The 288,358-nt window shown below is 45.5% G+C and overlaps 2 pseudogenes; both read right to left on the reverse strand.

Annotated features, from left to right (window-relative positions):
- Window positions 1-20,526: 20,526 nt before the first annotated feature.
- Window positions 20,527-212,667, reverse strand: LOC115330168 (annotated as a pseudogene).
- A 67,450-nt stretch (window positions 212,668-280,117) lies between these two features.
- On the reverse strand, window positions 280,118-280,843 carry LOC115321575 (annotated as a pseudogene).
- Window positions 280,844-288,358: the final 7,515 nt, after the last annotated feature.

Here is a 288,358-nt window from a genome sequence, read left to right on the forward strand (position 1 = left end):
AGTCCCGCTTTAAAGGTGCATTTCTCCCGTCCCCGTAATTGTGTATCAACGAAGCCTCACGTCCGGGTGTCGTGGGAAAGTGCGTGCAAAGTTGCAAAATGGGAGCTAAGCGAGTGGAAGGAATGTGAAAGAACGCGTACTGTATTTTATAAAAACAAACTGACTAAGAAATGCTACCTCTCATAGAGTAAACTTAGAGCTCGCTTTGTGGTACCATTGGTCAATGCTTTCAGTTCGCACAGATGTTTGTTCTGTACACCTTTATATATTACTATATTTGGAGCAAAGTAGAAATTTGGGCTAGTTGGTTCATGATCAGTAAATACAGCGCCAAAAAACGACAGGACAAAGACGAGAGTAAACAGGACAGTGCCTCGTCCTGTTTACTCTCGTCTTTGTCCTGTCGTTTTTTGGCGCTGTATTTACTGACTATATTTGGAAAGCGTTGATTTGTTTAAAAATGAAGAAAGGTGCTGGTGTGTCAACTAAACGAAGTTCTTCGGAAGAATATGCATTTTCACAGGGTACTGCATAGTAGCAGAGCTTGCTTTTAGAGCGCAGCTCTTAGGCGGCCGTTTCCGGGTTGAGCGGCGTCGCTGTCGGCGTAGCCGTGAAGTCACGTGACCCCAGTGACGTCAAGGGGGTCCGGTGACGCCAGGTAACTCCGGTGACGTCACGTGACCCCCGTGAGGTCACGTGACCCCAGTAAAGTCAAGTGATCCCCGTGAGGTCACGTGACCTCACGGTTACGCCGCCGGCGACGGCAACGCCGACGCCGCTCTGAGGGAGGAGTAGCAGGCAGGATCAGGAGGTGAGGAGGAGGGAAGAGGGGTATATCCCTCCCCTCAGTACCCTTCCCACCGCCTTTTCATGAGCTCCGCTCTCATTCGGCGTTACTGGGAGTTGTAAACGGCTTTCATTTTTTCTTTCGGCTCTGCTACCCACTTCGGTTCCACCCCCCCCCCCCCCCCCCCGCCCCCTCCCCGATGTCCTGTTTTTTACTCTGTAGATTGTGATCACCCTACGTGGAACTAAAGAGTAACCCGTGGATGCAGCCCCGATCGGCTGCATAATTGGCTGCCCCTGGGAGCTCCACGTTCCGGTAGAAAGTCGAGCGCGTCGGTTTTAATGGCACGTGAGAGCGCAACTTTTGTATCGTGCCTCCCCGCAGATGACGTGTTTCGTAAAAAATGAAGCCACACAGACAGGCAGGAAGGGCTGCACTTGTTGGCCCCCTGCAACCTCCGTGTTATTTTCGCAAAACTACAAAACTTCTCGAGATTTTAAGGAAGAAAAAGAAAAACTTATCTGCTTCTCTGTAAGGCAGCAAAATCCGGAAGCTCGCTCCCGGTCTTGACCAAACAAACACCGTATCGAAACGGCTGCGTTTGGAACGCGAAGCGTCAAGGCGGCCTGGAGGATTAGTGTTTTCACGCTACGACCAAGAATAGCCGTGGCTCGTTTTCTTTTCTTTCCCTGCGCGCGCTAAAGCTCTTTTTTTTTTTTTGAGTACCACAGATTGTGTAATTCCGCTCTGTACCGCAAGCATTCAAATTACCAGACAAAGAGTGGAGCAAGCTACCATGGGTCGAATACACTTCATTGTTTTTGTTTCGTTGGTTGGTTGGAAATCCTTATTGGGTTTCGTTGGTACTTGAGCTTACTCTTTGACGCCGTAATACTTTTGTAATACAAAAAAGCGCCATCTAAAACTATTTTTAATGTCTTTTTCGTATTTTATTCTCGATTCTGGATTTCGTTTCATTCTTAATGAGAGAGTGCCTCAGATTTTAGTACTCAAGTCTGCAACGAGTGTACAGTTTTGTAACGGTAAACGCTAACGATATTATCCGTCGTAAACTAGTAGATCAAAAACATCAAATGAGCATGTGAAGACTTCAGTTTCCGGAAGGACACACCGAGTGTGAGATAGAACATTTTCTCGTATTTCAAATACAGAATGGGTAGATTACAGTGCTACTGCCTGGCTACATGCCGTATCATGGCCCACTTGGAACACCAAACAACCTCTGATCAGTTCATCTGCAGCTTTTCTCATTTGGGTCCCTCATCACAATCGATGGAAATAAAGTTCTAAATGAGCAATGAGATCGATAACAATCTCCAGTAAAGACATCTTTCTAACCAGAAAAGGGGTGCGTGCTTTATTATTGTGTTGCTGTTGTAGTTATTTTTTTATTCTGAACAGAAACAACTCTTGGCCTTAGTAGCGCGCATATTCTACAAAGTTAAGCACCAAAGGAAAAAAAAAACAAGATTAGAGCAAATAAATAAAAACTATTTAAAAGTCAAATTTGGGGGTTTTATGAGTGAAACTAATGAAGGGTATTTACACGGCAAAGCGGAAAACTGTGGATTGATTTCGACCACCTGGCGATCCCTTGACGTGCAACCGAACGCTCAGTTACACGGTACCATCTCTGCAGTATGCCTCCGTCATATTGCGGGCATCTAGGCAAGTATTCGAACACTCCACCTGGGGATCCGCACGCCAGCACTCCGACTCAAAATCACCGAGGTTTTTTTTTGCTTAGTTTTGACAAGCAAAAAGAAAACGCACTGCAAAAGTGATAAAAAATCATGTCGGGCCTACAGCAACAAACATGACATGGTTGAAGGGATTTCAAATGCGCCATTTTTCCTGCACAGATTCCCAATCAGGCACACACTTTGAGCTTTCCAAACACATTTAATTTGCCGCGTGATTTCGCAAAAGTACTCATGAATCTGTCTGACGTTGGTGTTGGCATGCCTCACGGCCATACCCGACATCCGAATGCTTTTAAGCACCACAAGGAAAACGAGGTAGAATGGTACATCGTTGTTATTTTCAACGGCTAAGTACCGAATGCCGTATGGGTTCAAAGGCATAGCCTCTTCTTCAACGTACTTTGGAGAGTGTTCCAAAGATATACGCCATCTCAGCACTCTAAAACATATGCTCTTTTGTCTCTGGCGTCTTAGACAAAACAATTCACCCCCATGCTACAAATACACCCGTCTCATCCAACCATGTCTTAATCTGTAACACTCTGTTATGCAATTAAAAAAAAAACGATTTTACATTTGCAGGCACTGCCATTCTCTTCATTCGCTGAAAAACGTCTTGACCTGGACCCGCACAATACAACGATCTCTATAACAGAACAGGAAGAGTAACTTCGACAAGGTCGCTATACAATTTTCCCCTTGGCACTTCACTTAAATATTCCAAAGAAAAACGAGTGGTCCAAACCTGTGTCGCCTGAATGAATTCTCGCCAGTAGCCAACCGGTTGGGGGCCTGGGGCACACGCGGAAGAAACAACAAGCTTAGGCAAAGCTCTGTCTCAGCGCAGCTGACACACAGTGCGGAGAAAAACATCATTCGCATTTCGCACAAATATTAATCGTTTCACAACCTGACTCCGAAATAAATGAGCTAATTACAAGCCACCGGATTGGGCATTATGAAAGAGATTCGTTCGGCTAGTCAATTCACAGGTCGATCCCCCAGCAAAAACGGCTAAGACTCTATTTATTTTCTGTGCGCCAACGCGCGGTCGAGCAGTGCAACAATTGAACGTGCCTACCGATATTTTATGACAAGAAACAAATTGCGCACCGTAGCACGTGTAAACATCGACAAGTCCCTGCTCTTCCATCTCTCGGCTTCGTCGCGCAGCTCGATAGTATGTCTTTTCTAATAGGGCTCGCTACCGCGGTAATTTTATAACTGGACACCTTAGTACGGTGTAGGTGTGTTTATCCGGTTCATATTTTTAAAGACTGCGGGGGCTCTGTCCCCTTTCCCATGCCGGAGACAAAGACATTTCTGCCAGTTTACCGAGGTGCCACTATGTTTGCCAAAAAGCTTAACAAGTCTCACTGTCTCTCTTATGTTATTTTATCCACACAAAAATGACATAGTCATCCGCATATGACAATACACGCATCTCACTCAACCTGAGTCACCAAGGCGGCATAAAAAATAGTATAAAATAATAAGCCAAATACGGGTTTTGAAGGTGCCAGAAACCGCTTTCTAAAAGTTACGACAAGGGAATTAAATACAATTTGGGTTATTATGATTAAAAAGAAGCTCCAAGCACCCGTGTCGCAACATCAGCATTCTTCAATTAAAAGAAAACAATATATCTCGCACGTTTTTCGGAAGCACGATATAAAATGTCACCAAAGAGCAAATGTGAATCAATCACGGCGTTCACAGTTTTGTGCAAGAAAATTAGGACATTCTTTGGCGAAATAAGTGCGAGTTCCAAGTAACCGGTCGTAAGCAGCAAGCACAATACGACGTTGCGCTTTTTAAGGTGTAGGACAGACTCACTCCAACGAAGATCCTCGCGACTGCGTAGGGCTGCCGTTTTGATAAATCCATTGCGTAAAAAAGGTGAATCATGTATCAGCGCAGTCTCAATGCCACCCACTGTGCATGGTTTGCCACTGAGAACGTATGATCATTGGCGCGCGACATCAGCCAACTTTTTCAGTGACTGAACTAATCAAAAAGAGATTACACCTTTGTATAAAAGTTTCTTACGGAGGAGTATACATTCAGCAAGTTCTGATAGTGTTCTGATGGGCTCTGATAAGACTGACACATATGGTCGAAACACCGGGCCAAAATCACATGAAAATCAAAACATGAGGTGATAGTTTCACACCACTGGTTTTAAAAACGTACTGGGCGTGGGTACCTATATTTCGCACAAAAAGGTTCAAACGCCCTTTCAGCAAAATGCGATTTACATGGAGTTAGTATCTTCGTTTTTTAGGAAAATAGACTGGAGCTATTTTCGTGCGATATGCCTGAAGTAATTCGCACATGCGTTCCAGTCTGCCGTAGACACGTCTTGCGTTTTCAAAAAGTAGGCGCTGACACTAGCAGTAGTTTGACGAAGCATCGCGTGGGAAATCCCTCCTGTACCACAGCTCCCTCTTTTCGAAAGACGTCTAGCTTGCGTTTTTGCAGTCTGTAGCTGCTGCTGCTCCCTTAGAGCACGCGCACTGCTTCGACACGTATTCCAGACTCGCTCAATGAAGGCCTGCTGCACGAACCAGCCCGTGGGCGGTTCTCGGCGTTGTTCCGCTGCTATTGATCGGAATGCATTTCCTCCACAGTGCTCCTTGGCGGTTTTGGGCGTTGGCTGCGAGAAAGTGCTTCGTTGAGACATGTGTCCGCGTACCGTGGGTGTAATGCTTCTCGAATATATTTATTGCTTCCCGGCGCCAGTTGTGGGAAGCTCTTAAAGGACAGATCGAAATTGCATATCACATTCTTTTGATCAGCGAGGATCTAGAATCTTGTCTGGTACGGCACTTCGAGGAACTGCGAATGCATTTTGAGCAGAACCCATGACATCTGTGTGGACAGGTACTTGCTTTTCTTAAAGGAGCGATGCAACAATTTTTGTACTGTGCACAAATACCGCTTAAATCGGATCCCTAACGTTAATGACCTATGAAACACGCGTTCGTTTTTCACCCCACGCAATAGAAGACCCAGAAAAAAATTTAAGAAAAACGAGCGGCGTTCACCCCCTCAACTCGCAGCCAGAACAAGCGGCCACGTGATCTGGAGCCGATTATATGCCGCCAGTGTTGATCATAGCCACGCGCAGGGGTTGGCAAAGCGCAGGACACGCGCTGAGTTCCAGACATTGTTATGGCTCGGCTGTTGTCGTCGTTGCAGCGATTGGACACGGGTCACAACCCGAATGCTTCTCGAGCTAGCAATTGTCACGAGCCCAAGTCGAGTGCCCACGCAATGCTCGGGTCCAATCTATGAACCGCATTCAAATATCGTCACTTGGGTGTACTGGGATCCCCGAGTTACGTCATCAAATTTTGCAAAGGAGAGATTGAATGAAAATGATCGCTTTTGTCCTTGAAATTACACCACAACAAAGGAGTTTCTTGGCCAATGGTGTTGCGTGTGAGTATCCTTGAGTCCGAGGTGTGCCAGTAAGCTAGTCTAGAGAGAAAAACATTCCAATTGAATATCGTTGCACAGCTCCTTTAAGGGGGCGACGGCTGTTCTAGGTGAAAATGAATATTACTATACCAATTACAGTTGCTAATAATAGATCGTCAAAATATTAAGAAGAACGGGGTGTCCCAACTGTTACATGATTGAGGAGGAGATGAGGCACGGTGAGAGGTAGTGGTTGCGTGTACGACGAAGCTCCGCCCGCGCAGCTGCTCCTCAGTCCGGAGGGTGGTGGAAGGAAATAAAGGTGCCTGAACACGGTCAGAAAGAAGGCGAAAATTTCACTCGGGCTCCGTGCATCTCCTGGCAGGGACACTATTGGTTTAGGGCCTTCGCGGAGGCGTGGTGGCGCCCCACGCGGCCTTTAAGCACGTACGCTCGCGCCCTGCAAGGCCTTGAATCATGTGCGCAAAAAGGTACGCTTCTTCGAGCCCCTACTCACGTTAATTTATTTATATCAAAATACGACCTTCACCATTCGGAGACAGTAACACCTATTGATTTAAGGAAAGGTTCACTCGTCTGTGGGTTAATGTCCCCGAGGCGAGAGGGAAAGGATTGTGGGGATGGATAGGAAAGAGTAAGCGACCATGTGTAAATCTAGATGAAGTGATGGACATCAGAGCCCCCGATGTAGCGGATCAGGAAGTCAATGATTTATTTTTCGTGCTGCGGCTGTCCCCCGAGATGGGTCCAGCCCTCAAGAGTCGTGGACCTTTTCTCGCTGGGTAGCGAGTCCCATGCCTCTGCTCTAAAGTCGTCCAGGCTTTTGCGTTCCCAGCTGTGTATGTGTCCTTCTGCTTCTCGTCCCTCGTCGTTTGCGCTGTTTCAACCTTTTAAAAAGGTCATGCTTTGCATGAGCGCTCAGTCCCGATAGAAGCGAACAGGGCAGGCACGAAGTAGTTCGTTTTGAAGAGAGATCTGAAAGCTATTTTAGCGCAATACGGTGTTCGACGCCATGAATTCTAAACAAAAACACTCTGACAGATATTTTTGTACATTCGATTGTAAAACGTTCCAAACTTTTTATTCTGTCACAACACTAAGCAATGTTTGCTCTTATAATCGAGCGCGAAGAGGAAAACGCAATCGCGCTTTCCCATAGGAATGCATTACCGGAATTGAAATTTAGACTGCTTGCTCTCTGCTGCAAAGTGCAAGAACACACTAGCGCCACCTGAACCTCTAGCGTTTATTGTAACAATTGTATGGGCGAAAGCCCTTGTATTCTAGATGGTATTGCTTGAGTCTCCCATGGGATCCGGAGGCCATTTCTTTGATTGTTCGCACTGTCATATTCAAATTGGCACAAGAAAGGAGGGTCGACACTTTTCCGAGACGCGTTGTGAAAGTCGACGAGGCGAGTCGGGGGGCGAAACCAATAAGATTTTAATTTAACGGCCCAATACTCGGCCGCGGGCTCCGGAGGATTTTCGTCCAGAGTCTGCTGGGGGAAAGTCGTTCTGCGTTCGCCCTCCCGTAACAAATGACTGCCTCTAATGCACTAGACAAATTCTGGAAAAAAGAAGTGAATTGTTTTAATGGAACAATGGTAGGTGGTAATTGAGGATTAATGTGATCAAAATAACTACCTATCTTGCTTCCACATTTGTTGAGTTTATAATTGATTCTTATCGCTTTTCTGGAAGTTGCCCCAACAAACAGACCGACTAAAATCACTGGTGGTGCTTTTTTGTATTAAATTTGGCTCATAAAGCTCCTCCCCCCCCCCCCCCCTCCCCCAGCTTCTCAGTTGTAGCGCGGACGCATGAACGTGTTGCTCGCAATCCGCTAATGGTGCTGGTGAATTTTATTTTTTCTGAAGATTAGGAACGATAAATTTTAAATATTTCATTTTTACGGAATGACGACGAATAACGACCTTTAGCTACCTGATTCTTCATGTTCGCGTGTTGCGAAATTGCAGAAGTGAAAACCCGGAAACAAAAGAAACGGATACTGTGTTCGGCAGTTCTTTTTTTTTTTTTTTCGTTTGCATAGTCATATGGTTTTATTTTCCAAAACGGCAAACCTGTAAAAACAGTGACACCGAGTGGGTGCTGTCTTCTAGTAAGCCAAGCTGTCTCTCAAGGCAACCTACTTTTCTCGTATGTTTTAGATGTTTCCTACTAGTAGAGGAAAAAATATTACTCTCATTAGTATCTAATTAGATTAATGCGTGAATATTGTGCACACGCATGCTCCATACAAAAGATGGGTTTCAGTTCCAGACAATTGCAATAGCCTTACAAAATATGCTTCTACCAATCTCAAAAACACCGGAATATGCGACCTGCGACAGTTCTATTCCCAGAAGGACCCTATGAAACCAAATATCGCTTACCTATGCACTGATGGCCTGATGTCAACTTCAAAGAACTCCTCTTGCGAAGCTATGCATATAGCCAGACGGTGGTGCCAGTGCGAAAGACATTCTTGGAATTTATTTTCCGGAATACCTCGAAGTAACGTTGTTGTGTGGCGCTGGATGTAAGCAATGTCAGAAAATATTACTCCTTTCAGGGCACTTTTTTTTTTTTTTTGAGAAGAGCTTAAGTTACCCGAGCGCTAAGTCAGGTGAATAGAGCGGATGTTTCAGTAACGTGAAATGTTCTTTGGCTAGTTGCTCCGGAATTCGTGGAGACGCATTTTGTGCAGCCGCATTTTGTGAAGTCGTGGCCCGTGACGCCACTCCACTTCAGTTTCCCCGCTGGATTTAGCGGGAAAATGGACGTCATGTTACCTCAACACAAATTTGTTTTTCACACTACATTTAGCGGGAAATATGATATCACATGACCTTACATACGTTCAATTTCCCCCTAAACTTTAGCAGAAAATATGGCGTCACGTGAATGACCTCACGTGTCCTAAACTCAATTTCAGTTTTCCCTCTAGATTTAGAGAGAAATTTGACGTCACGTGACCTTGCATAAATTCAGTTTACCCGCTAAATTTAGCGGTATATTTGACACGTGACCGACGGGGAAAGTCAATGGGGTGGAGAGGAGTGGAGACACCTGGAGGCACAGCTCGAAAAGAAAGGCCTGGAGGTTACTAGCGCTAAACCAAGAATGTTTCACGTAGCAACACACTTGCAAGGCAATTCGCGATACAAATTGTTTTGTACTGTATTTATTACCCAGGAGCTCCCGAACCTTTAACGCATCATGCGCAGGGGCCTTATCATAATAGAAAAATCACTTCTCAGGTCAGAGTTAGGGTTTTTTCAATTCAACAGATTCCCGTAATCGTGTCAACAATTTAAAGTAATCATGTTAATCAACCACTTCATTTTCTCGAGAAAAAAAACATGTAGCGAACTATCCCATTATGATCATAGAAACACAAAAGTATGGTATTGGAGCTGCGACGACACATGCGTGCTTTTTTCTTCTGAGGTCAATGTCGTGCTTTCTACTTTATTCTCTCGCGTTTCGTTTCATGGTCAAGTGGTAAACACTTCGTTTGTTGGTATCTCCCGTGATTGCCCTGTCAAACATTCTAGCATTTTTAAATTATCAGATGAAACGTGAAGCCAAATATTTTCTGGTCGTTTATGAAGATCTGAGGCATCACCTTCGCACAAATATTTCTAATTTCCGTACCCTCAGTAAAATACCGTCGCTCTGTATTTCTTTTCTATTCAATACTTCCACTATTATGGTGAATTCCACTGGTAGATGTGGATTGGTTTCCAAAATTTGCGAGGGAGGAGAAAAATCATGAGCCATTTCACTCAGTGAAGGTGGATGACCAGCGAAGCTGCTGAGCAGACGACACAGACCTGACACTGAATTTGGAGCAAAGGGACGAACACATTTATTGTCTTGATCGGTGGACATCGTGACAAAGGGCATGTGCCGGCGTCTCATTACCTGTTCTAAAGCAAAAGCCTAAAACAAATGGCATCTTGCACGCGCGCTCGTCAACGATTTATTTTGGTTATTCTTTTATACTAGGAAGGCGTGCTGCGCGTGCTGCGCGTGCGGGTGTCCGAGCCTGGAGTTTTTGGTTGCGCACATAAGAAATCCACGGAACCCTAGCCATTAACGACTTTGCTATAGGAAGTATTCTCTGGCGGTCATAGTTGTGTTCGCGACTGCTGAGCACGTGCTGATGGCGAGCTTCCACGGTTCTTTTGCAACGTGCATTCCGCACCATCAGGATTGCCGGTTTTAGCAGCCTATTAATGTGGGCTCGTTCTGAGCGTGCGCTCTAGACAGCACCCACAAATATGGCGCCCAGTGAATACTCCTTATAGAACCGCTCCGCGGCACCCGCTCCAAATTGACGAGCGGAAGATGGAGTCGCATTTTTGGAGCGACCTGCGGAGACGGTCGTTAAAAATGGCCTCTGCTTAAACTTACCGGAGCTCGAACTTGACGAGGTGAATTAAATCTACGACAACCAGTCAATATTAAAGTTTCTAGATAACAGCTTCCTATACAAGTAGTGACATTCTTTAAAGCGGCGACTGCGTGACGGTGCATGTTTTAGGAAGTGAATGGCGGCGCACAGCAGGAGTCTGAACTATATGACGCCATTTGGTTCCAGCGGAATGTGCTTTGTCATTTGTATTGGTTGGCGTTACTTGTATAAAGAAGTAGCAAGGGACTTCAGTGACAACCAGTCATTTCTGTTGCAGTCCACCAGCAGAAGAAATACTCGACACACGTCGAGCGCCAAATTAAAGAGTGCATGTCATCCTGAGGAGGGTATCGACAGCAAACAACGAGAGGGATTGTCGAGGCGTCCACATATCCCGACGTAGAAATGACGTGTGTTTAAGTGTTCCCCCGATCGCTCGGTTCGATAAAGAACTGGCGTTCCTGGAAACACGTGTATGTCAGTCATAGTGCATAACGAGGTGATAAGAATTGCGTCCTATTTATTCACGGCAGTCCTTTATCTATTGCTTTCTAATAAAGTTCAATTGAGAGTCAGCGCTCTGTCTGCCTACGTCTCCTCTTGTCCTTCGCTTTATTCGCGCTGTTTTTAATTATTTAATATGCAAAAGCAACTCGCCCAATTCTTCACCCTGTACTGGAATACGCCTCGCAGGTGGGCTCATTTTCGTCTTGTGCGCATAAGAAAGGAAGTAGCGGTGACGTCAGAATGCCGAACTCTGATTGGCTGATCGCGACCCCCTATCTCAGCGTCGTCTGCTCCTTTGCAACGTCGTCTGCTCGCAACGTCGTCTGCGTCTGTCTTACCTTTCCTGCGACTTTCGGAGCGAACTCGACCTCGCCTTTAAAGGGGCCCTGCAATCATATTTAAGCGTCTACCTTTTTTGCGGTTTCCACGTCTCTTGGGGTCTGGGCAAGCCAGCGGGCACGGAGAGAGTAACTAAATATCATTGCGTCATATTTTAACCGGACGACGCGGAAACCACCTTCACCGACAAGGGCGACCCGCGGTACCGAAAGCGCGCAAAATGTGACGTGTTTGGTCCTAGGCTTACTACTGGTCAGAGCCGCTAAAAGCTTTTTCGTCGTCGAAATACAAAATATAAGTGGCGCGAACCGTTTCAATTATTTATGACAGAAGTTTTTGTTCAGTATTTTAGATCAGAAAAGAAACAAATGCAGTTTATAAAGTACGGAAACAAGAAAAGACCCGTCGACATACCCGCCACCTAGCGGCGGAAAAAACTGCGCATACTAGATAGAACTAGTGGGATGAGGCTACGACAAACGGCCAGCGTAGAAAAGCCCCGCATGTACGCGGCGGCGCTGCGGTCGTATGCCGGCTCAACGATCCGACCGGTTCCGAGCGTTCCGAACGCCTTCAGCGCGGGCCCTGCTGGTGATTTGGCCATTTGGCGGCATGGCAGCGCGAAGTGGCTCCCCTTCTGAACTGATCTTTACTCCGTGTTTGCTGTCGTTTGTGGCAAAATGAAGTGTCATGCCGAAATAGTCTTTAATCGCGCAGCAAATGCAATGCGAGCCGCCCCGGCCGCCCGCTTCATAGAGCCTATCCAACATATGCTTTAGTGGCGCCCTCTCGAGCCGTTGACCCGGAGTGCGGCAACCGTGAACGCTCGATGAGCTCACTACCCCTCCTCTAGTTCATGGCCACTCAAGCCAGGACCTACTACGTCATGAAGGAGGTTATTTTTTGCTTGTTTTTGTAATTCTAATTTGCCTATAACTTTTAAAATAAAGCGAAATGGACCTTTTCCGAGAAGCGTTCTGCGCACGCGCGAGCGCCCGATGCCAAGAGGTGGAAGTCGGCACGAAAAAATCGAGGAAATTCGGAATGAAGCTGTAAATCGACGAGTAGAACACGTAATTGCAGCATATATATAATTGTGTTACACAAAAAAAGAAAGTGGACGGAAAGAAAAACACGACGTTCGGGTGGACGCTACGGATTTCCTTCTTTAAAGTCGCGCTAGGCCTACCTCGTTGCGTTGGGCACGCGACGCTGCTCAGAGAGCGAAGCAACTGGTAACGTAGCTCCCATTATCGATGGTAGCGCAGGTAGGTCACTTCCTTGATTTTTAGTTCGTGCAGCCACCGCCTGGTGCCGTCGGTATTTGGAAAAGGTCCATTTGAGAAAAGAAAAGTTTGATTAAGTTACTACGTTCAGTGCGCTCAGGTTCGGTGCAAATTAAAACCAGTCAAAAAGTCATTGCAGGGCCCCTTTAAGAGAGGGCAGACGAAATAACTCGAGCGGTACGTTGTTTTTGTCTAACAACTGGCAGACGCGCATCAAGGAGGGAAGTCAAAGGCCTCCCTGGCGAGGTGTCCCGGGGCGCCGAGGTTTTTTTGCTTAGAACCGAGGCAAGTTCCCTCCCAAATACTTTTTCCCTCCATTCGTGTGCGGCGAGACCCCTCACTCTTTAACGGCGTCGGCGGGTTGGCGCAGTTAACGTCGTCTGCTTTACATCTGCTAGTCAAAGCGGTCAAACCGATGGCTGCTTTACCTTTGCTGCGTCTGTCGGAGATTCACCGCTTTTTCATCGGCGAGAGTCACCGTTGCCTCGGGAAACAAGGAGATAACAAGAGGAAGAAATTGACATTTTAATCAAAAATTGAGGTCAGCAATCAAAATATTATACGGGAAGGGTTCACAAGGGTCGCGCGGGCATATTCCACTCAGCACGCCAGCCGGTCGTGGGCAGACGGTCGCCGAGTCGCGGAGAGCCTGCTAGGCCTAACTGCCCAGCTCGTCTGGTCGCGTTCGGTGGGATCGTGGCCGTGGGAGCTTCTCCCGGGTGTTTGTGGATCCAGCGTTCTTGTTCGTCGTGGTCTGTTTCAAGTACTTTTTACTTTTTTCTTGGGCTTTGAAGTCGGGACGCGTCAGAACCGCACGTAAAAAAATAAACGTCCGTGGGTCGTCGCGACCGCGACGTTGTCGGCCATGCTGATTTGATCGTAAGAAGTGCGTAAGACAGCTTCGGAGCTGTCGTAGGATTTTGTCGTAACCTGCGCAAAACATACGAAAATTTCGTTTCGTGAATACGAATTTGTTCTTAAGTTTTGTCTTACGCACATTTTTGGCGTAAGATCGTTTCGTGAATCTGGCCTCTGCACTTCCGAAAGTCGCAGGAAAGGTAAGACAGACGCAGGCGACGTTGCGAGCAGACGACGTTGCAAAGGAGCAGACGACGCTCAGATAGGGGGGCGCGATCAGCCAATCAGGGCTCGGCGTTCTGACGTCACCGCTACCCCCTGCGCGAGAAGCAGACGAACTTGCCCTCCGCATAGGTCAGCGTTCGGCACCCATGAACGTCGGGGCACGCAGTGATTGCCAGCGGCGGAGCTCAGATCACTGGCAAGGCATTAATAACCACACAGGTAACAAACCATCACTTGCACGATCATTGCCTAGTCTGTTCTTGCATTATTGCACTAGAAGATGACCGGCGGCATGCAAAGTACACAGGTAAACAATCAGTTGCGGCAAAATGAACACGCCTAAACTTGCGTCTGCTTCCTTCGGATTTTCTTTCGTGCTCTTTCTCGTTCTTCCTCTCGGGATCTCAGATGTCAGCGCTTGCAATTTGCCACGTCCCAGTCCCGCCTCTGCACTCCCTGAGCCATGCGAGGTAACCTCGTACGAGACGCAATGCACGCACCGCACTATCTGCCCGTAGCCGCCCGCGTAAACAACCGACCGACCGGAGCAGATCGTAGATGCTCGGCCCACGACGCGCATGCGCACTAGCGAGCTGCTGTCGACTTCCGGGGAGATCTCCCGAAGCTGACGGAGCGGTTGCGGCGCGATCGGAAGCGCTCCACGGAGCTTGCGCTGCCACAAATCTGCGAGCAGAAGATGACCAACTTGAGCTGGATCTGCCAGGCGAAGATGCGCGCTCCGAAAGGGGCGCTTTTGGAGCGCGCCTAATCTGCGAGCGGAATTCACCATGTGTCGCACAAATAATCTCCTGTCTGGGAGAACCAGGACTTTGTCCACATCTGCATTTGTCCTAATAAGAACTGGGCACTATCGCGATAGTATTTTAAAAAGACTTTTGAGTATCTGTATCTCCATATCGAGATACATTTGAAAAAATAAATAAATGTATGTGTACCTCAGCTGCAGTCAACAAGCAGAGCAAATACCCGACATTGGTCGAGCGCCGGACAAAGGAGTCCATGTCATCCTGGGGGGGGGGTATAGACAACAAAAAACGAGGGAGAATGTCGAGAACTGTATCTCAAGCGATACATTTACAATGTATCGCTTGTATCGCAAAACTTTGCCAGACTTGGGTATCTTGTTAGATTTGTTGCCGTTTTTACGATAAATTTAAAAGATAAAAAAATGTGTTTGGTGCATGCTTCTTCAGAATTCATAACATGGACCCACCCTATACCATAATCCATTACAATCACGAACATAAGGAACAACCTGTGGTTTATAGAAGGCTACTTGCTAGAATAACAAAATAAGCTTCTCTCACAAAGCCCTCAACTCTTTTCATTTTAGCATAGCTAGCGCTGTAAAGGAGTTGGGTAGACGAAAAATATACGGCTCTGTTGTCGAATCTCCTCACACTATGGCTGACTCGGGGGCATAGAAGACGACAGTTTGAGATGCACCCTCACGTCAAAACAGGGTTCATTTCGTGCAAACGCCTTTTGTCAAGCATGGCACGCAGTCTTTACCGTTCAGCAACTATGTGGTTCACCAAGCGTGACATGCTTCTTTTTTTTTTTTCAGTGGCTTTAGTTTGACGTAATGGGAAGTACATAAAATGACACAAAAAGAGGAGCACAAGCATACATCTCCATTTGCATTCGCCTCGAACTATGCCCTCCCCAGGTAACACCTTTCGGGAAGAAATTTTTATTTCTATGAGTATATGTATCTGTATCCCGGCATACTCTCTCGTTCTTTTTTTTTTTTTAAGTATCTTAGGGATATCGCGTTGCTTAAAAGACAAATGTATCTTAGTATCTCTATTTTGGGGTCTCAAAATACATCTATCTCAGTATTTGTATTTCCGATTACTTTTTGGAGTACCTCTCCCAGCCCTCGTTCTTGTGTTATTCGCTGCCTACTTCTAACATTACCGTGCGCACCTGCTACGATTTACTAAACCATCTTTGTCACTCAAAAACACCAACTTTTTTATTGAATTTTTTCCATTGGCTATTGTTATTAGGGCTAAAAATTCACTACTGATTTGATCTATCTTCACACAAAGGTTTATCCGCCGCTCCAGATTTCGTTCCCTCATTTTTTGTCCAAAGTATAAAATACGAACATGTACAATCCGCAGGTCCTAGGTTCAATCCACACCCTCGCCCATTTCTGTCTGGATAAGCATCGCACCGGTGTGCGGTCCTGTATCGCTACTGCGCGGCGCACGTTAAAGAGCCCAGGCTAGCAGTCGTGCTGCACTGGCTCAGTTTCCCATCTACTCCGTAAACCAGTGCCGCCGCAGCTCAAAGGAAGACCGAACTTACGCTGTATAAACACGAACGTCAAATATGTTTTCGTTATACTGTCCTTTGCTCACCCCCGATTCACTTCTGTCATCTTTGTCTCAAAGAAGAATCCGTTAGAACATGTCCTCAACCTGCTTTGTTCAATCCCAGAAATACCGCAATCCCTGCCACTCCAGAAATTATTTTGTTTCGCCTTGTATTCTACCCAAGATGCACATGTCCGACGAGAATTATTACACATGTCCGCCGAGAATTAAAAAAAAATCGTAAGAGCCTTCTTTCTTTTTCACCTACACTTCTATGTACATATAATCTTGCCAGTAAAGATCTTACATGGTCTGTTTGGGAACCTATTAAAATGTATGAATGCATTACATTTACAGCGCCATCTTGCGTTAAATGCAAACGAAAATATACTAAGTCAAAAAGTTAAAGTTTTAATGTCTCTAATCTATCTGTACGTCTATTTTTACCTTCTTAGTTTTTTGTTTTTTTTAATATTTAAAAAAATCTTTTTAAGAGATTTTCTTCTTTTTTTAACGGTAGCAGGTTAGGATATGTTAGATCACAACAAGAAGTACAAGCGAACAGATTGTTCAGCGTGGGCCAGAAACTAAAAAAAGAATCAACAATTTGCCGGGCGGGAAAACAGAACTTTACTTCTCCTAAAATTGGCATTTGACCCAAAAAGGCACTGGGTTTACATCCTGGGGCAGATGAAGCTCGCTTCGCGGCAGAGCGTCGTCGCATGATCGCAGTAGCGGGGACACACAACACAGACGCAAAAGTGGCAGGGTCGAAGTCCTCATCAATTCTTAAAGAATAAGCGCCATCGGAAGTGCCTGACAGCACACCTCTCCGTAATGCACCCGCAGCATCTATATTTTATGTATTTTTAACCACTTCAGCCTATTACACTGTTCGCTTGCCTCGTTGGCTAAACTGGTTAAAAAATAAATAATACCGTTCTGAGTGCGTTGCGGTGTTTTATACAAGGCCCTTCCGAGAGTGTGTAGATCACCTGACATCTCATATCGCTTCACGCTCAGCTAATTACGCTGGGCTTTGGGAAATCATACACATAGTATTCGCAATATTCAAAAGAGCACACATTGTACAAGCTTAAGGTGAACACCCCTGGAAGTTCTTATGCAAACCCTAAACGCAAATTACAACGATATTTGAGCCGCCGTGTAATGTTAAAACCTCTATTGAGAGGAAATTTACTAGCCAGATACTGCGCTCTCTGCACGGATCGTCAACATGCGGTCCTGCAAAAAAAAAAAAAAAAATGTATCACGCCTCTAGGTACATATTTTTGTTGTTTTTAGAGCACAAACATAGATGTGTTCATGTTATAGAAATTACGGACACTTATTGAAAATTATTATGGAAGTGCATTTGCGCTCAAGCCGTTGCAGAATGACCTTGATCGCGCGTTTAGTTTAATGATATTTTCTAAAAAATTTCCACGGCACCGTTGCGAATAATACTAACATTTCTGACGAAACTATATAAACAAACATTTCGGGAATGTCAGAAAATCCACATCGAAAAAAGGACACAGATGAAAGTTATTACTTTTTTTGGCGTCAAATGCACGTTCTTATTAATTCAGGTTGATATTAGCATGCAGCAAATAGCATCGTCATCATTGCGTGCGTAAAGCGAGTTTCACAAGGAGAAACATAAGGAGTCACTCACAAAATTGAGACAAAAACACGTTGTGACTAGCTACGTCTAGGGTGCGCAATATGATGCTAGTGTCACGACTAACGCATTCTACCTTCAACACGATTCGTATTTACACTATCTGTACAAGCTTTGAAAGTACTCTTTCTCTTTAGTATGCCGACAGAATAAAATCATCATGTGTTATCATCTTAATTAACCTCGCCGCTAGGAAAGGCACAAAAAAAATTCGCGTCTAGTATATTATGTTTAGAAGGCGAGCACGTTGATGAAATTATACGTTGCTGAAAGAATAAACACAGGGACAAACAAGAAAACACATCTTCATGCGTCTTCGCGTTCGTCCCTGTGTTTATTCTTTCAATAAAATATACCTTGCTTCCCAAACATTTAAATGGCTCGTGTCGAGACCATGCGCAAAACAGCAGAAATCGCACGCTTCGGGGATGTTCCTTCTTAATTGTCAAACATTGTTATTGCCACGCTAGCATTGATAGCAATTTTTTTGTTTGTTTCCATCTGTACATTTTGGAGAAACTACAAAAAGTAGAATAATTTCAAGTTCCTTTTTCTTAGAACGCTACCATTGACGAGCGCGGTTCATAGGATCACCCACTACCTTAAGAAAAAATAACAATATTCAAAACTGTATTTTTTAACCGGATTATATTTGTTTGCATTCGTGTTATAAATCTCAGTTGTAACACATGAAGAGTCTGAGACAGTGACATAAGAAAGAATCACCCCAAAATGCAATGCCTTAAAGAGTTAGTTGTTAAGGTTGGACTCGGCTGCGTTCTATGTGTTTTAGATACTGTATTTATGAATGCTCTTCAGAAAACGTTCTTTTTTACAGTTAAAAGCTTTCTCCGTGAAACTTATTTCGGAGGTGTCAATAATTATTTAATGTTACCTATGCACACGACTTTATATAAAATACAAGTTTTTTTTTTTCGCACAAAAAAAAGCACGATGATTAAATCCTATTTGTGTTTAAAACTAGCCCCCCCCCCCCCCCCCCCCAAAAAAAAAAAAAATCTAGCCTTCCGCAAGATTATAAACTATCCAAGACAAATATCACTCTTTCCCTTAATCGTCAAGTAATAATCCATGCAACAAGGTATTGGGTGCACACATACCAATTCTGCTCACTGGACCCGAAAATAAAATGAGAGGCACTAATGAGAGGGTAACGATAACTACAGAGTGAAATTATTTTTAACAAAAGGCGTTTTCGAGAACAAATCATCCGAGGTTAACCGACCGATGTGACGTCCGTTTTAGCTCACGGGAACGCTTCCTGCGAGCGGTATCGTTTATGTATGTGAGGTGATCTCACCGGCCGACATCCTGCCACATTAAGAACCAACCACCGGTCATTTGCTCACGCAAATAACTTTGGCTCCAGACAGACAAAAAAAAGTCTCAAGTAGGCACGCAGCAAATCATCTCGAACCTCAATCGCTGTGGGAGTATTTCTATACATTCGAAAGTTATTGCATGTACGCTGCATCGTGATGCACAGAAAACACCAATCCTTCGGCACTCTCTATTTGTGAATTCGAAAAGGACCCTCATGGGAACGTGGAGTGGCAGCTCGCGTTTTGTTGTGATACTTATCTTCTTCGGAGCAGTCTCTGAGTGAAACGACGGTTGCTACCTAGTAACTTGATACAGAGCTCTTTTTTTTTTCACGTTCTCGCTATTGTCATTGAGAGCTTGAATAATGCTGGGCGTGGAAAATTCCAAACATCTTACTATCATTTCTCAGCCAACAAGACTGCTGCATCCTACGAGAAGGATTCCAAAGATCAAATGACGAGACAAAGAAAAGATTAAGGCCACACTCCTTCTCAGTGACTGTAGCAGCTACAAGTACGGTTCAATTCTAGTCTATTAGAAAGTTTTAGGGAAACGTTTTTGCACTCCCTATACGGTACGATGGGCCCCCCAGTACGAACTGAGCATATGCGAGCCTTGTGTGGTAGCGCATGCGCAGTTTGTATAGGAGGTCCCATTGTACCGTATCGGATGTGCAAACACGGTTCCCTAAAACTCCCTATTGACTAGCGAATGAGAAGGGCGAGCAGTACCGCGCTCCAATGATTACTCTATCTTGGAGACCTCCCATTTTTTTTTTTTTTTTTTTGAAACCGCGGTTGAGATTACGTAAAGCTAAAGTTACCGCTGCAAAATAGAGAAATTCTGACTTTAGTCCCCACCCCTACCTGCTACGGGCGTGCGGAAGAATATCACTACTACGGAAGGCAGGTTAAAAAGCCAAGCTACCAGCTTGAGCCCACGCTCTTATCTACGACAAGAACCACTGTCGCCCATGTTGTCGAAGACCGACTTCACAATGTCAAAACATCTAACGTCTAAATGTTTATTTGTATTTGTTGACCTAAATTATTTTAATATAATTTTGTTTTTTACAATTGGGACATTGTATTGATCGTCCTTTCCGTTGGATAAATTGATTAAAAGAGGTCTAGTGAATATTATTTGGACCGCCTCCCGATGCAGCATTCACCGAAAAACTTCTGATAGCTTACACTGTAGTTAATAAAAGTATAAATAATAATGAAGACTTCACCGACATTGCCGCCAGGTAAAGTGATTTTTGCAGCATCTTATCTTGACGTGTAAATTTTTATACATTTCAAAAATAAATATTCGGGATCACTTTGGTGCAATTTCGATATCATTATGTTGTTGTAAGTATACAGCACATTAAAATCAACGTAACCAAAAGCGAAAACTCCTACCCCTGTACAAGAATTTACATTGACTGAGATGTAAGAGGTTTGACTGCGTACCGGTGGTTTTTTGCACCCACTCTGCTATCTAATAGGTCTCATTATTCGTCGCGCGCATTTTTTTTAAGTGAAAAAACAGGGATAATCTTGGTTTGATGAGATCAGCTATGCCGGACCAAAAACCCTGCGGTGGTCATCCTATTCGCCACCACGGCGAAGAAAATCTGCAGCGTGATGCTCCAGCCAACCAGCGAGGCGCCGGAGTTTCCGTTGTCTTTCCGCGAGTGGCCGGCTTGCTTCTGCATCACCTTCCGCTGACTCAGCACAATGTCAATCTCGTTCTTAATTGTCTGCGTCCTTGCGGTCGCGTCGTCCTGCGCCTCCGAGGCCAGCGCCTCTTCAGACTCCTCCTCTTCGATCTGGTTCTTGTCGTCCCGGTGTTCAAGAATGTCGCCTTGGTCCGGCGAAGCGACGGTGGTCATTGTCGTGCTGTCGACCTTGGCATCGGGGCGCGAGTTCTCGAACTTGGGCTTCTCGTGGTCTTCGGGGCAGTTGAGCTCCTTGGCGCTGAGGCGGGCCACCTTGCTGCTGGGACCCGTCGCACCGTCGGCCGCCGCGAAGTCGCACTTGATGTGCCGCAGCTCGCGCCGGAAGTTGTCGTTCCTGGTGGCATTGGCCAGATGCGCGATCCAGGAGATCCTGCAGTCGCAGCTGAACTTGTTTCCTGGGAAAAAAAAGATGGTACAAACAAGGCAATCAGACACACTGCTAAAAGTAATCATTCGTCGATCCAACCGCATTCAAGCAAGTTACTCGTTCCAGAAATCGTCAGGAAACTGAATTTTCTGGGAGCCTCAGAATAATATCCGACATCTCTGTAAGAGACTTAGCTTATAAATTTTTTTTATTAAATATATCCGCTTTCACTCTGACGCTTTCAGGATGGCTCTATTTAAGTTCACAAGACAAGCTTTGGATACTTTTTTTTTGTTTTCTTAACTTACTTGTCGCAGAGTCTCAAATGTGACACTTTCCTTTCATCACTCCTGATACATAAGAATTATTCATTGAAATTAAGTCTAGGAAAGAAACAACATTAATTTGCCTGAAAAGTTGGATTGAAGACCCTACATCTACTTGCATTCTGCCTTCTTAGGTGCAACAAAAAATGCGCTAGAGCTGGCGTGTCCATCATTGAGCAAACTCATGTACTGGTAAACTTTGTGGAAATGTCTGTCATTCCTTGATGTTTTAAGGTTCAATATTATAAGGCAAAGACGGCGCAGGATAGGGTGAGAACAAAGCTGGAGTTTTTTTAGTTCTCCGGATGAAGTAGCTCAGTATTATTTCTCGAGATTTGGTCAACAAAGAAAAAGTCCACAAGTCCGCTTTTGATAGTATCATATCCCGATGACGGGTGGCCACATACAGTCAAGAGAATGATGTGCAGCGGTTGTACTACGTTAGGTTAGGTTACAGTGTTACAAGGGCCGAAAGTTTGTAGAGGCCCTTGATGCAGACGTGTTATATATACAGAGCAAGAGTAACGTCACCTTTAGCGCCTGGTTTCATTAGTATAAAGCCCTTGTTATCGATACAGCGAGTATATATCAGCACAGTGTTCCACAGAAGGGTACTTTTCACCGCTGCATATTTGATATTTCCTGAGCTTAACGAGCGTGCGTCTCATAGGCGTCGTGCGAAGACATGACATAGGAAATCTGTCCCAGAAAAATTGACACTCGAGGACGTGCCGTCAAAACACTGTGGTAGAAAACGCTACATGCAAATTGGAGACTGCAACGTTAATTTTTTTATGGGTGCAAAGGTGGCAAACTCTCATAGGAAAGCCAAATTTAATTAGTTAACCGTGTCTCTTTATCCCAACTTGGGCGTACTAAGGCTCAAATCATTTTGAATGACGCATCCTTCTTAGTCTGACGTAAACAATTTTTTACATATGTAAACACATAGATCCAGAAACAAAATAAAGGATAGCACCCACGCTCGGCGATAACGAAGGCCGGACTTACGAGAAAAAAAAAAGGTGTTTAGTAGAGTACAATTAATACGCGCAAATTCCAAGGCCGAGCACACAATGAAGATCTTGGATTAGAAGGCGCGAACAATTACTCCTATTATTTTCTTTTCCTAGCTTATCTGTTTCCTACTCTTTATTTCTGCCGAAAACCGCAGTCAGTCCGTGGTTTAAAAAAAACAAACAAATTGCTTGACTATTTCTTTTCACTTGTTACTCCTGAATGGCGAAACGTTTATTAAAGATAATGCACAACGTCGGCAAACTTAAACACAAATTCAAGGTTACAAAGGAAGTTAGCAAAAAGCTATAATTACTAGCAGCTTTCACAAAATAAACCTCTTCAACCTGCGACGCCTGGGCGCTGCCATCTTAGAATCACGTGACGCGGCCGCCATAAGGTGGCCTTAAAAGGGGGGGGGGGGGGGGGGTGCACCGATTTTAAGATTAAAAGAATTTCTCTCTCGTCATTTTTATATTGTTTATCGTGTCCCGGGGGATACAGAAAACATCTTCATTAAAAAATGTCGCGATTCCGCTGCATAATCGCAAAGCAGAAGTCGAGCTTTTTCCACCACTTGCAGCCGCGAGTGGCAGCCGAAGGAACTACGGCGAAAAGCTTACGTGACCTCGCTCGGCTCTAAGCTCCCGCATAACACCTGCTAATGTCAGCAGAGAGAGGGAAAGGAGCGTCCTCCAAGAGAGCGCACGGGAAGCTACACGGCACCCCGAATTACGTCATTAGGAGGGGGACCAGGTGTGACCCTGAAGACTGGGAGTGAGTTGAGGGGTGCTAGAAATGCCAATATTTATCTTTCTCTTTTACAGAACTAGGAGACGAAGGCGATATCGGTTTTCTGTTTCTTACCTTACAAGTGTCAGAGGGCAGCTTCCACAAATGTTTACCCGAAGTCTGGAAATCGCTGTACCCCCCCCGCCCCCCCCCCCCCCCCCCCCCCCCGCCAACCCCCCTTAGATCGTCGCTCCTCAAACCCCTCCGCGCCTTGAAGAAGGCGTTGTATTCGTTTGTTTGTTTGTCTTTTGTTGCGTTTCACCAAGATTTTTTGCCTTGCCTTGTGCAGCGTCTGATCTTACTTTTACGACCTAACTGCATGCCATCATTATGTGCATAACTTCTACACTTCATATTATAATAGTTTATGGCGATTTGAACCGTCCGTGTACCAGACAGGCGTGAGGAAAGGAGTCAGCGTTAGCCCTGGCGCACTTTGAGTATGTAGATGTTTTTCAGACAGGCGAGGGTAAAGAAGCCAATTATTTATGACAGAGCGAATTTGCTAAGTGATAGTGGCTGAATGTTAATGGCGGAATAAAAAGTGCAAGGTATATTTATGATCCGGCATTTATGATCTTAAAGAATAAGGCAAATATAGCCAACGCAAGAAATCACTATATACAAGGTGGTCCCCCCCCCCCCCTCCCAAAAAAAAAAAAAGAAGTACAAGATTTTATAGACTGTGAAAATAAACTATGCGTCGCTGAACGCTTATTCTCCGCCCAAAGGTAGCGCTAGAGGTCACTACCAGATGCCAAAGTATCAGCCCGATCCGATACCTTATTCAAAAGTTATAAGTGATTTTCTAAAAATTTCAGTGGGAAAATGGCGACCGACTGAGTTTTCGAATGCATGGGACTCTATGAGCACCAGAAACCCAAAACGGGCCAAACATAGGCTCCATTTTCCAATTAAAATTTTCAGAAAATCACTTATAACTTTTGATTAAGGTCTCGGATCGGGCTGAATCTTTGGTATCTGGTTTTGACCTCTAGCGCTACCTTTGGGCGGAGAATAGGAGTTCGTCGATGCCTAGTTTATTTTTGTGGTAAAAAAAAATGAAAATTTTTGTTTTGCGACACCCAGGGATGGGCAGTATTTCAAATACAAGTATTTGAAATACTTATTTCAAATACTTTGTGTATTTTGCATTTGTATTTAATTACAAATTGAGTAATATATTTGACGTGTGTATTTAAATACTAAAACGTGCGTATTTCAAATACAGTTGTAATTAAATACAATTTTGTGGGCGAAAATACACCCCTCAAATTTATTGTCACGACAATTCTTGTTTTTATCCATGTGATGGTGATATTAGGGAGTTTTAGAATAACGTACGCCATTTTAGCGCACGCTAGCGCTAAATTTAGCGCTTGTATTCGCACACGCGGCGCAAGAGAGTTTTAGAATAGCGTTTCTCCGCCGCGACGCAAAAGCACAAGCAGCTCGCGCTTGCAACGCCACCAAGATAGTCACAATTTTTATTTCACACACGAAACGCTGTAACTTTAGAAAAAAAAAAGTTTTTTGGTTCAGAGTACTATTTTAGAATTGTTTAAACATGAGATTGCGACGCCAGCGGTTGACAAGTCGTGTCCACTTGCGTCGCCTCGGCAAGAGAGGTCTCGCGTACTGACCTTCGCACATCGTAGCTTCGCCGAGAAATGTTCGCGCGTCGCAAGCATCAAGTTTCCGGGGGTCGTTGCCAAACCACGTACAATGTCGTCCCGTATTGAAAATCGCAGTCGCGAGGATGCCGCCGACGTCGCACTCACGACGCCGCCAAAGCAGCCGCCGGCATAATCCTGGAAGCCGCCATTTTTTTTAACTGTGCTCGTCTTGGCTTTAGCCAACTTCTCATCACGAATCCTCCTTGGAGAAGCGCAAAGACCCTTTGCGTACGCACGCTATTTCCGAGAAATAGCGCACGCTAAAATTGCGCGCGCAAAGCGCAAAACCTGGTTTGCGTTCGGAGCATGCGCCGTGGCGACGACGCTATTCTTTGCGTACGCAAAGCTTTAGCGTGCGCTATTCTAAAACTCCCTATTGTTTTTATCCATGTGATATTTTTGCCAAGATGGCTGCCGAAGCACACGCATGTGCGCGCTGCTCCCAGCCGATTCGTGGCCGGTCGCAATATTTGCCTTGTGCGTCTTGCTAAATGCGCTTTCATTGCAAGCGCATAAACGTTCAAGCTGATGAATACAATTTTTTCATGGAATCCGGGAACAGCAAGTACAAATGCAATCAGTGTATGAAGAGACGGGATCCTTCAACAGCGGAGCTTATCAGCGAGGCCGGCATCGCTATCACGCCCCCCAAGGATTCTGCGGCTTTTTTGGATTCTGCAGACGCAGTCAACGGTAATTCTTCTGCAAGTATTATCCAGTTGATTAAGTCAATGGCGAGTCGACTGGAAGAGCTTACAAGCGAAGTGCGGGAGCTTCGAGTGGAAAACATTTCGCTTCGTGACGCGGTGCGTGACCTGCGGGATTGTGTCTGTGGAGTGTAGAATTCCCAGCACTGCCCAAAGGCAGCGACTGCCCAGCTCCATCCACGGGTAGCTTCGCATCAGCTGTTATCGCAGGCACAAGTGCATTGCGTGCTGGCGTACCGCTACCGGAGTTCCGTGCTCGACAACAGTCTCCTGGTCGTCATCAACGTACGGTCGTGCACCGCTCATCCGACCCGGAGAGGCAGACGCAGAGACCTCCAACCACAGTTGGCACTGCTAAGCAGTCCGTGCTGAAGACCGCCCCGAGACCATCGGCAGTGACAGGTCTTTTTGCCTCCCGTGTGGCTGCGAGCACCGAAGCATCGGATGTGCAAGGACTTCTGGCAGGGCTTGTTGGGGACAAGACTGTCGTGTGCATTAAACTGAAAACCAGGTATCCGACGTACAGCTCTTTCTATGTCTCTTTGGACAAGGACTTGTTTGAACTCTTGAACAAGCATGAGGTGTGGCCTGTTGGTTGCGTCTTCCGTCCATTTTATGGCAAGTTGTCGCCTTCACGGCACTTCGAAGATTCTAATATTGTCCAACCTACCCCCAATGATGGAGCGGAAAATTAACTTGTACTCTCAAAATACGAGAGGTCTTAGAACCAAAAGTGACGAATTTTTCGGTAATGCCCTTTCCTGTGACCATGACATGATTTGTCTGACGGAAACATGGCTAAATGAATGTTGCACTAGCAGCTCTTATTTTCCAAGTCAATTCTCAGTGTTTAGAACAGACAGAAACTACACTGAACGTGTTAAATATGGTGGTGGTGTTCTAATAGCGTGCAAGTCAGATTTTTATTCGATTAGACGTACAGACCTTGAGACGTATAGGGAATGTGTCTGGGTGGAAATACCGGCATCGGATGGCTTAAACTACCTTATTGGTTATTATTTTCCGCCGAATTCCGACGTTTGTGTTTTCGTAGACCATTTTGCAGACCTAGACAACCGAATTGATTTTTCAAAGTACAAAGTACACGTTTACGGTGATTTTAACCTTCCAAAGGTCGACTGGTTAACCAGCTTTGCCCAGAGTGACTGCGCTATAGTACGAGACAAAGTACAGTGCCTGACCAATTTCACCTGTTTTAACGGGTTGCATCAGTACAATACGATAAAAAACTGTGCTGGAAATGTTTTAGATTTGATCATATCGAATGTACCCGTCTTCGACGTGAAAGAGACACGCGAGACTCTTGTCCCAGGCGATTGTTTTCACCCTCCGTTTACACTATGTTTCTTTTTATCATTTCAAATACTACGTGAGCAGTCACTACCCAAGTTTATCTATACGCGTGGCAATTATCTCGGCCTATACAATCGTCTTCGTGGCTATGATTGGTCTTGCCTCTTACACCTTACGGACGCTAATTCCTGTGTCGAATTGGTAACATCAACTGTCCAGCGGGCGATACAGGAATTCATACTTAAACAGTGCCCAAGGAAATCAAAATTTGCTAAGTGGTTTTCATCTGTCTTGAAATATATGTCTAAAAAGCAGCATTACCACTAACTCTATAAAAAGTCAAATCGTGAATATTGGTATCAGAGGTTTTCAGTCTGCAGAGCAATAGTTAAGAAGCTTTATTCTCGAGATGAAGCTCGTTATCACAGCGGTTTAGAAAACAATTTTAAAAAAGAACCAAGTTGCTTTTGGAATTATGCTCGGGCCCAAAGTAAGGATAATGTCAGCACTTCTGTGTTAAAAATTGACGATAAGATTTTATGCAAGCCACAAGAAGTGAGCCAAGCATTTGCTAATCATTTTTGCTTTTTGGAACGTGACAGTGTGCCTAATGATTTTGAATTTGAGGGTTTTGCTGACTCCTTAGCATACCACAGTGTAACCGAGGATGAGGTGATGTGCTCGATACGGAAGCTCAAACCAAAACTTTCAACTGGCTGTGATGACATTCCTAATTTTACTATGAAAGGATATGCTGAAATATTTATACCTGTCCTGACACATATATTTAATCTGTCCATACAGTATGGGGTTTATCCTTCTCGGTGGAAAGTTTCAGCCGTAAAACCAGTCTTCAAGTCAGGAAATCCTAGTAACGTCAATAATTTCCGCCCTGTGTCTCTTCTTTGTGGCTTCTCAAAGTTTTTTTACATGGTGATGTATGAACGCTTGTACTCGTATTTTAAACAAAAAATTTCACCTTTGCAACACGGATTTCTCAGGAACAGATCAGTGGAGACGAACTTAGCTACTTTCCTCGGTCATAGTGGTCCTGCAGTATGCAACCGTGGTCAGGTAGACAAAGTCTACTTTGACATGACCAAGGCCTTTGATAAGGTTGACCACCAGATACTCTTGTTGAAACTAAAAGAAATCGGACTATGCACTTTGTATTGCGCATGGTTTGAAAGTTACCTTTCAAATCGCCAAAATTATGTTAGATTTTTAAATTGTGTGTCGGAGACATTTGCATCTTTATCTGGCGTACCGCAAGGTACGCCAGATAAAGATAAAGACCTTGGACCACTCCTTTTTTTGATATTTGTTAACGATCTACCCTCTTCCATCACAAACTCGAAAGTGCTAATGTTCGCCGATGACTTCAAACTTTTCCATGTTGTTGACAATGTAAATGACTGTATTCAGATACAAAATGACATCCGCTCCGTTGAACATTGGTGCTTAAAAATAGGCTTCAACTGAATCGAAAAAAAGACAGTAGTAATGTCCCTTACCAGGAAGAAGGGGAGCATAGTCTTCGACTACACTATATTTGAAGAGCAAGTGCTGCGGGTTGTCTATGTACGGGATCTTGGTGTCTTTGTGGACTCGAGATTGGATTTTCACTTCCACGTCTCTCGCATTGTTGGCCAAGGACTTCGCCAACTGGGTGTAATTTCGCAGATGACAAAAAAATTTCGTCGCTTTGAGTGTCTTTTAAGTTTTATGTCTGTATTGTGGATTGGTTAGATCACGCCTCGGGTTTGCGCCTGTGGTTTGGAACTCTGTAACGATATTACATAGTAATCTTATTGAAAACGTTCAGCTTAACTTTATAAGAATCTCATACGATCGATATATCGGCCACCGCCGTTTCTACAATTACCATTCCCTGCTCACTGACCTCGGTCTAGTGCCTCTGCACGATAGACGAATTGCAAGAGACATGCATTTCCTGCGTCAAATTGTGCATGGTTCTCTTGATTGTGCCCAGCTGCTGATGTCGCTGAGGTTCCGGGTACCGTCAGGGAGGACATCAAAATGCAGAGACACGTTTTACCCTGATGTGCGGGCCACTTGCCCAATGAAACGTCTGCAACAGACTCACGATGCCTTTTTTGTGAAACAGACATTTTCGCCGGGTTGTGTTTTTATCTCATACTTTTATGTATCTGTGTACATGACAGTGCTCAGCTGCTCAGGCCACTTGGCTGTTTGCAGGCGCGCAAATAAACCCCATCTATCTATCTATCTATAGTAAGATATAATCTCCATCCTTTATTCGGCCATGCGGCTTTTTTTCCTTTTCTCCTCCGGCTTTATTTTAAAGGTGCTGTCCAGAGCAGGAAGAAAACTACGTTCTGCACCGAGTGCAGTGTCTCTCAACCAAACACAAGCGTTTAGTGACTTTGTGATTACGGCGCTAGTCCAGGGCAACAATAGTGACGAAATCGACGCTCACAGGCAGACTGGCTAAATAAGTGCCTGTGACAACTTGTGATGCTTTCCAGCTTGATTTCCATCCATATTTTTGCCTTGAACAATCTAAATGCGCGGGGCGTCCAGATTTTCGTAAAAACATCTCTAGCTAGTGCTGCGCGTCTTGGTGGTTTCGGTTCATTGTTGGTCTATACCAAAATGTAATCAACAAAAAAGCTGGTTGAAGCTCTACTTTTTTCACCTAATTCGTCCAAGTTGATTGCATTGTTTTGTGATTATATTTTTATTACGTTACTAGAGCCTCGCACACTAACCCCCGAGTGTGCGATGCAAAATTAAAATGAGATACCAAGAAACCCGTTGCAGGTGCCCTGATGTCGCTGACGCAAATTTTCAGGAATGTATTTGGAAAAGTATTTGGAGGAAACCAAATACAGTTGGTTGTATTTGTATCTTGTACTTAAATGCTTTTTTGGAAATGTAATTAGATTTGTAATTAAATACATTTTCGACGAAGTATTTTGTATTTGTATTTCGATACATATTTGCATGTATTTTGCCCATTCCTGGTGACACCCTGTATGTTTCTTGAAAGCATAGTGCTCTCACTTCATTAGAAATTCAAATCAGTTGCTTTTGATTATAGGGAGGAATCATTTTTCCGATATAAACATTCACTTCGTCTGTTTGTTTATGAATTAAAAAAAGGTTATACATTCTGCTTTGTCTCATGTCTACAGTCATTCAATTTTCTTAAGATCTTGGCGCCCCGACAGGCGACAGGAGTGCTCTTTGCGCGAAGGGCCATTTCAAGGAGTGTGCCCGCGCTGCATTACATCCGATAAATGTTTTGTGCCACCTGTCTCTAGAATGGTCCTCTAGATGAAGCCTCTTGGCTGCTCGGCGCTGAGATGCACGGCTTCCTGACACACTCTCATCGACATCACTTGCTGGAAAAGCCCAACTTGCAGGCAGCGCTGCAAGCTTCCAGTCTGTGCATCCCTCGTATTTGAAAAATGTGAGAAATTTGCTGTTGCGCTATGCTTGAAAGAACTTCTTGTCGCCATTCAAATCTACAGCAAATGTGTATGCATTTTATTTACAGTCTAAATATAGACGTCATAGCCAGGCGAAGCGGTCGTTGGTGGGTTATTTGTTCATCGTGTCACCCACGTACTTTTGGCATTGTTTGCAGCGACATAATCCTCTCCGTAGTTTTTCAGGGGGGATCGGTGGCCGAGTGGTCTAGCGCACACCAGCTCGGAGCACGTGGACCGAAAGCTCGCGCTGCAGAACTCAGGATCCTGGACTCAATCCCCACCCCTGCCCGTTTCGATCTGGATGAACACCGTACGTAGCGGCGTGCGGTCGTGTATCACTACTGCGTGGTGAACGTTAAAGATCGCAGGCTAGCGGTTGTACTGCACGGGCTAAATTGCTCATCTACAGCTGAGAGACTCGTCGCCCTTTGAGGCAGACCAAGTGCTAGGCTGTATAAACATACACACTACCCCCCGTAGCTTTTCTTATAAATTTTAACAGCGCTTCAATAAATAAAAGCTGCTTTCGCCACGTTCACAACCCAAAGGCAGCAATGCATGGTGTATTATATATGATACTTGAAGTGAAGCATGTAAATGGCTCGTTGGTCAGATTTTTTCGTGTCGGCGTTCTGATGTGAAAAAAAAAACAAAAAAACCTTCAGTGATTGAAGCGAAAGTGCATATATCACGCATACAATACAGCGTAGCATTCGTTTCAGTGAAGAACGAGCACAAGACAAGCATCCGAACAAGATAATTGATAATAAGGTGCTCATGATAAGAATGCGAAGCACGTAGCGCTCACCGCATACGTTTCCCGATAAAGATTACCGTTGCGCAAGCTGCCGTGGCGACTGCAGCTTGCGACGTGGGGTGCAAGGATATAACAGAAGAACCCTGCTAGCAACTGATTTCATAGTTGTTGCAGCACCCCCATGGGTAGGCCATAGCGATTACCTCATCAACTCAATAATACTAAAAATACAAAGCATGCATCATGTCTGTCTTTAACCGATATTTTTTGTGTATCCCTGTCGTCTGGAAACGTACCTCATAACTGGAATATTAGCCGCATAATCGCCATACATAATTCCAGACAACAAAATTCACCTTTAAACTACTGTCCTACATCACTGACCAGCATTTCTTCAAAAACATAGTAACATATCTTATGTTCCAATGTTATTAGACATATCGAATGTAATAACCTTCTAACGGTAAACAAACACGCATAGTTAGGACTCCCGAGGAGCGCAGCGCGAACACGAGGAGCCGGAAAGGGAAAAAAAAGGCAAAGCGATCAGCGGCGGCATTTGGTATAATGCAGCGGTCAATCGGTTCCAGGTGACACCACAGCTTCGCTGGCCAACCACCTTCATAGCGTGGGTTGGAGCCCCAGCATAATTTTTAGTTCTAATTTGAATTAACTTTTTCTAATCTTATCCTGAATCATGTTTGATTGTTGCACGCACTCAGAATAATTTCATATAAAAGCGCGAAATCCTGCATTTTAGGGTTAAGTGAATAGAATGGCCCACTGACTTTTGGGCAGGTCATGCATACTAGAGTCACCCACGTAGGCTTACGGAATATCACATTACTTTCCTCCTTGTTCACAAACATTATGTTCGTGTCTTCTTGGGGTTGGTAGCGCGGTCTTCTTGCTGAGCCTCGGAAATTCGAACCCGCTCTGAATAAGCCACACCTAGATCATGGTAATGCGTCATCGCACAGAAAGGCTTTAACGTTTTAACGTTTATGTCAGAGTCTTTGTATCTGTACGCGCAACCACCAGCTATACTTTTCTTATTTGTACCTATCTCCAAGAATAAAATCATCATTCATACCAATTTTTATTGTCTCAACGGTGACTTTTTAATACTGTGGCCACATCCAAAATTAAGTGTTCGCCGCCATCTAGTTGAAGCAGTGCAAGCCCTCGGGCTCAATTGGCTGGCTCTTCTTCTGTTTTAGAATGCATAATCGTGTTCAAAAACAAAAGCGGAAACATTTATTCATAAGCTCGTTAATTGAAATAAAAAACGACCTGTTCTTGGATACAGTGAACAATTGTAGGCATAATAAATTGAACTCATTTTACCGGATGAGTAGCTTATGGAAAGGGTCGTGGACATAAAAATCCGGGGAAAGTGACTTGATTGCCAATTATCGACATATTTCTTTGACCTGTACATTGTGAAATTTATGGGAGCATATTGTAAATAAGCAGCTAGTTAATTTCATGGATGAAGTCAATACACTAAGTCCCAATTATTTTATTTATCTATTTATTTATTTATTTTACAATACTGCAGGCCAGTTCTCTGGCCCAAGCAGGAGGGGCAAAAAATGCAACATATGGGTGCACATGAAAAAATGACAAAAAACAATGATACAAAAGAAGACAAGACCACTGCTGCGGAATGCATTATCGAATTAGGTACCGTTCTAATTCCTGAATGAAATTGGCTGACTGAATAATGGTTTCTGGTAGCAAGTTCCAGTCCGAAATAGTGCGCGGAAAAAAACTGTGCTTAAAGGCATTTGTTTTTGCGAAGATGGGCTGTAGTGCGTGATCCCTAGTGTGTCGTGTTTTTCTTGAAGTTAGTTGATTGAGGTATGGGAGTGTATTTAGGCTTACTGTGGATGTCAGGATGTTGTAAAGAAATAAAATACGACTCATTTTCCGACGTGTATCGAGAGGTGGTATTTGGTGTTCGTAGAGAATTGTCCACATCAACCCAATTATTTTATGTTATAACGAAATCTCTGGTTATGTGAACGATCCTCTGCAAGTAGATGCCATTTTTATGGACCCGTCAAAAGATTTTAGTCTTGCGCCCCACTGTAAGTTAGTTAATGTACTAACTTCCGTGTACCTTCATTGATCATAAGATGAATTACTGCATATATAATAAATAAATAAATAATAGTAAATATTTATTTTCAAGTGCCCAAAAACAACCAACGGGTCTCATCTTTGTTACACATAATAAATGAGGAATTAAAATAACAGAGACATGGCAAAAATACACAAACGTTACAAATTGGCAACAAGTACTTTCATTTTCATCTCGAACACCTGAAAGTCGCTAAATATATCCACTTCAGCATTGTTGATGCGGTTAAAAAGCAGTTGGCAGTGTGATAATGGCGAGAGATCACAGACAGTATTAATGTAAAAAGTACCATGATTTCTAGCGGGTCGGGAGGGAACATGTAAATTAACATTTACAGCAATTCGTTGATGCTAATGGCAGTATTCAAATATTGTTAAGAGGGCATTCCGGAGTACCACATGGCTCTGTGTTGGGTCTCCTCCTTTTCTAAACATTGGTTAACTGTTTGTTTTTTATCAGCAGTAACGGGTGAATGGAAACAATGATGTTTGCTGACGATTGTATAATTTATGCTCCTATAAGTATCTTCAATAGATGGCCATAGGAATGTAAACAATACCTTATCTCGCAACTCATCATGGTGTTGTAATAATAACATGACAATTAACATAACAAAAACAATAAATTCATTTCACAACAACGAAAAATATATCATGTTTTGATCATGAGCTTGACGGTAAAGTTTACACTTATAAGTATTTAGGTAATATTATCTCGAGCGATCTGAAATGAAATAAACACGTGGACTACAAGAAAAGACAACTTAAAACTGGTATTTACATAGAAAAATAAATAAATCAGCTTCTGTTAAACTCTTGGCTACAAAGCCCTTGTAAGACCGACACTAGATTATGTTCCCGACGCCTGGAACTCATGGCAGGTTTTTCTCTCTCTTTCTTTCTCTCAAATGAACTTGAAATGTTTCAATCACTTACAGCGCGTACACTCTTTTCTGATTTCAGAAGCACGAGATCGGTTACGGTACTGAAAGAACCCAGGTGACATGAAGCCATTAACCAATCGAGGAATCTGGCAGCGGCTGAAATTTTTTTTCACTTTCTTTTTCTAAATCGTAAGTACTAAGAATATAAAGTTAAAATGCCATCGCTCAGAGCATTTTGCATTGCCCAAACGGGGTTACTCCAATTCACGCCTGCACAAACACATCTAAAAATCTTTTTTTGTTTGTACAGGCTCTAGATTTATGAAAGAATATTTGGTTTGCTAGTTTGCTTTGTTTGTGCTTTGCCAGCATGTTCTACTTGCAGCAATGTACCCAGCTGCTAAAATCGCAGCTGAGGATTGCAGTATTAATAAATAATCTGAAAAAAAAAAAAAACTTTCCGGGGAGGTTGTTGCTCTTGAGACAGTTTTGGAATTCGACAGTGCTTTAAGTATATTGTTTAATAAGACAAACATTCGTTGTCGTTGTCAGGATGTGAGCTTCGTCATGTTTTTTTTATAGTCCTATAGGAGTTGTTCCGTAAGTTCGTAAGTGTTACCTGCATGCAGGGAAAGTTTTCCTTTGTATCATCCACTCCTACCTCGGCCCGTAATAGGGCTAGCAGTATTGTGAAATAAAATAAAGTGTGCGAAAGCTCGTTTTAATAAAACAATCTGTCACCCGGCCCCAATTGGTATTGGCTCATTCAAAGTAGAGTAGTCAAAACCGAGCTCCACTAGCGAATGGCCCGAAGAATGCAGGGCGTAAAAAAGTGAGTCTTAGTACTCATGCTGACACGAAATATCTGCTTTACATATTTGCAAAATGTATATACTACATGCAACGCGCACATTCTTGGTGGGGAAGCAGGTTTGCACGCTTAATGAAGGGCGACAAAGCGTTCATGATGCCGTGCGAAGCAGAAGGACGTCTCTGGTCCCGACAGACCTGGTAGAGGATATTAATGAGAAAAATCTGGAAAACGGACGCTTTTTAACTTTCTATCCTGCAACGCGTGTCTCTGACAGTTTTGAAATTATTATTTCACGAAATGGCTTTAAAACACTCTAGTAGCACAGGTTGTTTTTACGGTGCACTTTCATAAGATGACTATCTTTGTGCCACGATATCTCGAATTCCCTAATATCAAAGGTGATTACATTAAACGATAGATTAAGGTATGGAGAATTTATGAAGGCTACGTCTTTTCTCGTGTTCAAAGGGAAGTTAATTTGTGAACACGACTTGTAGATTTCTTCATAAGTGATATCAACATAAAGTGAAGGAAATACAGAAAATAATATATTCCTAAGCTTTGACAGCAATGTGTTCTTTACAAAAACAATTATGTACTTTATTTTAAGGGTTAATAGGCAAAAATGCACAAGAGAAGCCAAGATACTAAAGGACGCTTCCAAATGTAAACTACATAAAAAGAACAGCGAGTGTGCGTGCGAACTTGTGATAATTAATCATAATGTAACACCTGAGACTGTTGGATGAAAAAATAACAATTAGCTGCGTTTGAGATGTTTTACTGCCTTTTTGTTTCGACTTGAGAGTCTTTTAGCCACCAACGGAACCCCGACACACAGAAGATATGGAGAATCCCGCCAACCGGCTGGGACAAATGAATAATATTGTGACAATTTTTTTGCATTGTAAATATCTTTTATGTTTGTTTTCGCGGTCTGTAGTATCTATTTTTTTTTAAATAAAGTGAATTTTATTAGTTTACAATCTGTGTTGTCAATATGACCCGTTAAACTGGTTTAACTGAATGGAGTGGACCAGTATACAGAGTTGCACAGTATTACCAGTACGCACATTTTCACAGTAAGGCCGGTATGCACAGTTTCATAGTAAGACCGGGTATGCACAGCTTCATTTTGTCCAGTTTAACCAATTTAACCAGTGGCAATAATCCCGCTTTGACTGGCCCAGTTTGCAAAATGTTTCAATAGGGGCCGGTAACAGCCCTGCTAGTCCGGGTTGAATTTTTATTTTCTAGCCAAGCTTGGCTGACCACCCGGCCACTAACCTGGCCCATGCTGTATATACAATAAAGAGCCAAGCATGGGGTACCACTGAGCTTCCCGCCTGGCCCAGGCCATATTTCTAGTGGTAAGGCACTCCATGGCTATACAGAGAACTGCCGGTGGTCGCCAGACTGGTATACCACGATGGGGCTGCCTAGCGTAATGGGGCAAAACAATCTAGGCCCAATGAAACTTCCCCGGCTGCCCAGTCTGGCCCAAGCTTGAGCCGGTCATAATGTGCTGCTTGGGATAGTGCAGCTTCGCTGGTCTTCCTTCTTCACCAGTGTGGAAAGGCGGAAAGATTTTTTTTAATAGTCGTCTTTATCTATTCTCAAAATACCGTGAGAGAGGTGTGACTGGAAAAACGAGTGATACATGCATATAGTTTCAGTCACATCGATTTAAATCGTTACTTTTTGCATGGATCCAAGATATCTTGGTGGCTAGGTGTTCATAGAGTTAATGTGCGAATTACATGCGAGTTCTTTGTCAAGCCGGGCAGTAATATGATTATGTTTGTTTCCATATTTTCAGGAGGTACCTTTAGATTTAATGGTTATTACGCCCACTTATTTGTTTACTGAATTATATATTGCGTATGTAGTTAAAGGCGCATTGAGTTTTAGTCTATTTCAAAATAACCACTTAAACTGATTTAATGAAGCTGTTCATAATTTATTCAAGAAATCATATGACCATTTCACTGAAAACAAATTCTTGCCGTCTGCGTACTTACGTATGAAGAAGACGATACAAAAATTAATTTTGAATTTCAGTATAGACTAATAATACAGTCAACATTCTAAGCTAGGTTTGTCATCTAAAACGTTAAGCACAATATTAGTCTCTTTAAAGAACACAAAATAACTCATAATGCAGCTTTGTGCACCGAAATTTGCAGACATTTAAAGAAATCTTTTCGACATAAATCCACACTAACTGCAGAGTCAGTCAAGTATATAATAGAGTTAAAGCTTTGGTATCACGAGAACCCTTCTTCCGGCCCGGACCTGATTAATCTAATTTCGTATGAGGAATACCTCACAATTGGCAAAATATAATGAAATCAATTATTCCGCTTGTTTGTTGTAAACAAATTACATTGTGGGGCAACAGTATCATATTTTAGAATACCCCTCCCCCCTTTTTGGTTCCCAAGAGGATGCAACTCAAGGCGCTGGGAACGGTCCATACGAGAGGAATAAAAACATCTTTAAACATTAAAACGACGCGCACGCAACCAGAGTTATCTACACAGAAACGTACAAGCACACAACACATACTGGCACAGAAACCTAGAGACAAGGACGTACACACGTACACAGACGATTACAATGGTACAAACACAAATGCACGCCTCCGCACATATACACAAGTAACCTACATTCAGACGACCATGTCAAAGGAAAACGTAATGAAAAAGAAACACAGTGAGTTGTGTATGAGACAGCTGTCTATACGGACTCAAAAAGGAAGCGATTTCATAACAAACACTGATGCGAATCCTTCCCACGTTCATTAAAACGTTCCGCACTGCAGACTACACCGCCGTGGAGGCGAGCAGCCTTAAAAAAATACTTCGCTCACTAAAGCTGATGCCTGCATAATCAAGACGATTTAATAATTAAAAGTAATAATTAAAAAAAAAACTAACTGGGGCAAACTTTTTTGCGGAAGTAAACACTGCACTTATTAGTTGTGAATTGGGGGGGAAAAATAAATTGGAATATATGCGAAAGGGATTAAGCCGGAAAGACTAGCGAGAGAGGCAAGCCGTTTTGGTTCTCTGTTTTTGCATACCCCACTAAAAAGGTCAGAAATGTTTTTTTTGTGTGTTTTGTTTTTATTAAGGCGTTTAAAAACTTTTCCGAAAGGTTTAATCTCTTGATTCGCCAGTTTTTGGTAAAGATTCAATCTATCGAAGCTGCCATATTTTTTTTTTTTTTGCACGAAGGTACTAGTTAAAAAAAGTTTAGAAGCTCATTGAATCTGTTATAGAAAATAGATTTCAGTTACGCATTTAACGTGCAATTGGCTGAGTCGACCAACATTCCCTATTATGAACCGAAAGGTATTTCACCAACAAGGTTTAGTGAGGCACCAAATTTTCGTTTGTGTATGGTTACAAAGTTTACAGAATAACATCACAAGACTATAATAACAAATATTATAGCCAGTCAGCGTGAAGGAGACACTAATGTCGAAATATCGCTTTTCCTTTTCTCTTGGAATGGCGTTTCCCCAACCTCCCTATACTAACAACGTATTCAATAAAAAAAAACTCAGTTGATGTAGTTTTGCGATTGCTTCTTTGCATTTCACTGAGATTTAATTATATACGGGGTGTGATTGTGAACGTATAATTAACTAAGTCTTGTTTAGATACTATAACGGACAGTGTTAAAAGGCAAGTGAATAAATTAGAGGAATGCGGGTATCCACTTGCGCTCATCAAAGGAGTTGCAGAAAGATTATTACGAGAACTTCAAGGAGAAAGAAAGAGTGGTAGAAAGCCAAAAAACAATGGTTAGACCAGCCGTTATACCTTATAGAAACAAAATAAGCCATAGTTTAAAGAAAGCGAGGGAAAAACACGAAGTTCCGGTACTACATTCACTTAAAACGTTTTAAGTCAATGTAGATTACCAACACGCTCAAGCTAGTCTTTAATAATTCCGGTACTACTCTCAGCGTTTCAGAAATTGGGTAAACTGTGTGCAACAGTGGAGCGGGGGGATGTGGGGGGGATGTGGGGGGAGGTGTCTGTAAAAAGGCATGTAACTAGATTTGTAGACTGCATGAAAGGGGTGGTATATAGAATACCCTTAACTTGTGGGAGGGTTTACATAGAACAGTCCGGGCGTTGCGTAAATAATCGACTAAGAGAGCACGCATTGGTAATGAGATCGTCGCTCGCGGGTATTCTGGCGGCGCACTGCAACAGATGCGATTGTGTCCCAAAGTTTCAGGAAACAATTACCTTGAGCCGGAACCGAAACAAAGTGACAATGGCTACGTTTACATGGATGCGACTGCAGCGCATCGGATTCAGTTAACGAATCGAATCGGTCCATGTAAACTACTCGGATCGGATCGGTTCGGATCCAATCCGATCCGCTGGGACGGGGTGGGTTGAGATGGTCAATCTGAATCGAGACTCTCCATGTATACGCTAGCGAATTGAATCGAGTGCTCGAGCGAGGGATTACGGGAGCTTTGCTTTGCATGCCGCTAGGCAAACCGGACACCTCGGAAACAATCTGGAGGGGACGAGGTTTGCGTTGTGATCCTTCGACACGAGGTGCCGCTACTGGTCGATCCGAATCGATGTAAACGTAGTGGTTGAAGTGGATCCGATTCGCCCACTGGATCCGATGCGCTGCTGTCGCATGCATGGAAACGTAGCCAATGAAAATTTCACAAGCGTATTTTATAAAGAAGTGCGGTCCCGATACATCTGTTAGCGCCCATCGATTGGGTTTTATGATTCAGAAGTGGCGCATTTAGAGTCATTTGATAGGCCAAGCTATAAGAATAAAAGTAGACTAGTAGGACGATTTGCGTACATGACATAGGTGTTTTGTTGATTAGTCATTAATGTTTTTTTTTTGTTAGAGCAATTCAGAATAAACCTCAGCTGCAAGTGGGCTCTTGGTGTTTGTGTGTGTTCTTTTACGGGTCCTCGTCTTTTTAGCGCTCCGAATCGTCACAATGTATCGCCGACTAGCCCAAGTGAATACCCTTATACAGAACACATACCTATTGACGCGGTTCACATATATTTTAGTCTTGATCCAGATTGTGACCTTCACATTATTTTATACACCACTGCTGAAACAAGCAGCAATCTGTGAACTTCCGAATTGAAAAAAAAAAGCGACATAAACGTAAGTTGTTCAGGCGGCATATTCTGCGGTGGCGGATCGTTATAGAATTGGCGGTATTTACAAAAAGAAGCGGGAAAACATCAAAATTATTGCTATCCACATGTTATTGCTTTATTTAATTTTTTTTGTGCCAATGCTGTACCCGGTTCGTAGACAGAAACCATGGTTTTATTGAGCATTGCTAAACTTGCGTGTGTCAACAAACCGCCCCAAGTGGTGCATATTCAGGTGCATATTAAAGTTCGCTAAATAAAATCGAAGATTTATGTATTATTATCTACATTTATCTATACGACATGATACAGTCAGCGTGGGTACAAAATCTAATGTTTCCCCTTTTTTCAGTTTGGTAAAAGCACTTCAGATATCCCAGAAAACAATATGTTCTATCTCTACCGAATTCGGCGCTTATTTGCATTACTTCTGTGTCGTTTCATTTTAAATCAAACACACTGGTCAGGGTGGGTGTTTGAACTTTTCACAATTAAATATATATAATAGACCCATGTCAAGGAAGACCAAGCCGCTTTAAAAAAAAAAGTCTGAAAAAAATGTTTCGTTTTACGAAAGAAAATTACAGTGTTAGGTGGAGCAAGCTGAAAATAAAATTTTATGTGCTTCAGTTTTGTACGAAGTTAAGTTACTTCTTGTGCATCCTCGAAACATTAAAATATTTATACAAGTTTGCCATGTAAAATCTATTGTATGCCAAGCAGTTTTTGTTCTACACTTGACAAATAAGGGAAATTCCATTACCCAGATAAAAAAATTGCCAAACATTGTACCTTTGAGGTTCAAGTGACATAATTTGAGCCTTATATCTCCATACTGTTTTTTATTAGCGCTTACCAAATACTGTCCACGTGTAGTCCTATCCAGGGGCTGAAATCTTACAGTGTTTGATTTATATTGACGAATTATTTTATATTAATTTTTAAACTTCAAAGAAACATAATTTTGTATTACTGAAACTGTTTTAGTTAAAAAAATATGTTCTTTGTATTTTGTTATACTTTGTTTTTAAATAATTCACAGTCATATAGATTTTCTTGTGGCGTGGTTCGAATGCCCTCTTTTTGTTGTATTTCCTGTTGAAGAAGTCAAGATCAGACCCATACACAGGAATTGGCCAGACCCATGCACCGGAAACCCTCAAGTTGGCTTTCTTTCAATGTTTATATCTTTTATACTCAGGGTCAACTTTCTGAGGCAATCCGGTCAAAAGTAATAGCGCGTGTGCTCGCGCACTTTGAGCGCCTATCGAAGCTGCACAGGAGAGCGTTTCGAGGAGCGCTCGCGTGCTCAGCTTCAATCGGCGCTCAGAGTGCACGACCGTACGAGCTCCTACTTTTGACTGCATTGCCTTAGAAAGTTGACCCCGAGTATAGTTTTCAGACTAAAAGGTTAAATATTTGTGCCACATCAATGAGAAAAGTCCTGTTGGGGTAAAGATTGCTAATCGCATAAATTAAATACGTCCACCCTATGGTCCCCACTAAAAGATCCACCACCATTTTCGTGGTGAGATTATTTTTCCAACAAACGCACTTCCGCTAGTGTTTAAAGCCCTTAGTACTAGATTGAATGCACAGCTGCAAAGTAAATATTTCTTCTTTCCTTTTACGAAGGTCAGCAATACTTAGTTTTCTCTGTTTATCTGTCAGAGGCAAGCAGCATGACCTTGTGACCAGTATGGTGACAACGAGCCATAAAAGACGCATCCTCTTATCCCTAGCACCAAGGCCTAGCCTGCCATCACTTCGGAGCGGTTCCTGTAATCTTATCTTTTCTGTTTGCCACATTGTACTGCCACTACGTCGGCTTGCGTTGTCGCAATAGACGCGCTGCTCATACACATTGCATGTGGTCGGAAGTTTATAAGCCGCACCTTCTCTGCTTATTTTCTAGTCGTGTTCTTATGCTAAGGAGGAATTTTCCAACTCGATCATCACAACTGTTAAAAACCACACCAACAAGATTATTCACAAGGACCAGAGCTTTCCCGGTGTCACAGCGACGCAGCTAGCATTGACGTTCCCTGCTCCAGCCTTCTACAATCGCAGTTGATCCTGTCCACTTTGGTCAATGGCCAACTTTCATACTTCTAGTCGAGTGTCCTGCGCTGACCACGACCGTCGCCATAAAAATAAAGATTTATTGTAATTAACGTTATATTTGTGAGGGACCTGAACATGGATCTGCTGAGGTCAGCCCTGCCCCCCCCCCCCCCCCCCCCCGCCCCCCAGCATTCCAGCAGTGAGGGAGGGATACCAACATGTTGTGCCAGAATTGCTTCGCACGTCTGGGGGAGAAACTTTCTGTGTCCCGTGCTTGTGAATCAAGCTCAAGTTCATGCCCAAGCGCTGTCTCCAAGCATGAGTTACTGAAAGACATGAATAAAGAGATTTCTGCTGGCAAACAACTCGAATGAGTTGTTTGCCACCAGCATTTCGTATTTCAGCAATTAATTCCGAAATACCAAAAATCCTTCGTGAAAAGAAACCAAGGCTAAATAAAGATGGCTTTCAGTAGAAATGTCTAAACAAATTGGCTGCTGCCGATATCACAGCACCAAGCAGCTCGAGTCTCCCAACATATCGTTCTTGCTTTACTTGCGGCAACTGGTGGCTGAGTATCCACTTAGCTTTGTCAAGGCGCTGACAAACCGAAAGAGGTGCCGGCATTTGACACTTATTACTGCCATCGTTAGTTTTACTAAAGCAAGGAAATTAATTTCAGAAGCATCGACATCCCTGCTACGCAAGTCGAGACCACTGCAGACAACGATGATCTTGATAGTTTCATTAAAAGTCTGAACAAAAAGATGTTATGAATTTCACTAAGGATGGCAAGAAAGGAGTAGTAATCAAAATATTCATGACAAGGTCTATTAGGAAGACGTACCTAATGTCCATGAAAGCCAACCCAGAGACTAAATTAGGGATAACGAAATTTTACTCGCTCCGTCCGGAGTGGGTAAAGGTGAATCCGAAACAAACAGTATGCGCCTGCGTGAGCTGCAGAAATTTTCAGCTTTGTTTTATTGCTCTGAACTCTTTGCGCGAAGACGCAATCACAAAGCAGGAGCTGACATGTCTATGTGCATTTGTTCGGATCCAACTCGTGCTTGTTTGGGATGAGAATGCAAGGAATGCCCGAACACCCGTAGTCTTACGTTAGAACTTTTAGGAACTGTTGAGGAGGAGCAAGCGACACTTCACGTGTGGGACAAAGGAGATATAATCGAGAAGACAACTCAAACAGATGTCCTCCTTGAAGAATTTCAAAGTTGTACCTTTCGGTTTCTTACGCATGATTACGTTCGAAAACTTCAAAAAGATGAAAGACGACTCGTGAAAAGCGAAGTAACTAAGACAAGCGCTTTGAGTCATTTTGATCTTTACGAGAATTTGACCGTTCCACTACCAAATGAAGTTCAAGAATGCCATTGTCACAAACACCAGCTTTCGATTTTGACGTGCGTCGCATCAACAGCAAAAGGCTCCCGGAGTTTCGGCGTCGTGTCTGAAGACTTCTGCCACGAATCATCAGACGCACTACAGGCAATTCAAAGGATTAAAGAATGGCTGGAAGACAAAGTTCCGGTTTATTCAAGCGTCACCTACGTTTCTGATGGAGTTGCATCTCACTTTATAAACCGTTACCAGCTCTTCGAGTTGAATAACAGTGGCTCTGATAAAGCGAACCGGGGTTCTCGGCATCCGGCCATGGCAAGAAGTCATGCGACGGAGTCGGTGGCTTACTGAAGCACCTCGCCACAGTTTTCGTTACCGAGACGAGGTCCTTACTATGGACGTCGCAGGGCTTCGTTGAAGAAATCCAGGAAAAAAAAAAGGAAACGTCGTCCTTTTGAGCGTACAAAAAAAAGACCTCGAGACATTCAGGCAGCGGAAGAAAGAACAGTGGGCATCCCTAGGTGCTGACGAAGGGATACGCTCTTCGCATGTCTGGTCCAAAATTGAAGTTCTAAGTCAAGAAGCTCAGGTGACATTGGCTCGAAGTGTTCAGTCTCGCCCCTGAGCCCGGCGTGACAATGCGTTAAAGAAAGAATGGAAGTCAGTTAATAAGTGACTGCTATCGTTGTCCGGTAAGTAATTCATTGTTCGTGAACTGGATGAACCATTATCGCACACCTTATTGGGCTTCATGTGGACGGTGAAAACTGCGTTCTGAAATGTGTGTAACCAGTATATTTATTTATATCTATTAACTTATTTCGAATAAGCAGCTCGTGTTTCGTAAAATAGTGTGCTTGTTTTATGCAAATATGTATTGTAATAGCCATACATGACATATCTCGTTAAGAACTTTCAGTTCTTATTGAACAATTCGTGTTCATATAGTTCTTAATAAACAATTCTTGTCTACGATCATAAATTTAATATTCGGACCCAGAAGCGTACAAATGGAGTATTAGCTTCCGATATCCCTGTATGCCCGATTATGCGTTAAAATGACTTTTACTCTCTCTCCTAATGAGTAGGATTCTGCGTTTTCGGATAAATGCAGTGAACTTCGAAAAACACTCGCCGGTAAAAAAAATGTGCCGATTCCGATTTATCTTAATAACTACGAATTTCGAGACTGCAAGCTCTATGAACTCCATCTTTTTTTTTCTTCATATTTTGCGAACCATTTTGGCGCGTCCTTTCTTCTTTGTTCTAACTTTTGTGCGTAAGTTAAAAAAAAATTTAGTTTTGGCTTTCTATTGACGAAACGCGTCATCAAACCTCCACGGCAATACTCGAATATGGTCTCACGTAAAAAAAAAAATGCTGGACAAATTTTTTTCTGTTTTTTATTTGCCACAGATAAAACTCCGAATACGATTTATAAAATAAACTCCTATAAACATCCTATTAATTTGCTAAAAAAGAAACCCCGAACACGCAGAATCTTACTCATAAACCTCGGTTTTGCGTTTTGATAATGGTACATAAAACAAATTTCCAGTTCAAATATGTTTTATTACAATAATATACATCATTAATAAATTCGAATAAAAATATTCCCCCAAGACGACTTTTCTAATTAAAGCGGCCCCACGCTGCAGTCTTTCAAGGCAAAAACTACAAGCTACAAACCTTGCAACGAAGCCAACTTGCGGAAACTATCATTCTGCCGATTCGAGCGAGTTGATGTGTGTTTGACAACTCTAATGAAAGTACATATAAAGAAAAAAAAAAAAGCGGGGCGGGGGGGGGGGGGGGGGGGGGAATTCGGATTACCCCTCGAGCAAACCAATATGACTGGAAATTATAAGAACAATTACAAATAACAGAAAAAATGCAATTTTTTCAAATAAAAAAGCACTAAAATATAACAAAATTTAGATTTTGATAAAGTTTGAAAATAATATAAAATAATTCGTAAATATAAATCAAATAAACGTATTACGATAACAATATAGACCACGAATTGTTCTACACGAGGACAGTATTTGGTAAGCGCTAATTAAAAAAGGATATGGAGATAAAAGGCTCCAAATGTGTCACCCGAACATCAAAGGTGCAGTGTTTGTCAATATTTATCTTGGTAATGAAATTTGCTATATTTGTCAAGTGTATAACAAAAAGATACTCAACATAAAATAGATTTACACAAAAAAAAACATTCATAGATATTTTAGTTTTTTTCAGTATTCATAACAAGTTACCGAACTTCGTACAAAAATAAAACACACAAAATATTTTCTTGCTTCTTCTAGGCTTGGGGCTATTATATATATAATTAATGGAAAAAAATCTAAATACCCACGCCGACCAGTCTGATTGATTTGAAATAAAACAATCCTTGTATTGCTTTTTTTGTTTTTGTTTATTTAACGGCCCGCTAATGTCAATAGTCAGACAAAACTAATAGAACAGGATGACCAAAATAAGCCTCCCGGTGTTAAACTTCTTTGGCGCTTTCAATTGGCAAAATAAAATATTATATACCGTTGTGTAACTTTCTGATCCTCTGGAACACGGAAATAATCGGGGCTGACGAACATTACAAGCCAGAATAATTCCCACATAAGCCCCGCTAATCCGCCAACGCGAATAGCGCTGCCAGCCGGCCAAAAACAAGATGGCGGACACTGGCATAGTGTTCGAAGTTACAAACAGCCTGTCGTCAGGCTGCACACTGTGTCCGTGCATCATTGTTAATCGCACGAAAGATAGAGCAAAAAAAAAAAAAAAAGAAGAAAAGCCCGTAAATTACGACGCAAGCTACGCACCGCCGATTACACCGGGGATCAGTGAGGCGAAGCGAGGACAGAGGAGGCCTCCTGGAGAGGGGTTCAGGACTCGCTCGTCATATTCGGGCTGGAGTGTACTTGAAGAAGCCCATCGATTACCCCCCCCCCCCCCCCCCCCTTATTTTTTGCTTCGAGCGATGGAAGCGGCGTTGGAGGATTACCGCTCTTAGTTTCCGCTAACGAAGTCAGGCTGGGCGGCGTCGACACGGTCCCGGTAGGGTAGGTATTAAATACATCGCATCCACAGAAGCACTAACGTTTTGTGTGTTCATAAGAAGCACTGAGCTGTTTGTAAACGCTTCATAACTGAACAGAAACGTGCTATTCTACGCCACACAAAACAAACTTCGCTGTTCTTTAGCAAACGAGAGGCCGGTCGTCTGCCCTTTAGGTATGGAGTTTGACGGTGAAGAGAAGCGATTCGGCTGATGCAGTACGGCTGTTCAGATTCCTCATCGTACATCACGCACCAGTCATTGCACCAATGCACGTCCTGCTGAAGAAAAAAAATATTTGTCCAATAAACATATCAGATGCTTATATATATCAGTTAAGTTCTGCGTACATGCTTTTAATTGTTACCCTATATATCTTTGCCTTTGCACTGGACATATTCATATAATTGTTTTACTATTGATGCAACAACTTTGGATTCCATTGTATCACTACGAAACCCCACGCTCATTTTTTAGTACTTCACTGAACGACGCGCTTGATCTTGTTTATTTGGTTTACTATTTCTATCTTAACGTGCATAGTTAACCACGATATGCTGCCGTTAACCCACGCATTTATTCAATACCCTAACATTCTGAAGAAAATATAATACTTTGTTGAATAACGCGGGCCCAACAAGTCTCCGAAGCTTCCAAATTTATACTAATGAGCGAAATAAAAGGCGGCGAGACCACACTGCCATGCGATAATAACACTAACACTGATCGCCTTTCCTTTTGACTAAACCGAAGACAACCAAAGTTTAATGTTCGGAGTGCATCGCAGCGCTGGACGCTGCGTGTCAAAGACTTTTAGGAGTGAAGAAGCATGAATTATACAAAAACGTCATTGTCTTGGCGTTGCGAAACTCGCACACAACAAACATTTCATCTTCATTTCGCAGAGACGCCAAAGACGGGAGCGTCTGGAGATGTGCACAGATTCAGCCGCCCTGGATATTTTTCATGATTGTGAAGAAAACGAAAGTGCCGCGGTGCGTCGCACGACCTGTTATGTAGTAGATAGGCTGCACGGAGTAGTATTAATCAAGCATGATATGTGGAGACTTCGTGGAAAAGGATAATTTCGGGTGCGCCGCTTCGCTATGCTCACAGCATCAGAGAGCGTTCGCGCAGACCCAATGTTGAACTCGATCAAGTAAAACATTCCGAAAGAACGGGTTTCTTGTTCTTGATCCACTTTACTAAAAGAATCCTGACGTTGGTTTCGCTAAATTTTTATTTAAGACACGTACAAAGGCACGTCTCATGAAGCCCATGCAAAGCGACTCCTAAACCAACATTTTTCCCTCCAACTCAAATTATTTCTGTTTGGTTCTCCAAAAGAGCTAACAAAAACAAACTATCTGGAAAAAGCGCGGAACGAACGACGCCTTACTTTGCTGACACTCGGAGGTAAGCAGAAGGTGTTTCTTTTCAGGCTCTTCCTACCAGCTTCGACTACCAATTGGAGTTTTGATTGAAAGACGGATGCGCTTAAATAAATACAACGCGGAGAGGTGTCATGTCTCAGAATGGTGTGACAGATCACATCTCATAATTTACTGCGGGAAAAAAGTATGGTTTTCAAGACATGTAGGTGCCCTTAGAAATGCATCTGCTGTTTGCCGTTCACGAACACGAAAATTGCATAGGAACCTTCATCGAAAAAGCTATATATTCCGCGTTTCAAACAACGTGGACTACCAACAACAACCAACAGACATGTACACATATCGGCGTCTATAGAGCAGTTACATGAACGGAGTCTACGAGTAAAGGCCCCTCCACACTCTTGCAACTGAGTACGACCGAGAAAGACGAGACTTGTTAAAACCTTTAAAAATTTCTTAGGACGAGAGAACACACTGGCACACTGGCGCCATCTATGCGGTGACCCTGGAACTGCATTTCACAAGAGCCAAGGTTTTGCGGTATTTCTGAAGTCAAAGGTGCGTAATACCTAGAAGAAAGGCTCGTTTGACAAAAGTTTTTCGAGCCAAGAAAAAAAGGATAATGCGCGACAGAAATAGAAACTATGCCGGACCACCAAGTTTACACCGCTACCCAATAGATGGCGCCAGTGTGTCCTCGCGTTGTAAGAGGTTTTAAGGAACCCAGTTTTAAGATGTCGCAAGAGTGTGAACGGCTCTTAAAATCTAACAACGTGATTGACCCTGTCCCGATTGCAAAGAGGGATGGTACCGCCACCCAAATACTACTTTAACTTCAACATCGTGACTAGCGCTCAGTTTTCGGCTATTAGTAAGAACTCTGGAAATTTTTGCGGCTGAAAACTTCGGATATCTATTTTTCTTTTCTATTGATGTTATTTCTGTTTTTAATGTCATGTACTAGATAATGCAGGGGTGTAAAGAAGACGCTATTACGATCGTGAAATATCTGCATTCAATCATTTCCAGTTGAGTTTTTATGGCTGTCAAGCTCGGAACAAGCGAAGGTCTGACGAAGGCCCAAGCGTCGTCTCGTGCGGTGTAATAAATTTGTGGAACAATTCAGGGTGCGTCTTTTCATTTACGAACACGGGAGATTTCATCCCGAATTGGGCAGAGTAGAGAGGTATATATATATATATATTTTTTTTTTCATGTTGACGAAGAAATGTATGCATTGGAGCGCGAATGGCTAAGATTGTCATGCTTTTTAGCCTGACGTAAATAACGTTTCCTAATACTATCAATATCTCTGGAAAATTTATAGCTCGCTCATTTAGTCACTATAAATTCAGTACTGCATCTTAAATAAATAGGAGTGTTGCTGGTAAATTAAAAAGTAAGTGTTTAAAAGCTTTTCCAAGTTCAGTATCGATTTTCTTACGAAACCCAATTTCGGTATTGATTTCCTCATATAGCTGCTCAGAGTGGCCGTCCTCTCTTAAGTCGAGGGTCACGTACCCTTTTTTCCCATCCCTCACGTTCGGACTTAGAGGTGACGGGGGCTTACCCGTCATCCTCTCTTGTTTTCGCGTCTTTGTATTCTGTACGACGTGTTCATTTCCTCTCGCCCCTTTACGCTACACCTTTTAGAACAAATGAAAGTTTCTTGATCATTTGGAGGCTGCTGAAAAAGACATTACCAAAGTTGAAACCCTCCGCCTCTATTGGTTTTTGAAAATACGATTTAACCATTGTCCGGGCTGTAAGGAGCTTATATATATATTTATATATATATAAACTATGTCCATAGGCTGTGTAAATGGCGTTTTTAAAAGAGAAATAAAAATCATATTGAAATGTATAATATATTTATAAAATCTATTTTTGAAATGATGGACGAAGAGCGTGTTTATGCGGGTAAAGATTAAAGAAAGAATAAACATGCAGGACAAAGATAATATAACCACGTCTTTCAACTTTCAAGGGACAAATAAGAATTCCAAAAGCGAGGAAAAGTAACAAAAGTAACTGGGAAGAGAGGAAAAAGGAAAGAGGCGAAAAGAGAAAATGCAAAGTTAGGACTACAGAACTCATCCGACGTGGCCTATGTCATCTGATTTGGCCTATATTAACGACGGGCTGCAAATCTCAAATTGAGATACGACAGCTGAAAAGAAAAGTTAAAAAATTAGTCAGCCAATTTAATTTAAGTCACTAAATGTTTCTTCATACTCGTGTCCCGGCGTGCACCGTGATCGATAACGTTATTGTGCGAAATATACTTCCTGCCAGTGTCTTTTAAATGTTTACACGCTTAGGAAGAAACGCCCTGTATATGAAAGCCCCTAGTACATCAGAAAATTAAAAAAAAAATCTGGTAACAATCTGAAATAAACTCAATCAAACAAAAAAAAGCTTCCTGGAAGCGTTAAAAGAGAAGTCCACGGCTTCCACGAGGTCCAATTCAAGAAGATGATCTTTGATGGAAACGTCGACTGATATTTCGAGGCTTCAAAAGTCTTAATTTTCAGACGGTAACAATTGTATGAAACACATATCGGAACGAACCATAAATATTTACGATACCTACCTTTGTTTAGATGGGCTGTCTATATTATGTGCTTATTTTATTTTTGTACGAATGACTTGTGTATACACCAAACCAAACCGGCATCGCATAAGTGGTTAGAAAAAATTAAAACAATATTAAATGAAAAAAAATGTTAAATACAGCATTGATGACGACCGCTTTTTTTTTAGCAGCTTCTTTTTTATTTTGGATAAAACTATTGAGGGTGAGGATGTTAAACTGCGTTTCACCGCTTCACTTCAGTATCTCAGCATTGAGTTCTTGAATTAAAAAATCATCATCCGAAACACGAAAGACACGATTAAAGTCAAAGGGCTGAGCATTACACTCGCTTCCGGGTTTAAAATCGAGATACCAAATTCAGGCTCTAATGGGAAAACACATTTTTATAAATTTCATACCGCTCATTTCCCGGTGGTATCTAAAAAAATGTTCGGAAAAGCACTTCCTTTAATGAACGGAGCCCAAGTTTTGAATGCTTGTTATTTTAGGTGCTAAAATTTTAAAATCTACTCGCTAGTAGCTTTTGTTTAATGTATGCTAATGGGCTAAAGAAAGCATTATTCCGGACGTCCAGTCTTTGTCTAGAAAGGAGTGTTATGCATATTTGGATATATAGCTTCGTGCATGAAGACACTCGATGAACATCAATGACGTGCTTCATTGGGCCTAATATAATAAGAGGCTCTTTTCTGTTATTTGTTTATTTGTTTGTCCTCGTGAACAGCTTTCTTCTTTGTAACACTGCGCAATATACATATAGCAAAAATAATAGCGGTGAATTCTAGAGATTATTGAGGAAAATCTGGAACGCGACAAAAGTTGGATTAAAAACGTCAATACAGGGAAGGGAGCGTCGGTGTTATTATACAAGTTCAAAATCCGTGTCTGGGAGCAAGTTTGAAAACTTTTATTAACCTAAAATGTAAAATAAATTCGCAAAAATTGTATCGGTACATTCATATTAATCGCTGAATTTACTACATCAGAGCAATCAATCACTCCGTGAACGCATTTAAACAAAAATATAAAATTTCTGCCGCGTCGTCTTGCACTTAAGGTAGAACAACTACTTACTTCTAAAAGCATTCTATATTAAATAAACAAAAAAATGTGCGAACCACGTAGGGATTCCAGAAAATTCGAAAGAAACACTCTCAGACATTTTAATCGTCTATTGGTGCGTGAGCCCGATAGAGCTCCATACGACGGGGGGAAACTCCAACTTTGACCGAAATAATGAAATGTATGAGCGAATTATGCACGCTGACATGGAAAGCTCAAGTGTAATTCTAGAAATAAAACTCGACGCACAGAAGGAGGCATTGTCAATGCTATTGACATATGTACTGAATGACAGAGAAGAGTCTATACAAACTCCAAGATCACGGGAGCACGCTACTCTTTGCAACGGGGCATTGCCAAGTTCCAAACAGAAATTAATAGGCTTTAGTTTCCTAAGTAAAGACATAACAAATCATACTAGAATTAAGTGTCAACATGTTCAGACCGCACCAATCACGTTCTGATCTTACATCATCGATAAGTTTCACAGAGTAATTCAGCACCCTTGTAATCAATTCAAGGACATCTACGACAATTCTAAGGCAAAGACCGCCGAAATAGTGTCCGCCATGAGGATTTTTTCGGGCGAGTTCAAGTGGTCTTTCCACTTACGGTCTGTCAAAGGAAACTAGACTGCTTTCAAAAATTAGGTTAATTCCCTATCCTTGGCTCCTTTGTTCGAAAAATCAATATTACGAACAACCCTCACTGTCCGTGGTTTAAAACAAGTAAGTCTCTTTTTAACGAAAACAAAACGTTTGTACACAAGGACTATGGAAAGGAACGATAATGTGTCCTGGAATTTGTATATTCTCCATTCATCCATATACTTTTGAAATAAAAAAAGGCTAAATCAACGTTTTACTCAGGAGACTTAGAAGAGCTTTTGAAGTCTGTTCCCAAGAAATTTTGGAGTTGTATAAATCCGCCGAAGTCAAGTTAGGCTACTCCTGGCTTCACGGATTCCAAAGGAAGTTCGTGTTCCACCCTGAAACTGCTAGCAACTTTCATAAATTTTTCAGTGAAGCCTTTACTAATTAATCGTTTCCCTTACCTACTTGTGAAATCACTTATAACCTCACTTTCTTAGAAAATATAACAATGTCTTCACGTAGTTTTAGCAAAGTTATCGAAGACCTCCCTTATCGCTCATCACCTGGAATAGAGGGAATTAATTATAAATTGTTAAAATTTACACAACCCTACTCCAGTGATATTCTAGCTTCGTTGTATCTGAGTCCCTTGATGAAGGTTGTCTGCCAAGTGAGTGGAAACATTCCAAGGAAATTCCTCTCCATAAGTCAGGTGATGCGCAATGTCTAAATAACTACCGACCCATCTCATTGACGAGCATCGCGTGTGAAAGTTTCGAGCACATTATTTATAGTCATATAATCAATTTTGTCTTGGAGAATAACATTCTTTTCGATGGTTAACATGGCTTCCGCAAAGGCAAGTCTTGCGTAACCCAACTTTTTTAACTAGTAGCCAATTTTTATGGAAATGTTCATTCGCTTAAGCTGTCTGATAGAATATTTTTAGACCTTTCCAAAGCCTTTGGCTGTGTGGCCCACAAGCGGTTAATACATAAACTTTAAAATTTTAATATGGACCCCGCATCATAGTTTGGATTAGAGAATTTCTTACGAATACACTCCAATTGGTTTCAATTTCTGATCGCTTATCGAACAGCACAGAGGTTAAGTCCGGCGTACTGCAGGGCTGTGTGTTAAGGCCCCTTCTTTTTCTTTTATATATAAATGACCTTCCCGCGAACCTTTCGTCTTCTATAAGACTTTTTCGCAGACGATAGCGCGTTGTATAGAAAGGCAGCTAAAACTGACGACGCTCATACTTTGCAAGAAGATTTTAACTCTCTTGCTTCATGGTGTGACAAGTGGCAGACGCGTATCAACATAAATAAAACCACATTTATGACTGCGTCAACAAAGAAAACTGTAATCAATTACAGCTACACAATCAACGGTGTTCCTATCGAAAAAGTAAATAAATCAAAGTATCTGGGCGGTTTTATTTCCGATGTTCTCTCTTCGCAGAATCATATTAACTATGTTATGGACAACGCAAGTCGTTCCTTGGGGTTTATTAGACGCAAACTTTTTTTAGCATCTTCTGAAACTCGTCTGCTAGATCTTAAATCTTTTGTCATCTCGCAACTGGAGTATGCTAGCATCATATGGTCTCCTCATCGGGATTATTTGAGAACTAAATTAGAGAGCGTTCAAAACAGAGGGGCGCGCTTCATTTTTCATGACTAATCACCTTACACAAGTCGGCACTGAAACAAGGAGCACATTTAGCTCTATTAGAAGAAAGGCGTGGGGTCTCCCGTCTCACGTCCCTTCACGACATGTAGTACTATGCTGTTTCTCTCAAAAAAATGTTTAATACTTTGAGCCCATCGCATTTTTGAATGGCATGATCATGCTCGCAAACTTCGCTTACCTCATTGTAGAACTCACAAATTTCGCAACTCCCCGTTACAGTTTGCCATTTTAAAACGGAACTCTTTACCTCAATGTATAGTTAAACTTGCAGATAGAGCGAATTTTAAATCGTCGTGTGAAATAGTATTCCACACTATCCCGGAATAAATATTGTGCGCGAAGTATCTTTTCTTTGTTGTTCTTTGTTATCGCTACACATGCGTATACTATTGTAATAATTAATCGTGGTATAGTTTTGTTGATTTCATATGACTTATGTATCATGTGTTATTCTGTATTGTATTGTCTCCGCCTTTGTAACTCCCCCCCCCCCTCCCCAACATAATGCACGAAAGGGCGGTTTGAGGTATATTAAATAAATAAATAAATAGATATTATCTGCCTAAATAGCTTGATATCATCGGCGTGTTGCGGAATTAATGAGTTCCTAACAGATAGGCTGGGGTCGTTTATGAAAACATTAAAAATAATCGGTCTAAGTACAGACCCATGAGGAACACCGGAGAGGGTAACCTCTCTGGCGTTCCTCATCTTCCTCAACTATATGTACCCTTGAGAAACACCAAAAAGAGTAAACTCTCTGGTGTTCCTATGTCTTCCTGTAGACACAGGTTTCAAACTAATTTGAAGTAATTAGGAGACCTGATTCTCTTATCATGGCAGATCCCTTAATAATTAAGGGTGCAATGTTTTTAATCTATCAATCTGCCTGGTGAACAATTGAGACAGAAATTAAATTCTGAATAAAAAAGTAGCTTTAACCGAGCCCTAATTCTCGGGAAACCTTGATAATTTATGCGTGGTTGGAAGCACGTTTTTAATTATTTCTTTCCATCCAAGCATATATTTTTCAAATATGCACGTTGAAATTAACATCCACATTATATGTAAGTGCAAGTTGGATTTCAAATATCGCTTTGACATCCAACCCAGTGTCAATCAAGCTTAACTTCTATCCCAAACAGATATAAATACACCACAATACCTCGTTAACTGTAAACCTTGATTTATCTTAAAAAAAGAGTCATTTATTTAAAAAAAAGAAAAAAAATTCAGAACTCTTCCAGATTGCACCTTTCTACAACCCCCCCCCCCCCTCTTAAGGAGTAATAAAGTACAAAACTAACTGCCACAGTCAGGTTTATTTTTGATACACTACGTACACTTAAAGAAAAAACATATTCTAAAAGTAGTCTCGTTTTCTACGCTCATCAGGCAAAAAGTACGCCTAACACATATAAACAGGTGACCCAATTATAGTATACTTCGTATTTTAACGATGCTGTTCGCACGTCGATCCAGCCTCGCAGGAGTTGGTACACACTAAATGTATATTTGATATACTACTACCAAAAGCTTCAAATCATTTTCACTGTCTTGGAGTATTGTACATTGAGTTTTGTGATTAGCAGTACCATAATACGTAAATCAAATAAACATTTCACGGCAAAACACTTCAACCCAGTACAGTTTATCCCAGACACTGCATATTAAAATATATCTCAAACCAAGACGCTTCATCCCAAAGTACTTCATGCCAGGAGCATTCCATACTCGGATATTTATTTTTTCAATGTAAAGCGTCTCAGGATGAAGTGAGTACACCTTAGGCGTTCTAGGCACTGCGTTCTTCTGTCATGAAATGCGCGCTATTTAATGTCCCCGGTGTAACAACTCTTGTGAAAAAAAAACACATCTTGGAATGAAATATCTTTGGTATTAAGTTTCCGCGACGAACTGGCATGGCATGCAAGTTTCCTATTGGTAGCTTTTTTTCCGGTGTCCTCGGCACAAATTTCTTATTTCTTGTAATAAAGTTCAAGGTTCAAAATTCGAGTTCAAGTGCAGCTCTTTATTTGTCACTTACAAATAAACTTCGTCAAAGAGAATCCTCATATATGTTTTTTTCATGCCCAATATTTTTATAGTTGTGTGACTCAAGCCTCCACGAAACCAAAACTGGAGGGTGACCCCTTGTCGCCATGCAAAGCATGCTTAGCTGGATTTACGTTAACTTGAAACCAGCAGCTCATGAAAATACAGATCCAGTTAAAAAATTATTATAAGTAAAGTGCGACTATGTGTATCATGTCCCACTTAAAAAAAAAAACTATGATTCGACAACTGGCGAAATATGTCTATGCTATAACAAAACTTCGACAAAACATTTTTCTAAGCGAGGTTTGAAAAATCCACGATAAAGTCCGAAACGTTTCACATTTTGCAAACCTTGTTCCGGCGTCCTCTGGAGTTATTGAGTGTATACTCCATCCAATCATCATCCAATCATCGGTTTTCCTTTAATAATTCCAACGAATGAGGAAGGCGATTTCTTCCCCTCCGACGTCTATGCTCTTTCAGTAACGAAAGCCACGGTCCGCCTGTTTGTAGCTTAGGCAGCGTGCAACTTGTGGAACGGAACCACGCTCGGCCAGTCAGATGCTGGGGTAATGAAGTTAAAATCCATGGATCGGTGTTTCGAGTGCATTGGGAGAACAAAGCCTCGAAGATACCCGAAAATGTGTTGCGCAAGATTCTCCCCCGCTCTTGAATATTCATGAGTCTTAAATTCTCCGTACTCTCGATAACTCTCTACCATATAATTGCCTTTTTTTGTGACAAAAACTGAATGAGACATTGACCAAGTACTGTTGGTGCCTCGAGCGCGTCTCCGATTTCCGCGCTTACCGCGTCCTCATTTGTGATACCTCCATGTCCGCCTAATGATATTACAGAAGTCTTATGATGTTGCCTGCAACGATAGCGGTAGTGGCACAGCAGCGAAGGTGGGCACGGCGAACGCCTGTTCAGCTGAAGGTCGCCCTCCGGCTTGACGATTCACGAAAGCTGCGGCAGTCAAAAGCTGGGACTCTGCAGGCTCAATGGCTGTTGTGTTCGCTTGTCTTTTTTTTAATTTTTTTTTGTCAGAACTGTTACGACTAACTTTAGGATTGGGACATCCGACAGGCTGATAGCCGGGTCCCGTGTCGTCATTGGTTGCCACTTTGAAACCATGTTTGAGGCTTGAGCGGTATAAAACTCTAAACCCACAAGTCCAAGGCGCGTTCCAGGCAATCTAATACTATGTACGTTGCTTAGACAAGGGCTCTCACCTCGTACCCATCCGGATGCCTGTCAAGTAGGCACGTTCCCTCATCTGTCGTCTCCCCTACTGTCGACTCTCCAGCGTCCTCAACTCGTTTGTGCATACGGGTGTGTGTGCATCACTATAACGGATCTGACACTATAAACGGGAAGAAATTTACTGTGTGTGGCTTATGCGACTGCTCCCATCCTGTACCGATCTGGAGGTGCGTCCGAGCAGCGAGCAAGCGCCACTAACGCCTGTCTGGCCACATTCCACGCGCGCCGGAGATCGCGCAGGAAAAATAGCCTCCGATTATCCGCTTCATCGACCAGGACTCACGTGACCCTAGAGTTGGAGGGCCGTCTTTAGATATAGTATGGTGGCTCTGCGAAAATTCAACCGCTATGCAAAAACAAAACAAAAAGAAAGACGAAAAGAACGACAGATCAACTTTCTTTGCTATAATTTGGTAACTTTGGCCATAGGACCCTGCAGGAAGCACCAACTTCTTCCGTTCATCCGTTCTTATTTAAATAAAAAGTAAAGACAGCATTAATGGAAAAACCTAGTTCCCTGGTAAAACGTGGAGCTTTAAACTGCCAAGGTGCGGATCTCAAACTCGCGAGTGATGGAGCACCGAGTTATCGATCGCAGACTTTGATGGTTGCTATGTTTTGTTACTTGCTTCTATTATTAATATTACTGGTATTTATCCATTGGTAATCAGAAAAACCCAGGTGCATCCTGAGCATCTCTGCATCCATCGAAAAACAGACAAAGAAGAAGAGTGAAGAATAGTACAACTAACCAAACTGGCATTTTCAGAAGTACTGCATGAATGCCGTACAGGAAGGGCATGAAAGGCCATCAATCAATGTTCCTTTAGGCAGTTTGGAAAATGACTAGGGCGAGCTATATACCGCGCTCCCATTGACAATCCAGTCTCAGCAAAAGAGAAACGTCCACCTCCTTTGGCACTAAGGCTGCATTTATTGGCTCATGCGCTCTTATCACACTTCTTGTCTTTCAAGGGCATCGGGTGGCAGTATAGATATACAAGCGGCTGACATCGCGACTGAGGTGACGACAAACGTCATTCAATTTAGTGCAAATCGCACTCGCGCCACGATTGGCGCAGAAAATATCGACGTCACTTCGCTGTGGTGGCGCTGTTTCAAAGTATTACGCGCATATTATAAGCACTTGGCACGCCTGTGTAAGTGTACGTTTGAGCGTAACAAAAGACAAAAGAACTCCGCGCTCTGAATGGCTCTATCGAGCACGTGTGGTTGTGCGGAGCAAGGATCTTTCAGGGCAGATATGCTCGCGCATGTAAAGGATCGGCTTCGGTCGCACCTACGGTGAGATAGCCTTGTGCATTTGCATGGGCAGTGTCGCAGTGCTTGCAGTTTTGGCCTTACGACAAGCTTGTCTATCAACAGTGAGTAGGTCATTGGAATCTACTTTGACCAGAACCGAAGCCTTGTTGTCGAGTTACACTCTGTTTATTCAATATGGGAGGCAAATATTGATTGAACCCTGCTATCGATCGGAGCGGTGCGTGAAGGTTTGAAAAGTTCAAACGATGCGAAATTTCGCCAGCGGGCTGCAATATGCTTGAGAGGGTAATGTAATTGGTTATTGAAATGGACGACCGCCGACGTCATTTTAGCCGCTTCTGACTTTAGACGGCCGCATACATTAGTAGCTAATGAATACACTGGTCTCTTATGTGTTATTTTTTTTCCAGTTTTGCTTTGAGTGTTCCGAACTCTCTAAGGTCTTTCTGGCTGTTATTATTTTAATTTTATGCTCTCGCGTGCATTTGCAGCTCGAGCAAGAGTAAAGCCGCACTATAGTAAATTCTGTTGTTGTTTTTTTCTTTATATGAAAGATCTTTACTACACCAGCATTTTGACTATATCAGTACTTCACACCTTTGCGCACGTATATGACGAGCGTATTTCAAATGCGCTTGGCTACATTATTGTCTTCTTATCAGTCTTGATTATGGCAGCTCTTTTCCTATACAATGCTACTCTTGATCTATTCTCTGACTACTCCTATTTTCGTTGGCGCGGCTGATCTCAGGCGGCAGATCAGACTATAGTAGCACACACTAAAGCAGCATAACACGAACGAATAAGCTTCATAATCATTGGCAGGTAAAGGCGAGCGAGTTTAACATGAATACTTAAAATCGAAAGAATAAAACATGGAGGACAAGCACAGGACCGTTCTTTCAAAGAGCGTGGTTGTCCTGTGATTGTCCTCCATGCATGTTTTATTCTTTCCATTTTAAGTAGTCATAATATTCTATACGAAGAAAAAAAAAAGGACACACTTGTTGAGTTGTTACCTGTCGAAGGGTTATCTCTTTTGTCGAATACTTAGAAAAAAGTGAACTAGAGACAAAAGAAGTATATGAATTATTCCTATATCTGGTTTCATCGATAGCGAGGACTTGAAACTAGCTGTATAGTTTTAATTGGAAACGAATTTTTTAGGCCTTTCAATCCCGTGCCTATTAATACGCGTGCCTATCCCGTGCCTATTAATACGCGCGGTGACTTTCAATCCCATGTCTATTAATACGCGTTGAAGCTGTTCACTGTTGGTCAGAACAGAGTTCCCTTTTATGCATCCTTCGACACTCAACGAGCAGTGCTTTGTAGTCCATACTCTTAGGCGTCCCGGAGTGAATACGGCATCTCGCGATGCATTAAGAACACCAATTATTGTCCTTCTTTGAAGCAGTTTAGTGAATGATAACAGTGATCTGTATCGTCAGCCAATGGCAGTGAAGTTTCGCAAAGCGGTGGGCCTCATTGCTGAAACGCCATGCCCATTGGGATCGCGACACCACTCGCCCGTCTCATCGGCTAAACTAATTAAAGGAAGAGCAGTGATTATAGACCGATCGCATCACTGTGCGGTAGACAAGCAAGGCGCCTGACAGTGTATACAAACACTATTAACCTAACGCAGTCGAGTGGATTGACCCTCGGGACTTCTCTATGGCCCTCCTCAGCTGGGCACTGTCCACTCTTTCTTGCGCTTTCTCGTGATCAGCTGTTTCATCTATTATTCGACCACCCTTCCTGCGCGATCGTTCGGCTAATTCCCCATTTCTCATAGGCACGTAAATCTTCCTTAATTGTTCTTTTCTGGCCTTTGGATCGGGCCTTCCCGAAAAGCTGACGCCAGAAACGTCCACTTCTCAAATGATGTTGCCTGAATACACCCCTACTCGTTACATTCGTACGTATTCACCGAACTACGTTACTGACTTCGGAACCTCAAGGGAAGCCTTACAGTGGTATAAAACGAGAGCGTCCACTATAATCAATGAAAACCTAAGAAACAGAGGGCTTATTACGTCCAGGCTCCTTGCTTCGTCATTCTTCCTTCGGCATTCTTATGGGCCGCTTTCTTATTGGCTACGGAGCGACAGCGAGATGATCGGGACTCAACACACCCCGGGTTTCTTAAGATGCCAGTGAACGCAGCAGCTGTCGTTGCCTCCCAGGTTTCGTATGTACGATTTTTGGCAGTGAGGTTGATGTTGTTCTCGCCTGTTTTTCATCGCGCTGTTGGTGGTTAGAATGTATGTATAATCTCGCACTTCGCATAATATTTTCTTCTGTTCCTGACGAAACGACACGCTTCGTCAAGCGACACTTCTCTGCTTTATTCTTTCTGCATTGCCCTCGTTATTGGAGGGAAAGGTGTAAAGCCGAAATTTGAAAGTTAGAATTCGTTCTCGTAATCAATGAACAGACTTTTTTTTTTTTTTTTTTTTTTTTGGTACGGTGATTTCTAAATTGTTAACATCTCTGGTTTAGAAAAAAAAAATTCTAAAAGTTTTGCGTAAGGTTGAAGTGAATGATGCATTATGCCACTTAACAGGCTTCGCGTATCAGCGAAGTTAACTTTTATGTTCCTCGATGCTCTAGCAGACATTTTATTTGTCTGGATGTTTGTTCACAATACGTATAATATTTCTCCGCCTTCTCGGATTGAGGGATCTTATAGCAGCCTCGCCCCACATCACGTTAACATTTCCGCGACAATTTTTCGTGCCGCCTTTTAGTTAGATATTGCAATGATATCATAATCTTGGCATACTTCCGGCGGAAGTAACCCTTGTGTTTCCCTGTGTTTTTAATACTTTTATTGTCTTCATTGCTCTTTTTTTTCTTTTTTTTTTTGCTTTTTTGCTCAGGCGTACCATATTGAAGAGCTGTTAAGCGATAAATTTTGGACTGCAAAAAATAAAAAAAAAATACTTATATTAACAGATACCCACGTTTACACATAACTAATCATGTGCGTTTTACGCCGAGCTAGTGCAAAGAGGGGGGGGGGGGATCTCATCTTTCCTTTCTTAACGGGACACTGACACCCCCCAAAATTTTTTTTCAATTTTTTGCCAGGCGCTTTTTTATGGTGTCGGAGGACTACCCAATTAATATTTTGCAACAGGGTAGCGTATTTTTTTAATAAAGCCAAAAGACGCAACTGCTCGAAACCGAAACCGAAACCCGACGGAGGTCGGAGAAGTAGAGAGAAGAGAGTGACTGCCGGAAGTCACGTGGCTACACCCGACCGTGTGTTTTTTTTTCTCCTCTCCGTAGCAGACGACACGACATGCGGCGTGCGATGCGGCGTGCGGGAACTGCTCGCCGTGCGATTCTTTTGCAGTTATGTTTGTTCCGCTCGTTGTTCTGTACTCCAAGACGAGTTGATTTGTACATTGAGGAGTTGGAGATGAGTAGTAAGTGCCCGTGGTGAATTTCCATGATCGGCTCCGAAAAGAATACACCCAAGATGTTGCGGGAAGAGCTGGCTCACATGTCCTGCGACCGAAACAAAAGGGGCATTGTGCGGCAGAGTTTCCGGAGGATCAACGGGATCGGGACCAATGGCTGGCTGCAATTCCTGTAGAACATATACGGGCACCTCGGAAAGCGGACGCTACCTGATTTATATGCTCCTTGCATTTTGTGGAAAGTGATTACATTGAGTTCGCAGGTGTCAAAAAGGAAATCCGATACCATTGAATTGAGCGAAGTGTCGTCCACAACATTTGTTTGCTTCTTCAATGATAATTGTAAAAAAAAAAAAAAAAAGATATGTAAACATCAAAAATGTTTGAAAATAAAAAAAAAAAAAAGTTTCGCGGGGGATCGAATTCGGTTCCACCGCGCGTGAAGTGGACGTCTTTCCCACTGACCTACCGCGGAACCTTTCTGATGATGGATCTCTTTCCTTAGTAATAATTTAGCCGGTAAACTGTAAGTTGGAAAGTTTGCTGCCGATTTTCCTCTAGCAAAAGCACTCCCCGGTCGAAGTCGGGAAGCACCACGCATTGGCCACATTCGCACCTAGTAAAGAAATCGTACGCGTGCATATTCAACTCGAAGTAGACACGTCGTGCTTGACGTTTGCGCGAGCGATGTCTTCAGCCACGAGAAGGGAGCGACGGCTCGGCGACGTCTTCGTGCAAATCGGCTTGGTGGTCGAGCGTGTCGTACGGGATGAATGCCAATTCTTTTGATCAGTCCCGAATTTTTCTTTTAAAGGTATACAGAATTCGCCGGTACCGCGAACGACAGTTGTGAAATAGAGGTCTTACGCCCGTCGTCCGCTGTCATCGCCGTCCCCGCGAGTCCCACGATACGCAAAACGACGAACGCACAGAATGCTTCCGGTTGTCTGTGGAACTTTTTTTTTCAATCAACGTATTTACAGCTTTTTAGAAGCCACAAAAAATGGGTTTCATATTTTTTTCTATTTTTAACATTGAGTGCGTGCCTCCAGTGACCCACGACTTTGATTAAATTTGGTGGTCGCATCGATACCTTAGGAAACGGCCCGTGACCGCGGAAAAGAGAGTGAGCGAGACTCGAACCGGCCAGTTCTTGATCGGCGGTTTTCGGGCGGAAAGAAACCGAATTTCGAGCCGCAAATTTTGTTCTGGGTAGTTGAGCTTTCATATGTCACGTACAACTAAAAACCTCGGCGAGCATAAATACCCTGTCAGTGTCCCTTTAATATGCCGTGATCGACAAGTTAGTAAAAAAAAGTCGCCAAATGATTTCATCTTTCCATCTTTCATGCCAACACCTTGAAAAGAAACGCGATCTAAAAGCGGATCCGTGCTCGCGATTTCGCATGCGAAGACTGCTACTTCGCTTGTTCCATCGTGAGGCTCCATGACTTACCGAAAAAAAAAAAAAAAAAAAAAAAAAAAAAAACGCCGAAAGAAACTCCGTTACCAAAGCACGTATCAAAGGCGGAGGAGCCTAATAGAAGGCGAGGTCAGTTTCCTTCGCCCTTCCGCCTCCGAGGTCATGAGGAGCGTTTCACCTACCGGTGGACTGCAAACGACGCCACGAGACAACTGGGCCAATTCAATACAATGCGAATGTCACGTCACCACAGAGGGAAAGGTGGGGCCACACCTGCGGCGCGTAGTGACGTCACACGTGAGATGTGCTGGATTGGGCGGTGTGGCTCGAAACCTGCCCCCCCCCCCCCCCCCCCCCCCCCCGCGGGTCGTCTCACTGTGCCGCAGAGTACCTCTCTTCAGCCCTACGTTGATGGTGCGGCGGAAGCTCCGTGCTCGCTGGACCAGACGTACGTACGTCGGTCATCTTCGCCTCGTGTCACGTTTCTTTCCATTCCCACGTAGCTTCCAGTGCACTGTCAGCCCAGGGTGAACGGAGTCGCACGGGGGCGACGAGCTCACGAAAGGGCAGGTCTGCGTACTTCCGCTCCCATCTTAGTGCGCCCAGATTCCAAGTGTTGCCAGCTGCTCAATCGGGATCACGTGTTCCATGAGTCGCGTTTGCAATACCAGCTGCGAGGTCGTGAGGGGAGCTATGATTGTCTGCAAACGTCTCTTCCTCTCCGCCCGTTTTTCCTTTTGCCACGCGACGACGCAACGCATGCGAACTTGCAACGCAGCGGTACAGGAGGCGTCCGCCATTAATTTGCACGCACTCTCCTTGGTTCGAGTTGTTCCCCTCTGAAATCTAGGCTCTCTAGCCCATCTGGGGCATACCTGGCTCACCCTCTCGGGACTCGACGGCGCAAGAGGGATTCGAGGGGCGCCGGAAAGCGCGGCCTTTGGGGCTCGAAACGGAAAAGTAGTCCTCAGGGTGCTCGACCTCGCGGATCGCTTAATCATTCAGAGGGCGCCGGCACGCGAACGACATCGCTCGGCGTCGCGTGTTCCCGAAAGCTCAGGGCTCGCGCGATAACTGCACTTCGCCACTCGAATGGTGCGCATTACATCTCCATTCCTGCGTTTCACATTTTTGATACCAGGCCACGTACGCTTTCGCTGCGCGTTTGGACAGGTGCGAGATCCCCGTCTCTAAATGTCGCGTCTTTGCCGCTAGACGGAGTCTCCTCCTCTGGAGTTGCACATAGAGCGAGACTAATACGTGATACGTTACAAGTAACGCGTTACTTTTTGAATGGCTGCACGATGAAATGCTTTAAGAAAATACCAATAAACAGCGCGCTGTATCTTGTACAGTCCTCCTCGCCCCCGCAGCATCGACCACGTGTCAACGAAGAGTGCGAGAGAAGATTCTGTAGTTGCAAGCCTCCCCTCCCCCGCTCGCCCGTGTTTCCTCCTTCGCCTCTGTCGTTTGCTATAACTGCTTCTGTACATACCGCTTCCGGAATCCCTTTCGGCACAGGGGAAACGCTGCACGCTTTGCAGAAGGTCTATTGACCCCTGCGGAATGTGTAGATAGTGGACGTGCGGAAAAAGGTAGACCTGCTTTCGAGTAAGTGCATTGTTCTAGAAACCGAAACGATTAAAAAACGCGCAGTTTCTGCGACGAAATTCTCGAAGATGGCAAATGACTGAGTTATGAAGCACCGCGATCCGGTGTCTCTCAGCACTGTCAATGAGATAAAAACAAAACTACCATCTCGTTAGGCGCCATCTTGCGTCCATAAGCTTCGAAAACGTTAAAAACAAACTGACCGCAAACAAAATACGTCGTTTATTCTGTCAGCGTACCCGTTACGTTTCTTTAAAGCAATTAGATGGCAAACGCCGAGCCACTGCACGGAGATTGCGGCGACGGAAGGGCCATAAAACGCAGCGGTGGCCGGCAATGCTTGTCTTGGAGGCGGCGCAGCGCTGGGCGATGCCCCATCGAGGGGTACGCCCGTCACGTCTCTTTTCGGAGAGGATGCGGAAAGTGCAAACGGTTTCTCCGCGCCGGGAGGCACCAAAGTGCCCCGACAGGTGATATGAGCCGAACATTCAATGTGTTTTGGAATGCTCGAGAAATATATCGTTAATGTTCCAACCGCGCATTCGGAATCGGGGTCACTGAAGTGTCTGATAAGGCGGTCGCAGCGGTTAAAGTTTTAACGTGCCAACGTGAAATTCAGAAATATTTAGCGGCTCGCGCGCTCGTAGCTAGATGTACGCACTACATGATGACAGTAGGAACGTTCGTTTATATCATTATATAAACTGTCGTTTTACAAGACACGTACACTGCACGGCAGCGTTAGCAGAACACGACATTCTTTCCCATCTTACTTCGAGAGAGCACTCGGTGCCATCCAAATATAACACTAGGGTTACCACTCCGAATGAGCACTTTCAATCGCTAGAGTAGTTTTGATGGCAGTCCTTTCATATTGAGAAACAAAGAGCAAAGAAAACAGGCTTATTCTCAATAAACGTGTCGTGGAGTGTACATTGTAAATGTTCAGTCGTAGTATCGTACCTTCAGGCGCCCATGCTTCAGCTCACATGCCCACATTGGTCTCGAAATAGCCGATCTCTAAATACGGATCCAAGTTCTCCATCACCTCGATGTAACATGTAAACACGAGCGAATGAATAGATATACAAGTTTTCGCAAATTTACCTTTGCATTCCCAAAACATTACTTGTAATGCTGCAGACCTACAAAACTTGAAGTGATTTTAGTACACACAGAACAACAGACATCTGGTCAATTCACCTTTTCTCCTAAATGTTTTTTTTAATGTTGTTTGTAAGTAACATTGGACATTTGTATCACCAATTTAAGTCGAACGACTGAGAGCAGTTACGATTTGGGAGAAGGAACAGGTGCATTTCGAATTTCGTACGCTAGAGAAAGGTGTAACCGGATTTGCAATATTTGCGCCCGTTGTTGTTCTCCTGTAGTTCTGAGACCAGTGGTGCACATCATCATACCTCGCGTCGCCTTTGGTGTGAAAGGACGAGCGATCTGTTTTGAATCTGCATTGCGACGCTCCACTGCTAAGCGCCACTATACTCGCTCTCGCGTCAGGGGGCGGTGCACATTTATTGAGGCGCACGTGGCGCCGAAGAAAATAAATCATTCTTGAGTTGTGGCTCCTGGGCAACGCCGGACATTCGAAAGGGTTAAACACTGGATATCAAATTTCTGGAGAAAAGCCAGCAACTGACAACGGGTGGAGCGTGGCCTATCATGATCAGGCTTCGTGACTGGGCGTTCTGATCGGCTCATACCGCAACCTCGTTGATTGAAGAGCGATAATGAGGCGCTCACCACGCCCTGCGTTTCTTACGATCTCAGTGAGTATGGAGTCTCACTAGTCCATGAGTGCATATGGCGGAAAACCGATGGAGAGGAGGACGCCATGCTCTGAGCAGAATTATTAGCGAGGAGACACAAATACATTTATCTCTCCTCAGTGTTCAAACGAGAAACGGAGAGCGCCGACGTTCGGCGTTCATACGTTGAGCGCAGCGAATGCGGCATAGAGCAGAACGCGGGCGTTTCATTTTCCGGCGAGCAGGAGTTCGATATCTGCGACCAATCAGTATCTGTGTGCGCCGCGCTGCACCGCGTTTGTATACGTTCGACGTCGGAGTATAAAGGCTCATTCACGCAGTTGCGTTGACCGCGTTGCACCGCGTTGCGTCGTGCAGCACAGCGACTCGCCATTGGCTCGTCGTAAGTGTCGCCATAGCAACAGCTCGACGCAAGCAGTCTTAACGAGGCGCGAGTGGTTGCAGTCGCTCTGGAGCGCAAATGTGTGGACGAGCCTTTACGGAGCCTTAAGAGTGAGTAGAGTCATATATCCTCCTATATGCTCACAAAGCCTGGCAGGTCGCAACGAGTAGCAACCGCCAAACTGAAAAAGGTGGAGCGGCACACGACGACGAGAGAGAAGTGCCACGTGACTTGCGCCCCGCTGCGGCGAGACGCCGAAACAGACTTCTCCCGAACGAACAAGCGTGTTTTGGGTCCTCGCCGCGGCAAACGCTGTGCGCTGACGTCCAGGTTCCCCGAGAAATGGCTCTTTGACGCTCTGTGGTACCAGATCCTCGCGCTCCAAATCTGCGACCGCACGCACTCTATGGCTCCGTCTTCGAACTGCCAGGCTTTGTGAGTATAGAGCAGGCTATGGTAGAGACAAAGGCTTTGCCTCTGCGGACTAATCATTACACTTGGAGCTCGGCGTTCTGGCGTCTCCGCGCACTCCCGTCTCGTCCTCTCCCTCAATTTCTGGCCGTATTCGCGACTCCAGCGACCTATAGGGCGCGTCACCACCAAACAAACATGGCGGCTGGGTCCAGGTCGTGTCGGCTTGGCCGGGCCGCCTGAACGGGTGGCGCATTCAATTTAACAGATTTCTTTTTGTTTAATGCCCAATTTTATAGGTATTTGAACTGAGACGGTTATGTGTAGTGGGTGCACATAAACGTGCAGAGCATAGTTTTGTTTTCCCGGTGTTTTTGTTATTTTCTTGTCAAACTTTCGTTTCGGAGATTTTGTTTAAAACCGAAACTATGTGCTCCGGAGAGACGGCAATAGACTCTCATCAGTTTTGATCAGCTAAGGAAACCGGCAATGAGTACAGAATTGTTCCACCGGGAGTAATTTTCAGCTAACCCGAATGCCTCGGCCATCCGACTTATCTGTCCGCTAAATCGAGCTTTTGTGCGTATCCGCGTTTAAGAAACAGCTCGAGTCGTCCGCTCAGTCAACAATACAGGCTGCAGGAAAATTGCGAAAATTAAGCAAGCGCTTCTTGAGCCAAGGAGCATGTTAACCCGCTGGCGCCCCACTAAGCAGCTGAAACTCGTATTTCAATCCAGGGTTTATTAGCAATCGAGAAGTCATTTTGGCGAGCGGGTAATATATTATATTACGTGCTATGTCCCACTAAAGCGATATTAGTATATTCTTCGGGTTGAAATATGAGCTTAGTTGACTAGCTATTAGGCGAAGTGCTGAATTTAAGTGTATTTGGCAGTCAGAGAACTACTGCTTAAACTTAGCCAGATGGTTCTAGCCGGTAGCACGGAGACAAATGCGAACAAACTGAAGAGAGTCATCACCGGAGATTCACGCAGAACCTCTCTGCATTGAAGTTGACTTTGAATCCTGAACGAAGAAATTGAGTATTTTTGTCGCCAGACAACCTGAGCAATGTAGACGTATGTTGCTGCTGTCTTCGACGGGGCTATAATATAAATATTGGAGGCCCGATAGATCATAATGCCGTGACAGCTTCTAACTTTACGAGACGCGTCCCCCAACTTTTGAAAGCAGACAATTTCCCTCATTAATCGTATGCAGCGAGCAGGTTTTCCGGTATCAAGTAATTGCGAAATCAGCCGAACTCCTTCAGTGTGGTCCAGAGGCTTTTTCGGCGAAAAGCAGCCAAGGTGAATAGCCAACGCACCGACCGACGTGGGTGGCTCGAGCTTGAAGCTAACACAACCAAACTCAAGAAAAGCAGCTATTGAACCTTCCCATTCACTTGACTGCTACATTGGTGTTCCCTCCAGTGAAACACCTCGTCTGTCGTCCTCAGTCCATTGTTCTATATCCTCATAAAGGAACCACCTATCAGTTATCAAGTAGTCGTCACTTTGACTGCGATTCGAAACAGACAAGAAATCAAAACGTTTTACCGAGATTCCTCCCCATCCAGGAAATCGAAAGCACGCGACAGTGTGTTATGGAGTAAACGGGCTTTCAAGCACGAGGTGGAAGGAAACAATCTACTGAGGCCTCACCAGACTTATGAACACTCAGGCAAACTTAAGAAATCTTCGGACCTTCGCAAAATTACATTGTTCGCCACCGCGCCGACAACACATGTCCGCAAAAGCCACCACAGACGCGGAGAGGCGCGGAGCGACCTGGTCCGGCTGGTTCCCGGTTTTCCCGCTTGGTGGCGGCCGTTTTGCTGGAGTCGCGAATACTACGCCGGGAGTCACTCGAACCCCCGATCGCCGGTTTTTCTCTAGACGAGTCAACCAATGAGAAGAGCGGTCACTAAGTCCGTAGTCTCGGCGGAAAATTAGAATCCACCCCTTCTCAGCGTGACCGTCGAGAAGCAAGACCGATCGCCCTTCTCGTCGGTTGAGCCGATTAAAATAAGACCAACGATTCGTATTCCGAATGTATCGCTGTGCAGTATTCTGCCGCGCACTTCGAGCTTGACAGCACTTTAAGTGCGACAGCAGCCGACGCTACGACCCGATAGGGCTAATGGAGCAGCGCCGAAAGTGCAACGTCATGGCGCTCATATCGCCTTTGTGCGTCTGTTATCATCGACTAAACCAATCACGCACGCTCAATGCACCGTGATCCAACGCTTTTTTTTTTTCTGCGCGTAGTTGGTTGAGTTGACGCTGCTTCAGAACTTCGCAAAAATCGGCCTCCGGTTGCAGAAAGCGATTCTACCCTCGTCGCCTTCTGCGCTCTGCCATCTTTGTCTGCTGGACTGTGAAACGCCTTCTGAACATCCGCTGTAGCTCTCTTGTGCGGCATATCAGACGGTTCGCACCTCAGTGAAACTCGGCATTTTTTTTTGCCCGGAGGGTAAGCGGTGGAGAGGTCTCCTTTTGCGCTTTTGTAACTCACCCACACGACGACGGAGATTTCAGATCCTGATCGACTCCTCTTTCGAACTCCCTCGATTGACGCGCACCGGACTTAAGTCTGCGGAGCCGTGCGGCCGATGCGGCATTTGCGGGTCCAAGGAAGCGCAAGCGCGGGGGTCAAAGTACACAGACCCTGCTGCCGTCTTCTGGCCTCCGAGCCCGTCCTTTGTCTCGCTCTGGATTCGATTTGCTCCTCATTCGCTCGGCCCTTGCTATACGCGAAGCCCTGCTGAATCTATTCTGTCGCTCGAGCGAAGGCGCCGATTCGCGCCCTCTGTGGGCCGACAGACCGGAGCTGTGGCCACGGCCGGTCCAACACTTTATTGGAAGCGGGCGGGGCTTGCCTATTTCGGTGACTCTGCGGTACGTCGGGCGACTGGACCACGACCAAACTAAACGAGTGAACGGCAACGGAATCCATTATTCTCTCCGCCCCTGTGTGTCTGTATCTGGGTGCGTGCCTGCGTGTGTGCGTTTGTTTTTGCATGCGAGTGTGCGTGCATGCGTTTGTGCCTATATATGTGTGTGTTTGTGCGCATGTATGTGGTTGTGTATATTTCCGGCGCGTTTCTGTGGGCATGTGTGTTTGTGTGTATGTCCGTATCTGAGAAGGACGGTAAAGCCCACATTTAAAGCCGGCAATTGTTTTATTTTTTTTTTCGGGTTCATTTCTACGTTTGTGCAGCATGGAGTCTCGAGAAGTATTTCTGAAGCCAATAATGTTTATAAAATTTGAGATAAAAATGAGGCTACAAGGGCGCCATTCACTTACTTTTGTTAAGCATGCAAAGCGTGAAGGGTAAACCCATTGATTTAATATACAAATATGTGACATGGGCAAGAAATGCTCAATCAAGTAAAACAAAGAGTTTCCGAAGCAACTGAAGTTTGCAAGCTACCAAGTATGCAAGACGAGAGAAAAAAAATTAAAATACGCACAAGGCTAATCGGTCAAGAGATGACCGCTACACGCATAGAACAACGTGGCCGTACGTGCACATAAAGAAATTACATCACCCTCACAAAAACCGCATAAAAGCCCATAAGCGCAGCGATGACTGCCGAGGCTCGAACTGAATCACCGCGATACACCAGGACGAATTGAAGATATAAATCGACCAAACCTGGAAGGTTTCGCCCGGGCTTGATCAATCCATGTTTAATGTAGTCACGTATACAGTCAATCCATGCCGTTGGTTCAGGGCTCTAAGGAACAAAGAGAGACATGGACACACCGGACACATCTCGGTGAATATCGTCGATTTAAATTTCGTAATGCCGTTTATAGTATAATGCGGAGATATGCCCGAAAGGCCACAGAACTACATAGCTCAAGCCAAGTCCGATAATATTCCACCTTATTCGCCGCGTAGACCCAACTTTACCATGCACACGAGGCTATCACAATGTTCTGTTATTAAGCGCTATAACCACTCAAGGCTGAAGAAAAAGCAGAGCTTGTCCCGGGCACCTTCTGATCGCAGTCGATAAGGGTGCAGCCGATAAGAATGCAGAAGAAGGAGGTTGATCATATGGTGGTTATGTTTTTCTGGAAATCGATGATGAGCGGTTCCAAAAAACGGAGGTGTCCAGAAGAAATTGCTCATTTCAGGGACTAAGATGGCGACCCTATGGGGGGCTTGGCGCTACTTTCCCAGAATCCAGTGACTTCATTCACACTCAGATCTTTTTTGGCCGCCAAGCGCTTGTCGATCGTGTGGGCAGCGCGTGTAATTGCAAGCTTGCCAGGTAGAGACAATTGCAAGCATGGCGTCCACACTGATGCCCCATGGGTACAAGCAGGGTGCGCGAGAGCATAGCTTTGGCAAGCTTGCAGTTGCACTGGTTTGCCCGCGCGAGCAGTGACATGGCGGCGCCCACTTGCCTTGTTTGCAATCGCTTATACACCTTATCCACATGGGGGCAGCCATCTTGAATGTCGTCACTTCTGGTATGCGTTAAAACATCGTTTTGATCTCCCGACTCCACTGGAAGGTGTTTACGAAAAATGCGTGATTGCGACACATTCTTGTTTTGCCTCACCTATTGTTTCTCGCAAAGTTCAGGTTTAAATGTCTTATTATTTTTACGTCCCGCATACCAGATACGGAACCCACGAGACTGAACCCACGTGACTGAACCCACGTGACGAAAGGAAACGGAACGAAAGGAAATATTCCCCCGCACAGACACCGGTAGTGACGTCATTTTCTGTCCCTTTTTGAAAATAACGAGAGAGCGCGTGCATAACTTTGATAGGCTCTGAAGATGCGCGAGAGCGGAGATTTAGAAAGCTATAGATATGACGTCACGCTCTGGGGGAGGAGGGGCTTCAGCGGTCTTTGAAAATGATTTTATGCAGCCTCCGGCCACTCAGTCAAAAAATAATCTCAATATTCGTGAGTCCAAATGAAGACGACATAATGTGTTTATTGTTGTTGTTTTTCTCAAATACAGAACCGCTTCAGTTTCCCTCTAAGCTTTCAGTGGCCGGGCAATATCGGATCGGCAGGATTGCATCGACGGACTTTCTCGACCCCGAGTCAGCCACATGCAGACACTTTTGCCACTGACCCGCGTGCAAATCGAAACTTGGCTGTGTCGCTGCGGGCCTCTCAGCAGCTCCGTTGTTTACGAGGCCGACAAGCAGCCGGGCCCGCTTCTGTCCCCGGCCACAATACGGACACTTCCGGCGTGGCTTTATTTAAAGCCCGCGACCTCCTATCGGTTTTGTTTGGAGAAGAGACGCTGCTGCTCCTGTCCCACTTTCCCCGTCCCCCCCCCCCTCCCCCTCTTTTTCCTCTGCCGACTGGAACGCACATCTCATGGCGCCCGGCCCGCGCCGTTATTTGCAGTTATATTTTTTAATACCAGGTGCGTGGGGGCGCGGGAGAGTCCCATCATTTCATCGGGCCGTCGGTTTGCTTTTTTGCGGTATAGTTTGTTGCACCTCGCGTGGCGCAGGAGCTCGACTTCAGACGTCCTTTAAAGGGATACTACAACGAAATTTCGGCGCTCATTTTTTTGGTCTATATGTGTTCAAAAAAGCAGCATCACATCGAACATACCAATATCTTGTTAAAAAAGTCACGAAAAGGAATTTGAAAACGAATTAAACGATTAGCAAAGAGCACCTGGTGGATGTCGCTAACGCCTCGCTTGTAATGCCCGTCTAGGAACCTTGACAGCTAGTGACGGAGGTTGCCTCGCCTCCGGCCACGACGAGAGAAGAGGGGCAGGAGGAACTCCCCTCGTCCCTAGAATGCCTTTTGTGTGTCGCAGAAGTCGCTATTGTCTCCTACAAGATTACAGAAGATTAACCCGTCACTCAAAATCCGTACAAAAGCAGCCGCTTCAGTGGCTGGAACGACTAGGCCATCCTCTCGACGTCAGCCTCGCCGTAACTTTGCTCGTCTTGAGACGACCTACGTCACGATTGCGTTGGATGTCACGTGGTCTCCGCGGGGCCTTCTCCAAGCGCTTGCCAGAGTGGGCCGTTTATAACGAAAAATACAGCAACCAGGCTCAAAATACAAACGTGCGATTGTCATTTACGGATATTGTCGATCATATTCAACCTATTTTTGAACACGACGGGAATATTTCAAATTTCGTTGAAGTATCCCCTTAAAGGGCGCAGTTGACCGGCTCAAGCATGAGCCAGGTGGGAAGGCGGTGTAAAGCAGTGGTCATACTACAAATAAATCAAACAAGAAACAAGTCTGCGGACACAGTCTAAGGCAGTCCTTGTATCACATTGGTCATACTCTCTGCAGACGTGTTCGAAGCGTGTAGGAAGCGCTTCGAACATGTTCGAGGCCTGTCCGCAGCCTGCAGCGTTTATGGTGTACGAGCCTGCGGCTTAAAAGTGCCATGAAACGATTGTTAAACTTTTTCCTCCTCAGCTTTCTTCCTCAACTCACAAATCGCGCAGGTACCAAACAGTTCAAGAAGAGGGGAAGGAGGAATTCGCTCTTGCTCGAACCCTCGTTTCTGTACCCGGACATTACCGTCCTACCTCTAGAAGATTAGCCCGTCGCTCAAAATTCAAACAAAAGTTACTGTTCCCACCCCGTTCACCTCTGAGCTCACAGTACTGTGGAAGGCACGTGCTCGTTGGGACACCAACTGTTCTATCTTTTTCCACGCGATCACGTCCCTCGCGCATACCCACGCGCAGAGAACGGGGTCAGGTGATGAAAGGCAGGCGGCTGATTGGTCCGGCAAGCGAGTAGCTCCCACCGCACTGTCAGCTTAGGGGTGAAGGGAATATAATGAGGTCGGGTGTCGTGTGACGTGTGTTGGGGCCGCGTGACGTACCGCGGATGTATCACAGTGAAAAGACAGATAGCTTTGGAAGGGAAGGAGGTACGAAACAGACCGCTATGTTTTCAAATTTTCGTAACGAAAACCACGTTTGTGACTTTCTACCTTCTTTCTTCTGACCCGCTAAACAATATGCTATTCGTAAAACCCCAATCTAATCTCATTCATTGTAGTCCAAAATTCGTATCATGGCCCCTTTATAACACCTAACCGAAGTACTCCACATTTGAAATAAAATTTTGTCAACTTCGTTTTAAGATGCTTTAAAACTCCACTCTAAAAGATTTGGCAGTCCCGCGTTAATTCACAGTATAATCATAGCGATAGCTGCAACAAGTCATGGCAAAGTCGTCGGATATCGGCGTCGCTTTCACGCACCCTGGGGTGCGTGAATAAAAGCGTTCGTAACAAAATAAACGTGTGACCATTTTTTTCCGAACGATTTTTTTACTTCCAGACCGGGTGAAAGCCCCTTTGCCGGCACGGGTTTTTGCATAGCCTCCTCTATACTGAGAAAGCCTGACAGATCGCCACGAGACGCGGCCGCCGAAAGTGAGAAGGTAGAGCGGCAGACAACGGATGACAGGAGAGCCACGTGACTAGCGGCCCGCTGCGGCGAGGCGCCGAAACACACTTCTCCCGAGCGAACAAGTGTGTTTCGAGTCCTCGCCGGTGCAAATGCCGTGCGTTGAATACCAGGTTCCCCCAGAGTTCCTCGATATGCTCCCCCGCAGGAAGAGCAGAGTTGCGCATTTGTTTTCCCCGCGCCGCCACGCCGCTATTCGCCCAGATCCATCACGTGAGGAGCAAAGGATCCGGCGCCGTGCAAGAAAGCCACCTTTACGGTCGCTCCGCTGACGTTGATCGCGCCCCGGCGTATGTTCCCCTGCTTTCGCCTCCTTCGCCTCTTTTCCTGTTTTCCACGCGCGGCGGCGCGCGCCGCCCCGCTATTCGCCAAATTTAGTCACGTGAGGAGCAAAGCATCCAGGGCGTGCAGGAAAGCCGGCGCTACGGCCACCCGCCGAGGCTGAATGCTCAACTTTGCTACCGTAGGTAGCTATATACAGGAACTCTAGGTTTCCCGAGAAATGCTCTCTGCTACCAGATCCTCGCGCTCCTATTCTGCGAGCAGGCCTCCCTGGCTCCGTTGTTGGACAGAGAGGCTTTGTGAGTATAGAGGAGGCTTTGGTTTTTGGCACTGACATTGCCACAATGGCACTTTGTTGTAGGCTAGTCTCTTTCTTTTCTTTTTTTTTTTTTCTAAAGAGTGCGTAAAGTGGGGCATTGGGCGCTACAAAAACCCTAAGTATATAGCGGGTTGTTAACGCTCTGTTATAACGCCTTCTCTTTAGAAGCAGCGGACCCAGGTTCGATTCCCCCGGGCAGCGCGATCTTTTTCAAGGACTTGGCGATGGTCAGCGGTATCTTTCCAAAACAATCGGGTGATTCTCGTTTTACTCGAATCACGCGACCCCACCATGAAAGTCACCAGATTCCATAGATGGAGTCCGGCGACTCCCAAAAAGGAATCACTGGATTCCGGAGCAGCCACTGGATTCCGGCGCCTTTATTGTGCGCGATTGATTTAGTCGGTGATAGGAAACCTACAAAGACGATTATCGCAGCGACATTGCACTTTTGGTGCTGTTTGGTTGGATGCATTGAATCGTAGCGTCGGTCGCGGTCGAACTTAAAAACCGAAGACCAGTTCACGCTTTCCACTTTTCCCTTGTTTCCTTCTCTTTCCCCTTCTACCCCGTCCACCGTTGCCTGTTTCCTCCTCCCCATGCTGAGGAGGATCTTCTGCCCTGCAGAATCTCAAGCCTGGTAGTCGGCCTTTAGATTGAAACGGACAGTCCGCAGGCGACTGTCGGCGCGCGCCGCTGGATCCTGACGAAGCCTACGTCCCCACGTGTCCTCACGACATTAGGGGTTGAATCATAACGTACAAAGGCATAGCGCAGCGGACGCATGACGCCGCAACTTCAGACAAAAAAAAATCATAAACGCGAGAAACCGCCTCGATCCCCTCGCGACTAACTTCAATTATCCCGAGGGGCTCCTAAAAATCCGTGAGTACTGAGATTTCAAGGCCCGACACCCACGTACTAAGGAACCCGAACCCGTGGATAACTAAAACGTGCTCGTAACACAATCTTCCCTCGAATAAATTTAAACGTGTCTCACGGCCGGCTGCCCGTCACCGCGGCCTCTCACGGCTGCCCACAACCAAGCATAGAAAATCAGCACGCACGCATAATAGGCATATCATGCAATCTGTGTTCCTCGGATTTATCAAAATATTCCAAGCAAGTTTAATTTTTTTTAATAACTTTCCTTCGCCAACTTGAGAACGAGGAATCACATGGACGGTTTTTTCTCAGTATTTTTTTTTCGGCCTTTCGTTTTGCGTCTTGTATCTCGTCTAGATTTTCTATAGCTGATCCTCGGTGATCAGTTAGCGTACCTTGGAAAGTAACAAAAAAAAAAAAAAACACCGTATTTCTAAAGCGTTTTCTTATTCTGCTTACCAGCAACACACTTAGTTACTTTTGGAGTGAAATACGATTCACGGTACTCCTTTTACAGTCTCTTGCTCCATGCCTGATGTGAGTATACCTTCAGACGAACGAACCATCGTGCTGGTCGCGGTGGCTCGGCGGCTGCCCGCACCTCGCCCCAGGGCGAGATCTCTGGTGACCTTCTGCCCGTGACGTGTGGAGAGCATGGCATAAACGGGTCATTAGTCCCGCAAGACCGATGGACAGCCCGCGGGTCACATCGAGTGGACGGCACCAAGTGGCCGGGCGCCAGATACTCCAGCCGCCATTCCCCACAAATGGTGGGGTAGGCGCGTTAAACTCTCATCTGTTCGCATTTCATTCGTTTCAGGTTAAGTACTCGAAGAACGTGAGAAAGAAAATTTTTTCATTAGTTTTCTTCTAAGCATCACAGGACATACAGCGTTGACTCAATGACGGCATCAAAACATATAGTCATTCTACAGGGTGCCTCAAATAGCGGCGAGGCTTTTTAAATTGACCGCATAAATCGGTTTCTTAACCTACCGCGCTAAAACCCTGTGGAGCGTCGCCCACGTGCATTTTTTCTATAAAATATGCACCACCTGCGCCATTTTAGAATCGGTGAATCACCCTACCCCTTCCAAGCTGGATCCGAAGCACAACCCGATACGATGGCGCGGGGAAAAATATATAACGCATTTTTATGACGAGACCTAGTGTATACAGGGCGCAGCCATGATGGATGCAGGCTCCCTTTCGTTTCATTGAATACGGTTTTCGGCAGCGTGAGCATTACCGCGCTCGAACATGTATCACAACGTCTCGTCGTAGCTCTGTTTCTACTCGTGAACTTCCACTTTCTTTTTATACTAACGCTTTATTTTTGGGCACTGCTCGAGGGACATCCGACATTTCTCTTCTGCCCTCACAGCAGGCAAATAAAACAAAATGACGAATCGTGACGCTGGAACAACGGCATGCCATCTCATATACAAGAAACATGAAACCCAAAGCCCACTAAAAAAAAAAAAAAAGGCACAGGCAAATGGACACAACCCACGCACCTATCGAGACACATGAACACGAAGGAAGAAAAACAGAAAGGCGAAGGACTTTACTGGCGTCCTGGGCTCCTCGTCCGGAAAATCCGGCATGAGCCAAAGCGAGCCCGCGGCCGAGACAGAAGGTGTATCTCCCGTTCTTGATCCTGACAGACGGACCGAGAGGCTTCTTTCGCGTCGCTGGACGAAGCGTGCCGAACATCAATCCAACATGACTTTAGGAAAAAAACAAATACCAGGGAGTTATGGGAGACCAAATGTGTGCAGGATATATACGAACTAACGCGTAAGGAAACAAAGGAAACTCCTATTTCTTTTTTAACGCGGTGTGGTGTTCTTTACTCTATATACGTTTAATACTGTTACAAGAGATTACGTCAAGATGCGAAAGCACGTTATCAGAGCAGCCAAGCAGGACAATGCTAGGTTATTACTGTAGTCGCAGTCGCAGTCGTACTTAACGAATGCCCTCGCAACGGCACTCTAAAGGAAGGCCCCCCGCAGAACGCGAGACAACAAATTACTGTAAACAACACCAGGATGAAGTTTCACTACGATTCTCATGATTCTAACGTTTCACATTCTGATTGTACAATGCTCATGAGTATAACGTTTAACTTGCTGATTGTACAATGTTCGTGAGTATAACGTTTCACTCGCTCATTGTACAATTTTCATGATTGTGACGTTTTACTTGCTCATTGTATGATACTCATGAGTATGACGTTTCACTTGCTCATTGTACAATGTTCATGAGTATAACGTTTCACTTGCTCATTGCACAATCCTCATCAGTAAAACGTTTCACTTGCTCATTGCACAATCCTCATCAGTAAAACGTTTCACTTGCTCATTGTGCAATGTTTATGAGTATGACGTTTCACTTGCTCATATTAAAAAGCTCATAAGTATGAAGTTTCACTTGTTTATTGTACAATGTTCATGAGTATGACGTTATAGTTGCTCATGCCACAGTGCTCATGAGTATGACGTTTCACTTGCTCATTTTACGCTGCCCATGAGTAGGACGTTTCTCTTTATCATTATACAATGCTCATGATTATAACGCACCCTTTGCTCGTTTTACAGTGCTCATAAGTATGACGTTTCACTTGCTCATTGTACAATGCTCATGAGGATGACGTTTCACTTGCTCATTGTACAATGTTCATGAGTATAACGCTCCACTTGCTCATTACACAATTCTCATGAGTAAAACGTTTCACTTGCTCATTGTAGAATGATCATGTGTATAACGTTTCACTTGCTCATTGTGCAATGTTTATGAGTATGACGTTTCACTAGCTTATATAACAAGGCTCATAATTTTGAAGTTTCACTTCTTTAATGTACAATGCTTATGAGTATGACGTCATTGTTGCTCATGCCACAGTGCTCATGGGTATGACGTTTCACTTGCTCATTGTACAATTTTCTTGAGTACGGCGAAGAGTGGTACACAAACACAACGGAGCTACGACAACAGGAGTAACGAATAAATGTTGGTTCACTCATTCTCTCTCTCTCTCTCATGATTATTACACTTCACTTGCTCATGGTGCCTGTGCCACTTGTATCTTTTGGTTTAGTCTTATTCTGACCTTCATCATCCGCTGATATCCTTTTATTTTGCGCCGTGATTGCATGGCTTTGGCAGTGTTCTGCTGCAAAGTGAACTCGTACTTTTTTTAGAGTCATGGTCGTTGCCAAGCGCTTCATTGCGAATGGGTCATTATTTTTATTTTTATAATCGCGTAGTCACTACAAAAAAAGGAGGCTCCTACGTTCCATTGGTTGTTCGTGAATGATCGGTGCTCCGAGTGCATTGCCGGAGAGTCTACGTTCGGGAACCTCCAAGAGTGCTGACAACGAGAAGAGAAACGTTGCCTTCAAAATACAGGACGGATATCATACGAGTGCCCCAAAACAGAATCTTCGACGGAATACCCCGCCAATGCTCCATCACAAAAGACGTCTTGCGCGAAGAGAAAAATGTGAACGTTGTTCGAACGGTTTCTCAGCGTCGATGGAAGTAAAACACCGTTTCCGTGCCGAATTCAGTTTTGCCGAGAGGTTTCTGGAATGCATCACCACGCTTGTATTTTGTTCGAATTTGCTTCCACGTTCATCTTTGTCAACAACCTCCATTAAAATAAGCCCTGGTAGTAAGACACGGCAGGCTAATAACCAAACCCTCACCCCCCTCCCCCAATCCCCATCTTCGAGAGTAGTATTTGTTTTCGCTATGAAAATATTGTTGAAATACAGATTATGTTGAAGAGGGACAGTAAGACGATTGATGTCAATGCTGAATTTTGTTTTCTCTTTGTGCTGTTGTTTTTGTTTTATTACATTCTCGTGTATCATCATCGCGTTCCTTCTCTCGGTTCTGCTTTTAACGAAATTGTCCTTCGGTGTTAGCAGCGACTCGATCGAACCGTTTTCTTGTCGTGGAAAAACCATCGCTTCTCCGTTCTATTCGTGCAAAACATGTGAATCAACGTTACTAAACCACTGAATTGGGAAACTGCCATAGAGATTGCTCTGAAAAAGGGGCCCCGATCTGTCCTCGAGAACCGGACTAATGGCGAACACAACGCCGCCATTTTTCTTGCAGCAGCCACTCGAGGCACTGCACGTGACTTCTATTTTGGCTTTAATCGGCCATTTTTTGGCGCCGAAATAGATACAGCGGAAGAGGTTACAGGGGCGCCACCCCCGTCTCCCTAGCGGACGCACCGCGTCTTATTACGAAAGTTAAAATGAACCTAGGTCGGGACGCGCTACCTAAAAGCACTGCCGAGGCATGGTTGTATAAAAACAATATTAATTGTGCAGAAAACCTTGCAATCTAAAAATTTTAAAAACATCACGCGCTTCTTATTTTGTAGTAAACTCCAATACATTTCACACAAAAGGAGTCTTTTCCGTTTGTTTTTACGCAAAAACATGCTTTCTAAAAGCTGAAGGTGACCACAGTACAGACAAATGATAAAGAGTGGCGCTGTTGTCGTATTTAGCTGGGTCTCGGTGAACGCCAGTGGCCCACGTTTCGACGGCGAGTTTCCGAACTGAATATATTAGTATAACGTTGATGTAAATATATCTAAGAGACACGATAAGAAGAAGTAAGAAATCTTAAAGCACTGATACACTCTCAGAACTCCCTGAGTGTATATGACGCCTGGATAACAAATAAGATTGGTAACCTGCTTCAATGGTAAAGCAGTTTTAGCAAAAAAGGTCAAGGCCTTGTCGCAGTGTTCGTACTCAATCATCGAGCCGCATTAGGGGTCGTATTGAAAAATAGCTTCGGTGGGGGCGCCTAAGTGTTTTTTCTTGATAAATAACAATTGCAAAAGAGCTACAAAGCTGTCCGGATAAAAAAACATAAACATCCAATTAATCAAAAGGAGCAAACGGAAGAATCTGATAAAGCATGGATTAGAGCGAAACAATATCAACCACCGAGGCCGGGGTACTCAAGAAAGTAAAGCGTTCTGAGTCATCCAGCGATGATGCATGGAGCCAGTCGAAAAGGCGATATTTCCTCCTGAAGGATATCCAAATCAATTCGTGTATTGGGACTGAACGTGCCTCTATATGGAACCGTAGACGCGTCGCGTAGGATTCAGAAAGCTTTCCAAAGTCAGAAATAAAAAACAAATCAACAAATTGGTCGTTGTGAATGTTTACGCATCTTCATGAAGTTCCTGAGAAAACAAAATCGTATCTTTCGACCCGGGTAAATCAACTATGCACCGCAAAAAGCTCGAACTTCGTTGCAATGGGACGCTAGCGGCTGGGATAGAGAACGCGCAAGTGTCAAAACAAGACCTGGCCAAATGAAATTTGAGAAAAACGAAATTTCTTTATGAGCCGACGTCCAACTAACCCTAATATCATCAAAAAGTAAGGAAACTGTGGGCGACTGTAGTATCTATTTTAAATTAAAAAAAAAAGGAACGTGTCAGCAACAATTAAGGTATTGTTTTCTTCCTTTGTGAAAAGCTTTTTTTCACTGAAAAAGATGCTAAAGGCACCCAAGTGTTATTTATTGTTGTGACGGTATTAGGCTTAAGTGGACGTCTGCTGAGAGAAATTTTGTGTTTCTCGATTGTATTTTGATCCAGGTAACGTGATGGTCTTAAAATTATGCGTTCTATCCCAGCCGCTGGCCTCACATTCTCAGAAAGATCGAGCTTTCTGCGATGAATAGTTTAATTACCCGAGCAGAAAAACACCGTTCTCTTATATTGGGAACTCACTGTGTACATCGTAGCTTTGTCCTTGAGGTACGACAACATCGGTTAATCACTCTGAAGAAGCGATTTAGTCTGTAAAACTAGAAATCTTGGCCGGCTTGATGAAATCAGCGTCTTAGCTTAGTCTCTGAGAAAGAAAGCCCACGTTAAGCTTGGCGAGCGCGAGCGCCTAAAGGCCCGTTCACACTCTTGCGACCGAGTAAGACCGAGAAAAAAAAATTGGCTTGCTCTTTAGGTTTCTACAGCCTTGATGGAGATGCGCCTCAACGGGTAATCGGTCTCTTAGCTGTAGATGAGAAATTTAGCCAGTGCAGTACAACCGCTAACCTGGGATTTTTAACGTGCATCACGCAGTAGTCATCACACGAACGCGTGCCGGTACGAAACTCATCCAGATCGAAACGGGCGGGAGCGGCGGGGATCGAACCCAGGAGGTTCCCAGCGCAAGCTTTCGCTCCACGCTCCGAGCTGAGACGCGTTAGCCCACTCGGCCACTTCCTCCCTTAAGACCGAGAGAAACCAGACCCGTTTTTAAACCTCTTGCGATCTCTTATAGACCAGCTCCGCTGCAGCGCATCCGGTCCTAAGAAGTCGCAAAATGCTTAAAAACCGCTCTGGTCTCTCTCGGTCTAGCTCGGTCGCAAGAGTGTGAACGGCGCTTAAAGTTTGACTTCACGTGTAACTTACCTCGTGTAAGCTTTGGCAGTAGCTTTTTTATTAAGAGTTTTATTTTAGACTTTGATTCTAGAAAGCCGGCACTGGAGTATTCACGCGCGTCGCGTGCAGTCAACGGCAGCTCGAGAACGGCAGGACGCGTGTCTTTCGAACGGCCGCCCTCCAGCATGCGACCTATGCCTTCAGCCGTGCTTCGGGAGCGCGGGCGCGCTCGATGTGCACGAGGCACCGGAGTGTTGTTGATGGCAGGATGTTCGCGCTGGAGACGGACATCTGAAGCTCTTCCCTGCAGCTCTCAATATGTCAGTTACATAGACGCTTTAAACAGGCGCCAGATTGAACCGCCAATGCCGACCTTCTCCAGTCTTACAAAGATGCCGAGCTACTGAAGCGGGCGTTGACGAGCCTCCACAAAGGCCTATGATGTGAAGAAGGACACAGTAGCACCTAAAACGGCAGTAACCTGTCCTGCTGTGGTAATGATGAAGTGAAGCGAACGGAATAAGAGGAAACACAAGCTGAAGATCGGCTATGGCGGCGCCCATGCACAGCTGCCTGAGAGCGTCTATAAAACGCCTTTCGTTTCCTTTCGTTCTGAGTCCCGTGGGTTCCCTATTTGGTATACGGGACTAAAAAATAATTCACATTTCAACCTGGAATATGCGACAAAGAATACCTCAGGCAAAACAAGATTTTGTGACTATCACGCTTTTTTGGTGAAAACATTCCAGTGGCGTGGAGAGATCAAAACACCTTTACCACAAGATGGCTGCGCCTTTGTGGTAAAGGTGTAGAGTTTGAACATTAAACGTTCAAAAAAGAACGCCAGAGAAGTAAGACGGATACGTTAACCTGAACGGTTCTTCTCGGCTTTATTTTAATTGAAGAAGCTAAAGCTTGAAAGTAAGACCCCTTTTTACACGCTCCTCTCATATAAAAAAACGGGCAGGGGCGGGAATTGAGCCTAAAAATGAACGTTGCATTTTGCAGCCCGCGGTTGCCCTCCTGTTCGTTCGAGCGACGGTGCCCCAAAACAATAGGCCGCTCATATCATTTTCCCCCTCTTTTCCCCGGGAGAAAAAAAGAAAAAAACGAGGCCTTTTTTATGCTTAAAAGCTGAGCGTCTGACCCTTTGACTCACGGTCCTTCCTCGTCCAACCTGACCCTGGGTCACACTTCCCGTTATGCCGATCGCAAAAGTTAGGACTCGGAAACATTTTATAATCCTCAGGTGCAGGATCGCTGGCTGGCACCAGCAGAGCGGGTTCGTCTCCCAGACGGTATAGCCCCGCGCGTGTTCCAGAACAGCACCCTCGAATCCCCGAGCCTAATTGTTACATCTCGTACCGGATGCCTTCTTTCTGTTTTAGGTTCGTCGAGCATGACAAACAAGAAGAGGCATGGCATTAACGACATAACACGCTCCCTTTTGCTAGCTCCCTCCACCCCCCCCCCCCCCCCAATCACACACACACGAAAAAAAACAAGGAATAAAAAGTGCAGCTGGGGACATAACAAACGACGCTGAGTTAATTACCGCCGCTTGTTACTGGTTCGCGTCGAGCACAAATAAGCTTCGCTCGCTCTCCCGTGCGGGAGTACGCGGTCCGCTCGGAGGACGACGTCCATTCTGGCCTCGCTGACAAACGACATTGGCGAGACAAAAGCCAGGAGGGCACACCGCGCTCGGGGACGCTGCCGCCACCGCGCTGTCTCGCTGCAGCCGCCCCCCTTCTCCCCTCCCCCGCGGCTTCCCTCGGCAGTGCGCTGGGCCCTGCCACGCTGCCGGACATTGGATCACACATACTGTCCCGGTCCTTTCTGTTCTCTTTTCCTACGGCTCTTGCAACATGCCACTGTACCGGACCCGACCCGTATTGCGGCATCTCTCGGATGTCCGCCTCGGCGGTGGTATTTCAGTTTGTGCTCTCTCGCCGATTCGGGACTTTTGGATGTCCTCGTCCCCAGAGCAGCGTGTGTGTCGCAAAGGGCGCCCTCGAGGGTTTCAGGGAACGATAGCCGAAAAAAAAGAGAGTGAGAGAGAAGGAGAGAGAAAGAGAGGGAAGCTGAAAGTTGTCTCTGGGATGTAACCGTGAGGTATCGGCCATCCGATGGCGCATTGGGGGACGACGGAGGAGAAAGACTTGGAAAGCCCAAAAGCTGCGCCGCGAGATGTACTTGAAACACTGAGCGTTCGTCTCCCTTTAGACTAGTTCAGCCAATAGGGAGTTATGGTAGATCGTTGCGATTATTTTGATAACGATACTCGATAGTCTGCCGACGCCTGTCCGCATGCGTCGTACCGTTATCGGGCATCGTTACAGGAGCTATCGGAACGATGAACGAAAACTTCTTAATAAAAAATACAACCACCTCCCGTAAAACAGCAGAAAAAAGAAAGGTGTACTCTTTTTTGATATTGGGGAGGCATGGTCACTAAGAATGAGCCGCGATGCTGTTCGTCTTACTCATTGGCTAAGCTGAATCTCCAGGAAGCCCAATTATTATGGTGCAGCGAATAAAAGCGTAACTCCGGTGCATTTCCTCAATTTTAGGCTTATGACTGTTTTTAGTAAAGGAAGTGTGCCTGAATTAGGAGGTGTTTTTTTTTCGATGCTTCGTATATTTTTGTTGATATTTTTTCTGATGGTTTTGTTTCGAGGGTCTACGGAGACACCGAAATTACCGGCACGAGAATGATGGCAACCCTGGTGAACGGCTGCATGGCCATCGTGTGATGCAAGGTTCGTACCACGGTTCACTAAAACGTACGACTGGCCCAGTCACAGCAGAATTTCCTAGAAGTCAAGTAAGATGCTACGGCTGATTTACTGCTTTTCTTCGTAGATGTCAAACATCATACACAGCCGCCTAAAACGAAAATTCGCCAGGATGAACGCAGGCTCAGTGAAGGCTCAGAACGAACCCCCACGTACTTTTTGAGAACTACAATCTTGATGCTACGCAATACACGTTGCAGAAGCGCTGTCGTAGCTTATCGTAAGCTCGCGTTGAGCAAGCTCGTGCTGAGCGAAAGATTTCGCATCGACAGAAATAAGTGAAATGTAAGAACTTCAATTTTGACGGTGTTGGCAATGTTGGTTTCAGAGCGCTATGATTTCGAGCTTCCACCATGCTCATTACAAACACCATCAACTTGTTCGCAGGGTCATGACGTCACGAAAGGTAACCACACGAGGGCGCAACCAAAACACCTCGCCGCTAATAGATCGTGAAAGTTTCGAATTTACATACAGGGGGAACAGCGCACCCGGCAAACAGTCACTCAAGTCCACGCACATAAAAGAAGACAGAGACACTTTCGCAGCGCTAACTAACAACTCTCTGGTATATTTACACCTTTTTCTTCGTCTTCTTTTTGTATTATGAATACCACAGAGTAGTTAGTCAGCGCTTAGGTGTCTGTCTTCTTTTGTGTGCGTGAACTCGAGTGACTGTTTTCCGGGTGAGCTGTTCCCCTTGTGCATCATGGGCAACCAAGTCGCCCGAACCTCCGTATTAACAAGTTGCGAATTTAATCTCCGTAGATCGATATCAATAATTTATTTTGGCTCGCCTTTTCACCGGACTCACCCTTCAAGGGACTCTGAGCTGTTGAGTCAGTTGTTAACGCCTTCTCACGGGAAGCCTTGCAGTGTTTTAACTTTAGACATCAAAGATTGGTACAATTCCGTGGAACAGACAGATCTGCCCGGTGGCCGAGTGGGTTCGCCCACACCGGCTTGGAGCACGCGGAGTGAAGGCTTTAGCTACACAACCCAAGGATCATGGGTTCAATGAACGAATTCCAAAAATCCCGGCATGCAACACTGAGTGCGCTCCATTATGGGACTTCTTTGGCCATGGAGAGAATCATGGCATGATTCTGATTTCGATTGCCTCGCTGACGAAGTAGTCCATCTCAGCACTGCATCAAAATAAAGACAGAGTTCACTTGCATTGCACACATTCATCTTCGTCATTGCCCCCCTTTGAATTTCTGACCCCCAGCGGTCGTAAAGACTTGTCTAGACTTAGCGAGAAGAATAAGTAAGGCCAGCAGCGTCCCATACCTTTCTGGCGGCCTGGCTGCCAGAAAGGTTTGGATGAATGGCAATGGACATATGACATACGCGAAAATGTGATATGTCCATTGGTTTTAATCAATCATGATATAGTTGAAAAAGGGCACGTCCTTCATCTTTCGAAGAAGGCTTCACACTCTAAAAAACCCTGTGCGTCTTCTTTCCCGCAGAACACGCGAACAGCCAATCACTGCTGTTTGCAGAATTGGCTCAGCGAAAGACAATGCCGAAACAAATGTTACGACAAAAAAGCGAAGTCTGCGATGTAGCATTAAGCAATGCAAAACGCCACGCTTGCATTGCTTGATGCTATATCGCAGACTTCGCTTTTTTGTCTAAACATTTGTTTCGGCATTGTCTTTCGCTGAGCCAATTCTGCAAACAGCAGTGATTGGCTGTTCGCGTATTCTGCGGGAAAGAAGACGCATGGGCTTTGTTTAGAGTGCAGACTCATAAAAAATGCCGCTCGTCCCGGCCATGGCTTGGGAGCTTTGTCTTTTTTTTTCTTTTTTTTTTAGAACGCAAGATAGGAGTAGCAAGCTTCTATGAAATTTATATAAGCATGAAAATAAAATAAGAAAGCGAGCTAAAAAAACACGGCTTCATGAAGCTTTTTTTTTTTCTTTTTGTCCAGGACAAACAACCGAATCGCGTGACTCTCTTGCAATACGAAAACAACCTTGAAAACACCACCACCGTTTTTGTTTTACAGCGTGAGTCTTTCATTAACCGTTTGAAGTTCAGCAGCTGTTGCAACTTCTGTTGTGCGAACTCTCCCGTCGTTGAAGTGTTTGGACAACTCATGTATTAGCGCGAAAAAGAGCAGAGTGAATTCATAAAGTGCATCGAGTATTAGCTCGCTTCAACGTGACTGAAGGTCATGTGATACATGCGAAAGTTGGGTTCGTAAAATGGCAACGCAGCTGGCGCCGCCTATTGTGAGGTGTGCTTCCGCCAGGTTGGTGTGCGCTAGTGAATCCCTCCTACAGCAAACACAGTGGAAGTGCGGGTTCAAACGGAAACGTTTACAAATACCACCCAGACGACAAGGCCTGCGCATGACGTCATCGTTAGTGGATGCTCAACGTCGCCGTGTGCACTTGTTGCGAGACGCTGCAAGACGCTCAGGCAGCGATGCTGACGAAATCTAGAGGATGCTGCGTGGATCCACTAGTAATGACGTTCCTTGCCTTCTAGGTAGTATTGCTTTTACATGTTTTAAGGCCTCCTGCGTCCTTTGATTGAATTGCGACGCTTGTAACAACCGCCGGAATTTTTACGAAGTTTAATTCCACAGCTTTTGTGCTCTATTACTGCCTCACGTAGCGTCTGTATGTTTTCGAAAGCACGTTATTGAACCCCTCGTCGATTTGAAATGGCTAACGCTTGAACGAGTGATGATGACTCCCGCATAAAATACAAAGCGTTTGATGTGTTTTTTTTTATGTTGCGTTAAGTCGGTGTATTTATTTCTTTTAAAGGGGCGATGCAAAAATTTTTGTACTTTGCGCAAATACCGCTTAGAAGGGATCCCTGACGTTAATCACTTATGAAACACGGGTTCGTTTTTCACCCAACGCAATAGAAGTCCTAGAAAAAAATTAAAGAAAAATGAGCAGCGTTCATTCCCTCAACTCGCAGCCAGGACAAGCGTCCACGTGACCTGGAGCCAGTGTTGGAGGTAACGCGTTACTAGTAACGACGTTACTGGTAACGCGTTACATTTTTCGCTAACGCAGTAACGTACTCGTTACTATTCTGAATGACTAACGAGTAAAGTATTTCCGCTACTTTTTTACGGTAAAGAGGCAGTACTTCAAACGAAGTTGAGATATATTTAGTACGAATATTCATTTTGTATTTATTCTGTATTATTTTGGCCGCATTCGAAATACGCGCGTAATGTATTCAAAATACATTATAAATATGAATCAAAAAATATTTCAGATATACCAAAAATATTATCCCTTCACACTCAAGATGCCATTTGTGCATTAAAAACCGGTTACACAATTTTTTTTTTTATTTTCGATTTTGTCAGCAGATGGTGTCCCTGTGGTATTTGAAGGGACTACTAGATACATCTCAGAAAGCTATATTAGAAACGAACACAAACACAAACACCATGACGCACTCAACAGCTCATTCACAGTCCCGCTGCTCTAGAGCCTTATAAAGCCTACATATTGAAGGTAAACATTTTTTCGCTGACCACCTCTGCGCTTATTAAGGTTCCAAGTATTCGATCTTCTCCTCGGGAGTCTGTCAAAGGGGAAACAGTGTTTTGAAGTTCGTGGACGATATCTCTTAGTAAAAGGCATTGGTACAACTAATAACAATTCGGGGCAGTCCTTAAAACAGTATCCACACAAACGGCTCATAAAATACATGTTATTGCTTCTCTGCGTAGCACCACTCAGGACGAAGCGAATCAAGGCAGTATCTTCACTTTAAAATACTCTAAACGACTTTATTTTTGTGAGGACCTAATTCTCGCAAAGTTCGCGAATCGCCTACAATTCCGAAAAATAGGTCTCGTGAACAATTCCGGCAAAATGCAAAAATATTAAAATCTATATTGCGATCCCAGCGCGTCGCGAAAATTAGAATTTGCGAATTATTCCAAAACTCCAACTTTGACCTAAATCGCGAAATATTGAGTCCGTGAAAGATAAATATTTTACAGTAGTTGTTTTGCCTTTTCATTTTAGTAGTTGACTATTTAATATGGTAGTTAATATATCACTATATTAAAGTCATTATTTGCATCACGTACAATGATGAGTATACACGTTCAGTGAACTAACATTTTGCTAACAAAACCACTCTAACCGTATCTGTTCACAGCACCTGCTGAAGCTTTCCAGCGTCAGCAAATGTTGTAGTTGTAGTCCCCGAACCCCGTTTGTGATTGGTGTGCCTGGAACTGATCAGGTGTGTCCTTGATAGAAAAAATGAAACAATAACATAAACTGGGCTGATTTATCAGTGCGATGCTCCGCAATCCAGTTGACAAACTAATCAAATGTTGTATTTAGGCGCTTCAGTGTAATATCTGCTTGAAGTGAACTTCTAGAAGGGGAGCTTTTAAATATTTTGGTAGTTTAAGTCAAACTACCAAAGTATTGCAGTCAAAAGGTACTTAGAGTATAACACAACCGTATTTACGATTTTCAGGCATTTTAAGAGTATTCTGCACGTATTTTTGATTGCTCCATTTTTTTTAGGGTTGGAGTATATTTTGCATGAATTAAATAAATATTTCAAGAAATATACGTGAAAGGTATTTTGTGCCTATTAATTTAGTATTTACATATTTCAAAACGCATGAAGGGAACTTCAAATGTAGTTTAAGTAAAGGTATTTTGAAATGATTTTAGAAGTATATTTTAGTACTTGGTAAAAAAAAAGAAGTTTATATTTTCGGTATATTTTTCGTGTACTTAAAATTATGAACTGTATTTCAAATACACTCAAATTAGAATGTGGTATATTTCAAACGTATTAGTTTTCGCTAAGGGATATCGCCTGTCAAATTTCGTTGCTCGTTACTCGTTACTGGTGAAATCCTGCAAGAGCTTATCTCAAAATCCTGCACCAGCTTATCGCTGCACGGAACCAGCATCCGTCACAGTAAAGATAAAAAAAAAAATTACTTCTTGAAGGCGAAAAAAACTTTCGGCTACCAGCTAATTCCGTTCATCCTCCTTTTTCTTTTTTTTTATAGTGTCACCACCCACAAGGCTTGAACCAACGACTGCGTTACAGCCTCCTCCTCCCCTCCCTCCTCTTCCCCCCTGCTTTGTGCAGCTGAAGTGGACAGCGGGGGGGGGGGGGGGGGGGGGGGGGGAGCCGTGGAGAGACATCTGTTTACAACAGTTGACAACTAGTGGCGAAGCGATTTGCTCATTTCTCTAGTTTCAAAAAAAAAAAATAAAGAAACACCCTTTGTGGAATATTTTTACCCTCGCTGCCTGAAAGTTCCTGACCCACTTTTGTACACAGAAGAATCTTTCGCTTGATTAGTCTTTAATTCCCTAAGGTCATGATAAAAAAAAATTTCAAAAAAGTTTTAAACCTGGAAAGAAAACTTACAAACACGAACCTTTTTTTTTCACAGGAAAACTAAGAGCTCCTGCTGGTAAGAGGCAGCAAGTTATTATAGCCAGTGTGCTGGTAACCGGTGTCCTGTTCCAGATAGTAAAGTAAATCAGTCTCTGGTAATAGTATGAACCGGACTGTTACTGAAATCGGCGTACAGATGAGGGGTGTTGGTTGGCTGGTTGTGTTCCAGCAGTCCTCGTTTGCATGCTATAGTTTATAAAAGCCGATTGACTAACATCTCCGACTCATTCTGCGCGTGAGATGGGCATGAATAACGAAAGTCCGTCGCCATGGCCAGCAGGTCCGAATGAAATGTATCAACTAAAGGAGACAGAATCAGTTAATTTACAGTTTCAATGCCTAATCTGCTTTCCGAAAATTAAGCTGCTTCGAGCATCAAAACACTATGAAACCGTTCTGTAGATTTTTATCTTTATCCAAGCTTGTTAAGGAGGCTTATCATACATCTCTGCCAAACATATGTACTCGAACAGAAAAGTAACGTAAAAGTAACGTAAAAGTAACGTTCGTTATTTTTGAAAAGTAACGGTAACGGTATATCGTTACGTTTGTAAAAGAGTAACGTAGCTCGATAACGCGTTACTTTTTACCAAACTAACGAGTAACGCTATTTCGTTACTTTTTTTCGGTAACGGGCACAATGCCGCCAATGTTGATCATAGCCACGCAATGGGGTTGGCAAAGCACAGGGCACGCGATGAGTTCCAGACATTGTTATGGCTCGGCTATTGTCGTCGTTGCAGCGATTGGACGCGGGCCACTGCCCGAATGGCTGTTGAGCTAGTAATTATCACGTGCCCAAATTGAGTGCTCTCGCAATGCTCGGGTCCAATCTATGAGCCGCATTCAATTATCGTCATATGGGTGTACTGCGATTCCCACGTTACGTCATCAAATTTTGCAAAGAAGAGATTGAATGAAAAGGATCGTTTCTGTCCTTGAACCGTAACAAAGGAGTTTCTTGGCCAGTGGCGTTGCGTGCGAGTAACCTTGAGCCCCACTAGTGCCAGTAAGCTCGTCTAAAGTGAAAAACATTCCAGTTGAATGTCGTTGCACCGCTCCTTTAAGACGTCTCCCTGGTTTCAGACTATTTTTGCAAAACTCGATCCGACCGCACTAATAACAAACCCGAATATAAATTTACTTTTCTTCAAAACGAACGCTAGTAAACAACAACTAAATTGTTAGATGTTTCATAAGTCGATGAGTTTATTCTCAGATCTAATTGTTCACACTGAAAGAGAGATACTTCACCGGGAGTTCCAGTCCATAGAGTTATTACAATAAACGCTAGAGTTCGCGCGTGAATTATGTCTCTTCGCCGGAAAATAACATGAATAACTTTTTGTCATTTCGGTTGTACCAGATAGTATGCACCTTTATTGGTATTGTGAAAGTTTAATTGCTTTAGTTACAGCATTTTTCTCTACCATTGAACGACGTTAAACTTCGCTCTGTTTCAGGTCCAAACCTCTGTTTCAAGGAAGGTATGTGAAAACGAGCGACGATTCTAAGCAAACTAACGATCGAAAGAAATGTAGAGTGTGTTCAAGGTTTGCTATCATATGCCCGGCCTGTCATTGGATGAAAATGACTCCGTCGTGCACCTTTACGATCAGTTGAAGAAATATTCAAACGCAAAAAATAAAGCATGTGAGCTACGAAAGGTGTCTTTTTATTATTTTATATGTCGGGTAGTTTTTATCGGGCACCTGCTTTCTGGCTCCCCCTATTTGCAAAGATTTGGAGCATGCGGTGATGATTTGAACCCAGAAGAAGCATCTTCGCACATATTCATGAGCAGAAAGAATAAAGCAGTACCTATTTATTGCAAATCTGACTATATTACGTGGCTTTCAATTTATTTTGATCGTCTGCGTGCACAAGAAGTTACTTATCCAGTGTTACTGCGTAGTTCTTGCCGTCTCTCTTGGTTTCCCCATGTCCTTCGATCGTTTGACACGTATATCCCTCATGTTGGAAAGCGTCGACGCCGTGTTCGCGCTAACAGTGTCCGAAAGTGCACATAAATACACGTACGAAGCGGTTTTAACACCGTTTTTGATACCACGAATTTCAAATAAAAATACTGTAACTGACCAATTATTTCGTCTGCGTGACTGAGAAACGTTACAATGTGCCTAGTACGTACAAATTATTCGTGGTATTTTCTCTTGTAATCGAGCGCAGAGAGAAAATGTACTCGCTTTTTCCCATATAAATGCATTACTGGAAGTCAGTTTCTGACTGCTTGCTGTCTGCTTCAAAATGCAACAGCACACTAGCCCCAGCTGAGCCTCTAGCGTTTATTGTAATAACTCTATGTTCCAGTCAAAGGAGACACGGACGATAAGTCCCAGTGCCTATCTTCGTTGAAGACACGAAGACATTGTATACAGCGTACAAAGTCTAGTTTTAAACAAAGGTACCAAATGGTGCTCCAAGGTACATGGTTGAGTTCAAATTACACAGAGAAAAGAAGCAGCCAGCTAACACGTCGTATGAAAAAGGCGGTCTGCAGAAGTTGTCTGAGGCTTTTACTACGGCGGTCCCATTGGTCATACAAGCGCTGTCCGCATACATATTCGAAGAATGCATGGAGCAAACATGCTTGGAACAGGCTTGAGGCGAATCCGCAGATTATCCCGTCTGCAGCGAAGGCCGTGTCTTTTGTTTGATCATAGCCTCCTCTATACTCACAAAGCCTCGCAGACCGCCACGAGACGCGGCCGCCGAAATGGAAAAGGCAGAACGGCAGAAAACGGATGAGAGGAGAGCCACGTGACGGGCGCCCCGCTGCGGTGAGACGCCGAAACACACTTCTTCTGGGTCATGGAATTTCCGCTCGTGCTCAACGCGTTCCTCGCGCTACCGTTTCTTTTCTCGTCGGGTTTGAAAAACACGTTTCGGATCCTCGCCGCTGCAAAAGCTGTGTGCTGACGTCCATGTTCCCCGAGAAATGCCCTCTGCTATCAGATCCTCGCGCTCCAAATCTTCGACCGGGCACTCTATGGCTCCGTCGTCGAACTGCCAGGCTTTCTGAGTATAGAGGAGCCCATGGTATGATGTATAGGCAGCGTGACAGTGGCTTAAGGATTTCTCGAGAAGGTCAGCTTCTCCCCTTGAGGTCACCGGCGAGGAGGGAAGCCGATCCCTTCCCTCGTTGACGGGTGAAGCCGGGAAGCCCTAGGTCTCACTGTGTTCCTAGATGCAGGCCCCAGATATTCTTCCTCTGGGGTGCTTATGTATTTCGGGTGAGCCCCCTCCTCTTTGAACTTGCTCGCTGAGCCGTTAAACTGCGCGCGCCGTCAGCCGGCACGCGAGTGAGGTAACCACATAAAAGTTAAAGTGCGAAACCCCACCCCTCCCTCATCCCCTCCGCCCGAAGACGTCAATTCTAGTGGATGTATACGCAGCGCCGCCTAGGTAGACTCAGCATCGCCGCCAGGACGTCTTGCAGCGTATGACAACGGATGCGACGTTAATTAGCAGGCGGCGACGCCAAGACGGACGCGTCAGCCGCTTTGCTTTCGTCGGGCTTCGGCGTGTTTGCCGCTGGCGATCCACTAACAATGACGTGTGCGCAGGCCTTGTCTCCCAGTTTGTGTTAGCTGAGGCGGCACACAAGGCACTCGCCGCCCGGGTCCCCTTCTCGGCGAAGCGTCCGAAGACAGTGCTGAGACAACCGGCTGAATAATTATCGCCTATTTTTATGGCATTGCTGCAAGAACGGCTGACAGGAATAAAAAAAAATAACAAAAATACTTATTTCGTTTTATTCTTCGCGGAAAACCTAATTTGTTACTCATCTTATCTCGGACGTAATTGCTATTCATGTACGTGTTCTAAACTGTATTCGTGTGCGTAAAAAAAAGGTGTCTTATCTTCCTCTTCAGGGACATAACAATTGGTGAAGAGGCCTAGAGCGCTCTACGCATGTTGCCAGAAGCTAAAGAACAATGCAAGCTTAGCGCGAAGCCACATCGCTTGTTTATATTGTATAACAAAATGCAATGCACGCATACGCGCGCGCGCGCGTGTGAGTGTGTTTGTGTGTGTGTGGATGCTCATGCGCGCGCGTGCGTGTGTATATGCATCCCTGTGTGTTACCATAAAGATGCGGAATACCTCCGTGTAAACCCAAGACGGAGGAATACCAAACGCCCACAGATCAACGAAGTCTCAAACGCAGCTTTGAAGTATATTCAACAAATATCGCTTTATATATACGTCCACACCTCCTTGAGAGATTCAGAACACCTGCTCGGCCAAACCACACTGTGTACCGTAACCTCCAACCGATACGGAAAGATCGCACAAGAAAGCCAAAACACAAAAGAAAGACCACGAAGGAAAGACACAAAAGAATAAACCCAAACCAAAGAAATGTACCAACATGTAGCAAGGTCAAACATTGTAATCTGCAAGTTACCATTAGCAGAAAGGCACAAACTCAGAAAACATTGCGCTCCCGTAAAGCGACAAGAAAGGTTCACTGACAGAATTTCCAGAGATTATAATACGCGTTATTTTCCTTAGCACACTCCAACTGCTTTCTTTTATATGCATATAAGACATCAGTGCTTTCCCACTCTGGTTCACAGTTGTTACATTCGTCTACATGATTTTTTTTAATTTTTTTTTTATTTCGGAATTTGATGCATTACTTTTCAACGCCCTTTTATGCTCTGAGGTGCGATGCTTAGGCGCTAAGTAATATTTGTAAAATACCTTAACGCGCACCATCATTCGAGATTTAAAGTACCCCAGGAGTTCACTCTTCAACTCCAAATAGATTTGGCAAATTAAATCATTTATCTTTTATCCTTACAGGATATGATTTAGAAGCGAGTACAAAACATTGAACATGAACGACATGAATGAAGGAACCCTAGGATGTATCCTAGTATATCTACTACAGTACACATTACATTTTGCTTTACGCAGGATTTAGAGATCATAAACTAAAATAAAATTGGTGCACCCTATTATATAATCAACGACATTCGCTATATGTGTATGAGATAAAAAAATGCCTAATATTTATTGTTTGTAATTTTGTAATCAAGCCGTTACGGTCATTTTCGTGGAGTTTTGTTAGGGTGTTCCTCTGCCTCGTCCAGCTAATCTGCGCACATTAAAGGTCATCTGCAGATTATAGGATTTTACTATTGCCATTAAGAAATAGGGTGAATATAGTAGATTTGTTTGGTGGACTATCATTGTAGAATAGAGTAGAACTGCTTGGTGGATACGTATTCTCTTAGGTAGCAGTACTTTTTGTACCTGACATTCCTTTCCGGCGACACCGGTAAGAATCCCTATAAAGAGAGAAGAAAACAAAAAGTGCTCTCATGTTTTATTCCTTCGGGTGCTCGGGAAATTTGCGCCCGGTCAAATTTCCTGGAAACAAATTTACCCAATTGTGTAGCGGCACGGGAGTTACAAAACTCGGATCGATCGTGTCGGGTGGCGTCTTCAACCTCAACAGCTTCAAATCAAACCACAAAAAAAAACAAAAAAAAACTTTTTTTTTTGTTTTTGTTTTGTGCAGCGGTATGCTGCACTATAATCCACTTCTGTCAAGAATAAAAAAGCAAAAAAAAAAAAAAAAGATCGCCAGTCACTTGTCGTCTTGCTCCGGTTGGCAAATTATATAGAAACAGAAGAAATTGAAGGGATGGAGGAAGAAGAAAACTGGGGGAAGGCGGCGGCGATGCCGTGACCAAACTCAGCTGTTGCATAAGATAAAAGTAAAAATGTTTCCCTTTTTTCCACGCAATCGCTTCTCCCTGTTTTTCTTTCACACAGCAACTACCACGGTAGAAAAAAACAATGTTGCATGATTTTTTGTTCGCTTTTTTCCTCCCAGCGCTATCCGAAATTCGGCCATCTCTCCAGACTTTGCCTTCCCAAAAAAAAAAGAAACTCGTTTTCTTCTCCTGCATCTCCAACGAACTTTCAAGATTCAAGTTCGTTTCCCCCACGCATACAGAGAAAAAATACAACAGAAAAATACACGGGAAATAAAGATGGCTTCGGATAAATCGGGCTCTTACGGCAACGGAATCGATGCTCCACGATTCGTTTCCCTATAGGCTACAGGGGGGGAAACAATCGCGCTCTGGAATTGGTGTCGTCGGTCATTTATTTTCCATTTCGCCGGCCCGTCACTTGTATAGAAAATGGTTACTCCGTTTACAGGCGTCTAGGTGAACGGCACAATGTACCAACCTCTCGAAAGAGCTAGGGTCGAGTGCTCATTAGATATATTTTACAGTTTTCGTGAAGCACGTTGAGTCGTAAAAGACATATTTTATTCATAATTTACGATTTGATGACTTAACTGGACGCGCTGTGGATACGCTTAATCTTAAATTAACTTTTTCTTTTAACATCGCGAAATATTTACGTGCGACACTCTTTTGAGCAGCTCTAAAATATGCTTCTATTTACTGGTCGATGTCTCAAACTAGAAAGAGACTTCGCAATCTCTACAAAGTCGAAAATCAGTCTCCAGAGGGAAGCAACATGCAACATATAAGCAGTGACAGAGTGCAGGAGAGCTGGTGATGAATCGACATCTTGTAGACCGTGAGATGGGGAACAATGAAAAAACGGACGACGACAGCAAGGCAAGTCAGAAAGATTGTTTCTTTACATATCCAGTCGAAGCACTCAAACATTACGTTTTCGTTTATATGTCCGTTTCTTTTTCGTTATTTTTTCGTTTTTGAGGCAGGTTCTTATTTCTCGAAAGAGAAGCATGTTTCAGAACCACGAGCTTTGGCGATGTGTAGTTTATTTTCGCGTTGAGGAAAACGCGAATTTTTACTCCCGCGAACACCCTGTAATTTCTCCGTGTGCACTTCTGCCCCTTTAAGTAATGTCTGGCTACGTGCGAAACTCACTGCTTATACACGAGCGCGTTTGCTGACGGCAGCTATGACTCGAGTACTGCGCCTGTTTAGAAACCCAAAAAGCGATACCTCTGCGCATGCCCACAGTCGGGGCTCTCCGACCAAGAGCGACCACACAAGAGTCGGCATATAGTATGTAAGACCCAGGTTTGTTCGCGAATTACCCGCAGAAGTCATCTGGTTCATATTCTGCATCGCGATACTCTCAGAACAGCGAAGGTTTGCACCACTTTAATAGGCGCGGGTAATGAGAAGGGCGATCGATATTGCGATTTGTTTGCTGTGCAGTTTCAGTGTATATGGTGCCTGGAACGCGTCTCCGACTGGTGTGTTTAGAGTCCTATGCTGCCCATACATCAAAAGTTGTCCCCAAGTGGCAACAAATGACGTCACTGAAGCAGGAGTGTCATGCTGTTGACTGTTGCGATCCTGGCGGTTGGCCGTAGAAATGCTGGCGAAAAGCGCGAGCGAACGCCAGTGTCGCTGTCGTCACGGCGTCCCAAGCGTCCCAACTTTCGGCTGCTGTATCTTCCGTAGACTGCCACAGTGGAGGCGACCTACAGCAGAACAAGCGTCTGCCATATCCACCACAGCTGCTGAGACACCACCAGGGTTGCGACCGCCTACATCATGACACTTTTATGACGTCATCAGGTGGAAATCGAGGGACCACTTTTTTGAGCGCGGTAAACACACCATTCGGAGACGCATTCCAGGCACCATAGTTTCAGCAAGGGAAGGGTTCAATTTAGCAAGCAAAGGGCGTGGTTTCTTGTTTTCCTGATTTGTGATTGGTTCTCCGACGTTCCTGTCGGCTCATGCCGCCACGTGACTGGCTGAAGAGCGGTAATTAGATGCTCAGGGGCAGTGTTGGGTAGTATCGTGATACTTGCATCGCGATACTGTAGCTTGCTACTTTTTTTGGTAACATTTAACTGTAACTCGATACATATTTTTTTTAAAGGGACCATAAAGACAATTTAAATTTTTTTTAAAAAAGAAGGTGTTTTCGGAAGCATTGGGGTCCTGGCATGCCACACAATTTTTTCGATAACGTTGTGACTCTTATTTCTGTACCTGCAAATAAATTTGCGAAACCGAAACAAACATTCAGATTTCTTCCCTTTTTCGCCTCTGGAAAGAGAAGTGACGTCAGGGAGCACTGTCGGCATCGGTAGGATTTAGTGCACACTCAGTGTGATTCCCGCGGTTCGCTCTAGTGCACGGCGGTCTGTGAAGAAAACCTGGAAGAAATGGACGACAACGCCGCGCTCGCAAACGAGTTTGAGCTCCCGTTCAGCGACCCCACGCCGGCTGAACGGGAGATGCTGCTAAGGGCGCAGTACTCTAGATTGGCGACCGATGCAGCAATGCTGCGCATTGCTGCATCGGTCGGCAGTTTATGCAAACTAACGTCGCCCGATCGACCGCACGTCTTTAGCCGACCTTTCGCGCAACCTACTACTGCACATAAACGCGGCATGATTGGTGAGACACCAGTTCGCAAAACGAACACGAGACGACGCACGAAACCAAAACCAAAAGTCCGCTGCCCCCGGCGCTCGTACCTCTTTTTCTTTTTTTTGTCCATGGTTGCTCGATGCTTGTTACGCGCCCGAGGTAGCAGTGTGGGATGCGTTGAACCAGTGACAAACGGAGGGATCGCTTCAGATTATGCTTTTATACACGGTATGAAACCTATTAATTCCCAACTACAACTTCAAAATATTATCCAACGTTCAAATAAACTTTTTTCATCACATCTCACCACCGAAATCAAAACCAAGATAGCGTCTATCGTTTGAACCAATCGCCAGACGAGGAGCCCGTTGTCGTCACGCTTCGACGGCGCACTTTAGTTCACCTTTCTGCCGCCGCCTCGGTGGGGTCTCAGGAATCGTTCCCGGCGCTATTATTACCGCGCCTGTTTGCTCAATTGGTGCGGCACCGAAACTTCCGTTCGGACTAGAACTTGGTCAAGAGTATCTCAGACGTGCCCGACATCCATTTCAATCGTCGAATAAAACTTCGAAACTGCCTTCATGGTCCCTTTAAGTAAATGCGACGATAACTAAAATACGTTTTTGAAAAAGTAACTAAAAAAATGGAAGCCGTTTACAAATCTCGGTAATGCGAAATTAGAGCGCAGCTCTTGAGGAGGAGGAGGGAAGGCTATGCCCCTCCTTCTCCTCTGTACCCTCTCCTCCTCCCCTCCTCCTCCTTCTCCATTTCTTCTCCTCTCCCCTCCTCCTCCTCCTCTAGCTAATTTTAACTGAAATATTGACGCCACATGACCTCAAACACCAATTCAACTTCTCCGCTAAGTTTAGCGGGGAAAATGACGTCACCAATGAACAAATTGCTTCTGCACTAGATTTAGCGGGAAAATTGACGTTACGTGACGTCCACAGCAATTCAATTCCCCGCAAAATTCAGCGGGGAATTGAGTTTGTGTTGAGGTCACATGATGTCACTTTTACCGCAAAATTTAACGCGGTTACGCCGACGCCAACGGCGACTCCGCGAAACACGGAAACAGGCACCTAGGAGCTGCGCTCTAAAAGTATCTGCTAATATACAGATACCTTTCGCGAAAAAATTATCCTATGATGCGAACACTCCAGAGGGTTCGACCATATGCGGAGGTTGGGCCCAAGATTAGACGCGACAAAATGAAACAAGAACTCTAAACGTTTTTCGTTGGAGCAAAGTACCGGCGCAGATGGCAGACGTTTTTCTACTCGTGTTTTTTTCCTTTTTCATCACGCGGAAAAGCGCAGTTATCATTTGCTTTATTTCAACCTTTCTGTAATTGGCTCTCTCGCCCTGTCTTTCATCGAACACCCTTGCCTCTTCAACCAAGCGACAGAACCACCTCGAGGGAACATGCGACCAGTAGACACCCAAACGTTCCACGACGTTGAGCGCAGCGAAAGAGGATGAGCGCAGAATGCACACGTTTCATTGTGTGGCGAGCAGGTTCCGATATCTGCGACCAATCAGTATCTTCGCGCCGCGCTACGCCGCGTTTGCTGCGCTCTACGTTCATGTATAGCGGAGCCTTAAAGACCGATATAAAACCTTGATTTTCTGCAGGGAAGATAATCAGATAATCCTCCTAGCGCTCCCCTCTTCTAAGCTGTGAGGGGAGCCGAATTGGGGCAAGGCAGAAAGTGGAGAGGATATAGGAAAGGAGGAGGCGGGCAAAAGTGGAAAGCGAGATTGTACGCCGGTCTTTAGGGAAGCTGAAGAGGTTTTCGAAGAAAACGAGGTAGAGGTGAAATCTAAAGTATTTTTAATCCGTGAATTTGGATATCATGTTTGTTTTCCTCAAAGATGTATCTAAACGCGAGAAAACACAAAAACCTCTGATCAGTCTTTACGTCATAAAAGGATGTTTCGGCCTCCAAGCGCGTGTCGCTCGTATGGTCAGCGCGTGCGATAGCAAGCTTGCCAGGTGTATTTCCCCGCACTGACACCAGTCGTGACGTCGCTTTCTGATCTTCTTGAAAATAGCAAGAGTGCGCGTCATTGCTTTGATAAGCGGTGAAGTTGAGCGAGAACGGAGATTCTCAAAATTCCTTTTGTGACATCACGTTCCAAGAAAGAGGGGCTTCAGCGGTACTTTGAAAATGATTTTCTGTAGCCTCGGTGCACCAAATTGAAAAATAACCTCGATATTCGTGATCCTGGTGGTCAAATGAAAGCGGTTTAAGAGTTTTTACTCAAATACAGAACCGCTTCTGCTTCCCTTTAAAGAGAGGCTGAACCGAAATTGGGAGCTTACAAAACAAGACTTGAGCGATAAGCGGGACGCTGCACAACTACAAAACATCACTCATACAGCGATATCTCTAACGGTTTTCTGTATTTTTGAAAAAGAAGTGCGCGATTGAACACGGTCGACGAGGCCGACGAAACATGTCACGTCACGATTCCCAATCCCTCTCCTCTTTGCTTCGTCCCCTCGAGCAGCTGAACCGAAGCGAGGAGGAGAGAAGCGACGCCGCTTACCCTCATTCTCAACTGTTCCAGGAGGATCGTGGCGTCACAGTTCTCGCCTTGATAGCGCCTTCATTTTACAAAAATACGGCCATTCGTTTGAGATGTCGATCTATGAGTTACGTTTGGAGTTGGTTCAAAGCTTCTGCGTGGCCTTATTTTGCGAAATCAAAATTCCGGGTCAGCATCTCTTTTACGGTGACCTTAGAGTCACTGGATGGGTTCCCAAAGTAACGCATTCCTTTTTGTTTTTGCGTTTTGCCGACAACATACTCACACTAGCCGATCATGTTTTGCTTGGTGAGCATCATTGGACGGTAGCGATCATGGGACACAAGCACCGCTAGACTCACCTCTATCAGCGCTTCAAGCATCTCGAATTGCCATCATCTTGGGTCCACCAAACAACTGCTCATAGAACGCGCGTTTACGCGCCGTCTTTTCCACGCGGTTACCGATGTCAAAAGCAAGGAGGTTGTGTACTTAGTGGCACAATGCCAGCTTGTTGCACTTTTGGGTGCAGCAGCAGGTTGGAGGGTGGAAAGAGACTCTTCCGGATCCCGTTTGGAAAGAACGCAACCGCAAGACGGAGTAAGAGGGCTTGGGTGGCCATAGTAAAACGGAAAGATTTCGAGCCCACTGCAAAAAGCAAGCTTTGTGAGGTGAGCGCCGATTACAGCTGGTTCATTCCGCGTATCCCGGAATGAGCTAGCTCCTTCAACACGCCCCAATGCATGTCACTATCACATCCATACCCCCCGTCGACGCATAGACTCAAGATGGCGGCGCCATGGTTTCGGTTTCAGCGCCGCGCCGCGGTTCTAGAACAAACCTTTGGAGTTTCGTTACTCTGGGAAGCCATACAGTGACTCTAGGTGAACTGGTCAACGCCGAACGAGAGCCTCTGTCGTCGGCACCACAACCAGTCGCGGCATCAGTACCACAGCCATCTATCAGGGCACGGTATACCCTTCCACCAGTTAACTAGTTAGTTAAGGTTTACGAATATACGCCATTTTCAAAAGGTCATGAAGCATCACTGGAGGCAACCATATTTTTTACATCACTTCCTGAGCGAAGCGTGAGATTCGATCCGAGTTTACGCCGAGTTCTTGACGCAGTACTCGAGTCGAGTAGTTTTGGACCCGAGCGCGCCCAAAAGCTGGCGTAGCACTTGTAACCATGCGGGCTCAAAGTGCGTGCCCAAATTATGGCGGCTCGTATAATCGACGCAACAGCTACTGGAGAAGGCGCAGTTTTGAAAAGGGCCAACATACTCTTCTCAATATTAAGTGCCATCTGATAACTCATAAGGCAGTGTCACTTCCAACAAACCAACGGCGGTCAAAAAATGTATATCAACAGGAATCGCTCAAATAATAATTGGTTCTCCAATCACTTCTTAATTCTTTCTTCGTACGTCTCTGTTTCGATAGTAAGAACATAAGAACTGACCAGTACCAAAGCGGCGACCGATAAACACCTAGTTTAAATTTCCGTAATCAAAAGCTTTTAGAGCCATTCTTGTGCCAACAAGTTGATTGGACCAGACTCCAAAATACACGCTTGCGCAGCTGTTGTATCGCATTCATGCCTCGAATTGTACCGACGACCAGAATATGCGTGCCTGATTGTTGTTGTTGCTTCCAAAGTAGTTCGCTTGGTAGTATCTTCCACTTCTTCATCCATCTCCCTCAAGAAGGCCACGACTAGTTCGGCACAGATGCCATACATTTATTGGATTTGGATTTGAATATGCGGCTAACCCCTTTTGTATCGAGGATCCAACCGTACTGGATCTAGCCAAAATTATATGTTATTTTTTTCTTGGTGTTTCTTCCACCAGTGGCCCAGTCTTCGTTTTGTCCATTCCACCACCGGTATAGGCCGCGGGCTTCTGCCCACGGTGCTGTCGGCGCCGTCGTTCACTCTGTCGTTGCCCTCCTCGTCGATTTCCCGGAAGCCCAACGCCACTGCCATGCCTCCGCCGCACGGCACCTTCGGCTGCAGGCCCGTGCACTCTAGGATGACGTGCTGCAGCGTTTCTTCGGCCCCCTGTGTGCACAGGGTGCATCGCACGTCGATGTCTGTATACTTTGCCCGAAGCACGCGCTTTTGCAGCATGCCTCCTCGGGCGTCGAACAAAAGTCTACGCCCCTGCCGTTGTCCCCCATGAATTATACCTTCCTCACTTCCTGTTTTTTCCTGGTGACAAGGCAACTGCCGGTTTCTGTCCCTCCTTCTCCGCCCATTGTTGAGTCTCAGTCTCGGTGACTATCGTGCGGATGTTTTCCATTTGTTGTTTTGGAGTCGGGTTGAGGAGAGGGCTGTTTATGCGATACCGGAGGGCAAGCTGGCGTGTCTGTTGCACCCACCTAGTCGAGAGGCTCTTCAGGTGGATGTATTTGAAAGCCTGTCTTGCCCACCACCCTTCCTGCATTTGGCAGAGGCGTCGTTCGAAGCCCAGCTTGGACCGGGCCTCTCTGGCATCGAAGCTGGACCACCCCATGCCCCCCTGCACTGCTTCGTTAGGTGTTCCTCGGCTGGCTCCCAGTGAAGCCCGTGCCACTTCTCTCTGGCGCACCTCTAGGTACTCACACGTGCGGGACGACGGGCACGGAACTCTATTTCCAGAGGTGAGACCCGGCGATGCCACCATCTTCCACACCACCCGGGAGATCTCGAAACGGTTGTAACCCCAGAGGGCTCTGGCAGTCGATATCCCCTTGAACCTCCTGCTCCTAGCCTGGAGCCTGGTCTCATAGTCTTCGAGGTAGTTTTGGCCCTCCTGGATGTGGATCCCCAGGCACTTGTATTGTGATACCCACGGTACTTGTTCCCCCTGGGTTTTTAGGTCATCTGCTCTGTCCCCGAAGCCCATCAATGCCAACTTCTTAGCACTAAAACTCAGCCCCAATGCCGCCCCCATTGTGTTGCACTCGTTCATAAGGGCCTGCAGGCCCTCCAGGAAGTCTGTCATCAAGACGATATCGTCGGTATAGATTAGCCCAGGAAATGTTCCTCTCCCGCTTGTTCCCGCCTCCGTATATTCCAGGGTGAAGCCCCCGGCGCAGTCCTGCACTCTCTATTCGAAGCCCGCTTTGTAGAGCATAAACAGCAGTGGCGACAGTGGGCATCCCTGTCTCAGAACCTTGGTGATGGCTACTGGATGGGTCATCTATCCTTGCCTCTGTGCCACCACAGTCGTCTCTTTGTAGGCTTCCTTCAGCAAGTTGATCCATTCCCTTCCGAGCCCCCCCCCCCCCCCCCCTCCCCCTTTTCTAGCTGCCTCCACAGCTTTTGATAGTCGACTAAGTCGTAGGCACTGCTGATGTCCAGGAAACAGAGGTACAGTGCACGCCTCTCCCTTTGGGCGATCTCTGTAGCCTGTGTGAGCACGAATAAGTTATCCTCAAGGCGTCTTCCCCACCGGAAACCGTTCTGTAGCTCCCCCAGGACTTATTCTGCCTCTGCCCAAGTCTGCAGTCGGTCTCGTATTATCTGTGCGAACACGCGGTAGAGCATCGATGTGATGGCTATGGGGCCATAGTTGCTGAGCGTTGACTTTTGCCCTTTTCCCTTGTAGATGAGTTTGAGTCTTGATGTATGCCACTCCACCGACACCCATCCCTTTCTCAGGATCTGGTCAAGGATTTCACGCAGCAGTGCTCTCGTCTCTGGCTCTAGTTCCTTCACCAGCCTGATTGGGGTATACAGTCCATTCCAGTGGCTGTGGTTTCTCCCATCCTTTTGACTACTCTCTTTAACTCCCTCTCCGTAATTTCCTCTCTGCTCGGTTGCTCCTGCAGTTCGTCCTCCGTCTCCAACTCCTCACTGTCCATCTATCGGCTGCCCCTGCGAACATGTCCCCAATTTACTTCTCAGTTCATGTACCGGTTGGACTCTCCATGGTCCAGCTCCTCTTTCGCCGCGTCGTCTCTAATTACCGCATCCTCCCTGGGTCGGCCTGTTTGGCCCTGTACATATCGCCAGAACTTGAGTGGGGCCTCACGCCCTGCCTCCCGCAGTTCTTACAGCAATCTATTATCTACCTTGGCCATCTTGCTTTGAATCAGAGGTGTATACCTCTATTTTCCTGCACTGGTACTCCTTCCACTCGCTTGAATCGTTCTGTAGGGGGGCTTTTTTCTCCTCTTTTCGTTTCCTGATTGTCCCGTTCCGAGTTCTGTTGTTGCCAGACAGAGTGTCCAAGAGAATTTACTGCGGTCCGAGTTCGCCAAAAAACAATATAAACGTGCGGATGCTTCCGACCGATGAAACGCGATTTTATTCTCGAGTATTCAGATTCGTCTTGCAATTAGCATTTGAATGGATCGCCGCCATTTTTTTCGCAGCCTTCAAAAGGATGTTACTAAAATACTTTCTTGCCGCGCATTCACCGAGACAGACAGCGGGAGAGAAAAAAATCGTTTGATCCCAGCTCAACTGGCACCACACACCTCATGTGGCGCGATGGCGGGGCAAACACGCACGGAGGGAGCTGAGCGGGATTTTGCGATCCTTCACGGAAATCGCACATGTGTCCTCCTTCGAGGAAATCCCGCGTGGCAACCCCACGCTCGTGCCTCGGTTCCGTTGAGCCTGCACTGTGTGCAGCTAGGACCCGGGAAAATGTTTGGCCGTATGGTCGCCAAGACTGAATGCACAACGCATTTTTTTCTGATTTGTTTTCTCTCATTCTGTGATCCTGGAAACAGCTCAATGAAACGAGGGTCTGCAACTTTGAGCCGGAAGAGAGGATGTATGAGACGGGAAGTTTCAGATGTATACCAATGTTTACCGAACCATAACCCGATGCGTTAAATGGAACCTCGTGGGAGCCTCGGAGAGGCATCTTGCGTTTCGCTAAAGCCGCGGTCGAACTGCCCACACATTGTAGAAAAGACAGTCTGGAGACAGTTTCTGAGGCGTGTTTCTTCGTTGTATGACGGTCCTATTACACTAGACATAAAAACCTTCTGCAGAGACGTTCGAAGTATGTGCATGAAGGAACCATGCTTCGAACATACTTCAGGCGTTTCCGCATGTAATTTTGTCTTCATGTCTGCAGTGAACATCGTGTCTTTCGTGTGATGTATGAGCAGAGTGAGTTAGGTTTAAGAGAATGCAGAGCGCAAGTTCGTCTGCTCCTTGCGCAGGGATTGCACTGTCGTCAGAACGCTGAGCTCTGATGGGCTCTTACGCAGGTATAGTGGGTATACCTCAATGCTAGCTGTTTTGGGGTATACCCACTATTCTTCCAATCGGAGGCAATGAGAGATCAGTATTTTCATGTCAATGCAACACCTGATTAAGAAGCCGACGAACTTCCGCTCCACATTGGATTTTCAGAACGCATTTGAAGGAACGCCAAACTCAAGAATAATTTTTTTTTTAAGTGCTTGAACTTTAGAATTGCACGCTCGCACTTCAACGAGCACTATTGGAGATGAGCAGTGGTCTCAGATCATTATCTACTCGAGCGCGTCTGTATTAAATCACGCTATAGCACTAAAGCTATCAGCACGTTGTATCTCTAATATTTTTCAATCCCCACTCCTGCCCGTTTTGATCTGGATGATCATCGTACCGACGTGCGGTTGTGTATCACTATTACGTGGTGCACGTTAATTAAAGACCCCAGGTTAGCGGTTGTACTGCACTGGCTAAATTTCTCATCTACAGCGAGTGACTCTTTGCAACTTTGAAAGGGCTGACCAACTACACGCTGTCTAAATATCCACACAACCCCAATTATTATATCTCCAATATGTGGCCATCTCATCGCAATGTTCGCTTTACACGGTTGGAAGTCGACCTGTTAAGTACCATCGAGAAGTTTTATTTCGATTCTTTAAATTATATGCTCAAACACTCCGAGGACACTTACCGCCGAATTCAGAAACCTCACTCAAACTACACTCAAACTGAAGGGCTCCTCCACTTCCTCGAGGAAGGCGCGAGGGCCGGCGCTGGCCAATCGCGACGGCGGATTCGTCCTCGCGATTGGCCAGCGCCAGCCCTCGCGCCTTCCTCGAGGAAGTGGAGGGGCCCTTCAGTTCGAGTGTAGTTTGAGGCACGTTTCTGAATTCGGCGGTTAAGCTTCGTCTTTAGGACGGGAACTCGATAGCGAAACGTATGAACCTATGAAGTTCTGCTCCTTCCCAATCCACGGCCAAGTCAATTCTGAATTCAAATCCCGCCTAAAATTGTTCTTATTTTTTAACGATAATAATTACTTTATAAAATAATATCATTTTAGACATATGGCAATCTTTAATTCGTATTACATATTATGTTTCTTTTTAATAACTTTAATTCCACACATGGCGTCACGTTTCGCGTCAGTGTTGTGGTTTCTTTGAAATTTCCGCTCGAGGGCATGGAGCTGTGACTTCATGAAACTATCGACCAATCCTGGATTTTAGCGTACGCCACCGACACCGGCTTTCCTCCGACACGTGCTCCTTAACGCTGTAGCGTTAAGAAAGGTAAAAGACGATTAGAGGCATCAAGTTGGCGAGCGGTGATAAGGATGCTGTGATATCATTGTGACAACGCTTCGATCTACTACCTTCCTCTCCACTGTTATCACAAGTCACGTGTTCTGTTCATTTGTATTCACGGCTGCTGTAATAAACGGGGGATTATTGGTAACCCAGAGTTGCGTGACTGACCTACACAAAACGAATCGAAATGTATCGCGTCCCTCCAAGCAGGATGATCAAAGAAAGGAATTCATGTATCCAACAGCGTATGGGTCAATTGTAGAGGTTGCGCTGCTTTCAGGAGCACCATAAATTATTTTAGGTATCAATCTGTCTTTTGCAGGAAGTAGATTACATAAGAAATATAAATATATAAAACATAGTCGTCTCAAAATACCTCAACATAATCAGTGACTCCGAGATTCAAAGCGAAAGCCGACTTTAAGAAGCTAAAAAAGTTCAAAGCACAAGGAAAACCTTTGGCTTCCCCTTATAGACCATTCCATTTAGTGCTCTCTGGGCGGCACCATCTTGTTCGACAGCAGCGCCCTTTCCATACATCCGGGAAATTCAGCGGGTTCGGCGGGGTAAAACGAGAGAGGGGGCACAGGCCCGACTCCGCTAGCAGACGACAAAACGGGAGGTTGCCATTCTCCATCTTTGGGCTGTATCGGCGGGCTGTACGAAACATCGAACTCTCGCTCGTGGCTGCCGTTGTGAAGTGGTTCGCGTTCTTAGAATAGTTATAGCTACTCCAAAATCAGCCTAGAGCTCTCTGTAGTTCTACTTCGGTAAATGATCAACTGACATGTCTTTTTTCCGTTTCTTAAATAGCAGTTGAGTCAACCGGCAGTATTATTCTCAGCTACTGCGTGTATTGCGGCAGGAGAGCACGTTTTTTATTTATTATTTCAGACATCCACTCATGGTCGCTAAAGGCCTACACCAGTACGAACTTTGTATAGTAAAAAAGGTACAGCCACCGGATTCACTTTTCGCCGGAGAGACCGGCCAGTCTGACAGTGTTTTCCCTATTTTTTTTTTTTATTTGCACGCAGATAACAGCGCAATTGGACTCTGTTAGCCTTTTTTATCTAGCATAGTAATACACGATAACTGGCATACCAAAATCTGCGCATCTGCGCTTGAAATTCCCAAAATGACGCGATTTTAAACACAGTTTGTACGCTAGCCGGGTGCTAGGTACTGCCCACTAGGCGGAGCAGACGACATGCGGGCGAGAGGGGGAGGGAATTTTTTTCTCTTTTTACCCCCTCTGCTATGACCCTAATGGAACGGTCTATACACAAGCTTTTTGGCGTATGTTTGAGCGTGGGTGTGTTTTTGCGCTTAAGTGTTTGGGCGCGTATCTGTGTTTGTGTGTTTGCGCGTGTAAGTCTGCGTGAGAAAGAAAAGTAGATTCGACTTCGTGCTTTCTGGCCACACGAGGAAGCCGCCAAAGACCGGGAGCCCGGAAAATTGGGGTCCCTCTCCACGGAGCATTAACACTAATGGCGGCTAATCCAGTTATCCGTCTGCAACGCTTCCCCCACAGGGCCCTTGGCGTCTAGGGAATTCCCTGCCGTCTGCTCGGTGCGTTTCCCTTCACGCCTACAAAAGCTCTATCAAATCCGGCAACGGCACACTTAGTGCTGCCAGCTTCGATTTGACGGGCGGCCTTACTTATTCCGTGATTTGTTCAATGGCCTTTCCGCCTCTAAAGAAAGGCGTGAGCGGAATAAGGCGACAGCTTCTGTTTAGTTTTTGCTTTCTTCTTTAGGTGGTGCAGCGATTACAGCGAAGCTCCCTCTGCTAAGTCAGAGTTAATATGGGCATCAACCCGGTGACAATTTCTCTAAAACCTGCTTTTTCCTCAGCCGTAGTCGTGACGCAAGCAGTAATCATATCAGATCCTAGATTCAGTGTAGTTACAATGGTGCATTATGCAAGCGTCTCCCTTTAGAATATAAAAAATCGACGAGACTTCTTGAATCTGTACTTTTGTGAAAAAAAAAATGAAACCAATGGAGATGCCACAAATAAGCGTGCTTCTTCAGATAATTGAATCGCGCACAGCTCTTGATCTAGCCGACCAACTTCCTCCAATTTTGTTGAATTTAAATTAACTTCAAAAATATTTTCATTTGAAAAAAAAAGAAAAAAAAAAAAAAGAAGAAACATTTGAATTATTCCTTTCGGAGTTTCGAACCTACTCAAAGAAGTCCAAAAAGGATTTTCGATGCAGAAAACCAATTTGACTGCGATCTGCGTTTCTTTCGAGCACATAAATGTGGCATGGAATCACAACGTTTTCTCGGAAGTTACGGGAACCAAACATGTCCCACATAAACTTCCTCCATACTGGAAAAGTAGCGAGAGGCTTTGATCATGCCGCCGAGCTCAGCGGTAGACCCGTAAATGACACGCGACCTTCCCCTATCATTCCGCCCCTTTGGCCGCCATGAAGGATCCACCATACTTGGCCGTGTCTGCTCGCTGGCTGGGCCAGCTACGCCGGTTTCGTTTTTCATTGGGCAGATCCGGACGTGTTTAGATGCTCGCGCTAGTTTTTTTTAGCTGTTATCGTTTACCAGGTTCGTTTTCTTTACTTAGCTTTGCAGCGATACCAGGGTACCTAGGTTTGAGACTTACATCTACGTATTAGAAGGTCGCTGACGTATATGCGTCTGACTGGTGGTGGGAGGGGGGAGGGAATAATTCTACTACGAATCATACGTGAATACGTCACTCCCGTGACCGCGTGGGTTTTTGGAACATTCGGCGTAGAACGTTCGGCGCATAGAACAAACATTCGTACCTCGATCAGACGACAAAGTTCTCGAACTTACAAGAACACTACATTAAAAGAATAAATAAATACGCGTCGCTCTTGGGAATCGAGCCCGGGGCCTCCGCACGAAAGCCAAGCACGGTACCAACTTGGCCACGCACGCGCTCGTTCGGCGACGCGCGTGGCAATATTTCACATTAGTCTTGTATGAGGCTTTTAATCATTCGTTTTTGTGTACTGTCTCTATTTTTGTTAGGACTGGCTAGTGCAACCCAAAAGGTTTCATAATTCATTTATATGTTTTGCCTGTTAAAATTGTGTAGTCTGATGCAGTGGCTTAGCCAGAAAATATTTTTGGGGGTGTTTCAAGGTGCCGGTGCAATCAAACGCACAATAATAATTCATATATATATATATATATATATATATAATGTAAAAGTATAGGGGGTGTTCTGACACCTGAACAACACCCCCCCCCCCCCCCCCCCCCCCCCCGGCTATGCGCCTGGAGGTATAGTAACATGTTCTGACCAGACGTTGTTATGTTGGGGGATAAACAGAAGTCCCCAGACACCTGGATTCCATTCAAATATTATTTTGACCACATTCACATTCCCAGATTTGATGCCTTTTAACAAGTTTTCATCTATTGTTTCTGTTATTGTAAAATTTTTATCTGAGCATGTGTATATGTGCTTACTTTCACTGCTGTCTGGGCTAGGGTAGTCTATGGTGATTTGAAAATAAATACACGCCACATATTTTAATCTCAATGGTCGGTTACTTTATTTCTGCAGTTAACGAAGTCTGAGTTGGATATTTTAACTGTAACTTAGTAAATATAAAGGAGGCAATACTTCCAAACTTTGATGTCAACACAGTTATTACAGGTATATGTAATACATCACAGGAGTAGTATGTAACGATTTGCTCTGTATTTTTTAACATATATTAGCTCGTGCAGCTTATGCTTATTTGTGGCAAATAACTGTAGAGTTCGTTCAGCCAAAAAACAAAAAGCATGGGTGAAGCCAAGCTGCAAAAGAAGGAGCCTAGTTTCTGATGGTGTCCCTGTAGTATGGTCGACAGAAGGGTTTTAAGGATCGGATTGCAGCGACACAAGCCACCTCCGCCCCCTCCCCCCCCCCCCCAAAAAAAAAAAAGGAAAGAAAAGAAAAGACTAAAAAAAGAAAAAGAAGACTAAACGAAAAAAAAAGCTTTCTGACGTACTTACCGTTCAAAAACCCCTAAAAAAAGTGCAACAAAAACAAATCACGTAATTGCTTTACTGACTTATGGCGACGTTAGCTTAGAACACTCGTTAGAATTACTTGATACTCCTTACTTAATACTGCGAGCTCAATCCGAAGGTTGAAAACGCTGCCGGCACGTTTAATTAATTTTCTCTTGGTGCTTCACAGATGCTTGGCACTACTCACCATCAGAATGCATCAGCAACCCGCACTTGCAAATACGCAACGCGAATGATTGTACTGTCTGGAAGCACGGAGATGATGCGGCCGTCGTCTGCTAGTTCTACTTGTTGGTATCTCCCTAGGCGTAGCGAGCGTCGCCAGGAAGAGAGAAATCGAGAAAAGTAAAGACTGAGGAAAGATGTTGCTGCGTTTCCGCACAGAGGTGCCTTAATACTACAGTTCCAACTGTGAAACCACCATAAATCAATACACACACATTGTTAAATATGCGGCAGGAAATAAACGAGCCAATATATAAACCCAGGAATAAATCCGAGGCTGATTACTCCCTAAACGAGAAGAAAAAACGCTGACTCTCATGAAATCGGTCCATGGCGGAAATGTACGTTCCGGGAGATACACTGCTGCGTCAGGTCGAGCTCGGGCCACACACAGGCGGCATAATCACCGATGCGATTCCTCTATCCTCTACTGGTCCTTTGAAAAGAAAACCGATAACAAAGCAAGCCGTCAATGCAGACGACGTTGCAACACTACCGCAAGCAGCTCCAAACAGCCCCGAAATTCTTTGGAACACAGCGCCTTCAAGCAGTAACACAAAATACCCCCTAGAAAAACATTTACAGGAAATGTTGGAAACCAAGTTACTCAGCCAACCGCTACGGATATAATGTGGAGTTATACCATAAAGGTTACACCAGCTCCTCAATCACGTGGTGTCTAACAGTCATTGCGATAAGTATTGTTAAACTTGGGTCTGATGTTTATGTAGCTGAGAGCAAAACTTTGCTTCATTTTCATCAGACAGACATCTGTGCCAGAAACATTCCAATTATGATCCGTTAAACCGCTGACATTGCGTGATCGGTGCTCAGGGTGCGCAACGCCCAAAAATGAATACACAGGCGGATATTTTTAGACTGCATGCAAAATCACGTCATTTTAATTTGTAACTTTGTAACATCATCCACTATTCCAAGAGAAGTTCTCGACTGATTTAGGGTGCGTTGAAACAGCTCTTCCACGCAGGTACGTCAAAAAACAAATTAAGACTTGTTATTTCGCGACCTAGAAGCACCCTTGGAGAAAGATCGTAAACAACCGGACCGTTAGCTAGACTCGCACAAGCAGACTTGTACGTAATCCGTTACAAGTAACGAAGTTACTTGCAATCCTTTACATTTATTGGTAATTTAGTAACGGAATAATTACATAGTTTCTAGAGTAATTTTAAAGTAATGCCCTCACAGTTTTACGCAACGGGTTCCTTGTAATCCGTTACATTTTTTTCAGGACCAGCCCCCCCCCCCGCCTTCTAAAGAAAATGTCGTTTTTACTTTGGATAAGTTGAGCGCAGTGACACTGTCACGCGAATTGACCAGCGCAAAGGGACGCTTGGCACTCTTCAGTTCCGCAAAGTCATTTTTTGCAACACCAAGCACCTGAATCTATTTTTTTTTAGATCCTAACAACAACGTCAAAATATCCAAATGAACATTTCTACAAAAAAAGAAAAAGGGGGGGAGGGGGCAAGTTATATCCGATTTTTTTTTGTGTCTGTTTTTTCTTTGCGATCGAAGGCGGGGAGAGGAAAACAGCAAGTTATTGTACGCCTCTTCAAAAAGCTCAAGGCTTTTCGAAGAGGCGTGCACAGACAAGAAATAACGAATTAACAATATCCTTCTCGGTTATAGTGACTACGACCCTTTTTCGTAATGTCACAAAACGAGACAACGCTCCGCCTACCCTTAAATTCACTAAAGAGATGTGATAATATGTGAAGGTGCTATTGCCACAAGCATCCTCGTTCGTCCAATGCACACTTATCATCTTTCTTAGAAAACAGGATGTATTTTTTTTCTGCTTTTTTCACCTTATTTGATCCTTTTTTAAAAGCTACTTACTTTTTTTTGTATTCCAACTTCTAGAGTTGTCGCACTTTATTTGCGAATTTCAGCCAGGTTATCTGCCTCTCAGTTACCCTTTTTGTGAGTCAGCTTTTTGCGAGCACTATAAAAATGGCAATACTCTTCCTTTTTCCTTCTACCTGTTTTTATCCCAGCAGGACGAATCTTATCTCAAGCAAATATTTTTTTTTGCAAATAAAACATAATGGTGGCTGACGTAGACTTGATATTCTGGGCTTGAGGATAGAGTGAAGCTCGTGAGTGGGCCGTAGTGCGGCTTAGCTAACTGCCCTTCGCTGCCCGTGGCATCAGCGGACGTCTATCTGGAAAACACCGGAGTAAACTGCAGTCGGTCCGTGCTGCGTGAGTTTTTAAACGGCACCAAGAAAGGTACACACAGTAAACGTGTGTTTACATTACCTTGTTTTAACCAACGTTCTAACTGATTGTTTTTATGAGTGACCTGCTTTTTTGTTTTGTTTTTTCTTGATTACTTATATTTAAATATTAGAAACTTTTTCGTATTCTCCAACGTCTCAACCGAGGCTCGACTTGTCCAGAGCCAAAGCAAGAAGAATATCGAGCCAAACCTTATTTATTATGTAATTATCACCTTACTGTTACCAACTCTACTAAACCTCTCGAATATCAGGCAACGGCTGCAGCGACGTAGTTTTGCTCTATCTTCGAGTTAAACAGCACTTCCATTGCTTCGCTAAAAAAGCTCAATGCAGAGCATGAAGCATTCGTAAGGCACAACATGGCACTCCCGTCCAGTGCCTCAGTTCAAAGGGTGTTCAGCGTAGTAGCGAACATATTGAGTAAGAAATAACGCAAAATGTCTGACGAGGCTTTCGAGGGTCAGCTGTTGCTCAAAACACTCAAGGTCAATAAATGGAACAGGTGGTAACCTTAAAATCTTGAATAACCTTCTTCCCTTTGTTCCTTAATTGAGGAAAATATTATGGAAAGGAACACCACGAAAGTAACCGATTACTTTTGGGGGTACCGGTTACTTACTTTTATGGGAGGGTAATTGTAATTGTAATAAATTAAAATTTAGCTTTGAGTAATTGTAGATGTAATTCCTTACTATTTTTCAGTAACGTGTACAAGTCTACGCACACGTCTGACGGCCGTGGTTTGGATGGATAAGAAATATATATTAAAAAATGAGCCTCGCTTCCGCGTCGAAAAGCGAGTTTGCGGTTTTCAAAATGGTGAAATGAGTCATCCTCGCCAGTAAACAAACGTACCCCCTAACCTCCAGCGTGCATAACAAAACTAAACAACCCGGTAAAAAAAAAAAAAATCGCCGAGACCAGGGCGCAACTTTCTTTACTTAATTTTCTTCGTATAAAACAAAGAAACAAATGTATAAAACGAAGGTCTCCGTGAAGAGCTAATAAAACCCCAGAGAGGAAGTTCGATTCGAAACTGCCGCTTACAAACGTAATATATATATATTTTTTCTTATCCTAAGAGTTGCTATGCTTCGGACACGGGGTTGACACCCGAAAACAAAGAGCTGCAAAAGCAAGCGCAAACCCAGAGTTCCCCGCTTTTTTCTCCCCAAAATGGCGGGAAGGCAAATGCCTATGAAGAGTACGGAAAAGAGCTAAGAGACAGAAAGGTCGAAGCGAAACGTGGCAACAAAGTGTCCTGTGTAAACACAGTCGTGCCCACCGCCTTTTCCCCTGCACGCTGCCCCGCGTAAACAAGAGATAGAGTCTGCAGGAAGACCGGTTGCTCTGGAAGCAATAATAATGGAGTTGTGTATATTTTTCTTCGTAGGCTATATGTCGGCACGGAGGTGGAGAGCAACAATCAGAAACGCATCACTCGCCTGACCTGCGGTCTTTTTTTTTTCTTTCTGTACCGAAGGCACTGTGAACTTTACCAACCCCAGAGCCACTAAACAAGTTATGACTCAAAGTAAAGTAGCATTAGCAATTTCGATGAGGGGAGACAGTGTTGCCAGTTGTCACAAATCCCTCGCGGACCTGCCTAACACGAAGCGCTTTGTCGTGTGTAGTAGTTGTCACATCAAGAAAAATGAAGTTTGCGCATTATTCATGCGCAGCATGAAGTATAGTTCTTAGAAGATTTGGTTGTCGAAAAAAGAAAGTATGTTTTTAGTGTCTGGATAGTGCACGTCTTGATACAAATAACGGCAAGCAAATCTAAAAATGCACAACGTATATCTTAATTCACCACACAAAGACGTAACGTTTAGCGAAAAAGGGTATACTTTGTCCACACACAAAATACATTTCGAATGTAAAAGTACTTGTTGTTGGGCTACTTGATGGTGACTGTTTTGAACTATGGTTAAAAGCGCTAAAAAGAACGCAGGCGCTTGTGTTTGTCTTCTCTCTTTTGTTCCTCTTTTGACGCTTTTAACCATGGTTCAAAAGAATATTTTGAGTACGTCAGAAATAAATTTAAGATATACTGCTATTACATAAAATGTACGACAGAAATATGAATGCATAATTTTTAATGCTTCTAAACGTATGCCATATAGATTAATTGCTTATTTTGCATATATTTCAAGCTATGAGAACATGTGGGCTCTTTTTCTATGTATATCACAATAAACCAGTAAAATGGAAAGATATTTTCCACATATTTGAAAGTACGCGATAAACATGTGTGTAGAACACATTTAATATACCAGCATCTTTTCGGAATATATGGGAACTATCTATTTTAATGCATAAGGGATGTAATTAAATTTTTTTTTGATTAGAACGAGTTAAAAGTGTACAAACGTAAAATTTATACATGAAACGTACCACTAAAATGGTATGATTATAATATTTTTAAAATAGTGCTTCTAGTAGTAGTAAGATAGTAAAACTTGTGACCGTGCAACCCAAAAAGCAGAACTCTCTGTACTAAGAGAGTTTGCCGATTGGCGAAGCTTGCCGCCCGCTAGAAGAAGCGGACTTTACGATGCCGCAATGTGGAAGCTTTTTGTTGTTTCCCACTCCACTCTCCATGCGCTAGTTCAATTGGCAGTAAGCAAGTTGTTTTATAAACACAAGTTCTTGTACTCGGGCATCTGTCTATGCTTGAAATTCGCTACTGTGTCCAAACATCATTCATCTTTTATTTATCTCCAAAACGCATACTTCATATATATATATATATATATATATATATATATATATATATATATATATATATATATATATATATATATATATATATATATATATATATATATATGTATATATATATATATATATATATATATATATATATATATATATATATATATATATATATATGTATATATATATATATATATATGCTTTCTCAAACATAAAGGAATCTGGCAATCGAGCGCGCGGGTTCACAGCGCCTGTCGCCTGTTCTATAGGGCGCCCGTTGCAGCACTAGATTTTGGTGTTGATCAGGTTTATGGCATAGAATATTCAAACTATTGAAAGCTCATTTTTGACAAACAAGGAATGAATTCAAGATCTCATATTTTTAAGAGATTGTATTTCAGAAGTACGCTTGAACGGTTAATCGTGTGTACAGCAGCAAGGACACTTACACTAACGAGCACCTTCATAACTATGGCAGATCGCCTCACGCCTGGTGTGCCTAATTGAGATTGCCATAAATTCAATGCCAATATATGGCGGAGCCCATATGCCAATTGGACGGTTGCCCAGCGCTGCCCACCCTGGCATTTATTCCTTGATATAGGGATTTTGTTGATCGTTTTACAAGAAAAGAGAAATTCGCTCAAATCTACGGATACTTTTTTTTTCCGGGGAGGTGTTATTTTTCTTAAAAAGTTTTTGCAAAAGACAAATCGTTATTTTCTTCTTTTTTTTTTACTTACCACAGAATAATGTTTTTAGAGCTTTGGGTATTTATACAGACATTTTGGAGGAATTATTCAATCACCATGGTACCATGCTGGCGTACACATTCTTTTTGCCTGTAGAAAATGTTAAAGGAACCAACATCAGGTGTTGGCAAGGTGCTGAAGATGCCATTAATACGATTGACAGAGAATAGAGGTTGCTCCGTAACAAAGATCTGAACCTACCTGCTGAAGTAAGTGGGGAACGCTTCTGGAAACACATGAAAGACACCAAACAAGGCGACTGCAGTCCGATGTTTCTATGCTCAGCACGTTTGTGAGCAAGCTTCTTTGCTTGCAACATTTTAGTGCGACAGTTGAAAGAGTGTTCTCTCAGGTTAGCTTCATAAAAACCAAAACAAGGAACATCTTGGCAACCTAAACCCTAGAGGCTTTCCAACACGTCAGACGAGCTCTATGTGGAGCAAACTTCTATGCATTTGCTGTGCACCAAGCGCTACCCTGATTGCATGAAAAATGACATGAACTGAGTGTGAACACGTATTCATGTGTTCGACACTGTGTAAATGTGTAAAAATTGTCAACCTTTTTCACCCGCGTTTTATTTACAATCCCTGGCAGAAACCCCTGCGTACTTTTTCTTTGCATGCACTATTTTTTTCAGATACAAATGTCAGTTAAAGTACGATTTAGTTTTAATCGGTATGACGTATTTAAGTTCTTGGTTCCATAAACAATACCTCTGAAAGCTCCATATAGTGCGCTGCTAGTCCTTATCGGTTATCTATCACTTGCATAATTATTGTCTATGTTATTCTTTAAAAGGCCCCAGTAAAAAAGATTCAAAAATTTAAATGGTCACTGTATTGCTGTAATCTATTCTTTACCTAAGACATAACGATAATCTCAATATTTCAGTGGACAGACATTTTCCACAAATCAAGTGAAATCTAAGGTATTTTTGGCAAACATTTGGTTACGAAGTGACCTCGGAGTTTGACAACACTACGGTTGCTTGACTTCCGCTGTGGCATGTTAAAAAAGTACAAAACCCCTTATGTATAAAGGGCTCGGCCAAAAGGTTGTCTGTGCATAGTCCGCTATATTTTCAAATTAGCGTACTGAAAAGCAGGCTTTTGACTTTCTACCCTCTTTCTTTTGCCCCACTAAACGATATGCGATTAGTAAAATTCGAATCTAAACTAATTTATATCAACCTAAATTTTTTTTCATGGTCCCGTTGAAGGGATACTGAACCAAGGAATTTAGTGTCCATAATAAGTGGCGCACGTTCTTTCCACGAGCCAGCAGCCGCCGCTGTGCGCGAGCACACGCAACAAAAATGACGTCAAAGACCTCCATTCGCGCTTAAGAGGACAGTGAAATGTATGGGCTTCGGGCCAAAGGAGAATGAAGTCAAGTTTTTCATCTACACAGTGGTGTCTGGTGTAAAAGGTAAGCGATTACTTGGTCTAATAAGCACGTAGCTTTCACTTGTAGAGATGAAAAGCCTGTCTTTATTCTCCTTTGGCCCAAAGCCCATGCAATTCACTGTCCTCTTAAGCGCGAATGGAGGTCTTTGACGTCATTTTTGTTGCGTGTACTCGCGCACACCGGCGGCTGCTGGCTCGTGGAAAGAACGTGCGCCACTTATTGTGGGCACTAAATTCTTTGGTTCAGTATCCCTTTAACGTGCTTCCAAACGGCAAGCATCTCGCGGTTGCAGCCAAAACCCCTTCTTCATCACGAAAGGCGGATCTGTTTTTAATCACTGTGTTGAACTCTTTATTCTGGTGTGGCTTATATTTTTTATCTTAAAACAAAACATAAAAAATGGTATATTGCTGAGTTAACAGTCGTTGCAACAAGAACATGGTGCGCGTGCTTTATTTGACTTTGCGAAGGCCATCCCAATAAACATATACTAGGCTAAATGGCATTTACATTTCTCGTCTGGTACGGGTAACCTGAATGTCATTTACGTAAATTCCATCTACGTAAATGACATTCGAGGTGCTCGTCCGAGAAGGGTATAAGCTAAGCTTGAGAGCACGGCAGAAAAAAGGCAACACCGAGTATACTATACCACATAAAGGGGTAATTTCGCAACCCTCTGCGAAAGGCCCAACTTACTCTACATTACGCTTTTTGGCAGGAGTAACTTGGTGTCCCGTAACACGTAAAAGCGAGACGCCAAAGCGCTACGAAAATTACGCTATGGATTATGTAACGGCATTATTCACGTGGCATGATGACGTCCTTTGGGTTTTATAGTGTAGCCGCTGCAAAACATGCTTCCTCGCGGATGGCGTCTACCTATACCGTTGGCTGGAGTAAGCTATCATTTGATCATAAGTACAACCAAACAAAGCTTCGTGGGAAGTCGCAGTATGAGTCCTCTTCATTTTCTTGAGTTCCGAAAATGCATCTAACATTGAGGTGCCCCGTGCGGTTTTTCTCTTATTTGTGATAAGAGTTCGGTGTTTTCGGGGTCTTATTTTACTTCAATAACGGTCGTGTTTTTTCAGAGTTTATTTTTTTCAACAGATTCTATGTTCTTCGGCGCCAATTTCAGGAGTCAGAAACACAATCAGCGTTCGTCGGGAGATGATTAAAAAAATAAGACACGGGAATGGGATTTCCCTAACTTCTTAGAACATCGGCTATGATTTGTATACCTAGGGAATGTATATCTGCCGTAACTAAATCAAAGTGGGATAGCGGATGTGGTTCCGAAGCATGAAGCAGCCTCACAGACACCTCAGTGGAAGTTCTGTTTAAGGTTAACATTAAAATGAAACTTTCAACGCAAATCCTCATTCCGAGGCTTTTCAGTTTTTGCCAATTCGGGGTTTTCAGTTGTGTCAATAGAGAGCTTAAGACTTTCTGTTCACATTTTATTGAACATAGTACACCTCGACTAGATGTCTAGAGTCACTACGTTTCTGAATAGTTCCTGACAGGGTAAGAACGGTAGGGAGCACTTTCAGTTCTCCCGCCTTCAGCGTGAGCCTACTACTATTGACAACGCTTCGGCGTTCATGCACCTCGAGCGCGCGCGTGCAGTCAAAGCACGACGGAAGACATGGGGCGCGTGCTGAAGGCCAGGCATTCAAAAGACACGCCCTGCCGTTCTCACATTTTGAGTGACTAGAGTGACTTTAATGATTATATTAAACTAGTGAACTAATAGAGAAAAACAAATTAACTTTTTACAAAGTGGAGAAACTGCCTTGACTCGCTTCATCCTGAAAGGTGATATGCAGAGAAGCGAGAACATTTCTTATATAAGCGGTTTTTGCGAATGTTTTTTCAGCGACTGCGCCGAGTTTTTGTTCGTTGAACGAATTATTATTAGTTGTAAGAGATACCGTCCACGAACTTCGAAACACTGTTTTCCCTTTCGTAGACTCCCCAGGAGGAGATCAGATACTTGGAATCTTAATAAGTGCTGAGGTGGTCACCGGCCAAGTGATTCCCTTCAATATGTACGCTATACAAGGCTCTGGAGCAGTCAAAGTGACTGTGGTTTAGGTCAGTGGTTCTCAGCCATCGATGTTTCGCGGACCCCTTGTGAATCAGCGGCGATGATGGAGAAAAAGCTTCGTGGTGAGGGGAGGGGAAAGGTAATGGTTAAATATAATATTGATTTATTTAAATGGATATAAATAAGGGCTAGAGTGAACTAGATCTCTCTTATTGACGTACACACGCGAAAACTCGCCCGAAAACTGAAACATTTCTTCTCGACTTGAAAAAAGACAACTTTTATACCCGGGCTTGGCTGATGAGGCAGGGCTTCGCTGACCCCTAGAATGCTTTCGAGGACCCCAAAGACCTCGCGGACCCCTATTTGAGAACCACTGGTTTAAGTGTTCAATCCTTCATCGTGTTTGTGTTTGTTTCTAATGTGTAGTTTTGGGATGTCTGTAGTGCTTTCAAATCCACACAGGGACAAAGTTTCCTAACAAAATCAAAAGAAAAAAATCGCGTGTTTCATTTTTTTTTTACGTTATTTCGCTGCAGCCATTTTGGCGCAGAGTGGAAAGCTGTAGAAAGCTTCGAAAACTTCGTTGGATGAATGGCTATCTGTATATTTGTTTTTCGCTTTAGGGGGCTGTAGTTTTTTATTGAAAAGCTGTAGCATTTCAATTGAAAAGCTACAGAAAAAGCATCTTTGAGGCGACAAAAGGTCTGTTAACTTGTTTATTAAAAATCGGGCCAATATTCTAAAGAAACAAAACAGAAAAGCTAGAGAAAGTAAGATGAAAAGCTATTGCCATTTATAACCTCTGATGACGTTTTTCAACAGCCGTTCAACAGAAAAGCCCCACAGTTTTTGTAAGGGTCACATGCTTCATCTAAGGTGAACCTGGCTACTGCGCACGACCAATGTCCACACGGGGCAAACGCGGGCATGTTTAAAAAAAACGTGTTTGTGTATATCACACATTGTACCTCTTGCGTTCCACCCCGCTTTAACATGCGCTCTAAATCTTCTAAAAAAAACTAACTGATTTACTTTTTTTACGAAGCTCAGCAGGTGTCTGGTGAGAATCATAGTTTCTTTTAATATTAAAAAAAAGATAATTATGTAAAACCGATTAAGCCTTCATAAGTTATTCCTCAATATATTGGCCCGAATACGACATCGTTGGCTTTTGTGGAAGAGGTATAGTTTTGCACAAGGAACTTTTGGTCGATATTCAATAAATAGCCGGCATATGATGAAACTAAATCTTATAGCTACCGTTTATAGTTTTCGTCTAGCTGCGTAGTTATAAGTGTGGAGGTCATGCGAGCGCAGTTGTGTTACTTCTCTTTTCGTATCGCTTCCTTTCGCACGAAAAGGTACAATATTTGTACGGCGCGAGTCGCCCAAGTCACCTTCTTTGATGCCCAAGCACGTCCGACGAGAGAGGGTCCTTCGAGATATGAAAACACTCCAACTGACCGTTTAAAGAGAGCGCGGGGGAGGACACCCAACTCGCTGACCGTTGTTCAGATTGAAAGGCCGCAAAAAAGGCGAGCACGTTTCAAAGCCCACGTGATAACCGTTAAGAAATTCACCCTCCAACTTCGCATAGTATTAAAGCGTGATCCCATTTTGTTAGGTTCCCCACCACAGAACACATATATTCAGTCACGACAAAAAGTTTAACAACAATTCACACGTGAATTTTGCCTTCTTCTATTTTAATTCACGCATTTTATTCGTTTCATTTTTTTTTTGTTTTTTTACTGCCGATTCCCTGACAGCATTCCTAAGACACGAGTACTATTTGCAGTGGCTAGTACGAGTGTGGAATGAGAAAGCTGCTGGGAGTGCTCAGATCTCAAACCCGAGTCGTTTGCTTGAGTTACTTGGAGAAAAAAAAAGGCGTAGCTTTTACCGGGCATCTCATTATCGTTCCGCGCAGCCAATCGGTCTGCGGAATTCGCAGGTAAAAACGCCCAAGAGCGAAGCAAGAAGCGTGAAAATAATAAGCCCTTCGTTCCTTTGAACTGCCATGGACATGCACTCTGAGCAATCTGGAGCGTCCGCACTCCCGCAAAGCCCTTGGGAAATCGCTGCAATCTACGGAGGGCCCGCGGACAATGACGTCGCCGATAAGAAGTCTACACTAAGAAAAACTGTCTGTGCCGTGGCACTGAGCATGACCATAGCCCCCTATATACTGACAAAGCCTTGCATATCGCCACGAAAAGAGGCCTCCGCAATGGAAAAGGTGGAGCGGCAGACAAGGGATGAGAGGAGAGCCACCTGACTGGCGCCCCGCTGCGGCGAAACGCCGAAACCCGCTTCGCCCGAGCGAACAGGTGTGTTTCGGGTCCTCGCCGCTGCGGAAGCTGTGCGCTGACGTCCAGGTTCCGCGAGAGATTTGGCTTTTTGGTGCTCTGTGCTACCAGATCCTCGAGCCCCGAATCTCCGACCGGGCACTCTATGGCTCCGTCGTCAAACTGCCAGGCTTTGTGAGTATAGAGGAGGCTATGGCGTGACATGTCACCGTGATCAGTGCCACAGCGCATCCTGTCTTCACGGTCTAAACATATTATGAGCCCTGTCGTTCACCGACGGCCCTTCGTAGATTGGAGCGTTCTTCCTAGCGCTTGGCGGGCGAACATATGCTACAGGTTGATTAGGGTGTAACGGTGAGCAAGTGTTCTAAAATGTGTTCTTTGGTGCATCGAAGCCCCTGAGACATACGACAATCAAAGGGCAACATAGGAAACGCGTAGAGTACGCGCGATGAGGAGGCAGCCGAGCTTGTAGCGATCATTGGTTCACGTCGGGGGGAAATAAAAGCACTTGGGCGAATTTAGGGGTAAACAAACGCGCGAGGTGCGCGAGGAGCGGGCGAGCCTTACACGCTGTAGAGTAAACATTGTACTTGTTTAAAGGAGTCCGGCAAAAACAAAAAGTGATCCTGCTTTAAGTGACGTGCCTATCAGCGACAAGCAGGAGCATTCAGTGACAGAGCAGTGACGGGGTTCGTAGACAGCGTGAAACACTGAAAACAAGTTTATCCACTGGCAGCATTGACTGCAAGTAACCCTTTTTAATGATTTGGAGCGCCTGGTGTTCGCTCAAATATGCAAAAATAAACACCCAGACCTGCGGGCCGTGAGCATTCTAAGACTCGATTAAACATGTGGGCATTTCACGATATGGGTGATAATAATAATCTGAAGCTTGGCCTGCCGTGACGTGTACCAAATTCGTTTGGGGCAACATTCTCACTCTTGTAACTTCGGCTTCGTTCGAAATTATGGTGAAACAGATTTTACAACAATCGTCGCTTGGGGTGACTGTAATCTCCTTTTTCAGGTGCTCTTAATTTCGAATTGGCTTTACGAACTTTGCATTTTTTATCATTCCGCTTTCATATTGTTACTCGAGTCCGCGTTTTCGTACGCGTGCCACTTATAATATTTTGGAAGTTACAAAAAAGGACGTACCATTTCGAAATCGCGAAACATAGGGTGGCATGTTTGATCAATGTTACAAAAGTTCGTGAGCTCTGTTTTTAACGAAATACTTAGCTTCCCGTCCACTGCACTCAAATGGGCGAAAAATAACTTTGATGTGTTCCGCTATATCGACCCCATGTCGTCTATTCTTTTAAATAATGTAACGAATGACAAGTGATGAGGGGACTACAACTTAAGTAAACTAAGTGTTTAATTGGGTGAACTTGTGCCCAAAACAAAAAGGGAAGAGAAGATAAAAATTGAGTGTCGCGGGCGTCGATGGCGGCGCAACAGCAGGGCCGAACGCGGGGGCGAGACTGACTTTGGCTCGCCACGCGAAGCCCCTTATGTACACGCGTGGGCTCCTGGAATAATCGGCGTAAATGCTCGACGCGTAGAACATTCGGACCTAGAATAAACATCAATGTTCTCGAATTCACTCGAACATTAAAATGAAAGAATATATAAAAAATGAGTAACTACCAGGAATCGAACTCTGGCTCTTCGCGTGGGAGGCAAGCACGATAATTGTTACTCAAAGGCCGCGCTGTTTACTGGGCCAGCTGCGCGCGCGGAAATATACACGGCTTGAGCGTGTCATCATCACACCATGATTGGTAGTCATCCCTACTCGTTCCTGGCGAGAAAAATAAATTTGATAGTTCGGAATCGGCGATGCAGAAGGTACGAACTCGGCAGCAAGGCCCCCACAATGGAAGCTAACGCGACGTCAGTGCAGGCCATGCATACGTCACTGCCCTGATACCAAATTGCCTGCACAATAAAATTCCTACGCACCGCTGCAAAAACGCTTAAAACGAAAAAAAACCCCTTTAGGTCAAGCCTTAACGGACCGGATGGCTTCCGGACGGGAAATCATTATCGAGAGGCGGAAGGAACATTCCTCGCGCTTCTGGCGGGTGCCCATCTGGGATGTCCAGTCGGACCACCTGAAGCACTGACCCGATGCACCCGTCCAAAATGGCAAATGTTGAATAGCGGGAACGACGTCCCATCGGTTTCCAATAAAGGAAACCGATAAGAAGGCCTTCCTTTTATGTTCCTCCCTTATGTTCCAGACCGCTGGACCAATCGGAACGAAGAAAAAAATGATAATATAATTGAAGCGGAGGACAAAGAGGTCGCTTTGTCGGGATGATACCGCAAACAGAAGCGACCCTTCGGTTGGGTAGTCCATGGAATCGATATAGACGACCACGCAGGAAGGGAAGTGTCACTCGTCGCAATTTCCTTCTGTGTTGCAGCTAAGCTCTCACTGGCTTCCTAATGCAGAGCGTTGCTCTCGAAACACCAAAGAATATTGTGTGTTTTTGTTTTTTCATCAATTAGGCCATCTAGAGAGGCTATCGGTAGCCCTCTAGACGCAGTCACACTACTTAAGTATCTACAAGAAACATTCGGTGTTCGCTTTAGGTATGATGACAGAATTACCTGCAGTCACCCCCCAAGAGTGTTAGAAGCTTGTTTTCTTCATTCAAGCTTCGAACATGTCTAAAGACATATTCAAAGTTGACGATAACACATTGGTTCTTATTGGACAGATAACTTGCTAGCCACTGAAGGACAACTGTCGGTAGCTCCAGTGAGGGTAATTTATGTATGAGAAGGACATGCGGAACTGCATCAAAGGCTTTTTGAAAATCCCCTAATACAGAATTTGCCTGGAAGCCTTCATCGTACGAAGACAAAATGTCGCGGGAGAACGGACTTAGCCATGAAACAAATAAAAAAAAACAGATCTAAACCGTGTTGCTGAGGTGTGAAAATAATGTTCATTTCAAGATGTCTAACGATACTGGAGTAAACAATATATTCAATGGTTTTGCAGCATACGTTGGTGAGTGATATTGGCCAATAGTTAGTAAGGTTGTTTCAGCACATGATTTATGAATTGGTAAATATTCGCACGTTTCCATTCGCGGGGAAGCCTACTGTCCTCTATGGATTTGTTACACAATATAACTGAAACGGTGACAAAGCACGAGCTTATTTTTTTTTTCAAGATATGGTTAGAAATGTTATTTGGTCCACTCACAGCCCCTAATCTAAGGCTCTGGAACATAGAACGCACATCGTTTTCCAAAACAACATTGTCAGACGTATGGACAACAACTCCAGCCCTACCGCGTTAAAACTCCGATAGAGATTGAAAATCTCCGATATATGGTGAAGAGAAAACAAACGGAAAATATGTGTTGAAACACGCTGCCTAATGAATGTCCCCAGCGAAAGTGTTATGGCCATCAGATGTACCAGGAATGCCAACCTCATATTTTCTGTTAGACTTAGCAAACTTCTAATTTTTTTCAAGTTAGTTGCCAGGTTTACGAAAACAAATTCAGCAAGCACACTTTTAAAACGATTCCACAAACTGCACATATTTATGTGTACGGGGCATTCTTCAAACTCTAGTAGGAACGAAGATAGGTTATCCGACATGCCGTCAAAGTTACTCTTATCATAATAAAATACTTTCCTTGAAATCGGTCTTTTTATTCGGATGTAGTCGCAGTTAATATTACCAACAATTATATCATGATCACTAATACCTGCAGATATATTAATCAACCAAACGAACGTAGGGTTGTTCCAAAGCACAGGACCTAAATTCAATGAAATTGATCCAGCGTATCTTGTGGGAGCATTTACATATAGTCAAAGCCCATTTTCACTAATTATGACTTCAAAGGTGGAGCAGACTGGATCTGCTACGTAAATTGGGTGGCTAATTTCACCAGTTGATATCGGGAAGATTGAAATCACCGCCCAACGATGACTGGTCAGACACTAACACAGATAATCAATCAGGTAACACCTCGAGTGGTTTCGTATCACTGATTCCCGGAGGCCTCTAACAAAAACGAAATGGCTAGCAGATGTTCGCTCTCCAATTCTATCTTGCACCCGACAGATTCACCTGAATGATCATTAAACGGCAATCCAATGTTCTTCATTTGCTTTTTAACAAGAACAAAAATGCTGCCTCCGCTTGCATTACGGTTGTTACGGTGGACGTTGAAATAAGTAAGAAATATTTCTGAATCACAAATGATGTCGTCCAACCACGATTTTGACCCAATAACTGTCAGGATTAATTACAGCAATCACATCATCAAACTCACCTGTTTTATGCTTCATACTACGACAGTGTATAACGATAGAAACATGTTCTCTTAGTTCAATTTTACGACGCTCGACAGGGGACCTTTATTGCTATTGGACGCAATCAACAACACGGTCAGTTTCGGAATCGTACATGAACGTTTCTCCACCTATAGCAAGCGTGTTAAAGCGGCGTTTGAACCTGTCGTTACGCTCCTTAGCGTAGTGAAGCAGTTTCTTTCTCTCAGACCTTGCACGTAGCAAAAAGCCCTCGCTGACTGACAAATAACTGCTCTTCAGTTTGTGACTCGGAAAACATTTTAGCGCTCAAAACGCAAGGACAAAGACGAGAATCAGACACCACAGTGCGATACGAGCAACTGATTTTATTACATGAAACGTCACTTATATGCCATCCGTGTTTCTGATATTGCCCCATCACTAGCCAACCCGATGCCATGCCGCGTCATTGAGGGAGGCACGTTCCTTGTCAAGTAGATCAATTGAGGCCACGCTGACACATGCTGCCCCACCCTTCTTAATCTCATCTGCCTCGACTATCTCCCTCACAGTTTTTTCCTTGTGCCCCGCCAAAACCTTTCACTCGGAAAACAACGGCACACCTTTGATAATGATCGGACAGACGACCGTCCTGATAATTTTCTAATTTAAGTTTGTGTTCCCTTAGCCTATCATTAACACACCCACCGGACTCGCCTATATATTTGTTTCCGCATGATAAGGGGATCTGATACACTACTTCCTCCGCACATTCAACGAAGGGATTCCACAGGTTTCACCGCACAGTCAGAAGGAACCTTACAAAAAGGATCTCTCACCCTACATAATCTACTAAGTTTGTTTGGTGCGGAAAACATTACTTTTACGTTCGATCTATTGGCCACCCTTTTCAGGCCATGCGCCGTTTTGTGAATGTACAGAGCGCGGCACTGGAACCAAAATGGTGTCATAAAAAAAATTATTGTTATAGAAAGAGCTCATTTACAGCCCTAAATAAGGGGTAAAATTGCGTGCCCACTAATACTCTTTCCGAATAAAATTCGAAAAGGCGCCGTTGTCGTGTTCGCGCAAACAGTGTCCCGATGTATACGGTATCACCGCGACCTTTTGTTTATCCCTGAGAACCGTTGGGCGAGGGCAAGCTTCACTACGCACTCTTTTTAATACGACCTCCGCAACTGACACCACTACATTCTTCGGGAAGCCAGCTGCCAAAAACCGCCTATACTGCGTGCCCAGGCCTTCTGACATCACTAGAGCCGTGTATTGGGAGAGTTTGGCCAATAGGCAGAGCTAAGGCAGAGCCGTTTATCGAGAGAGTTTGGCCATACATTGGTTTGAATAGGCGAGCATCTTGGGGCCAACCACAGGCCGCGAAACAGCCCCTAGCGGTGGTCGTGAGCTCTAAATTTGTGACACGACTAATTCAAGCCGTTTTAGCGTCGCTAGAGTTAAAAGGTGTAACTCTCAGTGACTGAAAACTTTGTGCGTGCGAGGTTTTCGTCACGCCAATGTTCAAGTGTAGAATAAACGAACGTGGGCTCCGAACCAGGGCCAACTTGCTAGAAACAGCGTCTCAGCTGAGACGGTGAAAGAAAGCACTGCCAAAGCCAGCGCACGAGCCGAGCGGGACACCGCGTCTCCAGACGCTCGCGCGCCCCGCCCTTTGCACTGTTTTCTTTCTGCCAGTCACAGGACGCAGTTCTAAGAAGCCAACATCAGCAGTGCAGAGAAAGGCGTGGGCACGAGCGCGTGGCTTTGGAAAGTGGCTCCTACGCACGAGTTCACGTACAAACAAAAGCGTTTTGCTGAGCTAGGTTCACGCGCCTGTGCCTTTGTCTTCACAGCCGACATTTGTGAGATGGAGCAGAGAGGCCGAGATTGAACGCCTCTATTTCACGCTTTGAATGTCGTTTGCAATATTCTGACGTCGCGGTCTCCTGATTGGTCCACGCTGTGTCACAAATTTAGTTTACGCTCTAAGCGTGGGGGGAATATTCGGCGCTGGCGGCGGCCTTTGCTCCGCCTGTTGGCCAAACTCTACCAATACACGGCTCTGAGCTAAGGCCGCCGCCAGCGCCGAATATTCCCCCCACGCTTAGAGCGTAAACTAAATTTGTGACACAGCGTCGACCAATCAGGGGACCGCGACGTCACAATATTGCAAACGACATTTACAGCGTGAAATAGAAGCGTTCAATTTCGGTCTCTCTACTCCATCTTACAAATGTCGGCAGTGAAGACAAAGGTACAGGCGCGTGAGCCTAGCTCAGCAAAACGCTTTTGTTTGTACGAGAACTCGTGCATAGGAGGCACTTTCCAAAGCCATACGCTCGTGCCCATGCCTTTGCACTGCTGATGTTTGTTCGCTCTGGCCGGCTTGCTAGAACAGCGTCCTGAGACCGGCTGAAAGAAAACAGTGCAAATGTGGGGCGCGTGAGCGTCTTTAGAAGCGGAGTCCCGGTCGGCTCGTGCGCTGGCTTTGGCAGTGCTTTCTTTCCCCGTCTCAGCTGAGACGCTCCTTCTAGCAAGTCGGCCCTGGTTTGGAGCGCACGCTCGTTTATTCTACGCTTGAATATTGGCGTGACTAACACCTCACATGCGCAAAGTTTTCAGTCACCGACAGTCAAACCTTATCACTCTAGCGACGCTAAAACGGCTTAAATTAGTCGCGTCACAAATCTAGAGCTCACGGCCACCGCGAGGGGCTGTTTCGAGGCCTGTGGTTGGCCCCGAGATGCTCGCTTATTCAAACCAATGTATGACCAAACTCTCTCAATAAACGGCTCTGGACATCTCATGGTGCCATGCTTTTTTTAGGGCGTTTAATACGCACATATTGGTTCTCGTCCTTCTCCTTGAGTTTTGAGCGGTAACATGTCTTCCAAGTTCCAAAACCAAATAGCCCCAAGAATCTACTCTACTGAAGTTTAGTTTGTGGGCTTGGTCTAATTTGTTTTGTTTTTCTTTGAATAAACGAAGCTGTATGACGATCAGCCGGCTTTTTGTTGGAGAGAAACTACCGATTCTAAGGGCGCGATCAATTATATAACGGTTCATCCTGAACGCCAAGGTTACTATCGCATACCGGTGTATCATTTCGTTCGGATCTTCCCACGTGTCGCTAGCAAAATCTGGCAGCGCATTAAAAAAAAAAATTTTTTATATCTTTTTTTTAGGTCATGCTGCTGCGTCATAACCGCACTAAGTTGCGCAGCTATGGTTTCATTTCGTTTTTTAAGCAACTTATTTCGGTTCCCAATTCCGTCACACTCCCCTCCTTTTGCCATCCAAGGGATCCGGGCTGTGAGAGCAGCAAGCTTCTCGTCTGCTACCTGCTGATTTCGCTTAATCTACCTCAAATATGAAAGTACCTTTACTTGTCCCTCCTATAGCTTTGGTATAACACAGAGTGCTTCTAGAAAATCCCTTTGCTGCTCCGCAGTGAGAGGACCAGGGTTTCTTTCACATCACCAGATACCATGAATCATTTTTTCACCTCGGATAAGACAAGCCGAGAGTTCAAAGAAAGCACTTCAGCGGCACGCAGAAAAACAAGCTCTGTAAGTGCAGCAAGTTGGGTCTCGGTGCCGTTTCACAAGACTGTGTGTAACGCACTTTAGTATCATAAACGTAAGGTGCACTGAGCTGAAGAACGAGAATACGTCGAGTCTCCCGCCTCCATGACGGCGCCGAAACCCATCGGGTATTGGCAGAGCAGGTTCTTAAATAGTTCATGATCATATTGCCAAGCGCGTGCTGAGCGGGTGCGTACATGGCCGAATGGTTACCGGGCTTGGCTGTCGCGCGGAAGATCTGGGTTCGGTTCCAGGTAGCGGATCGTTCTTTTATTTATTCTCTCTGCTTGCCGTTCTCGGAAATTCGAGAAATTTCTTGCCTGATCGAGTTTCGAATGTTCTACGCGCCGAAAGTTCTAGGCTGAATGTCCCAGATACCCACGCGGCTACAAAAGGTGCTCCCCGTGGCAAGCTGCAGTCAGTCTCGCCCCAGCATTCGATCCTGTTGTTACGCCGTCATGGACGCCCGCGACGCGCTATAGTTATCTTCTGTTTCCTTTTCCTTTTTATTTTGGGCACAAGTTCGCCCCATTAACCGTTTAGTTGGTTTCAGTTTTCGTCGCCTCATCAGTTGTCAATCGTGACAATATGACGTCCAACGTTGTTGCCAGACGTGATGATCGACGAAAGTCGTGTCCGGATGAAGCATCGTCAAATACAGTGAAGAATGATCAGGCAGACAGAACGGAATCGCCGGGAACTTATCGCTGATCTATGTTTCCTCGGCCCAAAACGCTTTAAACTGGGCACCGAATGGGACGGTTAAAGGCAGCAGAAACTGAAAACCGAGAATACGTGAGTATCCCGCCTCCATGGCGGATGGGATTCTTTACCAAATGAAATTTTTACACTATCGTCCCTTTGTGTTCCTGTAGATGTTATTCGTGCTCTTGTGTTAAATTTGCTTTGAATGATCATGCGTAACCACCCCTGCTATGGCTTAGTGATGCAAGCCGCAATATACTTTGTATAAATTAAGCAGAAAAATTGCGGTATAGTCGCACATGTGACGTTTTGGGACACGTGAGTCTTAATCTGTAAAAACTTCTACCTTGGAATTTCGTCTTTTGACAAGGACTGTTCTATTTGGTTTCTTCTGCGGATCATGCATCTCTTAGAATAATTACGGTATCGATTCAGTCTACGAGTTCGATATCCTGGTTTAAAATCAATATTCCATAAATTTCTAAAAAGAACTGAGAGTAATCTTAAACTACTAAATTACAACAGGTATACAGAAAAACAGGCAAGAGAAGCATACAAAATTATTCCTCTTTATTAAATATTCACATAACTGCTCTCACACTGTTATCTCTCTCTTTCTCTCTTATTTTGTTCTGTCCCTGACACCCAAGAAGAAAAAATAAGACACTTCATTGTATATATTATACATAAATTACCATATCGTTACTGTCTGAATACACTATCCAGGTATAAAAGCAAATGTGAATACATTTGTCTAACTGGGTTCGATAACGCCAACTGGACATTCTACGAGATAGGCTAGATTGAATGCTGTCGCCTGCCTTTTGCTTGTCCTTTCCACTCCTATTACCACTTCCTGTTACGCTATATGCTTTTTATTTGCGCCATTAACTCTCTACACCAGCTTACGGAACCCTTCTTGAACAATGGACTTCAATTATACTAAACGGATGAGTTCATCCGGAATCAGAAACTCGCTCCCAGCCATTTCTGTGTACCGATTGGTGCATGTACTGGTTTAGATGTAGAGTGCCGCAATCGGCAGGGAATAATGTTTCAAGATCTGTTGCACCTCTCCACCTCTCTGACCGCGACGCCCCTTTCATATTACGTAAATGCGGTCTGTTCATCTCACTAATGAAATGGCAAGCAGGAGTTTTTAGGAATAAAGCCTCGACGCCGACACGACTGACTCAGACTATGCTAGGACGTAATTCCCGGGAGCTACCACAGGCGAACTGTCTGTTCACCTAATGAATCTCTTTTGAAGCTGTTTTGAAACCATCTGGCAAACTATCTGGAAACTACTTGCGATCTATCTGGAAAGTGTCTTCAAACTATCTGACAAACTGTGGCACGCATTTGGCAAACACTGTGGAAACTATATTCGGCGAACTATCTGGCAAACTGTCTTAAAACTCACTGGTAAACTCTCTTTTAGCTGTGCGGCACACAGTCTCAAAATTCTTATGAACTGTGTGAAACGTATATGGCAAAGTAGTATCTCGGAACAATCTTAAAACTAGCTGGATAACTAACTACCTTCGGACGGTCTTGAAATACCTATCAACTACCTTTAAACGGTCTTGAAATATCGATCAAACTATGTTTAAATTATTATAAAATTTATTTCGAAACTATCAAGTTTTTGTTTATAAAACAAAACCGTTAGGTAAAAATCCTGAAAACGAAAAAGAAAACTCTCTGAACACTATTGGAAAAACAGTTGAAACTTTTTTTGAAACTAACTGGAAACTATGTGGAAACAGTAAGAAAATTACAGATACTGGAAAAGTTTTTAGGGGAATTCAAAACCAATTTTACGTTCAATATCTTTTATTTCGTATATTTTGACATATTTCTTCGAACCATGCTTATTAGAATCTATATTCTGTTTCATACTTAGTGTACAACGCTGTAAAAACTGCTGGAGCGAACATGGCGTACGCGAGGAAGCAAATGATCTCGCAGATCATTTGCACGCGTTCTTGCGCAAACGAAACCATAGATAAAGCCACGCGCGCGCGCTAGTAGCTTTTACAGTGCTCTATACTAAGTATGAAACGAAGTATACATATTTTCCAAGGTACCGACACTCTTATAATCTTTATGTCGATAGACGTCTTGAATTATAGAGTTCATAAAATCTTGTAAGCGATTTTGGTTCACAAGCGTTTTTACTTAAAACGTGATTTTATTTTTTTTTTTGTTTTGATCAACATTGAAGTCTTGTTCGGTGCAAGGTTTTGACAGTATGGTGGATGTGCATGCGTTTATTAATCAAAATCATTGCGCTTCTGTAGTACTACAACATGCAAAAAGCTTGGGAGCGGAAAGACGTGCACGGATATCAGAAACCTTATATTGGGAAAACAATAATAAAAAAGTCATTCAAATTCAAGAGATATACACGCGTCATTTTAATTCATTTTCAAACAATTTTTAGTTCTTTTCAGAACGGTATTTCACTCCTAGTTGCAACATGCTGAATGAAAAATTAATATAGAAATATTATGATTGGGAACCGCAGTATGACTATAAGTCTTCGGGTAACTTGTAGAGGCTTGTCATATGATTGTGGCAACCTGAAATTCTATTCATTTTATTTTTTTAAGGGCCCTCGTGTGAGGGCATTACATAGGGATAACCTAACAATAACCTTCACGCGTTTGACGTTTGCTGCATCCGAGTCTTTCATGCTAGCCCTAATACAGCTTTCCCGCGTACCTCATTGATTTAAGAGACCATCTATGTAAAGAACAAAAGGTTTTGCAGGTTGGTTGTTGTATTGAGCTTTTCATCTTCAATTCGAAATTCCTAAAACCATTGTTCTACCGTCTGCTCAAATGCAGCACCTTCTCTTTGAATCCTATTAACATTTAAAGCTGGTTCAAAAGCAAGCGAGTTTGAATTTGTAAACAAGATGCACGCAAAAACTGGGAATGTTTTATGGGAACAACTAAGAACCCCGATAAATAATAATTATCTTGCAAACTTTATTTTAAAAAGTTTTAATTTACTGAGTGCTTATTCTTCAATATTACCGAAACATGTTAAATCAATTTGAGATAATGTATTTTTATTGAAGGTCACTCTTGTTTTCGCTAGGATTGAATTCCGTCAAAACTTTACGAATGTTTAATATTTTAGATACCTGGGACCTATCTGCGAATTATCTATAAACCTTGAAACCTGTATGAACGCTGCCTATAAACCCTAAAGACTATTTTGAAAATATCTGAACCTCTCTAGCTAATCATCAGAGAATCAATGTGAGAACTAGGAAATCGATCCTCTTCATGGAAACTTGAGCTGTATAGTTATCGCAGATTCACAGCCGAAATAGTTAATAAAGTTTCAAACTGCTTTACCTTTTTGTCATATTCTAATATCCGAAACAGTGTATCGAATTGATGCATCGCCAATCATTTCCTCGATTTACAAATTTAAGAACGTCATAAGGAAAATGGGAAATTTTTGTAGACCGCACGCAAAAACACTGCCTTGCTAGTGTAAGCACTTGCCGTCACTTTGATTACTGATTGAGCGTCCGCTTCCGGAGCTCGGAATCCACAGTGTGCGGTGTATGAAAATTCCCTGCTGAACTAAAGCCCGAACCGCCGCTCTCACAAAAGACCATTCAAAAAGCACTAACCAGTGAGGCTCATGTCGAAGGACTCGGCGTCAATCTTCCTCAAGTCCTGGACAGTCCTCCAGGTAAGCGTGAGCAGCTGGTTCTGCGACAGGTCCACGCTAAGCAGGTTCGGCGCCCCTAAGAACATGTTCGCCGGTAAGATCCGCAGCCGGTTGTGAGAGGAGTAAAACTTCTTGAGGCGCGGCAACCCCTCGAAGGCCAGCGGGTCCACCTCCGAAACCTCGTTGTATTTGAGGTCCAATTCCACGAGCGCCGGCGTCCCGCTGAAGACCCGGGCGCCCAACCTCTGCAGCTTGTTCCGGAACATGTCCAGCCGCTCCAGATGGTCGAGACCCTTGAATGTGCCCTCCGTCAGATCTACGATCATGTTGTCGCTCAAGTCGAGTTCTTTTAGCGCACCCAGGTCAGCGAAGGCCGTGTCTTCGATGCTCTTTATCTGGTTCCGCTCTAGGAATAGGTGCGTCAGTGCCGACAGACGCGAGAGGGCATGAGCAGGGAGCTTGACGAGCTTGTTGTCGCCCATCTCCAGTTTTGTGAGGTGAGGCAAGTCGGCAATGGACTCCTTTTCCAAGTCGGTGATGTCGTTTGAATCGAGAGATAGCGTCTTTAGTTTAGGCAGGTTGTAGAAGGAGTGAGTCTTAAGCGAGCCAAGGCTGGCTTGAGTGAACTTGAGGCTCTCCAGGGCAGGCGCCGCGGAACGCAGTGCTTCTGTCGGAACGAAGTGGAGATGGTAGTCACTACGGAACGTGCTGAATGCAATCGAAACGATCGATGGCTGATTCTGGAAGGCTTTAAAGACAACGTGGTCTTTTGTGAGATTTCTCACAATAAAGCAGGTGATTTCGACGTCGTCCTTGCCGATGTGTTTATTCTCGCACTTGCAATACATCGGCTGGTCCCTGAGATCGCAGAGTTCGGGGACTAAATATTAGTCATCGCCACGCGCTGGTTGTATCGTTGAACACAAGAGAAGAAAAAGCAGACTGAAGAATCTGAAAAAAAAATGGAACTGATTAGGATTTCAGTAGCATTTAAAACAATAGTGCACACAAGATGAAATCATGTACATAATTATTATCTTCATGAATGCCAGGAAAAAATAGATAATCATAAACTGACCAGTATCTACCATCATAGAACAATTCTTTGAACCATTCAGTTTGTTGTTGATGGATCCCACGCATTATATAAACAAAAAAACGTACGGGCCCTTAGCTATTATTGTGTTTAGTAACTAATTTAAATCGTATGTCAGAGCGTTTCTCTACCATCTTTGTCAAATTAAACGCGATTAACTCAAGAAACCACCTTCTGGAATTCTCGAAGTGGCTGCCGACGTTTTTTGAGATCTGGCGGGTTGCTTTTAAAGTTTTCACCAGCTTCTACTACACTAATCTTTTTTCTTCCTTTTTTTTTTCAAGGTGTTTGGTGATTTAAACACAACAAGCTGCGGGAGCTGCACGGTGTGCGAAGACAAACAAAAAAATCCTTTCTCGTCTAGGATGCGGTACAGATCATAATGAGTCATTCTCTCGCCATGTTCTGAGTTTCACAATCCCTACTCCACTATAAGGTTTAGACTTATTTCAGCCTTGTCATCTACCGGGATATATTTCCGTATAGATCAAAGTGTTTCACTATCCGAGTTCTCCGTTGAAATGTGAAAGCACGGGCTTAGAGTGTATGTGCTTTATTGATAACCTCCTAAAGTCACTCATAGCTGGAAAACACTCAGGGCCTTGCTTATAATGTGATGATTCTCTCTCCGGCATTAGTACCGAGTAACGCAGCACTGTTGCCTGTGGAGTGATAACAAGAGGATTGGGACTGTCACGCTCGGCGTTTTTCAGGATGTCACCAACGCTACTAGGACACTCAGTTGGGAAGCTCACCCTTGAAATCCGGATCGCTCGCGTCCACCAAGACCGAACTAGATGCGATTACAGCTCCGTCCTTTAGCGGCAAGCAAAACCAGGCAAGTTGTATTACATAGCTACTGCAAGATGGCGCTCCGAGATAGTCACACTGGCCCCTGCACTACCCGACTGAAAAACCGGTACGTGCATCCATGCAATTCTCGGAATGGAAGCTGCGGGAAAAATGGCGGCGTTGCAATCGCGTCTAGTTCCGTTCTCGAGTGCCGATCGGCATCACTTTTTCGAAGCACGCTCCCATGGCGATTTCCCAACTGAGTTGCTCTAGTAACCTTGGCTGTCACGGACTATCGTTGTGGTTTGAACGTTCAGATGAAAGTGATCTCTTTGTTGGGGGTCTAGTACCTAACTATATTTACAAAACGTCAAAAAAGGAATGGATGTCAAGCATAGGTAAAGATAAAATTGCTATTCCTAGGAAATAATAGAACCTCAACTAAGACTGCAAACCCTTTTTATACACTTGTTCGTTTGTGAATTTTTTTTTCTCTTCTAAGCGTTGTAAAGGGTGAACTGCACTGAGTGGGACAATATTTAGCTAGAAATGGATTCATTTGCTTTACAGATATTGCATATATATTAGAGGAATTCCACGGGTACAGGGTGAGCAAGAAACAAATAGTATCACGCACGCAGACAAAATAAAAATTAGATCAACGAAAAAACGGCAGGCAGTGTATACCACACGGCCACAAGTTTAGGTGTGACAACGCCTACGTGCCGAGTCTAGTGAAATGCAAGGCATGTATCGAATGTAACAGATATATTTGTAGGTAACGGAATTAATACAAATATCGAATGGAACACATTTATTCGTTACTTTGTGGGCAACCTGGCGATTCCAAGCGGTTGGCCCAGGCTGCCCCTCCGACAATCATAAGTGGTCATCTTGACCACGAGGGGGCCAAGGGCAACTGGCCACGCGAGCGGCGCTCCGCCGCTGATAAAAGGCCGTCGCAGCAGATGCGCGGGGGCGGTTGGGATCGCGGCGCAGGCGATAGCGGTCATTAAATGTTTACGTGTTGTTGAACTGGTGTGCTGTGTCATTCTGCGAGACGGGTAGCAGCAAGGGAAATCCCACACTGGCGCCCAGACGTGATATGCTGCTCGTCTGGGAGGATGACAGCAAACTGGGTTCGTTCTTACGTTTTACATAGTCAATTTTGCGTTCCTGAGTTTGCCCAAAGTTGAGGGGGCGTTTCTTCGCAAGCCCACGTCCATCGACCTGCGCAAGTCTCCACTACAACACGATGCCGTCTACAGAGGACGCCGACAGAAACGTGAGTGAGGACGACCTTTTGACGCTCGGTGCACTCGCGGATAACGCCACCAGTGACATAAAACCAGACGCTAAGCCTGCAGTCTCAGTCCCGGTAGACGCATCATTAGAGGGTGGTCTAGCAGAACTAAGAGTGGCCATGACCATGCTTCTTAACATACAACGAGAGCAGATGATGCGCTCAAGACCCACTCCTGCTGGAAGTACGCCCCCCAGGGACTTCCTAAGGCTCTCGCTTAGCGTTCCGGTTTTTTCGGGGTACGCAGATAGAAAGTCAGTTGCGATGTTCGTCTCGGAACTGCGGGACTACCAAGCTGCGTCGGGAATTGACGACGAAACCGTCCTCACCCGCCTTTTGCCGGTTGCACTGACAGACAGTGCAGCACTGTGGAGGCAAAGACAAACTAAATTCACAAGTATGTCAGATTTTGAGGCACGATTTAGGACGGAGTTCCTGCCTCCGGATTACAGCGTGCGGATTAAGGACGAGCTGCGCGCGCGCACACAGCACCCGGAAGAGTCACTTATTGAGTTTGTAAGGGCTCTCCAGGGCCTGTACGATATCGCCGACGCCGCGGCACCGGACGCGGAGAAAGTACAACGCGCCATCCGCCAAAGCCACCCGCGTTTCCATCCCCATCTCAGGGGACGTACCTTTACGAATTTAGACGAGATGGCACGGGGGGCGATCACTATCCAGGCCGACATCCTCGCGGAACTAAGATACCGACCCCCTCCACCGCAGAATATGACTCTGGAACCATCATTTGCGTGGTCTGGAAACGCACGTGCACATAGAGTCGAGAGAGAACAAGACGATTCCAATCAGGCGCCCGTCCCCCGAACCCCAGATTCTTGTGCATACGAATCACGAACCCTAGACCCTCGTGCATACGAATCACGGAGGTGCAGCGGTTACGAAGGCACGCAATCACAACGCTACAGCCCCTCCATTGGTCAAGATGAGTTCTTGTCCTCTGGACCGGTAACGCGGAGCTTGGGAGAGGCAGAAGAGAGCGGGACACCGCACGAAGCCGACGGGCGGGTCACGCCCCGTTGTTTTCGATGCGACCAGCCAGGACACATACACCGGGACTGCAGCGAACGGCAGCGGCCGCCTCAGACACAGGGAAACGGCTACGGCCGGCGGTGGTAAGAAATTTCTACTCTCCGCCGGCCGCGTCAAAAACACAATCCACGAGATCGAGTCGCCGCAGCCGCCTCCGGGCCTCCCGGAGGCTCACACGGGCTCCGGGGACTGACGCTTTTCTATCGACCCTCGGTGGCCCTCCATCACTTTTTCTTCCTCATAACACTCCTCGTTGTGAGACTCCCGGCGTGTCCGATTTTCCATGGACACCCGGGCGCCCAGCTCACACCGCTCGCGGTGTTGAGACTCCCGGCGTGTCTGCTCGTGCATCGACAACCGGGCGGCCAGCTCACAACACTTTCCGTCATGAGACTCCCGGCGTGTCCGCGTTCGCGTCGACAACTGGGCGCCCAGCTCACACCGTTCGCGGTCTTGAGACTCCCGGTGTGTCTGCTCTCGCATCGACAACCGGGCGGCCAGCTCATAACACTTTCACTCTTCGTCGTGAGACTCCCGGCGTGTCGGCTTTCACACCGACACCCGGGCGCCCAGCTCACACCGTTCGCGGTCTTGAGACTCCCGGCGTGCCTGCTGTTGCAGTGACACCCGGGCGGCCAGCTCACAACACTCTTCGCCGTGAGACTCCCGGCGTGTCGGCTTTCACACCGGCACCCGGGCGCCCAGCTCACACCGTTCGCGGTCTTGAGACTCCCGGCGTGCCTGCTGTTGCAGTGACACCCGGGCGGCCAGCTCACAACACTCTCCGTCATGAGACTCCCGGCGTGTCGGCTTTCACACCGACACCCGGGCGCCCAGCTCACACCGTTCGCGGTCTTGAGACTCCCGGCGTGTCTACTTTTGCACAGACACCCGGGCGGCTAGCTCATAACACTCTTCGCCGTGAGACTCCCGGCGTGTCGGCTTTCACACCGACACCCGGGCGCCCAGCTCACACCGTTCGCGGTCTTGAGACTCCCGGCGTGCCTGCTGTTGCAGTGACACCCGGGCGGCCAGCTCACAACACTCTCCGTCATGAGACTCCCGGCGTGTCGGCTTTCACACCGACACCCGGGCGCCCAGCTCACACCGTTCGCGGTCTTGAGACTCCCGGCGTGTCTCCTTTTGCACAGACACCCGGGCGGCTAGCTCATAACACTCTTCGCCGTGAGACTCCCGGCGTGTCGGCTTTCACACCGAGACCCGGGCGCCCAGCTCACACCGTTCGCGGTGTTGAGACTCCCGGCGTGCCTGCTGTTGCAGTGACACCCGGGCGGCCAGCTCACAATACTCCCCGTCATGAGACTCCCGGCGTGTCGGCTTTCACACCGACACCCGAGCGCCCAGCTCACACCGTTCGCGGTCTTGAGACTCCCGGCGTGCCTGCTGTTGCAGTGACACCCGGGCGGCCAGCTAACAACATTCTCGGTCATGAGACTCCCGGCGCGTCTGCCTTTGCACTGATCCCCGGGCGAACAGCTTCCACTGTTCCCGGTCCTACGCTACCCGAAGCAACTGCATTTGAGTTGGACCCTAATGCGATTCCCTTTCAGCCAAAGGCCGGCCCGATCCCCAGCGTCAGAGCCGCTTTGAAGTTCTCAACACCAAGGATGGTCGCTCTGGATGGCCGGCCGCTAATGGACTCGCACCAGTCGACGGAGGTAGGAACAACCTCACAAACGAGGAACCGACAGTGCTCATCCCAGCTGTGAGTAGAATCGAATCTACACCCAAGTCTCTTGAACCTCGTATGACTGTGAATGTACTAGGTATACCAGTAGCCGCTCTTTTAGATACTGGAGCAAACATATCGCTTATTGGGGATGCTGTATTTGCGGAATGTAACAAGAGAAAGATACATCTTCGGTCAGCAAACGTGAAATTGCAAGTAGCATCGGGGTCCGTACTGCCTGCTGCCGGCGCAGTCAGGTTACGAATTTCCTTTCATGGTAGAAAACGAAGACAACGGTTCGTATACCTCCCAGAACTGCCGGTGCCCATGATCCTCGGTAGAGATTTTATTGCAGCGGAGCGGGTTTTGCTCGACTTTGCCCAGGCTGGATATTGGTTGGGTGGCGAAATGAAATTAACGCCGTTTACCAGACGGCAAGATTGTATTCGCGGCCAAGCGTTCCCGTTAAACTTCGCCGGGCAGATGCCTTTACTTCCAGACAGCGTGCTGAAAGCCGTGCAAAAGTGTTCCGGTGAAGACAAACAGAAGCAGCTCCAGAAACTGCTGGAACCCTTCTCGCCGATGTTCACGGAAAGACCTGGGAAAACCGATCTCCTACAGCACCGCATCGAAACCAAGGATGCACCTCCCCGGAGGTGCAATCCGAGACCCATAAGTGCTCACAAGCGCGAACTTCTTGATGCGGCGCTATCGGAAATGATCGACACAGGCGCAGTACGTCAGTCAAAAAGCCCGTGGGCTTCCCCGGTAGTCCTTGCTCCAAAGAAGGACGGCACAGCAAGGCTTTGTGTTGATTACAGGCGCCTAAATGAAGTGTCAGTCAGAGACAGTTACCCGTTTCCTAGTATTTCCTCAGTAATGTATGCCCTTGGAAACGCGACTGTTTTCACAACCCTCGATTGCAGCCGCGGATTTCTTCAAATCGAAGTTCATCCGGCTGATGTAAAGAAGACCGCATTCATTTGCCATAGGGGGTTGTTCGAATTCACTCGCCTTCCCTTTGGTTTGTCCAACTCTCCCGCCAGCTTTCAACGCCTAATGGACGTTGTCCTCGGTGACGCGAAGTACGAGTTTGCGATGGCGTACATGGATGACGTAGTGGTCTTTTCACGAACATTCGAGGAGCATCTCGTGCACCTTCAGATCATACTCGAACGAATGCGTCAAGCCGGCCTTACGATTCATCCAGATAAAGTCCAGTTGGCATCGCCTGTAATCAACCTTCTCGGATTTGTTGTGGATAACGGAACGCTGCGGCCGAATGAAGATAAGCTGCGCGCAATAACGGAGTACCCACCCCCTAATGACGTCAAAAGCCTACAGAGATATCTCGGGATGATTGCGTTTTATAGAGATTTTATTCCGCAATGCGCTGAGATAACTGAACCTCTGAACCGATTGCTCCGCAAAAAAACGAAATGGTGCTGGGGGCAAGAGCAGCAAACCGCATTCGCGTGTCTTTCAAGGGCTGTGACTGAAAACGCGTGCTTAAACCTGCCCGACTTGAATCGTCCGTTCGTCTTGCAGACCGACGCAAGCGATTACGGATTAGGAGCAGTCCTTCTGCAGGAACATGACAGCGTCCTTCGTCCCGTAGCTTTCGCCAGTCATACGTTAACCGGAGCGGAGCGAAACTACTCAACAACCGAAAAAGAGTGCCTGGCAATTATTTTTGCGCTTAAGAAGTTTGACATGTACCTTGACGGCGCTTCGTTTAGCATTCAAACTGACCACATGGCTCTCTCGTGGCTCAAAGGGCTTCAAAACCCTGCAGGACGACTCGCTCGATGGGCCCTTTCGCTCCAGCGCTACAAATACACAATCGAGTACAAGCGTGGAGTGGCTAACCACGTTGCAGATGCGTTGTCCCGTGCTCCACTTCTCGGGCAGGAAATGCAGGTGGATCCCGACTTGGTGGCACTGGCCAATGCGGCGCCCATCACACCAGAGTCGCGGTGGGGAACCCTGGTGAGCAGAGAGGAGCGCCGAGCGGCCCAGCTGTCCGATGGACTTTGTCAGAAGGTGATGCACCAGCTGGCAGAAGAAAACTCAGCCGACGCTGGGAATCCCAGAGACTTGGACTCATACCTGCTCAGCAGCGACGGCATCCTGCTGCAATACATCCCCCAGGCGGACGATGGGTCCAGCGGCCCGCCATTCCGGTCTGTAATACCACGTAAACTGCGTAAGTCATTTATAAGATATATGCATGATCCCGCCTTGGCAGGCCACAGCAGTGGGAGCAAAACTTACGAAAAGTTGTCCCAAATTGCAACGTGGCCAGGTATGAGGCAGGATGTGATGAGGTACGCTCGTAGCTGCCCGGTTTGTCAGAAGGCAAAACCCCGAGGTGGCCAACCACCAGGTTTAATGCAGTCGGTCGAAAGCAAGTACCCCTGGGAGTGTGTTGCCTGCGACGTTGTCGGTCCCTTTCCCCGTAGTCCACGCGGCAATCAGTATTTGCTAGTAGTGACCGACCATTTCACAAAATAGGTCGAAATGTTTCCTTTGCGCAAACTAGACTCTAAGAAAATCTGGGACTGTCTTCTCGAGACGTTCGCGCGCTTTGGCTTTGCCGCAACGCTTATTACAGACAACGCTTCTTATTTTGTTAGCAAGGTGTTCGTGGATGCGTGTAAGGCGCTAGGCATACGGCACAAACGGACTTCGCCATACCATCCACAGGCGAATATCACGGAAAGAGTGAACCGTAACCTGAAGCAGATGCTTGTATCGCATACAGAACGACACAAAGACTGGGACGCGAAATTAGCAGAAATGGCATTCGCTACCCGCACAACAATCAACCGGTCCACGGGTTTTACTCCGGCCCAACTTAACTTTGGAAAAGAGCTCGTGTTTCCCCTGGGAAACGGCCTCCTTTGCACAGATCCTGCGAGCATGCAGCGCACAACCACGCAGTTCGCAGAAGATCTCCGGAAGCGTTTCACGGAGAACCTGCGTGAAGCTCGAGAGAGCCTCGACGTCTCGAGACTGCAGCAGGCAAACCAGTACAACAAGGGGAGGCGAAATCTGCAGTTCAAGGTAGGAGATCTGGTACTGAGGCGAACTCATCCGCTGAGTGATGCTGCTAGAGGCTTCACGGCCTCTTTAGCAAAGAGGTGGGATGGCCCCTACCGTGTTAGTAGCAAGCTCTCCAACCTGTCTTATGAGCTGGTGCATTGTGAATCTGGTGAAGTGTGCGGGTCTATTCATGTCGCCGACCTAAAAGCTTTCTATGAACCCGAGGAGGTAGATGTGTCGCAGGTTCCAGATGACGACTATCCGGACCACCTCTCGGAAGATTCCACACCGTCTCTACCGCGGTACAACTTGAGACGGCGGTGAAGACGACCGGGAGTAGCACGAGTTCTAAGTGTATTATCTTCATGCCCTCTTCGGTGTTTTGGGGGGAGAAGAGAAATGGTCCGCGCTCCCGCATGCACAGTGGGACAGGCATCTTTCGTGTGCGCGGCTACTTTTTCCTACCGCGCCATGGCCTCATGTTGTTTTTAATTTCTAGTTCCTCGTGCCAGACAGCGGCGACGCAGCTCCCATCATCAGACCACCCCCCATGGCTGCATCGGTACTGTCCGGAAGTACTGACGTCGGACCCGTGCTCGCTCATCTGAGAAGACCCTTGCTGACCCAGAAGGAAGGCCCCCCCGAAGACCATCAAAGACCTCCTCTGTTTTCGTTTTTGGAAGGGGGGAGATGTGTGGGCAACCTGGCGATTCCAAGCGGTTGGCCCAGGCTGCCCCTCCGACAATCATAAGTGGTCATCTTGACCACGAGGGGGCCAAGGGCAACTGGCCACGCGAGCGGCGCTCCGCCGCTGATAAAAGGCCGTCGCAGCGGATGCGCGGGGGCGGTTGGGATCGCGGCGCAGGCGATAGCGGTCATTAAATGTTTACGTGTTGTTGAACTGGTGTGCTGTGTCATTCTGCGAGACGGGTAGCAGCAAGGGAAATCCCACAACTTACAGAAACAATCGAACCAAACAGATATTTAAATATGAGTCAGACTTATGCTACTAAACGATACATAAGAAACCGAACGAAACAAATATCAAGCCAGAAAACAGGCGTATTCAACCGCAAGGCACACAGGCAATCGCAAACAAGTGCGGATCGAAACGCGAGTCTCCGCATCGCCGCGGGCGCACTGGACATGCGATGCGTGTCACTTGGTAGCGGCGTGGGTGATGTCATACCAGCGCCTGACGTACTATGACCATCTTGCTTGGTGCATATCTCTTGAAGGAATGGAGATATCTTTATTATTTTTTTCACCATCAAGTTCGGCTTGATGTGGTATATCCACGTTCGACATTTCAACTATATGTATATAATAGAAACGTAAACAGAGGCCTAGACGATAAATTGTAGGCTTAAGTTTCAACTTCCACGCGGAATCAGTAACACAGTATTGTAACATGTTACACGTTAGGACCGATGGTGCACGGTGCAGCGTATGTCTATGCAACTTTGACATGATACCAAAAACAAATCAATCGAACGACACGTCTGTTAGCAACAGTGAGTCAGACTGTTCTGATCGCGCACTCTGACGACTCATCGAAAACGTCATTTCATACGAAAAAGCAAACCGCGCACAGTAAACGGGGACTTAAAAAATGCAAACAGGAAAAGCGCTGACTCTCAACTGAAATTTAATCACACGAAAACAAAGCAAAGAAAACAGTAACTCCGCCCACGTCACATGATACATTCACCACGTGTCCAAAAAAACAATCTCTTTGCTACTCAAGCCCAGTGACGTTTGGCTCACGCAGTTCGCGCCTGCTTTGATAATTGCATGCGCCTCTAAAATTTATCTATTCGCTCTGTTCCTTCCATTGCCAATGATACCAGTCTTACTGAAGATAGGTTCGCACCCACATCCATGACAATGCAATGGCAAATGCCCCCCTACAGCTCCCACCACTGATCGCCACGACAAGTCATGCTCCCGCAGTCTGTGATTAACACATCTGCCCTTCTGACCGACGTAGGCTTTCCCACACGTTAGTGGAATCGTGTAAACAACTCCCACCTTGCAAACAACATATTGATTCTCATGCCTCACCGAGCAAGCGGGGCCTTTGTCCTTCTTATCGGCAACTCTCGCGCATAGTTTCGCCAACTTACACGGAGCGGAAAACACCAATAGCACATCGTACCTCAAGGCATTTCATTTCGCGCCTGCGCGAGATGAAACGGCGATTTGTTTTTATTAAGATTTTAGCAAGGCACAGAAATAAGACTGGGAGAGAAATTCTTGAGGCTATTTTTATTGCCAGCTATGAAGCGGACATGTGTGCCAGCGCCCCGTCGGCAGCTCGGGCGGTCGACGAGGTGGAATTTATTCAGACGTCCTGCAAGTTTCTGTAGGCATGACTGGGAGGGGGGGGGGGGGGGGGGGGGGGTGTTCAGGTTGTTTATTTTTGTTTCTATGTTTTCCAGTATCATGTTTATTTGCTGTATCGTTGCGCTGTTGTTTTTGTTTTTCATTTAAATAATACTGAACTAACTAGCCCAACCTTGTTGGATTAAAAAAATATCAAACAATATCAACAGCAATCGATGGTAGACCGAAATTAGTGATAATAAACGAGCATTCAGGGCAATAAGTTCCAAATTTTATGATTTAAAAAAAAATAAAACGGAGGTAAATATATTTATACGTAAATGAAACGTTGAAATATTAGCTCATATTGACTCCTTGCAGGTGATGTATAAAAAAAACATGAAAATCGTTTTTAATGCGAAGAAATATGATAAAATAAATAATCAATTCACATTTTAGGCGTTCACTGCCACGACGTGCAGAAATGCTGGTCATAGCTTAATGTAAAACGTCGGGCTCAAAATTTCTTTGACACCGGCAATAAATGAACTGTAACGCTTTCTTTGAAACCCCCCCCCCCCCCCCAATTCACTTTCTTTACATTTCATTGTTTCATTTCCAAAATGACTGAACCGTATTTGAGGGTTCAACAGACACGAGATTTGTAACTTAGAGGCATAGTAGCTTGTGAAGTTACACCATAATGTTTGCTGCAGATATCCAATATTCTCCTGTGCTAGCCGTGCTTTTTCTCAAAATATGCTTATACCAAAAATATGCCACATCCAGAAAGCAGATCGAACTGCAACTGTTTAGTGGATATGCAAACAAGAAAGGAGATGAGTGCCTTACAAATTATATAAATACGATATCGGGGTCAATATGTTTATTTGTAAGGTGTTAAGGTTCATTCATACAGTTTCGTTTGACTGCGTTTGACAGCGTTAAGACTGCTTGCGTCGAGCTGCTGCTATGGCGACCCTAACGGCGAGCCAATGGGGAGCCGCTGTGCTGCCCGACGCAACACAGCACAACGCCGTCGACGCAGCCGTGTGAACGACCCGCAAGAACGCTTCAAAATGTGTCATTTGTCAGGTGTTACAAAAGTGATTAGAATATTACGATTCCGTCATAAGATGATCGTGTGATAGAGTACGCGGTTGTCTACGCATTTTTATGCACAATAAAAACAGAAGCTCTCAGAGAACTTAAACGAGAGGAACACCTGACGACAAACCATCAATAAAAACATATGGGACAGTTATAACGCATACACTGTGAGCCATTTAAAGAAAACCAGATATTCAGTTAACCAGGGAAGGATTGCCTAGTAAGTGCTACGCTTATGCAAAAGTGTAGCCCGGGAAACTGTCGTAAGTGCCTCAGATAGATCTACAAAAAAAGCGGGGTTGGCCTGGTCAAGCCAGTAGATGTTGGCTTTTGGCCCGTGCCCCCGTTGCCTGTAGGTATGTATGGACGAAATAAACTGACTTCGAATTTAAATAATTATGGCACTGATTCGATTACATTTGTGAAAATACACTCTTATCGCGAGCAAAATGGATTAATGAAGTTCGATTAGTCTCCAACCGCAATGTATTCTGGACCGGCGAGAAGAGCTCACGGAACGTCTAAAAAATACGGTGTCACAATTTAAAGCAATGTTTAACGACTTTGTTGAAAGATTAAAATACAACCCAGGAGGAATAGTGGAAGTACGTGAAAGGTTCAAACAACAATGCATTCCGCCAGTCAGCGACTCGGGTCGGTCGGTGGCCAATGATGTTAATTAAGCGAGGCTCTTTAATAGTGGTTTTGAATCTGTGTTTATGTCCCCAATAGTAGTTGCCCCGCATCCATTTCTTCACTTATATAGGACAGCATGCTAGATACTGAACTAAGCCACGAGTGTATATTTAATGTTATCAATAGCTCGAATGAAAACAAAACAATTGTGTTGTGTAGTAACATAGCCGCGGACTAGAGGAGTACTCTAGTATTTTTTCCAGCTTTTGTTTTGCATTATTTTATAGTTTTGATTTTTGGAAAGCCACCTAGCGAATGGATAAAAAAGCACGTGAAGCACGTTTTCAAAAACCGGCCAAAACGATAGGAATGACAAATACAGGCTTGCTTCGCTACTCAGCCTGAAGAAATTAGAACGTAAAGATTGACACTGTGAAACGCCTACGCTTTAAGAAAAATCTGGTCGTAATAGAACTCTAAGGAGCTCTTCGGCCTTGTTCAAATTTTGCACCCTAAAAAGTTCTTTCCAGCACCCCCTCAAAGGTTTCTTCTCGAAAAAAAAAAAACAACCTATAAGGCGTTGTCTGAGCTCCTTTTTTGATGCGAAAGAGTTCATCGCTTAGTTGCCTTTTGAGTGCGCCAGATGGCGATAGTGCTTGAGGCAGAACCGTTTTTCACAAGCTGAAACAGTTCTTGGGGCTTCACAAATCCTTTCAGAAAAGTTTTTTTTTTTTTTTTTTTTTTTAGAGTATAGACATAAAGAGTCTTTAACTCTAGCATGGCTTAGGAAGTGGTTTTTGATGCGACACAAAGCTATAGTGTCCTTAAGCTGTCACACGTTTTACTGGGTGATTCGTACTTCGGCATCCTTTAATGTCTCCATGGCTGCGGCGATAATACGTTGCACGGGGATCGCCCGCCCCGCGTTTATTAAGGTGGCAGGGACTATAGTTGAATTCTACCATGATAAAGTCGTTAAAAGTTTCGAACAATGTTTTTAACTGGCTTACTGATGATAGAGCAAATAGAAAATCGGCAGCTTTACTTAATGACAAAACGTAAACTCACTAAGGCGAAACGTCCGGTGTCCCCCAGATATCGGTGTTAGGGGTCGCTCATATTTTAAATATGTATAAATGACATTTCAACATAAATTACGTCCAGCATTCTTCTCTACGTGGTTAACTGCGCTTTATACCGTATGGCATCATTAAGTCGGAAAAAGCATGTTATTGCGCAAAGGGACCGGTTGAAGTTCACCGGTGTCCCCTTTTTTTCTACCACTGTAAACATTTACTTCCCTCTGCCTGAATTTCCGGTGAATGGCACTATATCAAGTCGAAGCAGGACTGCTGGGTTTTCTAAGAGGTTGGTCGAATTTCAATAAAAATTAAAAATGAGATGAAGTATTGCGAATGCGACCACTCAATGTTTCCGTCACAACGTCAACCATCTCCCTTCACTTACACAACTCAGTGTACCGCTAAAGAAGATAAACCTAGTAGAGTATCTGGGTGCTGAATATACACGAGATTTATCATGAATTGTGCATTTAGATTCCGCACATTAAAGCCCCATCGTACGTTAATTTATTTGAGACCAAGTCCTTCGAATGTAAAAAATATTTGGTTTATTTTAACGTCAAACCAACCATAGGATACGCCAGTGTTTTGTGGAAACCCAAAGAAAGCTATCCTTAGTGGAAATATAAATTGAGAAAATTCAAAATGAGGTTGCCATATTTATGAAACAAATTACAATTAATGGAACGAGTCTCTGCTAATAAAGAGCAACTAGGCTGGGAACCACTAGATTTTAGAACACGTTTTCGCTTAACATTTCTTCAAGCTACGTACAATGCCTGGTCGAACCGAGTGAGATCAATTGAAATCGAGTTAGATTTACGAGATGCTTTGGTATCTCGTAAATTGAAGCTATGTTAATTCATCTAATCTACGAGATGTTTTCTTTTCTCGTAGACTAGATAAATAAAACAACATAAAGAAACCGCCGCCCCTGCCCACAGTGGCGGATCCAAGGGGGGGGGGGGGGGGGGGGGGGGCGGTGGAGCTCTGGTGTTCGAGCGTAAATAACTAGGATATAAAAGTCCGTGGAAGCAGCTACAGCTGACAGCTCTTTTCAGAATTGCCTGCCGACCGTTTAGCTGGCTCCCCTCCAAATAGTGATGTTCAGGTTTAGAGAAAAAGCGTCCTTAGGGTATGCTTTTTAAACTTTTGTGTCGTTGATGTTCTTTTTGTTTGTATTTTAGCTATTTGTTTAGAGATGTTACACGACGAGAGTGCGTCGAAGCAAAAAAAATATGAAAAGGACGTTTCTGTTGAAAGTGTGCTTCTGATTTCGTTTTATAGAGACGCGCCGCCCAGCAGTCCCAGTTTTCGACTCCGATGACCTTTAACGGGGCCCAAGGCTGTCGGCGATCACCATTTCTGCGCTGAACGAACTGGCAGCTATATACACGAGCGTGATTTGAAGACCGTAAAGCGCAGTCTTTCAGAATGTGAAACAACGACGACAGATATAGAATCCTATGTTCGCCAATTTCGCTTGTACTGTACAGAATCGCCGTTATACTTACGGAAGTATCGGCAAGTACGCAGCCCAGACGTGTGCATATCTTCAATACGCTACACAAGATACTGTATTTCAAATACTTTTGGTAGTATTTTTGGTATCCTGCAGATACGTTTAGTCTAGAGTATTCACTACTCTTTCTTAATTACATTTCTCAGTATCTTCTACTCAGTATCTTAAATACATTCTGCAACCTTGGGAAAACAATTTGCCTTTAACAATCGACGTAACTAGGGATCTTCACACTCCAGGGAAAAGCTGGACCGATTGCAAACTTGGAGCCAAACGACCGAACACAGGACAAGAAACGAGTCACCAGCAAAGCGCAGTCTTCACATGCCAACAGAACCACAAGGATAGACCCCGAGTACGCCCGCCTCTATGTATCCTCGTGTCCTCTTGTCCACTTTTTTTTTTTCAATCTGTGTTCGAAAGGTACGTCATGCTTGGAGCCAGAGAAGTGTTGGTGACATCATTCGGATTTTATACTCAGACCCCATCTTTTCTATGAAGCTGGGGTGGTTCCGTCAGCGGAGTCTTGTTACGGCAACACACAGTACGATCGCAATGAACCGTTTTCGAAATACCCCAATCCAGAAGGTTCAAGTGTGAGAATGCGCGAAAACGTTTTTATGCGAGCACAGGCACCCCTTCGGTCAATGAATGAGGGCTTTAATGGACTCCTTGTGCTCCTGATGTAGCCTTTCAACTTGGTTCGAAGGTCGTTCAAAAGCGTTTCTCTCATCTCATTGCAAATGTGCGCATTGTTTGGTCCTCAAAAGTTCCGAAACCGGTTTTCCGCCAGGAGAGGTAATTTATAAACTAGTGAATTCTGATTCTGGAATCTTGACCATGTCCAAATGGTGCAGAAGGGGGCAAGGGAAGGGGTTTTAGATGCTGTTTTGTGGACCCTCACCTGTGTTTGTTGTGTTTTCCTCCGAACCTTCCTAATATATATATATATATATATATATAACAGTTTGAAGGTACAGGTGCTCCTTCTCGCTTTTGACTGGGGGGACAAAGTACTAGCGCTTGGTTGTTAATGAGCGATAGAGGCTCCTGTCCTTGAGTCGATGTTTCTCCTGAGCGTATACGTGTGTCATTCACTCGCGTACTCATCCTGATCAACTTCAAGTTCGGCTGTTCTATATATGCAATGCCTGACTACATGTTAAGTCCCCCGAATCGCGGCGGGGCATATTATGAACTTATTGCGCAATCCGTCATGAGCCGAGCATGCCGTCAAACTAGAGCACGGCAGGTACCATGTCTACAATACATGAGTGCCGTTTGTTCCTAAAATATTTCGGCACGCATTATGTTGCATATCCCAAAATATTTCAGAGTAAACGTCAATTCCAGCAGCCAAGGTGCTTCTTGAAGGTCCTAAAGTTCACAGCAAAACGTGATTTTCAGAAAAAAATCACAAATAAAGCACACCTTTCTGACTTCATTTTTATAATACCAGCTTGTAAAACTTGCCAAGTATCTTCGAATCTAATTCCCTTACTTTTTTAAAGTATTTGTACAGTACTTAAGATAGTTCTTACCAAACGAAACTTGAATACTACTCTAAATGCACTTGCAAACGGGTATTTAGTATCGTACTTTAAATACTTTTGTTGAGTGTTAGGCAGAACACTGACGCAGCCTTGCAAAGCGATCAAACATCAATTATTGTTTCTCCTTTAATCAGCATAGCCATTGACATTGACAGTTTGTTTCGTCCTTGAATGGTCATGCCGCCCAGGGGCAAAATGGTGGTGTGGGCATGTTTATACGGCCTGAACAGTCTGGCTCAACGGGCCCCTTGTCTCTTACCTGTAGATAAGAAATCGAGCCAGTGCTGTCCAACCGCTAGCCTGGGGTCTTTAACGTGCATCACGCAGTAGTGATACACGAACGCAAGCCAGAACGATGCTCATCCAGATCAAAACACGTCTACGGCAATTCACTGGTCCGTCACCCTTGATCACCGTTTTCCTTGGATGAACTGATTAAACAAAGCCCAGTGGGTGCTGTTCCGACAGCTCCGCGGTGCAGCACACAATCACGCACCTTTAAAAGTATGGTTCCTCGTCAGTCGCGTAAGAAGTTGAGAAGATGAAAGTTCAAAAGTTAATGATTCTATATAGCACTGTGGCGGACCCAGAACACGAATCATTGGTTTTATTTACTCAGTCCAGGAAGTGAGTAGAGACAGGTATCATGCTCCAGTTGCCATGCCGCCTCATTGGCAAAACGCGTTGACGCTTTTTTGCCACCTAGGCCGATGCCCATTGTGACACAATTCGGTTTATTTATTTATTTATTTACAGTTACCCTCAAGGCCCCAAGGGGCATTATAGAGGGGAGTGGTTGGTTAGTACCGTTCTAAATTTCGCATTATCGGTGATGGTGACGATGCCATCGGGAAGGCCATTCCAGTCCACAATAGCTTCTGGTATGAGCGAATGTTGATGGGCTGCTGAAGTGGTCTTGGGACGGGCGATCTTGCATGAATGATCCACGCTTGCAGAAATATAGCTGGGCGGGCTGAGGAGAGACTGTGGTAATGGTTCAGAATAGTAAATTTTATGAAGAAGGCAAAGACGGGAAATTCTGCGACGAACGGAAAGGTCAGGAAGAGTTAATTGAAATTTCATTGCAGTGACACTAGAAAAGCGAGAGTAATCAGAAAGAATAAATCGAGCAGCACGATTTTGAAGATTCGATTGAGTTGGTTAGAAAAGCCTGATAGCCTGATCTGAAGCATACTCTAGTTTAGGGCGAACAAGCGTGACGTAAAGGAGACATTTGAGGTTAGAAGGAGCAGACTTGAAATTGCGACGGATATTGCCAAGTGAACAGCTTGCAGAGGATATTGTTATGTCTACATGAACATTGCAGGACATAATATTGGTTAGATGGACGCTAAGATACTTGTACTGTGCAGCAGTCTGAAGGGTAATGCCGTTGAGTGTTAAAGAGTTTAAGGGCTGGGAGAAGGAACGTGTGAAGCAGAGGTGCATGCATTTGTTAATATTGAGAGACATTTGCCATGTGCGGCACCATGCAGCAATTTTGTTAATGTCGTTCTGGAGTGCAATATGGTCGTCTGGGTCTTTTATTAGTCTATAAACAACACAGTCATCAGCGAAAAGACGAACAGAGGACGAGAGGTGAAGAGGAAGATCATTAATGTGGATTAAAAAGAGTAAGGGCCCAAGCACAGTTCCCTGTGAAACACCGGGAGAAACGGGAGAGAAAGAGGCGGACGTGCTGTTAGCGAAAACGAATTGAGAGCGATGAGTAAGGAATGATTCAATCCATTGAAGAACAGGAGGGTCCAGTTTTAGCGAACTAAGTTTAAAGAGAAGGCTATTGTGTGGAACTTTGTCAAAAGCTTTGGCGAAATCAAGAAAAACAGCGTTAGTTTGATAACCAGTGTCAAGATTTTTATACAGGTCGTTAGTGAGAAAATGTAGCTGGGTCTCACAAGACAGGTGTTTCCGGAAGCCATGCTGTGCGTTGGTGAAGTTGCAGGAATCCAGGAAGTTAATCAGGTGCTTGTAGATGACGTGCTCGAGGATCTTGCAGTAGATGCAGGTGAGTGATATTGGCCGATAATTTAGTGGAGATGTTTTACTGCCGGACTTGTGGACCGGAATGACCTTACCAATTTTCCAGTCGGAAGGTAACACACCTGTATCCAGGGACTGCTGAAATATCTTTGTGAGGTAAAGGCCGGATGCAAATTTAGTGTTACTTAGAACCTTCGCATTAATACCGTCTATGCCACATGATAAAGACATTCGATGGATTATATCATGCTGATTACACCTTGAAAGTCTATAATAATAGGATCCATTGGAAAATAATTTTTGTAACAGGAGGAATTCCAATAATGGGTGTAGAAACGGTGAAAGCATCAGAAAATACCCTGTTTAGAATATTTGCACATTCACTATTCAATATTTTATCACCACAGCTATTTACTAGATTGATTTCTGAGTGTGGTTTTTCATTAACAAAGCTCCAAAATTTTTTATGGTTGTTAAGTGACACATTAGGTAGTGTGTGCTGAAAGAATGTGCGCTTACACTCCCTCAACATACTTTTATATTCAGAAGAGCAAGTGGCATGCTTAGACCAAGCTTCTTATGTATTTGCTATTTTAGCGTTGCTGAAAAATCATTTCTTTTTGTTAGATACACGACGAAGGGAATTATTGTACCATGGTTTAGACGCGGCAGTTCGAATTGTTGCGCACAGCATATATTTTCCAATAAGTTCAAACGATTTGGTCTTAAAAGCTTGCATTTTCATCAGCGTTATGTCAGTCGAAGGTTTCATTAAAATAAACAAAATAGTCGGAGAGCTCGGAGTTCATCATGTCATAGTTTCCCTTGTGGTACAAACGTATTTTGTTAGAAATGCACGTCGACTTTGATGCTTTGATATCAAGAAAATAATGAAGAGCCTTGTGGTCGCTAATGCTATCTAGTGGAGATAAATCCTTAACTAGAAAAGGATCAGTGACAAGTGCCAAATCCAGAGTATTTGAACTATTTTCAGTGATCCTTGTAGGGAAGGAAACCAACTGGGTGAGGTTAAAAGAAAAACACAAGTCTATAAAATCGCGGTCCACACTTGATCCCCCGAAACAACTTGTAGTCTGAGCATTCCAGTCTATACCAGGAAAATTAAAATCGCCAAAAGGAAAAATAGGTTTGTTGGTGTGACTCAGCGACAACATAGACAGATCATCACGAAGCAAGTTACTAAATTTGGGGGAACGTCGGGAGGGCGGTAACATGCGCCAATCAATAAGGACCCAAAACAACAACTTAAAGAAACCCAAACAATCTCGAGAGCACTGTGAAAAAAAACCTTCTGACTTGTGATTCTTCTGTCTAAAGCGATAAGGGCTCTGCCACCTCGACGGTTCGCTCTGTCATGTCGATAAATATTGAAATGGGGATGGTGTGGCATTATTTCACTATCATCGACGTCAGAGTGAAGCCACGTTTCTGATAGCAAAACAACGTTAGCATCACATGAGGTGAAAACAGACGACAGATCATCACGCTTGGGTATTACGCTACGTGCATTAGCATACAAAACACTGATTAAACTTTCGGAACCCGCGATATCATTCTTCTCACTGGGTGAACGCATTAGCGGGAGACCAGTGATTGGTGTTTAGAGTGCATAGCGGAGAAGTATGCCTGCAGGAACATTTGGGAGTTCTTCCACAAATTACTTTTGATGATTAGAAACTACAGATGATTAGAAACTACAGGGTTAAATTGAAAAGTATCGGTGGGAGAGGCAACGATGATGGGAGGGTGGTTCTTGTCCATGCTTGTTTTGGAGACAAACGAGTCAAAGTACAACTTATATCTAGACTTTCGTACACCTACTTTCAATTGGCGGTCTGTACAGGATAACGCATATGTGGGGGCTCTAAAGAGCACCTCGTTTAGACTATCTTTGGTGTCATATATTTTATGAAAAATGCATAAACTAGGGAGGTTTACCGCGATAAAACTGAATGGCTAAACTCAACGTGCGTAAGCGATGCACGAAGACATCAACTTCGCAGAAGCGAGGGCGCTTCACCCTGAGTAGTCATTGGTCTCGTGGAGCCATTTCATTCCTTCCCAAAAATAAGGGGAAAACCGGGGAATGGAGGGGAGGTGGGTTCCGGACGCTCCCTCACCGGGGAATACAAAGAATGTCATCAGCGTAACGAGGTGCCGTAGCCAGTGGCAGCGCTAATTGTCAAAGCCGGGACTTCGCGTACTGCGTTCAATGGCCGTTGTCGCAACGAGTGCCAGCTCGCTCCGACGCCTCAGTCGACGAACCCGGGTCCAATTAGAAGGCGAACTGCGGCAGTGCGCTGTGCTGAAAGGACAATCTATTTCTGTTTTGTTTTTTTCTTTGGAAAGCTTAACCCTTTTGATTTTCAGGGAGGGCCCCATAAAAAAAAAAAAAGACGTTCTTCCAGAAAAGTCTCTTTCCTTTGGGTTGCCACTGGCTCACACCCGAGTGGCGAAAGTGACTCCGAATGAAAAGATAACTTCGGTTTCAATGGCGCGCTATTGTTTGAAGTGTGCACTTCATCTGAATAGTTCTCGAAAGACTTGCAGGCAGTGGCGCGTCAGAATGTTTTGGATATTGGAAAAAAAAGGGGGGCGGGAGGATTTTTTTTACCGAATTGTTTGCTAGAAATGTGCGGCCTACAAAATTTTCCTCATTACCCACTAATAAAATCTACCTGTTGTTTTCGTCTAACTCCAGTTTGATACACTATCTGTCCGATCTATTTACTCTTTGGCTTATTCTCTTTCTCTAAACTCACAAAGCCTGGCAGTTCGACGACGGAGCCATAGAGATCCCGGTCGCAGACTTGGAGTGCGAGGCTCTGGTAGCACAGACCATCAAAGAGCCATTTCCCGGAGAACCTGGACGTCAGCGCACAGCTTTTACAGCGGCGAGGACCCGAAGCACACTTGTTCACTCGAGAGAACTGTGTTTCCGCGTCTCGCCGCAGCGGGGCGCCAGTCACGTAGCACTCCTCTCACCAGTTGCCCGCCTCTCCACCTTTTCCGTTTCGGCGGCCGGTTTTCGTGGCGATCTGCCAGGCTTTGGCAGTGTATAGGAGGCTATGCCTCGAACGACGCGCGAAGACGCAGGCGCGGGCGAAGAGCGTAAAAAGACGTCCTTGCGGTTGGGCTTTTATATTCTAGTTTGTGTTATGATAAAGCCAACGGAAGCGCATAGAGTTTTTGTCATCAATTCAGTATTTTCAATAAGTCGAGATGCCGATAATAATGACACCGCACGTAAAAAGAGAAAGAAATGAAGAAAGAAAGAAAGCGCCTTTTTTTGTTTGAAGATAAATCGAGGCTTCCTGTTTTCTGACCAAACAATTCACTGTATAGGAACGCAGGGCACCACGGGTATTGCCGGGAGTGGAGAAGAAGAGTTCATAACGTGGTTGACGAACGAAGATAAGGTAAACCAGCTTCTAAATCTCGGTTGTGATCTTTATACTTTGTTCTATACTAGGAGTTTTACAATATACAAATCCTGCTATCAATCAAATCCTGCTACATCTGGGCTAACTAAAGCAAGGGTGCAGGCGAGCTGGTTCAATACTGACGTGGTAACCCTAGAGCCGGGGAAAATAAGGGACGCAGAAAGGGCAAGCACTAGGAAGGCTGTGTAGGAGTGAAACTTCCTTTCCTCTCTAACGCTCCTAGTGCTTTCCCTTTTTCCTTCGCCTGGCGTTGCCTTCGCCTGCACTGCACACAACTAGTGACACGGAGTATAGGTGGGCGCAGAGGTCGTCGCGATCATATGGACTACGTTATTTTTTGTTAATTTGCTGGCACAAGTCTGTGTAATTAAGTTGCTTTTTTTTCTTGGTTACCTACACCATGTGTAATTTGTTTTTCTTTAGAAACTCTAAACAATTTAGCTTTAGAACCATTAAAGAAAACGCAGTGTATAGACAATGCCTGAGGCCTGTTTCTTCTTTGTATGGCGGCGCTGAAACATTTATCACACAAAACATGGCGACCGACATGTTCGAAGCACACAAGTGTATGCAACAAACGTGCTTCGAGAATATTTTTTGCGCCTCCGAAAGTACTTCTGTGATCGCGTCTTTCGTATATGATTTGCGTGCAGTAGGAGAGCAGCGACTTTTTCGCTTTTCGCCATCGGTCAGCTTGTCCTGTGCAGCAGAGAAAAGCGAACACATGGTGACGTTGAAATGCACCCGTCGCGACAAACCCTTGCGGAGTAGTTGGCTTGAAATCCGCGAGATGAAAACTATGTCGACGGTGGAGAGTGCGAATAAGACGGCACATTTCAGGACAGACGGCAGAGAAACACAAAACTTATATACGGCGAGGAAGGAAGCCTCCCGAGATTCCCCAGCACACGCGAAATACCTCGTGAAGGCACAAAAAAAAAGTCCCACAGAATTCGCCAAAGCGCTTGGGTTTCGTCAAACAAGAACTTCTTTTCTTATATAGTATATATTTTTTGTTCAACGTCGTCGCACATTTTTTTTTCAGGCTTTGAGTACTGAGTTTTGCAAGCTTTGCTTGCGCTTTTCCTACCCTTCGTTCCTCAGTCTCGGGTTTTCAGAATGTTGAAGGTTCCGTCACCCCTGAGCCCCCTTGAGACTAGTGTCGGCTTGTGGATTAGATGGCGCTCCGCGCGTTATGTTTCGAGGCATATGGAGCTCTAGAAAGCGCGCAGATGGCACATCCTCCGTCAAGCGTTTTCTTTTGTATTTCGTTGCTCTGTAGTTCGCTTGTTCAATGCTAGCTTAAAAGTTTGAGATCAGAAAGGCCTGGACTTTGACAGTTTTCTAAATGTAGTGTCACGTCCTGAACAATGTAATTTCCTAGATGAGGTATGGCGCTAATTAAGGAGCTTTTTATCTATCTGTACGACGATACAAGAAGCAAAAGAAAAAAAGGAGTTTTGTTAGTTGTGACTGACGTTACTAGATCAGCTCAGTTGTGAAACTCCCGCGGAGGGGGGCAGCCCCCTCATTCCCTTCAGTCCGCCTGCCGTCGTTGGAAGCCCCATCTATGTTTTCGTTTCAAAACTGTGTGTTCCAAAGAGGACGGTAAAAGGCCATCTAGACGCTGTCTTTAAAACATGTCTTCCATACACTGCAGTTAGCATAGCAGACGTTCTCAAAACGGTGGCGCGTCGAATGACGGGAGGTGAGCCGGGGGGAGGGGGGGGGGGGGAGGGGAAGGGGAAGGGGAAGGGAGGGGGGGATTGTTCGTGGAAGCAGCGTTTATGGGCCGTTCCCTTACATGCTAATCCACAAACGTTCATTGAGACACTGAATACGTGACTTAAATACGTATAATATTCTAACTTGTTACACAAAGAATAAACAAAAAGGACCGAGGATTACGGACCCTTTTGCTAATTCTTTCTGTAACGAGTTATTGAAAACCGACACGCTCACGCCCAACTTTGTTAAAATATCATGCACGCCTGATGAAGAGGCCGAAAAAATTTTGTTACCAAGAAATATACTTCTTTTGATGTGACATTACAGGCAAAATATGAGCACGTGAAACGTCACGTTAGAGCCTGGTCCCTTGATAAGCTCGCTCCGTAGATAGAGGTCAGTGACAGTCGACCTGTATTCCGACCAAGTATGTTTTCCTTATGTCAGTGCCCTTGCTTTCTCTCGCGCTTACTACACCATATACTCAGTGGAAAAACATTACCTCTGATTAGAAAGAAATTCGAAATACGAACAATCCGTGAAAAACAAATTTCACTCAACTTGATTCCAATCAGACGAGGTCCAACCACACAAGATGGTGCGATCCAATGGAGTGAATTGAGATGCACCAAAAGTGCTTCGCAACGCGCCAGAATCACGCGCCGAAACAAAGCGAAGGATTACGACGCATTCACTGAGAAATATCGGTTTAGTCGGTAATAAGAAATGCACAAAGACAACCAGCGCCATGACGATCCGCCGCTTGATTAGGCTCCATCCGGTAGTGGCGTCCTCTGCGCTGGGAATTTGAATGAGAAGAATGCATTACACGTGGGCAAACTTTGCTTGTATCGTAAAAAAAAAAAAAAGATTACCTTCTTTTTTTAAGTTACTGAACTCCGTAAAACTTATTTGGAAGCAATTAAATTGCGTGGCAAAGTGCGCTTGAAAACAGAAAAGCTCCTCGTTTTCAATTTTTTAGCTTCAAAGAAGATGTCTCGGTGAAAAATTATTTGGAAGCAATTAAATTACGTTGCAAAGTGCGCTTGAAAACATAAAAGCTCCTCGTTTTCAATTTTTCGAGCTTCGAAGAAGATGTCTCGGTGAAATGCTGGCTGCTGCACCGTGGCTTCCAGGAGGCTGCACTGTCCAGCACAGCGTATGACGACCAGCTAGAGCTGATCGAGCGGGTCAGCCGGATAGCCGGAGCCACCGGCGCCCTGGACTGAGGGCTCAGACCGAGAGGAGCGGGAAAGAAATCGATGATCGTGCGAAAATCCACAAATAAAGTTTTCTTTCCTTCTCCTCCTCCTCCTCCAGGAGTTTTCCGTAAAGGCTTTTCCCACCTGCATCGACAAATTTCGCCATTTCGAGTTTTATTACAAATGTAGGCAGCCCTTTAACAAATCTCAATGACATAATTTTCCAAATGTAAGGGCGTTTACTTCGCAAATATTCTTTGATCCCATCACGTACCGACGCAGCTTTTCGTTTTTCACAAGGTAATTTATATTTTTCGAATGATAACTAAAGGAGAGTAATATTAAAATTAACGACAAGGGTACTTATTAACGTTACTAAATTACCCTCATTATAAAGTTCCAAATTCGTGTACGAATGTTCATTGAGAGGTCATTTAAGGAATTAAATTTGTTACAGGGACAAAGTCACTTTTGACGTTAGATGTTTAGGCAGCGTCAGTTTAGTGTGCCAGGGTTTTTGATGGCATTGTTACACGCCGTAGATGAGAAACTTAACTAGGGCAGCACGACTGTTCGTATAAGGTCTTTAACTTGATTCACATATCACGCAGTAGTGATGCACAGCCAGATCCCGGTACGACGCTCGTCCAGACTGAAACTGACAGGAGTGAGGATTGAAGTGCAAGCTTTCGCTCCACGTGCTTCGAGCTTCCCCCGTAATTTGTTGCAGTAAAGTACGTGCTGTCAGCTTTGCCATTCAAAGACGAAGTAAACTCAACTTACCCCACTCTCATGAAATTCTCGCACGCCATCTTAAAGACAATAATACACTCTCCGGCAATATGAAAGACCCACTGGGAGCGCGTGGCCGAGGAGGTGGCTGGCGGGGGCGCTGCGAGCGCTCCGGGCAATTCCATTCTGCTTCAAGGGGAGGACGCTCACTCGGGCTCAGCTAAAGCTAAACGCGCTTATCAGGTTGCGCTGAGCCCCGAGTGAGCGTCCTCCCCTCGAAGCAGAATGGAATTGCCCGGAGCGCTCGCAGCGCCCCCGCCAGCCACCGCCTCGGCCACGCGCTCCCAGTGGGTCTTTCATATTGCCGGAGACTGTACATCCTGCGATGCCGTTACCATCAATTCTCGGTGTTCCTTTAACCAGCGTAGGCCATGAGTAGGGCGATAGATATCGTTCTCTCATAAAAGTGCAGATTCAATAGTAACAATGGAGCATGGTACCGACCACTTACCTCGATAACCAAACAGGAGAAAGGAAAATGATTTATGGTCGGTGTTCCCCGTGCACCGCAGGGCAGCATACGTGCAGAAGCTTCTGAGGTTGAATGATAAGCGCACCTCGTTGACGGGCATTTATTTCCTCCTGCACTCGTCTGCATGCCGGAAGGAATTGTGGCCCCGCATCCGTCTTGCCTGATGCTCTCCAGCGTGGCAGTCTCCGATTGCCGTCTCCTCGGGTGCTCGACGTCCCAACAACAACGGGGCGCCAAACGAGCCGTAAACATTCCCGTGCTCACACTCCCCTTTCCCCCACTCCCACTGTTTCTCCCCCCTGACAGGCGAGAGTTCAGAAGGCCGGGCTGAAATGTGCGGTGCTGGGCCGCTGACTCGAGGTGCGCCCCGCTAAACGTCGAGTTCACGGGGAGCCTACTGGCACTTAAGCGAATGCTGCGATGTGCACGTTACTGCATTAACCTTGCTCTGAAAGACGAGCTCCTTCGTCCTTCTCCGTACATTTCCCCCTCGCAATGACCGTCCATTCATTCAAAGCCGAAGTTTGCCAGTGTCGTACCATTGCCCAAATCGACTGTTTCGCATGCAGAACGTTATTCGAATGCAGAACGTTATTCGAATGAAACCACCTTGCCACGTTTTGGTGTCACTATCTTAAATTCGTTAATTTACAACTGCAACGACCAACTCTATTTATAAATGTAGCCCTCAAATGTTCATGCATTCACTGCATATTTTGTAATGTTATTGTTTTTATTCCGAATTTCGTTTGTTTTGTTTGTGTACCTTTTCCCTGTAATGCTTCCGGGCCTCGAGGGTAATGAAATTAATAATGTAACGGAAGTGCCATTATTATCATTACATGTCTAACCCTATAACACAGTGACATGTTATACGTGCTCTGGCCCGATGTTCGTAGGCAACCGCGTTTGCCCGAAATGAGACGGGGTTACTTCGCACGCGCAAGAACCGGTTTCTCGAGAGCGAAGCGTCTATGCCAGTGATATGGACCCATACCAGTGCCATTCCGCAGCTAGCCTTCACTTTCACGCGACAACAGAAACATCAGATGACGTTCATGACTCCTATGCTGCCCCTTTTCCTTTTTCGTTCAAATCGCTTCCTCGCTCATCCTTTTCTCGTTTCCGTCTTACTTATCCCCACACGTCCAGAAACGTTTCCGTAGCACAGACCCCCAGGGAGGCCCACCCCGTGCGCTACCTGACTTCCACCGCGAACAAAATAAGAAGCAAAAACTGAAGGAAACCAAAATGGACCAGCTGAAGGATCGGCTTCCTGTCGACACGTCCCTTCTGACAATTCCCCGTTCCAATTTTTCTTTGGGCGATCCCCAACTCGCTTCTTTTGTCGCTGCTGCTGCGCCGGGTCTGGATGGACGGGACGGACGATGCGTTCCGTCTCATCAGGGCAGGGATGGCGCAGACCGTACGAAGGGCGGGCGCTGCGGCGCGGCAGCCGAGCGTGCAGCGACGTGCGCGGAGGCATTCAGTACCGCCTGGAATACAAGGCCTGCCCATGACGTCATCGATAGTGGTTTCCCGCCCCGAACTCGTTGAAGGTCGGCAAAGGATCGCCGCCAAGCGGCAGACGCGCGCGTCTTAGTGACGCCACGTGCAAGCGTCGCGCTCGTTGGGAGAGGCTGTGCGACGTGCTGGCGGCCATGCTGGCGTCAGCGCTGCATAAATCCGCTAGGGGCTAGTGCCACCAGTGATGACGTTTTGGCGTAGGCCTTGTTCTCCGGGTGATATTCACTCAGTCCCTTCTTCCCGCCGTCCGCCGGCCCAAGCAAATGGCCTCCGACGTCGCAGCCCCGGCGACCGGAAGAAGAAAGCTCGCAGCATCCCGAAGGATTCAAGGTCGACAATCGTCACGGCGGCCGCATCCTTGCCGTCGTCGCTGGCCGTGTCCGCCAAGAAAGAAGGGAGTGGGAGGAGAGGGGAAGTCGGTCGCGGCGCCGGTTTTGTCGAGCAAAGAACATATTTCTGAACCCAGACGCGGATCAAAATACAAGACAGGAAGAGGAAGGGGGAGACTCTGCGGGAATCAGTCAAAAAATGGCCGAAAACGAAATGAGGATACGGACACGTCGTCAAGTTTCTGAACAATCCTTTTTTTGCTGTTGTTGTTGTTGTTGTTGTTTTTTTTTTTTTTTTTTTTTTTGCGTTGTGCAGAAGAAACTGACCTTCTTATCGTTTCTTTTTTATTCTTTTAAGGCAGATTGCGATATGCTTTATTTTCCGTACACCTACCAAGGGGGTTGTAAATACCTATTGCCCAATTATCCAAGCGTCAAGGAGAATGCAGAGATTGGTGTTCCACGCGCCACACGCGCACGCCTTCCCCGTATAATAGATTCGAAGTAAATAGCCAAAATAAAGCGTTGACGAACGCGCGTGCAAGATACCACTTGTTTTGCATATTTGCTTTAGAAAAGTTACTAGTGCTGAGGCCAGCACGTGTGGCGCGTGGAACACCAATCCCTGCAGTCTCCTTGATGCATGGGTAAAAGAGCAATAGGTCTACTGGAGACGTGAGCGAACGAAACCGTCGCTGTGGTCGGCTTGCCGCGATATGCCGAATTTTGACAATGATGTCAGCAAAGGACTTCTCATCGACGGAGATAAGAGGAATGTAATAACTTCAATTTTGACGGTGTTAGGAGTGTTTCTTTGAGAGCGCTATGATTTCAGGCTTCCACCATGCCCATTACAAACACCATCGAACTTCGTGTTCACAAGGTAATGACGTCACGAAAGGTAACCGAACGAGGGCGCCACCGTAGCATCTCGCCTCTAATACTGCGTTTCACCTTATGTTGTACCGCAGAGAAGGCTAGAAGCGCGAGCTCTTAGCGTAAGAAGCTGCTCTTAACGAACGAGAGCTTGTGCCCCCGAGATGTGCCCTATAGAGCAAGGAGCTCGCGCTTGTAGCCTTTCCTGGGGTACATCATAAGCCTGGTGATACAGAATATTAGCGGCGAGATGTTTTGGTGGCGCCCTCCCATGGTTCCCCCTTGTGACGTCATTACCTTGCGAACAACAAGTTCGATGGTGTTTGTAAATAGCATGGTAAAAGCCTGAAATCATTTCGCTCTCAAAGCAACACTGCCAACACCGTCGAAATTAAAGTTCTTTCATTCCTCTTATTTCCGTCGATGGTATACCCCTTCCGACGTCATAGTCAGCTTTTGGGCCAATCCTGGAAGGCCGATCACAGCGACGCTTTCGGTCCCGCACGTCGCCAATAGGAGGGGGCACGTTGCGATATATGTGAAGCCTAGTCATAAAAAAAGTTTAAACGATAATGTGCCCAACGTGACCGCAGATCTCTCTGGTAATTGGTACGCGTGACATGTCACGTGCGAGATGGATGATTGATTGTACAAGGATTCCTTGCAGGCTTGCGTGCGCTCCGTCCGGTAGGTTTTACCAGATCGAAGGCTAGGCGTGAAGCAAGCAAGGAAGCATGCGGTTGAGATTATAATGCAATTAAATGCAAAGGTGCAAGCGAGGTTGAGGAGGATCACGAGCAGACGACACACCACTGCTGGTAAACGGGACGATCAGGGCAATCGCCGCAACGGAGAAAACGAAAGCTTGGCGTCGCCGGGACCACGGTGGCCGGAAAGCCAATTTCCACCGGCTAAGGGATGGGCGTTTGCAGAGTGCATGGTCGGTTGCTGCAATCGGACTGGCTTTTCTTCAGCGGGGGTTACCTTTCACCGGTAAGCCCTTGGCGCATTATACATACATAGTTGTACGATAACAGGAATCGATCAACAATTCTCTTAGATTTCCGACGGTCGCCGAACTGCAGAAACGATGGATTTCGGCGGTTGGTCGTGGCGGTGGCTGGACCCCCTCGAAGTGGAGCGTGGTGTGCTCTGTGCACTTATAATTGTCAATAAAACATGTATCCACCTCGAGTCAAGTTGAGTTGGTTCAATTTGTCACGACAGCAATAAAACGTTCCAGTGGACGTCGTGCATAGCGGCCGCAACGAAAATAAAAAGCCAAACGTATTGTAGCGTGATACATCATATGAGATCGATGAGAGCGCAGCTATCATTGCAGGCGAGCGCGGAAATCATCGCCGTAAAAATCCGTAAGTATTGGTCCAACCTGTCGGGTCGACATAGTTACGCAATCATGTGTGTATATATTTTATTCTTGCTTTTGCTACTGCTGAAATTAGTGGCCAGAAGATAAAGAGAATACTCCTCGCAGATGCACGGTACATTACCCAAAACACGCCAGCAGACTTCGTTACAGCACTGACGTTCCACGTTGATTGCTCTCGTTTTCAGGATGGTAACGGTCTGTAGAAAACAGAAGGCATAACGGTGCGCAGCAGGCGTAGAGTCGGTCGGCTGGGCGCGGGCCACAGTTTCTGGCTGTGACGACTGATAAATAAAACCCACCGGCACCACGCTTCCTGCTACCCGCAACCATCAACCACGCGACGGTCACGTGCTGGGCCGTTAAGTGAGGAGGGTAAGGAGGAAAACGAGAAAGAGGCGAGGCGTCATGGGAGCATAGCTTGTGGAGGCTACACGGCTGACCTCATGCCCTCTCCTACCCTTTTAACCTCCTTGACACCTACTATAAAAAAGCCGCCATTCGTGTTTTTTTTTTTTTTTTTAATGCCTAACCAAGTAAACGAGAAAGTGAGGAATAAATAAATAAATAAATAAACAGAGAATTGCGTGAAACATAAAGAAAGTTATATCAAAATTAATTAATTAGTGAGGTATAATAATAAAATGTCAATAAATAAAAAAATCATAAAATTAAAAAAAAAATGGGTTGTGTGAGTGTTTATACAGCCTAGAACTTGGTCTGCCTCACAGGGGCGACGAGTGTCCCAGCTGTAGATGAGCAATTTAGCCAGTGCAGTACAACCGCTAGCCTGGGGTCTTTAACTTGCATCACGCAGTAGTGATACACGACCGCACGCCGGTACGATGCTCGTCCAGATTGAAACGGGCAGGGGTGGGGATTGAACCCAGGATCCCTGGGTTCTGCAGCGCGAGCTTTCGCTGCACGTGCTCCGAGCTGGTGTGCACTAGACCACTCGGCCACCGATCCCCCAATCATAAAATAAACTGCATAAGGGCTGTGTTCCAAATCTTACCCAAATGAATCAGTTACTCCGGCGGGTCGTGTAACGTGACAACAACACATTGAAGAACGCTGGGCGCGGGTAGTTTTGGAACGCCAAGGTACCAAACCCTTACCCTGGAGTAAGATCGAGTAAGTTTTGGAACACGGCCAGATTGTCACCATAAAAGAGTTTAATTCAAAGACTAACGATGAATAAAAAACTATATCGCAGAAATACAATAAAAACATTATTATGTTAGCTTTGACAACCTGATTATATCCGTTTTTTTTTTAGAAAAATCACAAAGTTTACTAGCGAAATCCTCCTATACTGTTTTTGTTTTTTTTTTCGAAGCAGTGACCTGTCAACTGTACTCGTCGTAGAAAAAAGTTTCATAAATCTCTAGTGACATTTCAGAAACGGTCGATGCTCCTGACACTGAACGCGCACTTCACGGAAATGTGGTGTCAGCGTAGCAGGCTTCAATATTAGGTAGAAAAGTGTCGGTGTTTGCCATTGACAGAGATCACTCCTCAGATCACGGCGATTGGCTCTCCGAGTCCTTTTCGGGAAAGTACTAGAAGCACAATGATTTCTTACGGTCTTGGGTTTCGAGAGAATGGCCTTGCTGTTTACCCTGGACCTATCTTAGGTGCACGCCTCCACCTCTGGCGGGACAGGGTGTTTCGATCCACGTCTTACTTGCAAAAGGGACACGGTCATGTGAAGCAAAGGGACGATTGAAAATTACCTGAATATCGGGGCTCAGTTAGTGGACTTATAAGGGACGCTCCTCATCCTGGCCGTAAATAAAGCCCACAAAAAACTAAGAAGGGTAGATACACTATGAGGAGGCAATCTTGTTGTTCGTCGAAGGTTTCGGAAGGGGTATATTTTATCCGATAAGATCACAATTTGCACACCTTGCTTCCTATATAGCACGTGGCTATCCCCGTGAGACGTCACCGATTCCCATAACATGTCTATGAGGTAACAAACTACACGATGAAAGACAGCAAACAACAATCAAGTTGTTTAACGCTCGCATTAATGTATTTCTTAATTTGTCAATATAAGGGCGCTATTAAAGAGAATATCTCGCGTGTTTTTTCCCCTCCGTGTTTGTACGTGAAATATATCATTCGAGGTTGTTATATGCACATTAGTAAGAAGGAAGCTTCCCGTCGAGCTCTCGATTCCCGGGCAGAAGATGAATAAAATCACAGAAGGAAGCATCGGAACTGTCATGGACGTCGTCAATTGAAACATGAATCTCGAAAGAGAAAAATGGGAAAAAGAAAAAAAAAAAAGAAAAAAAGAAAGAGGGAAAACAAATAAACCTTTGACAAACATGCAGGAGCTTTTCTTATGTGTATGTTTTCCTCGTGTTTTTGCTGTTTCGAACTAGTCTTTTCGGGCTATTTGAAACTCAAAGTTTCAGTTTCCGGGACGATGCAAATAGCAATATTTTTCTATCTCTAAACTTTTGCGTGTGAGTGGCCGTCACTGTAACTACGTACCATGGGCGATTCGAGAACAACTCGTGGCCGGAGATTGCTGAGGAAATGAGATACTCGATTTATTTTCTTCATCTTTTTTTGTAAATGTTGCTGGTGGGGTGGATTCCCGTGTGCAATTCCGCAACATAAGAAACAATCCGACCACTCGATCGAACCACGCACTTTTTTGTGCATCGTGGAATGCGAAATGAGGTCAGTGGTCCTAGAAGCCGGAGGTCGGCTATTGTAACACGCCTGCGTTCTGTGCGACCAGATGAATACATGTTAAAAAAAAGGCAAATAAGAATTATTAACCCTTACTCTATCATAGTGACTTGGTGCGTCACTCCTCAACGAGTAAAATCAATACTTTAGTTTGCTTTTTTTTTATCTCAACTTAGAGCTACGAAAATAAATACCTATAGCAAAGCTCGTCGGTCTGCTTGTCAGGGGCTTGCTGATGGCAGACATTAGGAACAATCTGATGGGAGATGAAGCATTCAACAATTATCGCGGCTCATTGTCCAACTCTGAAGATGTCTTTCTAGAAAAAAAAAAGGCAAATTAAAGGTTCGATATTTTGACAACGTAATGTCGGCCTGCCTTAGTGTAGCGACATTTGGTACTTTGAGCCACCCTTTACGGTGTTCCGCGCGCCGCACTTCCGGAGCCTTTGAAGCATGCTTTCATGCGAGCACCCGGAGTGATACCGTGACCGCGGGGCGCGCGCGCTTAAAAGCATACTTTAAAGGCTCCGCCAGTGCGGTAGAGGGAACACGGTAACGGTTTATTTATTTTATTATTTTATTTGAATAATAATGCCGGCCTACTTTTGTGGGCCAAGGCATGTGAGTATATATGTGACATATACAGCAGCACAGCTCTAGTTATACATGGCTCCAAATAGAGGTAATAGAGGTAACACTTGGCAAATGATTAGTCAAATGCATTTAAAACTCCATCTAAGGCGCTGACAAACGAGTCAAAGGTAGTACTGCCTGTAATGTTGGGAGGCAGGCCATTCCAGTCTCGGACAGTTCTCGGAAAGAAAGAGTAGTTAAAATGTATTTACTACATTGAAACTCTCGAAGAAGTTTGTCATGCTTCAGCCGTGTGACTCGACTGAGATTGTACACCAGATAGTCTTCGAACTTCATTCCAATCTTATCGTGTATTAATGTATACAAAAAATTCAGACGCTTCACATCTCTGCGGGTCGATAACTGGGTTAATCCGGATAACGCATAAAGGGATGACACCAATGTATACATGCCGTATGCATTATATATAAATCGGAGTGCCTTTTTGCACTCCCTCAAGTTTGTCAATCAATGGCTGTGAATACGGGTCCCATAAAATGTCCGCGTACTCCAATGATGGACGAATCAAAGTAGTGTATGCAGCAAGCTTAGTTTCCGGGATACAATGTCGCATAGTCCTTCGAAGACTCCGCAGTTTACGACGAAAATAATCCCTGGAGAAGGGGAACAAGTGGGACAAAGGACAAACACAAATCTCCAAACACAGCTAGATGACTGGTGAACGACCGAAAAAATCCGCCTGGTCCGGGTATCGAACCCGGGACCTCTCCACTACTAGTGGAGCATTCTACCAACTGCGCTGACCAGGGGTTAGACGTCGGTAGAGCAAACGGGTTTTATCAGCCGCCGCCAGTCTAACACCACCAAGGGTAAAGCTTGCTATTTAAGGTTCCCCTTCTCCAGGGATTATTTTCGTCATTCTTGTCCAGCTCGCTTGCACCTTCGCATTTAATTTCATTATAATTATAACCTTAAATATCAAGCTTCACCCTTTTCGGTGGTAGACTGGTGGTGGCTGATAAAACCCGTTTGCTCTACAGACGTCTAACCCCTGGTCAGCTCAGTTGGTAGAACGCTCCACCTGTAGTGGAGAGGTCCCGGGTTCGATACCCGGACCAGGCGGATTTTTTCGGTCATTCACCAGTCATCTAGCTGTGTTTAAACATTTGTGTTTGTCCTTTTTCCCTCTTGTTCCCCTTCTCCAGGGATTATTTTCGTCATTATTCTCCAGCTCGCTTGGACCTTTCCATTTAATTTCATTATAATTACAGTTTACGAGACGCTTTTGCGATAATGTTCTCTAAGTGAACAGACCAGCTTAAAGTAGATGTCATGGTAATGCCCACATATTTATAAAAAGTGACATTTTCTAACGGCATTGATTTCATAAAATATCAAAACAAAATTGAAGACTTCTTTAGTATTACTGTGATTTGCACACATTTTTTACGTTCAAATCCATCTGCCATGCTTGACACCAGGAAAACACAGATTGTAGGCTACTGTCCAAACATAACTGATCGAAAGTGCATGACACTTTGGTAAACAAAACACAGTCGTCGGCAAAAAACGGGACTGAATCCCGGGCTTATCTAAACGTACATCATTTATGAACACTGAAAACAACAAAGGACCGAGCACCGACCTGCGGGAGTGATAAACGTTCCCACGGATTATGCTGTAGATGAGGAATGTGGCCATTTTAGTACAAGGGCTAACTTGGGGCCTTTATCCGCATGAAGGATAAACGATGCACGCCGGTATCTGACGTCGAATGGAGGATTTTATTTCCTTCGTTTTTTACTTGAAACGTTGATAGGCTGGGTTTTCAAATAAAGTGAAGTCCCAAAAAGTGTAACTGGGAATGTCCCCGAATTTCTTGCGAATTTAACTGTGAAAATGAAGTCACATTACTTGATGTTACGTAACCTACAACAAATTCAATTTTCTGCTAAATGTAGCGGGAAAATTGACAGGTGACTGGCCGCAGACCGTCATTCCCCGTACTGTGTGGAAACAGGCCGACCTGACGGGAAAAGTCAATGGATCAATGCGTCAATGAGTCAATGGGGTGTACAGCGATGGAGGGACTTGGAGCCACAGCTCGAGAAGAAATGCTTGGGGGTTACTAGCGCTAAACCTGGAACGTTTCACGTAGCAACACAAAAGAACATACGCGAAATTGGCCGAACGTCTAGAAACAATCTGTGCGCTGCCATTTTTGTTGCGTCGAGATTCCTTTACTGTTGGTCGATTTCATGGAGTTTTCGGTAATAATCGAGGCCTCCTGCTCACCCTAACCGATCCTCAGCCAGACCCGCGAGCCAAAAATATTGTTTCGCGTTTTTCTTACGCATGTACGTGCTCGTCGCCCCGCCGGTCTTTGGTTTCTCGCTGTAACAAACATGGCGGACGTACAGTTCAGCTCGAAATTCGGATTTCTGAGTGCTGGCATAGGCACGGGTGCGGCGCCTGGTTTTCGAAAGCTCTTTCTCTGCGGAAGTGCTTGTGCGAGGGAAGGTTTCCTCAGAACTACGCTTTCGCACCCTAACCTTTGCCAGCGCCGAAGTCAACTGGTGAGACGGAGCATGTTCTTCGGCGCAGCAGTAGACGGCGCTGTGCATTTCGGATATCGTCTTTTGCAGGGCAATGTTTGATACAGTTTTTTATTGGTATCATTTCAATATATAATTTGGTAGTGAAAGAATTGACCGGACTTTTTTCTGATACTATACTGTAAAGTTTCACATATAAAAACCTTTTTTTTAGGGGTTCAAAGTCTTATGGCGTTTTAACTTTTTCCCATCCTGTTTCATTATCTTTATACATTATAGCGCAATTAGAGTTCGTCAACAGTCTAAATTTGATCGAGCGGTCTGACGCAGACGACCCTCCTCTCCCGACGCCCTCTGAGAGACTGGCACAGCCATCGACTTCAGAACACTTCCGCGTTTTCGAGAGCCCCCCAGTGCGCCGGCCCGTCACACTATGCCCAGTTTCAGTAACGAAACTGTAGAGGTGGTCGCATTTTTGCGCACTCCCGAGGCGGCGTTTTGCTTAAAGCATTTTTTTATACAATCCGGTATGATGTTGAACCTAGACAATTTCCACCAACGGCGAGGTTGTGTCTTTCCCCCGCGGGTCATTGCCCGCAAGTCTTCCCCTTAACCCAAAGGCCGTTGCATCCAGACAGACAAACCTATACACAGCCTGTATAACTCCTAAGTGAACTTGTCAACGGGCAGGCCGTTTCATAAACTAGAAGTGCCATGGACGCGGGTCTCGGGCGCAGGCCTCACCGGCGGAGACCGCGGATCAAGTTCCAGTGGCTGTGGGGGCTGCCTTCCGGGGATCCCGAGCGCGACAGAGGTTTACGCGCAGACGTAGACGCAGCATCGGGTGAAACCCCGGGCTGGACCCCGTATTTTTGGAATCCGATGTGATCTTTCGCTGCGATTGCGTTCGCGAGACCCACGCGTGATGTGTCTGGCAAGTTCTCCGTTTATCTATTGGTATTAACGCACCTAATGCTCACACTCCGAGCGACAGTTTTTCTCGGTGAGGCCCGGCCTGGCGATTCTCGCTTGAATCCTCGGAGTCAGTTTACTTTCTCCGACCATAAACAAACCAGGGCTCGTGTCTCAGTGTTTTGGCTCTAGCCGCGGGACCTGTACTTGGGAGCTGCGCTTTCCGCCTCCTGGCGCGGGTGTTTTTGCCCGTCCGATCGGTTGAGAGTGCGTCGGGGCCTGTACCCAAGGGGATTCTAACTAGACCCTGATTGGACGGGACAGGTTTCGGCACACTGTCATAACCCCTGACCGGACGGAAACATCGTCGAGTTTGAAGGGGCCCGAGTGGCCCAGTAGTTCTCTTCCGCGGTGCGCCGCTTTTCTCCCGTCGTGCGCGACAGAGCCGTGTGTAGAGAGAGTATGGTCAGCGGGGAGGAGCGGGCGGAGCCAGTGCGTGCACCAGACGCACAAAGATCGCTTAACATCCTCTCTCGGCCAACCAGAAGCCGAAAAGAATCCCCTAATGGTGGTAGCAGGAAACAGTTTTAATCATGGATATGTGGTTTTAATAACTGAGTAATAGTTAAATATACTAACCCTTCACGGTTAAAAATAGGGTGCACTTGATGTTTCGATTATGATCATGCAGAAGGGTGTAAGGAACGAACGTGCCGCTCGAACTCTGTTTTGCTCGAACAGAGTGTGACCGCTCGGACGGCAGATTCCCGACCCTCGGCGCCTGGCGTACGGATAATGTCTATAGTTCCGCTAGCGCGCTCTTTCATCAGAATTTTGTACGACAGTGATTGAAACATCACGTGCACCATATTTTCAGTTACCGAGAGTGACTCTGACGCACTTATTAATTTCGTTTCTCGCCACCACCGCCACAGTATTATTTCTGACTTCTGGTTGATCACATTAGAATTTGTGAAGACGTCCTGGAACACGCCCAGCATGCATTCGGACAATGGCGTCCCCAAATTTGACTCCTATACTTCCCATATAAATGGCCTAACTTTCTGTATAATACGGCTCTGATGCGCACCAGCCCCTGCTCTGCGGCTTAGCTGCCGTTCTAACCGTGTGCGGGAAACCACTTGACGCCGAGGCGTCCGTTTTGGTAACTGCTGAACTACGTAAGCCGTGCGCAGCAGTTTGTTGCAGTTTTTAATATTTGTATCGTCTTCCGGCATTTGTTTTACGCAGCAGTAAACTTTATTTTTGTTTGTTGTATTCATTACAACTTCGCCTCCAAGTCCGTTAACTCTCCGTCGTCGGCCGCAACAAGAAGAAGCAAGAAGTCTTCTTCAACTCCAGCCAGCATCCGGTCCCATCCTCCACGATCACCGCCCGGTCCCCGACAGTAGACACACTTCGAGGTGTCTATCGATGTCCGGGACCAAAAGAACCTAACATCACTAGAGGAACTTTCTCTGGGAATTCAAGTAATAGGTTCCCTAACGGCGAGCAGTCCTAAATGTCACTGAAACAACAGCAGTTGACTCGATCACGATCGACCGGACTTACGGAGCGGCGGCGTTACCCTATTAACAATATCCTTACAGCCCTCATGGCCTCTCAGCCCTTTAGACCCCCTTAGCCCTCAAATTCCTTTAGCCCTTCAAACCCCTTCAGTCCTTCGACTCGTTGGACATCTACCATTTAGACCTTCAAATTTCACTCCTTCAGCTCTATATGCCATAAATTTCTCGAGCCAGAATTGCAGTTAATGAAAAGGAGTATAGCAAAAGCAGACACCTGCACTCTAGAAACGTAGCCATTGAGCTATCGACGGCAATGCGAGTTCCCTGTGTTCTTAATACTTGTATTCGTTTTGCTCTCATGCTAATGAGGCACGCAAGGCGTTTTATATGCTAAAATACTCGTTTGAATAAACTAAAAATTGACTATAAGCCCTAAATCCCGTGGCACCTGACTTCATACTTAATTCTCATGTCCGACCGCTAGAATCATGATAGAATTACGACCGTTTATAGCGTTACCTGGCGGCTCCTCTGAAGTATTTTGTCGTCGTTTCGGGGTACTCCCTCGAAAAGGTGGCGACGCAATGCGAGTTTCAGACCAATTTAAGACAATATTCTTCTACTGCGTATTTAATGAGGGTACCTCAGGAATGAGTTTATTTACGTTTATTTTTGTACGCAAGAAAGAGGATTTTTCATGAGTGTAATCTTTGCTAATTTTTTCACGGCGCCAGAGGGAGCTTTTGTTGATCGGAGTCGGTCGGCGGTAGACTGAACGGCAGCGAGTGGCTTTCGGGCGATAACAGAACGACTATGAAAATTCCATTAATCACGTCCAGATGAAAGATGATCGGCGTTAGATGCCGGGCTCTTACGCCAAGCTTGCTCTTATAGCCGCGTTGGTTTGTTGTAATCGCAGGCTTTTTGCAAAGGCTCTCAGTTTATTTGTGACATCGCGAGCATCCTGCAACCATAATATGATTGGTTGTTGAGTAATCTGGAGGTTCAAATGTTTAAACCACCAATTCAAACCTCGACTACGGAGGAGGACTGCTGCCACCAAGATCCGGAGCGATGATGAAGAAGAAGGAAAGATGATTCACAGCTCCTCCCCCAAATGTTACAAGATGTACGGCCAACAGCAAATGACGAAGACGCGTCAAGGTATTTGGAAGCCGGGCCGTGCGGGCGGGGCCTGGCACGCGATGCTAAGGCGCAACTGCCCCGGTGTCGTCGTTTTCGACGTCACAATGTGCAGAGAGGTAAGACATCATGGTTTTTAACGTACGTACAACTATTCGCACATGAGATTTTATCTACTTGGGTTGGAGAAACACTTAAGGCGCCTTTAAACAAGCTTGATAAGCAGTAAAAGAAAAACACGCTATTGCAAGTTTACCTAAGCCAAACATTTAACAGCGTGAAATATTAAACGGTAGACACTTAGGAATAAAGACATTAAACCAGATCATGCGAAGTATTTGTATGTAAAACTAAGCTGAAGCTTTATCTTTGCGTGTTTATGCATAACTATAAAATATGAAACCCGATAAAAGAATGTTTGAATAAGAGCGACGTTCAACCAGATTGGGCGAGATATAAGCTTGCGAAACTACACCGTCGGTGCAATGGCCGAGCTTTTCTCCCCGCATGTTTATGCATGGGGTCTTTATCGAGTATATTGATGACCTGCCAGGTTGTCGCCTCTATATAGGCGAAAACCCACCTATAATGCGACGTCAAGGAAGCGATCCAGCCAACGAAGGGTAATCGCCATACACAATGATTAAGCGGACGCTGTCTTGCGTAGCTTTCATTAGCCTTGTCTCTCTCAGCGAGAAGAAAAAAAAAGACTGCTTCAAATTGTTATTTTGGTGAGGCTTAACAGAAACATACGATGCCACAGAGCTTCTGGCAATCTGATTCCTCGCGAGCCTAATCATTCGCTTTGTAATATATTCTCGCTGAAAATGACAACGGATGACTTCGTTTTTCAAAAGAAGATTGGACGACGAGCCTTTTGTTTACGCTGACCATATGTCTAAGGTTTGTAGAAATGAAAAAAAAAAAATGTACCATGAACAAAGCAGGACACATATTCGAACGACGACAGCTAAGAGGGATTAGAAGACGAAACAAATTTGTAACTCCTACCAACGCCCTTGTAACACGCTAAAAAACGTTGTTGAGATGTGCACAATCTCAACGTCAGAAGTTCGTATGCATGTACTGCATGCACCAGGATGCACTCAAAACATCAGTCATTTGCCTTTCTTGGATCAGTCTGAAAGAATAGAAGAAGAGCAAAAGGCATTGCGCATCAATCATCATTCAGTCTCAGTGTCACAAAGGTGCCCTCCTTTTGCCACTTTTGCCACTGGAAATGGACTGCCTTGGCGAGTGCCGTATCACGTGCTCCTTGGCGGCCAACTGTCGAGGTGGAGCACAAAGAAAAATGGCAAAAACTGCTTTCAACAAGACACACGATGAAATATTTCATGACGCGCAACTACATCACCACAGTGATAGTTCAAAACTAAACAAAATAGATATTTAAAATAAGCGCACTGATGATAATCGTTTTCCGCAACTACTTAATAACACAATCTGCGACAAAAAAATCACAATTGACATGATTTCTCGCTTGCTTACTGTCCCAGCGCAAATCGCGGCATCAGGTTGTTTTCTTTTCTTTTTTTTTTTGCGTTTACATTTATTAGACGGGGTTTCAAATAACATGGTTTCCTCATTCCGTGCGCTGCGGGGAAGTAGACGCTAAGGCGTTCTTTTATTGCGTGCATCACCTTAAATTAAAGTCAGGTAGCCAATAGGTATGGAGTCCCCTTAGTGACGTCAGCCCCCCCCCCCCCCCCCCCAAAAAAAAAAAAATGGGTCAAATTTGTTCTAAAGTTTGAGCAAAAGTAGAAAATATTACGAAGCACAGGTGCCGCACAAAACACGTCCGCCCTTACGTGCCCTGTTCAACCAGAGTGGTTCATAGCATTCCTCTTTCCTGTGGTAGATCTTACGTGGGACAGACAGGACGGTGTATTAATGACCGATTAAGGGATCACAATCTTTCTCTAAATTCAACAGTGGGGGGTCACCTACCGCTGCATTGTCAAGCGTGTAAGTGTACACCTTCGTTACAAAAAACCTCGATAATAGGCAGATTCTACGAAAAACACACCAGGGAAATTTTTGAAGCCTTTAGTATACTCCGCCTAGGCGAGCGTTGTGTCAGCCATCCTTCTGTGGCTTTAATGGGGTATCCACAGGAAGGAGATATCCGCCCCTTTCCTCCGCGGAACGCGCATCACGTGAGACATACGTCATCCTTTTTGGACGCCTCGCGGCGCCGTTCTCCTCCGTGGCGGAGGCGGGGAGGCTTCGTACTGTTAGCACGAAAGCTCCGCAGGTGGGCGGCGGAGCCGAGGACGGAGTTTTCCGGGTTGCTGACGTCACAACATCCGTCCGCGGAGTTCTTCTTCGTGTGAATACCCAGGGTACGGGCCTGGAACCCGTCTCCGACTGGTGTGTTTACCGGGTCCAAAAAAGTAGTCCCTCGATTTCCGCCTGAAGACGTCATAGAAGTGTCATGCTGTCTTCGGTCGCGAACCTGGCGGCGTCCCAATAGCCGTGGTGTATGTGGCAGACGCCTGTTCTGCAGCAGGTCGCTCTCCAATGCGGCAGTCCACGGAAGCTCAAGCAGCCGGAAGTTGGGACGCCTGGACCGACGTGACGACAGCGACACTCGCGTTCACGTGTGGTTTTCGCCAGCATTTCTACGATCAACCGCCAGGATCGCGACAGGCTACAGCATGACACTCCGGCTTCTGTGACGTCATTTGTTGCCACTTTGGAACCACTCTTGATGTATGGGCGGGATAGGACGCTAAACACACCAGTCGGAGACGTGCTTTAGGCACCATACCCAGGGGTATTCACACGAAGAACTCCACGGACGGATGTTGTGACGTCAGCAACCGGGAAAACTCCGTCCTCGGCTCCGCCGTGTGAACCTGCGGAGCTTTCGTGCTCACAGTACTAAGCCTCCGCGCCTCCGCCACGGAGGAGGACGGCGCCGCGAGACCTCGAAAAGGGATGACGTATGTCTCACGTGATGCGCGCTCCGCGGAAGAAAGGGGAAATAGGCTTTCTAGAATCGTTTGAGTGTGGTTGATGGTGTGTGTCCTCCGCGTGCTCGGGTGCCCCCGTGCGAGTGTGGCCTCGGCTCGAGCTGATACCGCGGGCTGTTCTTTTTTGTCTTCCTTCAATACATCGAGTTGTGAGCAGTCTTGTACACGTTACTAAAAAAAAGTAATCGATTACAATTACTATTACTCTTGGCTAAAAAGTATTCGATTAGATTACTTGATTACTCGACGGCAAAAGTAATTGGACATTACTAAAAGAAGTAATCGTTACTTTTCCGATTACTTTATTGTGTGAAGACACATCTTTAGCGCTCATAACAATTAACAACTTCCAACCTATATTTCACATTTTCACAAGTATTGAAGAAGAAAAACTGGCTCCCTGTTCGTGGTCGTTGCACCTTCACAATGCGGACACAAGCATAGAATTCGTTTGAAGACGTTTAATGATTTGGGCGTTCGCCAGTGTGTGTGTGTGTGGGGGGGGGGGGGGGGGGGGGGGGAGAGAGCGGAGGGGGGTTCTACATCTTGTTAAGCTTGAGCGAGGGTTGTCGGTTAAAGTTTGCGTCGCTCATTTTATTATTCACATGTGGATGAGCTCGCATGTTATACAAAAGAGCAGCAGCTCCAGGATTTGAAACGAATCATGTGTAGTATCCATTAGCGGAAGAGATTGCCCCGACAACTTCTCAACTCGAAACATTGCTTGTCACAAAGACCACGTAGGGGAAATGGGGAAATATTTCAACTACCTTTGTTATATTTTGCATCCGGTTTAGGTATTCTTCGGTTCTGGTTCTCCTACGGGCTGCGAGTAGGTACCCTAAGCAGGATTTTTTAATGTTTTTTTTTATTTCTGTTTGTGTGCGTGGGGGGCTAGTTTGAACGAAGGACTCACAAAGCTACATTCTGCTTCAAACTTCGCCCTGAATGGCCTTTGTCATGCACTGTGGCTTCCTTGGGGCTTCCCACTCCCAGTCCCAGCTCGAAAAAAAAAAAAAAAACTGACATTTCACAGAAACTGTACATAGAAAGAGATTGACCTCGTTTCCTACAGGTCCGCAAAAAATCTTTCTTTTTTCCGTTCGAAAAAAAAAAAAGCAAATTTTATTTTTGTCATTTTATAAAAAAAAGGCGTGTGCCGGAAGAGGGGGGGGGGGGGGGTCCCGTGGACAAATTGTAACGGTTACAAGTAATTTTATTACTTCAAAAAGTAATCAGATTACCCTTGTGATTACTGCCTAATAAAACTAATCAACTGATTACAAAATTACTCCAAAAAGTAATCGATTACAAGTAATTTGATTACTTGTAATGCGTACGGTACAAGTCTGGTTGTGAGTTTGCGCTTGTCTCTTCCCTCTTCCCTCTTCGCTGTTCCGTTCTATTTGTGCGATATTTTAACCATGTACTTTCTACCTTACAGTCTTAGGGTAAGACATTAAACACAAGTGTTACGGAAGCATTTATTGTTTCCAACAGTCACACTTTTGTGACCTTAAGCAACAGCTGGCTCTCGAAAGCCTCAACTGCCTGCTTGCATAACGTGCTTCTTAAAAAAAAAAAAAAATACCGGAAGAGCGTTTTCTTTTTGCGAAATCGAGAAGCTTCGTTGTTACAGCCGGAGTTTGACACTGTTAGAATCGCAAAGGTATAGATATTGTAATACAGATAATTAAACCTCGAATAAAATCCATGTATGTGAATATATAAGCATATTTCAGCCGGCAAGTATCGCTAAACATTGTCATAGCAAATGAGCAAGACGCGGTAATTACACATAACAATCAAATTATAGATTATGTTTTCGAACGTTGACATCTGCCCTGCGATGCAAAATGGCGGCGCATGCTCAGGGGCACGCTATCTCGAACCCAGCGTCAGCCGGCAGATGTCGCACGCACAGTCCGGAGCACACTGCTCCCGCGTTCTAGACAGCTTTGACACCGAGTGTACATCTGTTATTTTTGTTTATGAGCTTTAGAGACACGAGAATATGGAGGATGTTTCTCGAAACGCGAGCCAAATCGTTCGTGCTAAAAATTACGCATCGCACTGAAAATAGGCTAATGTCGTAATGATATCTGCCAAAAGGTATAGTGCGCCTTGTATTGATTGTGAGTCTACACATCTCGGTACCAGAAGAGAACTGACTCTCGTGCTTTATGTCATGAGCCCGCGCCAGGCTCCGAGCTGCTGCTCGAGCGCCCGCGCAACACCGATACATCTTCCGCTCTTTAAAGAAAAGAAAGACAAAGAAAATAAGTACGAAAATAACATAACATACAAAGAATGCGAATAGCATTAAATAAAAAATAAACACACAAAAGAAACTATGGAAACTGTTCAAATGTTTTGTCGTAGGTTAGTCGACGTGGTGCGTGTCTGCTTCGTGATGATCTTCTCAGTGCTGGAGCCTCATCTGTCAAAGTTTCACCGGATGCTCGGGATGGATGTGTGGAACGATGGTCTGTATCTGGGTTACAGTGTGGTTGTGGAAGCTGTGGAGACTGCGAAGTCTGTGAAGGCTGCGGATTGTCGTGCGCGTCGGAGTGCTGCTGTGGTGAAGCGGCATCTTCATCCAGGCAATCATTGAATGCCTCCGACGTTTTCAACAAATGACGGCGGTTTCTCCTGTAGATCCTGTTCCGCTCGGTTTGGACAGTGTAGGAGCGTGGCCCGGCACAATTTGTTACCCTAGCTTTCTCAAACCAACCGCCTTTTCCTCGCATGCGGACGACGTCACCGCTCTTCAGGTCCTTCAGCGACGTTCGAGGCTTGTTTTGTTGCCTCTTGCACACAGGTTTCCTCGGGTGCGATGAGAAATCAGGAAGTTGTGCTCGCAGTTTTCTTCCATACAGCAACTCTCCTGGAGACTGTCCTCCTATCAAAGGGTAACACCGATAGGTCAAGAGACCGAGAAAAAAATCATCCCCTGCATCATCACATTTCTTTAAAATTCTCTTTGCAATTTGCACCCCTTTTTCAGCAAGACCATTGGATTGCGGAAAGTGGGGGCTTGATGTCACGTGATGGAAGTCATAAACCCTGGAAAACCGTTTAAACTCGGAAGATGAAAATTGTGGCCCATTGTCTGAGCAAACTTCTATTGGAATGCCGTGCCTTGCGAACCAGCCTGACAATGTATGGATGATGGTTTGCGAACAGGTGTCCTGGAGTCTTTCAACCTCTGGGTAGTTTGAATACGCATCAAACGCAACTAAATAAGAGTAACCTCCATATGCAAACAAGTCAATGCCAACACGATACCATGCGTAAGCAGGGGGCTCGCGCATCATTAGTGGTTCGCGGGGTTGCTGATATGCAAACTTCTTACATGTCGCGCATTCCGCAACAAAGGTGTGAATGTCCTGCGCCATTTTTGGCCAAAACATGAGTTGGCGTCCCCTTTCTTTACATTTGTTTACACCTAAGTGCCCTTGGTGGACCCGAGCTAGCATAACTCGCCGAAGTGACGAAGGGATCACCACCTTCGTTCCTTTAAGAATGATTCCATTGACCACCGACAGTTCAGGGTCTAGTGAGCTGAAGTTGCCTTGCGGTGGGTACCCGTTCTCTAGACAGTGAAGGACGTGTTGTAACTCAGGGTCCCTCTGTGTTTCAGTTCTGAGTCTGTCCTGTGTTGTCTCGCTCACAAGTGCGGCAAGCATTCCCACAGCGTGTACTTCAACATCCTCCAAGCCTTGCTTGTGATGAGGACTATACTGCCCAGCTCTTGACAAAGCTAGCACAAGCTTTCTGCCAGGTAGAAACTGTAGCGTGAAGTCGTACCTCATCAGTCTCAAAAAGAAACGTTGTAGGCGAGGGGGAACATCACCCAGTCTTTCTTTTGATAAAGCGGCCAACGGACTGTGATCAGTCTCGAGAAGGATGTGTCTACCATATGTGAGGTGGTGAAACCTCTCACATCCAAATACCAACCCAAGCGCCTCCTTCTTAATCTGAGAGTATCGTGATTCGCTGTCCGAGAGTGATCGGGAGGCATACGCTACAGGGCGCCACGACTTGTCGTACAGCTGCAATAAGGCCGCTCCGAGTCCATCTGTAGACGCGTCAGCCGACAGTTTTGTGGGTCTACTAGGGTCAAAAAGTGCGAGGACCGGAGCACTGGTCAGCATGAATTTTAATTGCTTCCACTCCTTGTCATGAGCCGCTGTCCACTCAAAAAGTACATCTTCGCGAAGAAGTTGTCTAAGATTTGCTGTACGTTCGGATAAACTCTTTAAGTATTTTCCAAAGTAATTTATAACGCCAAGCATGCGCTGGAGAGCTTTCTTGTTTGTGGGTGCATCCATCTTCACGATATTTTCTAAAAGACTCGGATCAGGCCTGATACCTTCTTTGCTCACTACATCCCCAAGGAAAATTACTTCTGGAATTCCAAACTGGCAGTTCTCTGAGTTTAGCGTCAGGCCTGCGCTGTGTGCAGCTTGCAGAGCTGATCGCAGCCGATCAATAATGCTCCTGTTGCGTAGCTCCCCAGACCAGCACGTCATCAATGTAAACACGTACCCCCTTCAGTCCTTCAAAAATTTCAGACATCGCACGCTGGAATACCTCTGGCGCAGAAGCCAATCCAAATGGCAACCTAAAAACTCGGTATCGTCCAAAAGGGGTGCCGAATGTGCAAACTCGCGATGTTTCGTCAGTCAACGGGATTTGGTGAAAGCTTGCCCGCGCATCAAACTTTGAAAACACTGTGGCGCTAGCAAGCTCAGCTTGTATATCTTCCCTTCTCGGCATTTCGAAATGCTCACGTCTCAGACACTCATTGATTCTTCGTGGGTCCATGCATACCCTTAAACTGCCGTTCTTCTTTTTCACCAAGACTAGGGGGCTTACCCAGTCTGAGGGCTCCTTCATTCTTGTGATAATTCCTGCCTGCTCCATGCGGTTCAGTTCTTGCTTCAGCGGCTCCATGAGGGCTTGAGGTACCCTACGGGTGGGTTGAACGACAGGCACTGTGCCTTCCTTAAAAGAGATGCTGTATGGACGTTGGATTTTGCCGATGCCTTCAAACAGTGCTGGAAATTCTCGCTGAACTTGGGATTGAGTATTCATGATGATGGCGATCTCGTGCACACGGTTCACCAAGCCTAACTCTTCACAAGTAGGCAATCCTAGAAGTGCACGCCTGTTCTTCTTGACGACAAAAAACTCGGCGGAAACAACTTTTCCTTGGAACTTGAGCATGAGTCTGGCTTTTCCAAGGTGGCCGATAGCGCTGCCGTTGTAGCTTTGTAACACTGCCGGACTTGGTATCAGGTGCTGCCTGGAGTTGGCGCTTCGGAAGAGTGACAGCGGGAGAAGATTGACTTGGGAGCCGGTGTCTACCTTGAACTGTAGAGGCACCTTTTCAATCATTACCTTGATCAACCAGTCCTTCTCAGCGATTTTCCTGGACTCGCCGACCTGGAGTATCTCAAAGTTATCTTCTGACGGTATTTCTACTTCCTCCACTCGCCGACTGCTTTGCTCATCTTGAGGCTTTGCGTCACAACATATCGCGAAATGGTGTTTCTTTCCGCACAAATTGCATTTCTTGCCGAAAGCTGGGCATCGGCGTGGTGCGTGAAATCGGTTGCACTTTCGACATCGCAGACGTGACGCACTTTTTTCACTCTTTTGCATGGCGTCTACTTGTTCTACTGGTGTCGGGTGCTGATCCATCCACATCCTCGCTTGTTGCGACGAATTCTCTGCAGCTTTGCAGATTCTCGTTGCTTTCTCAAGGGTCAGGTCATCCACCCTCAGCAGACGTTCCCGCAGTTTGTGATCTCTGACGCCATCGACAATCTGATCTCTCACAAGAGAATCTGTCAGGTCGCCGAAATTACACGAGCGCACTTTGAGTTTAACGTCTCTCAAAACGTTTTCAAATGACTGACCTTCCATCTGGACCGTCTTGCGGAAAACGTGGCGTTCGAATGTTTCGTTAGCTTTCGGTGCACAATAATCTTGAAACTTGTGAACTACCGCCTCGAAGCTTTCCCTTTGTTCTTCCGTGAGAGTGAATGTGTTGAAGACGTCGACAGCTTCAGGTCCCGCGACGTGCAGCAAGATAGCTATCTTCTGCCTGTCTGTTCGAACCTCTGGATCAGACCCGGTCGCTTCAAGGAAGAGCTCCACTCGTTGAAGGAATCGTTTCCAGTTGTCTGCGATGTTCCCTGAGAACGATAAACCTTCCGGTGGTTTCAGCATCTCCATATTGGACTTCAAGGTTCGCCCGGTCAGATATCAGTCGGGTTTCGGCACCATGTATTGATTGTGAGTCCACACATCTCGGTACCAGAAGAGAACTAACTCTCGTGCTTTATGTCATGAGCCCGCGCCAGGCTCCGAGCTGCTGCTCGAGCGCCCGCGCAACACCGATACACGCCTCAAACTTAACACTGCCACGGCATTTGCCGTTTCTGACAGTTCCTGTGGCGGTCGATTGAACTACCTGATTTAGTGGTTTACGTACATAAACCACTATATCAGTAATTTCCAAGAAAAACCTTGAGCGCCTGAGAAGCGCAGTAGCGCGCTGAAGTTACCCCACGTGGAGCAGGCACAAGGCTAGTGGTTACTGTAAGACGCCAGCGCGATTTTTCCGTCTCTTAGGAGAGCCCCAACCTTGTGCATGCTTCACATGTGGTAATAACGCTTCTCACGAGCTGGAGTTATTTTTTTTTTAAATTACTGATTTAGCGGGTTTTGATCAGAGATGATAATTAAATTACATTATTAATTACTTTGCTGAAAAGACATGACTGTAATTAAATTACATTACAAACTACCGCAGTTACATTACAATTACTCTCCAAAAGTAATGAAATTACTTTGACATTACTTTTTAATACATTGAGGCAGTAATTTGTGCTTATTTTATTTACCGTATGTCGGTATGTACCAAAACCTGGATCTTCCTGTTTACATCGCAACAGCCTTATACGCCCCAAAGTGAACAACACTGAACAGCCGTTTTGCAGGAGCACACAACATAAGTGTCAAAACTTAAACATTATATAGCCTCTTAAATGTGACTCGAAGACAGTCGACTCACCGATTTTGCTTTTCATTCAACGGTGAAAGTCCTTACCAAAGGGGTTATATGTTTCCGTCTCCCGGTTTTAGAAGTTATACACCTTTCCAAAAAACACTCGACCCCAGGGGCAATAAACCGTTTTCGAGCCCAGTCATTGAGTTTGAGCCTAGACTTTCACCGGCGTCCCTTCTAACCCTAACCGAGTGGACTGTTATTTCAATAGGCGCAGCCTGCGTAGGCGCAGTTTCAAACGCTGCTAGCGGCTAAATGGTACATGTATTTTCCCAAGGACATTGAGAAAGCATTGTACCACATTTGAAAAACTAAAAAAGCAAAAAACAAACAAATGTAAACTATTTTTGTTGCGTACGCGCGCGACAGAACGAATGCGACTGGAATGTATAGTTCTAGTTATTTTTTTTTTCTTACGATAAATTTTGATGGCGCCGCGGGATTCGCCGCATGTGAAAAGACAAAGTGCTTTGCTGTCAAAAATAAATTGCAACAGAAGAGGGCCGAAAGGTATGCATTTTTCACACTCACAAATAACGTGTTTACCGAAGGACAGGACACAGACATACAATTAAGGAAGTGTTAGCATTCGAACAATATATCGTACGTACCACACGATGCAGCGTTATCCGAAAAAAATTCATTTGAGAAAGATCTCAAATAACACAGTCACAGTCGACGACAGTCACATCTTGACGATCGGACGGAATCCGAGATGACTTCGTTTTGGGGCGCATTTTGGGGAGAGCTTCCTTTTTTCGCAACCGCACCAAGGCAGAGGAACGAACGCGACTGACCCGTTTCCCACCCCAACTCGGACAACTATTTTTCGAGGCGACTGAGGATTCTACGCGATTTATCAGCAAGAGGGAAGAAAACAATGTTCGCAAAATCGCGTCCAGGGTCGTTAGACGTCCTTCACCTCCTTCATTTCCCGTGAAAGTAAAGCCGAAAAACTTGAATGGCAGGCACTGATCAGCCTTACTTCTTCTCACAATGGAAGATAAGACAGAAAGGGTACGCAGCACGCATAAAAAAAAATTAAGTGGAAACTTTCAAGAGCGGCGAGAAAACGTCGAATGCCAAACCGCAAAAAACGTAGGTAAGGAACTGCGCTGAGCGGGTCTTCACAGTCCCAGAGAGTGGCAGAAATTGTCTAGCTGATAGAGGGCGCGAGAGCCGCACCAGCCGCAGAGCCGTTTATACTGAGAGAGTTTGGCCTTCTTAAGGAGATTTTGGCAGTCTGACAACCACAGCAGCGTAGTCTGACAACCGGGGGATGACTACTTCCGTCCGCCATATTGTGGATCTGACTCATAGGAACTCTACGCGATTTCACAGGAATGAACAAGACAAAGAAGTAACGCCATATTGTGTTATCGCGAAATCCGCTGGTTCTAGCGGCCAACAAGCTCCGCCCATCGGCCAAACTCTCTCAGTATAAACGGCTCTGACCAGCCGCATCAGCATCAGCAACATAACGGCGGCCTAGGAGCGTTTTTTGGAAAGGTGTATATTCCGTGTCACTTTGTAAAGTCGGGCAATAGCAGCTCGTTCTTACAAGGTGTCGTCACGTGAAACGTTTCCCTTAAGCCTGAGGCGCAATCTAACCCTAATCTACCAAGAGCAATAGCTAACGTATTCCCGGCCATTCGTCTCAAGGAGCATTCTTCCCAAACAGCCGAGAAGCCCAAGTTTTTGCGCTTTGTCACAAAGTGGGACTGGATGATTGCTAAGTAGAAGTGTCGTCACTTGAGGAAAGGAATGGCGCGAGCTTCCTAAATTGTGTACTTCCCCAAAAGAACAGGGGAGATATTTGCTCGTAGGCTCATTGACAAATAAACTTCTTAAGGCTGCGGTCCCACGGCTGCCATCTTGAACAAGGCTTTAGTTCAACCAATAGATGGCGACACACACCCGTGGGGTGTAAAGCCCCTCGATATGTTTGCGTTTGTCGTGCAAGTAGCGTCAAATGCGCGAGTGCCCTAGACCCGCGTCTCGAGCGGCCCTTGGAAGCGAATGGCGGCGCAGCACTGAAATGAGCGGCCCTAGGAAGCGAATGGCGGTGGAGCACCCGCTCGTGGCACGTGTCTCGCGCGGTTCCACAACAATGGTTGGCGGTACTTGTAAAGAACGCCTTTATCAAGGGGCTTTAGTGGGGTGGCCGAAACATTGGTTCACAGTGGGATGGCTCGAGCACCATCACGTTCCCCTCGTGGCCTTGCTCGCGTCGCTGCCAGCTGTGCTCAGCCAGCTCAAGTAGCGTGGCCTAGAGCCACTAGCGTGGCCCAGCAAACGGATCTGTGCGGAGATGCGGTTCGGTGGTTGTAACGGGCTTTCGCAACAAATCTTACCAAGAAGGAATCAAATGGTGATTGACGTGTCAATATTCTATCAATGAAAATTTCTTCTGCAGGAATGCACGCTCAGTAGACTCAATCTTCCAAGACACCAGTGGACGCGGACGTCAACTAAACTGCTTCGCGATTTACGGTACTTACCTCACCATTTTAATGAAGACTAAAATAACGTCACGAAATATTGTGTTTCACGGGGTCCAGAAGATGTTGTAAAGGTTGTTACATTATAGGTTTCCAGAAAACAAACGCCGTTGCAATATTTTCGGAAGTACCGACACACATAATGTTGTAAGTACAGCTTAGGAGGAATATGATGAAAACCATCAGAAGAAATAGGAAGACATTTTTTTGCAATGATGACGCTATGAATGAACGGCGTTTAGCGACGGCAAGTTATGAGCGTTCGGGAATTTATAAGTTCACGTGATTGCTAACCATGGACATGCGTTTTTGTCGGGAGATGGTGTTGCGGTGATCACCTGATATCGGGCGACTCGTGGCAGACTAACAAGCAAGTTTCTTCGTATCGAATGGTAAGTGTCCACTGCCAAGCACAACACGTGGCTACCGACGTTGTCGACGTTTCGAACACTTACCGCTTTCGACAAAAGTCCTGGCACCTGGGCTAACTTCCCGGAAAGACTCGAAGTCTTCCTTGAGTCCAACGCCATCATGAACAGTAACTGAAAACGATCCACTATTCAATTGGTGGGCGGCGAAACGTATCCGCATCTGCGGAGTCATGGACGATGCGTACTCCAAGTGGCTGGAAATTTACACGATGCCTGCCACGACGTCCAAACACGTCATTGACGTTCTACGGTCTCTTTTACCTACTTTTGCCCTACCTAAAATACTTTTCACTGATAACGCGCCAAATCTTGCTTCAAACAAAATAAACAAGTTTTTGAATCTTACGTTAGTGCACCATACCATCCTGCAACTAACGGGCATGCAGAACAGATGGTGTGCGAAACAAAAAAAAGAAAGCCCTTCTGAAGCTTACGGAAGAAGCAGTTCAGTGAAGAATCGCCAGGTTGTTGTTCCAGCAGCACGCGACGGTCTCATCTTCCACGGTAAAAACACCCGCCGAAGCAATATTCGGCGGACGAACAGCCACACCCCTCGATCTCATGATACCATGGCTCACGAACGAAGATCGAGAGATTCCCAGATCGGGAGTAATGGCAGCTTATTCGGTCGGACAACTCGTCTACGTAAGGAATTTCAGCGGAAGTCGGGCCTTCCATGTAAAACTTGAGTAGAAAAGGCTCTATGTTGGTTGACCAGAAGGTGTCATCTCTCTGAATACGTTGGATATCAATGCCCTTGAGTGTAAATATAACTAAATCACAAAACTCTCTTTGTGTATTGTGTGACTGCCCTTGTATTTCATAGTAGAAGCTATGGTGGTGATTTGTACCTTTCGCATCAGGCTCCTTTTTCTTATTTTTCGCCTCATACTCCTTTGCGGTTTAAGTATGCTTCAAGAATCTTTTGGAGCGGGGACACTGTACGTCAACGAAGCCATTTGTTCCAAGTAGTCAATCAGAGAATTCTGCTAGAAATTCGTCCCTCCTTTTAACGAATAAGCCGCACTTCTGCACACTGCAGTTGTAAAGCAGCATCCTCATTGATTCTACCATGTTCTGTTGCGGGTGAAGAAAGTTTTCGGGTACACGATACTTGAAACAAGTCTGGCACTGTACGTTGTGGTTCGACACCCACTAATGTCGTCGTCCTTATAGAGCCTCATCATTTAATCATTACATCGTCACCTCATATTGCTCTTCATCAACAGTAAGTATGTACAATAGGGTATCGCAATCTTACAATCCAAGAATTGAAAAATTGAGTTGTTCACTCCTTCAACGAGTTTATTATTTATATAATGTTATTACGTTACATTACCTCGAGACGATCGACGTCCATCGTCGATCTTCAAATACTTATACCTGTATATAAATTAGACGCACAAGGGAGGGGGGGGGGGGGGGTCGGTGGCCGAGTGCATGGTTTAGCGCACACTAGCTCGGAGCACTTGGAGCGAAAGCTCGCGCTGCAGAAGCCACCCCGCCCCTGCCCGTTTTGATCTGGAAGAGCAGCGTACCGGCGTGGCGGTCGTGTGTATCACTACTGCGTGGTGCACGTTAAAGACGCCAGGTTTGCGGTTGTACCGCACTAGCTAAATTGCTCATCTACAGTTGAGAGTCAGACGCCCACTAAGGCGGACTAACTTCCGGCTGTATAAACATACACACAACAATTTGCAATTAGACGCATAATAACAAAGAGCACAGCGTGCCACCTCTTTCTTTGGGTTCCTCTCTTTAAACCAGCGCAAGCTCGCGCGTTCTCTCTTTTGAGACGGTTAGAACGGTCGCACATAGAGCCCACGTTTCTCCTACCCGGCCGCTTCCTCCTCTCATTATGTGTAGTTGGTTATAACTAAATAAGCTATAATAATAGTGTATTATTCATATTTAGTTTTAGTTTCAGTCAGGGAGAAGGAGTTTTGCGGGAACTAGAGCAAATAAATGAGCTGCGCTTAGAGTATCGGCACTCTCTTCCCCGTCAGTGTTGTGAACGCCGCCATTCCGGTGCTTGCGCAGTGCAGGCGCAACTGCCGATCGTCATGATTTAAAAGTGCGACATCCTCAGCATTAGATTTGATGTTAGAAAGCTCATGTAATGTTGTTTGCTTTGTCGCACACTGTTTAAAGTTGAGGACGGAAAAGCGTTTTTTGTGATTTCAGATAAAGCTTCAAATAACTGGCAAACATGATTTTAAGCCACAATATGGCCAAGTGTCGCTACTCTGACGCGTAGCTTATTTAATGACACTATTCATGCTCTTGTTCAAGAGGCCTGTAATACCTGGAGGGGCCATGACGTAAGCCCCGTGGATTCCACGATCCACTACCTTTTAACACCTGCTTCTTCCTCATTGTTCCCACTTGTGCACCGGCGCACTTAACTGCAGTTACGCTAAGCTACAGTTAGCGCACAATACTGGCCGACAACATTCTTTGGCTATGCAGTCAAAGCTATGGGCGAACGTGCGCGTGAGCATCTTGAGCACACATCGAAGCAGTGCACGAGCGCTCTCCACTTCTTCTGAAATAGCTGTCCGAGAGTATAGTGCGGTAACTGTGGTGCCACGTAACAGCAGTTAAAGCTGAGTTAACCACGGTTAAGGATGCTCGTGTAATACCCCTGTTATACCCTTGTTATACCCTTGTTACACGGGCACACTTAACTGCGGTTACGATAAGCCACAGCTAGCGCACAATACTTGCCGACAACATTCTGCGGCTATGCAGTCAAAGCTATGGGCGAACGTGCGCTCGAGCACCTTGAGCACCCATCAAAGCAGTGCACGCGCGCTCTTCACTTCTTATGGAATAGCTGTCCGAGAGTATAGTGCGGTATCTGTGGTGCCGCGCAACAGCAGTTAAGCTGAGTTAACCGCGGTTAAATGTGCCCGTGTAACAGGGGTATTACACGGGCACACGTAACCACGGTTAACTCAGCTTAACTGCTGTTGCGCGGCACCACAGATACCGCACTATACTCTCTGACAGCTATTTCAGAAGAAGTGAAGAGCGCGCGCGCACTGCTTCGATAGATGGTCAAGATGCTCAAGCGCACGTTCGCCCATAGCTTTGACTGCATAGCCGCAGAATGTTGTCCGCAAGTATTGTGCGCTATCTGTGGCTTAGCGTAACTGCAGTTAAATGTGCCCGCGTAACAAGGGTATTACAGGGAGCGGTTCAGAGTAACGACACTTGGCCATATTGTGGCTTAAAATCATGGTTGCCAGTTACCCGAAGCTTTATCTAAAATCACAGGAAACGCTTTTCCGTACCCCACAAATGTTTAAACAGCCCGCAACAGAGCATTGCAATATTGCATCAGCTTCCTAGCACCGCATCTAATGCTGAGGAAGTCGTACTTTTGAATCATGACGATTGGCAGTTGCGTTTGCTCTGAACATGACCCAAAATGGCGGCGTCCAAAACAATTTTGGGGAACGGAATGCCTATACTTTAAAGCTCATTTAGTGACTCTAGACATGAAGTGAACTCGGGTATATTATTTTCCTCTTCGTCTTTAATATTTATTGATTTCAGTCATATCGAATTATGAACACATTATATCACGCTACACGTGTGTAATTATTTGTCTTAGATTTATTATTCGAACCCAGTACTTAAACCATTCATTTATCGATAGTAAATCTTCCAATATATTTTTTAAATGTGAAGTTAAAAAGACACGGAGATTGATGATGATACAGACGCCAACGCCGCCCTCGGAAATTTTTTGAACACTAGAAATGAGCAGTTTGTCTGCCATCCGCCAGGTAGCGCAACAAAACACCCAAACAGTTTTTAATTGTTTTTAAAATTAGCTAAGCTCTACACCTATTAAGGAACCAAAGAAAGATCATTGTGAAAATTTAATACATCGCAATGTATATCTATTCCTAACAATACTGCCATTAGATGCCAATAAATCTGTTTGATGTCCAAAAAAGATATGCATCAAAAACAGGTAAGTTTGAAGGGCTCCTGGAGCGTTATGACTTTGAAAATGAAAAAAAGCCATCGTCCACCTCTTGGGCAACCATTGTAGCTCTAAATGTTATAAAAGATTTTGTCATAGCTTAATTATTTCCTCAGCGGCATTTGAAGTACCATGACTCGAAGCACAAAAAAGTGCTACGTTTGATATAAAATATCTATACAAAAAAAATTTACACAACATTAAAGTTTTTTCTGCATATTACCAATTGTAAGCACTATATCTGTAGCTAATTTCATTGCCCTAGCGCTTGTCATTAAAGACATATTTGTGCTGAAAAATGTCCATTTTAGGGCAATATTTGGAGGGATGAAAAAAACAAAGTAGTGCAAATACCAAAAAAGTGTATCGTTACGTTCTGCTCCGACATCATCTTAACAAAACTGCTATATTGGAACCGTGCTATCTTTAATGGATCGTTCATAAAACATGAACTAGCGGAGCAAGTATGGGTCCGCGCCATCATATTCGCAACGCTACAAACGCGCATGAACAGTAAAAACCAACACATACATAATACCAAATGAAAGAGGATTGCATTGCCTTTCGAATGACATCAATCCCACAACACAGAATTTAAAAGGAGATGAGTAATGACCTGCCAAAAAGTACCTAAACTGCCACATTCACTGGGACCGTGGCCTTAAGGGAAGGCCGCAAGGCATACCGCGACTGGCACCTGCTGTGCTCGAGGGCGCGCGAAACGTTTTGAGGCCTTGACAAGGCATTTGGAAATAACTATTTATTCCGATCGTTTGTTGCTCACAATGGTCGAAACTTACGGTTTGACCTTGCTTGACAAAAGATCAAGATGTCTGGGGATCTATTTGTACTGTCGTTTTAGGTTTTAATTTATGTTGGCCTCACTGGTGATGTGCCCGTTGCCTTCCAGCCTATAAGCTGTTCATTCCTACGAGCTCGTTGGAGCGATCACACGTTTATCGTTCGCCACGTAACCACGCTCTCGTTCATACCCACGCGCTGAGAAAGGGACGGGTCAGGTGATCAAAGGGAGGTGTTTGATTGGTTCTGGTTAGCTCGCAGCCCCCACCGCACTGTCGGCTTGTTGATGAACGAAGTACAGTATCGTCATGATGACGTGACGACATGAATCTGTCTTGCCTTGAGTTCGTAAGCCGCGGCCTTCCAGCGACGTCTACACGTAATTTTTCCTCCTTCGTTTCTCCAGCCGGTCTTCGTGCGTCTGTCCAGCCCTTCGAACAGGCTTTGTGCTCAGCTAGGTGGCCGTCGTTTATTTCCTCTGATCTCACTTTCACAACATTTCGCCATGCAAACTATTTTTTTTTAAAGTTTGCAAACGATCTTTTTTTAATTTGGGAGAAATATAATTTTAAAAGTAATGAGCAACTTTTTACGAAATTACTGCCTGAAAGTAATTCACTACATTATTAAATTACTAACTAGAAAAGTAATTCATTACATGACCTATTTCCACGAAAAGTAATTTAATTACTGTAATTTCATTACAGTACTGTCATTATTGACAACTCTGTTCTCGAGGACGCTCAGCAAGTTTATAATTGGAACAATATGTCTATTCACACTAACTTAAAAGTTAATTAGTCATTTTAGCTAATTAGCGAACTAAATAGTGAGTGTCGCGCATTTTGTCTCCACCCCTGGGAACGCGGTTGCACACTATGTATATTGAGGGTGAGGAAAGATTGAATAATGAGGAGAAAAAGAGAGAGAGAGGAGTTGTTCAAACTTTTGGATTAGAGTCAATTAAAGGAAAAAGGAACGAGAGCTGGAGAAAAATTGAGCCAAGAGTGGTGATCGAACCCGCATCCTTCGCCTATCCGGGGCGTCGCCTTAACCGATTAAACCATCTCGGGCATTGGTTTCAGCGGACTCGATACCTGACGAGCTTTCTGTGTATTGTAAGTTTCCCACTCGCTTAACTGGATAGACGCCAGCCTCTTGCTGAATTAAGGCCCATGCTGGCTGCGAGTTTCGGTAGTGACGTAGCACGTCATTCCAGCTTGCAAATGTCGGAAAGGGCCCGTCTTCCAGTTCCAGGATATCTCGAAACCACTCCTGCTGTTTCTAGAGTGAAAGTGCAGGGTTCGAGATCCGAATCTGTTCCTATATGAAGGATTCTGTAGGGCCGTCGCTCGTAGCTTCAATTTCTTATTGACGTGAAGTTTCAATATTTCTTCTACCGCATCTCCTTGCAATTGCTGCAAGACGTAACAAAAAAAAAAAAAAAAGAAAAACTCGAAAAACCAGAACACAAATAACGTGGTCAAAAAAAAAAAAAAAAGAGATTACTCCGGAATGGAGCTGGATTGCACCAACTTCCAGGAAACGCCTTCACTTCTTTCTTTTTTTCTCTTTTCTTGTAAACGTTTGGTTCACCATTTCCATCGGCAGAGTGATGTAACCGCGGGGAAACATTCCGAGCCGGAGGAGTCAGCAGGCTAAAAAAAGGAAGCGCCTTTCCGCGTGCCGATTGACGCTTCCAGGCGTCCCAGGGTCACGTAGGCTACGAGATGGCTGCTGACGGGCCTCAGTGAACGAGTGCTCAGCCGGCCGACAGAGCGAAGGCCGATCCCATTCACATCACTCTTGTATGTCACGTGTCACAAGTTTCACTTGTAACTCGTTGCTTTGTTTTCTTTTTTTACCCTTAGGTATAACGACTCCGGTTCTTTTTGCGATGAAAGACGAGTAATTAAATGTTTTTACCGAGTAACGAGCAGACTTGTACGTAACGCATTACTAGTAACAAGTTACTTCTATCTGGTTACTTTTTTCGGTATAAAGTAAAATATTCAGTTCCTTTTTTTCAGAAAAGGAATGAGTAACGCATTTAGGTAGTTTTAAGGCAAAGTAACGAGTGACGGTATTTCATTACTTTTGAGAAGTAACGTGTACAACAACGTTTAAACAGCCTTTTTTGAATTCTAACCTGAGTGCGCGTCTGTCGCAACAAAGGCGGATGAGCAACCCGAAAAACAATTAAACAGTGTGACATTGTAGCAAGGTTTATCGCTGAACACGTCAGTCGAACTCTAGAGCTAGGAATGTCCTTGACCCAGAGAACACAATAATGTTCGTTAGTTGAACCTTCCAGAATCGTGTACAGACCGAATCTAAACACGGAGGTTCCCAACGTGGCAAGGCACAGAATCCATTGTCAACTCCGAACAATAGAACCAGAGAGAACAAAAGAGAGCAGAGAATCCCAGATTCACCAGCTCTTGCTGAAGCACAACACTGCCATTCATTCCAGCGCGTCAGTAGAACGACTCTTCAGCATCACCGGAGGCCTGTTCCCAAGGAAGAGGGTAAAGCTAACTGATGAAAACTTCGAGAGGCAGCTGCTGCTTAGGAGCGACGACTACTAAAAAACAATCAACCTTGAAACAAAAGCTTTTCTGCATTTGGCCGTCTAATGGTATCTAGTTACTTTTGTAGTGCAACGTGTACATGTCTGGTACCGAGCCTTCGGCTCCTAAGAATAAAGCGAGCGGCTTTGCGGGCGCTTTTTTCACTTACATACGCTTCACACTTTAAGTTTGCGTAAAATTCCAGAACTGCGCCAAAAGGACAAATGACATTCACAACGTGTGTGTGTGTGGGGGGGGGGGGGGGGGGGGGGAAGGGGGCGGAGGAGCGGAGGGCGGGCTATGGATAAAAAGCCTCCCTCCCCCCCGGGAAATATAAAATAATGCAGCCGACCCTATAATAAATTATACATTTGTGCATTATTACAGCAACCCCCCCCCCCCACCTTCCCCCCAATTTTTCTCCGGAAAATGTTTCTGACTACACCCCTAAAGACAGTTCTTTGTTGTTTCTAAGAGTGTATAATAATTGCCCTCGTCAAGAGGTAACGCGCACTTACCAAGTTCGCCCTCAGTGAACCCTGGTGGCAATGTAAGCGAATCGCATCGTAGTAAAAAAATAAAATGTAATTAGCACACAAATAATTAAACCAGAGGATAAGGAACAAAGCAGTAGAAGCGCCGACTCTCAGCGCTTGTACTGTTTAGTTCCCAATTCTCTGTTTTGAGCGAGCAAGAATGTATCGCGCTTCATTGCTGCGCCGTTTATACTGGTAATGTGGGCGTGTCCGATTGAGCGGATACACCCCCTCAATCGGACACGTCCACATTATGCGTGCCGGCGTTGCTGCGGACGAGAAGACCTCGGCGTCCTCTCGACTTCCCATAGAGCGACGACGCGAAAAATGACGAGCGTCGGGACACAGTCGGCTATCGCCTCGCCCACCAGGCGGGAAACGTGTCGGCAGCGACGACAACAGTACTGACGAGCCATTTCTCATATATTGTCACTGAGAGCAGGAGAAAGCTGCGGGGCGTGGGGAGTCCAGCAGCATCTTAACATGGTTCCGTAGACAATCGGGTTCCGGCATCGGCCAATAAGAATGTGCAATGACCAATCACCAAGCAACACCTGGGAGCATACGAACCCACACATTGCCTTTCTTAAACTGTCGCCGACCGAATCAGGCCAACTCGTCGAAAGCCAACTCGTCAACGGCCAACTCGTCGAGGGCCAACTCATCGACGACTAATTCGTCGAATAGGCCGATTCGTCGAAGGGCAACTCGTCGAAAAGGACGATTTGTCGGGCGATTCGTCGAATGGGTTGAATGCGGGTCCTAGGTAAAAGTTCTAGGTTTCTCGTAATCTCTTGACCTAAATTTCTATTTGTGCTTTACCACGGATAGCGCTCTTCTTAGATTCCAAGACAAAAACAAATTACAAGAGGGCGAAGAGAGGACAGAACCTTGAGACAAGTTGAGAAATGTGTCTTCTCGGGATCGTCCTTTTGTTCCTTTCTTAATTACTTTTCTTGTAATGAGTCGCTGCAGACTGTCGCCGCGAAGCGCCGTGTACGGGTAAGTCAGGTGGGTTAACATTTTTGCAATAAGCAGCCTCAGACTGCCGCAGCGAATCGGCGTGAAAGCGTGGGCCTTACAGGCTAACACGCGCTACTGTGATTCGCGCGGGACGTAGTGACCGTCCCGTGCTCCACCGTGAAAGCGGCAAAAGCGTCAAGTTATCTTGGACAAGCAATACCAGATTGGGGGTCAGTAACAGTGCGGCGATATCACGGTTTTCTATGGGCCAGTATCTGCCTTAAAATTGCAGGAGAAAAATAATATAGCTTAGCTTTGAAAAAGCGGCGACCAGTTGACCGTTCGACGTGTTGTCCATCGACGAGTTGCCTTATGACAAATTGACCTATACGTGATTAAACATTAGAAAAACGCAAACACAGAGATAAGAATAAGAAGGTAGAAGAACAAGGCGCTGAAAACAGCGGCTTGTTCGTCTACCTTCTTGTTCTTGTCCGTGCCCTTGCGCTGTTTTAATTTTTGATCATGAAATGCCAACTAGCCCAAACTTCAACATTGGCCTATTCGACGAATGGGCCGTTGACGAGTTGGCCGTCGACGAGTTAGCTTTCGACAAGTTGGCCTACATCCGTCGCTTACTATGGCGTACATAGAGCTATCTTTCAGGAGGAGCCGTAATATGGAGGGTTCCAATCAGCGTGATTAAGATGCACTTAATGCAAAGGTGCAACCGAGCTAATGGCGATCATAATTCCTGGAGAAGGGAAACAAATGACAAACACAAATCTTCAAACACAGCCATAGGTGACTGGCGCGCCACCGAAAAAATCGGCCTGGTCCGGGCATCGAACCCGGGACCTCTCAGCAGTTTGATTTTTTTTTTCGCTATTTGCTGCATGGCCGTCCATGCGCTAATTTTCCCATAAAACAGATTCGAAGGCCATAAAAATTATATAAAAGTTGCTGGTTTTGTTTTTGTTTCTTTTCTTTTTTCGAAGTTTGTGTTTTTAACTAAAACCGACGCTGATTATTTTTTTGTGCCTTGTGATTTTTGTATGCACTCCGTACATTGCGGTGATTGAACTTTCATCCATGTGTTCTGCGGAAAAGAAGATGCGAATCTGTTTCCAGAACGTAGCCAAAGCCTAGTCCCGACTGGTGTCCTTCACGTGAGCCCTCTTTGCGCTGTAGGCGCTGCTCAAACTCAGTGAATGTGGGTACAGCTAGCACGACAGTTAGCACGACAGTTAGCACGACAGTCAGCACGACAGTTAGCACGAGCACGATTTCGTCGATATTCTCCGATTTTTCCACGCGCACTCAAAAGTTAGATATTAAAACGTTCAGTGCGGGTGAATGTGTGTATGCAGGTCTCAAACTTCGGTTCCGAAATGTGTGTCATATCGCGCCATGTTGGTGCCCATTCCTACTTCTTTCTTCCGAAGAAAGACAAATTTTATGATGCTAAATGTTTGTTGCAGAAGAAACGCGCTTAGCAGCAAGGTAGCCACAATGGCAGCCGATGTTACATCATCGGAAGCCGTGCCCGTTTCCACCACAAGACCCGCAGAAAAAAAAAATGTCGGCTCCTAACGGAGCCTTTCTAATTTTTCACTGTATGCGGGGGATTAAGATAATTGAATGTGCATTTAAGATACGCTTTTAATATATTATTAGAACAATTGCCATTCCACATGCGAAATGCATCGTTTTCCCTCTACCATACAAATTCTGGAGGAAATTCTTCGCGTAACTATGAACAATTCGCTAAACTTGCCTTTTTCTTCAGGTGGCACCTAGTCAAACTAGCACTGGCAAGATTCAAGTGCCGATGTCGTGCTCGCACTAACTTTGTCCCGCATTGTACCGATGTTGTCCCATCCTTAATCTTGTAAACAGGTAGCGTAAACAAGCTGTTCCTGGTCTTATCACTCCGCGTGTGGACAGAGTCGTCGCCACTCCTTATCTTATCCATCACGCTTGCTTAAACTATACGGACGTTGCGCAGCGTTTAATGGGCTGCGGTCGTGTGCTGTAGATCTAAATGTGTGTGCAGTTTGAAGATAGCGCACATTGTATCTGTTTCTGAGGCGTTGGGCGACGGCCACGTTGTATCTAGAGGACTCTGTACCTGTAAGCAACATGTTGCCAGAACCGTGTTGCCTAGGGACCTTAGCGACGTCGCCTTCTGCATGCCGCCAAGTTTATTCACCGGAATATCGAGCACGTTCTGAGCTTGCGCAGTAGCTCTCATCTGGGAAATATTCGACGCCGCGCGCGCGTCTAATATTTCCCAGAGGCACAGTCCAGCTTACAACACGAAAACGAGGGACCGACCGAATATCAGTCGACCGTGTCCGCAAACAGATCATCTGGCCAGCCCCGAGTCCAGAATCATCATCTCTTGCGATTGACTAGAGAAGGTTATAATTGAATAAAGCAAGATGTGCCGATAAGGTGGGGACCTCTAGACCACAATCCGCTCTTATAATCGGAGCTCGTCAATTTCAACCTCAGCGTCCCTTTGGTCGGGCGGCGGAGAAGAGCTCACCGGAGAAAAGCTCAACGCGAAACCGGAAGATGCGAAGAAAGGCTCACCGGCCTTCGAGCTGATGCGAAGAAAATCTCACCGATTTATTTTCTTAGCTTAGTGGATTTTACGTCACACGGGGCAATTTAGCACAACTAGAATTCGTCACTTCATTAAAAATCTGTCCTATTTTTTGTAAAATTCTTGAAGTTTATTGGCCATGTTTGCCCAAAAAACTCACACTGAAAGTTCACGCTGCAGAACCCAGGATCCTGGGTTCTGCAGCGTGAGCTTTCGCTCCACGTGCTCCGAGCTGGTGTGTGCTAGCCCGCTCGGCCACCCATCCCCCTGGATGTGATGAGAACGTTAGTATTGCGCACATTTCCCGTAAAAAGTTATTCTCGGGCTACTCGGTCAAAAGTAATTATAACGCGTTACCATATCGTGTTCACAATAACTCGAAGCACTTGGCTACCGTAGAAAAGTAAGGAGGGGCAAGGCACAAGTCGGTTTTCGAGAAGATATGGTAGAGAGGTGATAAGAGAGGCATATTGAGTCACGAGTACGACAGAAAACAAGGTCGTTCTTTTATCTGACCCCTTCGAGTCTGTGTACCTCCACATCGCTTGATTCAGACTCGTTTTTGTGGCGCCAACGTTTCCTTGCCAGGCGTCATGGATATCTTTGGATCCAACCTGATCCAGAGGTGAATTACAGAAGTAGCTTATAACTAGTCTTTGTGTGCGCATCTGGAGTACACAAATAAAGTGAGGCCACGAAAATCGGAAACGAATCGCTTCCTTATAAAAGTACTCGAAAATCGAGGGACACCTTAATCGAGCCCAAAGGGAAAAGCCTTATCGATTCACTTTTATTTATTTATTTTACAAATATTAATTTTTTACACTGCATCCATCGGCATGTATAAAAAGATTTTTTTTGTATCAAGTGAATAGCGTGTGAAGAATCGGAACCAGAATTTCCTGACGCTAATGGGGATTTCAATCGGAGGTTATTAATCTGTAAATCCCTGTTAGTGGCCACGTCAACCTTGCCAAAATATAAATCCCAAGAACTTTCTTGAGTTCTAGGGAACTTTCTTGAGTTATGTTATTGTTAGACGCTGGGTGGTTAATTCAAGCCCTGGAAACAAAAATGTCTTCTTTTTTTGGTTGAGCGGGGTTCTTGTTCAGAAAATCCTTCAGGGACGCACTTTTACGCCTTCCAAGCGTTTATCACCCAGGCGAAAAGTGCCGAGTCACTCGGCCGCAAGCCTATGCATGGCTAATCATCAAAGAAAACTACTATACTTCGTGTCAGCTTCGGTCCGAGCGCGGCCGATGTTATGAGCCGAAGGGCCAATCAAACACCGCAAAAAGCGCAGCGTCATTGCGTGCTCTCTGCGCTTGATAAGACCAGCCGGCGGAGGAGCGCGCACAGAGAGATGGCGAGTACCGGCTGGTCATATCAACTGCAGAGAGCACGCCATGACGTTGTGCCTCTTTCGCTGTTTGATTGGCCCTTCGGCTCATAACATCGGCCGCGCTCGGACCGAAGCTGAAACGAAGTATACGAATTCTCAGCGCGCGTTGCACAGCACAATTTTCCGATTTCATTTTTATGTGTTTGCTTTCAAAGCTATCCCAGAAGAAGTGTCTCCGTTTGTTTGTCTCTCTGTTCGTGTATTTCGCCGCTAAATTTGCAGGAAAAATGGACGTCACGTGACATCATGACATCGTGTGGCGCTATGACTTGACACTGACATAACGTCACGTATCCCCTTTACGTGGTGCCCGGTCACGTGTCATGGTATCGCACAACGTTAATTTCTCCAGTAAATTTTGGGTTGAAATGTATAAACAATATTCCACACTGGAAATAACTGTATTGTCTTGAAAGACAATTTAAACGACCAGACATTAAAGGGAGGGGGGGGGGGAAGGGGGCAACGATTTCCGGACTTCGGTCAAAGATTTCTGGAAGTTGCTTCCTGACATTTCTGAAGTAAAGAACAGAAAACCGATTTCAAATGCATGTCCTAGTTTTTGCGTAAAAAAAAAAAAAAAAAAAAAAAAAGATAACTATTGGCATTTTGGGCACTCCTCAACTCACTCCCAGCCTTCAGGGTCACAGCTGGTCCCCCTCCTAGTGACGTCATTCGGAGTGCCGTGTAGGTTACCGTGTGCTACCTCGGAGGACGCTTCCTCTCCCTCTCTCTGCTGACATTAGCGGGCGTTATGCTGCAGCTTAGAGCCGAGCGAGGTGACGTATTCTTTTCGCCGTAGTTCCTTCGGCTGCCACTTGGGGCTGCAGGTGGGGGAAAAAGCTCGGCTTTTGCTTTGCGATTATGCAGCGGAATCGCGAAATTTTTAATTAAGATGTTTTCTTTGACCTCCGGGACATGATAAACAACGTAAAAGTGACGAGATGCAAGCTTCTTTTAATCATAAAATCGTTGCACCGCCCCTTTAAGTAACACATCATATGAAGCCTTCGCGATAAAAATCCTTCTAATTTTTTTTTTTTTTTGCTGGATTTGAGTTTTTGAGGTGAAATTACAAGTGGCGTTATTAGTGTGTTGATCAGAGTAAAAGGTATAAATTACATAGTTCGGATATTGGGGGGTTTAGTAATTCGAGGAGGTAGCCAAAAAGGTCTCCAAAAACTTTCAGAAAAACTGCTATCTTGCAAATGGGATCTTAAGTTGAAAAAAGTGTGTAGGGCGTATAAATTTCACCACGCTCTGTCGCAATCCTTTGCACAAAATCGTTATGTTAGGAACTATAGGTGCATGGGAGAGCAGGGGCCTAAATATTCATTAATTGAACGATTAATCAAATGAATTTACCCCTGGCAGAAATCTCATTTACTTTTTTTTTATTATGAAATATCAAGAAAACTGTTTTTAGACTTAGAGAAGTTGCATAGTAAAGATGGGGTCACAATTGTTACCCGGTCGTTAAAGACAAACCAAATCTGAATTGTTTTTGGTTCGGTTATACTAGAAGTGCAAGTTTTCGTGCAAGAAACGTACTGCCAAACCATTTACAAAGTCCCTACGACTCAAGCATAAGCTGCAGTGTATTACGTTCATCTTTCTTTTAGTGATTGTTTAGAATTGTGACGCCCCTTTCTAGGTCAAATACCAATGAAACGTAAAATATGGTCATCTCGTACTGTCTAGCCGAGCTCCGCATTCCACATGTGGGACCAAAGATTATTCCGTACTCCGTGATCTACATCTGCTCTGCGGATGAACGAAATGCGCGCTCGTACGCTCTTCTATTTATTATTTCTAGTTTTTTTGTTTTTTTTGAACGAATAAGGGCGCATAGATATAAAAAAAAAAGGATCACCGTTGACGACTGTTTTTGTTCTCCTTCAACCGACGCCGTCGCGTACTGTCTTTCAAGGACCATGGTCTATTCAAATAACGCGGTACGGGTTTCCGGTCCGCTGCAGAAGACAAGCATCCCCGTTTTGTTCGAATAGTTCCCTCTCGGAACTGTTCGCGGGTTCGACCCAAACACGCTTGAGTTCTAGAACGCGTATCCAGAATGTTTGTAGCGCTCAAAGCACAAAAAAACGATGAATATTGGCCGAGTAGTTGAATACGGCTGCGCGTCTTCACAAAAAACAACAAAAAAACAAAACATACGGTACTATTACGGAAGAAAAAAAAAAAACACCCGCGTGATGGAAATAAGCACAGGGAAAATGATAAAACTACTATGCGCGTGAACTTCCTTCGAACATTTTTGACGTTACATACACTCGCAAAGATTCTTGCAGTTGCGCATCGTCCCGAGATGCACTCTTGAGCCCTGCAGTTGGTGGTTTTCTCTGTTTGACCGATCCAGCCAATGAGAACGGCCAGATGTAAACCCGCAGTAACACTGTTCATACATAACACAAAACAAAACAAAAAGACAGGATGTACCCCGCAGACATGATGACAGTAGTATTTTTTTGCAAACAGGCCTGAGCCAGATTTGAAGCGAGCTTGCTTCCTACAGACGTAAGCTCCTAAAATGTCTGCAGACGGTTCTTGCGTGACCAATCTGACAGTCATACAATTACGGAACGCTTCCGACATTGTCTGTTGACAGTTTTCTTGGATGAGGCATCAGCGGTGTTACCGCAGCTTAATGGTCATGGTGTATCAGCTAGGAGAAAAAATGAGTTCATACAATTTCTGCCGAAACAGCACGGTGGATAAAAAAGAATGATATAAATCGTGATTTAAGTGATTATTTAAATTGGGATTTAAACCAAAGCAGTTTTACTATGATTATTTTGATCAAACCTCTCCGCAAAAGAGTCGCCAAATTATTCCGTATTTCCAGTTTGTCTATCATTTGAGGCTTTTCTATTGTATCAAAGTATCAAGCAAGAAATATTTTCTATAAAGCTGAACACGAGCAAAACCAGGTGCTCTTCTGAACAAATCGGAGTGTTGAGCTTGGTTTCTCCTACTTCGTTTGTCCGTTGCCTGGAATTTTCCTGCAACAAAATCGGGATGCAAAAGAAAAATATCTAAAAAAAAAGTAATGTCTTATTGGAGGGATTCGGAACGCAAAACAAAATCGTTTTATCTAACCAACAAAAAATTAAGTTGTGTTTTCTTAGTATGGCGGGCATTACATAAATAAAACGTTGCTACATACACTGTACATTTGCAATAATTATAACTCCCGATTCGTTATCACTGATCACACGATCTATCAATCTGCTATGCTGAGAATTACATCTAGTCGTAAGGAATCACCGTTTTTAATTAGTCTGATTTAAATAAAATAATTCTGATTTAAATTTAAGAAAACGGCTTAATTTTTTATATTTTTTTCTTTTTGTAATTGCAGCATTATGCCGATTACATGTCTCGTTGGTCGTCCCAATAAAAGCAAACTCGCAATTAATGTTTCGTTACTTAGTTACGTTACTAAACAAATAGTAAGGAATTACATTTACAATTACCAATGACTAAATTGTAACTAATTACAGTTACAATTTCACTTCCATAAAAGTGACCGTTACCTCAAAAAGTAGTCCGTCACTTCCGTGGCGTTACTTCAACCAAGACATGTACGTAACGCGTTACTCAGAACGAGTTCCTTCAGCCTAGTTACTTTATTATAACGAGTTACGCATTTAGGTACTTTAAAGGCGGGTCTAGGAGAACTCGTCACAAGCCAACTCGTCGCAGCCAACTCGTCATAGGTAAACTCGTCAAATAGGGCAAGTCGTCATAGGGAATCTCGTATACGGGGAAGTCGTAACAGAGGGCAACTGGGCACTTGTCCATTTCGTCACAATTTACCTTTTTCGCCGATCTTGCGTTTGCAATTCGGCTTCGATAACTGACGAAAAATAGTAATTTACAACTAAAAAATAAAGGCACGACATGGTCTTGTACAAATTTTTCTCAAAAGGAGCTTCTGCTACCGTCTCGAAGAGCTTGTGCGTATGGTGCGTGCTTTGTTCGCTTTCCGAAGCAAAGAAACACGCGCGTGCTGGGCTGTAAATATCGCACGCTGGGCCGTACCTGAGAATGGTATATTGTCGGGGACAAGTAAAGAATGCGCACGTTAGCTTCCGCCAAACTTTGGTTGGGCGTGCGCGCAAGTGCCATCATGGGAACCAAACTCATTGGCCCATGACCTACTCTAACAGCCACTCTGAAACATGAAAATATTCGGTCTAGGAGAACTGATCACAAGCGAACTCATCATAAGTAAACACATCAAGTAGGGCAAGTCGTCATGGTGCATCTGAGGGTGATGGCTTTGGCCTTTGCAATGCTTTCTATCTCTACAGACCCAGTACACAGCGTCGGGGTCTTTTCGGCTAAGCGTATAAGAGTACCCTTCGCACAGCATGGGAACGTCACGCTGGGTTTTAATTCGGTTCATCATACGAATGCGGTCGTGCTCTCTGAAGGTCCGCACATTTCACCCCTATATATATACGTATTCGAAGCCGCTTCGAGCGAAAAACCCTTTTGGAGTAGATATAGAAAAAAGAGAAGACGCCCCCAAAGACGAAACCTAACTGCTACACTTCCTAGCATCCTGGTGCGGAGATCTGCATACCGCACCCCTGTATTGTCATTGAACAATAATTTCCTACCTAGCAAAGCTTCCGAAAAGGGTTTAACAACAAAGGGACGTCGTAAGTAAAGATAACACCGAAAAGCCGACCACAACCGTCCCCTGCAAACAAGCAAAAGGAGAAGCCAAGTTTGAAACTGCGACAAGTCTGATGCAACCACTTTCCAAAATAAACCCCCCCTCTCCCGCCCCTTTCCCCCCTCCCCCCCCCCCCCCCCTATCAAAAAAAGTCTGTGACGAACTTTCCAAAAACGAGAAGGTCACTGCGACCACTTCCCCTACTACAAGTTCACCTAGAACGAAATGCCCTCTTTGACCAGTTCACCTATGACCAGTTTCCCTGTGACGACTTGGCTGTGACGAGTGGGCCTGTTCCCTTTAAAGGCCAAGTAACGAGTGACGGTATTTTATTACTTTTGGGGAGTAACGTGTACAACAACGTTTAAACAGTCTCGTTTTAATTCTAACCTAAGTACCCGTCTATCGCGACAAAGGCAGATGCGCAACTCGAAAAACACCTAAACAGTATGACAGTACTGCAACGTTTATCGCTGAACACGTCACTCGAACTGTACAGCTAGGAATGTCTTTCAACAGATAACACAATAATTTTCGTTAGTTGAACCTTCTGCAGTCCTGTACAGACTGAATGTGAGCACGGAGGTTGCCAACGCGGGAAGGCGTAGAATCCATTTTTAACTTCGAACTTTATAACCAGGGAGAACAAAAGAGAGAGGGGAATCCCAGATTCGCTAGCCCTTCCTGAAGAACAGCGCCGCCGTTTCTTCGATCGCGTCAGTAGAGCGAGTGTTCAGCGTCACCGCGCAAGTATTCTGAATCAAGGGGGCAACATGACTGATGTAAACTTCCAGAGGCAGCTACTGCTTAAGTGGAACGAGTATTGAAAAGAAGACAATAAACCACGAAACAAAAGCAGTTGTGTATTTTGGTCGTCAAAGTAACGAGAAAAGTAACTCGTTACATTTAAGGTAAAGTAACGCGTTCCTTTTGAGAATTGGTAACGAGTAAAGTATTTAGTTACTTTTTGAGCGAGTAACGAGTTACGGAATTGAGAAACGTTTTGGGGTAATGCGTACATGTCTGCTTGAAACCCAACTGTCCTAGGGTAAAAAACAAAACACAAATTTTAGGAAAGTGTTTATTGTTGCCGCCACTCACACTTTTGTGACCCTGAGCAACATCTGGCTCTCAATTTTCAAAAATCTTATCAGACATGTTGCCTCTTTTCTGTGTGTATATTTCTATTCCCGCGCTCAGCACCTTTTCAATTCACCTTTTTTCCAAATAGGTGCTGTCACCTGGACGCGCCACGAAGTTCGAGATTGAGTGGGTAGAAAACCACGCGCCCGCGAGGCCTCTACGTATACCCGCTCGACACCCAGAACTTCCGCTAGATCATGTTGGTCATTGAGACGCTTTGACCTAGATACGGCTACCCCTAACTTCGCTTTTTCCACCAGTGTGGACTATCTTCCTACATGAAGTTGTCACAAAGAAGTCATACTCCTCTTCTTAGACAGCAGCAAGCAAGAAAAGAGATAAGGGATGAACAAAAAAAAAAACAAAAAGGTGCGCACAGATTCGTTACACGGTGCGCACATAGATCTTTCTTTATTTTTTATTTTTCTGTTGTTGTTTCTTTTAATACGATGAAACATTTGGATTTCGGGAGTTTGCCTAATATTTTTGCACGGATAGTCCGGTTCTTTGTGTAAGTGTGCTTCCTACTTCGTTGTGGACAAGCAAGCTGACAACTTGCGATATGCAAACAACCAAACCTTAAAGAAAAAAAAAAATATATATATATATATATTTAAGGTGAGGTTTTAGGTTACGTCAAGCAATTTTTTGAGCCTCTAAAGAGTGTCATACCTTGAGTTTTGTAAGTTCAGGTGACAGTGGAATTCCGGTAAAACTTATCCTTTAAAAAAACGATTTTTGTCAATATTTATAATTTCTGCTTTTTCCTCCCTGATTGAACAGAAAATGTAACGGGTTACAATCATTCCCCGCAGTAAAAAAGTAAAAGAAATTACTTTACAATTACCTTTAAAAATATCGACTGACTCCGTTAAAAACATTCTGATAAATATAAGGGTTTACAAGTAATTTATTACTTGTAACGATTTCCATTCGAGTTTTCATCTGAGTTTGTACAAAGTAAGCAAAAAAAAGCAAACCAGCTACACTAAAAAAAAATGTGTTGCTTGTATGTTTAGGCAGCCTAGATGCGATGTTTGCCTCACCGGGTGACTTGTCTCTTAGGTGTAGATGAAAAATTTAGTCAGTGCAGTACAACCGCTAACCTGGGGTCTTTAACGTGCACCACGCAGCAATGATCACACGAACGGGTGCCAGTATGAAACACATCCAGATCAAAACAAGCAGGGGGTGAGGATCGAACCCAGGAGGTTCTGCAGCGCAAGCTTTCGCTCCACGCTCCGAGCTGAGTTACACTCGAACTCGGCTGAGCTCCAAGTCTCAAGTTTCACTTTTGGGCGCAGAGCCCAGTGGAGGCACGGCCCATTTTGATATCCGCGCCATCACTGCTTAGGCCCGCTTCAGACGGAGCAATTTCACCGAGCAACTTGACGTCGCAACACCAGCAACACCGGCCGGGGAGGAAGACGAAGTGTCTTTAAGAAGCTTGCACTTTTCTAGCCTCGTTCGGTTGAAACCGAATATTTATTGTTATCAGCTGCCTTAATAACCAGAATCGAATCAACATTGAAGAACGCTTATCCGGTCATCAACTGGTGGGTATCCCCGCACTGGGTCTTTCCCAGTGCAAGTGAATCGACCTCGCCATGTCCCTCAAGTCATCTTCACTGCATTCGAATCACAAGGCCACCACCGAAAGGTACAGTCTGCCTTCCTCCATATGCGGTGACTCAATATCCGCATCAGAAGCTGATAACAACAGTCTGACTGGAAATCCTGCTGTGGGTCCCACTCTAGAGGATCAGGGTGCTACCACATCCCAGCGGCGGGTGATAATTCCCCCTAATGACATGGAAATGTCCGACATCGATGACGAAGGCTGGACCCCAGCTAAGACATCAAAAATGCGGAAAAAACCTAGCTCGAATTCAAGCAACAGCACGGGCACAATCCGTACAAGCACCCTAATGACAGAAGGTCTTACGGTTATCTTTGTACCAGCTGCCGAAGACACTCTTATTACGTCATTGAGCAGTCTAAAAGTATCCGATGCCCTAAACTTACTCTGCCCAGAGTGCATCATAGAAATAAGGTACAACAGACGGCTGAACCTCATAGCAGTCGATACAATACAAGGAATGGACAGACGACGCGTGCTCTTCTAGACTGCAAGAAGCTATGTGGGATTCCCATAAGAGCTTACGAACCACTTCCTCGGCATTACGCTGTAGGCGTAATCACAGAAGTGGACACCGCGCTGTCCGAAGCAGATGTCTGGGAGCATTTAAGATCGCCGGAAAATAGGGTAGCAAGACTTCGTCGACTTGGGCAGAGCTCAGCAATGAAGATCTCCTTCTGCGGTACACCACTACCAAATTTTGTCTACCTTGGCCTTGTGCGTCATCCCGTGACCCTGTTCAAAGAGCGCCCTATACAGTGCCGCAAATGCTGTCGCTACGGGCATCGCGAGGCATCCTGCAAAAACGCTCCTGTCTGCAACCGTTGCAGTGGCACTCATCCAGATACAGAATCCTGCACCGCAAAAGAGAAGTGTGTAAACTGTGGTGAAACCCATTCTGCCAAATCTCCATCTTGCCCAAAATGGAGGAAAGAAAGGAAAACTCGCAACTATGCTAGACATCACGCGGTCGACTTTCGCACCGCCAAAGTCGCCTTACAAGAGCCGAACGCTCCGAACCCAACAAAGGGCAGCGATGAGTTTCCTCCACTTCCCCAGATGTCTGCGGCCGGGGAAACCGGGAAACAGGGACAGAACCAAGACACATACGCTTCTATTTCAAAGGGACAGGGAAAAGGCAAGCCAAGGGCAGGCATTACCAACAAGGGGCAGAATTCAGACGAAAGACCACAAGAAACCACTTCTGAGGCCACAGTGTCTAAAGGTGTCAACCACCAACGTTCTTCGGAGAGGTCCCGTCCACCACCACCAAGAACAACACCACCAAGCCAGGGTTGGATTCCTCTTCTTAAGGCAGCAATTAACATGGCTTGCACGCTGCTAGCAACAGTGAATTCGGAATGGTCACGTTGCATACTTACATTTCTTCAAATGATACTTCCACTTGTGAGATCACTGTGAAACCGGGAGGGAACCAGTGCAGCAAGCAACTTACGCGCGTTCGTCACCAAAAACATTCATTCATACCTGAGAGGAATATAAATAACCTTCAAACTCGTTTCCCTGAGCTCTTACAGGCGAGACGGACTGCAGTGATACAAAAATCTAACATTTTTCCTCTAGAGGTACAGATATTTTCTTATTTTTTCTACTACAACAATGAAGCCCGACCCAAAGACCAATCTCGGGTATCAATCATTCTAAAAGAAAGCTTTAACTACCAATCCACAGACATCCACGATTGGGGACACTAGTAGAAGACCTACAGCCCGCCCCCAGCCTCTCACCTGTTCCGCCCTCCAGTGGAACTGTAACGGCTTGAGAACGAGACTCCCAGAGCTACGCGACCACCTTTTACACTACGCCTACGATGCTGTGGCCCTCCAGGAACCCAGAATGCCAGCCGGCAGCATACGCATTGCGGGTCACGTAGTTTACTGCAGCAGGCCTCTGGAGGCGGGCGTGACACCGCGAGCAGCCCTCCTAGTTCGACGAAACCTACGACAGATAGAGATAGACCTCAGCGATCTTTGCAGTGAAGGAGCAGATTTTGTGGCAGTAAAATTGGAATTTGGAGACCGTTACCTGACCATCGTCTCGGCATACGTGGCCCCTAATGTACCTTGGGACGTCCATGTACTCGCGGACATTCGCGCACGGGCCAAAGGAGAGGTTATAATTGCCGGCGACTTCAATGCCCATTAACAGTCCTGGGGGGACAGAAAGGACTCTCGGCGAGGTCGAGAGCTACAGGCAATGCTAGATAGGCTCGACCTCAGAAATATTACAAGTGGGAACCCGACATTTGTACGGCCTGGAGTGACGGGAAGCGTAATTGATCTGACTTTCACGACTTGGGCCCTACGTCTCAATGCAACTCCTCAGGCAGACAGCTGGGGAAGTGATCATCTACCCATTGTCATCGGAAGGCCGCCAAAAGCTCCTCTGAAGACTTGCGGCGTCGTCGACTGGGATCGCTTCCGTACCCTGCTCGAAGAAGCGCTGGAAGAAGGACGATCCTTCACCCCGGAAACGCTCTCCCGCGTCCTCCGAAAGGTCACCCACGAAGTCAGAGTGCCAGCAACACGTCCCAACCCCGACCTCAAATGGCTAGAACTGCGGGCAAAAAGACGTCGCGCTCAGCGACGGTCATGGGCCACTGGAGATCCGGCAGATGTACTGGCATACCGGCGACTGGATGCCAAGTTCAGGAGGCACGGTAAAAAACTAGCACGCCGACAATGGCGCCTCAAATGCACCACCTTAGACAAACCAGCCGGAGGAAGCCGGGCCTGGCGGATGGCGAGAACACTAGCAGGTCGCCCAATCCCCCAAAACCCTGTCCTTGGAATGGCCGTGGCAATGAACCTTCAGCCAACAGAGATGGCCGAACTACTCGCGGATGCATTTACTGAGGTTCCACCACTGCCGGCTGCCAGCCCGCCCCCCCAGGGTTGGAGAAAGTTCCGTCACCCAACAGCGACCCCCATGCAGCAGCCAGACGAAGACTTCACCCTGCACGAACTGCAGCACGTTCTCGATGCTCTCCCGAGACACCGTGCGGCCCCAGGCCCAGACGGAATCACCAACCAAGCATTGAGAAACGTTAACGAGTCGGCTGTCCCAGCAATGCTGACTCTAATCAATCATGTGTGGAGGACCTCTAAAATACCAGAAGCGTGGAGAGAAGCAACCACGGTACCACTACTGAAATCCGGGAAACCCCAAGACCAACTAAGCTCCTATAGGCCCATCTCATTGACATCATGCCTTGGCAAAGTGATGGAACGAATGGTGCTACGTCGCCTAGTCTACCACCTTGAGGCGGCCGGGGCTCTGCCAGACTGCTTCTCGGGGTTCCGCCACCACAGGAGCACCGCGGACGCAATTGGTGACATCACCAGCTCGCTGGAGGAGGCCAAAGCACAAGGTTGGTCGGCGATGGCCGTATTCCTAGACGTCCGCAAAGCCTTCGACGCCCTCCCGCACCGAATCATCATCTCAGCCCTGCGTCGTTTCGGGGTATGTGGACGACCTCTTAACTACATTTGCGCATTCCTCACTGAACGCACCATGTGCGTAAAGGTCGGCGGAGCACTGAGCAAGCCCCGACGAGTCGACCATGGCGTTCCCCAAGGGAGCGTAGTCAGTCCGCTCCTGTTTGCACTGGCGATTGCATCACTCCCAGCCGCAGCAAGAGTAGGCGAGGAACCAGCACTCCCGATAAGCATGGCTGTCTATGCGGACGACGTGGCGCTCTGGTCTACGGCCCCAGGCTACCGTAGGCAACGGATGGCACGCGCCCTCCAGAGAGCACTTACAAACACTGTGTACCACTTGCATCAACTGGGTCTGACAACATCGGCAGAAAAGACTGTTGCTCTATGCTACGCTCCAAGGAGACCCTCAAAGTTCCAACCGACCCTGTTCATCGGAGATGTCCCGGTGAGAGTGGAGAAGACAGTCACGTACCTAGGACTCACCTTGGACTGGAGGCTATCCTGGGGCCCAGCAACGCAGGTGGTGCTCCAGAGGATGCGAACGCACACAAATATCCTCCGCGCGCTTGGTGGTACTACCTGGGGCACATCGCAACAAATGCTACTACAGCTATACAAGGGTCTCATTCTGGCTCGCCCACTCTACGCCTTACCGCTCATTCGACTGAGCGGCAATCAGATCGAGAACCTAGAGAGAGCGCAACGCGTAGCTCTACGAATTTGCATCGGAGTTCCCCGTTCGGCATCGTCACGACACACTCTTACCGAAGCAGGTATGAATACCGTTGAAAACCTTCTGCAAGAACGAGCGCTCGGACATCTCATTCGAATGAGCAACTGCGACTCTACCATCACGCTCTTGATAAGCATCGCCGAACGTACGGATTCGGAACTGGGAGCGCAGCTCTGCACTTTAGGCGACATCGCGGGTACACCAGGACCGCTAGCGCCCCTTCCAGCACTACACACAGATCCTCACCCTTTGAGGGTTAATATCAGCATACCAGGGCTGCGGACCAAGAAGAGCGCAGCAGTGGTAACCGCTCGGCAGCTGACGGAAAGTCACTTGGATGCGGAGTACGATGGGCGGACACGCGTTTTTACCGACGGGTCGGTAGACCCATCTGGAGGCACAGCAACAGCAGCGGCCTTCTTTGAGGCTGCAGCCGTAGGTATACACGAGCGCCTGTCCCATCAGGCATCCTCTACTACCGTAGAGCTGGCGGCCATACGACTTGCCCTTTGGGGAATTCGGACAGGCTGCGCACGGGGGCTCAGCTGGGTAGTCCTGAGCGACTCAAGATCGGCTCTCGGGCTACTATCGGAGCTAGAAAGGGATACGCCTCTGGCGCGGTCAGTCGCACAAGATGCAGCCGAGCTCCGGGAGAAAGGCCACGAGATTATCTTCCAGTGGATCCCCAGTCATTGTGGTATCAGGGGAAACGAAGTCGCCGATTCCCTAGCAGCGCAGGCTCACAAAGACCCCGGATGTCCGCTCTCCACAGTTCCCCGTTTCTCAGACGCCAAGCTTCTGGTGAGACGAACCATCACACGACAGAACCCGGACCCGAGAGTGGCGGACGGCACGTTCTCAGCCCGTCTCCCACGAGGGTTGGATCGTCACACTGCTGCGGTGCTCCACCGTCTGCGGACCGGAAGCGCTTTCACACCAGCGTGGATAGGTCGCTTCAGGCCCGATCTCAACCCCAATTGCCAAACCTGCCAGGAAACTGCTGACGCCGAGCACCTCCTCCTACACTGCACCGACTACAATGACGAGCGTACTGCCCTCCATAACGCCTATTCCCGCCTCGGACTCTCCAGTGATAGCCTGGAGGACCTTCTACATCCGCGGGCGACGCGAGCTGTGACAGACATGGCACTAAAAAAACTAATAACTTACATGAAGGACACGGAACTCCTAGAAATTCTTTAGGAGACCACCTACAGTTCAACACACCAGAACAAGGCACGACTACACAATCTACAGCTCCAGCTCATGATTACGAAATCTGCATTTTAGACACAGCTTGTTCAGCCAAGACAAGAAACGTCATTCCTTCAACCGAACGTTCGTGCCGATATTAGCCGTGAAGCACAGTTACCAGCCAACGCAGCTTTAAGATATTTAGCTATTCGCCCTAAGACGGCTCCACATCAAACTTCGACAGGCTTTGCGTTCTGAGGCTTGGGTCGTCCTATGACTCGACATGCCTGCGACGGCCAGGACATCCCCCTGCACCTGGCTCCCCCCCCCCCCCCAAACCTAAACCTCTCTCTTTCTATCCTTTCTTTTTCACCCAATCCCCTTTCCTATCGACAGTGACATGTGCACACTAAGTGCACAAGCAACAGTCGATTTTCCCCCCCAAAAAAAAAGATATAATAAACATCGCTTTCACTCACTCAACACCGGCCGCCCGCGTCCACACGCAGCAACCGAATTGCTCCGACTTGCCATCATCATCATTAAATTTGATTCTTCTTTCACTATTTAGACGCCCAGCTAAGCGCAAAAACGCGTTCTTATATCTTTGAACGGCGTTGAGAATACTAACTCATTTTTCTGAAACTTTATTTCCGAAAACGATTCATTTCAAACCAGGACTAAGTCTTAGCTGTCATCATCACCACCACAGGGGTGTCACGTGAAAATATCGCGTCTCTGATTGGCTGCAGCCGCTTCAACGGTGTTCGAATTGCTCCGAGTTGCTCGCTTGTTCGAGCCGGACCCGATTTTAGCAATGCGCGTCGATCTAGGGAGAGCTAGGGAACAACCCGCCAGCAACCACAAAATTGCTGGAAAAGTTGCCTCGTCTGAAGCGGGCCTTACCCACTCACTCCGTCCACTCTCCCACGCACCACTCGCCCATTAACTTAAAGAAAGAAAAGAAAAAAACACGCAGAGAGGGGGGTGCGAAGGAGAAAGTAGAAGCAGTTACGGAATCTCATCGTCGTATGTAATCCCTTCGAGAGGTGACCGTCGTTACTCGGCCAAAGTCACGGTCATCCCCCGAGGCTGAACCCCACCCACGGTCCGAGGGGGGTCACCCTCTCGCATCCTCCTCCGATTGAGGCCAATAAACTTTATCGCCCCTGGCGATCGCGCCAAGTGATGGCGGCCGGAGACTCCCACAAAGCAAAGAAGTGCTGCAGCAGCGGCGCTCGAGGCAAGCTCGCCTGCCCCAATATATAGAATACGCGCATCGGCTTCCTGCCGAGTACCGATAAGGCCGACCCTCGGCTAGGACCCGCCACAAAGTCCGCGGCGGCACGCGGCGTTTCGCTCTTTTGTCAATCTAAGAGCCGCCTCGGCAGGCCCGCCACCCCGCGGGAACGTGGCAGGATACCCTTCTCGACAGTATATTTAAGATCTACACACAGTGTGTCCCCCCCCCCCCCCCCCAAAAGACGCAGTGTTTTTGTTTTGCTTTTTTCACCGCAAAAATACTTTACGCATCACCGAACGCGCATTCTCCGCCCAAATGTAGCGGTAGCGGTCTGAACCCGATGCCAAAGTTTCAAAACCGTTATCTTATTCAAAAGTTACATATAAGTTATCTTCTGAAAGTTTTCAATGTCAAAATATAGCCCGTTCTTGGTAACTGGAGGAATATCAGATAATCACTTATAGCTTCTGGATAAGACAACAGTTACTTCTGGAATTTTGGGCGGAGAATGAGCGTTCGGCGATGCGCAGTTTATTTGGACGTCACAACGTCTCACCCGAAGGGGTCTTTATCTGCAACGATCTTCAAAATAATATAATTTTCACTATTTTTTTCTCCTGTCGTGAAATGTTTTCCGTCGAGGTTGTGAACAGCGTTGCCGGTCCCGGAGGCAGCGCAATACCCGTTGGTCGGCGCCAGGGCATCAAGATGAGAGGCAGAACGCTGCAAATCCTGAGCGCTGATATCGGTGGCCCCACGCAGTGGCCATTGGGTACTATCAAAAACCCAAGATATAGAGCGGGTTATTAACGCTGTGTCGTGGCTCTCTCCATGCCATCTGGGCCGGTTTTCTCGAAGCGATGGTAAACCCATTTTGGTAAACCACGGTGCCTAGGAGGGAAAAAGTACCTACGTACTGTAATAAATGGCTGGATATAGAACAACAATAATTATTTGTGATTGGGCCGTAAGATGCGCCATCTATCGGTGAATCAAGCCAGTCATTTTGTTTATCCTCTTTTTCCACTGGTTTAGTATGGTATTTTAAGTCAAAATGTAGTAATGTTGTACTTGAAGACCAATTTATTTGCTTGAGATGGTACGACGAAATTTTAGCTACCATGCTACAGTTTGCCGACGAATATTCGAAAATGTAAGAAACATTTCCTTCAAAATGCTTCGCCATAAACAACGCATAACTTTCCCGTGTGTCTTCCAGTCTGGCAACGCCGGTGCTGTAGTCTCGTTTTTGTTCCTTGCGACGAACGTTTCTGCGATGCCCGCTGATCTCAACTGTTTGCCCCCTTTTCCTTTTGCCCAACCGATCCACCGGTGACGAGGAGCTAAGCTTCTCGTCACTGTTGAATTGGTGGCCACCGGGGATATCTAGAAACCTCGATGCTGTCGGCATACTGTCGGCGCACTGCGAACAAAAAAACAGTACAATGTCCCAGCTGTTCACCCGTAACAAAGCCTTTATCGAGGATAACCCCTTTTCTTCGCAAAGTAATCACTGCTCACGAGTTTACGTGCATAGTGTAACAAATTAAACGTGTTAGTATAAATATATACCAACACTCGTTCGCAAAACATTTTTTTACTCACCATAAAAACACTTGCAAGGCTTATGTACCGTCATATGTCTTGGATCCCGGAATGCTGAAGAGTGATGCGTTCGCGGAATGCTGCCGTCGGTTAGTTTAGTAGTCCCTCTGAACTACCGCTTTGCTTGACGTGCTAATAGGTTGATGGTGCGTCATTAATATAACAGCCGGATGAAATGAATGTTCAGCAGAACCAAGAAGAACTATTAGCCCTCATTAAGCGACGTCGCGGCCATTTTGCTTGTAGGTACTGCTTGTCCCTCAGCGCCCCTGCTCTCCCAGTCACGTGACCTAGAATTCCCTCTTCTAGGGACAATAGTTAACTTTAACCCACGGTTCGCGTTCGAGAAAGCGGACCCTGGAGATATCAGGATGCATCGGTAGGTCACTTTATTAAAAGGGCATACATATGGTATTAGCTGTTCACCGTCCCGAAGCGGATATGGCTGACGGCTTTTTAGGAGCTGTCAGAATTTTAAAAAACTTTATTATCGGCAAAAAAAAAAAGTTGTGGAGAATGAAATATAAGACCCCATAACGGAATTGACGTGAGACAGTTCATTCTACAATGTTGTGATTGGGTGCATTTCACTGCTTGTAAAACACCAAGAAAAATTCGCAGGGTCTCTGATGTTATCCCTAAGACGACTTGAAGGCCCAAGCGCCGATCCCGGTGATAGCGAACCTCCGAAGACAGCGCGCTCTCTGACGACGTACTTTTGGCGCCGTTAATCTCACGGCATGTCGCACGCCCGCTCTTCACCGCTGACCGAGCGAGAGTGTCCTCCTTTCCAGCTGGGTTTGTGCCCGGCCCCACCGATTCTGGCACAAGTAACGCCACCTCGTGGTCCAGTGACAAACCGTGGGTTTTGGTACCTTTCGTGCCACCGACGTGTTTTCGTGCTTTTCGTGTCGTTGACATGTATTCGCTCAAGGGCTTTAAAGGTCGACTGAACGATGAGACATATGAAGCGCTCGCCTTGATAAAAAATTAGAAGCTGTGCGTAGCTCATCGGTAACGATTCGGCTTCGCGCGCAGCGGACCTAGGTTCGATTTTTCTGGGCGGCGGGTGTTCTTTTTGAAGGACCAAGGAAATAAATGTAAGCATGCAAACGAGCTGGTGTACAATAAACATGATTAAAAAAAACGAGATTGCAGGTAACGACCCACACACTTAAGATTATCAAACTCAAACAGGGCAACGACTTTTGAGTGTGTCGTCACCTGCAGTCTCGGTTTTCTTTAATCATGTTTTTGAAGGAACTGGCAACATCGATGACGGACGCCCTACATTGACTACAACATCAACGATGATGGAAAGAGTCCGTAACAGCTATAAACGTTCCGCGCTGTGGTACTGAGCATGGCGTTTTACCAGCATGTGTCGTGCTCAGCGTTCTAGCGCAGGCTGACTTTGTTTTCCTGCATACTGTAAAAGAGTTAATTTTTGCATAAAGCTAACCTTCGAGAGTTTTCTGAATCGCCTACAATTCGGTACACATTGGACTCTATATTGAGATCCCACCGCGTCGCGAAAATTCGAACCCGCAAATTATTCCTTAAATTCAGCTTTGACCAAAATCGCGAAATATTGAGTCCTCGAAAAATAAGTCGTTTACGGTATATCTTTAGAGTCGTTATTCAGCGAGCACCCTCTAGATGGTAGCGTATTAAGCGCGATCCAAACCAACGCTTCTTTTTGCGCCTGTAGGTCGTGCGGCTGCGGATGTGACGCATTTTCGTGACGTCGCGCCGCTTCTTCGCTCCTTCCGGGCGCGCATAAAAAAGTTGGTTGATTTCAACTTCTTCTCAACGCGCACAAAAACGCGCGGTGACGTAGTAGGACGCTCCCGTGTCCCGGCCAATCGGTGGAGGGCGAGCTAGTTCCGGCTCCGCGTTTCTCGCCGTCTGGCTGCCCTCTCCTCCCCCCTTTTATTCTCTTCCAACATGACAACGCAATCTCTCTCTCTCTCTCTCTTTCTCTCGCCGTCTGGCCGGCCAGTCTGTCGCAGTTGCACCTTGCTTGTGCGCTCGTGCCTGCGTGCGCGCGTGCGCGCTCGCCCGAAGTTTCGCCCGTCCAAACCAAAGCGCTCGGTTCTGACTCAGAAAGCGCGCCCGGAAACGGCAAAAACGCCACGAAATGCGTCACATCCGCAGCCGCACGACCTACAGGCGCAAAAAGAAGCGTTGGTTTGGATCGCGCTTTACTCTCCCTTTTGATTCGCGGGGAAGTAGGCGCTCCCTCCTTTTCACATCCCTTGAATATGTTTCATGCGGTTCCTAATGGTAGTTCTATGGGGAGAAGGTGGAACAGTCGCGTGCCTCTAGCGGTAGGCTTCAGCTGCGGAGGCAAAAACAAACCGTATTTTCTTGTTAGTTTTTGGAAAATCGAAGATGACAATTCGAACGCCGCTCCTCGTGAGACCAAAGCACTGGTCAGAGCGCAACGCTCGTGCCCAGACCCTGCCATGCGAGGTTCAATGTGTTTGCTATGCTGTGTTAGTAAAAACCCGCCCATGAAATGCCGAATGAAGCTACGCGCGTGTACTCCTCCTCTCCCCCCGGAAAGTTCTCGTTGGCATCATCATCATCATAATCGAGTCACTCTCAATATTTCTCTCCCTTTCTCTGTCTCTCTCTCCTTCTTTCTTTGTGGAAACCACTTTACTCGAGAAGCAGCCCCGAAGAGCTGATCTTGGAGGCGAGCCGCTTCTCGCTCTCGTGGCACTCGAGGCCGCATTTGCATGGCGCCGCGTGCAGAGCTCGGGCCTGGACGCCGCAGGCGCTGAAGTTTCCCTCCCCGTGGCCCGGTTGGACGACGATGCGGAAGTTGACCAAAGTCTAACGCGGTTCTTCGGCCTGGGAGCGGAAAGAGGAAGCGCGCACCGATGGTGTGTTCCGGCACTTGGCGCAAGTTGGACGGCAGCCCTTTCCTTCCGGGGGCCTTTTCTTTCTTTCAAAACATTTATTCCGCACAGCTTGACTGCACAAATTGGCTCGCACCTTCGAACGAGGAGTTTGCGAGGAGACGGTACACCGAGTCGTTGTTCATTAAAAGGCGCGTTTGTCCAAAGGAGGTGGGAACAGTGCGCGTGTGCGCGGAAATTCCCACTTCAACGAGCGAAGCATCTGCTCGAATACGCTGTTCGAGAACTAAGTTTACCGCCTTGGCATGAAGTCGGACAGATGATTTGATGTCTAAGAGACCGCTACATTTTTTTTTGTCTTTATTTGTTCGCGCTTCCCAGCTTGACAGCGAAAGTGAGCTCGCGTCTTTCTCGGAAGACGATGCGTTTTTTTGTTGTTGTTTTTTTTTTGGGGGGAGGGAAATTTCAGGCACTCAAAGTTTAATTTGTAATTCACGCTAAGTCGCTCTAAATTTGGTGATTAGACGTTATGCAAAATTGAAAATAAGGCGATTGACTTTATATATTTTTAGCCCTATTATACGCCCCGCGAGATACGGCAAGTAAATCACGTAAATCGTCTATTCATGGACCGCTTTAACGCCGTATGTACACTGGCGGTTAAACCGCGTTTGCAAAGCGTTTCCAAACCCGGTTGGTTAAAGATTCAATAAAATTTCACGTGCGTTTGGTTATGACAACGAGAAGATCCTCTTAGCGGTTGCGAATCAAACGCTATGAATAGAGCTATTTCGCAGAAAAACGTCGACCACCAATCTAAAACCTCCTACGTGTTTTTTTTTTTAATACTTCTTATGAATATTTATTTAGTTAGGTACATCAAAGGGCTATGACATGACAAAATAAACACAAAAAAAAAAAAAAAAACAGAAGGTGCGAAATACACATACTTTCCCGTAATTTCGGCATTCATGGAACAAGTAAGAGATAAGGTAAGGTAATCAACAGAACAAATTGCGAATAAACCCAGAAGTCATTGGTATCAGTTAAACATACGTTCAAAACCCCGATGTCTTGCAGCCAGATTTCTCTGCACATTCCTGTTTCGTGTAAGCCACACTGAGGTCAATCAAATACGGCAAATGTCGAAGAGTTCAGCTAAAAGTCGACTCCACCGCACGCGTCTGGGCAATTTTCGGGAGCTTAGCTCGCCCCCAGAGCAGAGCGGTCATTCCGGGTGGTTTCTCGATTTTCGAGACGCGATCAAGTGCAGCCGCGGACGGCTCTATTCAGTTCAGTCCTCCGGAACTTGGGCAGGGAGGGACGGGGCGAAGCAGGATGGAAAAATCGATGCTGGGACCGCAATGTTCGGTGGCAGGTGCTCCCTCAATGAGCCGACACGGGCCTCGCTTCGCTTCGCTCCGATTCGCCACCGCGATTACCATTTCACGCCGGGGAGTGGAGTACGCCACTGCAGCCGCGGAGGCAGCACCCCGGGACCACGCAGGCCGACATCAAGCGGAGCGAAGAGGGGTTCATAGCGGAGATGACGGGAGACCGTCGGCTGTTCTGCATAATGGCTAAACTTAAACGATGAGCGCGGGGATGTGAGACAGTGCCGGAGCCCTTTTGCGAACCGTATTAATGTTCGCTGAGTGCGCGGCGCTATCGGTGCCGAGGGGTTTCCGTGGCACAATCTTAAAGAGTTACACCGCTCGCTCAAAACACGCAGTGTTCCCTGCAGAGATGAAGACAGAATTGTCTGGTGACCCAGCTTAAGTCTGTTCGAAGCATGTGTGCTTCATGCATATACGTATTCCTCGAGCATGTCTGCAGACAGTATGACCAATGTGACCTTCACAGTTAAAGGATTGCCTCAGACAGCTCTCTGCAGACGGTCGCTTGTATGGTGTATTAGCGGTGCGACCGCGGCTTTAAGGTTCCGATCTGTGACGTCACGACCAGTATTTGCCTCGCCGTGATGTCACGAGCTATGATCTTGGTTACGTGTCACCAGTTGGGAATGACACGTTCGATGGTGTGTGCAAACCGACACCGTCAAAGTTGACAGTCTGGCATTAGATAAAATAATCGGTGCTGTCCATAAAACGTTTCGAGATAATTTCGAAAAACTGGGGAATAGGTCTCCGCTTCTGAAGCTACGACGAACTGTGGCGCCCCCATTTTGGGTAGTACAAGCTCACCCGATTGAGCCTCGCGCTACATAGGGCCCATTTACTAATTAAGCTATTCTAAGCTAAGCTGCAGTGCTGAAGAACGGAAAAAGAACATATTTGGACGTCCAAATTCGGCTAGACTTAACGCCGCAAGACATGCCACCACCGCCACCGCTAGGGTAAGCGTCTCTTATCTCTGCGTGGTGACGTCAGAATATCTGAAATCCCGATGCTTGTTTTTTTTTTCCGTTTTCATTTTTTTTTTTTCATTTTGAAAAGTGTGAAACGTGTATCTCGGCTAACGCTCTTAGTGTCTTAGCTCTGACCAGTGCTTCGAAAGCTTTCGAATTTTTGTTCCTTCTTTGTATTTTCCTCGTGATATCGCGTTTCGCATCAAAGCAGGCAAGCTTTTACATGTGTGGCAGTTTGAGACGCTCAAGTATGTACAACCAAAAACAATTCCTAACGAGTTTCCTTTCGCAGCGCCCCTAGGGCAACACACGAGGCCTATGTGCGCTTATCATTTCGGACAAGAGCTTCGGACAGAGAGGCTTCACCGCATTGGGCCAGAGTGTACGAAGAAGCGGCTGATGCGGAGGAGCATTTAGATTATGTTAGGTTAGGGGATTTGTAACCGGTTTTCTTGCAAGTGCTGACATTCACTTCAACGCTCTGTTATAGGTAAGCTGTCAATCAAATCTCTTTATATCCGAAAGCATTGAATCTTGTTCAAACGGTCGCAGATCCCAATAGTGTGTTTACACTCTGTAAACTGAGATGGGCATTGACCTATCAACCTACCGGAAAATAATTAGCCGGTTTTTCGCCCGCCAAAAAAACTAAGACACTGAAAGATCAACGCTTTCATCGGTTAGCGCTCTTCGCTCAGACATGTTGTCCCAGCGCAAACATTCTGCTCTTATCTTTGTGTGTAGCTCAACTATTAATATGCGCGGGAGATGTTGAAACGAACCCTGGTCCCGATAAGTTATATCAGATACTGAAAGCTCTGAAGGACAATTAGAAACGCGTACAGACTTAAAAATTCAGGGTTGCCCGGTGTTTTAGATTGCGAAAGATTTTTTTCACAAAAAGTCTAACTATTTGGAAAGAAGCTACACTATTCCGCCACACCGCCGCATGAACGACCGTAGAACAATTTGTTGATGCATAACCATTTTGTTCTTAGCCCGAGACTGAGGCAGGAAAAGAGGAAAGTTTCAAAATTGCCTGCGCAATCACTACATTATCATTGTTGATGCATGTTTTTCGCATTTCTAACGCGCTTGCATGGTCTCTTCTAATATTTCAGTAATGTTGTAGTCACGATTTTAAGATACAACGTGTCACTAGCGTTCTTAACTTATTTTTTATGTGTTCTATTGCGCTATCAGTGGCCCCATTGCTGTGTTATCTATAGACCCTTTGAACTTGTGTATTTTTTTTTGCGACCTCCAGCGTACCACATTTGTTGGTTTACTTTGTTTAGTTATGTTTTTTTCTTTCTTGTTGTCCCACCCTGCTTGGGCCTGAAATGACCTGCAGTATGAAAAAATAAATAAATATATAAATAAGCTAAGATTTGGGGCCAGCAAGTTCAGGCTTTATTACGGCAAGCTGCTCGTAAATAATGCTTTCTACCGACATGACTCAGATAACGACATGGTGATAGAAAATATGAGGACCTCGCATACGCCCACCGCACCAAGCGCCTGACGAAGGGCTAGAAAAAGCCACAAAGGCAAGATAGGAACAGCTTTCTTTTATTCTGTCCAACTTGCGAAGGACTCTTCTGAAGCAGATTACTTACTCTCCAGCACTGAAGCCTATTTAGCTGATATTGTTATGGGCATGGAAACGTGGCTAAACCCAGGAAGTTGCTGACTGTGAATTAAATATATATAAAATTTTCGGCTGTATAGGAAAGATAGGAGCGCTTCACGGGGCGGGTGAGTCATCACCGCTGTTAGAAAACGAACCAACATTCTTAGCCCTCTTGAAATGTTGAGGGTGGCGGTGCGGTTACGTTTGAGGTCTTGCAGCCTTTCAGATTCAACAAATTGTTAACCCGACAACGTGTAGCGATAACATTTTAGATTTTGTTCTAACGACTCACCCTGACTATTGATGTTGATATTTTAAAATATATTAGTGCCAAAATATGGTACGTTGTTTTTCTGCTGCCCCAGTCAGAAACCAGACGTTCTGAAGAAACATATATTTGATTATGGAAGGGCTGACCTTCAAAAAATGTCAAATATGGTGTGTGAATGTTCCTTTGGTTTTCTTAATTTATTGACTTACCGGTCAGTAAATGGACAGCTGGGCGTCCTTCAGCAATACAATTAATCACGTGAAAAAATATGTATCCCGAAGATTCATATTTTGCCATGTGCTAGTAATTCCTGCTTAACGACCACTGTGAGACGCTGTATGAATAAGAAAAAAAGACTATTTAAAAGCTAAACGTCCGGATGCTCAGGACGACTGGGAGCCTTATCGTTCATGTTCAAGTTCCTGTAAAAGAAAAATCAGGAGAGCCAAACTTAAATTCTCTAACAACGACCTGCCTAACATTTTGGAATTTAACCCGAAGATTTTTGGAGTGTAGAGCACCGTAAACCAAAAATGTAAGTCCGTGTATATTTTCGGAAGAGGATAGTGTTTTCAACATATTGGAGACAGCGAAGGTGTTTAATTCTTTCTTTGGTAGCGTGTTCGCAGATGAGATACCTTAGACTAATAATATGTTAATATCTACAATATCTGTTGAAATGGAGACTTTTATCATTACCGGTGAGAGAGTTGTCAGTGCAATAGATCGACTGCCAAAAAATTCAAGCCCCGGTCCGGATGAAATAAGCACAAAGTTCCTCAAATGAACAAAAGGTATGTCCAGTGAACTTCTAGGAGCACTCTTCCAAAAGTCACTTATTACCGGCACGCTATCCAATCACTGTAAACTGGCATATGTCGTCCCTATCGGCAGTCGGCGGCCCGAAATCATCACGCAACTAACTTTGCCATTTTCGGCAGGGCGAGCGGTCCTGCGGTTCCGGCAGTTCCTCGTGCCGGGCGCGAACCATCGCTGCCGATCCCCGACCGATGTCGCTGACTCAGCACTCGTCAAGCAACACCTGGCCACGTGGTTGATCACCGTTCGTCATCCGGGCAACCGGATAGGACGACTATATCAACGGATCCCACAGCACTCCTCAGCGCAGTCGGCGGCCCGAAATCATCACGCAACTAACTTTGCCATTTTCGGCAGGTGAGAATCCTTTATATAATGTTTTGATAGCGATTGTTATTGTTCTGCCGCCGACTGCACCAAGTGTTTATTCAGAGTATTGTGTTTCTTGTTTCCTTGTTCACACGCAAAGTCTTACTTTTCTCTTCTACCATGGCGGCCACAAGTTCTACAGAGTGTATCGCGTGTTTTGAGCAAGTTCCATCTGACGGGAGTTTCATGACCTGTTCTTCATGTAAACATGTTTACCATTTCGATTCATGCTCCGGAATTTCGGAAAGAACTTTCAAATCGATGGGAACCTCGAAGCGTGATAAGTGGATTTGTCGAACATGCAGAATCCGCGAGAGTAAGCTAAGCATAAGCTGTGTGAGTGAGGACGTGCTTCCTGCCGGGGGAGACGCAGTCGCCGCGCAACTTGCAGAGATAAACTCAAAGCTTGAGCTGCTTCACTCTCTGAAGGCAAATGTTCGGCTCTGCGATCCGAGAGATCGGATCCGGAGATCGGCGGAGATCAGAGCCGGGAGATCGGCTCTGCGATCTCCCGGCTAAGGTGGATGACCTTCTTTCGCTAAAGCCCTCAGTTGCTGCGATTAAGGAAACGATTAAGTGGCTCGAGGAATCTGTAAGAAAATGCGAATCGCTGATGCAAACTGTGACCGAAAATGAGAAGGAGGTGAAGCTACTCAGATCAGAGGTCGGTGCACTGCAAGCTACAGTGTCCGACCAAACGACAATAATTGCGCAACTCCAGTCAAACATTAATAACAATGAGCAGTACAGTCGAAGATGCAATCTGGAAATACATGGTGTGCCATGTACGAGCTGTGAAGACCTGAAAGCCGTTCTAGTCGACCTTGCTCAAAAAGTAGATGTAGCGAATTTCGACCCAGCCGAAGTAGTAGCCTGCCATCGCTTGCGCTCCAGGCGCGACGGTATTGCACCAATTTTGGTGCAATTCACCTCGGTATCCAGCAAGGAACACTGGATGAGTGCGCGCAAGAAGCTGGCTGCGCATTCTCGGTCAGAGCGCCAACAGAGGCTTTACTTCAACGATAATCTAACCAGAGCCAATAAGGACCTCTTCTGGCAGGCGCGAAACAAAGGTAAAGAAAAATCTTATAAGTTCGTGTGGGTGAAAAACGCCGTCATCTTTGCTAAGAAAGATGAAACGTCACTGGCGCTCCGTATCTCTAGCACTAGGGATTTAGAAAAAATAGCGTAATAATGGAGGACACATTAATACTTCCTGATTTCACTTCGTTTCTCAACTTTTTTCCTCCTAGTGCTAGTACACTTACGGTCCTACATGTCAATATAAGAAGCATTAGAAAATACTGGAATGAATTTCAAATCGTTGCAGGAAGAGTGGGGTTTAGTGTAGACGTGTTTGTTTTAACGGAAATAAATGTTCGGGACATCGAAGTTTCGCAAAACCAATTTTCCTTACCTGGTTATGATGCCTTCTTTTCTACTCGTAGTAAATCCAGGGGAGGAGGTATAGCCATTTACGTAAAAGGTAACTGGTCGACGGTTGACTTGAACCTTAGTTTTAATCATGCCGAAGGCCTTGCTCTAGACCTTTTTAACCATACTTTAGTTGTATCACTTTTAGATATTTACAGACCGCCGTCTGAAAATGTGCTTAGCTTCCTAGAGGAGTTGGATTCAAATTTGGAAAAGTTGGCAATCACCAATAATGTTTGCCTGGTGGGTGATTTCAATATTGATTTACTAAAGCAATCCAATTCTCAAGTTTGCGATTATTTAAATATTCTCGCCAGTTACGGCATAGAAAGTCAAATTAATGCACTGACTAGAGAAGAAATCCTCCAAAACAAACTAGTAACGTCGTGCATTGATCACGTAGGTGTACGAAACTCGGGACTACCAGTAGCAGCGGTCATCATTCAGCAGAAGCTAGCGGACCACTATTTTATTGCTTCTAGATTAAGCTCCGTAAATGGCTCGGACGAAATATTAGAACAGAGTAGACAGATCAGTTTCACTGATTCCTGTCATCTTGATAGGTTGATTGCAGGCTATGACTGGGTCTCTTTCGTTGAAAACACACCTTCCGAGGAGGCCTATTCAAAGTTTGTCGATATTTATAGGAATCTGAAATCTGCAAGTACGAAGGTGGTTAGAGTAAAACAGCGAAAACAGAACCAGCCATGGCTAACTGAAGATATTCTTTCGATTATAAAAGAAAAGGATGTCCTCTGGGCACGCTGCCGTCGTTATCCGGGAAATAAGGACTTCAAAGCAGCTTATCAAAGTGAAAGAAACCAAGTCAATGCAATTATTCGATCGCAAGAACGTAAACACATGCACGATAAATTTTATCAGTCACGTTTTGACATGGCCAAGACGTGGTCTCTGGTGAATTAGGTCAAGGGTTGCGCTTCTAAGTTATCTCTCGATGACGGAATTATTCGAAATTTTGGATCAGACTCAAAATCAATTGCTGAAAGCTTTAACTGTTTTTTTTGCTTCGGTGTCTGGTAGCTCGCGCGATGACGATGCAGTGCCCTTGAACCTAGACCCTTCTTTTGAATTTTCTGCGCATTTGCCTGACATGACTATGCAAGATCTTCGTATTCTGGTATCTTCTTTTAAACTTAATAAAGCACCAGGGGCTGATAACATTTGCTTGTGTGATTTGCGTCGCAATTTTGATACTCTGGGCAATGCACTGCTGTATATATTTAATGGCATTATAAAATCTGGGGTTCTTCCAGACCGTCTTAAAGCCGCTATTGTAAGGCCGCTTTACAAGGGAGGTAAGTGCAATGACGTTGCAAGCTATAGACCAATATCTATCCTTCCGTGTTTAGCACTGATACTCGAAAAACATTTACTGAAAACAATGACCTCATTTCTAGATAAGTTTGATCTGTTGTCAAAACGACAATATGGTTTTACTGCAGGGCGTGGCACCGATTCTTTACTTGAGGATCTTTCTGATACGTTGTACGCCTCGTTTGATAACAACAAATTTGCTTGCGCATTGTTTTTAGACGTATCAAAAGCATTTGACTCTATCTGTCACAAAATTTTATTGAAGAAACTATTTGACTACGGTTTTCGTGGGCCCTTTTTTTTGTTACTCAGCAGCTTTTTGTCAAACAGAACGCAACAAGTTCTTATTTGTAACACTAGAAGCACATATGTCACTCTAAAATCAGGCGTACCGCAAGGCTCCGTTTTAGCACCGTTACTTTTTAACCTGTATGTGAATGATCAAGCAAAGGCGGTGTCGGGATGTGAACTATATCAGTACGCCGATGATACTTTGTTGGTATCGCGTCACATAAATTATACCAGTGCAATGACTGCGTTACAGACAAACGCTACACGGTTGATGGACTGGTTTAATTCTAACTTTATCAAAGTAAACACACAAAAAACAAAACTTGTGTGTTTCTGTAGTCCCCTTAAACGCAAAGTTCTTGATACACCTTTTTTCTACACTCATCGAGCTGTGTTGATTGTAGATGTCTACCCATTAACCATGTTAATACAGTCAAGTATTTGGGAGTACTGTTTGATAGTGATCTCCTGGAATTCCCATCTTTGTCATATTGCTAAAAAACTACGTAGTGTTTCATGTTTGCTTTATTCAACAAAAGTGTTTTTGCCTCTCACAGTCCGAAAAATTATTGCAAATGCTCTGGCTTGTGGTGTGCTGCGCTACGGTATTACTCTGCATGCTAACTGTTCCTTGGGTTGGCAAAACAAAATTGACAGTTGTTTTTTTTTGAAAGCTGTAGCATACGGTACCAACATCCTATCTGGCAATCTCTTCTCTTTTTTACATCTCCCTCGTTTTGCAGCACTTTTCGAGAGATGTGTCATAGAGAAACATTACTGGAATAGTCCTTTTAAAATTTCACGTACAACTCAGCGTTCACTAAAAGACAGCGAACACTTCGCGATCCCCAGAGTATACACTAAATATGGAAAAAGAAAGCGGTCATTTTATGTTCCTCATATATTTAACAAATTGACAGCACCACTCCGTGATATAAACTCAAACCGACAGTTAAAAAAATTTCTGAGTACAAAGTGTTAGACATCGTTACTGTGCTACCTCATTTTTAATGTATTGGCTCTTTTCTGCTACGTTGTCAGTATTAGAAATGTTGAAGTGTTTTTTTTTCGTGCATTCGATGTGAGTTGTAGTTTTTGTTGTTGTTGTAGTGATGTATGTTTCTATTCCGATTTCCTTTGTTGTTCTTCCTTTACGCCGTTGCCGGGTCACGTCCCACAAGCCATTACAGGCTTTGACGGACCCGTTACCACTGATTGTATCTCAAGACTGTCAATAAAAATTATTATTATTATTATTATTATCTACAAATACCGGCCATTATAACTCCCTCACAAATTGAAGATCCATATCTCTTACTTGCGTATCATATAAATGACTTGAACACATGTTTTGTTCTCGAACTATGGAATATCTCGTGACTAACAACCTTCTTTTTCCAAACCAGCATGGTTTTCAACAGGGGCGTTAATGTGAATTGCAACCTTGCCACCTAATTCCTGAAAAGACGGTGAGTGTGCAGGCGAGCTGGTGGTAGCTAATCATGTCGTATTACACCTGAGACTGCGGTGGAAGAAATCGGAAGAACTTTCAGTAGAAGGAACAGACACAGAGAACGTCTCAGACGTTCTCTGTGTCTGTTCCTTCGTTCTCTGTGTCTCGAGTGTTTTTCTGTATCTCGAGTGTCTCTCGAGTGTGTTTGTGGGGTGCCCTAAGTTGGATTATACATCTATTAAGGATTACATGATATCGCTCTTTTATTAGTAAGTACACTGCAAGCATGCTTCTGATAGTAGTCCTGCTTTCCTCTCAATCTCCGCGGTTTTTTGTGTGATGAGTTTTGCTTGGCATGAGGACAGCGTTAATTCTATTTTATAATTTGCTTTTCGTTTTACAGAGAAGTGTGACCATTGTAAATATGTCGAGAATACACCCTGTGTAATTATAGTGGTTTAATAAACTCCTTGGAGCGATCGAAAAAATTTTGTTTGTCCTTATATGTGATTGGATATGCAACAAATGATCTGCAACGTACACATACTTGCACGACATTCGGCTAATACGGAGCAGACGCATCGTAGAGTATTCACACAATATTGCGTGAACGCTAGGCCGGGGCAAAACGGCTGAACGGCAATACCTGCCGGATATCAAACGATGGTGCAAAACTGGACATTTGAGCGATATTGGAACCGACTTTCGGCCGGTACTGGCACGATACCACAAAGTATCGCCGTGCTGCTTGGGAACGGAAGTGATGACATCTGACCATCGTGTTCCCAGCACTTATTTAGTTTAATTCTCTTCTGGGGCGCGTGAAAGAGCACTTCTGTGACACACCAGAGATATTCCAAACTTGGGCAGGCCTCTCGGCTTTCTTTGCCACTTTTGGCGCTTATTTTGCACTTCAGTGGGTAGCCAGAGAAGAGCCAAACTTCGGCATGGCCCGAATCGCCAAATTAAGATTTATTGCGGCAGTTATGGCTCAGGTCTGGCGCTTACTTTGGCAGAACTGTGGCGCACCCGAGAAAAGCCAAACTTGGTGTGACCGAAATACCCAAATTAGGCGTTGCTCTGGCAGTTATGGTTCAAGTCTGGCACTTACTTTGGCAGAACTAGGGCGGACCAGAGAAAGGCCAAACTTGGCATGTCCGAAATACCCAAATTCGCCGTTGTTTTGGCAGTTATGGCCCAGGTATGGCACCAACTTTGGCGCTCCTCTGGCGTTCCAGAGAAGAGCCAAACTTTGGCATGCCCTAGGATCGCCCAACTACGGCTATAGTTAGGCACCGTACTTTGGCACTGATGATTGCCATGGTGCAAAATCCTAACTGCGCCAAAGTTGGGCCCTTATGCTTGCCAGACCTTTGCCCAAGTTGGGCATTCCTCTGGCGTGCTACCTGGGTATATTGCTAATATGCCCGTCCTGTCATTGGATGAAAATGACTCCGTCGTGCACCTTTACGATCGATTAAAGAAACATTCGAACGCAAAAAAAAAAAATAAAGCACGTGAGCTACGAAAGGTGTCTTTTTATTATTTTCTATGTCGGGCAGTTTTTATCGGGCACCTGCTCTCTGGCTCACCTTATTTGCAAAGATTTGGAGCGTCCGGGTGATGATTTGAACCCAGAACACGCATCTTCGCACATATTCATGAGCAGAAAGAATAAAGCAGTACTTATGTATTCCAAATCTGACTGTATTACATGGCTTTCAGTTTATTTTGATCGTCTGCGTGCACAAGGAGTTACTTATCCAGTGTTATACTGCGTAGTTCTTACCGTCTCTCTTGGTTTTACACATGTCCTTCGATCGTTTGGCACGTATATCCCTCATGCTGTAAACCGTCGACGCCGTATTCGCGCTTACAGTGTCCGACAGTGCACATAAATACACGTACGAAGCGGTTTTAACACCGTTTTAGAGCGCAGCTCTTAGGCGCCCGTTTCCGGCTTGAGCGGCGTCGGCGTCGGCGTCGCCGTCGGCGTAACCACAAGGTCACGTGACCCCCCAAGGTCAAGTACCTTGGGGGGTCACGCGGCAGGGGGTCACGTGACCCCCCTGGTCACGTGACCCCCCCCCCCCTCCGCGCCTTCCCCCCCCTCCTCCAGAGCTGCGCTCTAATTCGGCGTTACAGGGAGTTGTAAACGGCTTTCATTTTCTTCATACCACGAATTTCAAATAAAAATTCTGTAACTGACCAATTATTTCTTCTGCGTGACTGAGAAATGTTACAATGTGCCTAGTACGTACAAATTATTAGTGATATTTGCTCTTATAATCGAGCGCAGAGAAAAAATGCACTCGCTTTTTTCCATAGAAATGCATTACCGGAAGTCAATTTCTGTCTGCTTGCCACAATGCAACAGCACACTAGCGCCAGCTGAGCCTCTAGCGATTATTGTAATAACTCTACGCTTGCCTCCACTGCATTTGTCGAACAACTTCAAATGCGAAAGCCAAACGCCGGACGCCAGCGTTCCGCGTTCTAAAGCGTTCGACAAGTGCAGTAGAGACTACGGCAACTCAGAAAAGTGCAGAGCGGAAATTTCACCTGTGTTACTTTTCGTTTGTGAGCGTCTTTACTTCCCTGCAGTCTCGGTGTTGTGTTTTTATGGTCTAACACGCAATCGTTGTGTGTCGTGCTTTTCCTTGCGTATCTGTAATTTTCTTTTATGTATCATGATCATTTTTGTCAGCTATTCAGCAGCCTGCCTGTGCGCTCACCCTTCATTCAGTAAGAAAAACGAGGTGAAGGAAATTAAGTACGCATGCACACGAGGGAAAACTAGAGTTACTAATACACTGGAGGCGACATTTCCGCCACGTTCCTGTTTTTACTACTTTTTTCTGCTACACAAACAAATATAAAAATCTTGCACGTACTCAACAACCACAAAAATGTTATTGAGTTAAGTCGGTAATGAATCGTACCGAAGTCGGTCTGCTCCGCTTCTTAGGAAATAGGCGGTACTCACCACTCCAAATGTCATAAAAAAAATATTACCTTTTGTCATCTATAATCAAATCAAATTCGAACCAACTGCCTTTCTCAAGAAGTATCTTTCGAACGATCGTGCATACAACTCTCCACATAAAAAAAAACACAAAAAAAACACAAGCTTTTGACGGACATAAATTAGATTATCAAAAACCCGGCCTCTTAAACGAACACCCTGTTCTCATGACCGCAATTGAAGAAAGTACGCCTGTGCAAGCTTGAAAAAAAAACGTGAATAGGCATCTTTTGTCGCTTCAAGAATGACGGGCTACATTTTTTGTGCCTTGGTGGCGTCTCTATTCTGCACCACTCCTTTTGCATGCTATGGGGCAAATAAAATCGTTTTCTTTGATGTATGGCCTATTGGTTCAGTTGTAGTGTGCTGGTGTAATTTTATTTTGCAGTGTTGTTGCGCGGTGCCACTTGCTGTGCAGTGTTTGTGCAAACTTAAAAAAAAGATCGATGAGCGTTGTTTTGTCATTTCATAGGTGACTGCCTTGTTTTTAATTCCTTGGTTTCGTCATTTTATGCAGTGTTGTCTTTCATTTTTTTTTAATTTCTCATGTGCACTTTTTCTTTTTTTCTAAATCATGGGGTTTACTTCGGTTGCCGAGGTATATTCGAAGAATACATTTTAGGTCCTAAAACAGCATAGGAGCATTAGTCGGTGCTACGCGCTCGCGCCATAAAAGGCCGGAGCGCGGGCACTTTGCAAAGACATGAGAAACTATTAAGCGGCCAAATGGCCGAGATGACGTCACTCTACACAAGCACGCATGTAATCCCTAATCAGGCATTGCAGTTCTTGTTAATCTGACCACTCTCTATGGTCGAACTCTCTTAATGTTTTGCTCAGGATTGAAAGCGCGAGCAGGAATCGTTCGCGAAAGAGATCAGGCAAGTATAGTCTCATGAAGAGATGCGTTCTTAATCGGAGACTAAACGAAAACACCGTTCCGATCGACTGTTGCGAGAAGGGGCCGACAGCCCCAATGCATGCCCGAAAGCGACGGATTGGGCAGGAAGCCAGTTAGAAGGGCTTCGGTCGCCGACCGGGCCGCGTCTGGGATCGATCACGACGGGCACGACGCAGACGACGCCGCAGGTGCGCCGAGTATGGGCCCACGAGAGCACCATGCAGGAAACCAAGTGAGTCGCTCAACGGTAAATTGAACGACGCTTTTGTTTGATTTTTTTTTCTATGGATATAGTTTTTAATACGAAGACCAAACATGCGTCTTGTGCTGAACGATGGCTCGCCAAAAGTGTTTGCGAGTTCGAGGCGCCGGGCGTATTGTTCGCTCACCACGGAGATTGAAAGGTCAAGACGTCTTTTATATATGCATACTATGACAATAACAACGTGTCAGGCGCTGCTCAACTCAAAAGCTGCAATAAAAAGTTTGGAAAAAAATTAAAAAAAAACTGAAAGCCGTTTACAATTCCCTGTAACACCGAATTAGAGCGCAGCTCTTGAGGAGGAGGAGGAGGGAAGGGTACTGGGGGGTGAAGTGACCTGGGGGGGTCACGTGACGATGCCGATGATGTCATCAGTGACGTCACTGATGACATCATCAGTGACGATGACGATGCGGACTCCGATGACGTCATCAGCGATGATGACGATGACGATGCGGATGTCGGTGACGTCATCAGTGACGTCACTGATGACGTCATCCGTGATGATGACGATGACGATGCGGATGCCGGTGACGTCATCAGTGACGTCACTGATGACGTCATCAGCGGTGATGACGATGCGGATGCCGGTGAGGTAATCAGTGACGTCACTCATGACGTCATCAGTGATGATGACGATGACGATGCGATGCCGGTGACGTCAGCAGTGAGGATGACGTCATCGGGGAGGTCATGTGACCTCGGCGGGGGGGGTCACGTGACCCTGGGGGTGGTCACGTGACCTCGGGGGGTGTCACGTGACTTCGGGGGGGGGGGGCACGTGACTTTGGAGGTCGCGTGACCTCGGAGGTCGCGTGACCCCAGAGGTCACGTGACCGTCCCAGGGTCACGTGACCTTAGGGTGACCTTGGGGGTCACGTGACCTTGGGGTGACCTTGGGGGTCATGTGACCTTGGGATGACCTTGGGGGTCACGTGACCTTGGAGTGACCTTAATTACGCCGACGGCGACGCCAACGGCGACGCCGACGCCGCTCAAGCCGGGAACGGGCCCCTAAGAGCTGCGCTCTAAAAATATTGTCTTCAATTTCGGTTTCCATACAGGGTGTGCGGAGGTAAACAAAAACAAATAATGACCGAACTTCCCGGGGAGTATGTTACTTACTGTTGGCTATTGATTTGTTTTCTAGTACCCTCAGTGAGTGGAGTATGCTTCCACCGTCTCACCGTCGAGTACTAACTGCGGTACCTCCTGTAATTTAGACACACGGGATCAACGTGCCTTCCTGATCGCTTGAGTAAAAACAAAGAGCACTTTTTCCTCAAAAAAATTACAAATCTGTCGAAGGTAGGACTACCCATTCGACTCGCCTGGATAATATATCGGAGAACGAATTAAAACCTACAAATCCCTAACCACGTCCAACTACTTCGTGAAGGGCAAGTTATCGGCGATGGGCACCTAAATCCCCCAGGCGCCGAAGCTACGCGCGAAGCTTCCCCGCAGGGGTCACCGAGCCGGTTCTTGGTTTTAGCAGACAATCTTCCGAGAGTTCTTATTACGCTTCCTTTAGCGCAGGGGTCCGCAAACCCCAGCCCACGGGCCAGATCCGGCCCGTGGAAGTCTTCTGACCGGCCCGCGGCTGGCCGCAGTCTCAAATGAAACCCGGCCTGCGGCTCGCTTCAAGCGGACCCGTTGCTAGAGGTGCAAAAGAAGTGCGCGCAAATAACCGGCGTCGCGACGCGCTTGAAATGCGCAAACAAAGATACCAGAAAGAACGAGATAAACTGCATTGTAATGCAGGTCCTCTCGCCATATCATTAATTGAATATTGCCGTCACAAGCATTACCATTCTTAGTCCCCTGCTTCAGGTCTGTCTAACTATAGGTCGGATCCATATCACATGGGCGAAGGACGTCTTAGCAAACAGCGGTCAGTTTAGCGAATGCCTTGTATCACTGGGGCCAGCCGCGGGCCACAGCCTATTCGCGGCGACAGTCTGAGGCGGCTCATTAAAAAAATGTTAAACCACCTGGCCCACCCGTACACGCCGCTTCGCGACAGCCGAGCCTTCGCTCAAGTGCCTTTCGATGAAAAGTCGGGGGCAGGATTTCGTTCGCTAAAACGTCGTTCAAACAACTCAGTGCCACCCCTATATGTCTCTTCAATTCGCCTGAACTGGTATGAAATAGTTCAACAGTGTAGGAACCGCCGCCTTTGATTCAACTGGAAGTTGCACGGCCGCTGCACTGGCGCGTTCAATTCATCCCATTCCTGAACGAGTTCAGACTCAGCTTCTCAAAATCTTGCACCGGCTCCGAAGTCAGTTCTGCGTTCGTGCAGAAGCAGACGACGAGAGCAGATGACACCCGCGGTGCCATTTCTCGGAGCTCTTGATCACATGTCTGATTCTTATTGATGAAAAGAAAGTACCCTTGGTGGCCGCGAAAGCGAGATCCTTACAGGGGGTAAGTATTAGCTCAAATATGATATCCTGAAAGTGTCTTACACCCCTGCTCGCGCAGGTTTTGCTCCATGAAGTGAGTTATGAAAGATTGGCTCACGTAAATTGTTTTTTTTATGCTACCTGCTATTATGGACACCGACACACCCCACAGTTTGTTCTGAATTTTCGTTAGGCGATCTATTATAATGTTAGAATACTACCCAATCAATATTTTGCTACAGCGTCACATATATTTTTAAGAAAACAATAAAAAAAATGCAACTGGTCGGTACCGAAACCTAAACTGGGCTGGGGAGGAAGCAGAGATATAGAGGAGCAGAGTGCTATCGGAAGTCACTTGGCTATGCAACTTTTTTTCTTTTCAGTCAACTTATTTGCAGCTTTTTAGAAGTGCACAAAAAATAAGTATCATATTTTGCTTCTAAGTTTAATATGTAGTGTGTGCCTTCGATGACCAACGACTTTCATTATCTTTGATGGCTGTGTCTAAACCATAGAAAACAGCACGGGACCACTGAGAAGAGAGTGAGCGCGACTCAAACCGGCCAGTTCTCGATCGACGGTTTTCGGGTGGAGAGAACACGAATTTCGAGCCGCCAATTGTATTCTGGACAGCTGGGCTCTCGAATGTCACGTACAAATAAATACCTAGGCGCATAAATGCCCTGTCAGTGTCCCTTCAAGGAGCCCCCAAGCTCTCTTGGTTTTATTTATGAAAGTTGAACAAAACTGAGAAGCATTTGGTGTCAGCTAAGAACCTAGCAGTCTTTTAAAGGCCTAATAAAAAATGAAAGAAAAATAAACCTACGCATTGACGAAAGCCTAGATGCTGATACGATGTAAAGCTAGTGCTTGGATCAAGTTGTCAAGGTTTCACGGCTTACGATTCGAGCAGTAAAAAGTTAAAAGCAAAAATGACTTTTGCGTATGAGAAGACTTCGTCGGGTAGCAGAAGAAGGCGTCGTCTGCTTCTGTGCTCACGTCTGCCTCTACTCAACTGCCCATATTTACTCCTTGGTACCGTGCTTAGAATGCAGAGTGTTTAAAACTGCTCGATCGGGGTCATCAGGTTTATCGGTTCCGTTTACAATACTATCTTCGAGGAAGTTACAAACGCGGCGACCGTCTGCAAGCGTCTCACCGCTCCTCCGCCCGGCTTCCTCCTCGCCACACGACGACGTAACGCACGCCCACTTGCAACTAATCTACGCAAGAGGCCTCCGTTATTAAATGGCAAAAGCTCTCCACGGTTCGGGTTGCTGTCTCTCTTAAACATGGGCTCTCTACTGCTTGTTGTCGTCAGTGGCGCCATCTGATAGGGGAAACAGAGAACAAAAGCATTCGCTTATGACTCTAGCATGGCATACAAGGTTGATGACTTGCGCTGTATTTGCTGCCCAGAAAAGAATAAAAACCTAGAACAGTTTTTTTTTCCTTACTTTTTCATAAACTTTCAGAACAAAAATGTTTGCCCATTGTCAACTAACAGAAGCATAAAAACTTGGGCTCATCGCGGAGAGTTACTAGTTGTTTTGTTTTTCTCCTTATAAGTGGGGCATTTAAGATCAGTTGTAACAATCACATTTAAAACAAAAAAGAGATCTTTTGTTTTCTGACTACCAAATCTGAGACACTTCGTGCGACGCATGGTCTATGCTGAACAGTTGTTTTTTCTCATGAGGTGAGCGTGACATGGCGTATCATTTCCAATAAAGCATACTGCCCCAAAACCGAGACATCAAATGAAAAGGCGTCTAAATCAATGCCCGTATATTGATCACGTGACCCAGACTAACTCGGTGTTCGGTGGCAAAGTCGAGTCACGTGTGACCGTACATAGTAACCGACGCAGTCACCCACACTGAAGCCAGCTCCTACATGGTCCTTCCCAGCCGCGATCACGTATACACGGCGTGTCACGGTTCCATATTCTACCGCCTAGGCACAAGTAACAAGAATAATAAAAGCTGTCACCAGGAAATAGACGTGACATACAAGTATTTGTAGCTCCCTTAACCGCAACGTGACCATTTTTTTTCGTTTTTTTTTTGCTCGTGTTATTGTTTGTGTTGTTCCAGAAAATGGATAAGTGACGTTTAGCCGGACTATCTAGGACGAGGACATGGCTATTTGCGAGCCGGGCGTAGTAAATTTCGAGCTCCTGAACCTCTTGACGTGGTTTTGTGCGAAGGTAGATGATTGCTGATTGCCCTGGCTCGTGTAGGAGGAACTAAACGGCATGGGCTTAAATGGTGTATTGCGCGCCAAAATATGCAAATGGGGGCTACTATACATGACCAAGGAATCGTCCGATAATGAAAGACCAAGTCAGGCCAATTAAAACACGAAGTTAGCAGAACAAAATCTTGAACGGACCTTCCCGTTAAACTCGATCAGTCAACGCTTCGCTGGATGCAGACTATCCATGACAAGTAATCATTACGTGTATTTGATTATTTTGTGGAGTAATCTTGTAATAATTTAATTGCCTTAATTAGGTAGTACCGTAATCACCAAAGTAATTTGACTGCTTTTCAAAGCAACAAAATTATGTGTTTCCCTTAATACCTTTCCTCCTTTCCCTAACGGCGCCTTTTGTTTCCACAACTTTCCTACCAAGGAATTATCGAACAAAGCCTTCGACGGAAGGATGGTCTACCAAAAGTGGTAGATATAAAAGGTGAGTAGTTTACAATCCGGTCATTTTGATCTATCAGTCAACGGCACAAAAGGCTCCTTTTTAAAGCGGCAGAAAGATATGCCGTTCTCAAATTCTGAAATAATCAGAAAAGTAACGGTTTCGTTTTTAAGTACCAGTCAGTTACTTGTCCTCTAAGAAAGGAATAGGCAACAGGCGGCCAGGAAGCCAGATGCGGCCCGCGAGGGAATATTATGCGGCCCCCAGCACGCTACTAGACAAGCACCCCCCCCCCCCCCCCCACACACACACACACACACATTTCACGACTAATGCCGCAAGAATTATTGTCGGTTGCAAGCCTGGTGTAATTGGACGTACTGGCTCTGAAGCGTCCTACCACGAGATCAGTTTATTCTCAATGGGAAATTGTTGTGCACCACAGTGATGCATTGGAAATCAATAACTAACGTCATTGGATCATATTATTGTCAATTTCATCAGTCTTGTGTCGTAGTCAGGGGCTCGCTGTTAGGATACCGACCAAAAGACTGGTCAGATGGCAAATATCTAATAGTCCACGTTACAAAGCGAAATTAGACGGTAAAACTGAATGGTTTTCAGTTTGTCACGGTCAGTAAGCTTTGGAATGAAAACTGTGTGGCTCTGCGACAATCATGGAGGCAGTACCTGCAGTTTCAAGAGCCACGCAAAAGATAGCCTGCAACACTGAGCATAACAGTTCCCTTTGTGTTTTATCTGTAATTTTCGTGAGCTGATTGCACCCCCCCCCCCCCCCCCCTTCTTTGGGTTTTCATCCGGCACCCTGTCTCCGCTTGGCGACAATTTGGTCCCCGGCAGCAAAATATCGCCGACCCCTGCTCTAAAGTAATCGAGTAATACAATTAAGTGCATAGTAATTGCAACGTGTACAAGGCTGGCTGGACGCCGTCGCTTCTTTGGAACATCAAAAAGGAGATCGAAGATGGTAGGAGGAACCTCTTCGGCCAACTTGAACTTGAATCTTTTTTGAGTGCTCCCTACTTGCGAAGGAACTTGGAGTCAGTGACAGCTTAACAAAAGGCAGGCCGTGAAGAAGCCCGAGTATCAACAAATCCTTAAATGAAAGACGCTTTAAATACGAGAAGAAAAAAAAAAACACACTCGCACCTGGTTAATTAGCCCCCAGCCATAACGAATATCATATTCGTCTGATCATAGTATGAGCGGGTAAGCCAGAAAAACGCCTTCAAAGTTGCGCTGAAACCATGTCCCTCCGAAGTAGTGAGAAAAGCGAGAGAGGGGGAAAGCGAGAAAGCGAGAAAAACGAGAAAGGCCCGTCAGTCGACGTTAGGAAAGGACCGGCTGGGGGACTCGTCCGGATTCAGCGGTAAACATTTCCCTGCTAAATTTAGCGAAAAAATTCCGCGCTAAGTTTAACGGAAATGTTTTCCAGCGGGGAATTTTTTCTGCTGAATTTAGCGGGATATCTAGCGAACATTTACCACTAAATAGGAGGGAAGCAGGAGAGGAGGAGGGGAGGGTACGGATGAGGAGGGGCGTACCCTCCTCTCTGTACCTTCCCCTTCTCCTCCTCAAAAGCTGCGCTCTAATTCGGCGTTACGGGGTATTGTAAACCTTTTTCATTTTTTACAGCTTCTGCTACTTTCTCCGGGAACAAAAAATATTTTCGTTAAGCGCGAAAATGTATTTTGTCATAATCTTTCCTTTCCATAGGTTCAGATTCTCCTGAGAAATTGAAGGGTATGCACCAATCGGTTGAAAATTTACTTATTTTTTTACAAATTGCGCTGTTTTTGATAACAAGATCGTCCAGAGTCGTACAAGGTTCGTTCGAAAAGTTTAAAATTGCCCTGCTCCTGTAATTTTCTGCAAAACTATTATGTTTAAGATAGCTTAGTGTGTCGGCTGAAATGGTTCTTTCTGCCGCAAAAATGTGATTGGACGGACGATAACGCGCGGTGGTGGTCTAATGCAGCCAACGAATATTGAGAACAAATATATGAATGTAGAGAAGAACTAGAACGCTTTCACCACTATCAAAGATTTCACGCGGGATTTTTTTTATTGTGGCTGCCAAACACGAATGACTTTTCTGCGCAATAGACCGATCTCACCTGCCAGTTTGACAACGCCACCGCTGCCGCAATGCATCGAGGGAACTTTAGTCTTTCTGCTCGTGCGGCAACCTTGCTGGAGCTCTGCGCGTGCAGGGCATGAGCAGTCTCGTGAATTGCCGTTTGCCTCCTGTGGACTAAAGTTATGACTGCCTCGCGCATGCGTCGAACGCTTGATGAGATCGGTCTATTACACGTGTAGTCTCATACCCCTCGAAGACGGGCACCTAAAATGACATCTCCGCTAAAGTCATTTAGGATATGCAAATGATATTCAAGATAAACTGTTTGCTGGGGGGCCAGCTTTACATACGCAAGGGCATCGCGCTCGCAGGACGGCGACGTGGCCTCATTTCAGGAGAAGCTCTTCTGTCGCCCAAGGAAGGCCTCTTTAGTTCCATTGTTGATGAACAATGCAGCCTACGCTCACGTGTGCAGCAGCTGCCAAGCAGGAATGCCGTAGTGGGCCCAATATGTGTCTTCAGACGACCGTTTTGGGGACAGCCAGGCTAATCACTGTCCCGTCGCGCCGACAGCACTCCGCTTACCGTCAACACTTCTTACGTGACAATAAGCAGCAGTCAACGTTCCGACACGCATAAAACGGCTATGTCGTGTCGCTACCCTTCTGCGCAAGCGACACGTCGCGACTCCCCGCATCACTGCGGTGGCCATTTTTCTGCTCAGCCAACGGCTGAAGCGCGTACACTTTGTCATGCCGAGGGTTCTCTGGACATATGCCCCTTCAGGATCTACCGAATGATATGGGAAAATTAGAAGCCGAGCTCGATTTACAAGAGCTCTCCCGACTACTTCCGCATTCGATGGGGCAACCGAGAATCGAAATGGTCATTTTCAAGACGCATGGCGCGGCACGCGCGATCAGGCAATGGCGTGCCACTGTGGCGATTGGTTCCATTCTCTTCGGGTTCTTTTTTTTTTTTTTGCAATTGTTTTGGGTTGTACGGATGTAATATTTGGGTCCAGCGGGCACAAACACGTCCGAATCAAATCTAATTTTCTTGGAAAAGCTCTTCAGCTTCGCTTGAATTTAGCCGATAAAACGCCGAACAACGAATCACAATAAGAAACGTGAAGACAATAAGTCATGCCTCCCGCTTCTTAGGCTTATAAGTGCCTTCGCTCAAAAAGCTAAAAAGCGTCGACCGCCACTCTTCCCGGAGGCTCCTTTTCCGATACGCTCTAAAGGAAGCCTGCGCGTTCACTTTCCTGCAGAACACTCAAGTAGCCAATCATTGCGAAGAACGAACAGGTCGCAGAAACGATTCAGCTTAGTAGAAGATTAGATGAGAAGGGTGCGACGTGTCCAGGGGCAACGCGAATGTCAAACGGCATGTACACTGTCACGCTACGCAGCATTTTCTTTGCGCCTTTTCCGTACGACCCTTCCTTTGTTCGCAAGGTGCGCGGGTTTTCTACGGGGAAGTGAACCTGCATGCATCTTCGAAAGTGCCATCCCCCATTCGGAGAAAAAAAAGAAAGTACTGTTCTCCAACATAAACACAATTCAGCGGTACTGCTCGTTCACAGGCGTCTAATTTGTGCCGACAGTTGATGATAACCGAGCGCATAAAAAAGTGCGCCGAGAGGGTGCAACGAGGCCATGTGCCTCCATGGAGCGAATATGCCGCGAAAAAGCGACGAATTTGGTTCGCCTACGTTGGCTGGAGCTTGGCGTCGGAAATGTAGCTGCTGCGCCGAGAACGAAGCGAACGTGACGCCGGGCGAAGTTTGTCAGCTGTTTGCCGCATATTCGCTTCATTAAATCCACGACGAAACATGAAGCACTCGTCTGCCTTATCTCGTGTTTCTCTCTCTGTACGTCCATGCTAGGCAATTTTATACGGCGTGCAAATTCGTCTGCTCCTTACGTACCTCTGCGTTTGTTGGCCCCCCAAACGCGCGCCCGTGATTTTGTTTACCCGCAACCTCAACCAATCATGGCGCGCGGTTTGTTGTTCTCTATGCCGCCCTTTGAATGGCGTGCTCCTCCTTGCGTTTTGATACGCTGAAGACGTATTTTGGAACACTTGTTCGCCGTATAGTTCCCGACAGATTAAAAAAAAAGGCGTGGCCTATTGTTACCAAGCTTCTAGATTTGCGTTCTTTGGCGCTCTTATCAGCTAATGCCACGATGTGATTGACTTCTGAGCGGTAATATGATGACCGAGACTGCCCTGCGTTTCTTCACCTGTGAGTGATTAACCCTGGCGGGATCTGCTGATCAGGCAAATTAGTGAGAAGAATAGACTGTGGTATACGCCCAACGGCTGTCCAGTCGCGGTGCCGTCGATGCGTCCACCCCTTCTTCCACTTAGATCCCGGGGCCATTGGACCGTGATACCGATCGCCTTTCTCATTGGTTCAACTTATTAAAAATAATTAAAATTAATAAAAGAATTTCAAAGGGCATAATTGGTACACTAATTCTTTAAAATAATTTTTTTCAGGATAATGATACATTTGTTAAATATTTACGTCGTTAGACACAATTTAGGTGGAGGTCACGGCCCGTTCTAAGCCTCGCCCACAGATCAGTGGCCCTGTCCCTATGCGCGGCAGCCTCCGGCATCGTCTGCTATTGCACCACCGCCTAGCGTCGTCTGCAATGCCCGGACGCAGACATAAAACCCGCGCGTCGGCGTCGGTTTTCGCCTTGCTCCCTCTGCTAGTCCGCCCCCGTTTAAAACTTCTGCAACGCTCGCAAGACGCGACCACGAAAGCGGCGTTCTAGCGTTCTGTCATGTACGAGCCACGGTGCAATACGAGCATCTGTCAGCGTCTGTAAGGCAAAAAGCGATCGAGAAGACTAAAAAAAGAATGAACAAAATAAATATGCAGTTTCTTCACTTTTATGATTTTGCGTGGCATCCGCGAGAAAAAAATGGAAAAGCCTCATAACGCACAATTAAAACGTGACCTGGCCAGTGCTTCATCCGCTACGCTAAATCTTTCCAAACCCCCCCCCCCCCCCCCCCCCCGCCCCAGGCCTAGCCCAATCTTCCGCCCCTGCTCCGGAAGTAACTTCGACAGCGCTGCGGAAACTGCGCCTCGGTGACAACATCGCACCAGACACTTGACACCGCGTAGAGCTTTCTACACATTTTGACAATCATAAGTCACGTTAATTACGCCGAGAATATTCGAAACTACGTCCGCGGCGAGCGACCTGCGGCGGCTTCCTTTGCCCGGGCCACGTGGCCCAGGCACACCCAAGGGTAGAGCACGAGACTCACCGTAGTCCGAAGCTCTCGGGCAGAGGAGCCCCAGGGGCGGAGGAGCACGAGGCGCGTGTCTGCACCATCCCGCAGGCGAAAAAGAGCGCGTATCCTTCGGAGCGTGAGCACTCTGCGGAGCGGACGGAGCAACCTTCCCGGGCGGCCCACTCGGAACCGACTGACGCCCGGGGCGGGCGAGCGAAGCGCACGCCGCGACTCCGGCGGGACGAGCGCGGGCCGGGAACAACGCCCAAGCGCGCTGGGCGCTGCAGGGTCACGCCGCCGACGACGATCGGGCAGAACCATTCGCCACGAGAAAGAGGACATCGACGCCTATTCTCCGCCCCGCAGAACACACTCGAGCGGAGGGCCGATACCTGCTCCCTCGAAGGCTTGTTTAGCCGGTGTCATTTCCAACGTTGATGCCTATCGCTCGTGCCTGGGTCGTTTTCCGAAGCGGCCGTGACGCACATGCGCGTGCTGGGCCGGGGAGAACGCACTCCGGACCGTGGGTTTGTAAATGAGCTCCCGCTAGCAACACGAAGCTCTTAGAGTACGGTCTACTAATAGTCTCTATTGGAAAGGCGTATGCTAAATCCAGTGACTCGAAGGTGCTTTTAGTGGAAATGGGGAGTCTATCTCAGTTCCATGCAATATGCTTCTGCTTCACCGCGCGAGCTCACGGTAGCAATGCCGCTCCGCACGGCAACGTTACGCTAAATGTAACGCGTTTACCGTGTTGCAGGTGTTTACGTTTATCGCGTCTAAAAAAGTGGTCCCTCGATTTCCGGCTTATGAAGTCGTGAAAGTGGCACGCTGTTGCTAGGTCGCGATCATGGAGGAGCCACAGCAACCAAATCTGGCAGACGTCTGTTCTGCTGCAGGTTGACAGTCCACGGAAGATTCGGCCGCCAGGAGTTTGGACACTACGACGGCAGCGACACTCGCCTACAGCCGTGTTTTCGCCAAAGCTTTACTCCCAACAGCCAGGATCGCGACATCCGACAGCGTGGCACTCAGGCTCTTATGACGCCATTTGTTGCCGCTTGGGGACAACGTTTGATGCGTGGGACATTAAAAAGACATGTCGTCTCAGCTGAGACCGGGAAAAAGAAAGCAGTGCAAAGGCTCGGGCGCGCGAGCGTCTAGAGACGCGGCTTGAAGCCGGCCCTGGATACTTATTCACGCGGAAGCGCTCGCCATGAAGCTCCCGAGTAAAGTCAGGAGCTCGAGCCAGCAGCTGCGATGATGCACCAACGCGCCGCTCTGCGGTAACACCACTGCCGTGGCGCTTCTGTCGGCACGGCGAAATGCGCATGCGCTGTCCCTCCCGCGAATCTGGTTTCTGCTCACGTCTGGTGCCCACACATAGCAACGCAGGCTCGTTGGTGAACAGTGTGCTGGTCTATACAAATGGGACCAGAGATAGTGAGAAGGACGAGCACTGGTCTATCAATATGAGCGACAAAACGGCGTCCGTGCCTTTCGCAACAATCTCTCAACCTAATCTTTGACTTAACTGAGTGGATCAATAGCAGTGATCGTGCTTGCGAGTGCAGCAGCGCTGTAATACCTATACTCGAGAAGTTTACTGGTTAGTGGAGTGTGATAATCACGCGCCTTAGTGTTCGGATGATGGGCTTCAAAATGAAAGTGCTTGCTTACCATTCATGACGTAGAAACATGAGGTAAGGCTGGTAAAGTCCTCGTATTTCGGAAAATAATAAATACTCGCCCGTGGCAGACCCAACCTCCGTACCGCCATACATGGTGATTGAAACTAGGGTGCCCTAATTGAAACCTGAGACTGTGGTTTCAGAAACGGAACACTCGTGAAGGGTACGGGACATTCCGTTTTTCAAACCAGAGTTTCAGGTTTCAATCATCATGTATAACATATACCTGCTCGCCTGCACATGAAACATTTTTTTCGTGCTGCTGTTCCATGTGTCGAGAAACTGAGGGAGAGGGGGAGACGAGAGCTCGTGGGGACCTCAGAACGCCGAGCTCTGGTTGGAGTGATTAGTGGGTAGACAGAAAGCTAGCAGCTTTTGTCTCCACTGCCGCCAGACGCCGGCGTTTCACTTTCTAATACGTCTGCCGAGTGCAGTCAAGAAAAAGGGCTTTAGGCTTACCCACTGATTCTTCGAATCAAAGCTCTGGGTTTTGACGTGGTGAGGAGGACATTAAACTGAGGTAGAGGAGGACAGGTTCTTGTGTCCTCCTCTCTCTCAGTTTATTGGTTCAAAGTCCGGGCAATCTGTGAACAGCTCGGCACCATCACGCACTATGCGTGAAACGTAACTTATATCCAATTGCAAACTGAACTAAGACACTAAGCGCGCGAAGGTTCCACTAGCCTGTGGATATAAGTGAAAATATCTCTATTTCGCTCATTCACACTGGAAGCGGATCCGCGTTCGCAAAGCGGTTGCGAAAACGCGGTTGTATAAAGATCCAGTACAACTGCACGCGCACTTGATATCCTCGAGTGCGCCTGCAATTGTACTGGATCTTTATACAACCGCGTTCGCAACCGCTTTGCGAACGCGGATCCGCTTCCAGTGTGAATGAGCGGTTCGTCTCTCCGGTAAACTTCGTTCTCTTTAGTTATACAGCTTCGAGCTGAAAAGTGTGAAAAAACGTTGCACATTGCGTTGTATTGTATTGCAAGTGTCCATGACCAGATTGACGTCGATAGTACCTCCGCTATACACACTCTATACGCCGTTTCTCCTTCCAATGGATCGCCGCGGGTGCCACGAGCCATTGTGGCCAATTCAGCGTTGTGAATGTAGCTACGCGCGTCGCTGTACGCCAACCGAAGATCACGCAACACTGACATGGCACTGCCTCCGGTGGCATCCTTTGCAGCGCATCGTAGGGTGAAGCAGAGTACATTGACTTCACCTGCCATTCGAGGCCTTCACTCTCCATAGGTCGCCGTAATTTGCTCTGCACGCGCACTGCGGAGGAGCACCTTAAAGGCGTTGTCACCATCGGTTCTGCAAACTTCAGAGAGAACATTTCCTCAATGCCTTTCCAAACACGACACTTCAGAAATCGTGAGGCGACACAACCTCGACATAAGTCGCGCAGCAATCCGCTGTTCGTGAAGTGCTTGCTGTGTACGAGAAATACGCAGTTTAGTGTACCCGAAGTTTGCTCCAATCGAGCTCAGTCACAATGTGTACTGGTATGTTATTCGAGTCAATTATTGCTCGTATCATCAATGATCGTGAATAAAGAAATAAGTCGCATGTCAGGCAAGATTGATTTCTTTGCGGAAGGAGGTAGATTTGAATACAATAAAGTTGTGTGCAGAAGCTGGCAGAATTGTTCGCGTTAAAGATCTCGTTTCTGAAAAAAAAAAAAAAAGTAACTACAGACAAATAAAAAAGCTTTTTTTTTTTGGTCGTGGTTTTTACTTTGTGTGATATTTTCATTTGTTGTTACATCCGTATCAAAATAAGCCACGGTACAGATTCAGCGGGAACTTATGCGTCTACAAATTCAGCCCACGCGCCTCAGAGTGTATCTTTTGAAGCAAAAAAAAAAGAAATCACTTGGCGTTGGTGTCCCACAGACCATCCCTGCTCCTGGGAAGGTTATAGGCTTTCCAATACCGGCGACGACGGCCTTGGACGAATGCAAAGCATCAAAAAGCAACTACAACGTGCGAAAGCAAGAAACGTAACCGGAGTTGGTATTCTGCCAGGTAGCTTTTGTCAACCACTATTTCGGGGTGTTTTACAATCACCCTGACTTGTTTACGATTAGTCACTGGGCGTTCAACTTTCTCCTCCCCACTCCTCTCGTGTTATGCACAGAAAAAAAAAAAAGAAGAACCGGTTTTACATGAGGTTTCCCTATAAACGGCGAAATTCGATCGTGCGTTTTCAAGTATACATCGAAACTCTGTGATGCCGACTGGCAAGACTCTGCATTACAACATGGCGGCGCATATGAAAACCAATTGAGCTCGAAGATGACGTTCTTGTTGCTTGATAAATGTGCTTTATCATGCCAGTTGTTATCATCACTGTAAAACACTGCGCAAAGTATCGATGTGCTTCATGTGGATTTCCCTCGGTTTATTTGGAGCGATAAAAAAAAAAAACCTTCATGCTCGCTCCTCTAGTGCAGTAGATGCTAGCGCGCGCTCGGATACTCAAAGAGGTACCAACAAGAAAGCGCTCCGAAATCACTACAAATTCACCATGAAAATTTCACATTAGTTTCACACAAATAAGCACGTCAGCAAGTAATGAAACTATAAACTATCTTTTTTTTTTTCACACAGTAGCTTGAAGTTTATAACGATCACTGATGTCGATAACGATTTCGTCGCATTCAAGCGTCGCTCATTGCTTTCGGTGACTTCAATAAATCAATCAACAGAAACTTTCACAGGAATCCGTCTTCGTTCCCGTGAGTTAAGTCTCAGTGAAAAGCAAACAAGAAACCAAAAAAGCCCGCCATCTTTTTGACTCACTAGCGAAACGATCATTCCCGCGTGCCGTAAGGTATCCGGCCTTCGCTTCCGGTTCCGGGGCCCACTTCTTTGGCGCATGGCCAGAACAAACTGTCACCCGTCATTTCGTCAGGCTCGCGCTGCATCCCAGTCACACGCCCGAGTTGATAACGCCTATTGCATGTGCGATTTCCGTCACCGCACTAATTGACCCCGTAAGTGATGACGTCACACCATGGCACTGTGCTCCAAACAAACCGTTGCTAGGGCCGTTGTTAGAATTTGCCTGATAAAGAAGTACATATCTTTTTTCTAAGCATCGTTCGTTCTCAGCATCTAATCATGAATACTTTTTCCATCGTCTCAGGGCCATAAAGCGAAGGTCAAAGCCCGTAATCAAGTTTGACAGCCTTCTTCGCCTTGCTGACAGACGACACGGTTGCTTCCCAGGTTATATGGTCCTTTCTGAGCGAAACCTATATTTTCGGGGTGAAATTTGTGAGGGAATTTTGAAGCGAAGAGCACCCGTGCACAGCTTTGGTTGACGCTCGAGGTGCGCGAGCGCCGGCCGTCGAGGCTTCAGCAGAGAGTTTTCGTAGGTCGTGTTTTCAGGCCACGCTATTTGTAGCGGGAGCTCGTGCTGCCACTTCGATACATGCTCTGAAGCGCGCGCCCGTAGCGGTAGCGGGCCTTCGAAAACGATCTGCTAAAACTCACTAGCAATGTTTGAGAAGGTGGAAACGCTATATGCACCGAATTACGTACGGCGACGGCGTGAGGTGTGTGAAGATCAAATTCTGTCGAAGTTTAGGCCAGCACACGCTTCAAGGAGTTCGGACGGCACAGATTTTGCTTCAGTGCACATTTGTGTGATCAAATATACTGTCCGTAACAGATATTGCGGTCCTACTATAAGCGAAAAAATCGGCAGAATTTTGCCTCAGCGTGTAGTTGTAAGCAGGTATGTACGAAGCACACGGCTATATCGCGAGCCTGCAAGCATTAAGGTCTCGAACCGACCAAGTGAGAGACAAAGTAATTGTTCCTTCATTACAATGCACGTCAACTGCAAAGTCAAAAAGAGGGCCTGGCGCTGCTTTGATAACATGGTCTAATCAGTTGTTTCTCCCTCAGCATATTTAGCAGATCCCGATACATGTGACGATTTTCGACAGGCAGTATCTTGTATCGCACTCAAATACAATTGGTTTTTATAAATCAGATGAGCTTTCTTAGACCTACATGCCTGTTCCCTATAAACAGAAGATCAAAATCGTATCAATATGCAAAAAGACGGCGTACTTCAGCCATTCTGCATATGGTCTTCGTCTGCTACAGGAATCTTGAGACAGCTCCAGGACCGTAAGTTGCCGTCACAAATATTTCAATAACAGCCGATTTTCGGCAAACGTCTCTCGTGGTAAGTATAAGATCTAGGCTTTTTCTATATAATATTTTTAGACGTTTAGATCTCACGTCCGATTTCGGAACGATTGTTGTTTCGGAGGTGAAATCCATTTCCATGTAGTCGTCTATGTAATGGACCAGTCTGTTCATCGATATCTCCCTCTTCTGTCAGCTGAGAAAGGAGAATAATACAGCTCTTAACTCCGGCGATTTCTTCGTGGTCTCCGATTTGCCTAAACGTTTTCTTAACACACCAACAAACATATCTAAAAAACTATCCCCGATAATGGGTCAACATATCTTTTTTCGCGAAGTTATTAAGTTTACAATTTTGGTCCTCAGCATGTTTTTCAGACTGAAAAAGGACATGGCACCAGGCGAAGAGAAAAGTGCGAGGGGGTGAAGGGTGGAAACAAGAAAAGCTGACTGAGTGGCGAGGAGCGACCTTGTTTCCACTACGGGTCTTTCGTGCTTGCCCGTACCCTCTTGGCTGGGTCCGCGCCTCGACGGGAAGGAAAGGGACGGGAAAACGTCTCCTCCGTTTCCAAAACGCGTCCTGCGACCCGAAGCAAAATGGCCGAGCGACTTGCCCGACGGAATATATTTTCAAGGGTCACGTGACCTCCCCTACAGACCCGATAAAACGATTTTGATGGGAGCTGTGGTTTCACGGAAAGGATTGGGGAAGCCCCGCAGGACTCTCAAAAAGCCATCACGGGTCTCTTACACCATTTAGGAATTCTTAAAGAGGCACTGACACCCCAAAGGTCGTATTGTTTGTTGTTGCCTAAGACAAGGCAAGGTGGAGTCAAAGACACAAGAAATATTACAACCCCAAAAAAGAAAAAAAAAATAGTTTCGCCCGTGCGGTTGCGTCCTTTTGTTTTTGGCGTTCTTCTCTCCCCCTTCTCACCTCCTCGCTTCTTTTTATTTCTGGCGTTAAAAATTGTAAATTGAAAAGCTTAATTTTGAAAGCTACTGTTTTATAATATTTAAGAATGGCATTCGTAAGATGTGTTTCTTAACGCAATTGCGAACGCACGACGGCCTTTCTTTTTGAAATACCAAAACTCGAAGTCCGGTGTGATAACGACTCCTGGTTTTTTCTCCTCCCTCGGAAAACATGGCGGCGCTCGACACATGTAGCAGATGGTGATCGGTGAGTCGGGGAATTGGACGCCCGACGACCTCTCATACTTCGAAAAGGAAATCATGAAACGGTCAAAACAACTGGATTTGGTGTCTGTATCGTAGTTTCGGTTGTGACTCCACCGGGCCAGCCTTTCACGCAGAACTGGCGCGACGTGGCCCCTCACGTCGCTAACAAATGTCCGCAGCGCGTTCTCTTCAATCTCACACCGTTTCAAAGAATTTGAGATCGCTGAAAGAGCCCTAAAACAACTTCAAACTTTTGAAAGTGAAGCGTCGTCAGCTTACAGCAATAGGCGGTAGGCGCAGAGAAGAACGTTTGATCCCGGGATCGCGAGATGCGGGCGAACACGACACTTCGGGTCGGGATGGTTCGGAGGCGTGAAAAAAACTCGAGTTGCAGGACGACTCAACCTATGACGTCACTGCACTGGCGCGGATCACGCGGGAACTTCTACTTCGGCTTTGGGAATTTATTTTTTACTTCACAGATATTTAATTTTTATGTTTCGAATTTTGAGGGTAACGTTCGTGAGTCGTTTTCAATCGTTTCGAATAATAAAAAAAAATATATGATTTTGACTTGTCAGTCAAAAGGTACGTCAGGTTCCTTAGAAAATTTAGAAGAACATCTCAACCACATCAAACATTTTTCATCGGTACATGCAGTGCCTCCTATATAAGTGACACTATGCCTGTCAGCTCCGGGCACTGGCAAGCGGAAGGGAGAGGGCAAATAGCACGTGTGGTTGCCGTGTGGTACAGCCACCTAGGCGTACAAACCTGCCGTGTAGGGAAGCCAACCATCTCTTCCGTAGGAGGTCAAATGATGTCGCCCCAGCAGCACCGAGAGCAAAGATCTAAATGTTTTTGACTGACAGCGCGGAACCAGCTCGCCGTTTTCAACGGAATATTCCTTCTTATTTTCATACCTTGTCACCCACACACGACCCGGCGCCGACTATTTCTATGCGTGCGATTCAAGGTGACTGCCAAAACCCCAAACTGCCGCCAAAGCAGACGGTCAAGCGGCCAAGCGTTCTCCGCGTTCGCGGCGTTCGAGCTGCAAAGGCGAGGCCTGGTCGTGCTTGTTTCGTGGTTTCGTATTTTGTCTCAGCGAAACTTGTTTGAATCAGGGTGGTCACATCCAGAACAGTGTTCCACATGTTGTTAAAAAAACATATATATGATACATCTTCAATAATGATGTAAATACAACATGCTAGAAAAATAGAAAAAAAAAAAAACGAATGTCCGCCAGGCGGCGCTACTTAGCCGTACGTGCGTGTTGTGAGGTGAAGCATCGGGCCTGGACTTCCTTCCTTCCAGCGACTGATACGAATACTGCAATGGTTTCACCCACCTGTGAGGTATAACCTCTTATTTTTTAACGTTGAGTCAAAGAACAAAATGGCCGCCGAGGTCTAAATTACTGCATTTAATAAGGACAAGATTAGTACTAAATATGATGCGAAACATTTTCCCCATTCAAAAAGACAGCGTGTAGATACAAAAAGAAAACATCTCGATTCTCATGACAAATTCTTTGAATGCAAATGTGCCCGAACGACAGCGGTCGATGTCTTAGAATCGCACGCAGTTTCTCCTGTGCTTTAAATGTGGAAGTATGTGTTTGTTTGCGAAACGAGGGTTCTGTTATTAGAAGAGCGCTTACGAAGTAGTTTGATCCCGATAAAGAGTGCTTCAACCAACCAAATTTTTTTCTTGCCTATATCACTTCCTTCACTGCTCACACCAGTAATTAATTAACAGAGGGCAAGTTATAAGTTCAAACACTTTCAATCATTTGGAACAATTACAAGAATGAGGGCTCTAGATTTTCGTGGCAGTTGTCGATTTGCGAGGCTTGCCATTTAGGGGAAGCGAAATTAGAATGGAACTTTTGCAGGTACCTTTTCGGTTGCTGCGTAACTCAATTCATGTGTAATTAATGATGTCACTCGATATGTTAGCAAGAGGGCCACCTGTGCTACAAGTCGACATCGTAACCAATTTGTACAAACTGGCCCGGGCATGAACTCTATGAATCTAGCTGTAGTTCTAGTCAAATAAATTCATGAACGGAGTCAACATTTTAAACGGAAGCAATGTAGTATTGTTTTGTTGTTGTTGTTATTGCGGTTAAGTTGCTGGATGTGAAGGAAAAATCCTAATATTTTCCGCAATGTTTATTTGATTTCATTTTTGTACCTCAAAATTACTGTATTGTAAATTGCTAGAGTGGTTGATTATTTGCGAAGAAGCTTCTAAATAATCGCATCCGCCTCAATCCCAGCAAGGAAAACCTAAATTCCACTGAATCTACGGATCTAAACAAGGCTCGACAATAACCATACGATGAAACATATCTAAATTTTATAAGTTCAAAAATATACATATTCCCGCCGTCATCGTTACCCCCACCACCACCATTATCATAAATAGAGGCCTCATAACAGCCTCAGCCCAGAGCCCCAAAATGCCTTAATCTGGCACGACTGGCGCCGCCTGCCTGCTGCCGGCTTGCTGTGTAGTGACGTCGAGAGATAAGAATAGAACCACTTTGCTAGTAGACTACCCATATTAAATTACTACCTTGGGAAACTAGAGCTCTGCAGCGGAACGAAGTAAGTACAACCAGTGGCGTCACTAGGGTCAGCGGCGCCCGGGGCGGTGGCCCGCGGCGACACCCCCCCCCCCCCCCCCCCCCCCGCATCCCCCTTGTGACGCCACTGAGTACAACGCCCTCAGGGCCGAACGTGCCGCAAAATTGAGTTTTCATGGGCAACATCAGTCATATCACTAACTTAGAAAAAACAAAAACAAAAAACTTATGCATTTTTATTATTCTATTAGTGCGCTATGATGCCTGGGTGATAATGCGACCAAGTATACCTACTGTGGTTGCTGCGCTCAAGTGCCACTATTGGTTGAGACAGGAGCCAGGTAATTGACTGGAACATAAACATGGCTAAACGGTTCTTTTTTTTAATACATGTCAATTTAATGCAATAGGTTTGTGCGAATTTCGGATTCCCCGTTTTGAAGAGTTCAGAAAAAAAAAGATTTAAAAAGATATTCAGGATCACGTTTTTTGTTTTTACTTGCGGAACAAATATTTGCACAATTTAGACTTTTATCGATATTTAGAAAACTCCCGGGCACAATGCCAAAAACACTCGCAATAGTTAAGTGCTATTTCTTTTAAGTGAACAAAGCATTAAATGCTTTACGAAAAGTTTCAGCTTCAAGAGCTCAATTCTAAGATATATTAAAGAATCGCCAAAAATGCCTAAGTATAAACCTGGTTTGTCTTTTTATTTTATTTGAAATATGAACTGAAATAAAATAAATATAACTACCTGATGTAGACCAGTTGGAGTGTTTTACACATAAATATATTAACGTTGTAGAATGTTGTAATATTTGTTCCTGTAGCCCTCAATGCGGCGTCTACGCGCAACTGGGAAAATCGTTGTTAAACCTCCTCTTAGAAGCGATTTTTTTTTTAAACAAGGAAGTTTGCAAATGTAAGGTTCAGTCCCTTTTATGTACATGTCTGTCTGCCTGATATAAACATTTCATTTAAAAAAAAAATAGGCATGACCGTCTTTCAGAAAACTGCCCGAGAATACATAAAAAAAAAAAGCCGACAACAAAGAATTGCGGGCGTGACGGCGGCAGTGGTGCCGTCTTTGCATCAAATCAAATCAAATCCAAATCAAAATTCTTTATTTTTCTTCATTTGGAGAGGGAAAGCAGAGAAAAAAGCAACATAACAGTTGCTTGACAGGTCTCCATCTCCCCTCAGCAGCGGCAGAAACAGCACACAAAACAGTTAGCACACACAAAAAAAAATTGTTTATGTAATTAGTCGTTTGATATAAAACAAAAGCAAAGAAAAATGAAAATCACCACACGTCATGCACCTACCCTAACACTGAAGGCTCAACGAAAAATGAAAGCAAATATTTGTTTACCAAAGTCAAAAGCTCTATGTTTAATTCCCTCGAATGATTTAAAAGACGAGGAAGAGTATTTCGCAACATCTGATTTCCCTAATTTGTTCTGGAGTGCGGCACTAGCCACGTACCCGCGCTGCGTGTATCATAAATCGTATCTCTAATTGTAATCTGTGAGATAGACAGAAATACGTTTTCTTTGTGATGAAAAGACTTTTTATAGGTAATACAAAGTTTATAATTATAGAAATTTGGAATCTGTACGATATGAACTTTTTTTAAACAATGCTTTTGTATGAGCATCGCGCATGCAGTATGGCATATAATACGCACAATTCTTTTTTTTTTGCAGATATTGTTTTTGTTTAAGGTTTGTGGACATTGTATTCCACCAAACCAAAAAGCAGTAATTATAATGCACATAAAATAAAGAATTATATATAAGAAGCATTGCTGACATTGGGAGTATATGACGATGTTTGTACATAACACCTACGACCTTTGAGATATTTTTAAAATGTATAATGTACCCTTTCATCCCATAGCATGTCTTGATTAAATATTACACCCAAAACTCTAACACTTTCGACTATATCTATCTTATGAGTACCGAGGGAGAGAGCAGACGAATGAAAGCAATTCGTATTTCTTGCTCTAAAAAGAACGGCTTTAGTTTTACCACAATTAATTTGCAAGGAATTAGACACTTTCCAAGCATTTAAATTATCTAGAAGTTTATTCGCGGTACTTATAATCTGCTCAGTATCTGTAGCTGAAAAAAATACACTGCTATCATCCGCGTAAATAATGAATAAATAACAAACATGACCCCGCCAACCACACCGCATTCCGAGACGTCACCTGGTCACGTGCTCTGGCGGCGAGAGGAGAAAGGGGGGGGTGGGGGGGAGGTGTCGCCAAATAAACCGTTCCACTAGGGGACGATTCGGCAAGGCCGTTTTTTTGTCGAATACAAATGAGAAGAGTTTCCTGTATTCCCTCCTATACTTCAAAACAGACGGCGCTGGGAGATAATGGGACCAATCAAGCAGCGTCAAAAGCGCAAGTCACTGGTCCTTTTGTGTTTATGATTGGTTTAGTCATTACAGAACACGTCCCAGAAACACGACAAACACCATGATGGTGCCCTTTTGACGCTGTCTGATTGATCCCATTCGCTCGTAGCGTCGGCTGCGTCTGGACTTACGGTGAAACGAAGTATACACTCTGTTTCACCATACGCCCAGACGCAGCGGACACTCCGAGCCGTCCTAGCCAATCCCGTTCTGTGATCGTAGCACGTGATGATGTCTCCGCGCGTCGCTGCGCCCCATTTCCAAGGTCACGTGACACTCACGCAGCCTTCGACTGACACCGATGACTCGTACCATCCACTGCCCTTGGACATAGCGTGAAACGGGCAATAGTAAAGTATTTGTTGATAATATGTGTAAAACTAAATCACTATGCACTGTGGCCCTGAGCACGATGAAACGTCTTGCCCTGTGCCACAGCGCAGACAGCTTTTTTTTTTTTTCGAAACATATGATGAGCGCCGTCATTCCGGAGAGTGCAGCGTTCCCCCAAGCGCTTTGGCAAAGAACAGTTGCCACGAATTTCGGGCAGTGAACGACGCGCGGAGAGTTTAGTCACAAGGGACATTGACTAAACACTTTAGAAAAGCCTAAGCAACGTGACTAAACGCTTCAGAAACGAAGGGCGTTACGATTCCTGGGTATCCTATGAACGTTCCGCTACCAAGATGATCTTAGCTGATACTAACACCGAAGAACGAATTACAGAGAAAGCAGCACGAAGGAGTCATGCCCTGAGTTTTCTAAGCCGTCTATGACCGCTACAAAGGGCCACCATTGTTTGCGAAGACGTCTGACCATCTAGTGTTGCTCTTGAATATCGCCCACCTGCCAACGAAGAAAAAGGGATGCCGAAATTGCTGCTGTCGGTCGCTATGCCGATTCTCAACGAAATGACGGTTAGAAATTTAGCGCGGGGGTTCCGACTCAGCGAAGAATGGGAATTCCAACCTCGCAACGGTCCGCACACTGTTGTGCACGGACAGCCAGTCCGTTCTGCCGGGCGTCGGCGGTTTCGGATGTAGTCACCAAAGCTTCCCTCGACGGCCGCGTAGGACTGCATGCTGTCGCCTATACAAAGAGTCAATCTTTCCTCTCGGGTGTCGGCGGTTTCGCGTAAACGGCACCGTCGCTGCGGCTCGGTCTTACGTTGTCGCGTACGTCGAGCCACGGTCGACCGATCCTTTCCTCTCCCGCTCCCGCGGCGTGTCACTGAAAGCGTGCCAGAAGACTACTTCCCTCTTGTAAGAGGGAAAGTGGACGTGAAGAGCGAACGAACGGAGCGAAACAGCACGGCGGGAACCACGCATCGGCCTTACCAAACCAGTCCACTCCAGTCTAAACCACGACCGTCCCAACAAAGGACAACTTCATGCACCGAAGCAATAAATGCCAACGCGTTTGAAAAGAAAGGTTCAGGCAATAAACGACGGTATATGAAATACTTGAAAGCAATTTTCTCATGGAAGCGCTCATCTGAAAGGTGACACGAACAAAAAGTATAGTTGGTGAAAGGTATGGAGTAAAATCGAAGCTCCTCTCACATCTTTCGTCTTTAGCAAAGCGAACGCTGGCTAGGAGGACGTTTCCTCTCCAGCGTTCGCTTTGCTATAGTGGAGAGAGGTGAGACTTCCACTTTACTCTTAACTTGTCATGGACTTAATTCACAATGAAACACTTTTGGCCGAGGACATCGCGTTAATACATCAACTCCGAGCACCGCATTAGTCGTGGAGCCATTTTCCTAGTAATAGCAGGCCACCTATGGGCCCCCAAGGCATTTTCATATTCCACGGGAATTTCGAGCGAATACTGGAGCGGACTTCATAAATTATTAATTTCCATCTTAGAAGCTTTTCCGTGTTTCACCCTTCATATAGCGCGCCTCGGGAGTGAGAAAAAAAAAATATGACATTAATGGTGTAGACTTTTTTGCTTGCTTTGCGTATGTACAACGTGCCATTTTCAGGAGACGCAATCTTTATTTAAGGCTCATGTATGCCATATTTTCTAGCAAAAATTGCACAACAGTATCATTACCCCTGATAGTGATATGTGGCGCTGTTGCTGTTGCGATAACATGATGTAAAAAACTTCCCCAGTCCCTTCGCCAGGTGTATACTGTCAGAAAACGAAGGTTTAAGGCTGGCGTATTAAGCACGACTAGAGGAAGGCGCCTTAATTAAAATTGGGCGGGTGGCTTCGTCCGGAAATCGAGCAACACGGTGCAACACGGGAGCCCAACATAAGGGCTCCTTGGGATGTCAATTAACAACCGGAATCACCCAACGAGCAACGCGAAAGCTTTGGAGACGTCTGGCTGGCGGCAGGTTTACCAGGTTGCTATATTAACTGTCGTGGTAACTGCTGTACAACGCCTTGGCGGCCATTTCTTACGACGCAGCCACACTTTAAAGGGTGGATCTAAGGGGGGGGGGGGGGAGGGGGGGGGGGGGGCTCAGAGGAAAACGGTTAGATGCTAAGAAGCTCGCGATGCGTTTTAACGCCGTAGGTGTTATGATCCTTTTATTAACAATATCTTCATCGGCGTTCGTAATTTCGAGCCTTTTGTTTCTTAAATTCGATAGTGGCAGTGATGATGCACTAAACGTCCGGTAATCTTTAGTGTGCAGACCGCTTTACCATAAGAAGTGTTTGTTACAAGTAAAGGCTGTTTCACCCGCTTGGGTTTGCTGGCGAGCCAGTTCTTGTGATCTCTTGCGACGACAAAACATTCTGGCATGATGTTGGAGTTATCTATGAGGTGGCCCTGGAACAGCATTTAACTAGAGCAAAGTTTGCGCATTATTTGCAAGACGAAATGTACGTACTATCTATAAGGAATGGTCTTTTATCGTATTGTCGATTGCATTTCAAGCAAATAAAAATAGAATAATAGGAGAAAAAAAAATAGGAGATATACGTAAATCCCAAGTGTTCCAAGGCTACCCAATAGATGGCGCAAGTCAGCTCCCTTCTCGTAAGAGATCGGAAGACACTCGGTCGTAAGCAGTAAATACGTTCTTAAAGGCTCCCGACTCCCGACTAAATAAAGCGCCGCAGGGCGTTTTAACAATCATATATTACTTTTTTTTATATCTTTACTTTTTCAATTTAGCCAGTTAGGAGGCGGCAGTGGCCCAAAACGTTTTGGCGCCTTTCTGCCACTGAGGCAAACTGAGCAGTGGCGCGCGATACCGCCCGCCTGTCTCCTTAGTAATTACGTTTCTGCTAAGTGCTGTTCTCAGATTGCGTCCCGGGAGCGCATCCATGCAGGAGCTTGTGAGCGTGTAGCGAAGATTGAATTATTCATCGTCCTTTTACGCAAGAGGAGCTCCGCCTCTAGTATACGCTTGGTACTTTCCGTCGTGCTTCGGTTGGACATAATCTCAAGGTGTCGAAGTGTCACCGTAGGTAGAAAGATCGCGCTGGAGACGAAGCCTCTACCGCAGACATTTTCTTGCAACAGACAATAGGTGTCTAAACAACAACTCGTAATATTGTTTGAGCGCAGCTGAAGGAATATAAGGAAAGACGCGGTAAAAGACTGACCACAAGACAACACCAGTGAAGAAGAGAGATGTAGGAGAGCTTTCGCTTCCATGAAACACAACCAGTGACTAGAGAAACGCACAAAAGCAGAAAGAGGAAAAATCGGATATACGTGTGCCGCAAAGCCGGCCGAAGCCATGGGCAGACGAAATTGGGAGTAGGATCAGAAGAACTTATGGTGAATTCCGCTCGTAGATTTGGAGAGCTTCAAAAGCGCCCCTTTTGGAGCGAGCATCTTCCAGTGACATATCAGGTTGGTCATCTTCCACTGGTAGATTTGTGACATCACCCGCCCCGGGGAGCGCCTCCAACTCCGCCGAACTTGATCCGCGGGATTTCAGGGAGCTTGGCGGCAGTTCACAGAAGCGCGCTACGTCCTTTCCGTTAACTCGGCGGTGCCCATGCAACCCCCGTCACAGTCCAAGTTGCACGGCGTTGACATTTGCGTCGCCACCATCGGCGGCGCTTTCAATAGAGCCGCCATTGACAGCAGCGCTTCGGTGGTGGGGCGCCTAAAATAAAATCGAAAATATAAAACTTCTTTTCATATAACACTAACTTTTATAAAACATGTTCGCTGCGTCCTTAAAACAAAAAGTAATTTATTTTATATCCTCATTTTTATTGATTTCTGCTTTGTTCTAAAAAACAAAAGCCAAACGCCCGGGCGGTGGTTGCATCATGCATGAGCTGTCAAGTTTCCCGACCTGCCAGCGCCCCGGGACTCGGCGCCGCTTCCTCGCTCTCCCGACATTGCAACATTGTAACCATTGGAACCGTTGCATTGCGGCGCGTGGTTTTGTTCACGCGAGGATCGTGCGAGCGCATTCTTAGAAAAAAGGGTCTCAATAATCCCCCCTAAAAGGAAGACTGCTCTTGTAACTTATGTTCCTTTAGAACGGGAGAAACTTTCGTACTGAAAGAAGGGGGCTATGTCGGACAAATGTTTCGCTTCTCCTAAAAAGAAGCGGAAGAGGCTCAAATGACGAAAGTTTTCTCTTTCGTCACTTGAGCCTCTAACCAATCAGACGCGATATGGTCAGTTACGCTTTTTTTTTTTTTTTTTTAGGAGAAACGAAACATTTGTCGAACATAGACCCCCAGGGTAGCAAAGTTCCTCCGTCGCCTGCCTCTCATTATGACGGTCCCTATTTCAGCAAATCGAGCACAAATAAAGCTTTACGAGGATACTACGTCTATTGTACGGGGCGAGAGCAGCAGCAAATAAAAGCGTCACACGAGCTTTCCGCCAACTGTATTTATTTCCGAAGCCAGCTTCCCCCACACTTAAAGAAACTTCCGTTTCGAAAGCAGTTACTCAGTCCTCTTATCTTCATCACTGCGATGTTAAACGGAGACAACCGGTGACCAGTTACTTCGCGCACTTTACGTCTTACCTCTGCTATTCCTCGAGCCAGAATTCTTCGGTCAACCGCACATCACGGAGGACTGGTAAACCATTCGCGAAACCAAAAGCCGCTTTTAAAAGAGCAAATTCGAAGCAGCGGTCAGACGGCAACCAGAAATCATCGCGACGCGTGAAAGAAGGGTCAATCGCTTGCAGGGTCAAGCAGAGTAATTGCAAGTAGCTAGGCTAGGTGGCGAAAGGTACCGCCTAATTCATGTTTTACACAAGAAATAGTTTTATGTGCTCACACCACTATACCGCTTTGGGTCCTTTGGGCACCTTTATTGTACAGACATACGGGTACATTACGCATACTACAAGCATCGGCTGTGCATACACATTGAGCGCACACACATACACGGCACATTCAAACATCAATACAAGAGCAGACTAATACCCCTGTCAGACGGGCATTTTAAAGGCCTTTAGAACAAGCTCCTTTATAAAATCGGCGAACCAGCGCACTCTCTAGGGCACGTGCGCACTCAACATCGCGAGCTGACTGGCTGATTTTATGACATATATAATATTCCAAGCATGTTGATTTTTTCTTCAGTAATATTATACCTTTGAGAGTACCTTCAACGGCCCAGAGGATGACTCTCTTAGTAAAAAGGAAACGCCGATGCCGTAATGCTTTGAAAGCCAATAAAATAAGCCGCTCCACTGCGGTTCCGAGCCATGTGTTTGCTTCCCCGCACGGCACGTCGTACCCAGTTTTTTCTATCGTCGGTTTTTTTGTTTTGTTTTTTGTGTGTGTGTTTTTTGCGTGCGGCTGCAATTGTAGTCTTGAATTAATCTCTGTAGTGTGGATATTCACTTAGCCGGAAGAGCTGCTTTACGCGCAGAGAAATCGTTTTTCTACCAACTTCAATGCACTCAAAGCCGCGACTTGCGGCAAGTGTTAAGCGTACGGAGCTACGCCGTGGTGAGCTCGGAAACTTCTAGCGCTCATCTCAGTGCGCCACTTGGAGGGCAGTTTCTCCTGGAACGGTAGCATATTTAAACAGCAAAATAAAGGATATATCTTCTTTTTGTCGATTCTGCCTACCATCCTCCCTTAATGCTAAAATTCCGAACTGTAAATATACGTAGGAGGGTATGCACTTGGGCTAATTTGTGATCCATATTTCTGAGGGTAAAAGCGCTAAAATCAACGGAAAAGTAAAAAGAAACCAACAACACAGAGCTGAAGTTTATTCTTGAAAAACATACATATATATACACCCTGAATTCACGACATGTACGGGAGAAACGCAACATCATTCACTCAGTGGTTGTCTATCTGCTATCTACTTTACGAAGGATATTAAAAACGCCACCTCAGAGCCTAATAGGGCTATCGATAGAGCGCTGACACACGTGCCTTCAACGCACGAGTGCGTTGAAAGCACTCATGCATTGCGTCACACATGCGCCGTTGCTATCTTTTTTCGCCATTTTTTTCTTTGAGTGCGTGGTTTTGGTTTTTGGACTCCGCTTAACAGCCGAATTCGCTGGATGTTTTTAGTATAAAGTTTTAAGAACGTTGTTGAGGAACGCGTTTGACGTGGTCAATCCGAAAAGCGAAGGACAAGAGCCACAAGATTTTCTTTTATCCCGACAAAATACAGGTGAGCTCGCACTTCCTTTGTAGTTACTGTTTTGTTTTGTTTTTGTCCAGAAATATTACCATTGAACTTTCGCTGTCCATATCGCTTTTAGTCTGCAGGTTGATCTAACTAGTTTTTAATCTCGCGGTAAAGGGGAAAACATACATAGTAATATTTTTTTTACGAAAGAAAGTTGTGATGTTTGATTTAAAGTTGTAGAGTTAGTACAGCTTCCTTCGCTTAATGCACAACTCTGTACTCAAAAGCTTACAATAAAGTTTAATCCTGAAAACATTCTCGTGCGGTTCTCAAAAAGATGGAGGATAATAAAAGGGCAAATTTGCGCAACTTGTGCCAAGCAGCTTGTGTCGAAAGAAGCCGGTATGAAGAATTAGTAACGTATATATTTTTAATAACGCGGTTATTGTTATTTAGATTCCCAATGTATTAATAATAAAATAAATTGTCAACTCGTTCATGTTATGAGAGCATCCCACTACGGAAGACGAACTTGGCGCTGCTGTACAAAAGTCGACTCCCTTGGCCCCATGGGAAATGTCCGGGGGTTGGCGCATACGCGGCGAGGTCGCCGGACCGGCCGGGCCGTCGAGTGGGATCTGTTCGGATGCGTCGGTTGTCTACGCGGGATTGTGACGGCTCCAACTCTCCTACCTTGCGTAGATCAGCGGTGCACAGCCGGGACTGGAGTGTGGCAAATCGTAAACACTGACATCTGCGATCTTGAAAGGAAGAACCAGAAAAATAAGGAGAGAAAATCCGAAGGAACAAGACGCAAGGTTAGGCCTCTTGTCGCCACTGATTGTTTACCTTTTTTTACACTGCATGCCGCTGGCGTTTTCTCGTGCAACAAAGCGGGAACAGATTAGGCAACGACCGTGCAAGTGATGGTTTGTTAATTTTTTTGTGTTTGCTAGAGTCTTACCAGCAGCCTGAAATTCACCGATGGCGATCGCTGTGCGTGTCCCCGCCGCGATTCGAGGCGGCCGAGAGGGTGTTAAAAAGTTAAGTGTGTATGTGACGGTGGAAAAGGCGGACGTCTTCCTCGTTATTTATGACATGTTCTCCGTAGTACGGATGTTTCCGGCCGGCCTGTGCCGCGTGTCGTTTACGCAGTCAAAGAGTGACATTTGTGACTGGTCGTCGGCATGCTCAGTCGGCTGAGGCGTTGGTCGACTTGTCTAGTTCGAGCAGCGGACATTTGGAACGGCCGACCGTCTCGGCCAGGTCGCTCCAAAAATGCCAGTCCATCTTCCGCTCGTCGATTTGGAGCGGGTTCCACGGAGCGGAATTTTGCCTCCCTCGCAGAATTTGGAAAGCGCTCCGGATCTGCCAGAGGGAATTCACCCCCAGTCAGTGGAAAATTTGCAGCCCTCCTGGCAGCGGTCTAAGACATTCCACACACTCTAGAATCGGGCTACTTGGTCTGGTTTTCCAGCGCCTCACAGCCGGCGCTTAAAGCGTGCAATAAGAACAAGAAACAGAAGGGTTAAAAACACCGTGATAATCGCACAGCAGCTCAGAAATCAAGGCCCTAACCGGAAAATACGGACATCCCCCAAAGCTAATTTTTATTTAAAAAAAAAAGACCTGCAACGTTGAAGTTTTGGCATTAGCAGATCCAGCCCATCTAGAAAAAAAAAATGAGAGCGACCTTTAGCTTCAAAGACCTATATTGCATGAAATGCAGTATTTAAGTAAGGGATCGCTTTTTAAGTTGTTAATTTTATTTCAAACTGAATATGTGTATAGGTCACATGACGGCATATCTCGTGCCATCAATTTTCCCGCCAAAACTTACCGAGGAAACTCAATTGGTGCATAGATCGCGTGACGTCAAATTTTCGGCTAAAATTAGTGGGGAACTCTGATTTCCTCATAAGACCCGGAACATCAGGTCACGTGACATCAATTTTCCCGTTAAATATAGCGGGGAAACTGAATTCGTGCATAGGTTACATGATATCACTTTCCCCGTTGAATTGACCGGGAAGTGCACAGACCGTGTACCGGGAAGTGCACTTCCCGGTACACGGCGCGCTTACACAGTATTCCCGAGTTTCGGCACCATAATGTTTCAGAGTTAAAAGAGCGAGTGGGTGTCTTCGTTATAATAATGGCCGATAACTTTAGAAGAAAACGAAAACTGTATCCTCTTAATCGCCACCATCACCTGCCGAGCAAGGCTGTTATCAAGTTGTATCAAAAGGAAGATCCTCGTGGATGAGGTACAGCAATGCTTCGGGATATTTGAACCCTCTCAGGGACATGCCCAGCGAGTCTCGAAAATCCTCAGGTCAGTCATGGCGCCAAGTACGCTTACTCACAGATTTTCTGCGAGTGAAATGTCTCAGCTACAACATATTCCTCAACCAAATGACGAAGACAAGATACTTGACAGAGCGTTTATGGAAAGAATGCTTTCTTTATACATGGAAAGTTCACATGCCAAGAAAGAGCATGGCTTGTCCAAAAATGTCCCCTATCCAAGTAATTGGAGATGTTAGTCTTTCGGAAGCAGGCGGAACGTGTGCTTGAAAAAGGACTAAAGTTCGCAATTCCACCAAGGATGGAAGCCGTGGACAAGGTGGCGCTAGTACGGTCCATTGCGTCAAAATCTCCTGAAGAGAAAGTTGCGCAGATCATTAATGAAGGGATTGACCGCCTAGAAAGCCTCAAGCCTAGTTCACATGCAGCGGTTTTGGCCCTAGAGCGGCGCGATTTCTGCGTCGCGGCGCTCTGGCCAGCACCAGCAATTCTGCGGCACGAGCGCCGCGACGGCGGAAATCGCGCCGCTTTAGGGCCAAAATCGCTCATGTGAAACACGCTTAAGGGGCCAAGCGCATCAAAAGTTTAGCTTTGGATCAACAGTACATGAATTGCGGACCAAAAGCCTCAGGCTTTGTGTATCGGATAAAGAGGGAGGGTTTGTGGTGCTGGATTCTGAGAAGTATGACCAAAAGGCCACTCAAGCCGTGGCTTAGAATTTCATTCCAGTGGAAGAAAAAAGAACTAAATCAGCTGACAGGGTTTTCACTGATGCACGCTGCATCAGTGAAAACCCTGTCAGCAGGAGGACTCTTGCCAATTCATTGTCGCGCGTGTCAATGTTCGGCGCGGTTCTACGACGTAAACATCGTGGCAAGGAACAAGACAAAACTGGGACGTGAAATCCTAGAGGCACTCGCCATTGAGGAAAAAGGCGATGACTGCATCAGTGCACCATCTCTCGTGCTGCACGAGAAAGAGAAAGATTTCTTCGGGGGTAGTCATTTTAAGGGGAATGAGAAAGAAAGAAATGTTTAGGTAAATTAGAAAGCAAAAAAGAGGAAAAGAGAATTGTTCCCTCAAATGTGGCTCGTAGTAGAAGAGGAGGAAAAAGAAAATCAGTTGTTAGTCCAGCGGTGTGAATGGTCTTTTCTTTATGTGTATGTTTTTCTAGTTCAGCTGGCCTTAAGTGAAGTGCACAGACGGACGGACGAACGGACAAAATCTTGCGATTGGGGGTAGCGTTAAAAAACATTCTATTCGTTAAAAAACAAACAGAAGGACACTTGAATACACATCAGGAGATATCAACAAAGAAAATACATGAACGTTGAGAAACAATAGCAATGAAAATAACAATTATTGACAACTAAGCAGTAGATTGTGTATTACGTTCCGGCATCCCCCGGTGTTGTTATTGGCTCATACCCCAGTCTTATTGCCTGGGGAACGATAATAAGACGGCCAATTCTCGGCACGCCTCGCGTTGTTTTATACAGACACTGAAAGGGTAAGTATGCTCGCCAATTGTTTCTTCTATTTTTTTTTTAACATGACATATGAGAGCTTAGCTACCTAAGACACAATTTGCGGCTCAAAATTAGTTTTTTTTTTTTTTCTTCTGAAAACCGCCGATCGCGCTCACTCTTTTCACCGTGGTCACGTGCCGTTCAGACACAACCACAAAATGTAATCAAAGTCCTGGGCCATCGAAGGCGCACGCTCAATATTAAAGATAAATAAAAATATGAAACCCTTTTTTGTTTCTTTTAGAAACTGGCAATAGGTTGATCGAAAAAAAAAAGGAAGTTCTGGAATCGCATGCACTGCGTAATCGTCAACAAAGCGTCGTATCGCGGGATCATGGGAGTCGCGGGCTGGACAGCTGGACGAAGCGGACTACGCGATGGCGGCGGAAGACGGGCGTGGGATCTGTACTTCACAACTCTCGTTTGCGGTACCGGTGAATCATTCTATAGCTTCAAAAGAGAAACGTTTTATCGATCAAAACATTTCGGATTGATTCCGTACGACACGCCCGACCACCAAGCTGATTCGCACGAAGACGTTGTCGAGTCGTCGCGCCTTCTCCTGGATGAAGATATTGCTCGTCAAGATATTGCTCGCTTGAAACGCGCGCAAACTTCAAGCACGAAGTGCGTACTCGGTGTTGAATACGGATGCGTATGATTTCTTTAATAGCTGAAGATGTGGTCGACGCGTGGTGCTGCCCAACTTCAAGCCTGGGGAGTGCCTTTTCACCAGGAAATTGGCAGCAAACTTTCTGATCTACATTCGACTGGCTGCATTACTGCTACCCAGGAGTTCACCCTCGTGTGCTTGACCCTTACAATGTAAAAACTGTTTTCTGCCTTGCACGGCAGGAGAAGAGAAAAAAAAACGCGGTCGTGTGTAGCCACGTGACTTCTGGCAAGCTTCTCCTCCTCTATATTACGTCGTGCTCGTGTTTCGGTTTCTAGCAGTTGCTTTTTTTAGCTTGAATAAAAATAGACGTGTCTAGCAAAATATTAATTAGGTAGTCTTCTAATACCATATTAAATCACCTAGCAAAAAAAACATTTTGGGGGGGGGGGGGACGGGGGGTGGTTTAGTGTTTCCTTAAGCTGTCAATGCACAAGCTCTGCAACAAGCCTTAGCCCTTAAGCAGAAAACCGGAGAAACCCCCGTCGGCCAACAAGAATAACCCAAAATATCCGAGGAAGAAATAAAATTCTATCTGAAAGGTCTTCTATGTTGACAGAATCATACAGACCCCATCCCGAAATGATACAAGTGGTGGAACATCGCACGACGAAGATAAGTCCGGAGCGGGACAGCCTTCAGGACGGCAAGGAAAGCAGCATTTAGCAAGAAGCAAAAGAGGGCATCGATCTTGAGCGCAAGACATGCACCACAGGAGGATTATCGATGGCCACACGTACACTCTGTGGGACTGCAAGGGCCTAGAGGACTTCAGACAAGGCACGTGGGACTTGCTATCGAGCGAGATGAGAACGACGAAGCTGGAATACTAGACTGACCCCAAGAGACTGCCACAGCACAGGAAGCATATTCTGAGTTCCCCAACACGCTATATCTAAAATTCCGTACACTTTGTTTACTTTTTTTACAAGTTTAGTGTTTTTGATGTCCATTCTTGGCATTACACCGAAAAATTAGGGATTATTGTGGTTTACGTTAAAAAATATATACAGTTCTTCCCCCTCGGTACACATTGTCACATGTTGCAAACATGAGCTTCCGTGGTCATGTTTCGGCTTCGGTTTCAAGCAGTTGGGTTTATCGGCTTTATTAGAAATGTACGTGATCCTGCAGCAAAATATTGATTGGATAGTCCTCTGGCACCATATTAAACCACCTGGCAAAAAATAAAAAAATTAAATTTGGGGGTGTCAGTGTCCAGTTAAAGTAGTCATGAAAAACAATTGTATCGACCTTATCTTAATTTTTTTACATATTGATTAAAGCCCAAAGATGCTGGTCTCTAAGTTTTGTGCCAAATATCGGGTCTAGATTCTACAAACCGCGTTCAAAATTTATGTTTTCGAGATTCTGAACTAACCATACGACACTTTATGGTAACCAGAGGCTGCTCCATTGCTTGTCGTTTCTCGGCTCCTCACCCTCCGTTCACGAAATGTTTAGGTATTGTGGTTCATGTTTATCGTCGTTCGCGTGTGTTGTGTGCACGTGTCAGCGGCCGCCATGCCAACCGTGTGCGCTGTAAACACTCCTGCAAAACGTACAGTAGCGCAGACAACATACGGTTTCATAATCTGTCGCGCGAGCCACGTCGTAGGATCCTGGGTTTTCGAGCCTTTGACCGCGATGGTCCGGACGACATTGGCGTACGCGTGTTATGGTGCCTGGAGCGCGTCTCCGACTGGTGTGTTTATCGTCCTGTGCTGCCCGTACATCAAAAGGGGTCCCGTAGTGGCAACAAATGATGCCACAAAAGCCGCAGTGTCATGTTGTCGGATGTCGCGATCTTGGCGGTTGGTTTGTAGAAATTCTGGCGAAAAGCACGAGCAAACGCGAGTGTCGCTGTCGTCATAGCGTCCCAACTTCTGGCTGCCGAAGCTCCCGTGGACTCTCCCACCAGAGAGCGACCTGCAGCAGAACAGGCGTTTGCCACATCCACCACCGCTGCTGGAAAAGCGCCAGGATAGCGGCCGGCGACAGCATGACACTTTTACGACGTCACCAGGCGGAAATCAAGGAACCACTTGTTTGAAGGCGGTGAACACGCCAGTCGGAGACGCGATTCAGGCACCATACGCATATGTCACGTCTGTTCCGACCACTTTCTTCCGGTGGACTACGAGATGAATATTCAAGTGCGGCAAAGCCCCGGTCAAGATTTTTGGAAGAGGCTACTATTTGATGTTACAGAGAGGATTTAGTCGAACTTCAAGGTGTCGGTGTTGATAGCCTTTAATAACACAGAGCATCTCTGGGTAGCTAAACTCGTCGAGCAAAACATTCTTCGCTTTTTGACGTAGCGGGGGGAGTGACAAAAAGAACGCCGCAAAGTTTCCTCCTTCCTGCGCGCGCTCAACTTCGCAACTTTTGACGAAAAATCCCCCGCGATCCCTAGGCGGTGCACGAGAGCACGAGACAGCGCGGGGAGGCGAGCGTTCACGCCGCTCGCTGTACGTCGTCTTTGGGCTCTCTAGCGCCGACAATCCAGTCATGCCTCTCCCAGGCGAGGAGCGAGAGCAGACGACGAGAGTTCGTCTGCTACGATGAGGCATTCGCACAGCGGAACTGAAAGAAAAAGTTGGTTTTCTGCTCGAAATCGCGTCCCGCGGGCCAGAAACTCAAACGCGAGCTTGAATTGTAAGCCTCTGATATTTCACGAAGAAAGGAATCGACGGCCCGTGTTTTATTTGCGAAATTTGAGTCGTTTTGTAGCCGTACAGACGCTGAAAGCTGCCAGTGTGTAATGGAAGGCCCAGGACAACCACAGGGGCCGCGAGATCTAGCATCATTTGTGTATGAATGAAAAGTGCAACATTTTTCGACAAAGCTCCCACAGCAAAAACCTGCGACGGATTCACTCAGCGTCCGGGAAGGCTAAACATGGAGACGTTGCCCGAGTCTCAAGCAAAGTTATATTTGAACGGCAGCTATCTCGCCCCGTCATATTTTGTTTTGAGAAAGCTCTCGTTCTCAATGCCAGGGAAATAAAAAGTCTTACGAAACGTATTGCTAGCTGTTCCAAAGAACTAGATTTAAGCCGTATCCTTTCAGTTATTCACTCATAATATTATGCTTAAAACGAAGCAAGCTCTTGCGCGTACAGTGCCATCAATTTCCTCAAGCGTACGCTGTTTTGTAGTCAACTGGTTTCGGAAACTTACGCCGTCTGTAGATATCTCTGACTGCCGAGTTGCTTAAGTGGAAGTCATCGCAAATGTAAGTCCCACGTTGCAGCAACCAACGTTTAAACGATGGCAGCAACTGCACTCTCGCATTCCCACCCATCACGTCGAACAAAAAGGCGCTAGTTTCGGTTTGAGGTCGGTACTTTTCTACAACATCTATGGCGACAGCATCAGTCTGCACTAGGTGCATTCGGCAAGTTCGTTCGGGGCCTGTTCTCCGTGCAGCACTCGGCGGGTGTAATGCATTAGAACTCTCACAGTGCAAATCTGTATCGCGAATTGGGAGCCCGTCACTGGCCTCACCGGCGGCCATTGCTTGACGACAGGCAATGTGCCGCGTCCTGTCTAGTTCTCCCTTCGTTTTCGCCCTTGTTGCTTTGGCCTTTTACATCATGAGGCAATACACGCAAGTCTAAGGAAGAAACATGCAAAAATTGGAAGCTTGTACGCGGTGCTCGAGGGCGAGCATTTTATGACGTGCTGCGATGATTATGTCGGGTTCTTGGAGATCAAATAGACATTCGTCAAGCGTCTGAACATCGATTAAAAAAAAATTGGCCGGAGCACGATTGACTTTACCGACGTCGCTTGCTTCGGTTGCTAAATAAATGGCACGTCGAGCGACTGAACGGCACGCTCCGAGTTTCAGTTTGTCACGGAAGCCCTCACAGGAGTTCAAAGAAAAAGCTTTCACCATGAAGCACTATGTACAAGCGGTCAAAACGATGCGAAAATCCCCAGTAAAGGCATTCTAACTTATCGTTTGCTGAGCTTTGATGACTCCGAAATCACGGATGACTCCACAATAACTCTCGGTAGCCCTTGTCTCATTAAACACATAACAGTTAACGCCCAACAAAGTAGCCCTGGACCCTCAACCACACAACATTTAGTTAAACAAGATTGGTATTCTAACGCGTTTAATATTCTTGCCCACAATATTAACTGTTATTTGCGGAAACATGATAGAAGTTTCATGGTAGAGAACAATTTACTAACGTAATAAAATTGAGTTGTGTCAAGCGATGACTGCCGGTGGTGCCGCTCGACCCCAGCAATACGGCCTCTATCCACGATCTAGCCTCCTAAGAAATCAGTGGTGCCAGTGCTATTAGACATAAATCGTTTATTTGCATCGGTACTCCCATACCTGCCGGATGTAGGGACGAGGCGCTAAACCGTACATCCGGCCAATATTGAAGCCGGTTTTCGGACGATATTGCCTCGACACTCGCCAAGAAGCAACGTGCTGTTTCGGCGACTCGTTTGTGTAATTTATTTGTTCAGTCATATTAATTAGTCCCGGGCCACAGTGTACACCCCAAAAAAGAAATGTACTGTGGTAATTACACCTTGAAGAGAAGCAGGCACGTAGCCAGATTTTCGGTTAAAGGGGGGGGGGGGGGGGGGGGGGCGCCGATGACAAAGTGCTCTATGAGGGGGAGGGAGGAGAGGAGGCCCCAGCAAAATGGAAAATTTCGGGGGGGGGGGGGGGGGGCGGGAAGGCCAGGTCTTATGCCCCTCCGCTTGGCTGCGTGCCTGACAAGAAGGGGTATTGTAGTTTTACATCTTTATAAAAAGGTGTAGGCATTATCATACGTTTTAAGAAACGTGTTTAAAAAATCACACATTTTTAAAGGTGTGAAGTTTACATTTTTTTTATAAGGTCCATCGCTACACTTATTAGGGTTTTAGGTATGGGACACCCCACTTACGTGTTTAAAGGTGGGAAAATGCTTAATGCGTATATACCTCTAACGGAAGACAATCTCTTTCATGTGATTACATCGCGTGCCGATGAAACGATCTGTCGATGACCCGTCGTTCGATGAACTGATTTGGCCGCCAATGAGTGACGACTGCCAGTAGAATTTCGGGGAAATAATTCTGCCGGCTGCCGGGAGACTCGACCCTACCCAAGAATTACCCCGGTTCTTGTTTGTTTTCCAACATCCTGAATTGTATACCAGCTTATTAGTACCTCTTCGGATATTACAGAAAAAAATAAAATAAAAAAAAGCGATGGCAGCCGCAAAAACTCTGACAGCCCGGTTCACAGTCATGTGGGAGACTGACAGGTGCTCGTCAGTCGCCACCATGCCTTGAAAGCTACCGGTTCCGAAGAGCCGGAGCGCGCAGAGAACTTGTTGTTCCACGGTCCGAGGCGGCGAACGAAGCACGTCGCAGAGTAAACGCACAACGGCTTTGGATAGCCGGTACTGTCGCCGAAAGTCGTCGTCGGGAAGTTGAAAGGCGTCCCCAGTGGTCTCAGTAGCGACGCCGACGGTGGCGGAAGATAAGCTCGGCCGCAGCGTACGGCACCGCCATGTTGACAAAGTTTAACTTCGCCTCGTTCCGAAGCGAAGATCTCGAGCTCAAACCGCGGCTCTCGCAAAGTTCGGAAACGTCACTTTGACGTCAGCGACAACTTCGACAAACGAGGTTTCTTGTTAACACAAACTTCGGAGGGATTTGGAGCGTCAGCAGGTTGCCTAGGGACAATCTGCAAAGCATTAATTTTAGATTGACGTAGGGATGTAGGGACAAATGGGTGCTACGTCATCGGCGAAGACGTTCAATCAACGGGCTCCTCGCGCCCCTCACGCGCCGCACGCGCGCCTCGATGAACTTTGCTTCGAATGATTGACAACTCGCTCGGCGCGACGTCAGCGGCGCGAGAGTCCAATTAGCGCGTTCCGCAACTTTCGGACACAAAGTTGTGCTTGACGAGTTTAGCGACCCTGGTATCTTTCCATCTTAATGCCATGATTGTGTCCTTTCCTTCGTCGTTTTTAATCAAAGCTCAACAGCACAGTGCCTGCAAATTCTCACTGACCCATCTTTTTTCATCACGAGCACGATGGGCATTGCCCATTAGGAATGTGTAACTGGCAACAAAGTTTTAGTGCTTATCAAGTTTATGCGGAGCGCAAGTTCGTCTGCTTCTTGCACAAGGGTTGCAATGGTGTCAGGGCGCCGAGCTCTGATTGGCTGGTTGGAAAAAACAAATAGTGGGTAGACCTCAAGAGATATAACATTGAGGTCTACCCACTATCCTTTTAATCAATGCCAATCAGAGCTCGGCGTCGTTCTGACGTCACCACAACACCTGCGCAAGAAGCAGACAACCTGCTCTCCGCATAGGAAACACACAAACTGTTACTTTCTTTACGGCAGAGCTATCCTAGAAGTATAGAGGCAGCCGAGCAAAGGATTCGCGACGTGGCACTCAACAAGCCATTCAAAACTGCTAAGTTAATATGCCATTCATAAACTTCATCCTGGACAATGTTGCCAGAAGAAAAGAAATTGGGGTGTGTGTATGTTCATACAGCCTATGACTTAGTCTGCATCAACGGGCGACTTGTCTCCTAGCTGTAGATGAGAAATCGAGCCAGTGCAGTACAACTGCTACTCCGGGGTCTTTATCGTGCACCACGCAATAGTGATACACGACCGCACGCCGGTACGATGCTCATCCAGATCGGAACGGGCAGGGTTGGGGATTGAACCCAGGATCCCTGGGTTCTGCAGCATGAGCTTTCGCCTCATGCGTTCCGAGCTGGAGTGCGCTAACCCAATCAACCACCGATATTTTTTTTAGACAAGTTTATTGATTGTTTGGGAGCTTTTTGAACAAATACAGACAGCTGACAGGTCGTCTGGTTTCCTTTTAGACAACGAGCAGCATGCCCGTTACATCATACGCTAACACTTCACATGCACCATTTCTGGAGACATCTTTTGATAAAGTCACGCTGCTCTTGGTCCCTGGAAATCTTTTTGCCGCAACACCGAAAGTCCACCTCAACTTGGCCGCAAAATACCACCATGTTTGCTTGACATTAATGTCGCACTCGAGATATGCAGTTCGGGATCGCGAAATAGCGTGCAGTCCGAGTACCACCAAGACACGTTCTTGTGTTTTGGTGAACACAAAACTTGTTCAAATAACAATTTGAATAAGTTCCAGTCAATTTAAAACTCTACAGTGATGAGGCATTTCAGTTCCGCTCAAAAGAAATAAGCGTTACTGCACTCCACAAATACGTGATATAATGTTTCAGTCGCACCGCACAAGGCCCAATTTAGGGACCACGTCACAAAGAAGCCTTTCTTATCAGGCCACACTTTCACAGGAAGCACTTCAACATGAAAACCAACAAAGAAATCTTTGGTGCTTGTGGGCACAGGCAGTTTTCTTAACTGTTTGAAGACATCGGATGGGTTGGGAGCGTTGACACCCTGTCGGTACAACGGCACTGGTAAAACTGCTGAGACAGTGTCCCAGCAAAGTGTCTTCCGTTTCACCGTCAGAAAATACTCCCAAGAGAAGTGAACCAAGAAGAACCTGATTGAGTCGGCAACTCTCTTGTAATAGCTGAGATGCCTCGACGTGATCGTCCTACCCGTGGAGCTCACCATCCATTGCTGCACGTTTCCATATCCTAAGCTGTGGCATGCGTTTGTGAAGATTGGATCTTTTTGATTTCCAAAGAATAGAAAACGCTGCACATAAAGTTTTAGGGTCACATTCACGAGCCCGAAGCCACCGCTTTCCAGACTCCAAAACAGATTGTTTCTTCACATCTTTTTCATTCGCGATTGCAAAATGAACGTAGCGCAATGTCTGCGTTCACTGTGCCTGCGCCGCAACAAACTACTTGCGCCACATACAGGATCACAGGGTATTAAACTGCGTTGCAGACATAGCTTCTGGAGAACATTGACACGCGTCTTGCTGTCACAGAAGAAAGTTTTGTTGAGATGGTCGTCAATTTATGTTTTATTGTTGTGACGTGGGTGCTGACAGATTCATAGGCACGCCGAGGTACTTCTCCACGCCTGTAGACCATTTAACGCTCATGAACTCCGATGGCTTTGTGGCCCGCTCTCCGAGCGAGCTCCCTTTTGACTTATTCTTATTGATGCATGTCCCGGAACACCGACCATAGCTTTCGAGCTCATCCAAGACTGTTTCGATTTTTCGCTTTGAAGAGAATAGAAAGGAAGCATCATCTGCGTACGCCAGGAGTTTCACAGATGCTTCTTCCAGCTTAAGACCGGAGATCGACTGGCTGCGCTGCACCTTGAGGGACAATGGCTCCAACTGTAGAGCGAACAAAATTGGTGACATGGGGCAGCCTTGTCGGACAGAACGCTAAACCGAAACTGGCTTTCCTTTCTTCCCATTTATTAAAAGCCGCTTGGTGATGCTTTTGTAGCGCGGCGCTATTGAATCTCTCATCACGTCGCCCACCCTTCATCGTTCCAAGACCTTCATGTGAAACTCGTGGGACACTCGATCAAACGCTTGACTGAGATCTGTCTGCAGCACCGTTAAAGGTTGATAACCTTCGGTTGTCGCTTCACAGGCAAAACGCCTGACGTGAAGGTTACGATAATTGGACCGTCCTTTCAATCCGCAGGTTTGGTGCTGTCCGATGACGTTTTTCAGTCCAATGTCCAAACGCCGTGCCAATATTTTTGTCATTTTCCTGTAGTCTGTGCGTAACAGACTTATTGGACGGAAGTTTGTTACTTCGGGAACCTCGCCGTAAGTTTGCGCTTTTGAAATCAAAATAGTAAAGCTCTCTTTCATCGATGGTGAATGTAGCTGTCTTTCTTGTATGTTTTGAAACACTGTCAGCAGAATGGGGCAGAGGAGGATTATATACATCTTATAAAACTCGGAGCCTATTTCGTCCGGGCCTGAAGCCTTGTTTGCTGGCAGATTCTTGATTGTTCAGTTGAGTTCTGCTGTACTGATCGGTTGATCCATGCGGTCCTTATGTTGCTCTGACACTTGCAGAAGATCGCTGAGAAAACTATCAGTGATGTCATTATCGACGTCTTCTCTTCGAAACAACTCACTATAGACGGCTGCAAACATTTTTTCAACATCTGTTTGCCCTTCCGCAATGCCATCAAGTTTTCTTACTTTCAGAATCGTATTCCATTCCCCTCTTGTTCTTTCCAATTTTGCGAAAAATTGTTTCGGCACTTCTTCTTCGTTTGATATCCCGGTGCGGCTTCGGACTGCAGCACCATTTAGCTTTTCTTCCAGTAACTTGAGAAGTTGTGTTTTACATTCTTTTATGTCTTCTAGAAAACCTCCAGAGCTTCGCTCTTCTGCGACAATTAGTGTCTTGAGGGACTGGACCAACACCCTTTTCTCTTGCGTGCTCTCGAGCTGTCATATCTGCGAAAAGTCGGTTGCGAGTTCCTTCAGCTCCATGTTGAAGTTCTCCCACACGCAGGCATCTAGCGGAGTTTCACTGCTAAGCACTTCAATCTTTTCTTTGACGATCGAAGAAAATTCTTCGTCTTCTAAAAAGCTCATGTTTATTTTCCAGTTTCCATCACGTGCATTGCTACGAGTTTTCGCTCCAGGTTTGAGGAGAAAAGGAAATGAGAGCATGATCAGAGAACGAGACTGCCTCAGCCATGTACTCCTCCACTTGAGTCAGCATTTCGCTTGAAAAGTTAAGTCTGTCAATGCGGGCGTGAGATGTTCCTTGCCACTGCGTGAAACGAGAAGAAAAGTTCTTCAGCGGGCTTGTGACGTCGACAAGGTCAAACTGCTCTAACATGCTTTTCACCTTAAGGCCCGTTCACACTCTTGCAACCGAGTACGACCGAGAGAGACGAGATCTGTTAAAACTTCTTAAAATCTCTTAGGACCAGAGAACACACCGGCACACTGGCGCCATCTATGCGGGGACCCTGGAACTGCATTTCACAAGAGCGAAGGTTTTGCGGAATTTCGGAGGTGAAATATGCGTAATACTTATAACAAAGGCTCGTTTATAACGTTGACAAAAGTTTTGCGAGCCAAGAAAGAAAGGACAACCCGCGAGAGAAATAGAAAATATGCCGGACCGCCAAGTTTACACTGCTACCCAATAGATGGCGCCAGTGCGTCCTCTCGTTGTAAGGGGTTTTAGGAACCCAGTTTTAAGAGGTCGCAAGAGTGTAAACGGGCCTTTAGTAGCACTCTAATCGCTTGTCGTTGCGTGGATAGAGCGGTCACGGTTAAGTAACACGCAGTTGAAGTCCCCGCCTAGAATGACTTTTCCTGGCGTGTCCAACATTCGTATCAAAGTCTTGAAAAAAAGAAGGCGTTCAGAAGCATTATTCGGTGAATAAGCTGACACTAGACGCACTAGTTCATTTTTATTGAGGCAATCCACTCTGCTGACGCGACCGTCTGCGCTGAGCTCACAATCAACAACGGAAAAACACCTTTTTTCTTTTTGACAAGCACCGCCGTTCCTCCAGACGCGTTGCCAAGAGTTAATGTGTGGAAGCACCAAAACACGTGCCCAAAGTACTGCACGAAGTCTTTTGCGTGCTCATGGGTGGAAATTCTTGTCTCCTGAATGAACGCAATATCTATGCGTTTTAAAGCAGCAGACTGAGTATCCATTATTACGCTTCATTGCAACAGTACTAATAGCGTTAAAGGTTGCGATTTTCAATGAATTAGAGTTTTTAGCCATTTAATAAAGTGTTGGAGTTGGGATGGCTTACATGTTTGACAGAACGTCGTCAATCTTCGAAGGCCGTTTTCTCAAGTGCTGAAGCACCCTGCTGTGGGTGCTTCAGCACCCACAGCGGGGTGCTTGTGGGTCAGAAGAGTAAATCGTTGATCAGCCGCAGTCATAAGCGCTGCAGTTTTTGCCGTTGATCGCTCCCCCTTCCTTTAGACTGGCGCTTTCGCTCCGGTGACGTCTTGACCCGGGTTACCATCTGCCTCACTCGCCTTTCTGTTTTCCTCCCCCTTTTTTTCGACCAGCTTTGCCTTGACTTGTCCTTCTTGCGAGTTCTCTTTTGTCTTCGGCGACGGCATCTCTGTCACCTTGACTTCTGCGACGCTGCTTGCTGGTGGTGCTGAATTCGCTGTTCCGACGACGTCAAATGGCAATTCAGACGCCTTACCCGTCGAAGTCCCGGCAATGGTCTCCTCCATTTCATCTTGGTCCATCAAGTTGTCGACGTTTTGTGGTTCGGTTGCAGGCCTCTTTTTTGCCGCATACGTTTTGATGCAGTTGTCCTCCTCATGTCCGTAAGTGTAGCACGTCCCGCACCACGGGGTGCGACACTTCGTGCGCATGTGTCCCAACTTCTTGCACCGTAAGCACTGAGGTGGACGGCATGGAATGGACGCCAATGCTGGCATTCTGAGGATGTTGGTTTGATGCGGGATAGCGTCCACTGTGATACCTTCCTTGAGCATCATTGTGAGTGTTAGCGTTGTTGTCTCTACATTCTGAAAGCCTGGTTGCCTCCACTTTTCGCGCACGGTTGATTTCACTTCCTTGTGCGACCCGAATGTCTTTTGCACCTTCGTCGGGATCGCAGACGGGAACCCAGTGAACTTTGAATGATTTCTCACTCAGATTCGGATCGATGACCAGGCAGGTCTTGCCCTTGACGTTGAGCACTGCCGCATGCAGCAGCTCCTCCAAGGTGAGTATCCAAACGTGGTTGTACTGGAAGGCACCGAAGCCGGCCACGTCATTTGTGTCAACGACGTCCTTCCATTTCGTCGTTTACCCTGAGACTGGGGGGGGGGGGGGGGGGGGGGGGGGGGTTTGAAGAGCAGAAGTAACAGAAACAGACAGGCGTCGCGAAAGTCGTCAATGCGATACGGTCTTGCTGATGGGTCACCGTGTAGAAATATTGAGTTAAAACAATACCGTCCTGTTGGCAGCGTAGGCAGGATAATGATGTAGTCCTGGGCAGACTTGTACGTTATCCGTTACAAATAACGAAATTACTTGTCATCTCTTACATTTATCGGTAATTTAGTAACGGAATTATTACCAATTTTCTAGAGTAATCTTAAAGTAATTCCCTTACATTTTTGACGTAACGGATTCCTTGTAATCCGTTCCATTTTTTTTTCGCGATCAACCCCCCCCCCCCCCCTTCCATTAAAATATATATATATATATTTTTTTTTTTGCAAAGTCGAGCGCAGTGACACTGTCACAGGAATCGACCAGCGGAAAGGAAGGCTTGGCACTCTTCAGTTCCGCAAAGCCTTTTTTTGCAACACCAAGCCCCTGAGTCTATTTTTTTAGACACTAACAACAGTAAAAAAATCCAAATTGGCATTTCTACAAAAAAATAAAGGGGGCGGGGAAGCAAGTTATCTCCGCTTTTTCTAGTTCCTTGTTTTTCTGTGCGATTGAAGACGGTGAGAGGAGGACACCAAGTGATTGTGTGCCTCTTCGAGGAGCTCGAGGCTGTAAGTGCACAGACAACAATTAACAATGTCCATCTCGGTTATAGTGACTACGACCATTTTTACAATGTCACAACAAGAGACAACGCTCCGTCTACCCTAAAAACCACTAAAAGAGACGTAATATTATGTGAATGTGTTATTGCAACAAACATCCTCTTTGGTTGCTGCACACTTATCTTCTCTTAGAAAGCCGGATGTATTTTTTTCTGTTTCTTTCACCTCATTTGACCCTGTTTTAAAAGCTACTTACTTTTTGTACTCCAACTTCTTGGGTTGGTCCGCTTTATTTGTGAATTCCAGCCAGGTTATCGGCATCTGAGTTACCCTTTTTGTGAGTCAGCTTTTTGCGAGCACTTCGAAACTGGAAATAGTCTTACTTTCTCCTTCCTGTTTTTAACCAGCAGGACGCACCCTATCTCAAGCAGATACTTTTACAAGTAAACATAATAGTGGCTGACGTAGATTTGATATTGTGGGATTGAGGGGAGAGTGAAATTCATGAGTGGGGCCATAGCGCAGCTTACTTAGTACTGTGCCCTTCGCTGCACGTGGCATAGGCGGGCGTCTATCTGGAGAACACCGGAGTAATTTGCGGTCGGTTCGTGCTCCGTGTGTTTTTGAACGGCACCAAGAAAGGTACACACGACAAACGTGCGTTTACATTCCCTTGTTTTAACGAACGTTCTAATTAGTTGTTGTTATAAATGTCCTTTTTTTTTATTACTTAAATTTATATACTAGGAACTTTTTATTTTTTTATTTATCAACGTCTCAACCCAGGCTCGACCTGTTCAGAACCAAAGGAAGAAGAATATCGAGGCAAACTTTATTTATTTTTTAATTATCACCTTACTGTTACAACTATGTCTTGCTATTGTCTGACAATATATGTCGGTATAATAAGATGGACACAAATCAATTCGTATTCCAGTTTTGGCTACATGTATGATGACTTCTACAGCTTCGCGATTTTGACGATGCATAATTTTAGTAGAGCGGTCCCACGACTCCGATAACGATACCCGATACTCCACCGCCGCTTTTGCGCATTCATCATATCGTTATCGGGGCATCGGAGGTATCGAATTGATCTACTAAAGCTGTTGAATATCAGGAAAAGCCTGCAACGACGAAGCTTTGCTCTTTCTTCGAACTAAATAGTACTTCCATTGCTTGGCTGAAAAGATCAATGCAGAGCACGAAACATTCCTGAGGCACAATATGCGACTCCCATCCAGTGCCCCAGTTCAAAGAGTGTTCAGCTTAGCGGTCGACATATTGAGTAAGAAATAACGCAAAATGTCTGACGAGACTTTCGAGAGTCAGCTGTTGCTCAAAATACTCAAGGTCAATAAATGGAACAGGTTGCAACAATAAGAACTTGAATAACCCTCTTCCTTTTGTTCCTTAATTGAAGACAGTAATGCTGAAAGTAACGCCACGAAAGTAACAGTTTACTTTTCGGGGTAACCGTCACTTACTTTTATGGGCGGGTAATTGTAATTGTAATAAATTACAATATAGCCTCGAGTAATTGTGAATGTAATTCCTTACTATTTTTCAGTAACGTGTACAAGTCTGGTCCTGGGGAGCCAAAGTTTCCGAAATACCTGTTGATACCCGGCTAGGGTTAGCCGTAGAACGCGCTCCACCTTAGCTCATGATTCCTTGACCGTTCGCCTCGGCGATCGAAAAAAGAATCCACTCGGCCCCACTCGACCCCCAAACCCGCTGTGCCATAAGAAAACACACAATTCGTGTGTTCTGTATAAGTTTAGTGAGCACTGATTGCGGCAGTTTAAAAGCATGCCCAAGCAGCACGTTGTGAATGGGCCGTCGCTGGCAAGTGTACTATGGCCAACCAGATTTTCGATGGCCCAAGCTTGGCCAAAGTGCTCGGCAATAGCAGTGTTTTCGTCCTCGTCTGGTGACTTGCCATTCACTTTATGCCAGTCGCTGGCCATTCACTTTAGGCCAGTGACTGGCCATTCACTTTAGGCCAGTGACTGGCTATTCACTTTAGGACAGTGACTGGCCATTCACCTTTGTCCAGTGGCTGGCCATTCACTTTAGGCCAGAGAATGGCCATTCAGCTTTGGCCAGTCACTTTCGGCCAGCCACTGGCCATTCACGTTTGGCCAGCCACTAGCCATTGACTTCCGGCCAGTCACTGGCCAAAAGTGGCTGTAGTTATACACTTAATACATAATTTATCACAGACTGCCAGAAAATTTGGGTGTTCCTCAGAAGACTGTCAAGAGTTTCGGGAGGTCAAGTTTGAGAACTCAACCCCAGAAATTTTTACATAGTAATGACACGCGAAGCTGCTGCAAGTCTGCTCAATATTTATTGGACCTTTTTGAGTACTAAGTCTTACGACGCTGGTTGCGACCACCATTCCAGTCGTCGTGGGTTCAGGGATGGTATGTTGTCCCACCATTAAGATCCCCCGGTAGTGCAGCAGTAAAAAAAAATAAATAAAAAGAAGTAACTTTAGGTGAAGGGACAGTGCAACAATGGAGAGTTTTAGTAGATCGTTCCAAAACCTCCGATAGCCCCGATAACGATACTATGCATGCGCAAGGGAGGCGGTGGCGGAGTATCGGGTATCGTTATCGGAGTCATGGGAGCGATCTACTAAAACTCTCTACTCTTCAGTTACAATATTTTTCAGTTTACACAAGCATACTGGCACTAATGGGAAAGAGAAGCCTTGAGTACACAGTAAAAGTTTTTACACATTTAAGGGTGTAAAGCAGTTTGTCCCTGGGCTAACACCCTTATGGCGTTCAGGCAAGCACCCTTCATAAAGGGTGCTTGCTAAAACCCTTGGTAAAGGGTGCTTGGCATGAAATGGGCACCTGCTGGGGTGGCCTAGTGGATGCTGGGCCACCCCAGCCAATCTGTCGCCGGGAGAGTATCATGCGACGTTTTGGTTATGTGGAGTACAAGGTCACAAGACGCTCTCCCGACGCTGGATTGGCTGGTAGCGTCCGCCGCGCTCGGACGAAGGGTGAAATGAAGTATAGACCCCAGTGAACATTTCATTGGAATGTGTCCAATACACATAACAGAACTTGTAAATTGTACAAAAATCATATATGGTATTGCATATTATATTATTATTACATGATTTACAGCTTATCATGTTTACTGAACACATTTACACTTTTTTCACTTAGAGGGATTGCCACATCACCACATACGAGGCATGTGATAAAGAAATAATGAGTCACACTAAACACAGCTCACTTCATGAAGTAATACAAAAGAGCTCCTTGCAGGCCACATCATAACCCCGTGGGCAATTGGGAAGTGCTACGGCACCCCCCTTTCTCGAACTCTAAGTGAGCAAGCAGTGGCCCCAAGCATCGCACTGCACGGCTGAACCATTGTGAACATCATGGTCTGCCACAAACGAAGCATGTAAAGCTTTCCTGTTTGGAGATCAAGTGACATGTTTTGTTTGTCTCAGGGGATTGCAGGCAACCCACGCTTCGCTTATCACTTGTCTCCTACGCGCATCTGGCTCAACTCACAAATCGCGCATTGTACCACACGGTCCAAGAAGACGGAAAGGAAGGACTCCCCCCATTCTCGGACCCCCGTTCGTGCAACCGGAAACAGCCATTCTCCCCCTAGAAGATTAGCCCGTCGCTTAAAACTCGAACAAAAGTTGCTTTCCCCATCCCGTTGAGCCCTAAGCTGACAGTGTTGTGGAAGCTACGTGCTCCTTGGGCCAGCCCACGTGGGCCAGCCACACGCTCGTCACGCCACGGGTACTTCGAACGGCTCGGTTGTAACGCGCTGACGCTATTGACACCACCACAACGCTGCCAGCGCCACCAAGGGCAAAGCTGATAACCACGGCTGCCTTGCTACTCCACGAACGCGGGGAATCTTTTCTTTCTGCTTTTGTTTGCGCCGGATATCCCCTGACGCATCGCGCTCTCCGTTCGCTTCTCTTCGAGCCCTTGCTGGAGTGCACCGTCTGGAACGCAAAATATAGCCAGCCGTTCAAAATACAAACGTGCGATTATCATTTACGGTTATTATCCCTCATACTTAATTCCCTTCCAAACGAAGCTTGAATATTTCGATTTTTGTTTCCGTACCCTTTTAAAGAACACAACTGTGATGATGATTTAATGAATGATGATGATGAAACAATTTTGACTAAAGAGAGTGACCACAAGGGTATACTGAAAGAATCACTAACAATGATGAAACCTAGAAATATATTAGTGCCTTCCCTGTGTTTTGCCATTGAGTGGAAGAAGCTTCTTGGCCTATATTTTTGTTAGAAACAGGTGTGATGCGTCCGTCTGTTTTTTTTTTTTTTAATCTTGATGTTGTGCAATTTTTTATTTCCTAGGTTGAAAGCTCAAGGCATTCCCTGTTGTTTGTTCAATCACATTTACCCAAATGTTAGTAGGTTGCTTTTTTATGTTTACTGTCCTTGGGTATGTCAGGGGTTGTGAACAGTAAAACGTTGTAAGGCCCAGGAAGGAATTCCCTTTGTAAAGTGGTGGCAAGCAGAAGAGGAATTGTAAAAACTGACTTCATGTCTTCTCCTGCGTTTTCTTTTTTGGGTCGCCTATTCATTTTTTGCCCATTAATACTCAGCTGTATTTGATACTTCTCTGCGTTTGTGTCATCCTTCAGAGAACCCGTCTTTAATAAATTATGTGTTTAGCCTGTTTAGCCAGCTTGTACCCTCCTTTTTGTTTTTGACCATTAATAAATGACTGTACGATTCAACTGCAAGCACAGTGTTAATGCATAGTAATAAATAGCAGCATACTTTTATTGACTAGTGGTGATGATTGGACTAGTTAGTAGCCAATTATTGAAAAGAAATCATGAAGAATATGGGAACAGAGGATCTGAAGACAACACAGCGCTGTGTTGATCTCCTCCTTCTTGTCCGTGCCATTCACATTCCATGATTTTAATAACACATTTATTAATAATTTTCTGCTTGGTATCATCTGTATAGGGGTTCACTGGAACGACCCATCTGCTATTGCATTCACTTTAGGGCAGCTCCCCCTTCCTCATGGTGCCATCGCTCAGGAAGTGCAAGGCGGGTGTCACTCTCACTCTTGTGGTTCAGTTCCCCAGGTTCCCATAGGTTTCCAGCTGCTAGCCAAACTGAGTCAGGCCTTCCAGCCCTGCAGGAAATGTCAATTCCACTCTTTTAGACGTAGACACCCACTTTTTTTGCGTGTACGTGAAAGAAGCTCTAACAGAGAGGAAACAAAATGATTGGCCTTTTTTTAATGCATCCTTGTCTTTCGCTGAGAACATACATAAACGTTACACGCTATTGTACATTCAGTGGTGCGGCTTAATTTAGGAAGAGCACTTTTTTTCATATAACTTTTATATAAAGAAAAAACTCAATATAATGGGTCGGACATAAATGGTTGCTATGAACTGCCCTATACATTTACACATTACCTGATGTCATCAAAAGAGTAGAGTAGCGTAGGGCTGCACTGCACCAATTACGTCTTTGTAACCAATTAATAGTTGGCATTTATTTGTTTATTACTATTGGCTATTATTCTTTGACAGAAAGAATAACCGGGCGAGTTGGTACGGTGGTAGTCTTTGAACTCCATCAAATATTCAGGTTTGACATTAGTTAAAGGGGCCCTCCGGATCGTTATGCGATGATCTATTTATGGCGGTAACTCAATCTACAGGCCCTAAGGATCCTAAAAATCATAAAATTACGGTCATGCGCGGCGGATTTCTCTACTAAAATTGCTATCAAATTCCACGGCACGCCCCCCTTTCTGAGATGAGCCCGGAAGACGGGAGGGGCATCTCTTTACGCGTCAGCCAATAGCAAGCGAAAGATTCCCGCGTCACTGCGCGTCACCAACGCGGCCGACCGCCGACCCGCGGAGGAATCTCTTGAACACGCGCGGACCGTCGTCAAGGGGCCCGGACTTTGTGCTCGGCAGTCGTCGTTCGTCGCACCGCACCGTCGCGCTGCTACTGCAATACGCAGTCGCATTCCACAGATGACAAGGAAAAGTTTGACTCGTTGACGTGGAAGGATCGCAAAAGCTGGCTTCGGAGTCGGGATCTACGGAAAGGAGGAACATGTGTCCCGCAAACGCACGCCTGCAGACGCCCCGGGAAGCAGACGAGCCGACGCGCCGACGCATCGCCCACTAGCAACAAGCTTGCGGGGAGAAAACATAGTTCGCTGGTATTGGAGCGATAATTGCGGACTATGTTTCCCGCACCACAATCAGTTTACGTTTTTCTCATCCTCTAATTTACAACAAGCTTAAAAAGTGTTGCAATAATAACGTTCGCATTCACCGCGAGATGCAGCATTTCCATTGGTCAAGTTTTAGCGATGGGCAGAGAATGGGGGATCGTCTTCCAAGAGAAAATAGTCCCGATATATTTCTTCTGCCACCTGCTTAATAAACGGTTTTGTAATCTAAAACTTTGTATACATATTAACTTGCACCTACTATGCAATATAACAACATAAACAGACGATCACAGAAAGCTCCGAACAGCCCCTTTAAT

The sequence above is a fragment of the Ixodes scapularis genome, unplaced genomic scaffold (assembly GCF_016920785.2).
Source record: "Ixodes scapularis isolate PalLabHiFi unplaced genomic scaffold, ASM1692078v2 PGA_scaffold45__5_contigs__length_3442486, whole genome shotgun sequence".
Taxonomy (NCBI): domain Eukaryota; kingdom Metazoa; phylum Arthropoda; class Arachnida; order Ixodida; family Ixodidae; genus Ixodes; species Ixodes scapularis.